We start from the raw sequence: 288,358 nt of genomic DNA on the forward strand, positions 1-288,358 counted from the left end.
ATTACATGCCATGGAACAAACATGCCACAGTCAGTCCAGTGAAAAATGTGTATCGTGGGGAGTTTATGTGTTCACTGAAGTATTCATTTGTATGTGGCCAGGGGCATTCATTAGATCAGGGGTCAGCAAACTTTTTCAGCAGAAGATGGTCCACTGTCCCTCAGATCTTGTGGGGGGCCGGACTATATTTTGGAGAGAAAAATTGAACGAATTCCTATACCCCACAAATAATCTAGAGATGCATTTTAAATAAAAGCACACATTCTAATCATAGAATCATAGAGTTGGAAGAGACCACAAGGGCCATCGAGTCCAACCCCCTGCCAAGCAGGAAACACCATCAGAGCACTCCTGACATATGGTTGTCAAGCCTCTGCTTAAAGACCTCCAAAGAAGGAGACTCGACCACACTCCTTGGCAGCAAATTCCACTGTCGAACAGCTCTTACTGTCAGGAAGTTCTTCCTAATGTTTAGGTGGAATCTTCTTTCTTGTAGTTAGGATCCATTCCTCCGTGTCCGTTTCTCTGGGACAGAAAACAACCTTTCTCCCTCCTCTATGTGACATCCTTTTATATATTTGAACATGGCTATCATATCACCCCTTAACCTCCTCTTCTCCAGGCTAAACATGCCCAGCTCCCTTAGCCGTTCCTCATAAGGCATCGTTTCCAGGCCTTTGATCATTTTGGTTGCCCTCCTCTGGACACGTTCCAGTTTGTCAGTTTTTACTCATGTAAAAATACACTGATTCCCAGACCGTCCATGGGCTGGAATTAGAAGACGAATGGGCCAGATCCGGCCCCTGGGCCTTAGTTTGCCTACCCATGCATTAGAAGCTTAGACACTGGTAAAGGATTTGAAAATGAAGAGGCAGTTAAATGTCAGTTTCATTGTATTGGGGCGGGGGGAGAAACAGTCCCTCTGCTGGAATGGTTCTTTTGAATCTGGGATACAGCAGTAACGTATAATTTAATGTACAGTGGTACCTCGGGTTACATACGCTTCAGGTTACATACACTTCACGTTACAGACTCCGCTAACCCAGAAATATTACCTCAGGTTAAGAACTTTGCTTCAGGATGAGAACAGAAATTGGGCTCCAGCAGTGCAGCGGCAGCAGGAGGCCCCACTAGCTAAAGTGGTGCTTCAGGTTAAGAACAGTTTCAGGTTAAGAACAGACCTCCAGAATAAATTAAGTTCTTAACCTGAGGTACCACTGTAATATGTCAGAGCAAGAGAAAATGTGATGCATGCGACTATATTCATGGTTTCCTTAGTCTGATGTATGAGATCAGATGCTTTCTTTAGTTCAGATATTTTCCTTTATGCATTAGACAATCTTAGCAGCCAAATTTCAGACCGCTCGCCATTTTTCAAAAGGTTCCCTTGATGCGCACCACGAAAGAGGGCACGGCTCAGTATTCTTGCGACAGGGAGCTGCTCACTGGTTTATGTGAAAGCAGTGGGTGATTTTCATTTCACAGCAGGCAGATGTTCGCATCATAAAACCACCGACTCAGCTGGCAGTGATTGATACCCATGTTGGCTGAGTCCCTGCAGAAATGCCGGAGAAAGAATGGATAAGTTTCCTGTACTCGTTCCTTGATAGGATTTCTTCTCTGGGTCACATCTGACATGTGTTAGCCTCTGTGCTTATGCTATACCTGTTGCAACGGTAAAAAGCCTAGAGCCCTTTGAAGTCAATGGTAGCCTTGACATCGATTTCAAAGGCCTTTGGACCTCCGGCTCTCAAGTACCCTTCAAAAGGAAGTACATTCATGAAAACGTTTTCTTGGGTGAAAATTGAGTTGCTATCATTTCAGACACACCAACGGTGCTGGCTGCCCTGTCCTTTTCCCCCATCTGGGTTTTATCTAGGCCAGGCTTCAAATGTAACAGTTTACGAAGCCCAAAAACAATGCTACACATTGAGCTTTTGTGTCTTTTCTGGCCGAAATCCAGTAATTTGTTATGGTAGTTGATTGAAAGGAAGAATAGGCAGCTCTTACAAACACCCTTCTCCCCCATTAAAGCCGTACAGCTGGATTCTTCCTGGTATCTCACAGCTGGAATCCTCTGTTCAAACTTTTCAAATCTAAAAACGCAAACATCGCTCCTCAGAAACTACCAAATATATTGCATACACGGCTGCCGTTGAGAGTTTACATGGATACTGTTTCACCAGTTTACCTAAATGTGATAAATGTCAGGATTAATTACAATCAAGACAGAAAAGAAAGCGCCAGGGAAATATTTCTGAAAAGCAGAATGGCTTTAATAAGGAAAAAAATGAACGCGGGTCTTTCTCGGAGGGAAAATAATATCGCTTTTAATTTAAACAAGCAGTAATTTTGAAAATAACAATGAAAGGTTATGATTTTCTCCTTTCAGGCAATAGACTCTGAAAGGAACTTTCAGGAGTATGTGAAATGCAGGAATTTTCACCTTTGGAGAATATTTCAGTTACTGGCATAAGTTTGAGGAGGGGCAAACTGAGTGCAAACGGAACATGGTGGTCGTATACTGATTTACCGAAGGAATTTTAGCTTTAAAAGAGCCAGAAGCTTTTAGCTGAAGACCTAAAATACATATTTTATTGATTACTATTTCTTGTTTCATTGTATGAAGTGCTCTACAAATTCTGCTCTTTCCTCTAAATAGCCAAGTAGGTCATTCTCTCACAGCCTAAGGCCATTAACTGAGCTTCATGACTGACTGGGGATTTTGTATCATAGTTTCTCAACATTAAAGCCCCACCTTATCCACTTGAGGAACTGGGAGCAGTCTCTGCCTCTAAAAAGATAATAAATCACTTTGTGTGGTTAAGCTGCTTGAGGAAGAAGAGAAGTCGTCACCACTTAAAACGTATTAAAGGCCTTCAGATGTAGATTTTTGTGTGTGAGTAATCTTTAGGTTTTTAAGCGATGTGCTCCTTGAATTGGCTTCTTCTTTTGCATCTCCTGTTCTCTGCTTGCTTTTGTGTTCCCTTCATTTGGACTAGGCTTCCATTTTCCAAACATTTTGGATCCTATTCAACTCAGTACATAACATCATTAATATAATATGCATATATCCAGTCTATGTAAAGATAACTGAAGTCACTTTGCTTCAGCACTTCCTCCTTTAGCTATCTCATTGATTTCATTCTCCATCTCAAAGTCACCCTAGCCTAGGTATTTTGGGCAAGGGCAGAACTGTACAGCCTCAGCACTCAATTACTCTTTGGACCTTGTATCACCACTCACAGAGGAGCACGCAATTGGTTTAAAAGCTGCTTTGTCACATTTTTATTTTTAAATGCCAACAGTCTTGTTCCATCCTGGTCCAAGGGGAATACTTCACATATGAACAGACTTGGCTTGTTCCTCAGTGCCTAACAAATCAAAATTCCTTCTCCTGACTCCAGTATCTCAACCATGCATTGAGACTACGCAGCTACACCTACAGGGAAAGTCAACTTAAACTACAGTGGTGCCTCGGAAGTCGAACGGAATCCGTTCCGAAAGTCCGTTCAACTTCCAAGACATTTGGAAACCAAAGCGCGGCTTCTGATTGGCTGCAGAAAGCTCCTGCAGCTAATTGGAAGTTGCAGAAGCCCTGTCGGACGTTCGGGTTCCAAAGCACGTTCGCAAACCAGAAGACTCACTTCCGGGTTTGAGGTGTTTGGGAGCCAAAATGTTTGACTCGCAAGGCGTTCAGGATCCAAGGTACGACTGTACTTTGAAGGTTCTAGCTTTTAATATGGCAACCTAAATTAGGTTTCCAGGACTGCACAGCTATATTTCCTCATGCTTGTATGCACCACGATCATGGACCCCTTCCCAAATACTATTTACCATGCTATCTAGATCCCCAATCTCTGTGCCAAACAGGCAAGGCACCATGCAGTGTGTATGCCCACCTGTGTCACTAATGATTGGATCACCCACTGCCAGGATTTTCCTGCCCCCTGGCAGCACAAGAGGATAATTGTGGTGTAGTGGTTAAGAGCGGTGGACTCGTAATCTGGTGAACCAGGTTCGATTCCCCGCTCCTCCACATGCAGCTGCTGGGTGACCTTGGGCTAGTCACACTTCTCTGAAGCCTCTTAGCCCCACTCACCTCACAGAGTGTTTGTTGTGGGGGAGGAAGGGAAAGGAGAATGTTAGCCGCTTTGAGACTCCTTCGGGTAGTGATAAAGCGGGATATCAAATCCTTTAAAAAAAATAAAAAATCCCCCAAGTAATGGGTCCCTTCTGAGGGAGCTCTTCCCTCCTCCTCAGACACCTTCCTCCTCTGCAGCCCCTTCGCCATGACAATGGGGGAGCAGGGCACAGCTGTGGCATCCTCAAATCCACCATCCTCTCTGCTTCTCCAGGTCAGCCACCTTGGCCTCAACGGAATGAACTCTTTTCCTGAAGGCTACAAGCTCCTTGCATCAAAGACTCCCTCTGCACACACAACTTTTTTTTCCAGTGGACAAAGAGTTACAGATGTGCAGGATAGCCTCCACACCCCTGCTGGCTTTCTATCTGCATACTTTTTATTATTATTTATTGGGTTAGTTTCCTTGGGAGCTTGAGATTTGTTAGGTCACAAAATCCTTTGCCTCTAGCTGTATGTTAGGGCTGTGCTGAATGTGCACATTTTTGGTTAGAGAACAGTGGGGTCAAAATGTCTCCCACTTGCTTTCCCTTGCTCTCAGCCTTTGTCAGCGTTCAATCCCTGTTTCACTACCTAACAATTCCTTTGGGCTTCTTAATTAATTAGCTAGTTACAGATTCTTCTCATTTCAGCGGGACCTGGGAACCCCATCTTCAGCCAAGATTTCTATCTTAATTTCCAACCAGTGATATATTTGCTTATTTGTTAATACAGTGGTACCTCGGGTTACATACGCTTGAGGTTACAGACTCTGCTAACCCAGAAATATTACCTCAGGATCAGGATGAGAACAGAAATTGTGCTCCAGCGGCGTGGCGGCAGCAGGAGGCCCCATTAGCTAAAGTGGTGCTTCAGGTTAAGAACAGTTTCAGGTTAAGAACGGACCTCCGGAACGAATTAAGCACTTAACCTGAGGTACCACTGTACTTCTTTTCATTTGAATGATGTTCTTTCAGTGACTGGAGTAAATACTTAATGTGTCATGCTTAATGACATCACCGGGGCCCAACCCCTTTGACATAATTGAAGCCCATACCCTATTACATCACTAGGGGCCACCTTAGTTCTCAGATTTGGGCGCCAAAGTTTCAGGATCTGGGTTGCTCCTCACCAGGCAAACCCTTGCTATTAACCATGCTCAGTTACACCGTTCTTCCTTGGTAATCCCCTCAAAATACTTCTAATTCTTTGTAATAATCATATTATGTTTACTTGGTCTTTTCTTCATCAGGACCATCCCATATTCCCAGACGTGCTTAAATTGCTATTGGTAACTCTGTTTTATAATCTGAAATTTATAATTTCTCTAAATACCATTTCACAAAATTTTTACCCTGGTTGGCACTCCCACTGAAGGTGGAAGTACATACCTTTATACTTTTTGCATCGCCGGAACTGGGATAAAACATTTTTCTTTATGTAGGGCAGTTTTATCGGGGTATAGTGCCAAGAGTCTTCATAGACAATAGAGGTGTTACCACCCTGGGTTTCCTTGGGTAAGAGCACGTCAGTTGTACTCTATACATGTAACCAAATCTCAGAGGGTTCCAGTGGAAAATCAGAATTGATTGGAAAACAGACAGTTAAGTCAGGAATTTGGGGATATTGAAAGACACTGAAATCAAATTGTTTTGATTTCAGCCTCAAACTGTGCAGGAATTAGGTCCATATTTAGCTATAAAAATACCATGCAATTCTAAAAGAAAACGGTTCCATCAATTTCTACAGTAGCAGAAAAGGTAACCTGATCTGAGTCAGAAACAAGAAACGGGGTGAGCTAGGTAGGCATTTAAGCTTATACAAATGTTTATGTCAGGTTTTTGGCATAGTTTGATTTTTCTTATAATCTAAAGTTGTATAGCTATTTATTTATTTATTATTTTAAAAGCCCTGTTGCAGACACTGAAGCAGTTCTTTAAGAAGGAATCGTTTAATATGAAACATCTGTTAAGATTATCAGATTGCAGGAAACTATTGCTTTGACTTGTAATTTGGGGTGCTATTTTACTTATATTTAAACTTATACACTACTTTACCACTCCCTTAAAATAGTTTACAATCAAGAATAAAAATACCTAAAAATCAGTCAAATACAATCCATGCCGTTCAAACAAATATAATTAAACTGATAACAGGGATTAAAACAAACAAATGGGGAATCCTCAAAGACTTGATGACAGCATAAAGTATTCACTTTTTATCATTTGTTTTTGTTAACAATTTATATCTTACTATATAATAAAAATGTTGCTATATAATAAAAATGTAAGTGTGTCATCATGCAGCTCCCATTGGGGGAGTTGGAATCACTCACCAGGAACTGGGATTTGTATGAAGTCAGAGTGGAGTAGGGGAGCATAAGAGAAAGAAGGCTGCACAATGACAATGGGATGGGAGCTGGAATGGAAGGACACCCAGATCAGAAAGTGGTAGGAGAGGCCTGAACAGATCGAGAAAGGAGGGTTGTTGTTCTTGTTTTTTAAAAACTCTAACAATGAGAAATAGCAGAGATGGGTACAGCACAGAAGCTAACACCAAAAAGATACCACGGCAGATCTGTTCCCAACTTTCTTCTTGCTGCACTGAAGCCTTGTTTTAAACCACCACTTTCCCCCTCAGTCTCCTCCTCCATTTGCTCTAGTCAAACCTCTATTATCCTGTTTGTGCCTCCATCCCTGCTTGCTCTACTTAAATGTCCGTTATTGTTTAACACCACCATGTTGCTGTCAGTGTTCCTCCACGCATACTTCCTCCAATCAAAATTGGAGGTTAGGTAACAGAGCAGAGGAACTCGCTCAGAAGTTAGTCTCATCAATGATAGCAGCATGTTATGTCTACAAAAGAAGTGGTGTGAGTTAAGACATACAATGGTACCTCGGGTTACATACGCTTCAGGTTACAGACTCCGCTAACCCAGAAATATTGCTTCAGGTTCAGAACTTTGCTTCAGGATGAGAACAGAAATCGTGCTCCGGGGGTGCGGCAGCAGCAGGAGGCCCCATTAGCTAAAGTGGTGCTTCAGGTTAAGAACAGTTTCAGGTTAAGTAAGGACCTCCGGAACGAATTAAGTACTTAACCCGAGGTACCACTGTACTCGCTAATATTCTGGAGAGCCTTAGGTCACTGCCCCACCCCATTCGAGAGAGGTGAAGATTTCACCTCAGTCTGAAGCCAATCATAGCATACCACCAGGAGGAAGCAAGACCCAACAAGAAAATACAAAACACAAGAAGACTTGGAAATAACTTTGTCTTCTCAGCTCCCCTAACTACCCGCTCTGCCTCAGGACTCCACAGTGTTTTGCATGGATTGGGCCTAAAACAGTCAATTTTAAAAATACGGTGGAAGCTGACTATCATTCTGATAGGGCAAAGTAGTTAGCCCACGATTGCCAACGGTCCCATACACAACATCCAAGGTCATTAGGTCCAGGAGTAGGTAGTGCAGTCCAAGCCAGGCAAGAGGTCAAGTTCTAAAAGCAGCAGCTGAAGTTCAGATGGGAGAGGACCACGGAGATGAATTCAGGGCAGGTGAGAAACAAAGTTCTAAAATTGTGGGAGTCAGTCAGGAATGGTCTTCTCCAGATTGAGGAGGAATCTGAATTTGGGACCTTACTCATAATGGATGAATAGGGATTGATCATTGAGAACAGCTGACTATTTGTTTTATTTCCACCCCACCTAAAAAGCACAATGCAGCTTGCATTTTTTTTTAAGCAAAGCAATTGAATAAAACATTAAGTACAGAATACGAGAACTGACTACTCATAGGGAGAGGGGCTAGGTGGTTTGAAGAACAGAATTGTGTGTGCGCAAGGCTTTGTGGTGGAAAGAAACATATCCACCACACTTCAGAATGTATGTTTTTCTTTACTCATAAAAACTTAATATAAGCCACCAGTGGAAAATATTTTTACTACTCTAGGTATTATTGGTCCAGGATATTGTGCATTTGTTAGACTGGTTATGGAACTCGTGCCTCACTTGCTTAGTTTTCACATTATATTTCAGGGTGTGGAAAAGAAAGGATAATGCATTCTTCCCCACATCCCAAAATGTGGACATTTTGAAGAAAATATGCAGAAATGATGGCTCTTTATAGGAGCAGTTCGAGAAAACCAGTGCATATTTTCCTTTAGGGGAATCATTCTGATTTGTGATTATACTACTTAGCATGCAACACTTTCCATCTTCAAGAGCCCTTTGCTAACATTAACTAATTAATCTAGAGCCCCAAATGCCTGTTAGCACCCTGTTAATTGACATTTCCTAGCTTTGGATCTACATAATTACAGTTTACTCTGTCAACCTGGTCCTTCCCAGCTGATACTCAATCTTCCATTTAATTGAAGTCTATCTTCTGGGCCTTCATTCTTACCTAGCTCCATGTAGCCAGAGGGCAGAGATTTTAAGGCAGAAACAGGAACTTCTTGATGTGGAGCCAACAAACCAAATTGTTTCCATTTTGCCCCAAGTTGAAAAATGCTACCAGAGACTTAGGCTGTACACACCCTCTTGATTACTCGGCAACCAGTGTGCTCTTGCTGCTGGTTTGAAAAGCAGCGTTCGGAGAATAGACAATGTATATCTATCCTGGTTTTTTCTTATGCATTTTGATGTGTTTTCCCCCAAACAAGCTTTGGTCCGAATTGGGGTGGGGTGGGGAGGAATGACCTAGCTGCATTTTAAGCCACTAAAGTCATGCCTAGGTTCTCGAACGCCTGGGTACTCATACATTTTGGCTCCTAAACGCCGCAAACCTGGAAGTATGTGTTCCGGTTTGTGAACATTTTTCGGAAGCCAAATGTCCAACTTGGCTTCCACTTGACTGCAGGAGGTTCCTGCAGCCAATCGGAAGCCGTGCCATGGTTTTCGAACAGTTTTGGGAGTCGAACGGACTCCCGGAACGGCTTAAGTTTGAGAACCAAGGTGCGACTGTAATGTACACAGCTTTAGAAAGAATTTATAGACATGCCCAGCTTAGTTAGTTAAAGCCTGGTGCTGATAATGCCAAGGTCAAAGGTTTGATCTCCGTACAGCAGCATATTCCTGCATTGCAGAGAACTGGACTAGATGATCCAAGGGGTCTCTTCCAACTTTATGATTCTATCATTCTATCATACCTTTTCCCCCTCTTTGCAGAGTGATGGCAAAATCCTATGGCATGCATTGTAACAGCAGTTTAAGTTGGCTTTCTGTATGACTCCATTTAATTAAAGATGCCCTTACTCCAGTCGCTAATTGTCCCCCCCCCCCAATTTTTAAAATTAATTTTCCAGAATTTTTTTAAGCAAGCAAACATAAATCTCAACCGTATTTAAACCAACTTCATAACATTGTTAAGTGACTTCCTCGTATCCCCTTGGTTGAATTTCAGTGTATCCCATTTTAACGGTTTTCCAAAACCTAAATTCTTAAAAAATTAACTAAATCACTTAACATCTTTCTTTCTTTCCAATTCAGCATTAAACATATTAATTCATCACATTACTTATTTAAATCCTAAGCCTATCTGGTATTTGCAAGCTTTTCCAGTTAAATTAACTTAACATATTTAACTAAATAGTCTTTGAATTTCATCAATTCCTCCTGGTAGTCCTCCTCCTTCTGGTCGTGGACTCTTCCAGTCAGGTCAGCCAGCTCCGAAAAATCAATCATCTTCATCTGCCATTCCTCCACTGTTGGGACTTCTTGTGTTTTCCAATTCTTAGCTAGTAAAATTCATGCAGCAGTTGTGGCATACAAATTATAATTTAACATCTTTCTTGGGCAATTCCATACTCCAGTCGCTAATTATGGGCTTCTCCTTATACTACTACTTAGTGAAGATACGCACATGGAAAAGACACACTAAGCATCATCTGAAGCATTTCCCTTCCAAATACAGAAGTGTTTGGGGGAGGAGGGCAGAATCGGCTCATTTGCAAGACTCCGCAAAGGAGAAGTGAGGCAAATACTTCACTTGTGTACCATTCATATTCAATGTGTTCTATGCCTGTTTTGAACTCAGGTGCACGTACGTGAGTACAGCAGTAATTTAATACAGAGTTTGGACAATTGGAAGGTGGTGCAATTGGTGCAACAAAGGAAGCTGCCTAAAAACAATGCAAGGCATTTTTAAAAATTTGATCAGACAGACATTTATCAACTGCGAGCAGGAATAATTTTATTTTAGTGACATGTTTGTATTTTTATAGAAAGTGTTTTAAGACCATTTATCAAACTTGTTTTGTCAGTGTTGGCAGAAAGACTAACCTCAGGCAGGTTTCTACAGCTTGAATGTTTTATTTCAACCTTCTCACCTGCCCTCCTCAGGGTAGTTCTTACTGGGAAAGTTAATTTCACTCTTGCAATTATACCATTTCCCATTAAATAGCTACACTGATTTTGCACTTGATAATTTATCCTTTTAAGCTGAAGAACAATAACCATCTTGGAAGCAAGAATCGAGCCTCTCAGACAGGATTTCATTTATTTATCGAGATTTATATAATGCTTTGCTTAAGAACAACAACAAAACCCAACCCTCTAAGAGGCTTGTGTAAAATGATATAAAATAGACATATGAAAATAGCGATAAAATCAAACAACAGTAACAAAAATAGAAAATACAGTGGTACCTCGGGTTACAGACACTTCAGGTTACAGACTCTGCTAACCCAGAAATAGTACCTCGGGTTAAGAACTTTGCTTCAGGATGAGGACAGAAATCACGCGGCGGCAGCGGGAGGCCCCATTAACTAAAGTGGTACCTCAGGTTAAGAACAGTTTCAGGTTAAGAACGGACCTCCAGAATGAATTAAGTTCTTAACCCGAGGTACCACTGTACAGCAGTATTAAAACAAACAAAGAGGGAACAGCATGTGTCAGAAGCTGAAGAGGCAACAGGGTATAGTGAGCAGGAAGAGGCTGTGGCAGAGAGCAGTCCAGACTCAGTCTCAGGAGAGGAGGGGGCCCAGGAGGCAGAGATGAGGCAGGCTGCTGAAGAATCTAGGGAGTCTCCCCCTCCTGCTACAACCGGCTCCCACCCCCCCTGGTCTCCCAGAACATACAGAGAAATAAACAGGGTGGAGCAATGTTAGACAAGACAATGGAGCCTTAGGCTGCTGTGGAAGGAACTGCAAGAAGAGCCTTAGAGAGCAGTGGGAAGGGGGAGACCTTCTATCTGCAATTGTCTCATTGGGGCAAGACCTAATGGGAAGGGTTGCTGTGACCACTATGACTCAGCTGTTTTGTTTCTTTGAATAAGGAGTTAACTTCACGGACACCAGTATTTTTTTTACTGCTGACGTACTCCTGGCTCCGGCTTCTGAGACAGAGCCTTTCCGATGCCAGCTACAGAATGACTTAACCGTGTGGTCAACTGGATGCAGTTCTTTGCCTCCTGTAAATATTAATTGCTAGTTTTCTACGCAAGAGCCACCTTTCAAAAACCAGATTCTGGGCCTTGTTAGGGGGATGAACTAACCGCTCTACTCAATTAATGAGTGAAAATAAGGAGAAGCAAGTTAATAGCTAGTAAGAGGGACAATCCAAGATTTCAGCTGAGACCTCTTGTGCAAAAACTTGTAACTTTTTAATGGGAATAACTTTTGGCTCACTGATGTGAATGGAGTCAAAGGTCCACCATTCACAGATATTTGACTATACAGTAGGAGGCTGGAGGTATCATAAAAGAAACAGTACTCCCAATTCAAGGGAACAAAAGTAGTGTGCTGTCAGTGTGTGTGCATGTCCTTTTTTTTCTCTTCCTCACATCTACCACCCACAAAGATCTAGATTAACTTCACAGTATGACTTTGGGAAATGGCTTATAGGTTATTTACAAAGAGAAAATCCCACTGTGTTATTTAAACTTCATTGCACAAGCCTCAGAGCCTTGTAATAGGGTCACACTACTGTGAGGTTTAACACTGCATATTTACAGTTGCAGGGCCATAAAACTGAAATGCCACTACTTTAGAAATGAAGAATTAAGCTCATGATAGTTTTGACAGCTACCTCCCCCCGCAGGTTTTTCGGAGCCTACTTCAGAATTTAGCTATAACTGTCTGATTCGCTCTAAAGCAAGTTTCACTAAAGAAAACTTCTTGAAGTGGTCTTGAATACATACACTTTGTATAAGCCTCTACTTTGAGCATGTTAGTAGCCGTATAGTATTACAGTCTAAACTGAGTTAGCTGGCAATGAGATTAACTGTTCAGATCTACGGAAAGAGAGCGCACATTTCTATAGAATGAAGAAACATTTCTACTTTCGAAAGGATAACAAATGCTTTCTATTTACATTTGCCCGAATTCTTAAAAAGCATGCAGTTCAGCTTGAATTTTGCATGGCTTATTTATTCCCAAGGTTTTCTAGGAACCAGAAGGCATGCACTTCTGTTTCTCATCTGAGCAGACATACGATATGTTGTCCTAAAGTAGCAGGAATAATTCAAAGAGGCAAAATTTCTTCTATTGATCTGGCATATTTTCACTATACTTTGACACTGTGAAACCAATATATCTTAATGCTAACTAACTCCCAAGGGGCTTACAGCATATGCTCAAGTAATTAACAACAAAAGTAGTCAGTGGGGATGGAAGAAATAATAATTTTAAAAACGGAATCTCATGTAAATAGATGATACTAGATCCAAATTGTGCTTATTCATATTGGCTGTGCCAACAATATATTGAGATGTATGAAGTTACTTTGGGCGCTATTACAGACTGTTGCTGTTTTTGGATGGAATTCAGTTGTATACTGGCAAATTCAGGTTGTGCAATAAAAGTTCATCTGGAGCTGTTGTGCAACAGTCTTGCTGGGCTTTTTCTGACAAGTAAAGTGACAGTAAACTGTGGGATAACATTTGCTCAGTGCAATGTTGTCTAACCTCTCAAGAAGAAGATTTGTGAGTTCACAAATGCCCGTCAATAATCTCTTTAGCATTTGGCCTGCTGTAGTTTACACAGCATTGAGTAACTTCCTGCAGGACATGAGTGAATATATCAAAAATCAGGGTGTAACGCAGGTACATTGCACTTGCAAAAGGCACCTTGAGATGTTGAAAGCAAAGGAGACCTTAATCAATCCTCTGTACAGGCAAAATGAATGGGGGTTGTTTTTTAGAGAGGGATTGAGTGAGAGCTGAAATGAAGTTTGTTGTTGTTTAGTTGTTTAGTCGTGTCCAACTCTTCGTGACCCCATGGACCAGAGCACGCCAGGCACTCCTGTCTTCCACTGCCTCCCGCAGTTTGGTCAAACTCATGCTGGTAGCTTCGAGAACACTGTCCAACCATCTGGTCCTCTGTCGTCCCCTTCTCCTTTGCCCTCCATCTTTCCCAACATCAGGGTCTTTTCTAGGGAGTCTTCTCTTCTCATGAGGTGGCCAAAGTATTGGAGCCTCAGCTTCACGATCTGTCCTTCCAGTGAGCACTCAGGGCTGATTTCCTTCAGAATGGATAGGTTTGATCTTCTTGCAGTCCATGGGACTCTCAAGAGTCTCCTCCAGCACCATAATTCAAAAACATCAATTCTTTGGCAATCAGCCTTCTTTATGGTCCAGCTCTCACTTCCATACATCACTACTGGGAAAACCATGGCTTTAGCTATACGGACCTTTGTTGGCAAGGTGATGTTTCTGGTTTTTAAGATGCTGTCTAGGTTTGCCATCACCTTTCTCCCAAGGAGCAGGCGTCTTTTAATTTCGTGACTGCTGTCACCATCTGCAGTGATCATGGAGCCCAAGAAAGTAAAATCTCTCACTGCCTCCATTTCTTCCCCTTCTATTTGCCAGGAGGTGATTGGGACCAGTGGCCATGATCTTCGTTTTTTTGATGTTGAGCTTCAGACCATATTTTGCGCTCTCCTCTTTCACCCTCAATAAAAGGTTCTAAATGAAGTTTAGTCCCCCTTCAAAGGGAAAAAGAAGCAATAGCAAGTGTCTTTGCTTTTGCTGTGTATATCGTGTTTGTGAATGTCACCAGAGTTTGCAGTGACTCGGTGCACCATTTTCCTCCTTCCCCCAGCTTTTACAAATACAAAGCTGTGCTATCTTGCTATTTCTTTTGAGACAAATACTCTACAACATTCCATAAAACCAGCAATGGTGTTGCACAGTTTTGATGGGCCTGTTCATTACCAATAAGCAAGACCCTTCCCATCCTATCACTGTTTTGATTTAAAATTACTAGACATTGTACATTAATAAAATGCACCCACAATCTAAATAATTTTTACAAATACAGTGGTACCTTGGGTTAAGAACTTAATTTGTTTTGGAGGTCCGTTCTTAACCTGAAACCATTCTTAACCTAAGGTACCACTTTAGGTAATGGGGCCTCCTGCTGCCGCCATGCCACCACTGCACGATTTCTGTTCTCATCCTGAAGCAAAGTTCTTAACCCGAGGTACTATTTCTGGGTTATCAGAGTCTGTAACCTGAAGCGTCTGTAACCTGAAGCGTCTGTAACCCGAGGTACCACTGTATGTATAGAATGTGGGGAATTCTCATTCCCCTTGTGCACTGATCAGAGCAAAAAACCCCATTGTGACTCACCTCCTCTCTGAATTTATTTTTTAATTATAGTGACAACTGTCAACATCCCTTTCGGCCAGTAGGATGCTACAGCCAGCCTCTTTGTTAAAAACTAATGAAGTCAGTGGGAGCCCTGTTTAATAACATCCATTCTTCAAAAGTAAACTTAGATTAATTCCTTTGTACTTTTATACCTGCTGTTAAAACAATAAAATAGGAAACATGAAATGAAATTTAATTCAGGAAAACGTTGCGGCGTTTCAGTTTAAAAACACACACATTGCTGTCTGGAACAACCTTCTCACATTCTGATCTGGAGGTTTACCTAATCTCAGTAGAAACCCTCTTAGCTCTAAAGTCACGAATAAGACAAACTTTGATGGATCAGCGAGCAACTTTGCACAGGCCTGCTCACCTTTGTGAAGATTTGCTTCAACATATAACTTGCTTGTGCAAAAACTAACAATTTAAATGGAAGGTGTTCTTCAGTTATGCCCGACCTCAACTTAGAAGGCTCTTCTGGGATATCTCTGTATGGTTTCTTTCTTGTATGCATTCCCATTACCAGCTCTTTTTTGGCCGGGCTGATTTTATGATTTTATAAAGCAGAGCCAAGCGTTCTTTTCGGAGAATACTTTTGTCTTGGAGCCAGGGGCTGGGGGAAAGAAAGGTTTCATGTAACCGTGCCCCTTTCACTGTTTTTGCAGGAACTGTTTTGAAGCACTGTTTTGCATGTTCCTGTGGGGCAGGATTAGCATTCATTGCAACTCACACTGCTCATGGCCATTAGGTTATTGTGAGGGCCTCCCTCTAAAGGCTTAGGGCTGGTTTTTTAAAGCAAACCCTATCAGGTTCAACAGGAGCCTACTGCTAGGTATATGGCTATAGGGTTGCAGCCTTAGGAAGAAAAGTGGAGGCGACAAAGTGTTACTTCCCAGTTGTATTTTCAGGGCTGTCTTAAGGATATGCGGTACCAGGGTGCAAAGATCCACCCGGCGCCCCCTCCAGGTTGCCCAGTCCCAGGCGCGCAGGAGGGCGGAGCCGGCTGGCGGCCTCAGTGTCTCGCTGGCTCGGTCGCCCCCGAACTCGTGGCACGGAAGAACCCGCCGCGGAGCTCCGACCAAAGGGTAGGCTCTTCCCCGGACTCAAATCTCGGGCCCCGGACTCTTGGCCTGGCGCACCCGGGTGCCCCGCACCCCTAGCGCCTATGGGTCAGACGGCCCTGCGTATTTTGTCTAAGTGAGGTGCTTTGGTATCAGGGATTGAACAACAGAGAAGGTAGCACTTAGTGGTGCCAGTTAACCTGGAGAAATTAAATGACACATGGGGGCAGGTGGGCTTGGAATTACAAGGGTTGGGTAGGTATGTATCGACTCTGTATCTTGGTCCCCCACCCCACCTCCCAGAAAAGTAAGCTCCTATGCGTGTTGGCTTCACACAGCACAAATGAAATGAGATTTTAAAGCATTTCTCCCCTCCACCCCCCCAAAACATTGCCGTACTTGCTCTGGATCTTTGTTTCAATGTATTTCGCAGTTAAATACCCCCCAGCCTCTAGTGAACAAAGCCAAGCCATCTGAATTTAGCTTAATTTGCCCCCAGTCTTTTACTCAGACTGCCATACAAATGATTAAAGGAAGCTCTCACACTGTCTCTCCCAATTCTTATTCCATATGCTTAACTGTTTCAAAGGCTGCTGGTGGTTTCTATATATATTTTCCTTTCACCCAGGACAGAAAATGATGTTATAACAACAATAGAACAATGCTGAACTTTTTTTTTTAAAAAAAACCCCTCATACATTGTCATTTCTTATATGTAAATCAATATTTTTTTAAAATAGCCCACCCCAGAGTTTAGTCTCAAACCTTTCTTCCTGTCAGCCACTTGAAAATTGCTGAGTCATAGCCGACCACCTTCCCATTGTAGTAAATGTGCTGTGCTCAACGCTGCAAGATGTTTAATTGTATTTTAATTGCTTATTTTATTTCTTATATATTGTATCATTTTGTACTGTATTCCAAAGAATTCAAGTGCTAATATAGTAAAATAGAATACAAGAAATAATAGACGCAATTACAGTGGAACCTCAGTTGTCAAATGCAATCTGTTCCAGAAGGCCGTTCAACTTCAGAAATGTTTGACAACCGAGGCGTAAAGGGCTGTTGGCAAATTCAATTGAGAAAATTGAATAATAATAATGATAATAATAATAATTTATTATTTATACCCTGCCCATCTGGCTGGGTTTCCCCAGCCACTCTGGGCGGCTTCCAACGGAACAGTAAAAGCAGAATAAAACTTCAAACATTAAAAATTTCCCTAAACACACAGCAGAAGCCATTTGACTTCCAAGGTGTGTTCAAAAACAGAACCATTTACTTCCGGGTTTTCACCATTTGGGTTCCGAAACGTTTGTCAACTGAGACATTCGAGAACCGAGGTTTCGCTGTATAAGACAATTAAGAATCAGTTTGAATATTTAATGCCAAGGATGTGCCATCTCCCATCTTCAAACTACAAATCCAGAGACAGACTGTAAGCCACCTGAATGGATGACAGTTTGGGAACCACTGGTTTGGTTAGCATTCATCAGTCTAGGGAGACAAATGGAGGAATACACCTTTGGGAGTGAAGTCAAACTGTTGGAAAGTTCTTCTTCTTTGGCGATTATTCGTAGCCAAGTAAGATTGTCTTCCATAAACACGGTTTTAATAATGAGTCCGTAAGTGACTGTGGAGGCCAATTCTGGATCCATGCGTCCTTCCACAGTGGGGACATTGGTTTCTGGGTGGGAGTTGATCACGGTGAGGGTTTGCCAAGCGTACCTTCCTCTTAGCACATTTCTCCCTTGCATCCTGAGTTTGAGTGTCTTCAAAGCCCATGACACCTTTGGTAAAGGCTGTTCTCTAGTTGGAGCGCTCGCAGGCCAGTGTTCCCCAGTTGACAGTGTTTATACTACATATTTTTAGATTTGCCTTGAGACAGTCTTTAAACCTCTTTTGTTGACCACGAGCATTACGCTTTCCATTTTTAAGTTTGGAATAGAGTAGTTGCTTTGGAAGACGATAATCAGGCATCCGCAGTTACAGTGTCTGCTGTCGCTGTAGAGACCAGTATGGGAGAGACTTGTTTTGTTGCGGCTGGGGCAGAGGAAGGCATCCAGTTGTGCTGCTGCAGATGCACCATGGGGTTTCTCCTCTGAGCTCCTCCCAGCTGTCATTCCTCCTCTGATGTTTGTCTGACTGTTTGTCTCCAGGCACTACGGTTAACCGCAAGGGATTCCCACACGGTGGGGTTGACGTTCCCAGCCTTCATGTTATGTTTGCAGACATCTTTGTAATGAAGAGTTGATCTGCCAATGGGTCTGGTGCCTGATGCTAGCTCCCCATAGAGCATGTCCTTGGGGATCCTGCCATCTTCCATTCTGTGGACATGACCAAGCCAACACAGATGTCACTGAGACAGGAGTACCAACATACTGGGAATGTGGGTTTGGGAGAGGACATCTTTGTTTGAGACTTTGCCCTGCCCTGTGATGTCCAAAATCTTCCTGTCACAGCGCATGTGGAAGGCATTGAGATGTCTCGCCTGGCAGTTGTAAGTTGCCCGTGACTCACTTCCATAAAGCAGTGTGCTCAACACGCAACCTTGGTAGACCTTCGTCTTGGTTGTAAGCATCACATTCTCCCATACCCTTCTGGAGAGGCGAGCCATTGCCGTAGCCGCCTTGCCAATACGCTTGTCCAGCTCAGTATCAATGGGGAGGTTGCTGGTTATGGTGGAAGCCAGATAGACAAAACTGTCTACTCTGCCTCAAGCATGTGCTTCACCAACGATGATGCATGGATGACATCCTGGGGGACATCTTCACCCAGGGTGCTGGTCTTCGTGAGGCTGATGGTAAGGCCAACTAACTTAGTACATAGCAATGTGTAAACCATGTTATATAGCAGGGGTTCCCAAACTTTTTTGAGCCACTGCCCCCCTGGTCCCATAAACTCGCCCCCAACGCCCCCTACCCTACTTTATAAAAAAATAACATTATTCAGAATAGCAATTTGCACAACTCACTACGGAAGATAATAGCATAGTTAAATTCAAAGCAGTAACAAATAATTGCATTTGTTCAAATCCAATTAAAACTACAGTCGTATCTCGGTAGTCATATGGAATCTGTTCCGGAAGTCCGTTTGACTTCCAAAACATTTGCAAACCAAAGCACGGCTTCTGATTGGCTGCAGGAAGCTCCTGCAGCCAATCGGAAGCCGCAGAAGCCCCATCGGACAGTCAGGTTCCAAAGAACGTTCACAAACCGGAACACTCACTTCTGGGTTTGTGGCATTTGGGAGCCAAAATGTTCGACTCAAAAGGCGTTCGAGATCCCAGGTATGACTGTACTTTGAAGGTTCTAGCTTTAATTGATTCAACAAAGCTAATTTGATTCATTGATACCAGCTTTTCAAGTCATTTGTACCACCAGTGCCCCATGCACCACCCTTGCCTTTTAGCTTCCCCCTAGGCAATACCACAGCTCTTCAGGGGATGGTACCACCCACTTTGGAAACATATAGACATTTATTAACATTCTCCACCTCCATGTACACCATTTTCTGTTTCACTACAGGCTGTAGAACAGGGTTGAGGAACGTGTGGTCCTCCAGACAGTGGTGGAGTCCAACTCCCATTGTTCTTGACCAGTGGCCCTGCTGGCAGGAGCTGATGGGAGCTCAACATGATCTGGAAGTGGGCGGGGCATAGGTTCTCATCCCTCCTATAGAGCTTCAAAGCTACGGCTTCACTGTTTCTATGACATAGAAGCTTAGGCCTTGCTTATTCACTACCTTGCCATTTAGGCTGCAGTTCTAATCTCATCTGTCTGGGAGGAAGCCACACTGAACTCAGGACACTTACTTCTCAACAAAGACTATGCATATTATCAAAGGGTTGCCATATTTCAAAAACTTTGCTTTTTGGGCCCAAAGTTGTTGAAGGAAATTCGCCAAAAACTAGACTTCCAACATGGGTTGCCATGAGTCCGGATTATCCTGGACATTTCAATGATTTCCGCCTGGACGCTGTATCCGACTGCTTTATTCCAGACATGTGGCAGCCCTATTATCATTATCTTTGTCTTAGTTGCAAGGACTTTCCTTGCAGTTGCCCTTAAAAAATATTATTATAAAGGTGGTGATATTAAATTATGCATTAAATGCATTAAGGTATTCCCTCCACTTAATGAATATTGTTTAGAGCTATTATGCTTGATATAACACATTCTTGCTGTGTATTTTAAGCGGTTCTTGAACATGGAGATCAGAGACCAAGCCTCAAGCAACATTTTACATCTTGGTGCCTAAACATGTTTTTTTTATATATATATTATTATTATTTTAATTAGGAGCAAGGTTGGGTATTTATTTGTCAACCCTTTTTCATACCTTTTAGGATATCTTTTTGTAATCATAAATTACTGTAGAAATGCCTTCTAAACTAGCCATCCATGTCTCCCTTTGAAAGTGTAATAACTGCCTTTAATATATAAATCAGTTAAACAGAACAAGGTTGTGTGTGCGCACGTTTTAAATCTGATCTAGGTGGGGGTGTTTGTATCTCTGATGTTATCAAGCTGAATGAATAGTCTCACCAACCACTTAATCATTTCTAGACTCAGGGAGGCCGAGTCATACATGGTTTCCACAAAGAGTCAAAATACACCCTGAACGGACTTCCGGTCAGCGCCAGCAGCAATGGCGGACCTCCTTTGATCTTCGGAGGGGGTAGCTCAGCGGGAGATCGGGTCCTGTGCGCTTCGGCGAAGCGGGGACCCTCAGAAATCGCAGGCGCGGACGCCTGCGAACGTGGAGGCTCGGCGGGCACCTTGGAGCGCCCCCCCCAACCCGAAAGGAAGCCTTTTTTGAGGCTTCGGAAGGGAGCGGGGGAGAAGCGCGGTGCTGCGAGCGGATCGCTGCTCTCACTGAGCAAAGCCGCGTTGCCGTTGCTGGAGAGCGCTGACTTATTCCTGGGACACTTGGACTTAAAAATTAACCGTGAGTAGAAGAATTGGATAAAAGAGCATTATTTGGACTAATTTGGATTATTTGTGAAAAAGCAGAAAAGTTTTAAGCCGCTTAAAAACGTCTGAATTGGCTACCGCGGTGGAAGCGTAAACAGGAAGTCCGCTTCACTGCACTGTATAAGGAATAAAGCAAAGAGATTTGGAGCTAAACGTGGGAAAACTGAACTGAAATAAGTGTTTCTTTCTGACCTGAGAACTTTGGAAGGATCTACCCTTTGGAGGGTTAAGGGAAAGACTCTTGATTTTACCGGACTGTTTAAATTGAAGGATTAAATGAGTGATCTGTCAGTGGGACGTCTCAGCTGTCAAAGCTGTTAAGGCTGTTTGCTGGCTGCAAAGGAGATACACTGTGGCCAACTTCATTGGGAAAAGATTGGAAAGGACTGGAAAGTTATATTGTGTCCTCTATTCTTGACTTTTTTACTTAGTATCTTTCCCCTGTTATTTTTTTAAAAAAGACAGTAACTTGCTAGGTGGTAACAGTGTCCATCTAGTGGGACTCTCTGCAATTGCAGGAAAGGAAAGGAATTTTCCACTTATAAACAGGAACATCAGACGTGGGAAAGGAATTTGACCTTCACTTTGTTATGGCTGATGGTCAAAAGGACCAGTCAACTTTGAGATCAGGGAAACCTTGGACACATAGAAGGCAATCATCTGCTGGCTTGCCCGCATCGGCAATACAATCTAAGTCTGGTGGGATGTCTGAGGAACTTTTAGCCAGTGCTCTGACTAAGATTAATGAATCAATACAGCAATTAAGTACAAAAGTGGGGGAGACGAATAACAAGGTGGAAGAGACGAACCAGAAAGTGGATATTGCAAACAGGAAAATTGATTTAAATACAGAAACATTAGGCAATTTGGAGAAAAAAGTAAATAGCAATACGGAATCTATCCAGAAACTATTGCAAGACTCAAAGTCTATACAGGAAAAAACTGCTGCTGTAGAATTTAAACTGGGGCAATTGGAAACTGAAAAAGTACCAGACTTGCAAAAAGAGATTGCAGAACATAAGTTAACGTTATCTATGATTGACCTGAAAGACAAACAAACAAATCTTAGAATTAGAGCTGTTCCTGAGTTGGAGAAAGGTACCTTGATAGACTTTTTGACACAAGAATTTTTGGACTTTTGGAAATCGGAATTGAAACAAGAGGATTTTAAGATTGTGAGGGCTTTTCGATTGGGGAAAGGAGGAAGAAAGATCAAAATAAGGGACTGTTTGATCACTCTCCGATCCAAAGAAGAAAGGGACAAAATTTTGGGCTTACATTACGAAAAACCTTTGACAATTATACAATCAAAAGTGGAAATTTTCAAAGATATTCCAAAACATCTTCTTGATTTAAGAAAGGACTTTGGAGATTTGGTGGACTTGTTGAGAAAAAATAAAATCTTTTTTAGGTGGGAATTTCCCCAAGGTCTATCCTTTAGCTTCAAAGGAAGAAAGACCAAGATTAGATCAGTGGAGGAAAAGAACAAGTTTCTGAGTGCATACGAAGAAGATCTACTGAAAGGATTGGGAAAAGACATTGCGATACCGGATAAGGGTCTGCAAAAAAAAGGGAAACCAACGCCACCGACGGAGATAGACAACCTTCTTGGGGCTGTTGGAGGAGAAGGAGAGTAACTACAAAATGACACTACAAATTTTAAGCTGGAATATTAATGGCCTAAATTCGTCGGCAAAAAGGGGGAGAGTATTTCATACATTGAAAAAAGAACATTTGGACTTGATTTGTTTACAAGAGACTCATATGACAAGGCTACATCGGAAAATTTTGATAAATAAAAGATTGGGAGAGGAATTTATCTCATTGGATAATGTAAAAAAAAAGAGGGGTAGTACTTTATGCGAAGGAAAGCCTGTCACCAAAATTTATATTTAAAGATGACCAAGGAAGATATATAGCAATTGAAATTCAATTCCAAGGTCAGAAATTCTTGATAATAGGCGTATACGCACCAAATGAGGGAAAATCAGAATTTTTCAAGAAACTGCATGAAACTCTCCTGGATTATTTGGATTACAACATTATTTTGATGGGAGATATGAATGGAGTAGTGTCTACAAATATGGATAAAGCCCAAAGACAAACAGTGACAAAAGATGGAAGACTGCCAAGGACATTTTTTGAAATGACTGACAATATGGATCTTGTGGATATTTGGCGAATAAAGAACCCCTTGGAAAGAGAAGGAACCTTCTTCTCTGAAGCAAATATGACATGGACAAGAATAGACCAAATCTGGACAACTAGAGGACTGGCTCCTAAAATCAAAAAAGCGGTGATTTGCCCGAAAATTTGCTCTGATTACAATCCAGTAAAGATTGAAATGATATCAACGCCAATTGGGGCCTTTAGATGGAGGATGAATGACTCCTTATTTAGGAATGAGGAAATTATTAAAAAGGCTCAGAAGAATTTGAGAGACTATTTTGAAACAAATTTGAATACTACGACAGAAAAAAGAGTGATTTGGGATGCCAGCAAAGCGGTGATGAGAGGATTTTTGATACAACAAAATGCAATTAGGAAAAGATATCAAAATGAGAAGAGAGAAAATTTTTTGGAGAAAATTAAGGATGGAGAAAAAAGACTGAGAGCGAAACCGAACTCACAGGAGATTTTAAAAGAGATAAAGCTATACCAAGTACAATATATGAAATTGATGAACCAGGAGATAGAATGGAAGATCAAACAGATGAAACAAAAGACTTTCGAATCGGCAAATAAATGTGGGAAATTATTGGCCTGGCAAATGAAAAAAAGACAAAAGCTGAATACGATTACGAACTTGGTTGTAGAAGGGAAGAATATACAGAATCCTGGAGAGATTCGGAAGTGCTTTCAAAATTATTTTAAACAGTTATATACGCAGGAGACCCAGAAAGAATTAGACATTGACCGATTTTTGGAAAATAATGGATTACAAAAAGTATCTCAAGATAGTAAATCAATATTAAACTCTACAATATCTGATCAAGAAGTGGAAGGAGCCATTCAGAATATGAAATTGGGCAAATCTCCAGGGCCGGATGGACTAACTGCAAAGTACTACAAAACTTTGAAAGAATGGTTACTGCAACCATTGAAAGAACTTTGCAATGAAATACTACGGGGAGGAAAAGCACCCGAGTCGTGGAAAGAAGCATACATCACACTTATACCAAAAACCGAAGTGGAGAAGACACAGTTGAAGAACTACCGTCCCATATCCCTATTAAATGTGGATTACAAAATTTTTGCCGAAATTATGGCTAAAAGATTAAAAAATGTATTGGTAAAAGAGATTCATAAAGACCAGGCGGGCTTTCTCCCTGGGAGACATTTGTCAGACAATACTAGGAACATTATTAATATTTTGGAAAAATTGCAAGTTAATATTAATACTAAAGCTGTATTAATATTTGTAGATGCGGAGAAAGCGTTTGATAACATTTCTTGGAGTTTTATGAAGAAAAATCTGCAGGGGATGGGGGTAGGCCAAAGTTTTGAAAATGGTATAAGTGCAATTTACTCGGAACAAAAAGCTAAGCTTATTGTGAATAATGTAGTTACAGAAGAATTTAAGATAGAGAAAGGAACAAGACAGGGTTGCCCAATCTCCCCATTGCTTTTTATATCGGTCCTGGAGGTCATACTCAATATGATTAGGAAAGACCAATTGGTTAAAGGTATACAACTCGGAGCTAAACAGTACAAACTGAAAGCTTTTGCCGATGACATAGTTTTGACATTACAGGAGCCAGAAGCTAGTACAAAAAGAGTGTTACAATTAATCCAAGAATTTGGCCAAGTAGCAGGTTTTAAATTAAACAAGATGAAAACTAAGGTATTAGAGAAAAATCTTACAGAGACAGAGAAGGAGAGGTTTCAGAAAGAGACAGGATTAACAATTGTTAATAAAGTGAAATATCTAGGGGTGAATATGACTGCCAAAAATGTGAATCTGTTTAAAGATAACTACGAAAAATGTTGGTCAGAGGTGAAGAAGGATTTAGAAATATGGTCAAAATTGAAGTTATCATTGTTGGGCCGAATTGCAGCGATAAAGATGAATGTATTGCCTAGAATGTTGTTTTTGTTCCAAACATTACAAATTGTGGATAAAATGGACTGTTTCAAGAGGTGGCAAAGAGACATTTCCAAATTTATCTGGCAGGGCAAAAAGCCTAGAATAAAATTTAAGATATTAACAGATGCGAAGGAAAGAGGGGGATTTGCCCTGCCAGATCTTAAACTATACTATGAATCAGCCGCTTTTTGTTGGCTGAAAGATTGGCTACTTCTTGAAAATGTGGACATTTTAGACCTAGAAGGTTTTGATAATGTGTTTGGGTGGCATGCATATTTATGGTATGACAAAGTCAAAGCGCATAAGGCCTTTAAGAATCATATTGTCAGGAAAGCATTATTCAATGTTTGGGTGAGATATAAGGATTTGTTGGAAAGTAAAACACCAAGGTGGCTATCACCAATGGAGGCTAAGGCTCTGAAAAAAACAAATATGGAGACAAACTGGCCAAAATATTGTGAAATTTTAGAACAAGTTGGAGATAAATTAAAATTGCAGAGCTTTGACAAATTAAAAACTAAAGTTCGAGATTGGCTGCACTATTATCAAATAAGGGAGGTTTTTAATTTAGATAAAAAGATTGGCTTCCAGGAGGAAAAATCTAAACTGGAAACGGAATTGCTAGAACCTAAAACTAAAAACCTGTCAAGAATGTATAACCTGCTGTTGAAATGGAATACACAGGATGAAATGGTTAAATCTGCTATGATTAAATGGGCGCAAGATGTTGGGCATAATATCATGTTTGCTGACTGGGAATGGTTATGGACCACAGGTATAAAATTTACGGCTTGTAACGCCTTAAGAGAAAATATAATGAAAATGATTTACAGGTGGTACTTAACCCCAGTCAAGCTAGCAAAAATTTATCATTCGCCTGATAATAAATGTTGGAAATGTAAAGAAAATGAAGGTACTTTTTTCCACCTTTGGTGGACGTGCCCAAAGATCAAGGCCTTCTGGGAAATGATATATAATGAACTAAAAAAGGTATTGAAATATACTTTCTTGAAGAAACCAGAGGCCTTCCTCTTGGGCATGGTCGGCCAATTGGTGCGAAGGGAAGACAGGAATTTCTTTATGTATGCGACAGCAGCGGCAAGAATACTTATTGGGAAATACTGGAAGACACAAGAATTGCCTACCCGAGAAGAATGGCAGAGAAAAGTGATAGACTATATGGAACTGGCTGAGATGACCGGCAGAATTCGAGATCAGGAAGAAGGGTCGATGGAAGAAGATTGGAAAAAATTTAAAATATATCTTCAGAAATACTGTAATATAAAAGAATGTTAGAAAAGGTTGGAGAAGAATATTAGACCGTATTGGCAGACAGAGTATAATGGAATAAGTAAATATGAAGTGTAAAATAAAGATAGAGGAGAATTAAATACTTTCGAATGTTAAAATAAGTAAATGAAAAGAAGGTTAGAAGGATTTGCTGGAGATACGATTCAAACTAGAATACAAAGCAGAGAGGTGAGAGGAAGTCACGGAAATAAGTAAATGGGAAAACGGTTTTAAAGGTTTAATTTGATTTTTTGTTATCTTTTTATGGTGATTTTTTGTCTTTTGTATTTTTCTTTTGTATTGTTTGTTTTTTGTATAAGATGTATGTGATTTGTTCTTCTTTTTCTACTTTTTTCTTTTTCTGTAATTTTTAAAATTGGAATAAATATTCATTAAAAAAAAAAACAAAATACACCCTGAACAAGACAAGTTTTTGTTTTTTTTAAAAAACAGTGCTTCCTATCGGTATGTATAGCCATAAAAATGTATTGTAGTACAGTGGACGCTCATGTTGTGAACATGATCCGTGTGGGAGGCACGTTCGCAACCCACGCGACCTGCGATTTGGTGCTTCTGTGCATGCGCAAAGCGTGATTTGGCACTTCTGCTCATGTGCAAGCGCTGAAACCCAGAAGTAACCCGTTCTGGTACTTCCAGGTTCAGCGCAGTGCGCAACCTGAAATCATGCAATCTGAAGCGTCTGTAACCCGAGGTATGACTGTAGAATGTAAAGGGATTCTGTTTTGGCACACAGTGCAGGTTTTCGGTTTTGTGGTTTCTCTGTGCGCCATTTCACACTGAAGTGCAGGTTGTAGAACAACTTGGGTCTTTCTGACCTTCTGCAGGATGCATCAAGGTGGTCAGCACAATTTTATGCATGCTTTATTTGGAAGCAGGCCTCACTTTGTTTAATGGGAAATACTCCCCATGTAAACATATATATGTACTTCATTAGCGTGGACCAAAGTTTATTCGTATACATTTGCATGCAGGTGTAGGCCCTATTCATGTGACCTATGTGTTCACTGCAAAGGAGAACAGATCGCTTGACCAGGTCGAGTCGTGCACAAATATATACGTATTGTTGTTGTTTAGTCGTTTAGTCATGTCCGACTCTTCATGACCCCATGGACCAGAGCACGCCAGGCACTCCTGTCTTCCACTGCCTCCCGCAGTTTGGTCAAACTCATGCTGGTAGCTTCGAGAACACTATCCAACCATCTGGTCCTCTGTCGTCCCCTTCTCCTTGTGCCCTCCATCTTTCCCAACATCAGGGTCTTTTCCAGGGAGTCTTCTCTTCTCATGAGGTGGCCAAAGTATTGGAGCCTCAGCTTCACGATCTGTCCTTCCAGTGAGCACTCAGGGCTGATTTCCTTAAGAATGGAGAGGTTTGATCTTCTTGCCGTCCATGGGACTCTCAAGAGTCTCCTCCAGCACCATAATTCAAAAGCATCAATTCTTTGGCGATCAGCCTTCTTTATGGTCCATCTCTCACTTCCATACATCACTACTGGGAAATCCATAGCTTTAACTATAGGACCTTTGTTGGCAAGGTGATGTTTCTGCTTTTTAAGATGCTGTGTAGGTTTGTCATTCCTTTCCTCCCAAGAAGCAGGCGTCTTTTAATATGTATAGGTTTTTGTTAAAAATGGACCTAGCGTAAAAAGGTAAAGGTAAAAAGGACCCCTGGACAGTTAAATCCAGTCAAAGGTGACTATGGGGTTGCGGCGCTCATCTCGCTTTCAGGCTGAGGGAGTCGGCGTTTGTCCACAGACAATTTTCGTGGTCATGTGGCCAGCAAGACTAAACTGCTTCCGGTGCAACAGAACACCATGACGGAAACCAGAGCACACGGAAATGGCATTTACCTTCTCACCGCAGTGGTACCTATGGTATTTATCAATGTTCGAAACTCCCATTGTTCTAGGCGCATTTTGTGACAGGGAATTTCATTAATGTGAGCAGTTTCTGAACTCTGGGCTCAGATTAAAACTGCCACTGCTGGAAGGAAAGGGGGACCTTTTTCTGCCTCCCCACTTGCAGCCACTCTCTGAAGACAGGAGAAGGAACCCACATAAGAATATTAGGGAGGCGGGCAAGGGAAGAATGGCTTTGATTTTTGCAGTCTTAAGATGAGGACTAGACCATGTGAAAAACGAACCTAAGCTGCAGTTCATTCATTTTCAGCTTTGTATTCTTGTTATAAAAAAAAGTGTGCCTAGACACTCCGTTGCGGAGCCCATAACCTTGGTTTCAAGTGCCACTGAGCTCCTAGCTTTCACTTCTCAGTTTCTAACACTGCTGTTTATCTACTTGCACTGGCGTGCTTTCAAACTGATAGGCGACGGGAGTTCACCCCTTCACGGGGATTCAAACTGCTGACCTTCCGATTGGCAAGCCCAAGAGACTCAGTGGTTTAGACCACAGTGCCACCCGCATCCCACACGCAAGTGCAAGTAGCTAAATAGGTACCGCTGCGGCGGGAAGGTAAATGGCATTTCCGTGCACTCTGGTTTCTGTCATGGTGTTCTGTCATGGTGTTCTGTGTTCTGTTTCTGCCAGAAGCGGTTTAGTCCTGCTGGCCACATGACCCGGAAAGCTGTCTGTGGACAAACGCTGGCTCCCTCGGAGCGCATGTGTGTATCAGCGCCGGGGTGCCAAGGTTATTGCTCTGCTTCTCTGGGTGGCGAAGCCTCCTGTGGCCAATCACCCCGTTATCTTGGTTCCTTCCAAGGGCAAAAGGGGAGAATCATGAGATGTCTTTGCCCCCGTGCTTTGACTTCTGCAGCAGTTACGATAAACACTTATATCCCTGTGGAGATGGAAGTACCGAATCGGTGGCGCATGCCCTTCTGGCTTGCACTCTGTTTTATAAAGACTTGTGGAATGAGATTATCACCCCTCTTTTATTGTCCATTCCGGGTCGCCCAACCACTGCCACCGTGTCCTTTCTCTTGGCACATCAAGACAAGCAGGTGACAGCAAAGGTTGCAAGGTTTTTAGCTGGGGCAATCAGAATAAGATCCACTATTTGATTGTTGATTCAAAACCCTAAAATGTGTTTGATATAATTGACTTTTTATTTCTATGTATATTGCATTGTTGTTTTATTGCGATGGCCGACGCAAATAAAGATCCACCCATTCATTCATTCATTCATTCTGCAGCAGTCCGGTGTGTCCACTAAAGCCGCTCCCCCTTTCTTTGGCCGGACCCACCGCAGACCTACCTGCCCCATGGGCCGCGAACGCACGTGCGCGAAAGGGGCGGGGCCGGCCAGAGCGGCATGCAAATCGGAGCACTGCCCGTAGCCAATCGGCTGCAGGCGAGCGCCCGGAGTTCGGGGGAGCCCGCGCGTCCGCTTTCAGTCCTCCGCCCCCTTGCCACCCAGGGAGAGCTCTCTCCGCGGCTCGCCGGCGGTGCGGATCGGGCCGGGGGTGGGCGGGCGCGCGCGGGACCGGGCGCGCGCGTGTGCATGTGCGGTGACACCACTTCTCCGCTGCTGCTGCTGCTGCTGCCGCTGCCGCTCGGGCGCCTTTTCTGCTTTACCGCCTTTCTGCAAAGCAGGTCACCCCCAGCGCCTCCTCCTGGGAACCGGAGCGCGCTGCTGCTGCTGCTGCTGATCCTCCGCTTTAGCCGCCGCGGAGCTGCTGCTGCTAAGCCCGCTCTCTCTCTCTCATTTCCCCTCCGGCAAACCGGAGGGAGAGGCGGCTTGGCAAGCTCCACGTCGGGGCGCGAAGAAGCCCTCGGAGGCGATCGGCGGCCAAGCGCTCTCCAAAAACGAAACACCAAACCAAAAAGAAAACACCCGCCACCGGGAGACGAGGGAGGTGATCCGGCCGCTTCTCCTCCGTGGATGGAGGAGAGACGAGGGATGCGACTGAGCCGTCTTTGTTGCCTCTTTTATCAGCTGTGCTTCCTGTCAAATGGGATCGCTGCAGGTAATTTCAGCCTTTTCTCTCTCTCTCTCTCTCTCTCTCTCTCTCTCCTAGGGTTGCCATATTTCAAAAAGTTTAAAAAAGAAAACAGTCGTGGAGCTTTTTTTTTTAAAGAAGACCCCAAAATATCGAGCCAAAAAATGTGACTTGCCTAAGATCCAGGACAAAGCCTCGCGTTTCGGAAATCGCCCCCCCCCCCCGTAATTTCTGCCTTTGCAATCCCGGTAGTGTCCGGGGAAATACGAATATATGCCAGACCTACTCTCTCCTCCCCCCACAGCCCGGCACGCCTTCTCAATTTTCTTCTTTTTGAATCTTGTCCGTTTAATAAACGGACAAACTTATTCTTCCCAGAGGTGTCCAGATGCTGGATGTTTTACCGGACTGGGCAGGGAAAGGGACAGGGAGCCGTGGGGCACGAAGTGGGTTTGTGGATAGATTTGTCAGCTCTGCTAGATGAAAGATCTGGATTTGAGGATCCTGGGCGAGCGCAAACTTTTGCACAGGAAGATTCTTGTGTTGCACCAATATCTCTGCGAGTTATCGGGCTTCAGGTTGGCTGGAATGCCTTGGCCCACCCCCTCACCAAATCCACAGCGCCAGGCGTGGATGCGAGGAATACAGCACTCTGCACATGTTCAGAGCCGGACAGCTCTCCAGTCAGCCGTGCAAACGCTTTATAATTGTTGGCAGTATAAGACTGAATGTTAAGCTGCCACTCAAATTAAGCGCTTCTTTTACTAGTCAGTATAAAACAGGAGGGAACTCATTCTCTGCCTTCCTTGCAGTGATGCACTCTCCCCTCAAAACACACCCTAAGACAATATCTTGGTTTGGCATAGTTTACGAGAATGTGTCCTCCTACAAACGTTTCTTCAAAATGTGTCTTATATAACATTCAGACTGTGAGCTTTCATTTCATAGGAGTGATCTCTTTGTTCTCATTACCTATCAGGAGATCTGTGAAGTTTAGGTCTCTAGACACTGTGCTGTAAAAGAACACATTAAAAAGTAGAAACGATATATATGTTCGTGGTTTATACCATATGCTGTATTTTCACACAGTGCATGCAACAAACTTTGCAAATGCAGCTGGCCAAGTTAATTCCTCTCTATTCCTCAGTCCCAATGCCTCCTTACCTACCTCTGGGTTCAAAAAGCAGAACACACATTCCCCTGAGACAAGAGCTCTCTTAATTTTCTTTCTCTCATATGGATCAAGTCCAAGCATTAAGGGTCAACATTTAATAAATTGAATTACTTCTGTAGCCTTGTTTCCTTTGATGAGCAAGACTAGGTAGTCAATTGCAAGGAAACTCTGTTTGTCTGTACAGTACATTGCCTGCTTCACCTAAGCTAACTACAGAGTGCTTCGCAGCTATTTCCTGTGCAGCGAGGTCTGTTGTTTTGTAAGGCTTTTGCACGAGTAGAAGAATATGCCAGATAGCACTTTCCTTATTGTGTGTAAAAAAAATCCATATTGCAGAGGAGCCAGGGGGACGTGGGATAGGATGGGACAGGACTGCTGAGCGTTGAATCTGGCTTGTTCCTGTATAGTAATTTTGCTGTACTCTGGACTTCTAGAATACGGCACATGCCATGTGAAACGTGAGAAGACTTGACGAATGGTGTTCTGCACCTCTTTGTACGGTGTCTTTGTAAGATGTGAATAATAACCATGTAATAACCAACACCTGAAATGCCATAGTGTCAAAGGTGATGAAGGGGGCCTGTGGAATACATGCGGAAGTTTCCCAGTTCAACCCCTGACATCTTCAGGTAGGGCTGAGAGAGGCTCCGCATATGAAACCCTGGAGAGCAACTTTGCTGAGCAAAATGGACCAATGGTCTAGAATCAGCATATGGCAGGTTTCTATGTTCATGCGGATTCCTAGTGTCATTCTTACGATGTAAAGGGTGGCACAGTGGGTTAAACCACGGAGCCTAGGGCTTGCCGATCAGAAGGTCAGCGGTTCGAATCCCCGTGACGGGGTGAACTCCCGTTGCTCGGTCCCTGCTCCTGCCCACCTAGCAGTTCAAAAACACGTCGAAGTGCAAGTAGATAAATAGGTACCACTCCGGTGGGAAGGTAAATGGTGTTTCTGTGCGCTGCTCCGGTTCGCCAGAAGTGGCTTAGTCATGCTGGCCACATGACCCGGAAGCTGTACGCCGGCTCCCTCAGTCAATAAAGCGAGATGAGCGCCGCAACCTCAGAGTCGGCCACGAATGGACCTAATGGTTAGGGGTCCTTTACCTTAATGGTTAGTATTATAAGTGGGGCCAGCGACAAAATGTCTCTTGAGACCGACGGATGCCAACAACAACAATACCCGCAACAAAATATTGTGATATACAGTGGTACCTCGGGCTAAGAACTTAATTCGTTCTGGAGGTCCGTTCTTAACCTGAAACTGTTCTTAACCTGAGGCACCACTTTAGCTAATGGGGCTTCCCACTGCCGCCGCACGATTTCTTTTCTTGTCCTGAAGCAAAGTTCTTAACCCAAGGTACTATTTCTGGGTTAGCGGAGTCTGTAACCTGAAGCATCTGTAGCCTGAAGTGTCTGTAACCCGAGGTACCACTGTACAGTCGTGTTGACTCCCAAACGACTGAAACCTGGTGTTCTGGTTTTCGAACGATTTTTGGAAGCAGAACATCTGATGGGGCTTCCGCAGCTTCCGATTGGCTGCAGGAGCTTCCTGCAGCCAATCAGAAGCTGTGCTTTGGTTTTTGAACATTTTGGGAGTCGAATGGACTTCCGGAATGGATTCCATTCAACCTCTAAGGTACAACTGTGTCTCCAACCCATCGGGATCAATCCCTGGGAAAGAAGTTTTTCCTCTCCCTTCAACAACAGTCTCTGTCCCACTTCCAGTTCCCATTTTTCCTCCAACAGTAGAAAAGCCCTGGAAGCTGCAGCTGCTTCTGAAGGTTTTTTTCTTTCCTTCCTTTTTTTTTTAGAAAGAACTTTTTTTTAATTGACATTTTCTTTTAAGCTACAAATGTATATACTTCTGCACATCCTCCAGCTATTAAATTACCACAACTTTATTTTCAGGTGGCCCGGTTCCAAACCATACTGATAGCACTTAACCACCCAGGTTCATAATTAGAGGAAATTATTATCATCGTGCTGCAGATGGGGTGATGTGACTGAAAGAAAGTGCCCTGCCTGAAGCCACCTAGTGGGAGAAGCAAAATCAGCCACTACTCCACACCCCCTTGAAATATTAAACAGAACTATTAAAATGGATAATATATCATCCCTATTTAATGTCTTATAGTTTAAAAAGAAGCTTTGGGTTATATTTAGTTTAAAAAAGGACGCAATTTATACTTTGAGAGGAAGTATATTCAACATTGGGCTGTTCTAATCATTCTGTCAGTGCAAGCATTTAACTTGTCTGATGGAACGATCTCCCCTCTCTTCCCCCCTGCTTGATCTGGGGGTTCTCAAGACCCCCCTAGATTGGGGGGCAGGAAAGGGGGAAAAGTCCAACTGTGCTAGCAGGACCTCTGCAGGCTTCTGCTAGTGCACCTACTTAGTTGGTCCTTTATTTTTTAAAACATGCAACAGTCTTCAACACTGGTATGAATTTAAGCATTTTCACCCTTCTTTAACATAGGTGATATATCATCTAGGATCTTGTATAGCCTAGCACAGGGAAAGAAAAAACACAGCATTCAAATCCAACTCTAGTTATGTCACTGTGTTGGCCAAGGATGGAGAACCTTTGGTCCTCCAGATGTTGTAAGACTCCAGCTTGTTGTATGAATTACCATGCATTTGTAAAAACTTGGTCATCTAGTGTGGCAGCACCTTCACTTTAAAACCCTTTGCCTGTTGCATTCTTTTTGGTGCTTGCTAAAAACATTATCGTTTAGACAAGCCTAAACAGATGCTTAGAAAGTTGTAAATGTTGACCGGTTGTAGTATTTAAACTTTTTGTATGTTGCTGTAATTTTCCCTCAGTTTTATTGTTTTGCTTTTTTGTAGACCACTTTGAGGTTTGTTTGTAAAAACACTAATAATAATAATAATAATAATAATAATAATAATAATAATTTATTTGTACCCCACCCATCTGACTGGGTTGCCCCAGCCACTCTGGGTGGCTTCCAGCATATCTAAACTCCCATCACCCTGGACCATTATGTCATTATGTTGACTGGGGTTGATGGGAAGTCCGCTTACCTTATTTGGTGGGCGGCATTACAGCCGGGCCCTGCGTCACCTGGCTGAGGGCTGGAGACTGGTGTGCTCCCTGCCGTTGCCTCCCTATGCCATTGGCGCTGGGCAGGGCGCCTCGCTAACCATTCAGCACCGATGAGGGGCGTGACCATGGGGAATTTAAACTCCAATGTGGCGGGGAGGCCGTCCTCTTGCATCCTTCGCATTGGGTAAGCCCTTGTTTAGAGATGGAGGGAAGGTTGTAGCCTCTGCTTGCCCCTCCTCATTAAGGGTATCCCGTTAAAGGGATCCGGGGGTGTGGATTCTGTCCGATGCCTGGACGTGGGCCAGGGCCATGCCACTACCCCAACGGGGACCCATTGGGGCGCTCCTTTTTAATGTACGTCTTAGGCCTCCCCCTATCGGTGGTTTACCCTTAGTTGGACTCCCAGCAGACGGACGGGAATCGAGATATACCATATTTTTCGCTCTATAAGACGCACCAGACCACAAGACGCACCTAGTTTTTGGAGGAGGAAAACAAGAAAAAAAATATTCTGAATCTCAGAAGCCAGAACAGCAAGAGGGATCGCTGCGCAGTGAAAGCAGCAATCCCTCTTGCTGTTCTGGCTTCTGGGTAGCTGCGCAGCCTGCATTCGCTCCATAAGACGCACACGCATTTCCCCTTACTTTTTAGGAGGGAAAAAGTGAGTCTTATAGAGCAAAAAAATATGGTAGTCTGGCTTCACCCAATGCCTAAGCCAAACTGCTCACATCTGTAACCACTAAAGTTGTGGCCTATTTGAACCCATAAACCAAAATCTGCTTGTTTGTGTGTTTTATTTATCCACCAGGGGACCGTGCGTCGCGGGGCCTTGGTATGCAATTGGAGACTAACAGAATACAGTGGTACCTTGGGCTAAGAACTTAATTTGTTCTGGAGGTCCATACTTAACCTGGAACAGTTCTTAACCTGAAGCACCACTTTAGCTAATGGGGCCTCCTGCTGCCGCTGCCCCGCCGCTGCACGATTTCTGTTCTCATCCTGAAGCAAAGTTCTTAACCTGAAGCACTATTTCTGGGTTAGTGGAGTCCGTAACCTGAAGCGTATGTAACCTGAGGTACCACTGTATGGATAGTTACCTCTTCCCCTCCCCAAGCATAGTTGAAGCATTGAAATGAAACTGACACATCTGAAGTCTGGCTCCAATATTGATCTGTCATTTGTGGCAACTGTTAAGGCCAGGGAGCGGTTCTGGCATTAAACTTCACCCTATCTTTCCCCCCCATGCAGGTCTGCAACCTTTGGGAGACTCTGAGGAGTGGGAGATTGTCTACCCGGCACTATGGAGCAGGGGCCAGCAGGAACCCAATGGAGGCAGCGGTGCAGGAGGCAGCTGCAGCACTGATGGAAACTGTGGGAACAGTAGCAGCAATCTTAGCGCTACCTCTGCATCCACTCAGGTGGTGGGCAGCTCTCGTGAGGTCCGCTCTGTTTCTTCCTCATCTGACAGGCAGCTTCAGCCGGTTGGGGAGACCTCTGAGGACGAGGTCTCCGAGGACGAATATGAGTCTCAGGAGTTCTATCACTGGTCTCCTCTTCCTCAGGGATCAAACGCTACTTCTCAGCTGCCCCCTCCCTCGCCTCTGTCGCCTTCTTCAGAGGACGGGGACGAGGTGCTGCTGAGAATACCAGCTTTTGCTCAGGAGCTTTACCTGCTGCTCAAGAGGGACAGCCGCTTCCTGGCTCCAGGCTTTGCAGTGGAAGAACGACTGATGAGCGAGAGGAGGAGTCTCCCGAACTCTGCCCAGACCCAGACAGAGAGATCGTGTTACTACAGCGGGTCTGTGCTCCATTACCCAGGCTCCTTTGCTTCCTTCAGCACTTGTGGTGGTTTGGTAAGGCTTGTAATCATAGCATTCTCCCAGTCTTGTATGTTTTTTGGGGTGCTTTCTTTCACCACCTCCTGTATTTTCTCCTTCTTTTGGGAAAAGGTTATTCTTTGTGCTGTCCTTTACACATTGTGGCGTTCGTATAGAGCCCCCGGTCGTTTCACGGACTATTGACCACTACTTTATCCATCCGCTGCCACCAATTTTGTGGGGGAAAACCCCAGGGTTCCCCAGTGAAGTACTGAGTCTCAGTCAGGTACAGTTAACAATGAAGATTAAAGTTTATTTCAAACACAAACAAGTTTTAAAATATATTCGAAACGCTGTCACTCTATTCCCTCTCAGTCTTGTCCCTGTCTCTAACTCACTCTGACTCCTCTATCTCCCCCCCAAAAAGTACCAACCAAACTTACTGTCAAAACCTCTGGGCTGAGCCTCAAAATCAGGTAGGCTCCACCTCCGGGATTTCTTATTGGTCAACCTATTAACCCTTTCTCTCCCCCAATACAAATGTATCCCTATAGAATGGGCAAACGCCACACATCCCCATGGCTTTACCTGGCTTGCCAGGTAAGGGTTACCCTGTAACCCATCTGTAGTCAGTGCTCCTCTGGGGGCGAAGTCAAACCACCGCATTAGCAGCACTGAAGCGGCATCCCCACGGCGCAAGCCTGGGCAGGGAGAATGGAGGCCCTGGGCTGCCCAGGTGACAAGACCAACCTCTCAGCCTCGTTGATGTGGTCCAAAGGAAAGCAGAGCCATAAGTTTGGCACCAGATTGGCTGCAGAAGTTGCCAGAAGGAGACATACAAGATGCCGTCCAATGGCCTTAGGGACTCCACTCCAGATTTGTGTAGAGTTTACTCCTTAGCCTTTTCTTCTTCCGAATATATCCCACAAGGCAGCAGCAGAGGTTTAGAATCAGAGTTTTCCTTCTCTTAGAAGGGTTACCCCCTCTGCCCCTCATTTCCCTCTACAGCAGTGGTTCTCAACCTGTGGGTCCCCAGATGTTGTTGGACTACAACTCCCATCATCCCTGAGTTCTGGCCTTGCTAGCTAGGGGTGATGGGAGTTGTAGTCCAACAACATCTGGGGACCCACAGGTTGAGAAAGGCTTCTCTACAGCCTTGTTGACTGTTGGACCCCTAAGATTTGTCTCCTCAATCTGCTGGAGCCTATCTTTGCATACAGGCAAAGTCTCTAACTGACTTAGAGTTTAAGACCTATCAGCTACCCTCACCTGATTTAGCTAGCCAGCCAGCCAAAGATCGTTTCCCAGAGTGTGGCTGTTGTCGCATCCTGATAGCAGGTGAGAGCTGAATGCAGGGTGGGGGACCATAGATAGCAAACTACCCCAGAAGGATCACAACATGTCCCCCACCAGAGGTACTACCCCTCCCCTAACACCCCATTGTTGGACTGCAACTCCTACATTGGCCATTAACCTAGAGGGCTAATCATCTCCTTGCAGCTGTTTTGGATAAGGTGAATGAAGGAGCACACAAGCCTAAGACTCATGCACATTACACTAAACCAGGCACAGGCAGACTCGGCCCTCCAGATGTTTTGGGACTACAACTCCCATCATCCCTGACCACTGGTCCTGTTAGCTAGGGATGATGGGAGTTGTAGTCCCACAACATCTGGAGGGCCGAGTTTGCCTATGCCTGCACTAAACTATGGTTGAGTGTTGTGTTTGAACCAGGGCAGTGAGATCTACAGTGGAGTGAATAGGGTGGCTTTTCTCTGATCACATTCATGCATAAATTGTTCATTTGTTTAAAATAATTTATAGACAACGGCTCATTGTAAAACTAACAAGGTGAGTTACAGAATAAAACATATACAATAAAATAACAATAACATATGCAAACGTATCTCCAAAGTCAAGGAGAGCTGGTGCTAAGGATCAGGGCCCAAGAATGTGCTAATATCATCCTGCAGACGATAACACTCATTGTGGATCACCTAATTTTTAATTTGCCTAGGGTAGCAAACAACCCCCACCCCAGTAACAGAGGCTGCTGTAGCAACATGTAGGAAGGATTTGGGCAGTGTTTACTTTCATTTTTTCTGAAGCTTTGCAGGAATCTTGCTTTATCGCAAACTCTTGTTAGTTAAACAAACCCATGGTTTGTTAAACGTAACCCATGTTGAAGTTGGCTTGTTTTGTTCGGAGTTTGTGATATGATCCCTGGTCCAAACAACCAGGCTGAGATTTAGGGAACGAGCGCAGGGAGAAGAAGAGGGGAAGGGAGAGCATGCAAGCTCAAGGCTTTGCTTCAGCTCATTCCAGCTCAAGCACAGAGTTGTAAACCATGGCTTGGCTTTATGTGCAGGCGAGGCCATTTATGTCTTTGCTTGGGCCCTGTTAGACTTGAAACAGCCTTTGAATCTTTGAATGTATCAACAGTTCCCTGGAGACTGCAGTTAACTACTGGTAGGAGTTCAGCAGATTTTATCCTGGATTGCACCAGCTAGAAATCGGAATTAGACCCAGCGACAACAGCAATGGTTTCTGCAATGAGCAGAAGTCCCAGGATATTTCAGGGTGGGTGGAGAGAATATGGGCAGCTGGGATGATGTAAAATCCTGGAATGATTTAAAGCAAAGCAATTATTCTTTTCCTTTAGCCTTTTATTAATCTGCATGCCTGCGGAACCATATAAAAGAAGGACAGGGGTGTTGTTGACAGTGGCTCTGAGGCTGAAGAGAGTCAATGGCATATCCTGGTTGGCTGGCTGTAATCTGTGGAACAGCGCTACAGCTATGAAGACATCGTTGGCTTCCATTCCAAAATCTGATTTCAACCAAAGAACATTGAAAATAGCTTGCCAGCATTTTTTTTTTTTTTTTTTTTGTGAGGACTAGAGTTAGTTTAGTTTACTGCATTTAAAACTTGCAGATTTGCCAGGTTTGATAGGATTCTAAAGTGAAATTGGGTGGAAAAGTTGAGGTTTAAGCTGCAGTTCAGCTTGCTTGTTTAGACTCAAAACTGTTGGGTTTGGGGGAAATGGCATTTAACTGATACTGAAAAGAAGTTGCTTAAACTAAAGTGTAACTGCCAGGTTTTAAACATTTGCATGTTGGGTGTCTCAATTTTTCCGGCGTATGGGTACAATGCGGACTATGGATGAATAGTCAAAACTGAATACTTTTTTACTTTTTTTGTAAAGTGTATTGTTACTTGTTATGATAGGTGTCAACATACTTACACGTGTTTATATAGTGGGGATCTAGGGAATTTTTGCTATTTATATTTTTCCTTTTCTCTCCCCAAGTCCACCAACAAGGTTTCTCTCTCTCTCTCTCCCTGTGTATATATATATATATATATATATATATATATATATATATATATTGGCCCAGCCAAAGGCAGATTGCTTACAATCCCCAAAGTCTATCTTCAACATGCATATTACACTGTGCATCCTATAGGTGCATCATCACATGTTAATAGTGCTTGATTCTTCTTTGCAAAACAGCACAAGCAGACTCTAATTGTCACTTGGAATATGTTAGGTAGCTTTTTCTACACAATTATATCTCTCTCTTTTTTTGCTGCTGATGGCATCGTAGGGGAGATTGTCCTGATCTACAGGATGAGTTGCTACAGTCGTAGCTTGCCTGCCATATGGTGATAGCTGCTGTTTGATCTGAAACCTTGATCTCGCTTTGCTCACTTCTACCCTTTGTCTTTCCCTCCTTTAAACTTCTAAACATTTCCCTGGTAAGCCAAGGGTAGGAATGGGGACATGCAGATCAAGCAAATGTAAGCTACATTTATTTATCTAAAATGTCAGAAAGTACCAGTTTGAGTATACATTTTCTCCAGATATTCTCTCCTGGTATGTCCCACAGAGGAACTTAGGGTCTTCAAACAAAAACATCTTGGAGGTCCCGGGCCACAGAGAGGTTAGGCTGGCCTCCACTAGAGCCAGGGCTTTTTCAGCTGTGGCTCCGATCTGGTGGAACGCTCTGTCACAAGAGACTAGGGCCCTGCAGGACTTGACATCTTTCCGCAGGGCCTGCAAGACAGATCTGTTCCACAAGGCCTTTGGCCAGGGCACAGCCTGACTCCCTCCTTTGGCAGTCTTCGCAGAACTCTAGCCCAATGGTTGCCATCAATTTGATTTGTATTTAATTTTATAATGAAATGATTTTAGAATGTTGTATTATTTTATTGTTGTTAGCCGCCCTGAGCCCAGCTTCAGCTGCGGAGGGCGGGATATACCGTATTTTTCGTTCTATAGGACGCACCGGCCCATAGGACGCACCTCGTTTTTTTGGGGGGGGAAATGAATAAAAAAAATTATTCCCCCCCCCTGCGGCTGCCGCCCCAAGCCTCGCGTGCTTCGGGCTGCAGGCTACCGCCCCAAGCCTCGCGCGCTCGGCGGGACCTCCTGCCGGGCGCACAAGGCTTGCAGACACTCGCCCGAAGCACGGGGAGCCCTCCGGAGGGCTCCCCGTGCTTCGGGCGACAAGCTACCGCCCCAAGCCTCGCGCGCTCGGCGGGACCTCCTGCCGGGCGCGCAAGGCTTGCAGACACTCGCCCGAAGCACGGGGAGCCCTCCGGAGGGCTCCCCGTGCTTCGGGCGACAGGCTGCCGCCCCAAGCCTCGCGCGCTCGGCGGGACCTCCTGCCGGGCGCGCAAGGCTTGCAGACACTCGCCCGAAGCACGGGGAGCCCTCCGGAGGGCTCCCCGTGCTTCGGGCGACAGGCTGCAGCCCCAAGCCTCGCGCGCTCGGCGGGACCTCCTGCCGGGCGCGCAAGGCTTGCAGACACTCGCCCGAAGCACGGGGAGCCCTCCGGAGGGCTCCCCGTGCTTCGGGCGACAGGCTGCAGCCCCAAGCCTTGCGCGCTCGGCGGGACCTCCTGCCGGGCGCGCAAGGCTTGCAGACACTCGCCCGAAGCACGGGGAGCCCTCCGGAGGGCTCCCCGTGCTTCGGGCGACAGGCTGCTGCCCCAAGCCTCGCGCGCTCGGCGGGACCTCCTGCCGGGCGCGCAAGGCTTGCGGACACTCGCCGGGGCTGCAGGCTGCTGCCTGCAAGCCTTGTGAGCCCGCGGGAACTCCCACCGGGCTTGCAAGGCTTGCGGATAGCTTCCTGAAGCCTGGAGAGCGAGAGGGGTCGGTGCGCACCGATGCCTTTCGCTCTCCAGGCTTCAGCGAAAGCCTGCATTCGCTCCATAGGACGCACACACATTTCCCCTTCATTTTTGGAGGGGAAAAAGTGCGTCCTATGGAGCGAAAAATACGGTAAATAAAAATTTATTATTATCATTATTTTATTATTATTATTATATTGAGCATAAAATAGTATGCAGAAACTGATGGGACTGAAAACTGGGTTTTTAAAAAGAGGTCCCTCTTTATCCTCTGAAATGATCAACATTGACCATGACCAATCTGAGTCAGTCATCTATCTAGAAGTTTATGCTCATTTTTATCTACACATTTTCTTTCTTATTCCCTCCCCCACATCAACGGAAATCCTTCCGAATCTAAGATTAGTTTTCTTTAAAAATTGCAGATTGCTTCATTTTAGAAGAATAAATTATGGCATGGCATTTCCACAAACTTTCGTGGTATTTTGAGTTTTTCTAACAAATTACAAGGAGAAAGTTTGTTCATAAGGGCATGAAGCTGATTGGGGATAATCTTTCTCACTGAAAGGCCACAGAGTTCAAAAGGCTTTTCTTTGTTTACCTTAATTTATCGCTTGTTTGAGTTGCGGAGAGATATGTTTAAACAGGCACTATCAGATTTACCATCAGAAGAAATGGTCTAGGTGGGAGGACATCAATGGAAATGTCAAATGGAAACGAAACAGATTTGTTTTATCACATAACTCAGGGGACAGCTCTGAAGGTATGATGTGATGGAGACCTGAACTTCAACTACTGGTTGATATGAATCTAAGAGCTGAATGGATTTAATGCAGGTACAGTGGTACCTTGGGTTACATACGCTTCAGGTTACATATGCTTCAGGTTACAGACTCTGCTAACCCAGAAATATTGCTTCAGGTTAAGAACTTCGCTTCAGGATGAGAACAGAAATCGTGCTCTGGCGGCGCAGCAGCAGCAGCAGGAGGCCCCATTAGCTAAAGTGGTGCTTCAGGTTAATAACAGTATCAGGTTAAGAATGGACCTCCGGAACGAATTAAGTACTTAACCCGAGGTACCACTGTACTGCCAGCACTACTGACAAATATGCAAATGCAATTGCACCAAGACAATTTCCCACCAACAGCACCAATGTTTATTTCTTTATTATGAGTATATAGTAACAGTATTTAATTGTGGTGGTACAAGAACTGGTCAGAATGTACAGATCATGTGCAAAGGTTTACAACAAAAAGACCAAAGGGAGAGGAGGGGTGGAAACACAAGACCGGAATAGAGAAAGGATGAAAAAGCCTGGATGAAAATATTGTTTTTTTCCAACTATTTTGCAAACCACATGGAGAGAATGATATATAGAAATGCTTGTTATAATAAAAATCCATTCAGTAGTTTCTAAGAAGAACCCAAAGCTCTATGGAAGAATAGTGGTAAGAGTTCTTGGTTCAATTATGTGTACCTTCAACTAAAAGAATCCGAAGTAACAGGGCTGATAAAGATGTCTGCTTGAGACTTTAGGGAATTCGTTCCGGGTAGATGGACTAGTGATCTTACTTGTTAGAAAACAGGTCCTTGTGTCTTCATGCGCTCATGGATACAGGAGCATGGAGGAGAAACCTACCAGTGAAACAAGAAAGATTGAGTAAGAGTTTGAAGAGAACGAAGAGAGAACTGTCCATGGAGTTTTCTTGGCAGGGATACTGGAGTGTCTTGCCGGTTCCTCCTCCAGGTGGATCACATTTGGTCAAAACTCTCCACTATGACCTGTCTATCTTGGGTGCCCTGCTCAGCATAGTTCATAGCTTCTCTGAGTTATTCAAGCCCCTTCGCCACATCAAGGTAGTGATCCATGAAGGGAATTGATGCTTTTGAATTATGGTGCTGGAGGAGACTCTTCAGAGTCCCATGGACTGCAAGAAGATCAAACCTATCCATTCTTAAGGAAATCAGCCCTGAGTGCTCACTGGAAGGACAGATCGTGAAGCTGAGGCTCCAATACTTTGGCCACCTCATGAGAAGAGAAGACTCCCTGGAAAAGACCCTGATGTCGGGAAAGATGGAGGGCACAAGGAGAAGGGGACGACAGAGGACAAGATGGTTGAATAGTGTTCTCGAAGCTACCAGCATGAGTTTGACCAAACTGTGGGAGGCAGTGGAAGACAGGAGTGGCTGGCGTGCTCTGGTCCATGGGGTCACGAAGAGTCGGACATAACTAAATGACTAAACAACAACAACAATAGAGAACTGAAGCTAGACCACTGACTTCTGGCCAGACTCATCTAGTACCTTTCTAGACCTATTAAGCCCACAGAATAAAGAGACAATGGAGTACCTTTGAGTTTCAAATAGGCAACAGTGTGATGGCCTGGGATTCTGAGTCTGAGAGTGAACCGGAGGAATCCCAGCCGGCACAGGAGTCCCCGCCTCCAGGGCCGGCTGAACTGGGGCAAGGCCTAGATGCTGAGGAGCCTGCACCTGTGCCAGATCCTCAGGGGCAGGCACCAGGTGAGACCATTCTGGCCCCAGAGGTGCTGGAGGACTCAGTGGCTACAGGTGAGCCTCCCCCGGGGCCCAGTAACCCTTCGGCCTCTCCTGAACTGCAGAGGCTTAGGGCAGAGAGGCGAAGGGAACTGGTCTCTCCCAGGAGGAGTGCTCGCCTTAAGGCCAAGAGAGGCGGGGCTCCTGGGGGCCGGGACCGCCCCCGGCCTTAGAAGAAGATAAAGGTCAGGCAGCCCGGTCCCAGGTTGCGGGAGCAACGTCGTTGTGGAGTACCTGCTTTACCCAGACCTAGATCTGCACTCCCAGTGTGCCTGTTCCACGCCCGGCTTCCTGCTCCTGACTCTCCGGTGTTCCTGTTCCTCGCCCAGCTGCCCGCTGCTGACCCACCAGTGTTCCTGTTCCCCGCCTGGCTCCCTGCTTCTGCTCTACCAGTGTTCCTGTTACCCGCCTGGCTTCCTGCTGCCGCCCTACCAGCGTTCCTGCTCCCCCGCCCGGCTCCCTGTTTCGGACCTCGCGTCTCATCTAGTGATTGTCTACCCTGCTAGTGACTCTGGACTGAACTTCGGCTACGGTATTAGTACCTTCCCCCCCCGGGACCAGCACAGTTTGCTCCCGCCACACCCGCACTCCCTCTTTGTTGGGGTGCGTTCGGGAAGAGTCAGAGGCCATGGCCGACCAAGCGGCTACACTGTTGGCAATAGCCCAGGAGAACCAGGCCTTGACGCACACCGTGCAGCAGCTCAGTAACGCGGTTACGGCACTTCAGCAGCGGTTGGACGCCCTGCCGGCTCCTGGGGCCGACACCCCGGCTCCTGGCAAGTACCCAGTGGCCTTGCCTGAGAAATTTGATGGGGCCCCGGCCAGCTTTCTCATGTTCCTTGCCCAGGCCAAGCTGTATATTCAGGGGCGCGCCCGGAACTTCCCTGATGACCGCACCAAGGTGCACTTTTTGATTAGTTTGTTAAAGGACCAGGCGGCCCAGTGGGCGTTGCCGCTGCTCAGGCAAGACTCCCCCTTGCTGGTGGACTATGTGGGGTTTTGCAATCTGTTGGAGGCCGCGTTCGGCAACCCCCAGAAGGGGAGTCAAGCCAACCGGGCGATTCGGCGGTTGAAACAGGGCAAGTCCACGGTGGCCGCATACACCACGGAATTCCGGCTGCTGGCACAGGACTTGACCTGGAATGACTCTGCTCTTCGGGACCAGTATCTCGAGGGGCTTTCAGACGAGATACTGGACCAGCTGGCCACAATGGAACGCCCCACCACGCTAGACACCCTCATTCAACGGAGTCTACAGATAGACGATCGGCTAGAGGACCGTCGTCAGGCTCGGGGCCGCCGGCACTTTCAGTTCTCGGCACCAGTTTCTACCAGCAGCCCCACAGGCACAGCTGAGTCATTGGAGGAACTTATGCAGCTTGGGGCAGTGCGGCCACGCCTCTCCCCCGCAGAGAAGTCGCGGCGTCGGGAGGGGAATTTATGTCTCTATTGTGGCGGAAGCGGACACTATGCCCGGTCCTGTCCTGAGAAACGCCAGCCACAGGGAAACCGCCAACCCCAGTAGCTGATGGCCCTGGCTACCTGAGGTCCCAAACAGCACAGAATGGGGCCGCACCAATTGAACTACAACACCTTATGGTTCCGGTACGTCTATACCCTCCAGGTGGACCCTGGATTCTTACCCATGCTCTAGTGGATTCGGGGGCAACCCGCTCCTATATGGACGCTGCTTTTGCTGCCCATCATCGGGTGCCACTTCAGAACAAGCCAGAACCGGTACAGGTGGAGGCAATCGACGGGCGGCTCCTGCGTTCGGGTGCCGTTACTCAGGAGACTCAGCCCCTGGTCCTGTGCCTCCAGCAGCACCGTGAGATGCGAACTTTGGAGATTGCCTCCATGCCCCGGTTCCCCCTGGTGCTTGGGATGGACTGGCTGGAGGCTCACAATGTGCAGATTGACTGGGTCAAACGGACTGTACACTTCCCAGACCCAAGTTCTCCTGCTGAGACTGAAATGCTAGCAGCTGCGCCCACTGAGGAGGCTGCTGCAACGCTCCCCGCTGAGTACCGGGACTATCACGACGTGTTCGAGGAACGGGGGGCTGACCAGCTGCCGCCGCATCGGTCCTTTGACTGCGGCATAGACCTCCAGCCCGGAGCGCCCCTACCGGTGAGTCGCTTATACTCTTTAACAGAGCCAGAGCGCGAGGCTTTGCAGGACTTCGTGTGCAAGAACCTGGAGCGTGGGTTCATTAGGCCTTCGACCTCGCCCACTGCTGCGCCAGTGCTCTTTGTTAAAAAGAAATGTGGGGAGCTCCGCCTTTGCCATGATTACCGGGCCCTGAACAAAATTACCATCCCAGACCGGTACCCCTTGCCCCTTATTTCGGAGTTGCTGGAGCGGGTGCAAGGGGCGCAGGTGTTCACCAAGCTAGACCTCCGGGGTGCCTACAATTTGATTCGGATCCGAGCCGGGGATGAGTGGAAGACAGCATTCGGGACCCGGTACGGGCAGTTCGAATACCTGGTTATGCCCTTCGGTTTGTGCAACGCGCCTGCTGTGTTTCAACGGTACATCAACCACGTGTTCCAGGACTTGCTAGACAAGTACGTGGTGGTGTACCTGGATGACATTCTGGTTTACTCCCGTGACCCGGCGCGCCACGAGGGTCATGTCCGGACCGTGCTGCAGCGCTTGCGCGAGCACCGTTTGTATGCAAAGCTCAGCAAGTGCGAGTTCCATCAGCGGTCAGTGGACTTCCTGGGTCACCGACTCTCACCAGGTGGGGTGCAGATGGATCCTGGGAAGGTGGCAGCGGTTCGAGAATGGGCGGCACCTCGGAACCGCAAGGACCTACAGCGTTTCCTGGGGTTCGCCAACTATTACCGGACCTTCATTGCGGATTATGCTCATCGCACCACCCCGTTGACCCGGCTACTGCGCCCCAAGACGCCGTTTTCCTGGGACAAGGAGGCAGAGGAGGCATTTCAAGGGTTGAAGGCCTGTTTCCAGAGAGCACCAATCTTGCAGCATCCGGATCCTTCTCGACCCTTTGTGGTAGAGACTGACGCCTCCAGTACGGCTCTCGGTGCCGTCTTGTCTCAGCAGTGCGGACCGGAAGCGCCACTCTTACCCTGCGCCTTTTATTCCCGCCAGCTCCTTCCAGCGGAGCGTAACTATACCGTGTGGGAGCGGGAACTACTGGCCATCAAGGTGGCCTTTGAGGTTTGGCGCCACCATCTTGAGGGGGCACGACACCCGGTGGAGGTGAGAACCGACCACCGGAATCTGGAGTACCTCCAGACCACCCGCAAGCTGAACCAAAGGCAGATCCGGTGGGCGTTGTTCTTTTCCCGGTTCCAGTTCCGGATCCGCTACATCCCTAGCTCCCAAAACCAGAAGGCGGATGCCCTGTCCCGGAAACCTGAAGACAACGCAGACACGGTACAGCAAGCAGTACCCACCACGATTCTACCACCAGCTGCATTCCTGGCCACCCAGGAGGTTGAGCCACTGCAGGCTCGGGTGCGGGAACAGCAGCGGGTCGACGCTTGGGCCCAGGAACGACTCCGGGAACTGGCCGAAGGGTCATGCCCTCAGTATCCAGGGCTGGTCTTGCATCAGGGTCTTCTGCTGCACCACGGGCGCCTGTACATCCCACCAGGGCCGCTGCGGGCTGAGGTTCTCCGGATGACCCATGATGCTCCAGCAGCGGGGCACTTTGGGCGGTATCGGACCACCCATCTGGTAAGCCGTGAGTTTTGGTGGCCCCGTCTGAAGGCTGACGTGGCTCGCTACGTCGCTGGTTGTGATGTCTGCAGGCGGGCCAAGGGGTCTACCGGGCGACCCCCCGGCCTTCTTCAGCCGTTGCCGGTTCCACCACGTCCTTGGCACACAGTTTCTCTGGACTTTGTAGTGGAGCTACCCCCGTCTCGGGGCTACACCTGCCTTCTAGTTTTCTCGGACCATTTCACGAAGATGGTGCACTGTGCCCCCTGCCCATCCGTACCCTCAGCTAAGGAAACCGCTCAGCTGTACCTTCAGCATGTCTTCCGCCTGCATGGTCTACCTGAGCGTGTGGTGTCCGACCGTGGCGTTCAGTTCACGTCCCGGTTTTGGCGTGCTTTGCACCAGGCCCTCGGAACAGAGGTCTGTCTCTCATCTGCTTACCACCCACAGACTGATGGCCAGACGGAACGGGCGAACGCGGTGCTGGAGCAGTACCTCCGGTGTTACTGCAGCTACCAGCAGGATGACTGGGTCGACCACCTAGCCTTGGCGGAGTTCGCTTATAACAACGCGGTGAATGCGTCCACCCAGCAGACCCCGTTCCAGACCAGCTACGGTTTTCATCCACGGTTGTTCCCGGATGTGCTGCCGGCATCTGCGGTCCCTGCGGTGACAGAGTGGCTTCAGGAGCTCCAGTCCCAGCAACAGCTGTTGATGGAGCAGCTGCGCCAGGCCAAGGAGGCGTACAAGGTCCAGGCCGACCGCCACCGCCAGGTGGGGCTGGAACTCCACGTCGGTGACCTGGTATGGCTCTCCACTCGCCACCTCCACCCTTCTCGACCTTCGCGGAAGCTGGACGCCCGTTTCACCGGCCCGTTTCCCATCGTGCACCAGGTCTCGCCGGTGGCATTCCGTCTCCGGTTGCCAGCAACCCTGAAGGTTCACCTGGTATTCCACAGGTCCCTTCTGAGTCCGGTGGCCCCACCCGACGAGTTCCACCCGAACCGTCCCCGACCGCAGCCAGTTTTGGTTCAGGGAGAGCCTGAGTACGAGGTGGAACGCATTCTGGACTCCCGATACCGCAGGGGAAAGCTGCAGTATCTCATAGACTGGAAGGGGTATGGGCCGGAGGACCGTTCCTGGGAACCAGCGACCAACGTCCACGCGCCTGCCTGCCTCCGAGAGTTTCATGCGGCGTACCCCAACAAGCCGGGTCCGGACCCTCAATTGAGGGGGGGGCCTGGGAGGGGGGATGGTGTGATGGCCTGGGATTCTGAGTCTGAGAGTGAACCGGAGGAATCCCAGCCGGCACAGGAGTCCCCGCCTCCAGGGCCGGCTGAACTGGGGCAAGGCCTAGATGCTGAGGAGCCTGCACCTGTGCCAGATCCTCAGGGGCAGGCACCAGGTGAGACCATTCTGGCCCCAGAGGTGCTGGAGGACTCAGTGGCTACAGGTGAGCCTCCCCCGGGGCCCAGTAACCCTTCGGCCTCTCCTGAACTGCAGAGGCTTAGGGCAGAGAGGCGAAGGGAACTGGTCTCTCCCAGGAGGAGTGCTCGCCTTAAGGCCAAGAGAGGCGGGGCTCCTGGGGGCCGGGACCGCCCCCGGCCTTAGAAGAAGATAAAGGTCAGGCAGCCCGGTCCCAGGTTGCGGGAGCAACGTCGTTGTGGAGTACCTGCTTTACCCAGACCTAGATCTGCACTCCCAGTGTGCCTGTTCCACGCCCGGCTTCCTGCTCCTGACTCTCCGGTGTTCCTGTTCCTCGCCCAGCTGCCCGCTGCTGACCCACCAGTGTTCCTGTTCCCCGCCTGGCTCCCTGCTTCTGCTCTACCAGTGTTCCTGTTACCCGCCTGGCTTCCTGCTGCCGCCCTACCAGCGTTCCTGCTCCCCCGCCCGGCTCCCTGTTTCGGACCTCGCGTCTCATCTAGTGATTGTCTACCCTGCTAGTGACTCTGGACTGAACTTCGGCTACGGTATTAGTACCTTCCCCCCCCGGGACCAGCACAAACAGTTTAATTGATCCTTTATGGGATCTTCAGTTGTCACACAGCTTACCATAATCAACTCCCTCCTCCTCCTATGCATTCCCTATCAGGTAAAAGAGCTTTCCTCCTTCAACTTCTTTTCTGGGTGAACCTCCAAGTTTGGGACCATTGGATGAACTTTCTCTCGCTCGTGGTCTTCACAAGTGCCAATATGAGTCTGTCTACATCACCACCCCACAAGGCCTCATAACAAGGTGAATTCCAGGTGGAAGACCTGCCCTTGTCTCCTCTATCCTCATGGCCTTGAAAGGGACAGGTCTGAGGAAGCTTCCCTTCATTTTAGCATGTGACTCAGGGAGCTCATTTTTCTCTCTCCAGAACCTTCACTGTACTTGCCAACCTATCCTACACTGACAGCCACCCAGAAGCTAAACTCACGATCAGGTCAGTGTGGTGCTGGTGAAAAACAAAAAAACACAAAACCTTTCTAGCCATTTAGCCAGTCGGGAAGGAGGTGCCTATGTTCCTTTGTGCCTGTCGACCAGCTAGATCCACAATATGTGCTGGGCGGACCGGGCAGTTGCTGTGGCCAAAGGAAGGAAAGTAGAGACTTTGAGAAAGGACTGAAGTCTTCAGTAGCATCACTTGCCCTTTCTGCTCCCAACTGCTATGCGGTTAGTCTGGTCCCAAGGACTGGGAGTGGCAGAAATCACCGGCAGTCTATTGCGACTGTTGTTCAACTTCTTTGAAGAGTTCCTTAAGAAAGGGGAAGCCCTCAAAGGACTCGTGGTCTGTTTGGTTCAAGACCACAGGGAGTGTAAGGATGTGTTTCCCATGCTGTATAGTTTATCCTATCACAAGGGCCACCTCACTGTAACAGCAAGGCTTTCTGGTTTCCTTTCGAATAATACAGTCCATAATTACTGGCTGCAACCAAACAGCCTTAATCTTCTTCCTGGTAAATCTAACATTGGAAGACTGTTTCACTCTAATTTTAGGATTAACTGGTGTTGTTTTGGACTGGACTCCTGTAAGCAAGAATAACTCTGTAGGTTTAATACTATGGGCCAATCCACACAAGCAGTTAATATGACATTCTCCAAATCACAGCCTTTCCCTCCCTCAATCTGGATTTTCTCATAGCAGGGCTCTGCAGAGTATCCCTGGTTGGAGAAAATCTGGATGTGGACAGCCAAGAAAATGGAAGCGCAGAAAGCTATAATGGATTAACCCCAAGTGTAACATGTCAGTGGCTGTTATGTTCTTGTAAGCTAGTTCAACAAATGCTGAGTTTTCCCCCACCCCCAAGAATGGCTGTATTCCAGGTTTATAACATAGCAAGCATATTCATCCCACATTGACTTATACCATTTTTATCTGGAAGCTGCACGTTAAGCTAGACTAAAATCCTTTGCCCAGTACAGTGCTACCTCTGCATTCGAACGGGATCCATTCCGGAGCCCCGTTCACATCCTGAAGCGAACGCAACCCGCGTCTGCGCATGCATGGGTCGTGATTTGCTGCTTCCGCGCATGCGCGTGACGTCATTTTGAGTGTCTGCGTATGTGTGAGCGGCAAAACCAGGAAGTAACGCATTCTGTTACTTCCGGGTCGCCGCAGAGTGCAGCCCGAAAACGCTCAACCCAAAGCTACTTCAACCTGAGGTATGACACTAAAGGCTATTAAATGGTCCCCATAGAGTTCTGATATAACTACCAGCATCTTCCCTGAAAAGTGGCCACTCTGCTGGTTATACAGTTATAAACTGTACCTGGGCAGGCAGTTTATATCAAGAAGTCCTTTTTTTGCAGCTTCTAGGAATAGATGAGATGTGTCTCCAGCACAGCAAAACGTGATAAGGGAGGAAAGAACTCTATATCCTGGTTTCTGCACAAACATTTTGTAGTTCATATCCATAATCTGAAGAAGTCTAGATGGTGAGTCTGGAAAAATTCCACTGACAAATTTGAGAAGATGTTTAGAATCATTAAAGAGGGCAGCCAATTCACTCTCTGAATCATTAAAGTGGGTAGCCAACTCACTAATCGTAACCAGATTATGCCTGAACTGAGGTGGAATAATTGCTTTGCTAAATCTCTGTGAAAATAGCAGTTTGCTTTTTTCTTTTTTCTTTTTGGCTAACTTGATCTCCAAGTAACCAAGATGTTCTACAAAGCATCATTCCTTAATGGATATGGAATGTGAACTATTACATGAAGAACCATTTAACATCTAAAATTAGTTTTTAAAAATTACGCCAGGCTACTTGGAACCCATTCTTTGCTTTGCTGTTTAATTAAATAACATTACAATTCTGCATACACTTACTTGGGAGTAAGCCCCAGTGCACTCAAAAAGACCTACTTCTGAGTATGATACATGGGATTGTACTTGTAAGTACTAAATTAATTCCTTTATTTGAATGCTTTACAGGCTATCCAAAACATTCCCATAAATTGTATTAAAGGTTAGAAATGCCATTTATACATGCACATCCAAGAAGTGACACATGCACTTGTCTGTTCTTCTGACTGTTTCTCTGTTTCGAGGCTCCTATGCATCAAACCATCTTTTAATTTTAGCACTTTAATGCCTACTAAAATACTGTTTAAAAGCAATTTGCACTGGTTTTGAATATTCAGCTGGAAGAAAACCTATTACAGAATAAAGAAGTGAAATATCTAATTATACATTCCATATATAACTTAGCTGTCTTGTGAAACAGATGGGGAAGCCTGCCTTTTCTTAAGTTTATAAAAATGCTGGTGGAGAGGAAAGAACTTGAATATTGTTTCCCAAAATAGTTGTGGAGTAATATATATATATATATATGAATGATACTGTTTCTCTTTCACAGCCTTGTAAGTTGCAGATGCCACATGCCTTTCATGCTAGTTGACTTAAAAAGTTATTTTTTTGTGGGTACATGCTGTGTATTATACGATGTTTTCCTCGGGTCCACCGGTACAAAAGTCAAAATTCATTTTCTGAATGAGTTTTATATCCAGAAATGTAGAAGTGCGCCCCGAGCCAAGGCTAAGTGACTTCATTTTTTGAATGTGACTATCTTCCAACAATTGCATGTGCTTATTTAATTACCTCAGTTGCGCTACCTTGGACTCCCACCAGATCTTCAAAGCAGAGCTGGGTCAACTCAGGCCAGCACTAGTTGGATGGGGCACCTCATAGGAGAAGCCAGGTATCGCAGCTGTAGTTACTCAGCAAATGACACTCTTTGAGAACCGTTGCACAGCTTCAGCGGCAGAAGGCAAAACTACACGTGCTGCCTGCATCTCATATTTAAAATGGCTATTCACCCTTCATTCCACAAGCTTGTCCTTAAGACTGAGAGCAGTTGGCTTCTGCTTACATTGCCATGATGTAACATGCACTGTTTATGAAAAATTGCCAGTCCAGCTGGCTTTCTGAAGGTGAACAGAACGCTGTGACAATCACTGTGAAACTGGAGGGGAAGAGACTTTTCTTTATTCAGGGCTGTTCATAAGCACCTTTGTTTGACAAGCCAATCTTAAGACCATCTATTGATCCGTTCCTATCAATCTGAAGTTGAGATGGCTAGATCTAAATTCCGAAAGGGTTGCAGTACAGTGGTTGGATAGACGATATATACGATATATACGATATATACGATATATACGATATATACGATATATACGATATCTTTATTGTCATTGTCCCATACAGAACAATGAAATTGAAAATCTACGTAAAACATTCAAAAACCCCTAAAAACTCTGAAACCCCGTTTTAAAATACAATATACTATAGAGACTCCTTATGCTGTGTTTAGAACCAGAATTGCATTTGCTTAGAAACTGTTTCTCAGGAGGCTAGTCCTGGCCTTTATAACCCTATACCTTCTTCCAGAAGGCAGAAGCTGAAAGAGATAATTTCCGGGGTGCATACTATCCTGCGCTATCTCTGCAGCTTTCTTATGGCACCTGACAGCATAGATTTGATCTAAGGTGGGAAGAGTGCACCCAATTATTCTCTCTGCAGTCTTTACAACCCTGGACAGCATTGGATGGATGTTGGAGGGTATCAGTTTCTTGCCTTTATAATAAGCATATACAGTGGTACCTCAGGTTACAGACGCTTTGGGTTACAGACGCTTCAGGTTACAGACTCCACTAACCCAGAAATAGTACCTCGGGTTAAGAACTTTGCTTCAGGATGAGAACAGAAATCGTGCGGTGGCGGTGTGGTGGCAGCGGGAGGCACCATTAGCTAAAGTGGTACCTCAGGTTAAGAACAGTTTCAGGTTAAGAACGGACCTCCAGAACGAATTAAGTTCTTAACCCGAGGTACCACTGAGGTACCTTACAAATAATGCTCCTTCGTGCTGCCAGTGAGGCTGAAAGCCCATTGTAGGGCAGTTAAATGGGTTTCAAATGAAATATTTTTCCTTTAGCCGGAACACATCCCATTCATGTGAATGGTGCTGCCTCCCTGGGAGCAACTCTCATGAATGGGCGTGTTTACTTCTGTTAATACATTTCACTGAGACCTTAGCAAAGATGTCGCAGGGTCAGGAACATCAGTGATGTGCTGTTTCTCTGTCAGCCCTGCTGGCAAGAGCAAATGGGCTGACTGCTGTAGCATCCTGTTAACATGGAAAGTTTGGCAATACAGTGGAACCTCGGTTGCCAAACGTCGTGCGTTCCAGAAGACCTTTCGACTTCCGAAACGTTCGACAACCGAGGCGCAATGTGCTGTTGGCAGTTTCAATGGCGGAAATGGAGAAATGCGCCTCAGAAGCCGTTCAAATTCCAAAGCACGTTAAAAAATGTAAGCATTCACTTCTGGGTTTTCGGTGTTTGGGTTCCGAATCATTCGGCTTCTGAGACGCTCGAAAACCAAGGTTCCACTGTATAACGTCTTTGATTTTTTAAAATCAGTTTAAGAGGGTGGTGTTCACCTAAAAAATCCCATCAGCAGAAGTCCTGTGCAAGAACTTCTATTTGCACAACGTGGCTTCCCCCCACGTTGAAATTGAGTGGGGGAGTTTGGAGGTAGTTGTTGCAATAACTCCCAGAACAACACTATTTGGGTGTTAGAACAATAAAAGTATTTCTGAAAAGATCCTTCATTGCCAAGGAGCATAACGTAATAGTTTTGTTCATGCAATATTGCAGAATTTATATCCGATTAAACACCAAGCAATTATGGAATGAAGGACTTCTGTTAGACTTTTTCTATGCACACGCAAGTGTGCTAGGCAGTATCACTTACGTGAAGATTAATAGCCCAGAACTTTCCAGAAACAAGAGCTGGCAGTTATTGGGCAGAACTGTGATTTTCTGTAAGATGGAAAATAAACGCCTGTGCTCACAGTTGGGTAAATATTCATAGTTCACATAATAATAAAATATACAAGACCCATTTTGTCATTTATAATGCTAGATAAAGTGAGGTATTTTTTTGCCTCCGATTTGTTATTTCATCCAATGCATTCAGGTTTAAGAGGTTTTGAGTGTATAGAATTGAGTGTGTAGAATTATCACAATCTAAATGATTCTGATAAATTACAATATAAATACAAAATCAGATGGCGTCTTCACGAGAAAAAATAATGCAAGACCCTTAAGTGCACACATCTAAGGGAGAAAATATTAAATGTCAATTTTGCAAAATAGACGTACAGTGTCGTTTAATACCAAGGCTCCATCTTGTTGGAATAAATGTTGTGTATTTTTGGTTTGAAGTAAGAGTTCATGGATTTCTGCATCATAAATCTAGGAGCAAGGGCACGATATATTTACTGTATCATGCTTTTGTGAATATATATTGGCTACAGCAGATTTTGGCTTTCAACTGTGAAAACAGAAGTTTAATAAATTACATCTTTAAAACTATTTTCCACGATCATAATATCATATACACCCTGATTTGAAACACGAAAAGAAATGCTATTCATAATAATTAATGTGGTGTGGTGCATAAAACAAACAGCTTGTTGCAACTGGCATAAAATTCAAAATCACTGTTGAGATATATAATCAGCTCTTTTATATGAGTGTTAAATTACAGTACTGTTCAAGAGGTGATGGGGGCTTGCTTCTAGGCAAAGGCACTTGAAATGTTTTGCATGTGTTTGTATGGATGCTAACTTACAGTTGGGGGTTACAGTTCCCTGCAGAAGTGACTTTCATGTAGGAATCTGGCAATACGCGACACTGGCGTTAGAGATGCTTTTGCAGGTCCAAGTGCCGTCTCCCCAGTCCCCAACCCAGGTAAATAAAAGACCCCTAAGATTTGGATCAAAACAGGCCACCACTTTATTGAATACAGATGGAAGAGGTTTGGCTTGGGCATGTTGTTGTTGTTGCTTAGTCGTGTCCGACTCTTCGTGACCCCATGGACCAGAGCATGCCACGCACTCCTGTCTTCCACTACCTCCCACAGTTTGGTCAAACTCATGCTGGTAGCTTCGAGAACACTGTCCAACCATCTCGTCCTCTGTTGTCCCCTTCTCCTTGTGCCATCTATCTTTCCCAACATCAGGGTCTTTTCCAGGGAGTCTTCTCTTCTCATGAGGTGGCCAAAGTATTGGAGCCTCAGCTTAACGATCTGTCCTTCCAGTGAGCACTCAGGGCTGATTTCCTTCAGAACGGATAGGTTTGATCTTCTTGCGGTCCATGGGACTCTCAAGAGTCTCCACCAGCACCATAATTCAAAAGCATCAATTCTTTGGCGATCAGCCTTCTTCATGGTCCAGCTCTCACTTCCATACATCACTACTGGGAAAACCATAGCTTTTACTATACGGACCTTTGTTGGCAAGGTAATGTCTCTGCTTTTTAAGATGCTGTCTAGGTTTGTCATTGCTTTTCTCCCAAGAAGCAGGCGGCTTTTAAATTCATGGCTGCTGTCACCATCTGCAGTGATCATGGAGCCCAAGAAAGTAAAATCTCTCACTGCCTCCATTTCTTCCCCTTCTATTTGCTTGGGCATGGGGCAAGTGAAAATACTTCTGGACCACCAACAGGAAATGATGCATAGGTCAATCCAGGTGGAGGTTCCTAAGACTTACATCAAACAGGGTGACCCCTGCAGGGACTGCTGTCTGGGGGTCCTGGCTCCGTGGACATGACCATTCCCCCCTGATTCCTTTAATGGGATACCCTAGTGTTTGGAGGGGCTGAGGCTAAATGCTGCTTCATCATTACATTGTCCCATGTGCATTCATGATTGGGGGGGTGGGGAACACATGGTACGCTGAGATTCATCTCTGTAATATTTGAATGGTCAGACATGAGCATGGTCTTATGAACTATTTGTATATGGAATGCAAGATGGGTGGTAGAGTAGTGAATTGAAGATTCCCAGGATGTACTTTTGTTTCCTCATTTTCCCTAGTCACTTCTGCACTTTTCTTTCTGAGATCTGGCCGCTGAATGTATGAAAAGAGCTCCAGTGAGAAGCATTGTGTGAAATTTGACATCTAGTGACGTGGAAGCTCTGTCGATGGTGTTATATGCGGTGCTCTTTTTCTAGAAAAAGAGGTGCTGGAACTCACCACGAACGCCTCCCTTGTTCTCATAGAACGGCGTCATCTTTCAAGCGTGGCGTCAGGAGTGGAACTTGGTGGGCAGAAGCTGGTTTGGGGTCAGCTTCCAGATGAATGTTTTTTGAATTGTCACCGAACTGAATAATAATAATAATAATAATAATAATAATAATAATAATTTATTTATACCCCACCCATCTGGCTGAGTTTCCCAAGCCACTCTGGGCAGCTCCCAATCGAGTGTTACAAACAACACAGCATTAAATATTAAAAACTTCCCTAAACAGGGCTGCCTTCAGATGTCTTTTAAAAATAGGATAGCTGCTTATTTCCTTGACATTTGATAGGAGGGTGTTCCACAGGGGCGGGTGCAACTAACCAAGAAGGCCCTCTGTCTGGTTCCCTGTAACCTCACTGCTGTAATTTTAAAATAAGGTGGTTTTTTGGCACCCTTTTATATAAAAAAAGTGAATTTGTGCAGTGGATACCTCTGCTTTAGTACTAAGATTTAAGAAGCCCCCTCCCCACAAAAAGCCTTGTGGGGTACACAACATTCCTTAAAAGGGAAGTGAGTGACTTGTCTGTTTTCATAATAGACAAAATACTGGGTTTTTGTTTTCTTCAGTCTCTGCTCACACAAAATGTTAAAAACAGGTTCTTGGCCGAGTATCTGTAGACATAACTAATAGGTTTAAACACTCTGACACATAGTACTTTACATGCATTGTTTGTTTGTTTGCTCCATCATTCCTAATGGGGTGGTATTGACCCCCAAGGCTGCTTGGGTAAAAATCTTTATCTTCACTAAATTAAGGTGGGAGGCCTCTGAAATAGCACATGGCAATTCAAACCTCATCAAACTTGAGGACTACCTGGAACATGGAATTGTAGAAGACAGACACAAACACGTTATACATTTTTTTTCCAGTCCTGTAGGAGCTTCAGTCCTGTAGGAGCTTCAGCCTTCAGTCATTGACAAAGGCTTGAGATATGCAGTAAATATAATTATTGTTATTTTAGTCTTTATTTAGAAGGAGCTACCAAATGAGAACAGTCTTTCACAAAACATGGCTCCAGAATTTTCAAAGGTTAGATTGTGATTAAGTTGTTTGAATACAAGTTGAAAATACCATATATACACTTGTAAGTTTGTTGGTAATGTTGCATGAGATCAGTTTATTACGAATGGCTTCTACCAATTGCCTTAAAAAGCCAATTACAGTGTTCCTCGTGTTACATACGCTTCAGGTTACATATGCTTCAGGTTGCAGACTCCGCTAACCCAGAAATAGTATGTCAGGTTAAGAACTTTGCTTCAGAATGAGAACAGAAATTGTGCGGCGGCAGCGGGAGGCCCCATTAGCTAAAGTGATGCTTCAGGTTAAGAACAGTTTCAGGTTAAGAACAGACCTCCGGAACGAATTAAGTACCATATTTTTTGCTTTATAAGACTCACTTTTTCCCTCCTAAAAAGTAAGGGGAAATGTGTGTGCGTCTTATGGAGCGAATGCAGGCTGCTCAGCTATCCCAGAAGCCAGAACAGCAAGAGGGATCACTGCTTTCGCTGCGCAGCGATCCCTCTTGCTGTTCTGGCTTCTGGGATTCAGAAATTTTTTTTCTTGTTTTCCTCCTCCAAAAACTAGGTGCATCTTGTGGTCTGGTGCATCTTATAGAGCGAAAAAATACGGTACTTAACCTGAGGTACCACTGTATAGTGAAAGACCTTTGTGATCTCAGATCTCTTGAGAACAGACCCCATAGGAAGAGGAAACTGATGTAGTTTTTCCACTGAAATAAATATAAGAGACTTCATTTCTTGCTTGTATGAAGTACCTTGATTTTTAAGAGATCTACATATAGGGAGAAAAAACAAATTTGTGAATATTTACAGAATATTTCAAGTTTGTTCTTTATATTCCGTTTAAGTTTATAATTTCATTTCATCCTTCATATTCCTTTTATGCCTATAAAATAATAATACACCCCTTGCTTGCCAAAATGACCTCAAAACGGTCTATGAGTACAAAAACTGACGATGAAGCATTCACTTATGAAGTTTTAGAAAGGTTTGAAAAACACTGAGTTGAACTGTCTAATCAATGTATGAACATTGTATTCCATGTAACTGCTATGCAGAATTTATTGCTTCAGCATATTGATATTGATCTGCACCCTGCGTGAAGAAATTAGATTGGCGCTGAGCAAGTTAAAAATAATTTATTTGGTGTGTCTTAATTATTCTTTCACAAGGATACAGTGCAGTGATTGTGGTGGAAAGGCTCGCAGTCACACCCTGTGCTTCAGTCTTCCCATCTGATCAACATCACCTTCAGTGTCCATAGCATAATTGCCTGTTTCATTCATAATTGCCTGTTTCATTCGCATATATTCAGCTATAGATATTTGATGATGCAGGAGGGTCACCCACCTGCAATTTCTCCAGTTCATCACAGGCTGACAGGTGATTCCAGAGGGTAGTCAGACTGGACTGTTGTAGACAAAAGCAACGGTGAGTCTTGTGGCAGTTTTAACAGATTTATTGTGGTATAAGCTTTCATTATCCAGAACCCAGTTTTGTGCATCTGGTTAAGTAGGATCTAGTTTTTCAACCCTTGTACTTGCTAATAAATCTCTTGGTTTTTAAAGATGCCACAAGGTTCTTTCAGGTTTTTAATTTTCCTACCGGGGGGGGGGGGGATCACATTCTCCTCTGCAATGCATGTATTTTTTTAAACATAGAAAATGCATGTCCAGATTAACAGTATTGCTTTCTGAAACTTCAAAAATGGCGCTCATGGTAACTGTATCTTGCAAATCCTCCCTAAGTGAATCCTGTGTTTTCATTACATTGAATTCTGTTACCTCAGACTGGAACACACCCAGATGCACATCTCAGGAGTAAAGAAGACGAAAAGCAGTATATAAATCTGTCATGCTTTCTGCAGGCTAGAATGCTATATATGGAATAATAATTGTTTCTGAATGTTATTTTGCAGGGCAAAGCCAAGTTCTTAACTATGAAGTTTAGCTTACATCATATTTAATTATTTCCGTGTAGCCTCCAGTACTTGGGAATGATACACAGGATGCGGTAGTAATTATTATCTCAATGTGATATATGGTTCAAATGTGCTACACTCTTTTTTTGGTATATAACTTATCAGGGGCTTGCATAGATTCGAGATGAGCTCTGGGATTCTGTATGCTGGGTTTCTTCCAGTCTCTCAACATGGTTTTGTTAACACAAATTTTCAATGGCACCCCTGAGTAATTGCTGGCAAGAAAGTATACAGCCGAGCCTACTTAAAAATAAACTGTTTAAGAAATAGTCCTGTGAAAAGAATAACATCTTCTGCAAATGAGCTTTAACTTACATTAAATTAAAGTTAAGCTTTATTGAAAAGAATGAATGATTTCAAAGGAGTTAGCTGTAAAAAGAAAGAATTGACACAGAATAAAAGCACAGTGTAGAAAAGTACTAAACCTTCTAGATCTAGAGTCCAAAGAAAAGTATAGCATGCATAGTTTAAATGGGGCATATTGTGAGCATCGAAAGCAGCTTTAGTCATATATCTCTAACTTGCTTCTCTTTTTCATAATTTTTTAAATTAATTTTTCATTAATAACAATCCAATATAGACCACATTAATACAATACCAAATCATAATTCAATTAAAAAAGCCATTCGTCAAATTCCAAATTAAACATTTTGGTTGACTTCCCATGTTCTGATTTTAGGAGATTTTTGGGAGATGTTGATTACTTTTTCCTGCTCCAATCCGCTTATTTAATCCAAATAATACAGTTCTGATGTCGATCCTTTATTTTAACTGCCACTGATGTGTTGACTTTTATTCGTATTTAACTGTTCCATATTCTTTAATTTGCACGAGGAGTTTATATCTGGTAACATTCTGTGTGGAATGCTTTTTTTTTTTTAAAAAAAAATCAACCTTCCTTTTTGTTGCAATCAATCATTTTCGGCATCCCCCCCCCTCCAAGGACTCAATTTTACTGGGTACCTTTCGACATTTTGCTTTTCTCAAAACTGAAAGTGCTCTATCGACGTGGTTCTCAATATGCAAGCTGTTTCAGTGGTTCGTCTGTGCTGAAGGTGTCAGTGAGATTCCTTGACTCCTGGGTTAAAAAATCCTAGTGTCCTTCCAGCTTCCCCAGCAAACCATTAATTTTAACATAGTCTTCATTGTATCATTGACTTCAATGCAAGAATGATAACAATATTTTGAACAAAGCAATTTCAAGTGGATCATATCTTCTTCAGAAGCCTTTTTCGACTGTTCCCTTTCTATCTCCCATTTTGCCTTCGCCTTTCCTGATTCTGACTTTGCTTCTTCTAAGGTTTGTTTCCAAGCCCTCATATTGAAACTGGTTTGTAAATGGATCCAATGTGTGTAGCATTGTTGTCACAAACGTCACGTGGTGGCTGTTTGAGGCAGGGGTTATAATGTGAAGAGTGGGTCTCCCGGTGGATTTCTCCCACTGCAGGGAGAATTTCTGTGCCCTCATCTGCTGTTGCAAAGACTGTTTTGTGGCATTGAGAATCTCCATGAGATGAATCAGTCCACGCACTCAGCTGGTTTACACAGTCAGCCATCAAACTGAGCAACTGTACGCGGAAGGCCTTTCAAGTAACAGCATGTGTTCTTTGTATCGCACAGTGAACTTGTTCAGCACGGACTTGGGATGGATCCGCTTCTCTGGAAACTTGTGTTGTGCAACTAGCTGAAAAATCCCACAGTACTTTTTAAGGAGGGAGTTAACATGGATGAGAGACAGGACATTTTCTTCATCCAACAAATTTAGATCAGCCATCAGCAGGTGGACAGAGAACTTTAAGAAAAATATGTTGTGCAGATCCAGCACAGCAAGTATGTCAGGAAGTACAGTTAATCAAAGACAGAGTTTACTGGCTACCATTTGGGTATCATTTCTCTATCTGTCCAAAAATGAAGATAGTTGATGACAGAGGGCTGTACTCAGAACAGAATGATTGACTCTTTTATTTATCTAATCGTAGCTGGCCGAGTCTTGACTATTTCATCGGTGTGTTTGGTTTTTCTGCATGCTATTTGTCTTGTGGGTGTTCTGTTTGATCATGGTCTCATGATACATAGACAGCTGTTTTGATAACCGCTACCAACTTTGTGGGCAGAGACAGAAAGGTAAAAGCAGGGACAAAAAATGGATTAGCAAATGTGTCACAAAACTTCATAGATCTTTTTAAAAGAGAGTACAGTCGTACCTTGGTTGTCGAACGGAATCCATTCTGGAAGTCCGTTCGACTTCTAAAAACATTCTACAAGCAAGGCACAGCTTCCGATTGGCTGCAGGAGCTTCCTGCACGCAATTGGAAGCTGTGTAAGCCGTGTTGGACGTTCTGCTTCCAAAGAACTTCCGCAAACTCACTTCCGGGTTTGCGGCGTTTGGGAGCCAAAACGTTCGACCCCCAAGGTGTTCGTCTTCCAAGGTACAACTGTATGTGTAGAGTCCACACAGGACTCTAAGATTGGGCTATGTTATCTCAGTTACAATTAACACGTCATATAGTTTCTAACACCCCAGAATTCACTAGTTGTGGTTGAATTGAAAAACTGTAATTTGAGATGTGCTCCCTTTTCTCTTATATATGTTAGAAAATCTGTATGCATATGCTTATATAATGGCAGCAAACTAGCTTACTTCTTTTTGAAAGATAGAGAGTAATGTAGCTGTCTCACACACATAGAGGGGGTTCAATGCCCACATGGAAGCCATTTAAAACACTTCCACTGCATAACTACCCCAACTAGCTGCTGTACACCTGGGCTAGGGTGGAAATGAAATTCAGGTCAGGATTTTGACTTTGATGCAAGATTGGACCCAGTACCTGTCATTCCAGAGTTTGGAAGTCTATACACATTTGGTGCAAGCTGCCATCTCAGCGCATGCTGTGATTTAAGGCCCATCAAGTGGTGGTCAACAAATGGCCTGTCCTATATAAACACACACAGTCTCTCTCTTATCTCCAATGACAACTCATTAGATGGTGTAACTCATGAGAAAATACTTCAAAGTATGATTCTGTAAACCTGTTTCTTATCTTCATTGATATATTGCCAGATGTTGTGTTTCACTAAAGCAATAAAAAGTTACTTTTCTTTGTCCGTTAATGAGATTCTTGTAAAAACACAGAGGCGTGCTCCTGATATAAAATGAGCAGTCTCCTTTTATGTTTGTTGCTGTTTATCTTTTTTTTAAAGTACTCAGTGCTTTACAATTACATCATTCTCCCTCTCAATGACTCCACGAGGTAGCTTAGGCCTAACATACAGTGATTTGTACAAGGCCACCCAGTAAGCTTAACGATTGAGCAGTGGCTTGGATGTGACAATCCCATCCCTTCCTTATCTATTCAGAAGTTCTTCTATTGAGTTCAGCGGAACTTACTCCCAGGCAAGTATCTATGGGATCACAGATACTGAATCTGTATGTGATCAGTATGCTGATGACATTCAACTCTACTTCTTGGTAATACCTGAATCAGGACAGGCAGTGTAAGTCTTGGACCACTGCCTGTGGTTGGTGATGGGCTGGAGGAGGGCCAATAAACTGAAGCTGAATCTTGGTGAGACAGAAGCCCTGTGGGTGAATAGTTCCCAGCTTCAGGAAACTGGAAGGTTAGATATGTAGCTTAGAAGTACTCTTAGATCTGATGCTGTCGCTGGAGACACAGGTATCCTAAGTCCTTTTTTCTAGCTTTGACTGCTATGTCAGCTACAGACATACCTGGACAAGGTTAGCTGAACCACAGTGGTGATCTCTAGCCTACTGCAGTGCACTCTATGTGGGGCTGCTCTTGAGATTGGTTTGGAGATTGCAACTAGCACAGGATGCTGTGGAATGATGTTTGCCTGGACAGGCATATCAGCATATTGTACTAGTGCTGAAAGCTCTGCCTGGCTGCCAGTACACTACCAAAAGAAGATTAAGGTATTACTTTTAGTGTACAAAGCCATAGACTGTCTAGGACAAAGTTACATTGCTGCTGCCATGAGTGCTGGAAGGAAGACTGCTCCCTGCTCTCATATCTCCTATCAGTCTCATCTTTTCCAAGCTAAACATACCCAGCTCCCTCAGCTGTTCCTCATAATGCTTGGTTTCCAGACCCTCGGTCATCTTGGTTACCCTCCTCTGCACAAGTTCCAGCTTGTCAATATCCTTAGTCAATTGTGCCCAGAACTGGACACAATATTCTAGGTGTGGTCTGACCAAGGCAGGTACTGTTACTTCTGCGTAACACTGTTGACTCATGTTACTTCTACTTTTACTGCTGCATCACAATGTTGACTCATGCTAAGCTTGTGGTCTACCAAGAACCATAGGTCCTTTTCAATTGTACTACTGGCAAGCAAGGTGTCCCCATCTCCAATCTGTTAATGTCATCTTGAATCCAGATTCTGTCTTCACTAGTATTGGCTAACCCTCCCAGTTTGGTGTCATCTGAAAATTTGATGAGCATCCCCTCAGTTTCTTCGTCCAAGTTGTTTATAAATACATCGGACAACAACAGGCCAAAGACAGAAGCTTGTGGCACTCCACTTGCCACTTTATTCCAGGATGACGAAGAACCATTAGTGAGCATTCTTTGGGTTCGGTCACTTCAGCCTTCTGGCCAAGCCCTCCTCATTGTCCCTGATTCATTGAGTTTCTATACAGACTAAAGCCGCTTAATGTCACCGGTACTTTGAAACACTGTTCCCTCCGAAATCAGGCAGGCACCCACAATTCTGATCTTTTGCTGCTTGCTGAAATCATTTCTGTTTCTCCACTTTTTGTTTTTACAGAAATTAATTCAATTGAATGTAGGTAATTCTGTATTTTATAATATTGCAATTTTATGATGTTTCAATTGTACATTGCCATATATCTATAAATAATATAAATAAACTCTGCCTGCTCCACACCCGTCAGCATCTGCTCCCTGAGGTGGTTGCCTCATCCTACCCAATGATAGGACTGGCCTAGATTTGGATTCCCAGCATGTGTACTTGCAGCAGAAAAAGATTGCACTGTTTCCCCAAGACAGAGATGATTTCCATGTAGAAGGAATAATGATACTTGAAGCAGCCTTAGGTGTGTTTTTTCTGACCAGAAGTATTTTATTAATAACTGTCCTTCATTTTAATAAACAAAGACATAAATGATAATGTGGAATGTTGTAAGACGAGTGTATAGATTGTGCTGAACATATTTAAACGACCTCTTGGGGCCTCCAAAGCAAGTTTTGAGAAATCTAAATATTTCACTGTGCATCTGCTACTGGCACATAGCCACCTACCCACATTAAGTCAAAGTAAATGACATTTATTTTAGCGTTTGGAAAGAAAGAGGCTAATGGAACAGGACCTGGCACCTACGTTGCCTATATCTGCGCTGCTGGACCTGCCTCCAAAATATCATGGTTTGGAATTATTGTACTGATGTAACTTACGTCTCATCATCACAAGCATTTTCTGGCTGCTTCAGGAAGTCTTAAAGCATTAAGGGTCTATTTGAAATTTATTCTGTATATGTGGCATGATGGAGCCTCGTTAAATAACACACCGTTTCTGTTGCTTTTGTTTCCCACTGCAGATGGGTTTTTTGCAGCTGAATGACGACTTCATATTTATTGAACCACTCAATCACACTTTGGCTGTGACAGGTCATGCACATCGCGTCTACAGGCGTAGAAGGTCCATACCTGAGAAAGCCACTGAAAAGCCTGCTTCTCATAGTCAGTACTGTGGTGTTATTACTGGTAATGTAATCCCTGTTAACCTATTTAATGCAGTAGGCACTTATTGTAAGAAACAAATATATTTTTCTTAATCTCTAGTCACTATTCTGGTTAAAGGTAAAGGACCCCTGACAGTTAAGTCCAGTCGTGAATGACTCTGGGATTACGGCGCTCATCTCACTTTGCTGGCCGAGGGAGCTGGCGTTTTTCCGCCTCCCCAGACAGTTTTTTCTGGGTCATGTGGCATGACTAAGCCGCTTCTGGCAAAACCAGAGCAGTGCACAGAAATGCCATTTACTTTCCCACCAGAGCGGTACCTATTTATCTACTTTCACTGGCGTGCTTTCAAACTGCTAGGTTGGCAGGAGTTGGGACAGAGCAATGGGAGCTCACCCCGTCGCAGGGATTCGAACCGCCGACCTTCTGATCGGCAAGCTCTAGGCTCTGGTTACCTGAGTACTATTACTTTAAATGACAATTAGCCCTATTCCATAGTTGTTGAGTTGTAGAAAGTGTCATTGATTTCAGTAGTCTATAATTTGGATTGTCCCATTAAACACAATATTACTTGGAGTTCCACTGAAATTAGTGAGACTTGCTTCCAAGTACATGGAGCCTCAGTCTCTGTTTAAAATCAGTGGACAGAAACTCCTTTACTTGGAAATAAATTTAACTGAAGACAGTTTCCAAGTAAATGTGTTTAGAATTGATGTGCCAGGATTCTAACAGGACAAGTCGCAAATCAACCTGCCAACTCACTTTTTGGATAGGATCACACTCTCTTCTGCAATGAAAGCTGATTCCCTTTTTGTCCTTGTTCTGATGTGTCTCTTCTTCATTGTGGTTCTCAAATGTTGTGCTTATGATAAACTGCTCAAGAGCCAAGCTCACTGTGTCAAAATACAGTTCTTGCAAAACCACTTCGGGGTTTTTAGTTTGTTTCCAGGTTAATTAAGCTTACTTTGTTAATTCGTTTAGGGCTTGCTCACATTTGAGCATTATCTAGCCGTTAATTCACTTCCCCACCCCCCCGTTTGAATTAGACTAGATTAAACATCTGCATATATTTGAATTTGCATATGAGGAGGAACTTCAGTATTTCCCAGTAGGCATTCCATTTTGTGTTGTCCCTTCCTTCAAATTTGTTGATTCTGTTACGCCACCTAAGTACTGGCGCAGGTGGAGCTGTGGTCTAAACCACTGAGCCTCTGGGGCTTCCCGATCGAAAGGTTGGCGGTTCAAATCCCTTCAATGGAGTGCGCTCCTGTTGCTCTGTCCCAGCTGCTGCCAACCTAGCAGTTCGAAAGCACACCAGTGCAAGTAGATAAATAGGTACCACTGCGGTGGGAAGGTAAACGGTGTTTCCGTGCGCTCTGGTTTCCATCACAGTGTCCTGTTGCACCAGAAGCAGTTTAGTCCTGCTGGCCACATTACCCAGAAAGCTGTCTGTGGACAAACACTGTCTCCCTCGGCCTGAAAGCGAGATGAGTGCCACAACCCCATGGTCGCCTTTGACTGGACTTAACCGTCCAGGGGTCCTTTACCTTTACCTTTTTACTGACAGGGCATGTGTGCAGATAGACGTGCATGCACACATTGTCTCTGCCTTTTTTTCTTTTTTAAAAAATCCCTGCCCAGGAAGTGTGCAAAAACACACAGTTAGGCAATTGTACGTTTGTGCAGTTTTTGCGTTTTGAGCAAATTTGAGGGATCAAAAGAATATGGCTGCACTTACTAACACGCTTGAAAAGAAACTGAAGCAATTGTAAATTGTCAGCACACAATTCATTCCCCCCCCCAAAAAATATCCTGCATAGATTTTTTTTTTAATGCTTCTGTGGTTTCCTAGTTTTGTGCAATAGTGCGAGATCACAAGGTAAAATATGTCTCAGAATAGGAGCATACCGGAAATAGTTATGAGATTAGCGGGAAAGAAATGAAAGCATTGAGAAATTTGTGGGCATAGAAAGGGAAGTAGTAGACAGTTAATCTACCCATCCAAAAACAGCCCCCCCAAAATCATCTGTGACCCTGAATGGAGCAGTTTGGATCCCAATCCCCCCCCCCCAATCTATTGGATTAACCCTGTATCGGGTAAACCTGAATTTACAGAGGAAAGCATCAAGATTGGTGTTGTTTAAGGGTAATAATGTAACCAGGGACCTCCAACTCCCAATAGACTGCGATCTACTCACAGTATAAAAAAAGACAGTGATCTACCCATTGTCGTTGGATGGACCAAAGTTGTTGAACTTTTCTTAGGAAGCCAAAGTTGTTTCCCCCCCTTTTTGGGGGGGAGGAGATTACTGAGGGGATCTAACAGGATCTACCAGGAACACCCCGCAATCTACCAGTAGATCTCGATCTACCTGTTGGACATGCCTGGACTAGACAAATTAAATGGGAATGCAAACACAGTAAACTGGTGTGGACGAACCCTTAGATTCATCACATGCACACTTTGTAAAATAAGCTAAATGAAAATTAGCATTTTAAACAGAATATTGTAACGGTTCAATCTTGTTCAGCCTCAGAGCGTCAAGATTTGAATCAATTTACGTGGGTTTTGCTCTTTCTTGCTTATGTTGGCAATATTATCTGAATGAATGATGATATCAAAATGTGTGCCATGTCATTTATTATTACTAATACTACCGTTATTATGAATGAAATCGTGGGGATAAGAGACTCTTTCTCCTCCTCCTGGATTTTCAAAAGTGTCAGGTATAGACACAACCCACTTACGTTTCCCTGTCTGTGGTACCTCACCTTGAGCAGTTTCAAAAACATTTATTTTACCCTTTCATTATTTTGCCCAAATCAAATGACAACAGTTTCCATCTTTCCGTGTGTTTAGCTCCTAATAACATCTTTAGGAGCTATCATTGTTTTTGGTTAATTTGTGTATGTGTTTTGAAAGACTCCCACACACAGACCCTTTTTTGTTTTCTTCCTCATCTGTGTGGTCTGTTTTCGCAGTTCCTCCGTAGGCATTGGTTGCATTTAAAGAGGCTCTTCAGTTTTCTAAGATTCCTACTGAGAGACCAAAGGGAAGCAGAGCAATTTTAAACAGAGAATGTTGCTGGAACCAGTCATCTCTTGAAATGGAAGAAGGCTATTAAATGTGACAGTTGTATACATAATGGCCTTTTTGTTGTAAATTAAAAAAATAAAATTAAAACCCAGTGCAAAGGACTCAGAAACACCAGCATTAATAGACTTGCAGAAGGGATGGAGTGAAAGTATTTTCACTAACATTTTATCACATAGGGATATTTTCTTTAGTTTTTAAGCATTTCCCCCCCTTAGCAAGCTTAACTAGTGAACTGTGATTCTTTTATATCTGCAAGTTGAAGGGGGGGGGGGGAGAGATGAAAGCACCATATTGTTTTATTAGCATTCTCCATCCTTCTTCTGAACACTTTTTAAGTTATTGTCCATAAATGTTTCTTGCCAGTTTCTAGGAAAGCAATTTTGATTATTTTATTGCATCCCATGACTAAGAAAAATAAAGATGAGATTGGAAATACTTATGATTTCTATTTTGGAATAGAAATAATAATTTAGTGTGTACTTGCAACATGAGAATCCACCTCCCGCATTTTTTATTTAACTTCACAGATGCTTATTTAACTTCACAGATTTTAGGGAGCTGTGATTGATTCACAGAGCTGAGGTTGAATTAATGATAAAAAATATACGTGTAGCTTCTGATTTTTGAGCTTGTGGAAGCATGTTGCTGCTAAATCTACAGTATGTTCCTGCTTCTACAGTAAAAAATATTAAGTGAGCTATGTGTAGCTCATTAGTCTTAGTTCAGGGGAATCTCCTATAGAGCAAAGTTGGCAGCATTAAAAACCAGGGAAATGTGAAGCCCCATAAACCCATCAAATGCGCTGGAACTTGTGTTAAGCAGTTAATTGATTATTGAGGCCAGTCGATTATCTGTTGGACATATGAGCATGACTAGAATGAGCAGACATGTCAATTACTCTAAAAGTTTAGAGCAGGAACAGTGCCGGATTTATGTATAAGCTAAACAACTATAGCTTAGGGCCCCACTTTCTTGGGCCTCCCAAAAAATTAAGGGGGGGAAGCCTGGATGTACATTTCCAAAATATGATAAAAAATAAAATAAACCTACACACAGCAACAGTGTTTTGTGTTGTGTATGGAGCTATTAAAGATAAAAGTAAAGGTACCCCTGACAGTTAAGTCCAGTCACAGACGACTCTGGGGTTGCGGCGCTCATCTCACTTTACTGGCCGATGGAGCCGGCATTTGTCCACAGACAGCTTCCGGGTCATGTGGCCAGCATGACTAAGACACTTCTGGCGAACCAGAGCAGCACACGGAAACGCCGTTTACCTTCCCGCCGGAGTGGTACCTATTTATCTCCTTGCACTTTGACGTGCTTTCAAACTGCTAGGTGGGCAGGAGCTGGGACCGAGCAATGGGAGCTCACCCCGTCGCAGGGATTCGAAACACCAAACTTCTAATCAGCAAGGCCTGGACTCTGTGATTTAGACCACAGCGCCACCCGCATCCCATTTATGGAGCTATTAGGTCCATAAATTACCATATAGCATATACTCAACACAAAAAACAGCGACAAGGACAGCTGGACATATAAAGGGTTCCATTACCTTCAATAGCTTAGGGCCTCATCAAACCCTAAATCCAGCCCTGAGCAGGAAGTGTAACGTTATATTCATTAGCATTGTATAATCCATGGTTGGTAAATATTTCATTTATAAGTTGATAATCACTAGAGGTTTGAACAAAAGCCATAAAACATGTATCCCAGTGAAACATTTTTTTGCTAAAAATGGCTAGGATGCCTTTCTGTCAATCACAGAGCATATATTTTGATACAGAAGAACCCTAGCATCTCCAGATAGAGATGGTCCAATAGCATAACTCAGTATAAAGCATCTTTATGCGATCATTTGTCTACTACTTGTTTCTGTTGCAGAGAAAAGACTACCCAAGAGCCAAAAAGGAACAGAAAGCGGACGAGGAAAAAGATATTCCTATAAATTACCTCAAGAATATAATGTGGAGACTGTAGTTGTTGCAGATCCGGCTATGATTTCCTATCATGGGGCTGATGCAGCTAGACGATTTATCCTAACGATTCTAAATATGGTAGGGAACGTTGAGACTTTCTGTAAAGATAATACGCTGGGTAATCGCCAGCTAAGTCATACCCTTTGCAAACTATGAATGTAAGTGAATGGCTGCCATTTATCCCAGTTGGTCTACACTACTGTCAATTTAAATTAGCTTGAAGGTTCAGTAAAGAACACAGCTTAATTGTATAAGTCATTAGGATTGGAAGGTGGGGTCCTAGTGTTGGTCAGAGTCCTGATTAGTACTCTTATGAAGGCGCAGGATCTGACCCAAGCTCCCATCTCCAGTTTAGACTCAACCTTTTTGGCCCTTCTCGTTAGGTTTCCATAGATGTCTTGTGAGATGTAACAGTGCTGCTTTCCCCCCAGCCTAGCCTACTTACATTAGTACACTATGATATTCCTTGAACATTCAGGAACAAAATATTAAGGAGTCAACAGTACGTTCCACTCTCACTTACATAAAGTGCTCTGTGTGCTTGGATGTGAACATGAGCTTCTAATTCCATCAAAGAAAGTTGATCTGTGTGTGCAAATGAAGATGAGCTCTCTGCCCCCCCCCCACAAAACAGATGATGAAGTTGTTCCAAACATGGAGACGGTGTTTGTGTATTGCCCAGACCCAATTGTTATATAAAATTGTTGTATAAAACACTCGGAACTCGTCAGACCGCCAAAGCAGATTTGTGATTTTCATTTTACAATTCTGAAATAGTGTTTTAATCCATTTGTTTTAGGTGTTCAATCTTTTCCAACACAAGAGCCTTGGAATTCGAGTGAACCTTCGAGTGACTAAGCTTGTTTTGCTTCATGAGACTCCAGTAAGAAAGTACTGCATTTACCTTTTCCATGTAATAATAATAATAATAATAATAATAATAATAATAATAATAATACTTTATTATTTATACCCCACCCATCTGGCTGAGTTTCCCCAGCCACTCTGGGCGGCTCCCAATAAAGTGTTAAAAACAAGACAGCATTAAATATTAAAAACTTCCCTAAATAGGGCTGCCTTCAGATGTCTTTTAAAGATAGGATAGCTGCTTATTTCCTTCACATCTGAAGGGAGGGTGTTCCACAGGGTGGGCGCCACTACTGAGAATGCCCTCTGCCTGGTTCCCTGTAACCTCACTTCTCGCAATGAGGGAACCGCCAGAAGGCCCTCGGTGCTGGATCTCAGTGTCCGGGCTGAATGATGGGGGTGGAGACACTCCTTCAGGTATACAGGACTGAGGCCATTTAGGGCTTTAAAGTTCAGCACCAACACTTTGAATTGTGCTCGGAAACGTACTGGGAGCCAATGCAGATCTCTCAGGACCAGTGTTATGTGGTCCCGGCGGCCACTCCCAGTCACCAGTCTAGCTGCCGCATTCTGGATTAATTGCAGTTTCAGAGTCACCTTCAAAGGTAGCCCCACGTAGAGCGCATTGCAGTAATCCAAGCGGGAGATAACCAGAGCATGCACTACTCTGGCGAGACAATCCGTGGGCAGGTAGGGTCTTAGCCTGTGTACTAGGTGGAGCTGGTAGACAGCTGCCCTGGACACAGAATTAACCTGCATTACATGTATTATTATCATTATTATTTAGAATAGACATCTGTACAGATAAAGGACATGCACTCTTAAATTATAAGGTTGGGTGGAAATGATAAGGGAGGACACATTTTGGTGAAGCTTTCTTAAGCAGTGAAAAACATCTCTCCGCTTTTAGCAGAAGTGCTCAAAAGGGAAGCAGGCAGGTTCTTGTAGCCGTTCTGTCTGGTGACACACTAAATTATCCCCCTGCTTAACAGCAGCGAGTTGTGCCTTGTGCCTAGTTATTGGTACTTACTACAAATTATGTGGGACGCGGGTGGCGCTGTGGGTTAAACCACAGAGCCTAGGACTTGCTGATTAGAAGGTCGGCGGTTCGAATCCCCGTGATGGGGTGAGCTCCCGTTGCTCAGTCCCTGCTTCTGCCATCCTAGCAGTTCGAAAGCACGTCAAAGTGCAAGTAGATAAATAGGTACCGCTCCGGTGGGAAGGTAAACAGCATTTCCGTCCGCTGCTCTGGTTCGCCAGAAGCGGCTTAGTCATGTTGGCCACATGACCCGGAAGCTGTACGCCGGCTCCCTCTGCCAATAAAGTGAGATGAGCGCCGCAACCCCAGAGTCGGTCATGACTGGACCTAATGGTCAGGGGTCCCTTTACCTTTACTTTACAAATTATGTTTGGAAACCTCCATTCATAGAATCACAGAACTGTGGTTGAAACCCTGTGCAATGCAGGAGTCTTTTGCCCAACATGAGGTTCAAACCCATGACTCTGAGATTATGAGTCTCGTGCTCTACCGACAGAGCTATGTGTGCCATCAATCACAAGCACAAAAGCTTTCACCTGAGTAGGTTTCCTCAGCTATTTCAATGTTATGAGCAGCTTCAAATACACAGTGGGGATTGGTAAAATAATGTGAGGAAGATAGTGAGGTCTTCCTTGGTTGCAACAAACACAATTACAGCATGGCTGTACGAAACAACATGAGGATATTATTTTTAGGTTAATGTTAAGGGAAGATGCACTTAAATCTCTGAAGCTGTTTGAAGGTGTATAGAACATTTTGTGTATGTGTCTTTTAAGTCACAAATATGTAATTTAGGTCAAACAGCTCTGTAAACAGTATGGTTCTATTTATCCAAATTCCCCGATGCAAACAAAAATATTTAGAGAATCTAAAGTTTAGATGAGTCAGACTTTTAATTACACATGTTTGTAGTCAGCTGGAAGGGGGAACATTATGTTTGTTGCAATGAAATAGATGTTTTAATATTGATTGTGGAATAGCAACCAATATTTGAATATTTATAGAACGACAAAATTCTCTATTATATGTTTTTAGAAGTCTTTAAAACACACACACTCTCTTTTGCTTTAAAAAGCCATGTAGATACATATGTTACAACAAGTGAAACATTACACCTTTTAGGCTGACATGTATATTGGACATCATGGTGAAAAAATGCTGGAGAGTTTCTGCAAATGGCAACATGAAGAATTTGGTAAGAAAAATGACATCCATTTAGAGATGTCAACAAGCTGGGGTGAAGATGTGTCACCAGTAGACGCAGCCATATTAATCACAAGGTAAGTTGCAAGTTTTTGTCCCTTTGGTTAATGGCCGTGAACCTCATGCAGCATTATGTAGGCACTCTGATGAATTGATCAGTGATGGAAATCCCCAAAATGAAGCAAACAGGCAAAAAATAAAATAAAAACAAAAATAAAGGTGTCAGATGCAGGAATGAAGGGGGTCGGGAAACACCTCAAAAGATGAACAGAAACCACTTAAGCCCACAGTGTTTAGTGTTCCCCTTCCTCAGGTGTGATGGAGAAACAAGATGTCTTCTACACTATCTCGTTTTTTGCTTTTTTGTTTTAAAAAAGAAAGAACTGACTTAGATATTTGGATGCCTGCTGTTAGGTGGTGGGTTGACATAGCAGCCGGCACAGCGATTTCTTCAAGTAGCTCTTTATTATGGTAAGCTGGAATAGAACTAACTGCGAACAGCTCAGCCGGCCTGTATTTATAGGCAGCCGGCTGTCAACATTGTAACCACAACAGCCCAGAGTTCCCGCCTAAAATAACTGCCGCGGACCTGAGTGAAAACTATCTACAGACCTGAGTGAAAACTATATACAGTATCCCCCTGTTGGCCCAGGGTGAAACTACACTACATAACACCTGCAGTATTTGTACATATATTATCTATGTCTGTTTATGTGAGGAGCATTAAAAGGGAAACAGGCTTGCAGAATCATGAAGGAACGTCTCAAAGGACAGAACAGAAGCATTCCAGTATTCTTAGCATACTGGCACCTGACTTCTTAATTCATTCACCATCGCCCTTTCCCTCGCTTGAGGGAAATCGCTTTTCCCCACTCATCTTTCTTCTCCACACAGCCAGTTAACTGGTTCCGAATGACAATTTGTTTTGGGGCCATTTGATTTACTTATATTATACGTCAGGGGTAGGGAAGCCAAGGGCATCCAGATGTTATTGGGTCCCACCTCCCACCAGCCAGTATGTTCAGTGGTCAAGGATAACATGAGTCAGCAACATCTGGTAGGTCTCAAGTTCCCCATCTCTATTCTACATAGATCTGAGGATGAACTATTTTGACTTCAGCCTCTTTGAACTTTCAATGCGGTGTGTCTCAAAGTTCATTTGAACTCTTCACTTTGACAGCAATTTCTGCCAGCCTCTCTCATTCCCATGGTAGTGAAAGAAGACTAGCATATGGCAATGAAAGTGTGATATCCACAGGTTCTTGATTCATGTTGCCTTGCTTTCTGTGGGCATGAAATATATAGACCTGTGGTAAATTAACAGAGAATCTCAGAATTCATATTTTAAAAAACCCTGTTTAAACAGGTGTTCTTACTAGGAGCTCCATAGTGTTCAAAATGGTATTGTAGTATGCTTATTCCCTCCTAGTTTTTATAGCATTCATTATTATTTGATATACAGATTGCTGTGTTTTTAAAGACTGCGTAATTATCATTATGGGCATGCTGCGATAATGCAATGTGTTCTTATGATCCTTACTACTAAGAAATGCTTTAAGATAAAGAATAGAGCATAGGCAAGCAATTCTCCCGCCACCCTAATCCAGCAGAGATACAAAATGTGAGATTTTGCTGACTAAGTGGAGAAATTAGGCATCAGGCGTACAAACTGCAGCAGAAGCTAATAAGGTCCATGCTGTTTGGAAAGCATGTTGCTTGGGAAGTTGACTCCCCAAAATCTGATCCCTGTAAGGACTTAATCTCCATGAATCCCTCACAGAGGGGAAGCGGTAGTGGCACTGGTTTTGTTGATGCAAGTATCACAGCTGGTATTTTTTTATTGCTGTGCAAATCTGTAAATTCTAGAGGTGATGATGATGTGACAAAGAAATAGACTGCTCTGCCTCCTTTCTTTTAGCAAATGTTTTGTGCCACTGGGGAAGTGATAATTCTGTATTGATTTGTTTTGGATGTTTGTATGTGATGCCAGTAAATGGTTTGATGATGATGACGACAAAGTAATGGGAAGCAATTCCAAAGAAGAGACGTCATTTGGGTGAAGTTAAACTCTTATAAAGCATCATTTATTTTGCAGGGAGATAAATGAGTGGTACTTTTAGATATTGTAGGCATGGATCTGATGCAATCCACAGACACAGTGCTCCTGTTGAGAGGGTTTCTCAGTATTCTTTGGCAATCACTCGTAGCAAAGTAAGGTTGTCTTTCATAAACACAGTTTTAACAATGAGTCCGTAAGTGACTGTGGAGGCCAATTCTGGATCCACACGTCCTTCCACAGTGGGGACATAGGTTTCCGGGTGGGAGTTGATCACGGTGTGGATTTGCCAAGCGTACCTTCCTCTTAGCATGTTTCTCCCTTGTGTCCTGAGTTTGAGTGTCCTCAAAGCCCATGACACCTTTGGTAAAAGCTGTTCTCCGGTTGGAGTGCTTACAGGCCAGTGTTTCCCAGTTGTCGGTGTTTATACTACAGTGGTACCTCAGGTTACATACGCTTCAGGTTACATACGCTTCAGGTTACACACTCCGCTAACCCAGAAATAGTGCTTCAGGTTAAGAACTTTGCTTCAGGATAAGAATAGAAATCGGGCTCTGGCGGTGCGGCAGCAGCAGGAGGCCCCATTAGCTAAAGTGGTGCTTCAGGTTAAGAACAGTTTCAGGTTAAGTACGGACCTCCGGAGCGAATTAAGTACTTAACCTGAGGTACCACTGTACTTTTTAAAGATTTGCCTTGAGAGAGTCTTTGAACCTCTTTTGTGGACCACCAGCATTATGCTTTCCATGTTTAAGTTCAGAATAGAGTAGTTGCTTTGGAAGATGATAATCAAGCATCCGCACAACATGACCAGTCCAACGAAGTTAATGTTGAAGAATCATAGCAGACCCCAGTCCCACCCCAGCATAGGACTCTCAGTATGCCAGGCAATTTGCTGGAATGAAAAATCTGTGTGCACTGACCCCATTCATCCTTCTCCCTCCACTTGGTCCAAGCACTCAGTGGGTACTCAGACTGAGTAGCATGAGCAAGGCAGATGGGGATATAAGAAATGCACACAGGCATCTTATTTCCAGTAAGCCTGCTCAGTTGAACGCATATATAAATGCCCATACATATACTCAGGAAGATGTGGGGAATGGCAGTCAGTTGTTCCCTATAGGAACCCTCAACCTGTTGTATGGCTCAAAAAGAAATATTGGTATCTCAGTCCCAAATATCTCAGCTGAACTCAGAAATGCATGCTTAGATTTTTAATTAGAGAGCTATTATTGGTTCCAAGACTTCTCCTTAAGTTCTTCATTTGAAGGTAGCTCAACTTAGCAGGTTACCCGAGACACCTATTTGGACTAGAACACTGGATTTTTCCGTAGGGGGAAATACATTGACAGGAACCCTTGAACATTGAAAATAATAAAGTCCAGAGATGGTTCTGGTAGAGCTACCCACGGTTGCAAACCTTTTGGTAGAAAGTAAGGGAAAAATATATATTTAAAGCCCTGGTTGTCGTGTCCTAAATACTCAAAAATAAATAAATAATACTAGTCACTTCCACATATGGCAATGGTATGCTCTCCAGATAAGCATACAGATAAGCTCTCATTCTATTTCATGGCAGGAAAGCAGAGCTCACAAGTAATGATGATGATAACAGTAAAGAAAGAATAAAGAAAGCCTAATAGTGAGCCAGTGTGGTGTAGTGGTTCAGAGCGGTGGACTCGTAAACTGGTGAACCAGGTTTGATTCCCCGCTCCTCACATGCAGCTGCTGGGTGACCTTGGGCTAGTCACACTTCTTTGAAGTCTCTCAGCCCCACTCACCTCACAGAGTGTTTGTTGTGGGGGAGGAAGGGAAAAGGAGATTGTTAGCTGCTTTGAGACCCCTTAGGGTAGTGATAAAGCGGGATATCAAATCCAAACTCTTCTAATACCATTGCAGCGTTGAGGTTGTAAACCTAACCCCCTAACTAGGAAGTAAGTCCAACGAAGAAACATGCATATGATGTGTTGTGAATCAATGGTTTTATGAAGCATGGAAGCTTCTCATCCTTCAGATGCCCTCACATAAACTCAAAGGAAAAATGGGCCATTTTAAACACGAATATCTCCTTCTTTGCCTAACTGACAAAGAAATGAAGTTGTTTAGTCGTGTCCGACTCTTCGTGACCCCATGGACCAGAGCACGCCAGGCACTCCTGTCCTCCACTGCCTCCCACAGTTTGGTCAGACTCATGTTTGTGGCTTCGCGAACACTGTCCAACTGTTGAACACTGTCCAACCATCTCGTCCTCTCCTTGTGCCTTCCATCTTTCCCAACATCAGGGTCTCTTCCAGGGAGTCTTCTCTTCTCATGAGGTGGCCAAAGTATTGGAGCCTCAGCTTCAGGATCTGTCCTTCCAGTGAGCACTCAGGGCTGATTTCCTTAAGAATGGATATGTTTGATCTTCTTGCAGTCCATGGGACTCTCAAGAGTCTCCTCCAGCACCATAATTCAAAAGCATCAATTCTTCAGCGATCAGCCTTCTGAAATGAAGTACTTGCTAGTAAAGTCCCCAAACTTTTCTTTTGTACTTATATATGGAACCTTCATTTTAAATCTATGATACAGAGTTATGATACATCGTATCTGGGCTGAGCAGAAAGACATAATTCTGGAAGATTTAATATTAAGTACACGTGAGATTTTTCTGTACCATCCTTCCCTGCCGTATTTCTTTGTCATTTGCTATGCATCTCACCCTTTCCATACCTGCCTGTTTTATATGTTTCTTTGAAGAGATTCCTGTATAATAGTAGGCTTTATATGGAGTAGCTGAATATTTAGGCTTTGCATTGCCTGAAGGACCTCTTCTACTGCTATATTTAATAGGTTTTAGTTTATGAGTATAGTGTAATTTATGGAAATGACAGACTAGCAGTTGCCCATTCTTGCCTCAGATTCTTTTTTGCCATTAGTCACTTCATTTAAGCTTCAGAAAACTGCCATAAATCTTTTAAAAGTTACATTTTGCTCCCACTTGAAGGACTATTATAACCTCTATAAGCTTGGTAAATCACTTGCAAATTATGATTGCTTGACCTGATAATAGAAGATACCAAAGTATCCCTTATTGTGACTTCCACATGGAATATGCAGTACAGTTCTAGACAAATCTTTCTTCTTTGGCAATCACTCGTAGCCGAGTAAGATTGTCTTCCATAAACACGGTTTTAACAGTGAGTCTGTAAGTGACTGTGGAGGCCAATTCTGGATCCACACGTCCTTCCACAGTGGGGACATAGATTTCCAAGCAGGAGTTGATCATGGTGAGGGTTTACCAAGCATGCCTTCCTTTTAGCACGTTTCTCCCTTTTGTCCTGAGTTCGAGTGTCTTCAAAGTCCATGACACCTTTGGTAAAGGCTGTTCTCCAATTTAGAGTGCTCGCAGGCCAGTGTTTCCCAGTTGTCGGTGTTTATACTACATTTTAAAGATTTGCCTTAAGACAGTCTTTAAACCTCTTTTGTTGACCACTGGCATTATGCTTTCCATTTTTAAGTTCGGAATAGAGTAGTTGCTTAGGAAGACAATAATCAGGCATCTGCACAACATGACCAGTCCAATGAAGTCGATGTTGAAGAATCATCGCTTCGACACTGGCGATCTTTGCTTCTTCCAGTACACTGGCATTAGTTCGCCTGTCTTCCCAGGTGAAGTGTAGAAATTTTTTGGAGACACCATTGATGGAATCTTTCAAGAGGTTGGAGATACCTAGTTGGTTACTCAATGAGATGGGAGTTAGAACAGAATAATGTGTTATTTCAGCTTACCTTTACAGACTTCCCCAACCTGGTGACCTTCAGGGGTTTTGGACTCCAATTTCCATCATCCCTGACTATTGACCATGCTTCCTGGGGTTGGTGGAAGTTGAGGAAGGCTCATTTATTATCACAGTGCTGAACTGCAAGCATATGTGTTGATTCTTGTGCTGAGTGATGGCAGTTGTTTCAGAGATTGATGCAGTCCTCAAGCCCTATAGGCTTGCAAAGAAAAAGAAGAAAAAGAAAGCATTTGGAGCATAAAGATCCACTCACAGGAAGACAATAAAATCTGAAAGCTCAGATGTTACTTCAATGCTGAGCTTGGCTTACTCCCATCTTTAATTTTAGGGACTGGGAACAACTGATAGAACCGATCTCTTTTGGAAAGAGAAGTGGGAAGGAGAGGGGAAATGATCCAGATTGTAGACTGGCTTCCTTCTTCACAGACACATTTACTGATAAGAAAATCACTCAGCCTACCATGAAGAGCCATTGTTTGTAAGCTTTCCACAAAAAGCGGGAGACCAGAAATTGAGGGGCTGGCATTGGGGGGAAGAAGGGAAGAAGATTTTGGATGAGAGGGGCTCTGTGAAACTGAGTGGGGAGACAGAGTGGGGAGGGGGAAGCTAGCGTTAATCAAGTTCGAGGGGAAACAGGACACAGAATATAAGGCAAATTTGGCCATATAAATCGTGTGCATGCCTTTATATACCTCTTGCAGGAAGATACTTACGAATGGTTTCATTTACATGTTTAAATTAAATGTGCATTTAAATGTGTTTCTAGCCTTTCCAGTGCATTTTGTACCATTGGCCCACTAAGATTTTAGTGGTGCTAATTAATAATAAAGTCACTTAAAGAATTTGAAAAAACAATTGCTAGAGCAACGCTGCAATCCATTCTGTAGATTCAGATGCTACATGATGACCCTCCTGCAACTTCCCTAAGTAGAAATGAGGACACAAATAAATAATGAATTGTTTATAGGTGTATCTGGAGTATCACAAACTTTTATTGGGCAGCCTAGTCTCCAAGGAATACAGTTCTTATTCTTGGAAATTAGGGAATGTTTTACATTTGTCTCATTGCACAGGATGCAATTGTACTTCACTGTTGCCAAGACTTAAGAGTTCTATTTCCCCAAACTCTCATAATTAAACTTTTGGAAGTTTACTTCAACCAGGATAGAAATCAGCTGAATGAAAGCATCTCAGCCCATCTCAATTTTATTTTTGACAAAGTACAACTTCCATTCTATTTGTGCCTTGTTATATTTTACATTTGTTCTCCTCTTTCTCATTCTTTAAACAGATATTAACCTTAAGAGCAGTTATGTAAGTGCATTCATAACACCCATAGGCTTTCCCCCCTCCAGATTCACAAACATTAAACCCTATGTCTAACTGCTAATATGTTTGCATCGGCCTTAACACATGATTCACCTCTTGTACTGCAAATACTGGCATATTGTAATCTAGTACAGCTAACCTGCAGCCTACGCGATTTAACTTGTGCACGTTCAGCTTTACATGTTTGGCAAATTAAAAAAAAAAAGAAACGAAGGGGGCAGGTGTTCATGGAAAAAGACTTTGTCAATCTTAATATTGAATCCAATGTTCTTTGACTATGGTGGAATCTACACACATATAAAAGAAGTTGTGAAAATGCATTTTTTAAAAAAATGTTTTGAAAAATATATCGAATTCGCCATAGCTCACCATCACCATCTAGTGTCACATTTGTATAATGCACTTTACAACACACTTAAAACGTTTTATGTGCAGCAGTATAGCGGAGTCCTATATACGATTTTGGCTGTAGACGCTATTCCTGGAATGTAACCCCAGCATAAACTGAGAGTCACCTGTATGTTGAGATTTAGCACAGTGGTTAGAAACAGGGAACACTTCCATATTTAATTGTCTACTTTCTTTTCATAACCTCTTTTTTATTGTTTTAGAGCTGTGTTTCCCCAGCTTGGGTCTTCAGCTGTTTTTGGACTGCAACTACCATCATCTCTAGCTAGCAAGACCTGTAGTCAGAGATGATGGGAATTGTAGTCCAAAAGCAGCTGGAGACCCAAGTTTGGGAAACACAGTTGTAGAGTCATGTTGTTTGGGGCTTCCATGTAAGACGATGACCCCATTAGGGAGAATACTCCAGTCTGGAATATTTCCGTGACTGTAATCTTTTAAAAATGAATGATAATCTAAGTGACCTGAAAACAGGAGATAGGGGCAACTTACATTCCCATGTGGTGTCTTCCCTAATTCCCCTGCTTGAGTATACCAGGGTTCTCAACACATCAAGGAAACCATGGAAAGTAGATCTCTTTCCCCTTCTGTCCCCAGAGATGGGGTAAAGAAATGCTGCTTATTTTATTGCACTTGTATCCAACTAGGGTAACAGCAATAATTGCATTGCTAGCGTCTTAAGATAATTCTCCCAGTACCATTTTGGACACTTAGAGCAGTGTTGGAGCTCATCTACATTTTCACTTGCAAAAATCCGATCTTCCCCAATGAATCGAAGCTTGGTTGAGCAACCGGGGATGGCTAATGTTACATTGCAGATCATTTAGATATTGCAAAACAGTTTATTTATTTATTTATTTATTTATTGGTGGAAAGGTTAAATCCATCTTAAATTGGACACCCTGGCTTGCACTTTAATGCCGAGAACAGTGTATGGACATATTGAGAAACACGCATGCATGAACAGCACTGATCTCAGGATAAGTACCCATGTGGAAGTCTCTTTAGTTTCAGTAGGGGATGAAAAATCTGACAAATCTGTGAATTTCAGATGATTAAGGAAGATAACTAATCAACCTGATGCCACATACACTTTAAATGGGAAATAAATTGCAGATTTAAGGTTGAAGTGTCATTTGATAATTTCAGGATTTCCTTCACGTGTTCTTTTTTGAAATAGAGGAGCCTTGTCATTTATTAAGCGGTTAAAATTTGCATAAATGAGCATCTGACAGCACAATTTTCTTAAGGCTTTGTCTTCTTTTCCCTCCCAATTTTAGGAAGGATTTCTGTGTACATAAAGATGAACCGTGTGATACTGTTGGTAAGTGAAACAAACAAACAAATAACAATAATGCCTTTAAAATACAGCACTATTGGGAGATGTGGATGCTTGATTATAATATGTGGGGAGGAATGCTTATAGGCAGTTAAAATGCAAAAGCCCATCATAATGATGACGTGTTTGGTACTCTAGCAAGTTGACCAAGGCTAAGCATTTTGACATTGATGCAACTTAATTATATACCGCTCCATTGCTTTCAGTGATTAGTTGGGACTAACCTAGGCATCGTAAGAGACAAATAGTTGTTGGTGCTCCATGTCTCATCACACTGTCTCCATTTCTTCTCTTTCCTATTGGTTAGCTCATCTCCTTGTCCTACCAATCAGTGATGTGAGCTACAGGAGAGGAAGCCCATGGAGCAATGAGGTCCTGTCACTCATTGCTTAGCTCACATGTTATGATGAATTGGGGTGGATTGATTTAAATCAAGAAAAGATGCACATTAAATAATTGATTTAAATAAAGTTCCACATTTTGAAATACATATTTTCATTGATATGCATATCCAGAACCATAGGTGAAACTGCATTAGATTAGACCTTTATCTTCATATTATTATTTTTTTCATTTCAATCAAAAAGGGTTCTCAATTCAATATCCAAAGAAAAACTACAGTTATTAAGCATTATTTGAAATGTATTTTTTTCCAGTCAAAGTGAATCTGTAGGATACATAATATTAAGTGATAAAAGATACGGTGCCTTTCAATGCACTTGATGTAAGTTATTACTCGTGTTCCATAAACTCAGAACAAGACCTTAATTTTAGCAAGCACTAGAGGTGACAAACAGAAAAATCATTAAGGGTACCAATTTGGGGTGAATTAAAACTGCATACTGGTCTTCATACAGAAACATATTCATGGAATCCTAGAACTGTAAATTTCGGGAGGTCTAAATGATGTTGCCTAGGTTTGAAACAAGAGTATAGTTGGCACTGTGCAGCCAAAGGAGTTTTGCCAATATTCATCATATGGCAGCTTCTTATGCCACATGGCAATTGCCCTGAAACTGAGGAGGGTTTCAAAAGCAGTTTGTTATATGGCTTGGGGGTCTACTTGTCAAAGTGGGGAAGGAAAGTGGGCATACCTAAATAGCCCTCTGGATCACAGCCATTTAGTCCAATCATGTACATTGAATCGAGATTTCTGCACGCTTTGGGAAGGGCAGTAATGAAAGTATTCAACAAGTCAAGTTAAAAGTTTGGTTGGAAGTTGGTTGCAGTTTCTTTGGACTTCTTGATCTTGCCCATAAGTAGGTAAACTAAGGCCCGGGGGCCAGATCCAGCCCAATCGCCTTCTAAATCTGGTCCATGGACGGTCCTGGAATCAGCGTGTTTTTACATGAGTAGAATGTGTGCTTTTATTTAAAAGGCATCTCTGGTTTATTTGTGGGGCATAGGAATTCGTCCCGTCCCCCCACAAAAAAATATAGCCTGGCCCCCTACAAGATCTGAGGGACAGTGGACCGGCCCCCTACTGAAAAAGTTTGCTGACCCCTGATCTTGTCTGTACTGTATTTTTTTTTAAAAGAATGAGCAATGCTCTCCATTGCATTGATATACCTTTAATAAACACACAATCAGATATTTTCTAAGTATAAATGATGACTATGTCAACAGTGATATGAATGTTATTATTTTGAAAGCAAGAACTGCAAGAAGAAAGATTACCAAATGCTAATGTAAATTGTTAACATAAAGTATATTGGGGCATAATCTGGTATCACAACAGCTGTAGCACCATTGGTTTAAGATTATGGTTACTTCAGATCAGTACCTGTGATTTTCCTTTTCTGAGAATGTGACAGATTAACAGTTAAAAGTGGAAGGTTGAATTTGGAATTTAAATAGATCACTTGTAAGGTTTAGACAGAAGGCAAACAAGTACGAAGTAACAAATCTTCTCCCAGTGTATTTATAGGGCAACTGAGATAGGACATTCCAGGAATTTTTAACATGTTGTAAATTGCGGTGCTAGCCAAAGAAAGTTAAAAGAAAAATGTTGAAGTAATGTCAAGAGAACAATTTACGGCTGTTAAAAGTTTACAAAAATTGAAGCATGGTATGCAATCTTATCCATACCACAGGAAGGAGTAAGCATTAATATTAACCTGAATGTACTCAAATGTTTCACTAAGAAGTTGTCTAAGTCTCTTTGATGTCATAAGTAGTTTGCACATCTAAATTTAAGTTAGGGAAGGCTTATACATATTTGTTTCCAAGAAAATCCCATTGAGAGCTAGGCAGTGATTAACTTCTCATTGGAACCAATAATCTTTAAAAGTGATTCAGTTTGCTTGGGTTGTGTCTATATTGTGCTAACCTCCTAGGCTGGTAGACCAATATATATCCATTTCACTTTCCCTCAGACAACCTATTATATAAGTTCCTAAACAGGCAATAGGTAAAGGTAAAGGTACCCCTGACCATTAGGTCCAGTCGTGGCTGACTCTGGGGTTGTGGCGCTCATCTCACTTTACTGGCCGAGAGAGCCGGCGTACAGCTTCCGGGTCATGTGGCCAGCATGACTAAGCCGCTTCTGGCGAACCAGAGCAGCACACGGAAATGCCGTTTACCTTCCCGCCGGAGCGGTACCTATTTATCTACTTGCACTTTGAGGTGCTTTCGAACTGCTAGGTTGGCAGGAAAACAGGCAATAGTTTTCTCCAATTTAGGTACAATTGGAATGTACCTAAAATCTGCCCACATTGGCACATCATGGTATGCCATAAACCATAGTTTATGTGCATGAGCATATTGCATCTGGTCTGATTCTTCCCATTTCTCCCTGCTTGTACTAGAAGGAAGCAAACCACGGGCTTTGCATTATGTCAGTACGATGTATTATTTGTTTTGCTTCCAAAAAACCATGATCTGTCGCCAAGACTTACTGATTATAGTTTGTTGGAGCAAAACAAACCACAGTTCCTGGTTTGGATGCAGCAGATTGGAACCGCACTATGAGGAAATAGCTCCCATGGCAATGTGTGAGTGTGCAAGGTAATGCTAATATCAGCTAATATTATACGAAAGTAGAAATGACATCATAGCAGAGCCTAGTCACAAAATAGAAGGATGAGATATTGTAAGAGAAAATACCGTATTTTTCTGTGTATAAGGCAATGTTTTTTCCCCTAAATTTTTTGAGTAAAAAATGGGTGGGGGGTTGTCTTATACACCATTTTTGGTGGGGCAATCAATAACTTTGAGGGTGATCAACAACTCTTGTTTGTTGTTTAGTCATTTAGTCGTGTCCGACTCTTCGGGACCCCATGGACCAGAGCACGCCAGGCACTCCTGACTTCCACTGCCTTCCGCCGTTTGGTCAAACTCATCTTAATAGCTTCGAGAACACTGTCCAACCATCTCGTCCTCTGTCATCCCCCTCTCCTAGTGCCCTTAATCTTTCCCAACACCAGGGTCTTTTCCAGAGAGTCTTCTCTTCTCATGAGGTGGCCAAAGTATTGGAGCCTCAGCTTCAGGATCTGTCCTTCCAGTGAGCACTCAGGACTGATCTCCTTAAGAATGGATAGGTTTGATCTTCTTGCAGTCCATGGGACTCTCAAGAACTCTGGCAACCCAAAAATATTGATTTCTTAATTTTGGGCTAAAAGAAGTAGGGGTCGTTTTATACACGGGGGCGTCATATACATGGAAAAATACGGTAGCTCCTTTTAATATATCATTGTTTATGGTAGCCAAAGGTGTTATGTAGGTGAATTAATATAAGCAGAAAAACTTGAAGAACTGGAGACAATCATTCATGCAAAATGGCCTGCCCACCCAAAAACATTGCTCTAAATTTATTCGCCAGTGAAACTATTTTGATGAATGAATGACAAACATTTGATGCTGCGTTCCTGCTCTATTTACTCAGTAAACAATGGGACTTACTGCGAAGCAGACAGGTTGCACTCTCAGTGAATTTATTAGACTTGCCACTCATATCCTACTGTGTAGGACAGTTTATTTACAAGTCTTGGCTCTGGGAATTATAAAATAGGATGTTTTGCGCTGAACAAATTAAACATACTGGACTGGTGGTTGGACACATTTTCCCAGTGTTTTTATAGACTGAGATACATTGTTCCAATATGTGTAGTGAGGTGGGTAAAATAATTTTTTGTGTCTCACTCCATCTTTGAGATTTAGCCTGGCTTCATATAAGATGAAAAAATGGAGGTACGCTCTTCAGACTCATGTATGAATTAAGAAGCAGCATGATATAAATTGTGAATTGCAGTATTTGTGACTGTCTCAGAGAGAAGACACACTCAGGACTTGATTCTGGAGTTTATGTCCTAGTAAATTCCTGTCCTTCCCTTTTGTTTATTTATTTCTAAGATCTGACACCTCACTAGCTGAGCACAGGTATTCACGGTGAATACTGATAAGCAGCGGCTGCATTCTTAGCATGTTTTAATTTCTCTTCATAGTGGCTACTCTAGATGCTGAACTAAACTCTCCCTTGATATGTGAGTGATGCTAAATACCATTATAAACCAGGGTGCAATGTCTGTAGCCATTCTATATTGCAAAACTCCCCTGTGCTGAGAAGAGTGCAAGCTTTTCAAAATCAGTTCCAATAAAACAAATACATCTATGTATTCAGAATAGTTTGTCCTTACTCAGTAAAGGAGTCTTTGGCTTTTGTTACAGCTGCATCAAAGTCCATGTCATCATGGATGACATTGATAATGTGCACGTGATAATGTGCTTGTGATGTGTTCTTTGACTCAGCCCATCCCCTGGAAAAACTGTAGTCAAAGGAATTATATTTTCGGTAGTGGGAAAGCTGCAAAGAACAAACTGAGAGAACACAGAGCAATACTGGCACGTAAGCCAGTTCTAAAGCACACTCTTAGAAGAGCAAATCAGTGTTCACAAAACAGTTGTGAGCTCTTTCCAGCTGGAGCCTTTAAGCAGCACAAATGACCGTCGTTTGTGCTCCTCTCCTTTTTAAGTGAAATGGCCAAATTCCCTTTACTATTGCTCCAAAAACCTAACCGAGCGTGTGAGAGAATATGAATACATATTCCTGGATCTTATTAGAAGGTTAGGCAATGGAAAAGGGCACAGACTGTCACTCTCAAAAACAAAACTGGCTATTATCTCTAGTTACCATGTGTCAGTGTAAGATAAATGTCAGGAGGTGTCTTCTGCTTCCGCTCTTCAAGTGAGAGACTGATCCACTTTCCATCCGCAGAAAAGCACTTAAGAGACAGTGTGTCTTCTTCAGTTTGGCAAATTGCATACAATTTGAAAAATATTGTGATGTCTTGAGTATGCCAGAAACGCACAAAGGGTGCTTCTTTTATGTGTGTGGCCAGAAAACTGTGGATGAATGAACACCTCTCCTTTTCATATGTTGTTTTAAAAAGCTGTTCAGGATTGTTCACTAACTGGGAAGGGCCATAGCTCATTGAAAGAACAGCTGCTTTGCATGCAGAAGGTCTCAAGTTCAATCCATGGCATTTCCAGGTAGGGCTGTGAGACACACCTTGTCTGAAACCCTGGAGAGCTTCTGCCAGTCAGTGTTGACAGTATTAACTTAGATGGAGTGTTTGTTGGTCTGACTCAGCATAAGGCAGGTTCCTGTGGAAGACTAGACAGGAAGGCGTGTTTAGGCCCAGGCTAATTCCTAAAGGTGCTCTTCAGGGCTGGTCCTCAAGTGACAGATGAATCCTGGGAATGCAGGTTACAAATGAAAGTGTTGCATGCCACCATATCCAAGCTTCCAATAAGCTGAAATTGCCTATTTTTGTGTGAAAACAAGCACACTTTAGATGAGGTCCAGCTCCGAGGACCTTCACTGCCAGAAGTAAAGCTATAGGGAACCAGGCAGAGGGCCTTCTCGACAGTGGTGCCCAGCCTGTGGAACACCCTCCCATCAGATATTGAGGAGATAAAGAACTACACAACTTTTAGAAGAAATCTGAAGGGAGCCCTGTATCAGGAAGTTTTGTATGTTTGGTGTTTCCATTATGCTTAGTGTTTTCATTATGCTTCCATTATTCCATTAAACGTATCCCAGTACGTTTCCGAGCACAATTGAAAGTGTTGGTGCTGACCTTTAACGCCCTAAACGGCCTTGGTCCAGTATATCTGAAGGAGCGTCTCCACCCCCCTTGTTCTACCCGGACACTGAGGTCCAGCACCGAGGGCCTTCTGGTGGTTCCCTCACAGTGAGAAGCCAAGTTACAGGGAACCAGGCAGAGGGCCTTCTCGGTAGTGGCGCCCTCCCTGTGGAATGCCCTCCCACCAGATGTCAAAGAGAACAACTACCAGACTTTTAGAAGGCATCTGAAGGCAGCCCTGTTTAGGGAAGCTTTTAATGTTTGATGTATTACAGTATTTTAATATTTTGTTGGAAGCTGCCCAGAGTGGCTGGGGAAGCCCAGCCAGATGGGCGGGGTATAAATAATAAATTATTATTATTATTATTATTATTATTATTATTATGCTTTCATATTTGTTGCAAGCCGCCTAGAGTGGCTGGGGTGGCCCAGTCAGATGGGTGGGGTATAAATAATAAAAAATTTATTATTATTATTAATTGTAGCCCATATGTTTTGGAGACACTAAATGAAGAATGTTCTCTGGCGTTTTCAATTCACATTGGTTTTATTCACATCATTAAAAAAAACATAAGAAGCTGCTGTAGATATTTAGACTGGGGCTGCCATCTAGAAGTTGCTAGAGTGAAAACCCAGCCAGCATAGCCAATCATCAGGGATTATGGGTGTTATAGTCCAGCAATATCTGGAAGGTATTTAGATACAAGTTTTTTTTACTAGCCACATATGTTATATTAGGATAGAATAGCATTTTCAGTGGTGACACTTTGTGCAATTCTCTGCCAAACATAGTTAGATTGGCCTCTTCTCTAATGTTTTTTAGATAGACAATTGAGAGATTTTTATTCTGCTAAATTTTTAAGTGTGTTTTTTATCTTGCTAGGGATTGTTCCTTCTCTGATTTTTGCCTTGAGGACTGTGTTTTAGGGGTAGAAGATTGTGTCTATACATACATATATAACTTTGCCAGTGTAGTTTAATTCTCCCTCCGATTCCAGTGCTTGGCTGTTCTTCCTTGAGATTATTCTACATTAAAGTGTTACGATTTTTATTTATAGGGATGTATATACTGCTTGATATTTCAAAGCTCTCTTATCTCTTCATTGCTGATTGTATGGTCACTGATACTTCTTTTAAGTGACAAATGAGTCGTCAGTGGTCCCAGGCAGCAGTCTTGTACAGAGCACTTTCAAAAGTCCCACATATTATTTACACTTTTTAAGCAACAACAGCGCAGAAAGCTTTTTATCTCTCCCTCCTTTCCTCTTTCACTAATGGGAAACACTTGATGTGCTGAAAGAAAATGAATATTAGTTTCTTAGAAATAGAGCTGCAAGTCAAAGTTAATTTCCCCCAAGTCGTGCTCCGAAGCATGCGTGTCTGAAAAACACTTGTATATAGTCAAAGAAAACAGAAACACATGAACATAATATAGATCATATTTGCTATTTCAGTGGCTTAACTTACTGCAAACAACTGAAGCCTTATGTTGTGCTCAACATAATAAAATTCACATTCAAAGACATTGTAAGAACGCAAAAGATTATTTTTCTTGCAAAATAAATGTGATAAATTCTAGTAACCTTTGTAAGTACCACTTTTCAGTATTGATGCATGTAATTTTAAGGAGTGTGAATTTTACTTTAAATGTATCATATAATAGCCTTATATAGCTCAGTGGGAGGACTATGTACAGCCCCTTGAGCTCCTTAGAGAAATAAATAAAATAAATCGAGTTTTTTTGGACGAATAAAAATGCTTTCAGACTTCGTGAAATCAACCCTTCTCTCAGTATGGATGCCATTAGCCACAATTTAATGCCATCTAAACATTTTGCCTATCAAATGACTGATTGGTTAGTCTTGAAGAACTTCCTGCAGTAGCAGAGCAGCATGGGTTTTGGCATAAAAGTCTCACCTCTGCACTGTTGTGGACCCTGGCTCAATGAGCCCAAGGCCACCAGGGCTGGGGCACGTGAAACAGTAAAAATGATACGACAACATATTGTGATCAAAATGGCCACAACTTTATTGATTACAGATGTAAGCAGGCTTTTTTGGCGTAGGTACTGGGCGGGTGGCGCTGTGGTCTAAACCACAGAGCCTAGGACTTGCCGAACAGAAGGTCGGCGGTTCGAATTCCCGCAACGGGGTGAGCTCCCATTGCTCGGTCCCTGCTCCTGCCAACCTAGCAGTTCGAAAGTACGTCAAAGTGCAAGTAGATAATTAGGTACCGCTCTGGCGGGAAGGTAAACAGCATTTCCGTGCGCTTCTCTGGTTCGCCAGAAGCGGCTTATTCGTGCTGGCAACATGACCTGGAAGCTGTCTGCAGACAAACGCCGGCTCCCTCAGCCTATAGAGCGAGATGAGCGCTGCAACCCCAGAGTCGTCCGCGACTGGACTTAACAGTCAGGGGTCCCTTTACCTTTTTAAAAAAAAAAAAAAAATATTTATTGCTTTTAAAAGTTACAAAAAAGTAGAAGAAAGAGAGAAAAGACTAGAAAGAAATAAGGAAAAAAAAGACAAGAACAAAAGAAAAACAAGAACAATACAATATATAAACAATACAAACCCACCCTAAACCCATTACTCTAAGCACATAAACAAAACAAGACAAAAACAATTTTAAAAACATCCCTCCTTTTCCATACTCTGTCCTTCATTCCCTTGTTTCCTCGACTTCCTCACACCTCCCTTCTTGTATCCCACTTCTAGTACAGTTTCAGCAAATCCTTTCCATCTTTCTCTATTTTCTGTCATATTATAACATATTCTTTAACCTTATTTCCCATTAAAGGTAAATTACTTATATACACCCAACTTCTTATAGCATTTCTGCTAAATCCATAAAATATCATTCCACCATTTTTCTAACAGTCATTACTTTAACAAAATTTCTAAATAAACACTTTAAATTTTCCAGTAATCTTCCACTATCTCCTCTCCCTGGCTTCGGATTCTGCCAGTCCTTTCCGTCAGTTCCATATAATCCATCAACCTGGTGTTCTTATATCCGAGGCTCTTAAATCTCTTCCAAGTCCCTTCTGCAGGTCGTCTCGAGAAAACTCCAGCCTAGCAATACTTTTGTTCCTTCTGGACAGTTCAGCCAAATTTCCAAAATTGAAAATAAAGTCCATAGAGTGTTTCAGAACGTATTTCAAGATTCCTCCAATTCTAGCGACCCCCAAAGCTTCAAGCTTCTCCAACCCAAGTCCATGTCCCAAAAGTCAGTCAATCCCTGGATAGAGGGTTCTTTCCAACTTTCCTTCTTCAATCCAAGCCGGGATCCTAGCCTCAAAATTTGGCTTTTGCTAGATTCAGTCATGAAAGACCTCAATTTATAATCCTCAATTTGCTTCTGAGAAATTAAGGATCCCGCTTGTACTACTTTTGATTTCACATCATCAGCTTTCTCCTTTTTCTCCATCATTTTCACATCATCCTGAATTGTTTCTGTATTAACACTCACTTTTTGACTCAAATTAATCACGTTCTGTTCCAAGTTGTCAATTTTAGAGATCGTATCATCTGTCTTTTTATGGAGCTTTTCCAGCGAGTAGTTTATCTTGTATAATACAGTCACAATAGCTTCTCCTATCAGCATTTTGAATGATCCAAGGTCAAACTCTAGTTTTCAGAATCTTATCTTGCAGCTGGTGATCTCCCTGTTGCACTCCTGTAACAGTTTCACATGCTCCCTCTAGAGGGAAACAGTCTCCGTTTGTATCAATTCTTTCAGGCACGACTCAAGCAAATAACAATAGTTTCAATTTTCGGTTACTTTTTCCTCCATTTTTAAACGCAGAAGAGGACAATGGAAACAGTACCTTTCTTATTTTAGCTAGCTGTCAAATCCGTTCTGTCAATAAACATTCCCCGAATGTCATCTGGCAGCCCTTTTCCAGGTTCAGAGCAGTGGCAATTTAATTTTGACTCTCTTCTGCAGGCACACTAAATCCAAAACTTCCCCTCTCTTCTCCTGCTTCCAAGAGGGGTTATATGTATTTGTCCAGTGGGAATTTAATCCTTTATCAAAAGCTTTCAAAGACTTTAGCTTGTAACGTCTTTGCTTCAATCTATTTACAAAACGGGAGGCGGACTTCCTGTTTAGAGCCTTCCCGCTTCGGCGCCAAATTAAAGTGTTTCAAGATCCAATTCTCCGTTCTACTCACGGGTAGTCGTTTAAAATCCAATTGTCCACAGGAAAAAGTCAGCGCTCTCCGGCAACAGCAATGCGGCTTCACTCCGTGAAAGAAGCAGTCGATTCAAAGCACCGTGCCGCTCACCCCATGTCGCTCCGGATCCCCAAAACAGGGTTTCCCCGCGAGTAGGGGAGGCGCAAAGGGTGCCAGCCGAATCCCAGGTTCACAGGCTTCTCCCGCCTGTGATTTCTATGGGTCTCTGCCTTCACCGTGGCGGTCAGACCCTGCTTTTCACGGAGCAAATTCCTCCCGATCGGAGGAATTCAGCCGTTGCCGGAGGCGCCTCCCCGGAAGTCAGGGGGGTCCCTTTACCTTTACCTTTACTGCGCGTTTGTATCCTGCATTGGCCAGGGTCAATCCTGGGTTAAGGATCTTCCCATGAAACGTATCAAAAAGAGGAATCCCTCCAGGATGCCATTTGGGGAGTTCTGTGGCCTGGTCGACCCCGTCTGGTGATTCAGACAGAAACCTTCCTCCTGGCTCCTCCTCACATTTGGTTTAGGCTGGGCATGGCCAAATTTGGCCCTCCAGCTGTTTTGGGACTATAGTTCCCATCACTCCTGACCACTGGTCCTGTTAGCTAGAGATGATGGGAGTTTGCGAACTTTTCTTGGAAGTCGAACGTGCTCCGTTTTGAGTGCCACACTTCTGTTCTGAGTGTTACACTGAGGTCTGTGTGTTTTTGCTATTTATTTTGTGTTTTTGTTTCTGCGACTGTGTGGAACCCAGTTCAGCTACTGATAGATAGATTGATTGATTGATTGATTGATTGATTGTGTGACTGCAGTACATATTTTATTTATTTTTTGCTTTCATTTTAAGGATCAATGGTCTCGTTAGATAGTAAAATTCATGTTAAATTGCTGTTTTATGGGTTGTTTTAAAAAGTCTGGAACAGATTAATCCATTTTGCATTACTTTCTATGGGAAAGTGTGCCTTGGTTTGGGAATGCTTGGGTTTTGGAACAGACTTCAGGAACGGATTAAGTTTGAGAACCAAGGTACCACTGTACTTCTGAGTAAACTTGAATAAGATCCAGTTCATATCTTTAGCCGGCGGCTTAACCATTACAGAAGATCAGTTGTTCAGTTCCGAACCCCCATCATGGATTTAACCTTGAAACCATTCCAGCTGTGCTAATAAGCCACAGGAAGAAGTAGAGGACACACACACACGAACATCTTTCTCTTACCTAATGTTGGAATAACTAAGCAGGAGCAGCTGCTCAGCTGAAGCCAGTTTCTCTTTCTTAACACATGAAATTAATAACAAAGGACAAGACTTGAAACTAGTTCACAGCTGGTAGTTGACTGATTTACATTCAGTAGCTACTGTTTGATGTGGCTTTCAAGCACAAGGTCAGCTATGTTTAATAAGAAATGAAATAATAAAGAACACTGGTTTTATATGTTTTGCTTGCAACATGCTTCCAGGTAAGTCATATCTTCCAAAACAGTGAGTCAGGAAATTTTAAATATGAGAAACATCCCACAGATTTTATCTTAACTTGAAATGTTTGGCATCCAAGAATAAGTAGTGATCTTATGCAGTGGCAGAATGAAGAGTTTCTGGTCTACAGAAATATAAAGGTGAGTTCACTTGGTCAAAAATGAAAAGAAAAAAACAGACACACAAAATTTCTAAACTAATGAAAAATATGGCTAAGATAGAAAATAAAATATGGGGATTTGCAGTCTCACTTTCCAAAGTAAATGCAACTTTATGTTATAGTGAAGGAACTGACTGCAAAAGTGCCCCTTGTCATTCTACGAGCTATCTTGCTGCTAAGAGATTATGGAAACCACAACAGATCCTCAAAATATTGTGTATTGGATGGCTGTGCTTTAAGTATAGATTTTTTGTGATGGTGTGTGTTTAGCTGATCATTTATATGTTTGTATATATCAATTTTTAGATTTTTAAAAAAGTGTTTTGTGCATTGTGAATTTCTAAAACATGTTCTGAGTGTCTTGTTAGCCACCTCTGGCATTTTATAAGAAAAGGTGGGGTGTAAAGTGGTTTGAATCAGCAGGTAATCTTCGGCCATCCAGATTTTGTTGAGTTGCAGTCCCAGGTCCCCTAACACTCTTTTGAACAAACAAACAGCCTTACATCTCGGACGGGAATAGTTTTGAGATATATATCTCATTAGTATAGCCTAAGCCCAAAGGGAAACTTTCCAAAGTAAAATTGATTTTTCCTCTGTATTGCTAGGAACTTTTTGAAAAAAATGTTTTCACTGAGAACACTGCTTAGTAAGTTTCCTATTGTATTGCCTCCAGTATGCCTCAACAGGGTGGTGCTGTGATCTAAACCACAGAGCCTAGGGCTTGCCGATCGGAAGGTCGGCAGTTTGAATCCCCACGACGGGGTGAGCTCCCGTTGTTCGGTTCCAGCTCCTGCCCACCTAGCAGTTCAAAAGCATGTCAAGTGCAAGTAGATAAATAGGTACAGCTCCGGCAGGAAGGTAAACAGCGTTTCCATGCACTGCTCTGGTTCACCAGAAGTAGCTTAGTCATGCTGGCCACATGACCCGGAAGCTGTCTGCGGACAAACGCCGGCCCCCTTGGCCTATAGAGTGAGATGAGTGCGCAACCCCAGAGTTGTCCACTACTGGACCTAATGGTCAGGGGTACCTTTATCTTTAGATAAATAGGTACCACTCCGGCGGAAAGGTAAACGGCGTTTCCATGCACTGCTCTGGTTCACCAGAAGCGGCTTAGTCATGCTGGCCACATGACCCGGAAAAACTGTCTGCGGACAAACGCCGGCTCCCTTGGCCTGTAAAGTGAGAAGAGCGCCGCAACCCCAGAGTCATCTGCAACTGGACCTAACAGTCAGGGGTACCTTTACCTTAAGCCTCTACAAGAAGACACGATCATTGTTAAATGCTCCGAAATAAAAATCACAAACGTAAATAAGTGTATATGTGGGGGGTTTTTTGGAGGGGGGGGGGTTGCTCAGTATATCATCTAACCATACTCCGGGCTACTGTGCTTGAGAGAAAACAATGGAGGCATTGTAGCAGAGGTTTGTCTGTGCGCTGACAGACATACTAAAACATTTGGACCATGTTAAGAATTGTTTTTCCTGCTCATTTTAAATGAGGTGCTAACTTGGGAGACCTTTGCCCCTCTTTCTCCAGCTTCCTACTCAGTGATGTTGTGATACACATGATGTAAAAAAACAAACAAAAAACTAAAAACGCTGAGCACAGCCAAGGAATCCTCCTTTCTCCCAAACTTTTAATACTGCTAATAATTTTGTTGCAACCAGAATGTGGCCGGCTTGTGTAGCAGATTGCTTTTTCAGAAGAAAAAAAAACCCCTTAAGCTCAGTCCAGCTGAAACACTTTAGAAACGGAGCAATTTGGTTCTTACCTTATGGAAGCATTAGAGATGTATGTGTGTGTCTTGCAGCCTCTGCTGTTTTGCATTCCTTCCCCCTACTTTTTGCCTAATTTAGCTTTGCAGTGGATGACAGAAAGTTATACTGAGGAGATATTGGTTCATTCAGCTATGAAGCTGAGTCATTTTTCACCTGTCACTAATCTCACTGTAATTTACCTATCAGGGTTGCTATAAAGCAGGCATGGCCAAACTCAGCCCTCCAGGTGTTTTGGGACTACAATTCCCATCATCTCTGACCACTGGTCCTGTTAGCTAGGGATGATGGGAGTTGTAGGCCAACAACATCTGGAGGGCCAAGTTTGGCCATGCCTGCTATAAAGGGTTGCTTCTTTGTGTGCTTCCTCAAGAGGTCCGGAGGGTGGCAACACGAGAACGGGGCCTTCTCTGCAGTGGCTCCCCATCTATGGAACACTCTCCCCAGGGAGGTTTGACTGGCACCTTCATTATACACCTTTAGGCACCAGGCAAAAATGTTCCTTTTTAACCAGGCCTTTGGTTGATTTGATTGACATCCTATGCCCTTTTAAAATGTTTTTTTTTTGGGGGGGGGGTTATTGGGTGGTTGTTATTTTGATTCTATAATTTGTGGCTTTATATTTTGATTTTGTTCTGTGCACCGCCCTGAGACCTCCGGGTATATAAATAAAATAATATAAAATATAACATAATAAAGATTGGGTGGTCATAGGCAAACCTATACAGTGGTACCTCAGGTTACATATGCTTCACGTTACATACGCTTCAGGTTACACACTCCGTTAACCCAGAAATAGTGCTTCAGGTTAAGAACTTTGCTTCAGGATGAGAACAGAAATCGGGCTCCGGCGGCGCGGCAGCAACAGGAGGCCCCATTAGCTAAAGTGGTGCTTCAGGTTAAGAACAGTTTCAGGTTAAGTACCGACCTCCGGAACGAATTAAGTACTTAACTTGAGGTACCACTGTACTGTACAGGCTTTTTTGAGCTCCTTAGGGGAAGACCTCTGCGGTGGCTTCTGGTTATGAAATGATATCCCCATAGAGGATAATAATAATAATAATAATAATAATAATAATAATAATAATAATAATTTCTACCCCTCCCATCTGGCTGGGTTTCTGCAGCCACTTTGGGTGGCTTTCAACAAAACATTAAAAACAGAATAAAACTCCAAACATTAAAAACTTCCCTACTTTATGTCATCTGGGTGCTTTTGAGTGGGAAAAATCAGATCCTTCTTCAATACATCAGGTCATTCATTACACACATTACAGCTGTCCTTTTGTAGCATGCTGCCTTTTGTAAAAGTCATGTTGACAGCAAGTTTGCAGGTTTGCAACATACCGGAAAACAATATTGTTCTTATATAGCACGTGTGCACCAAAACACTGTAAGTGAATAAAAATAAGAAGTGTAGTGATTACCTGTGATCCTTGTGTTTTCTAGGTATAGCGTATCTGAATGGCATGTGCAGCGAAAAGCGGAAATGCATTGTTGCAGAGGATAACGGCTTGAATCTCGCATTTACTATTGCCCATGAAATGGGTCACAAGTAAGTAGATAAAACAAGCATGATTCAACTTTATGTTGGCGTTCCAAGTTAAACACTGTTAGTAGTCTGAAAAGGGAGATTTGGTATTCATGTGTACATTTAAATAAATAAACCCTTCTTACCTATATTTGAAACCTCCGGGTATAGGGCAGTATATAAATTCAATTATTATTATTATTATTATTATTATTATTATTATTATTATTATTAATTATTAATTATTATTATTAATTATTATTATTAATAATAATAATAGATGACAGATGGCCACCCAACCTCTGCTTAATAACCCTGAAGGAAGGAGAATCCACTACATGTGAAAGTACTTGGCTGGTGTTGGATATATTCAATAAACAGTTTTGAGATGATTTGGGATGAACAACTAGAATTAAACTAGTAAATAAATGAAAGGCAAATGAAATTTCAGTTGACATCTGATTTGGGAATGTTTGAAGTATTTAGCTGCTGGTTAGGAGAGCAAAAAGAGCAATAAATCTTATTGTAAAACAAAGTATATTTTTGAATTTCTGGAACTGGAAGCTACACTTAATGTGTTTTCTAGGCATACATGAAATTTCCAAACCCACATGCACCAAATTTAGGGGAACAAAAGGGGATACTCACATTGGTTCATCTAGTGCAGGCATGGCCAAACTTGTGTTTTGGGACTACAGTTCCTATCATCCCTGATCATCATCCTGTTAGATAGGGATGATGGGAGTTGTAGTCCCAAAACAGCTGGAGGGCCAAGTTTGATCATGCCTGATCTAGTGGATCAGGAAAGGTGCTTAACCCCCTAGCCAAAGATTTTCATTTACAAATGCCTCCTCCACCCAACTCCTGTTCTTGTTGTCAAAGAATCTTTTAACGCATTGGTTTTAAATTACATTCTGTAGAACCTTGCGATACTACAACAGGCTTTTGAAGAAGATTGCTCTGGTGAAAACCACATTGGCTTCTCTTGGTTATAGACCAAAACACAGAGAAAAGTTGCCCTTCAGGAAGTTATCTTGGTCCTGTCCTGGCTGGAAGGGACAGAAAGTACAAGATGTCTCTGTGTATATGTGTGAGTGAATGTGGGGCCAATCAATGAAGGCTTCTCAAAGGGTTTGTCTGATCCTGACTGTTTCTTTTGTCTGAGGTTCTGCATGTGTGCATTCTGCAGCCAACATCCACCGTTTGCTCTGTGGATAGTTGCAGCTGATGACGCTTGTATAGTCAGCAAGCATGCAGTTGTGTGGTATTGGCTATGGCACCCCAACATCTTCATAGCCATTAATGGGGAGATTTCTCTGCTCCTACTAGACAGGGTGTCAAATATGGCTTGCGAAACCATTTGTTTTAGGAAAATGCCAACCGGCCGATGTCACTCTGACGATTCTACATTGTCTGCCCATTTCCCTGCTTGTGATCAGCATCCTGGAAACACAAAGCGTGCCAGTGGCATTCCTTTCAGTCGATCATTGTTGTGTGTCAAAGCCCCCAAGCCACCCCCAGGAGAATAAAGATACAAGGACACAGAATTTAGGTTAATGTTAATGGGCAAATTTAGGCCACAACTTTATTGCTTACAGAGTGTGAGCGGTATTGGCTTAGGCACTGGCACCAACAGACTATATCTGACTCCCTGCCCACCTTACAGAAACCACCAGTAGGGGGAGCCCTGCCAATGTGGATCGACTCAAGCATCCCCTGGGTTCCCGATGGGGTCGTGGCATTGCTCTAGTCCATGGGCAGGCAAACTAAGGCCCGGGGGCCTGATCCAGTCCAATCGCCTTCCAAATCCGGCCTGCGGATGGTCCGGGAGTCAGCGTGTTTTGACATGAGTAGAATGTGTCCTTTCATTTAAAATGCATCTCTGGGTTATTTGTGGGGCCTGCCTGGTGTTTTTACATGAGTAGAATGTGTGCTTTTATTTAAAATGCATCTCTGGATTGGACACGGGTGGCGCTGTGGGTTAAACCACAGAGCCTAGAACTTGCTGATCAGAAGGTCGGCGGTTCAAATCCCCGTGACGGGGTGAGCTCCCGTTGCTCAGTCCCTGCTCCTGCCAACCTAGCAGTTTGAAAGCATGTCAAAGTGCAAGTAGATAAATAGGTACTGCTCCGGCGGGAAGGTAAACGGCATTTCCGTGCGCTGCTCTGGTTCGCCAGAAGCGGCTTAGTCATGCTGGCCACATGACCCAGAAGCTGTACGCCGGCTCTCTCGGCCAATAAAGCGAGATGAGTGCCGCAACCCCAGAATCGGTCACGACTGGACCTAATGGTCAAGGGTCCCTTTACCTTTTTATCTTTGGATTATTTGTGGGGCATAGGAATTCGTTCATATATTTTTTTTTCAAAATATAGTCCGGCCCCCCACAAGGTCTGAGGGGCAGTGGACCGGCCCCCTGCTGAAAAAAATTGCTGACCCTCCGCAGGCTTCGGATGAGATCCACACCCCCAGATTCCTTTAATGGAATACCTTTGATCATGGAGGGGCAGCTGATGGCCGCCCCTCCTCTCCACCCTACAACGCTATTCCAATGCCTAACCGCCAAACCTTACAAAGTTGTGACAATTGCTACGAGGCAGGCGAAAACATCCCCAGCAAACACACAACACATTCTTTCTTTCAGATACTGCTGTGTGCTCTGCCTTTCCACTGTCCCCAGAAGTCTTGTTATTATACTAACTTTGGGGCAGGCAGGGGATCGCATTAGCTTTACAGCCGTTATTGCCCAAGCATTTTGAGAGCAGCGAGTGTTACAGAACCGAAAGCGGAGCACCAGCAAATAAAACAGAGCAATAAGGCGACAGGCCAGCCAAACCACAATTCACCCAACAACACTAAAAGTGTACATTGGATATGGATAAGCGGTAACGCTCCAGATTTATAGATTTATTTTTATTCACAGATATCCTGCACAAGTGAACACCAACTTTCCTCAAGCTTAGGAAAGATATTTGAGATGAAAATTTAGTATCCAAGAGAGAATTAGAAGAGAAGTAGGGCAAAGATGGAAAAGAGATTAATAAGAGGAATATTCTTGCTATTGCAATTCAGCTTTAAAACCTGATAAGAGATTTCCCCCTAATATGTTTGCTTATTCATACACTGTCCTTCATCTGAGAATCACAGGTCCCAAGGGCAGAGCTCCTCTCTGGTAGATAGCCTGCTTCTGCTGCCAACAGATTGCAGGATTGCACCCCAAAGCAATGAATTTTTTATCTAAAGTCCTGAATTGCTTCAATAGCCAAGAACAGAAAAGCATCCACAGTTGGATGTTCTTACAGATACCTTCTTTTTCGGCCATAACTCGTAGCTGAGTAAGATTGCCTTCCATGAATATTGTCTTAACGGTGTGTCCGTAAGTGACTGCAAAGGCCAATTCTGGATACTCATGCCATCAGAATAGAGCCTTACTGCGAAGATTGTGCATTGATCAGTGTACACTGATCTCCACACACAGAATAAATTCATGCACAAGAGTCTTCCAAAAACCCATCCAGAATTGACGGATACCTGGAGTGCAACTCTGTGCATGTCTACTCAGATAACAGTCCCACTGTGTTCATGTGAGATACAGATTGCTCCGTTGATTGTGGCATCCTCAATGACAACAACAGTTATGCGCGACATCCTGTTTGGCCAGGAATGGAACAATAAGAGCCCTTAGTTATACTGTTAGTTAGCTGTTTGGGATCAGATGAAAATTCCAAACTGGTTTTTAAAGTCATCCTTACAGAGAGTGCATTGCAATCGTCAATCCATGAGATTACTGAGGCATAAATATTGGCCCAGGTGTTAAAAAACCATAACACACAAGGTGTAAATGGGAGAAAAATGTACCCTTAGCTATTGCAGACGCAACCTAGCCAATTCAGGAACATTGCTAGATCCCAACAGCACACTCACCTGGTACACCCGATTCTACGAGGGATCGTAATCCCCATCTAGAATCAAGTGTTCTGAAATAAAAAAACCCAGAATGAAAGCACATTGTAAATACATATAACACAGACAATTAATAATAATAATAATAATAATAATAATATCTTTATTGTCAATTACCTCTTGGATTATGTAAATAGGGGCCGCAAACTCCTTACTTGTACAGTTTCTGCATAAACTTTTAGTGAGTCATATAGGCCTCTCCAGTCAGCCACAAATATTCACACATTAGATTCTGACAAATGACACAATGACATACAAGACGCCTGGGATTCACTAGTATTTTCCACTTTCATTGACCTTTTGAACAGATGTTTTTAACTTTGGGGTAGTTTAAGTCTTCTCTGTTAAACAACTAGGTTGCTGCTTATAATAAGATTCTGGCTCTTCAGCTTCTGCTTTCCTTTCTGTTCAATTTAATTGGTACTTTTTGCAAGCAGTATTATTTGGGAGTCTTCTATAGCTACACGACAAGGTTTCTGTGTTTTGGAATCTGTGTGAAAGTGCAGACCATTCTTATGCATGTCTGCCCAAAATAAACCCCCCATTGAGTTCGATGGACCTGATTCACAGGCCTGTATGTGTAAAATTTTGGTCTTAATTTTTGCTTTGGTGATGATCCACTTTAGTGAGGGCAAACCGTATCGGAAAGGCAAACAGCAATCCAACAGTTGTCATCAATATCATACCATAATTTATTCACACACAAATGTTCTACTATTACCCAAGTGGGAATCACTGTCTTGAGTTTGTCAGGAAGAACTCTTACGACAATTCGTAAAAACGCTTGCTTACAAATGTGGATTAAAGTTCCTTTTTTGGCACCACCATGCAATGGTTTTTGTTTCCACTATCACTCCCTAGGAAACCCTCAGAGCCCCAGAATGCTTCCTTACTCCATTTTGAATCCAAGAAGTATAGTTACTTTTTAAATGTACACAGTTATTATTATGGTTGATGTTGTCAAATCAAAACTTGCCCCTTGTCATCTGGCAGCGTGGCTTGATTGAAGTTACAGTGGTACCTCAGGTTACATACACTTCAGGTTACATACGCTTCAGGTTACAGACTCCGCTAACCCAGAAATAGTGCTTCAGGTTAAGAACTTTGCTTCAGGGTGAGAACAGAAATCGGGCTCCGGCGGCACAGCAGCAGCAGGACGCCCCATTATCTAAAGTGGTGCTTCAGGTTAAGAACAGTTTCAGGTTAAGTACGGACCTCCAGAATGAATTCAGTACAGTGGTACCTCTAGATATGAATGGGATCCGTTCCGGAACCCTGTTCGCATCTAGAGGTAAACGTAACTAGCGATGGCGCGTCTGCGCACACGCACGCCGGTTTTTGCCGCTTCTGCGCATGCGTGTGACGTCATTTTGAGCGTCTGCGTATGCACAAGCGCCAAAACCCAGAGGTAACGCGCTCCGTTACTTCGGGGTTGCCGAGGAGCGCAACTCGAACGCGCTCAACTCGAAGCATATTTAACTCAAGGCATGACTGTACTTAACCTGAGGTACCACTGCAGTAGGGATAGAGCATGGGTAGGCAACTAAGGCCCGGGAGCCAGATCCAGCCCGATCGCCTTCTAAATCCGGCCTGCAGATGGTCTGGGAATCAGTGTGTTTTTACATGAGTAGAATGTGTCCTTTTATTTAAAATGCATCTCTGGGTTATTTGTGGGACATAGGAATTCATTCATTTCCCTCCCCCCAAAATATAGTCCGGCCCCCCACAAGGTCTGAGGGACAGTGGACCGGCCCCCTGCTGAAAAAGTTTGCTGACCCCTGAGATAGAGAATACTGTAGTATCTGCTGGGAGTAATGAAACAGACTTTGAAAAACACACACACAACAAACAAACAAAACTTAGGCTACAGTCTCGATGCAACCAGTCATTAATATGCCTGTGTCATCACAGAAATACTGGATTTGTTGTGCAAGATTTCGTTCGGCTTTAGTTTTGGCTGGATTATTGGCTGACAGGAGTGTGTTAGTTGGGCTGTCAGTTCAGGATGTTTTAACGTAAGGATGCCTGGCAAGAAAAGCTCTTTGACAGATGGAAACTGGTTTGCTCTGCAGGAGGGAAAGTGCAGAATTCACAAACTTTGGATCTGGGCCAGACGGCTACAATTGTTGGTGTGAGGTGGAGGAGAGAGAGAGAGAGAGAGAGAGAGAGAGAGAGAGAGAGAGAGCGGGATTTGCATTACGTTGTAGTCTTAGTAGCTACGATGCTTCCCTAAAATTAGTTTATCTGATTTGTGCAACTTGAGAAACCCAGAACGTACAATCCTTATATGCAGCCTTAGCTGTGCTGTTAATCTAGTTGGTTTTTCAACCCCACATCTCTCCAGTCTTCCTTCTTTCCCTCCACCTTCTTTTTTCCCTCCACCAAAAAGTTATAAGGAGTCAGCCTTCAGAAGCGGTATTTCTGAATCTTTTCAAGCTTTGAAATGGTGAATATTGGGATGGGTAGACAGTCGTTTATTTAATAAGATGGGGTGGGGGTGGGGAGCAAATAACATATATTTTGTCCATGCTTCCCTGTGGAAAAGATGCTTGTTAGAGACATTGGGCATTAAATGCGTTTTGAGAGAGGGAATTATTGTTTTTTGTTGTTCTCATTTTTATTATGTATTTTGTGGTTTTTATATTGCCATTTTATGTTGTGATCTATGGATATATACAAATTTAATAAAATAAATAAATAAATAATTCATTTCACTTCTATATCGCTTTCATTTTTTAAAAAATATATATCAGAAAGTGGTTTACAACCTATGTTAAAATGTCAAACCCAGAATAAAACATTGCAAAAGAAAGTCAGATATAAATTATACATTCAAAACAACACAATTAACAAGAAACTAAATTGTTTCTTAAAGATTTCAAAATAAAACATTACAAATTAGGTCATTGCAGAGTGCAGATTTAACACAACCAAGTTAGAAATAAATACCTTATTTCAAAAGAAAACATTACTAGAGGAAATCAAATATAAAATGCATATTTAAAACAGCGTAACTGGCAAGCGAATCAAGTATTACAGTGGTACCTCAGGTTAAGTACTTAATTCGTTCCGGAGGTCTGTACTTAACCTGAAACTGTTCTTAACCTGAAGCACCACTTTAGCTAATGGGGCCTCCTGCTGATGCCGCGCTGCCGGAGCACGAATTCTGTTCTCATCCTGAAGCAAAGTGCTTAACCTGAAGCACTATTTCTGGGTTAACAGAGTCTGTAACCTGAAGCGTATGTAACCCGAGGTACCACTGTATTGTAAACATAGAACATATATCTGGTGCTGCTGCTGCCAATGCTGGTTCATGGAGGGCGGTGGTTGTGGAACCTCAGGCTTGATGACCTTGGTTTGCACTAAGACACAGCCAAGATGCTCTTGGCCCTCTTCAGCAGCCTCAGTTTTTGTAGCTGGAGTCAGTCAGGTGGGGAAAGGCTTGCAAGGCAGGGAGCAACATTAGCAGTTCTGAAATTTACTCAGTTCTCAGAATTTAAGCAGCCTAACTTCTGAGCAGACCTGCAACCAACAGTCTTGTTGAGCTTGCTTCATGAAGGCTGCAGTCCTAACCACATCTGAAGTCCTGTTCAATTTAGTGAGCTTCCTATGAGGATTTCAGTCTTTAGCAGCAAGTTTCATTAAACTTGGGACGCGGGTGGCGCTGTGGGTAAAACCTCAGCGCCTAGGACTTGCCGATCGCATGGTCGGCAGTTCGAATCCCCGCGGCGGGGTGCGCTCCTGTCGTTCGGTCCCAGCGCCTGCCAACCTAGCAGTTCGAAAGCACCTCCGGGTGCAAGTAGATAAATAGGGACCGCTTACCAGCGGGAAGGTAAACGGCGTTCCGTGTGCTGCGCTGGCTCGCCAGATACAGCTTGTCACGCTGGCCACGTGACCCGGAAGTGTCTGCGGACAGCGCTGGCTCCCGGCCTCTAGAGTGAGATGAGCGCACAACCTTAGAGTCTGGCAAGACTGGCCCGTACAGGCAGGGGTACCTTTACCTTTACCTTCATTAAACTTGGTGGGACAAACTTTTTAGTCAGATGTACTAATCTGCTGAATAACTGTGAACAACTACAACGTGTTGCCACCAGTGTGTGTGTGTGTGTGTGATTAAATATGGATTATAGGTAAATATATTGGGTCAAATCGTTTTTTAAAGAGAAATATTATGTACATATGAATATCGCTTACTGGGAAGTACCGTATTTTTTGCTCTATAAGACTCACTTTTTCCCTTCTAAAAGGTAAGGGGAAATGTGTGTGCGTCTTATGGAGCGAATGCAGGCTGCGCAGCTATCCCAGAAGCCAGAACAGCAAGAGGGATTTCTGCTTTCCCTGCGCAGCGATCCCCCTTGCTGTTCTGGCTTCTGAGATTCAGAATATATTTTTTCTTGTTTTCCTCCTCCAAAGACTAGGTGCGTCTTGTGGTCTGGTGCATCTTATAGAGTGAAAAACATGGTATGTCTATTTTGAAAGGGAGGAGGAAACTACTGCCTTTCTGTGAGCAGTTTAAAAACTATTTCTATATTTCCCTCTTAAAATAAGCTCTACTTTCAATGCTTTCACATTTTTAGCATGGGAATAAATCATGACAATGACCACCCATCTTGTGCAGATGGTCTCCATATCATGTCTGGAGAATGGATCAAAGGGCAGAATCTTGGAGATGTTTCCTGGTCCCGGTGCAGCAGGGAAGATCTGGAAAGATTTCTCAGGTAATTCATTCAAGAAGTGGAATTGCTTAATGTCAGCTTTTACATCTATTCATTTATTTTCTTTGATGGCTATAAATTTCAGACATGCCAAGTTTTCAGCACCCTGCAGCAGCTTCTGTATCAGGTTCAATAGGTACTGTTGAACAGTTTTGAAAGTGTGGTATCTCAGCTTTCAGTATTATTGGATTATCCAGCAAGAGAACATGAGAGCTAATTGAAGGAAGAGGATAGAAATATAAATAAATAAATAAATTTTATCTATATCCCGCCCTGCCTAGCTGAAGCCAGGCTCAGAGCGGCTAACAACAGTAAAATGATAACACATTCTAAAATCATTTCATTATAAAATTAATTCAAATCAGATTAATGGCAACCATTGGGCTAGAGTTCTGTGAGGATTACCAAAGGAGGGAATCAGGCTGTGCCCTGGCCAAAGGCCTGGTGGAACAGCTCTGTCTTGCAGGCCCTGCGGAAAGATATCAAGTCCTGCAGGGCCCTAGTCTCTTGTGACAGAGCGTTCCACCAGATCAATTTTTAAAGGTTTACTCAGCTATGTTCAAAGCGAGAGGAAGAACAAGCAAGTAGGAGGTCCCTTGTGTGGAGAAGATGGAGAAAGGCTGTTGGGTGACAGAGAGAAGGTGGAACTGCTCAACCACCTACTTTTCAGAGGTTGGACGGACACCTGTCATGTATGATGTGGTTGAGATTGCAGGGCGTTGGACTAAATGACCCTAGGAGTCCCTTCCAACTCTACAATTCTGTGATTCTTTGTATTTTACAATAAAGGTTCTTATATTCAAGATGGGACGCTGGTGTCGCTGTGGTCTAAACCACTGAGCCTCTTGGGCTTGTGAATCAGAAGGTTGGTGGTTCGAATCCCTGCGACAGGGTGAGCTCTCGTTGCTCAGTCCCAGCTCCTGCCAACCTAGCAGTTCGAAAGCATGCCAGTGCAAGTAGATAAATAGGTACCACTGTGGTGGGAAGGTAAATGGCATTTCCATGCGCTCTGGCTTCCGTCACAGTATCCCATTGCTCCACAAGCGGTTGAGTCTCCTGCTGGCCACATGACCCAGAAAGCTGTTTGTGGACAAATGGCGGCTCCCTTGGCCTGAAAGCAAGATGATCACCACAACCCCATAGTCGCCTTTGACTGGACTTAACCGTCCAGGGATCCTTTACCTTATGTTCAAAGACACGTCTGTTCAAAATGGGGCAGAGCAATTTCATTCAATGTTCATTTTTGGAATATTAGAGAGCAAGCTAATGGTCCAATCCAGCATAGAAGGCCCAGAAAATACTGTTCATGAATTCTCTGGCAGGAGTCTGGATCCAACAATGAGGCCTGCCCATGTGTTGGGTTGGATTAGGGACTGTGTGCAAAAAAATAGGAATTAAATGCAGATGTTCACCTGGCTTAATTGATGTATCTTTACAAGGGAAATCTCTTCCATTAGATTTTGTTTGTTTTATTTTTATTCCCCCCACCCAATTTATATTGAATAGCTGGTTAATTTGAAACAATATGTGAATTATGCAAGTTCATGGTCATAATTTGTTAGTTCAACCTTTACACTAATTTAAAACCTTAGCGTTTCACTAAATGAAACAGAATGGTTCTCTAAGCGTTCACTTTAAGATGTATAATTCCTTCTTTGTAGTGTGTGCATGTTTTATGTCAGTACAATAACCAGCCTCTATTACTATTCACCAACTTCTAAACCTCTTTATACTGCCAGGTCAAAGGCCAGTAACTGTTTGCTACAGACAAATCCCCAGAGCCTTAACTCTGTGATTATTCCTTCAAAACTGCCAGGGATGACATACACTGCAGATGAACAGTGTCAAATTCTCTTTGGACCAACGGCCTCTTTCTGCCAAGAAATGCAGGTAACAATGATGACACATTTTAATTTATCCACTAGCTATTACATCCATTCGTTGGCTTTTTGTGTTCCATAACAACGAGGGGTTGAAAAATAAGAAATATAGAGTGGTTCCAAAATGTTTACTCTTATTAGCTACCCACAGCTACCTTAAATTGTTCCCATCCTCCCTTGCATTTTTCAGTTTATAAAGGTCAGGTGTTTTGTGGCAAGAAGATTGCTGTGTATTCCTAAGGTGAAGCAGATTTGACCCTTTCCTTCGCCCCCTTCCCAGTTCTGCTGTTTTTAGAAAAACAAGGCTGCTGTAACTGAGCTAGAATTTCTGTCACTGAGGAGAAAAATTCCTGGTTTTTGAATAAGACCCAGAGTCAGATTGTAGAGGAAATATATTAAGAGTTTTATCTAATATCACAGCTGATTTTACAGGCAACGTCAGGCCAGAAGGATAAAGCTAGAAGGATCAAAATACACAGAAAGAGCAATTATCTCTAGCAGTTATCTCTGAATATAAACCTAGCTGCATATATTGCTTAAGATATACAGAAGCAGTGAGTATATTCCTGGCTGGCCGGCCCCAAAAACATCTGGGGGGGGGGGAACGGTAACCCACACAAAAGTTTGCCCTTCAGCCATTCTCCGGGCTGCAGCTACCTCAAAGTTTGAAATCAGTGAAGAAATAGATTTCAGTTGATTTTTGTCAGGGAGAGTGAATGAGGCCAGCCTAGTTCCTGATTTGGTCCATGGGGTCACGAAGAGTCGAACACGACTAAACAACAAGCTTGGCTCATGTTCAAGCCAATTAAGTGTGATCCATGAGGACCTCATCCATCTCTAGCTCTTAAGCCTAAACTTGTATTTCCAGGAGCCAGAATACTAGCTAATTACCATAACCATGCCTGAATCCTTGGCATGAGTGGGATTAGGATGGCAGAAGATGGAAAGAGAAACCAGTGCATTTTTAAAATTTACATGAGCTAGTTGGGAATTCCTTCCTCGTTTTGAATTGTGATCTACAGCATCCATGACTTGAGTGCACAGATTTTATTCTGTGACCAAAGCATAGTTTTTATTTATATCCAATCTTGGCAGAGTTCGATCACATTCTGTTTATTGCCTTTAAAAGCAGCCACTTTCTCGTGAAATAGACAAAGCACTTTTGCCCAGGCAGACTCATTATATTCATTATTCTGTGAACTGCCCTGGGACCCCTGGGTATAGGGCAGTATATAAATTCCAAGAAGAAGAAGAAGAAGAAGAAGAAGAAGAAGAAGAAGAAGAAGAAGAAGAAGAAGACGCGGGTGGCGCTGTGGGTTAAACCACAGAGCCTAGGGCTTGCCGTTCAGAAGGTTGGCGGTTTGGATCCCTGCGACAGGGTGAGCTCTCGTTGCTCAGTCCCTGCTCCTGCCAACCTAGCAGTTCGAAACCACATCAAAGTGCAAATAGATAAATAGGTACCGCTCCAGCGGGAAGGTAAACGGCGTTTCCATGCGCTGCTCTGGTTCACCAGAAGCAGCTTAGTCATGCTGGCCACATCACCCGGAAGCTGTACGCCGGCTCCCTCGGCCAATAAAGCAAGATGAGCACCACAACCCCAGAGTCAGTCACGACTGGACTTAACTGTCTGGGGTCCCTTTACCTTTACCCCTCTTCAGCAAGGGCTCACGGGACAGCTTTTCCCCATGAGCCCATCACACGGAGAGGATACTGGGCAAAACCTTGCTGTCAGGGAACTGCCATCAGTGCCAGAGGGAGAGAGCAAAATCCAGAGGGATTCCAGAGAGCGTCCCGGGATTGGGAGAGGCAGCCCATCTTCTGGGGAAGAGAATCAGCGTAGCACCAGTGGAGAAGGGGGGCAGATGGGGGAAGCGGCGAGGCGGTCCCATGACTCCTTGCCGGGGACCAGCGGGGAGAGTAGCGGTCCTCCGCTGCCTACGCCCTCCTTGCGCAGAAGGCTTTCGCGCAGAGAGAGTAGGAGGAGACTAGGCGTCAAAGAGCTTCTTTGCTGGAAGAAGTTTAAGAAACGCCCACTGACGGATTCTGCCAGCAATTGAGACAGCCACGGGTGAGTGGCTGTCCGGACAGAAAAGGTTCACTCAGGCAACCCAGCCAGGTGTTTGCACCGGCTTACACACGAGCAACCCCTAGAACCACTACACTTGCCTAGTATTTTGCTGCAATCTATGGGCCACAGCACCACCGGTCAATGGCATCCTGTGCTTATTGGGCACGGAACGGGACTTAAATACTAACTTTTACATTCTTACTGTCTGTTTTCCTCCCCAGCATGTTATTTGCACTGGATTATGGTGCAAGGTGGAAGGGGAGAAGGAATGCAAAACTAAGCTGGACCCACCAATGGATGGAACTGATTGTGACAGTGGAAAGGTACATTGCAACCTTACTCTAAGGAAGTCACATTTGTGTAGCGGCTTTTTGGTTGGTTGTTTCGCAGTTTTTTTCCTGACCTTAATTCTGGAGTGTAAAACCCGCCAATTGGATTGTGAAGCAAAAAAAAAAAAGCATGCTTTCTTTGCTTTTAAATGGCGTGTGCATATGGCAGAGTGGGCATCATCTTTGAAGAGAAATTCATTTCTGTATAGATAGTGACTGTTTAAATAGTACTTACCAACAGTGGCGTAGCGTGGGGGGTGCAGGGGGGGCCGGCCGCACCGGGCGCAACATCTGGGGGGGGCCGCGCGCTCGCACTCGCAGCTCTCTGCCCCTACCTGGCTCACTCACTCTCTCTCACTGCAGTGCTGGCTGTGCGAATCCGAGCCGAGCCGCTGGGTCGCCGCCCACTATGGAGGGGGTGGGTGCCAGGCATGCGGTGCAGAGAGAGAGCGAGGGACTATCTGGGGGAGGGACAGTGCAGCGACCGCCCAGCGCAGCGCTGAGCGCGGGAGAGAACCACACCAGACCAGCCCAGGCAGCAGCAAGAAGAAGCTGGCAGCGGCGGCAGGTTAGGGGTTAGGGGGCGCAAATTACTTGCCTTGCCCCGGGTGCTGACAACCCACGCTACGCCGCTGCTTACCAACGGCAGGTTTGAAAGGTTCTTGAATTAATCTGAAGCCCAGTTAATTGGGTCGACCTTTTGTTGATTAAAAAGTTTTTAAGTTTCATTTTCTCTAACAAATCGATTGATTTAACTATTGAAGCCATCACTGATATACAATGGGACTCTAGTATCTTTCCCAGTAATTCTTTGGCCCATGATGAAATGCGTAAGACGAGAACTTCAGGATAACACATTTATTAGGCTGTAAGAAATAGGTTGTCTTTTTTCCCCTGTGCATGCAATGTATTACTCTTTCTGTATTCCTGACCCAATTTCAAATGCTTCTGCGTGTGTATTATGCATGGCAATTTCATACAACTATATTTTATAATAGAATAAAAATACTTCTTTATGGTCATGCTGCAGGATAAAAACTGGCACCTCGTTTTCTCATTCCATTATGAAGCACATCCAGTACTTGAAACTGAGATCCCTTTTTCAGAAGGAAAATGCAAGTGAATGAAATAAATAGTATTGTGCGAAATCCAAAAGTATTAAAATCAATGGGAAAGTTGTTGGTCACATTTATCTGACAAACCGGCTCCCTTATTTCTGGATTACTGTAATCAGTCAAGTTGCTGCTACTCCCAAAGCCTCACCCCAGAATATTATAAATCCTCGTAACGTATCTGTCTGATGGATTTTGCACTTGTATGTCTTTTTAATACAAAGATGTTTAAAAACTTATGTTACCAAATGCATCTCAAGTGCCTATTAAGAATTCCCAAAGCACCGTATTATTCGTCCGGAATTATTGTCCTAGTTTATTATAACAGTAGCATAAAAATAACTCTTTAATGGGAAACATTCATGAGTCTTGCACAAGCTGTGCATGCTTTTGACTATGTGCAGTCATAAAGTGAAGAAAATCCATATATATTTTCAGTGGGAACGAAAGGTCAGGCAGGCACATAGATTTAAATTGAAGCAAGTGCAAGTAAGGTGTCTGCTTTGTCTCTGTGCTTGTCCAAACTGGAGTGACTGAGATTGCTAAATATACATACTTGGGTCAGTGTAACCCCCCACTCCAGGGCAATATGCCTGGTTTCTGCCCAAACTCAGTTTCTTCGCAGAGGCTTAAAATGGCTGCTATTAGGTAGCTAGGCAAGTTGACAGGGCCCAATGGCAGAGGAAGCCTTCCTGCCAGCGCCAGAGCAAACGGGAAGGTGTGTTCCTGTCATGCGATGGGTCCAAGTCACAGGTCAAGCTGTTTACATGCATTACGGCATTCCCATATATATATATACAGTGGTGCCCCGCAAGACGAATGCCTCGCAAGACGGAAAACTCGCTAGACGAAAGAGTTTTCCGTTTTGGAGGTGCCTCGCAAAACGAATCTGCTATGGGCTTGCTTCGCAAGACGAAAATGTCTTGCGAGTTCCTGGGTTTTTCCCCCCCTTTTCCCCCTCTTTTTCTAAGTCGCTAAGCCGCTTATCTGCTTATCCGATAAGCTGATAAGCAGCTAAAAGCCGCTAAAAGCCGCTAAAAGCCACTAATAGCGCTAATAGCGCTAATCCGCTAATCCGTCAATGGGCTTGCTTCGCAAGACGAAAAAACCGCTAGACGAAGAGACTCCCAGAACGGATTCTTTTCGTCTTGCGAGGCACCACTGTTATATATATATATATATATATATATATATATATATACACACACATACACACACACACACACACACATATATATGGGATATATATGGGATACACACACACACACACACACACACACACAGACATATATGGGATATATATATATATAATTTGCAGCCATGATGTCCCCACAATGGATTACATGGACCTCAAATTCTAAGATAACCAGGTCAAGTTAGGCTAAGCCTTAACTACGTAGTATGTACCATAACTCCTAAAATGCTTCATTTCTAAATACAGTATTTTAGATTGTGCTTCTGGAAAATATTTTTGTACATTACTTTCACAAATATACACATTTCTGTGTGCACTTTCCCACTACTATGAACCCTTTGTATGCATTTTTTTTTTTTTTTTTTTAGAACTTGAACATAAATTTTAACACAAATTCAGTGTGGATTTGAAAAACAGCTGTATTTTGGTTTGCATATTGGTTTGGGAAATGCAAACTCAGTTGGTTTGTAGTAAAATGTGAACTGTAGAAATTTCTACCCCAACTCCAATTGTCCTATTACTACTTGATTAACAGGAAGCACAGTCATTCTACACCAATGGGGGAAAACGAGACTTCCAAAAAGAAAATGTGAAAGTCCCTTTGAGTACCGAATGCCCAGACTTTAGGAATATGATAGCTTTGTCAATAGGCATGAAATGTTACAGGATTCATCCCAATAGTAGGTTTGAGGGAGAAGGGGAATGAGATGTGCATTATGTATTCCAATGTTAGCCTTGCACTCCCATCAAAATGGGCAGAGAAGCAGTTGTGGGACCTGACAATTTCCTTTTTGGTTCTGGTTTTCCTTCTAAGTAGTGAGCTGAGAATACAGAGAGCTGTTTGCATGTATACAGGTGCTGGATCAGAGCTAAAATGGTTACCCTTTCGATGTGGCATATGGTTTGAACAGAATTATTGCAATGAATTATTGCTCATGTGTCCCCTATACACACATACATACATACAGTACACACATTAATCTGAAAATTGACTTTTTAAATAGTGGTGCAAGGCTGGAGAATGTACCAGTAGGACATCATTCGCTGGACGCATGGAGGGTGAATGGAGCGCATGGACCACTTGCAGCAGAACCTGCAACACTGGAGTCAGCAGCCGACAGCGTAGATGCTCAGGGTAGATAACAACAGCTGCAGCTTTTTTTTTTGTCCTTGCAATATTATTTACTAATATAGCTGTACCAACCTGGTTGCGCCCAGATGCACTACATATTGGCAAGTCTTCTTTATTTGCCGAAACTCTTTCTAGCCTCTCCTTCGTCACAAGCCATCCCGGGTTAGGATATAATAAGCAATTGAAAACCATAACGCAGGGCTTGCAATTACAAGTCTTCTAAGTGTGTTTAGCAGAATGTTCTTAGAAGTCCTCTTTTTACATCCATGCTAAATGCGTGAACGTTGGAAGTCGAGGGGCTGCACCCAGGGGACATTGAGGTGGGGGACACCTTGTTCCCCCCCCCAGACCCCAACACAAATCAGGCTGAACTAATTAACGTGGTTAATGAATGAAACCAAATATTGTCTACTTAGCCCTATCCCCTCAATTCTCCAATTGTAATTCTGTTTCTTGTTCACAACAGAGTATAAATAAGAGGCCTGTAACCACGGAGCTTGGATACACATTAGCCATAAACCAGCTATGCACTGTGGAAACCGTGGCCCAGATTCAACCAACCCAAGAGGAAGCCAGGGTAGGGGATCCCGTTCATGCAACAGGGCTTCCCCCTCCAACCACTGCAGCTCCCCCAAATCTGCTCTGAAGGGTCAGAAGAACCCCCAGAACATTGCACAGAGGGAGGAGAGCCGGGGTTGTTCAATAATAATAATAATAATTTATACCCCGCCCATCTGGCTGGGTTTCCTCAGTCACTCTGGCTGGCTCCCAACAGAATAATAATAATAATAATAATAATAATAATAATAATGCCATCAAACATTAAAAACTTCCCTAAACAGGGCTGTCTTCAGATGTCTTCTAAAAGTCAGATAGTTGTTTATTTCCTTGACATCTGATGGGAGGGTGTTCCACAGGGTGGGCACCACTACCAAGAAGGCTCTCTGCCTTGTTCCATGTAGCTTCACAGTGAGGGAGCCGCCAGAAGACCCTCGGAGCTGGACCTCAGTGTCCGGGCTGAATGAAGGGGGTGGAGATGCTCCTTAAGGTATACTGGGCCAAGGCCGTTTAGGGCTTTAAAGGTCAGCACCAACACCTTGAATTGTGCTCGGAAACGTACTAGGAGCCATCTGGTAAGCAGAAAAGTTTGTGCAGACAGAATGATCAGAAGAATGTAATATTGAATTCTCCCCATGATCTATGAAAACTGTCATAGAATCATAGAATTGTGGTGTTGGAAGGGATCCCAAGAGTCATCTCATCCAAACCCCTGCAATGCAGGAATCTCAGCTAAAGCATTCATGAAAGATGGCCATCCAACCTCTGTTATTAAGCTCCAAGGAAGGAGAGTCCACAACCTCCCAAGGGAGACCGTTCCACTGCCGAACAGCTCTTGCAGTCTGAAAGTTCTTCCTGATGTTTAGTCGGAATCTCCTTTCTTGTAACTTGAAGCCACTGGTTTGAGTCCTACCATCCAGAGCAGGAGAAAACAAGCTTATTCGCTTGTGATATTTGAGATATTCATTGAGATATTTGAAGATGGCTATCATATCTCCTCTCAGTCTCCTTTTTTCCAAGTTAAACATACCCAGCTCCTTCAACCTTTCATCATAAGGCTTGGTTTCCAGACCTTTGATCATCTTGGTTACCCTTCTCTGCACACGAGTCCTTTCACTGCATGTGCAGGGACTCCAAATGCAACACTCTTCTCTCTCTTATAATCTGTGATGGAAGGAGGAAGGCTTGCCTATTCTGAATGGTTTCACTCACCTCTAGTTTGGGGCAATAATGTTCCTGCTGAAGATGACCTCAAGACAGTTGCCATTTGAGCCTGCCATTAGTTACCGTCTAGATCAGCGGTTCTCAACCTGTGGGTCCCCAGATGTTGTTGGACTACAACTCCCATCATCCCTGAGCTCTGGCCTTGCTAGCTAGGGGTGATGGGAGTTGTAGTTCCACAACATCTGGGGACCCACAGGTTGAGAAAGTCTGGTCTAGATCATGGGTAGGCAAACTAAGGCACGGGGGCCGGATCCAGCCCAATCACTTTCTAAATCTGGCCCACGGACGGTCTGGGAATCAGCATGTTTTTACATGAGTAGAATGTGCCCTTTTATTTAAAAGGCATATCTGGGTTACTTGTGGAGCCTGCCTGGTGTTTTTACATGAGTGGAATGTGTGCTTTTCTTTAAAATGCATCTCTGGATTATTTGTGGGACATAGGAATCCATTCATATTTTCCCCCAAAAAATATAGCTCGGCCCCCCACAAGGTCTTAGGGACAGTGGACCGGCCCCCTGCTGAAAAAGTTTGCTGACCCCTGGTCTAGATTTCCCTTTTTCCTTGAGTACCTTAAAGCAATCTGTTCCTGCTGTATAAGGTCCTCAAAATATCCCCTGCAAACAAGTTTACTATTTTGGTTTTGTCTTCCCTAGTCCAGCTCATGAAGCGGGGGAATGCCATGGTTCCAGAATACAGTACAAAATATGTGAGAATCCCTCTTGTCCCCCTGGAGTGCCTGCGTTCAGGGACTGGCAATGTCAGGTCTTCAGTGTAAGGGCATCATATCAGAAACATATCCACCAGTGGCAGGCTGCTATTGACGAAGGTAAGCCTATCTCACATTTCTGCTGCTAGCATTGTGCTGATATGTGTTATGCTACTGCAAGTGATTCACACATTAGCAAAAAAAGACAATCTTTTTAAAAATAAATAAATAAACATCTTTACTGAAAGTTCAAAAAGTACATAATTACATGTGCACTGAACGTGGGGAGACATAAATAAAAGAGAGAGAGAGAAAAAGAGAAGCAGATCCCATGTGGAAAGGAAAATAAGGGGGGAGGGGGGGAAACCCAAAACTGTATACTTTACAAGATTGCTATTAAAATAAAAATTAAAAAAATTGTCCCGTCGCACCTTATAGACAAATTAAGTTTGTTCTGGTATAAGCTTTCGTGTGCATGCACACTTCTTTGGATTTTTTTTTTAAAAATATTATTATTATTATTTACTGCGTCAGACCAGCAAGGCTACCTATCTGAAGACTGCTATTGTACTTTACCAGATCTTAATCTATTACAGTATTTGTAAGAATGGATTCCAAATATCATTGAATTTGCTCATGGCAAGTCTGCGTTTATATGCAAGATGTTCATACGTTGCGAGTTTGTATAAGTCTTCAATCCAATCGTAGACGGGAGCTGCATTTTTATTTTTCCAATTCATCAGTATCAGTCTTTTTGCTGTGGAAGGGGCACAGAGAGTCGATTCATATTGTTCTTTTGTAAGGTTCCATGTATATAATTCAAGAGGATATTTTGCTCTGTACATGTAAGCAAAAAAACAACCTGACGACTCAAGTCGTCTTCTTTTTTTTAATGTAATAATTTCAGTTTACATAATACTACAGTGAGCCTATCTCTGTGTAATCCAGTTTCATACTTGTCAGGCCGGGTACACAAAAGAAATAAGAAGAAAGACTGTGGACTTTTTCAAAGGAGAAGGAGGAAGCATGGCTTTTAGCATTCAAATGTTTTACATACCTTGCACTGTATTTTGGCAAGCAACCGCAACTAATGTATATCTTAGTTGGTCATGGAATACGTTCTTTAAAATCCAACATACGGATTGCCAAACCTAAATCCTTTGTATATTGTAGCATTCCCCAACTGTGTGCCTTATGTAAGTTTTGGACTACAAGTCCTATCAGCTGCAGCTGGCAGGAGGGCGGGCTATAGTCCAAATTGTCTTGAGAGCATCAGGTTGGGGAAGGCTTGAACTCAACACAGACTCCAAAGGAAAAAATGTTCGTTTGCATCTTCAAGCTGGGACACAAAAGAATAAAGGAAGAAATAGGAGCATCCTTAATGAGTTCATCCCATTCTTTCCTTTTGAGGTTCAGTTATCTGGCAGCATAGTGGAGTCTGGGGATTGACAGGCCCATCTATCACTGTGGCCTATGGGAGGTGAGGAAAATCAGGATCTGGCCCATCAGCCAGATTGTTACTGAGCCCTGTTGTAGACAATTCTGAGTTTGATGAACCAATGGTCCTAGTCTGATGGTCTAAAAAAATAGAAGTATTTTACATAATACCCTGTTTGGAATGTGAACATTATCAACTCTACAGATGCATTGGCTTCAAATTATCATATGCCTTTTCTACAAAGAAAATAGCTGTTTTTGTTCTGTTAATGTAAAGCCTGAAGATGAATAACACTCATGACATTAAGCTATGCTAGTATTTGAGGATATGTCACAATGCTATGAATTAACCAACCGTTTATTAAATGAAATGTAGATTTCACCTACAGATTTTATCTAACTTCTTTATATTTGATGAGGCTCAATTTCCCCCCCCCCCCCCCCGTGTTTAATGTTTAGGACAGTGTCCTATCATAACCTGAACCAAGTGATAAGAGGCTGATAAGATTTGAAACAGAAATTCACACAGTTCACGTGAATGTCAGTGGCGTATGACTCTGCAAACAAAAAAAATTGCTCCCGTAGAAAGTGCAGGATTTGAGCCCTAAATGCCTCAAATAGTTAGAAGGACAGCATTTATGCTTTGATATAGTCTTTTTTTTTTGTCAATGGATTATGCCATGCAAATTCCATTAATTATTAAGAGATTTAACAGAAAATAGTGTCCTATTGATACATCTCTGATTGTGAATAAATGGCATTCGCTTATACCTCCTGCATTTTCAAAAGATGGGTTAGGCTCTCATCACTTGGTTCTTTTGGGTGTGCCAATTCTACACAAATGCCCCAATAGAGTTCCCACACCTGGAGAAGAAAAGATCACTGGATTACAGTAACAACCACTTTTGTCCCATTAACGAAGGACCAAAGGGATGTGTGGATGAAACTGATTTCTTCTTTTTATTTGATGCGGATATTATTCAGACAGAGTATCAAGTGTGGTTGTTTAGGAAAGAGATTTTTAGTTACGAGGTCAAGAAAATAACTTTTAATCCTTTTGTATTTAAGGTGAATTGAATAAGCTTTAAACACATGCCAGGGACATGTCCCCACTGAGCAGGGCTTCCGGCAGCCCTCAAATCACTTCTGCAGAGCTGTCACTTGTTCTGCAGTTTGCAGAAGGTAAAAAAATTAATAAAAATGGTTTGATTCTCTATTGAGCAGCAAGGAGAGATGAGTGCTTCTTAATTTCAGCAAACTGCAGCACAAATTAAAGAGTTGACCTTTCCTCCCAAACTTCTGCTCATGAAAGAGCACTGAGGGACTGAGAGGGTCTTCTCTAATTTGTGTTGAGGTTTGGAGAGAAGAAGATACATCAGCTGCTCAAAATAAACTTTTATTACCTTCTGCAGGCTATTGGAGAGCATGCTTGCCTTCCCCCAAATTCCAGAGAACATTGTTGAGGTATCCTCAGCCACCATAAATAATATCTGGCTTGGAAGCCAAGCCAACATTTGTGCATCTCCGGCAAAGCGTACCCTTGATTTGTTTTCATTTGGGAAGAGTCCCTCACTGAAAATTACTCTCTTTTTATGTCTCAACCCATCCATTCTCTTTGCAGGAGACCAAGGAAGGTTTTAGTGTATGCCCTTCCTTAGTAAGTCTGCTTGGAAGGAGAGCTTTCCTCGTGCTTAACCTACTAAAATGAGAGGGAGTTTGCGATCTTGTGTAGCTCTCGCTCGTTTTAATACTGCATGTCTCGAACCCTCTTCGGGTGCTCTGCATCAGAGTTAAGTAAACACGCAATAGAGAACAGGATCTAGCTCTGCCCCTTCCATTGCTATTTCCCCATTCCCAGTGAAAGGTTGGTGGGCTGGGTTGATGGCTCCTCCCACTGGCAGAAGACAGGAAGCAATCTTTTGGGAAGTAGGCATGGCCAGAATTCAGTTCTGCTCCTGCCTCCGTTATAAGCAGCTAGCTTGCTTCCTTTTGCTCCTGCTGTTACTTCTCTTCAGGCCTATTTGAAAACGTTTTTCCCCTCTCTTCTTTCATACACTTCTTCTTTTACCTGTGCCTATCTTCTAGCCCAGTGTTTCCTGGGTCTCCAGCTGCTTTTGAACTACATTTTCCTGATCCCTGGTCCTGCTAGCTAGGGTTGATGGGAGTTGTAGTCCAAAAACAGCTGGAGACCTAAGTTTGGGGAACCCTGCTCTAGCTTCTAGGCACCTTCCCCGGATTCACTCTGATCCTTCACCTCCTCTGTTCTCTCTAACCCCTGGTCTCCCCTTTCTTCTCTGGATTGCTTTGATGAAGGGACATCTTTCAAAGAAATGCCAGTGCAGAACCTCCATTGGATGAGGAGGACAGTGAAAGCTCAGTCATACAGCACTAAGCCCACCCAGTTCTGCCTTGCCCAGGTTGCTGTCCACCTTCAGCCATTGGGGAAAGCCAATGGGGAAAGCCCTTTCAATGGAGAATTGAAAACTATCCTTCAGGTGGGATGCCAACTGTCCTTTTCCGTTGCTGCCCATGTCTTGGAGATCAAAGTACTGTTTTTCCAGAGTTCTAAAACACATAGAGAACATCCATAAGTACAGGAGACTCCAATATTTGCCTTCAAACTTGTGGAGGTGACCAGTATGGTGATCATGGTAGGGTTGGAGTTTGCATGCTTGCTCCCCACTGCTGCCTTCCTTGCATGTTGACCTAACTCTGATGTGAAACATCTGAAGAGGTGTCCATAATTCCCATCTGGAATATAGCAGAAATGTAGCTTGGTATTGCAACCAGTACAAGCAGAATTTTGTATCTACGAAATGAGGTTCATCATGCTTACCTGGTTTCCACTTACTTGAACAGAAAAACCTTGTGCATTGTTTTGCTCTCCAAATGGAAAAGACCAGCCTATACTAGTAACGGAGAAAGTGATGGATGGAACTCCATGTGGTCATCAGGAAATGGATATATGTGCGAATGGCAGATGTCAGGTAAATCAGCGTTCAGAAGCCAGGTTTTAATATCTATTTATTGTGCAGTATTTCTTGAATGTTTGGATCCCTGAATCCTGCTTTTAAACTTTAGTCTGCCTTTGTGGGATGGGGGTGGTGGGGGCAATTTAGTACTTGCCATATGCATTCTTTCTGGTCTCTATGGGTTCTGCATCTTCCTAAAACTAAAGCTAACATCAGTGTATATAGTCCCTCCTTGTGATGGGGGACTTGTTCCTCATCTGCATACTTTGAAGGGAAAAGCATCCTGTTCTGCCCACTTCTCTTTCAACCACATCAACAGCATGATGAAGGACTATCTCTGCTGAGCTTTTATTCTTCAGTAAAGTAAATGACCTTTAAAAGTCTAAGTAGGTACCGCTGCGGCAGCAAGGTAAATGGTGTTTCCGTGCGCTCTGGTTTCCTGTTGTGCCAGAAGCGGTTTAGTCATGCTGGCCACATGACCCAGAAAGCTGCCTGCGGACAAACTCTGGCTCCCTCAGCTTGAAGCAAGATGGGCACCGCAACCCCATAGTCACCTTTGACTGGACTTAACTGTCCAGGAGTCCTATCCCTTCTGTGCCCACTTAGCTGGGAGTAAGCTTCATTGAAAATGTAACTTACTTGTGAGCAAAATGTATAGGGTTTCAGTGTTAATCTCTTGCTGTTAAACAATCGGGGGTTTTCAGTTCCTTTAGTCGCTTCCTTTAGGATTAGTTTTTTATTTTACGTGAATCTCTCTTTCCTTTCCCCATTGACCTAAGAAGAGTTATGGATGCAACCAATGACTGATAGGCGTGACTGTTGCCTTTCCTTGCTTAGGAATCAAAGAATCATAGAATTGTAGAGCTGGAAGGGACCGTGAGAGCCATCTAGTCCAACCCCCTGCAATGCCAGAATCCTTTGCCCAGTGTGTGGCTCAAGCCCATGAGCCTGAGATTAAGAGTCTCGTGCTCTACCAACTGTGCTGTCCTGTAGAGCAGGGATAGCTAACTCCAGAGAGACTGCAATCAACTTTCAGAATTAAAATCTGGCAATGATCTACCCCTGTTTTTTTTTTTTGGGGGGGGGTTTCAGGTCAAAGTTCTTGAGCTTTTTTTAGGGAGGAAGAAAGCCCGGTTTTTATACAAATACTTTCTTAGGAGGGAAGTTCCATGGGGGTGGGGGTTCAAAGGCAAGGGTCTAAGGGGAAAAGTCACTCACAATAATATCGCTTTGAATGAAAACAGCCACAGAGAGATAGCTCCGCCTTCCTTTCCACTGATCAGAAAACAATGGAGGGTGGGACGAGGGGGCAGGGCAGGAGTCAGTTTCAACGATGCTGAGGAAAGGGAGCCAGAGATTGACCTGTGATCTACCAAAACCTTGTGGGGATCTACCAGTAGATTGCGATCGACCTGTTGGACACCCCTGCTGTAGAGGAATGCAAGTGGATTGGGGCACTTAGCAGCCACGGGGGGGGGGCAGTCCAGAAGAAGAAAGCTAAGAAGTCCCCCACCCCACCCCAGTCCTTCTCAACTGCTATTTAACAAAAAGTGGGGATGGGCAAGCATGTAAGACCAGATACACCATTAACTTCATGTCTATTTTGGCCGTCAGAGTCAATTCCTTATATTGTAATATTAATACTTGCAAGCTACATTGAGAGGCACAGTAAAGCCTTCCGTGAAAATGTCGTGATGCTTCCTTTTCGCCTCCAGAAGTTTGGGTGTGATGGCATCCTGGGATCTTTGGCGTGGGAAGACCACTGTGGCGTCTGCAATGGAGATGGGAAATCGTGCAGAGTTGTTAAAGGAGATTTTAATCACACTCGGGGAGCAGGTAAAAAAACCCCCCAACCTTTCAAATTTAATGGTTTTTTACAGAAATTTGTAAATGTAATGAGCATTCTGCGTTAGATAAATCGATTAGTACCTTTTCATATTTTGTGTTGATTAAGTGCTAGCATTCCATTCATGATAAGCAGATAAGGGCAAGAAAAGGCTTTCCTTATACCCAGTTTCAGACATATTACTGCTGAGATGGGGGTGATTAGGAACAGATGGGAACAAGTATTTAGTAAACCCCACTGCATACTTTTTGATACATGATACCTGGGTTTATTTACCATAGTTGAACATAAACCTTTATCTGGATTAGCAGTTCTCCAATGCTCAAACATTAAATGAAGGAAAGAAAAGGGAGCAAATATCCAAAGATTCAATATATATTGAATTCAATATTTATACTTAACATGATTCCCCCCCCCCTAAATGAAATAGCTGAGAAGCTAAACAGTTGTCCAGATTCTGATGTGTGTTACTTTGCAGAAGAGCAAACATTTTTAATTTGAATTTTTAAATTTTGCATTAGGGATGCAATCATTTGCTTAGTGTGAGGCCATCTGAGGGGGCCTCAGGATACAGCCCAAGTAATATTCTGCTGGCGTAGTTGGAGGTTTGCTGGCAGAATGACACTTGGACCCTTGGAAGTCACGCATAATGTCACCTAGAGCATGAGAAAATAGGGTGTATCAAATATCCTATCATAATTATTTACAAAATTAGTCCACTTCTTCCAGAAATCAAGAATTTTTCCTCTTTTCTGTTGCAAGACGCAAGTGATAAGTTTAATTATTTCACTATTTCCCATATCTAGCCCAAGCATCAGCTGTAAGCATATATTTTTGAAACAGGACCATTAGTGGGGCTTTAATTTAGGCGTCTTCAGAACTGTTAGGTTTCAATATTCAGAGTAATTCAGCAAGTATTTTAAAAAACTGAATTAGAAGCCAAGACGTTTCAAAAGCAGTAAACATCACAATCTATACCAAATCAAACAGGGGTTCAGAAAATAAAATTAAAGACATGCTTTGAGTCTTCAGGTGCGGTTGTGTCCTAGGATGGAGATAATCTAGGCAAAGGGAGGCAAAATTCACAAATTACCCTGAAGGTCTAAGTCAGAAGACAGAAAGTTGGAGAGATTGGATATTGAAATTATATTTATAGAGATTTTAAACTGACCAATAAAACACTGGCAAAAATAAATATCCATAAGGAAATCTGTTTAAATCTTTCCAGTTACATGGCTGAGTACTTGTTGAAAGAAAAATGTTTTCCTGTTTTAATAACTAACGTAAACCACAGAAATGCCTTCTAATGTAGACCCCAGATTTTAAGCATGTTTGCCATAATCTGACTTTACAAATGCAAAAGGGATTGTGTATGAACACTCGGGCTTTTTCTCTCCGTTTTAACACAGTAGCCAGTTTTTATGAAGCTCTCCCCTTTCCCTGAGTTTCAGAAATAGCTTGCCGGGTGCATATTTCTCAATGGAAACAACTTAAAAGGCTGTAAAAACACTGACTGCAATCCTATGCCTAGTTACACGGTTACAAATCCCATTCATTTCTTCAAGAATTATGCGTGCATAATGGACATTTGCAACCACAGTGCTTATCTGTGGTCTTAATGATAAAGCACTATTTGTTTTCATTGAATCAGTGTCATTGCTGTGGTTTCTGCCCAAAGAAATGTTTGAAGGAATGCCTTACCCTCTTGTGTTCATTCAACTGTAGATCACTGTATAGACATATAACACACATGCCTTATGTTTGTTTATTTTGGATAGGGTTATTCAGAATTTTATTCAGAATTTGCCAAGTCATTTCTGAAGAGTCTGGAAGGAAATCTGGGAGTCCAATTTCCTCCCCCCCCCCCCACAGTGGGGAAAAGTAAACACTGGAAGTTTATTTCTGAAACGTAACTGTTCATGTAGGAATGTTGGTTTGATCCAGCAGGGATCTTCTTATATTCTTATGTTCTTGATATTAAAGGCACATGGGTATTATGTAATCTCATTGACACATTAGATGTGTGTGGCCTGATCGTGAAGGGAATTAGAATCTATGAATGAGTCTCACTGCAGATTATGAAATTTGTGGATTAGATTGGTGAGAACATCATCTGTGAGTCTCTTGGATGCTACCCATTTATAGTTGCAGGAAACATGGTTTAATTGAAATAAAATATGATATCCGGCATAGGACATAACCCTCTTACTTGTTACTGAATCTTACATAAAGACACACGCATACTATATGCAGTTTAGGGTAAAAATATTTAGTAGAAATCGGAAATGTAAAAAAAAGTACACTATATTATCAGCAGACAGTAACAAATTTGGGTGAGAGAGATACAAGATACAGATGTCAAACAACGATGCTATGTTGTCGCTGTTTGTTTTACTTGTGGGTTGTGGTGGCTTCTGACTATACAGTGTATATGTACATTGCTGAAAGGGAATAATACGTTGAAAGAATATTATTTCACGAGCAGTGTGGAGAAAGCCATTAGGGAATTTTAATTATTGAGGTCTCTGGAAATACAAGCATTCTGGGAGCTTTGTGGAAACGCAGTGGGATTTAAACAAGCTATTAAAGTTTCACGCCGCCATAATCCAAGTCCGTATGACAGGCATGAGCTAAGAGGTAGGGTTTTGCCAGAGTGGGGCAGCGTCAGAGAAAGGACAAAAACACACACTGGGTTGAACCAGGCGACAGCCATTTTATTTATGGTATTCATGAACTTTGCATTGTGCGAGAAGGGATTGTCCAGCATTGCTTACAACCTGCCTGTTAACAATGGAACCGCCAAGATGGCCTTCTGGCTAGTCCAGAAGGCAGAAGTCAACAAACAGTATTAACTGCTCAGGCACTTCCACCTACTTGGAAGTACAGTGGTACCATGGTTCCCAAACACCTTGCCACTCAAACAACTTGGAACCCAAACAGTGCAAACCGGTAAGTGTTCCGGTTTGCAAACTTTTTTGGGAAGCCAAACGTGCTCCATTTTGAGTGCCACACTTCCGTTTTGAGTGTTACACTGAGGTCTGTCTGTTTTTGCTATTTATTTTGCGTTTTTGTATTTGCTGCTCTTTTGTTTTGTTTTTGTGACTGTGTGTAACCCAGTTCATCTACTGACTGATTGATTGAGTGACTGCAGTACATTGTTTATTGCTTTCATTTTATGGATCAATGGTCTCGTTAGAGAGTAAAAGTCATGTTAAGTTGCTGTTTTAGGGGTCTGGAAAAGTCTGGAATGGATCAATCCATTTTGCATTACTTCCTATGGCAGGCATAGGCAAACTCAGCCGTCCAGATGTTTTGGGACTACATCTGTCCCATCATCCCTAGCTACCAGGACCAGTGGTCAGGGATGATGGGAATTATCCCAAAACATCTGGAGGGCCAAGTTTGCCTATGTGCATTCTATGGGAAAGTGTGCCTTGGTTTTGGAACGCTTTGGTTTTGGAACGGACTTCCAGAATGGATTAAGTTTGAGAACCAAGGTACCACTGTATGGCTGGCCACCAGATTTTTGTCCTTGTGACTAATCTATGAGCTAAATGCCCTGCAAGTCCCTATGGTATCTATTCAGATCAGACTGTTATTGATGCTCCAGACACCGACCAGAAAGAAAAGCAGATTCATGAAAATATTTCATGAAGTGTGAAGGTTCCCCACTTACCCCCTGTCTTCACCCCCACCTATGTTTTCTGGCTCCATGGAGTCTGCACCGGTGACAACCCCTTCTGCTTCTCTGCTTGACCCGGGAACTATCCAACTCAAGGGAGAGTCAATAAATTAATATTGGCTGATTCAATAAGAAGACAGTGCCAAGCACACAGTAAATATATATATATATTTAGGTTCCAGAGGGTCAGTCCAGAGACACTGGCAGAATGAGAGGCAAATGTGATTCTAAAACTTCATAAACAAGAAGAGGAAATCAGACATGAACACTATTGCATTTCTTTAAAACGAATCTTTTCTGTTTGTTGATTACGAACATCACATGGAATATTTCATCTTGTAATTAGGTTATGTGGAAGCATTGGTGATACCTGCAGGGGCAAGAAGAATCAAGGTTGTGGAAGAAAAACCTGCTCACAGTTACTTAGGTGAGTTTTGTTTTGTCCGTGATTGTAAAATGTACTTGACAAAAAAGATAGAAAACTTTATTCCTTTTAAAAAAAATATTCTTCGTAGATTCAAAACAGAAACTGTGAGTGTGGAATACACCCCAGTTCAAATGTCACACTGGGGTCACTAAATAGCTTTAGGCAAGTAATTACTTTCCGGATGGAGAACCTGTGGCCTTTCAGATGATTTTGGACTCCTATTAGCCCCAGTCAGCCCCTGGCGAACTGTAGAACAATAACATATTGTGGTCCACAAGGAGGTAGACCTTCCCTCTCCCATGTCCATTTTCTTTATTGAAAACCCAAAATCAAAGAAATTAAATCCAAATGAACAAAGTGCAGGTTAAAGATTTTCAGAAGACAGAAATGTTTAAAAATTAAATCCAAGGTATGAAAGATAAAAACAGCATTTTTTTTCCCATTGCACATCCTAAACGGTGGTTCTCAAGCTTACTTAGTTGTTGTCGTTGTTTGCAAGCTGTTATCAGTTTGTTTGACAATTGTAATAATTGATTACAAAAACTATAATCTTAAAAAAATTAATTGATACAAGTATCAAAACATACAACTGTGTAAAATCAATAGGTCCCCCCCCCCATAAACAAAGGGTTCTGAATTGCTTTTGTAAAATGTGGAAACAATGAAGACTCCGTGGGGCCTGCTGTCTCTTACAATCTATCAAAGGATCAATTCTATTTTGGAAGAGAAAAAATTGCCAGTCAAGAGTCCAAGCTTCAGGTTTAGTTGTAAGTGCTAACGCGATAGGTACAACTGACAGCAACTGAAAGCACATTTTGGAAAATAGCCAGATTTAGGAGTATTAAGGGTTGTCATACTCAATTGATATTTGCTTATGCCTTGTGGAACTATTTAGAGGAATCTAAATTTGCCAAAGTGGTAGACTGAAAACTGAAAGGTGATACGAGGCAGTTACTCCTTTTTTAGTCACGAAAGCTACAAATCTGTGGATCATTACTTAGGCACAAGCCCCCTTGAAACCAGCAGAGCTTTCTTGCAAATAAGTATGCACGGAATCAATTTGCAAGTCTAATAAATGGGATTAAAATGATACTTTCTGTGGTAGTTAGAATTAATAAAAGCGGGCGCACATTATATTCTCTTTAACATAAAAAATTTGAATGAGTGTAGTCCTGTATTTAGCCCATTTTGCACGCTCTCTCTCTCTCTCTCTCTCTCTCTCTCACACACACACACACACACACAGGAACTGATGCTAATGAGAGGCTGGATTTCTAAGGATTTGGAAATCCAGTTTGGGTGTGACCCTGGACCTCTTTTCAAGCTTGAAAAGCCCAGGTAGGAATAGTGGCCAAGAGCATTTTCACATACCTGAGGTTGCTGCATTAACAACTTGTTGTTTTTAACTTGTACAAAACGCCTCAAAATCCTTGGTTATTTGGTGACCCAGAAATGCTGTAAATAAAATAAACTGCATCCATTCCTTGGAATGTCAGATCTGGTCATAATGACATACCTTAGTTACATCTTGAATGGATTACTCTTATGTGCTGTCTGTGGGACTGCCTTGAAAAGTGTTCCGAAACTTGAGCTGGTCCAGAACGCCGCAGCCAGACTGTTGACCTGCAGTAGTTATGAAGAATATGTGACTTCTCTGTTACAAGAGAAGTGCTGGCTGCCAACTGGGCTTAATTGAAAATGCTGGTTCATAAAGCCCCAAATTAGTGGAGATCAGATTGTGACATAAACCTGAGGTTTGAAGATTTTCAAGTGAGCTCCTCTACTAGCCAGCCAACAGAATTTTCTGGACTGGGTGTGCTTTATAGGGATGGAACCCCTCACTCCGTCCAGTTAAAACTATTGATAAGAACTTGTCCAGGAACCTGAGTACAAGGCAATATGATGTCCTTGAAAAATGCAGCGCCAATTCTTTCATACTTTTCCTGCTACAAGCCATTTCTGATCATCTGCTGCACAGAATACAGGCGAATTAATGTCTCCAAATTGCCTTTAAATTATTCCTCTAAAATGAATAGCAAGATTACCCCGATAAATGAGGGGCACTCGCTTTGGCTGCTGCTTTTCTGCTTCTCCCAGCTGTGGTTGCATCTGTAACTTCAGAGAATGGACTGTTGCGCAGCGAAGCAGCAGAAAGATATAGACAATGGCTTGTCCAGAGCAGAGAGCGCTGCAGCAGTGCTTGCCACAAGCAACTTTTCAGGACCTTTGGGAGCACGATGACATTTGGAACAGTTGCTCTGCAGTAATTTAACCAGGGACAGTGGTACAATGTGCAACAGAGCCATTTTATAAACATTAAAATTTTGCTGCTACTGCCAAAATATTTCTGTGGGGAGAAGCATTGAGGGCTGCAGAAAAAATCTCCAGGGCTCTTATATGGGCCATGTTTTAGCTCCACCCCTAAGTCAGTAAAATAACCACTTTGGCAAAACAGTTGGGTAACCCTGTTTATAGGAAAGGACCATAGCTCAGCAGTGAGACCTATCTGGCAGGGACACAAAATAGGGCCTTCTTGGTGACTGCTCCTAAGCTTTACAACTGCCTCCTCAGGCAGAGCAGATTTAGTCACCCCTCTGCTAGTCTAGCAGCACAGAAAACCCCTGTTTAGATGTATTTTTCACCTGTTTTCAGCATTTTAGTTAGCTGATGCTTTCATGCTGTAATTTTTATCTGGTCTTTATGTGTAGCTGTTTTTACTGATAGGTTTTATTTTGTAATTGTGTACTTTTGCTACTTACTAGTAGAGACTTACTAAACAAAAAGTTTTTTTGCAGTTGGCCCACATATGAGACATACACCAATGGCAAGTGGCTCTGACGCCACTGAGAGGCAGTTAGTCCACACAGCCAGTGACTCTAAACTCATAAGTCTCGATTTATTTTCACTCCACAAGGTAGTATCTTAGAAAAGGTTGGTAGGTTTTTAAACAAGTAAAGCATGACTTTCTCCAGCCTTCCTAAGCTTGAGGCCTTTGAGATATTTTGGACTGCAACTCCCAGCAACCATGGCCAGCAATCAGGAATGGTGGAAACTGAAGTCCAAAACATCTCAAGATCACCAGGTAGGGGGAGCTTGCCTTGATGCAGCTGAATTTCATGATGATGGCTTCCAGGATAAAATCAGCTAAGCAGGTACAAAGAGATGACACTAGACTTGGTTCTAGTTACAAGTAGGTAGCCGTGTTGGTCTGCCGTAGTCAAAACAAAATAAAAAAATTCCTTCCAGTAGCACCTTAGAGACCAACTAAGTTTGTTATTGGTATGAGCTTTCATGTGCATGCAGGTATCTGAAGAAGTGTGCATGCACACAAAAGCTCATACCAATAACAAACTTAGCTAGACTTGGTGACAGTGTCCCAGTACGGAATGCAAGACCAGCTAGAATTTTACCTTTCACATAACTGTGTGTAGATTGCTTTGGTTTGATCACATCCAAAAAAATATTCCCCCCTGGAGTTGAAAAGAATTTGCTTTGACCGTTTTAAAACTGAGGTGTCCCCTTTACAGCTTTTTGGATGTAATGCACATGCCCTTTTTCTCCTTCAAAACCAGAGCATGCTTTTAGCAGGCCTCGTTATGCAATTTACAAACTGAAGGGCACGGGAAGATTTTGAGTTGCATTGCCCATTTCCCTGAAATGAAGCTATTTGCATATATGCCCCACCTGTACAAATTGTGAAGGCTTTGAATGTGGACACTGTTTATGTCAAAATAGTATTGGCTTGTCTGCTGTGAAGGAATGAACTTGGCACTGTATACCGTATTTTTTGCTCTATAAGAATCACTTTTCCCCTCCTAAAATGTAAGGGGAAATGTGTGTGCGTCTTATGGAGCGAATGCAGGCTGCGCAGCTATCCCAGAAGCCAGAACATCAAGAGGGATTGCTGCTTTCACTGCGTAGCGATCCCTCTTGCTGTTCTGGCTTCTGAGATTCAGAATGTTTTTTTTCTTCAGAATATTTTCTTTCTGGTGCGTCTTATAGAGCAAAAAATATGGTAATTCAAGGGTTTGGGTCTATGTGATTTTTGTGTATATACGGAATCCTTGGAGCTAAATACCCACATAAGGTGCAACTGTCCTGTATCTGATAGGCTGGCTACACTTCCTAAAATATCAGCATTTTGTGCTATGGGGCTTCATTTGGTAATTGTTCAGAAACAAGATGGCCGTGAAACAACCATGCTGCTGTACTCCTGTACCAAAGATGTCTGTCCATTGGGTGGAGAAGAATCTACTTTTATTCAGTGGTTAGTTAGAAGACTTTAAAATGTCGAGATATTACATCAGAAAAAGAAACCTCTTAGAACTGTAACATTACTGGATGCTGCAAGGATGTTTTAGGAATTTTGTGCTATTTGGATTCATTGTACTGTGCCTTAGTGGCATGCGTGATTGTTGGATAATGTAGTTGTCTTGCCGCCAGTTGATGGTGCTATTGCCATTGTTTCCCATAGAAACATAACAAAACAGTACAAATATGGATAGGACGGCAGTTGATTGCCAGGAATGACTCACGTTAACATACAACTTTATGAAGAGATTTGGGCAAGGACTGAGCAGTTAAGGCACTTTCACATCACGAATGCCAAGCATGGAATTTCAGTGAGAAAGAATGTTTAGGGCAGTCTTGTCCAGAGGATGACATCAAGCCATCAAGTCAAACTTCACATATCTGATTAAGGGGCCTGAGGCATTCAAGATTCACATTACAGAGAGAGAGAGGGGAAAAAATGAAGAATTATATATCAGCAACGACAAAGTTGCGTATCCCTCAGTTCCTTGAAGTGTATCTAAGTTGACCTCATTAAATGCTTTTGGGGATTGATTGGGCCTGGGAGAGGAAAGAGTCGGCCAAAAAAAGTTATTCCTGGCAGGAAAGATCAAATTAATGTCTATTTGCAAAAGCCACAGTTAAAAATGTCTAGAAATGTAAGTGCTAACATTTAGCACATCGCAAGAATAGATTAGGTATTTGCACACGTACTAACCACACCAACTTAGAAACAAATGAGCACCATGATCAAAAAGGTTCTTAAGAGCTTTGTGAGCTTTCAAATCCTGCAGGTTTTTTATCAAGCTCATCATGTTGATGGCCGGAAGGCTGGATGTACTGCTTTGAGCACAAAGGTGATAGAAAACAGACCATGTTAATTGGGATAATTGCTATTTATCCAAGATATATGGGTTGAAATGGCTGTGGAACAAGCTTAATAGTTCTAGTTTTTCTTCAACATATCTAGTGGGACAGAACAACTTCCACCAAGTGTAGGATTTTGTTTCTGACAGCAGTTATCCGCCTGTCTCTGGGAGGCTGACATCAGAGCACAACTATCCCCAGTCTCATAATAATCATTTCCTGTTGCTTGTCCTTTGCTTCTGGGTACATTACTCTGATGCATACGTGACCTCTGTGGCACAGAGCACCCACCAGCTTTGTTCCTATGCTCCAATAATACTCAGGTTAGATTACTGCAGTTCATTGCCCATGGGGCTGCTCTTGAAGACTGTCCAGAAATTAAAGCTAGTGCAAAATTCATCAACCAGACTCATAACAAGGATCCGGTAATCCAAATATATAACACTTATTCTGGCCTGGGTGTGCTGCTTCTGATACATTTCCAGGTGCAATTCAAAGGGCTGGTTTTGCTCTGTAAATATTTACATAGCTTGGGACCCCTGGACTTTACATTTGAACCTGCCTGGCCTGTTAGGTCATCTCCTGTTACTACAAGAGAGAGGACCTTTACAGTAGTAACCCCCTTCTAAAGAATTTCTCTCCCAGGAGGTTTGCCTGGGGCCAACATTGTTATTCTTTCAGCGCTGGACCAAGAATTTCTTCCACTCCTAGGCATTTAATTGTTAACTTGATGGTTTTTGTTAGTTTGACATCCAAATGTTGATCATACTGATGAAGTTGGGGAAGGATATGGTGAATTGTTGAGAATTAGATGATAAGCTACCCGAACTCCAAATTCAATTTTTGTTCTTTATTAGCCCCTTTATACCACAAAGGTCTCAAGGGGACTTGCGACAAATACAAGGAGTAAAATATAGAAAAGTAATAAGAACTAACCATGTACTGCGAATTTATCTAATCAATATAATGTTGGATTTATGAAAGTGAACCTTCTAACACCACTTGACAGAGCTGCTATACGGTGTTCACAAACATTCCAACAGCTCAGGGAACCAAGTTTCCAGACAGTTTCCAGCTCAACGTCTGGGAAGGAAGAAAAAGTTGTCAGTTTGCCTGGGACTGATACCTCACACATGTCCTTGGGACAAGAGTAGCTTTGTGGGGCAGGCTGAAGTCCAAGGAGCTAGGGAAGCAAAGGGCCACCATGCTTGGCCAAAATGAGCGGAGCAGGCCATGGACTAAGAATCAGAAAACTGATGGATGAGTCAGTGGAATGGAAAGAGCTTGAGGGGGAAAGACAAAGAAGTCGGAGAGTTTACAAAAGGAAAATCTAAAGAGCAAGGAAGGAATTGGACAGCCAAGGGAGGGAGGCTTGGAACTCTAAGCCAGGGAATTTCATGTGGCTGTGATATCAAGACAGCTTGATAAAGTTATAACTTATGAGAGTAGCGTTGAAGGGAAATTATGTTACTCATGGACAGAAAACAACTGACTTGAGAGGAGAACAAGGACTACCACTGTTATGTCCACCTCACCTGTCATCCAGTGTGATCTGTTCAACCACTACCACCATTGACCCTTTCATGCTCCACCCTCTTTTCCCAGCCTGATGGCCCAGTTGACCACCACAGTTGTAGAGATAACCGTGAGCCCTTCTGTGGGGCATACTTTGGGGCATGCTATTGAAAGACGATCTGGGAGCTCTGGGTTTGCAAAGGCCTCACAGCACAGATTACAAGTTTGTGATTGGTTTAGCCTAAAAAGCTCTTTCCCTTGATGGAAAGATGTATTAATTGTAGCCTCTGTTGGAGTTCTGTGACCTGATCGTGGTAAGAAGATAATGAGGCGCAGGATGAGGTGAATGCAGGAAACTGAGGGTTGTAGCCAACTAACTACTACTCAAAGTAGACCCACTGAAATTAATGGGCATGACTAATTTGGGTCCATTAATGTTAATGGCTTTGCTCTTAGTAGAATACAACCCTGAGTTTTATCATAGATTGGAACAAATAAGCCAACCTTATTCTTCTTGAGGCTTTTCCCCCAAAGCCATCTAAGCTACTTGCTATCACCACATCTTTTTTAAATTAGTAATTTCAAAGCTCTAGTACTTTTATCAATAGCTTGTGTTCAAAGCACATTTTAAGATCCAGCTACGTTGGCACAGGAAGTTCACAGAGTGCAGTAATGAGATTCTATTGCATCTTCTTAGCTGCTGTTGTAATTAATTTTAAAATACCATGTTCTGGTGCATTCATGTAACACAAAGAATGAATCCATAATGTATAGTTTGTACTATCCATATTGCATGATTATGAACTAAATCCTGCAGCCCTTTATCTCAACCACTCACTATTTTATTGAACCCTGTCCTAAATATGGAAAAAATTTAGACAAATCTAAATATATGGCTTTTATCATTTATCCCAACTGGGAAACAGATAAAATGTTTTCTTGCTGAGAGTTCTTTATTATGCTTATTATTCAAAAATAGCTTTGTAACTGAACCAGCGTAGAAAAAAAATATTCTCATAGAACAACTGGAAAATGAACCATTTTCTTCTATACTGTTTCCCAATGTTATCTACAGCTCTCCGAGATGCCGGCAAACAGTCTATTAATAGTGACTGGAAGATAGAACATTCTGGAATATTCAACATTGCTGGTACCACTGTTCATTACGTTAGGAGAGGTCTGTGGGAAAAAATCTCGGCCAAAGGTCCAACCACATCACCTTTGCATTTATTGGTATGGATGACGATTTTAAAACTATTTTATGCTATAATAAATCCTAATGTACTAGGGATTGATGGATAAGTCTATTTCTGGTCCATATGGATTTTACTTGTATTCATTGATTAGTCTGTTCCATCCCGTTTCTGAGTTAATCTGCCATGGCGATGATCATTTTAAAATCTGTATGAAAATTTGTATTTGACAGTTGTATCCCAGTGTATGCATTTCTAAATGAATTTAATGCTAAAGTGTTCAGTTTTTACACATTTTAGTACATTTTTGAGCTGAGAACAGTACCACAAAATTCAGAGAAATGTTAAATTCAGGGAATCATTATGTAGATTAGGCTGGTTTACTTAAAAATGAAGACCAAACAAAATTCCCTTCCACCCCTGGCAGGCAAACACTCACCATTTTTTCACAGCGAAGTATGGCAATAATCTCTTGAAATGGAGAGATTTGTCAAAGACATACGTATCTATAGTCAGTGTGGGGATTTCTACATAACCTGGACCATTAACTGAAGAATAAACAAGCTGATATCAATTCAAAATTGCTAGCACAAAGGAGCTGGTTCGTTTAGGGACACATTATGGATTATAAAACGTTTCCTTCACAACTGCAGATATGCTCAAACCCTGGCTGTGGATAAAAGCTGTTTCTATCTAGTTGTGCTCAAAGAATTTGCGGAACACATTTGCAAAGAACTATTTCCTCTTGAATAATTCTTCCTTAAATTTTGCTGGAGGGAGCTGATCTTTGCAAGTAATTGTCCTCCCTTTCAGTGAAAGTGAGGTCCTCTCTCCCCCCCCCCCCCGAGATGTTTGTGCCTATAATCTTGGAATAGGGTGGCAACAAGGCAAAGGGGGTTGAGAAAATGAAAAGTGAAGTTTTTGTTATGGTGATAATCACTGGCTAAACTGGAAGTAGCTCTCCTTGTAACGACACAGTGTTGACCAGTATTTGGGTCTAGAAAGTGTGTGTAGTCATGAAGCGAAATTATTCTGTGATTCAAATTTATGATGAAAAATGTATTTCTAAAAATAGAAGCTTGCTTGGAGTTTTAAGTCCTTGGGGCAGAAGTTAGCACAATACACTTACGCTATATTGTTGCAGTATTAAAATGACTATTGCAGATAGAATCACTATGACTAAAGTTCTCCTGACATCTTAATGCTGGGCGATCTCCAGTGTTAGTCACACTCAGAGTAGACACATTGAAGTCAATGGACGTATGTCTCTTGATTTCAGTAAGTCTACACTTTAGCATGGCTTAGCTGGATATGGCTCACTTTTTGCAATGCATACTTTGCTAAAAAAGTCGTGTCAGCTTGCTTTTGAGTTGTTGGTTTTAACAGTGGATGGTGAGTATATGCAGATAAAGCTCTGTCTTCTCCCAGAAAATTCTGTTGATGATCTTGGAAATTATTAAAGGGAAATATCCCTTGATCTTAGTCACTGCCTCCGGTTACAGTGATGATGATGATGATAATGACGATTAATATCCCGCCCATCTGGCTGGGTTTCCCCAGCCACTCTGGGCGGCTTCCAACAAAATATAAAATACAATAATCTATGAAACATTAAAATCTTCCCTAAACAGGGCTGCCTTCAGATGTCTTCTAAAAGTCAGGTGTTTATTTCCTTGACATCTGATAGGAGGGTGTTCCACAGGGCGGGTGCCACTACCAAGAAGGCCCTCTGTCTGGTTCCCTGTAACCTCACTTCCCGCAGTGAGGGAACTGCCAGAAGGCCCTCGGAGCTGGACCTCAGTGTCTGGGCTGAACGTTGGGGGTGGAGAAGCTCCTTCAGGTATACCGGACCGAGGCCGTTTAGGGCTTTAAAGGTCAGCACCAACATTTTGAATCAGGCGGATAACTATTACTTACATGAAATGTTCTGTAAGAATAGACCTTTTCAGAGGTTGCCTGCATCCACAGGCAAAATTTAGCACTGCATGTATAAGCCCTCTGATTTTCCCTATGATATTTGCCTCAAATGACTTCTTTGAGAATGTCAGAATGTCTGTCAGATGCAAGCCAGTGCTGCATTTCTTCATATTAACAGATGACGCCACCTTGTACTGATTCAGACCATGGATCTGTCTATCCCAGTACTGTTGGTTGTCACTGCCAATTGATCTCAAGAGCATCAGGAGAAGGATCTCTTAAGCTGACCGTGATGGGGGATTGAACGTGGAAAAGATTCGTGCAAAGGATTTGCTCTGCCACAGAGCTTTACCTCTTTCCCCTCAAATGTAGAAATATCACCGTTCTCCAGTGTGATATCGAGACACCCCAATTTTTTATTCTGTATATTGCAGGTTCTGCTTTTTCAAGATCAGAATTATGGGCTACACTATGAATACACCATTCCTTTGGACCCTTTGCCTGAGAATCAGAGTGCCAAAGGGTCGGAGCCTCTTTTTATGTGGACACACTCAGGCTGGGAGGACTGCGATGCCATATGTGGAGGAGGTAATGATTCTCTAAAATCTGTGGTAGAAGCAAAACATTCACTAGGTTGTGTGAAGATATGATTTTGGTGCTGATGCGCTAGGGCTGCCATTATTGCCATTCAGACAATATCATGTCCTGGAAAGTTCAAAATATTTTGCTTATCTTATTCATTTCTCTCTCTCTCTCTCTCTCTCTCTCTCTCTCTTTTTTTTTTTAAACTGTTAGATGATACAGGCTGATTTGTTTACTTAGAAATATATTTTTGGAGGGTGTTTTTTAAACTTCACAAAACTGCCAGTTCTTGACCTAAAATTCTAGTTGAGATCCATCATCTCTAAAACATGCATGGAACTTCATGGATAAGCATTTGACACTCATTTCTAGGACACAGAATGCTTTTCGTGTGTACAGGTAAATGTACAGGTCGCCCCCCTTAATGGAACACTATGCCCAAACCATGGATTAACCCATGCTTTCTGAAGAGAGATTGCAGCTGTTTCGTTCTTCCCAAGGCATTTTAGGCATTTCAGCATGGGACAGCAGCTAAAGTCAAGGTTTGGCTTAGAGTGCCATCCATGTCATTCACTGTGATAACACACACCTCGTTCCCTGTGCCCAACAGGTCTTTTGGGTTGTGTTTCTCAGAAGACAGTGTCTCATGCTGCACGACAGGAACTGAAGGGGTGGCCAAAATCAATTTCTGATATGACAAGAGAACCTGCTGTTCAAAAGAAGAAGTGCAGGAAGTGGTTCTTTGGCCAGCATTTTTAATCAAAGCAGCTGCTTGAGAGACCATTTTTAAAAGAAAAGTGTCAGAGTTTGCCCTGCCCGAAGGTAACAAGAATCCTCAGAACTCCAAGTCGCCTCTTCTTCTTAGAGACTTACTAGAGGGACCCTTACTTGCAACATCTGAGTCAGTGCCAGATTACCAAATAGGCCCCACACCTTTTCGGGACCCCGCAACAACATCAAAATAATATTGATTTGATTTTGAAAGAAAATTGCAATCCTTTCCCTCACCACTTCCTTCTTCCAGCTGGCACCTGCTCCTAACTCAGCCACACACCAACCTGCTTCAAGGATTGGGCAGGCCAGGGGGCTGCACAGAGCCCACCCCCCTCTCCCCGCGCAAAGCTTTCCTTTAGTTCCAAAAACGTCCCTTTTGTGTCTTACCAGGAGAAAGAAAGACAACAGTATCCTGCACAAAGATCATGAATAAGAATATCAGTTTTGTGGACAGCAAGAAATGCAAATACTTAACGAAACCTGAGCCACAGCTCCGAAGGTGCAATGAGCAGCCATGCCAGACAAGGTGATAGTGAGTCATTATTGAATGAGTGTTTTAGTTGATGCTTATGCTCAGAAAGCCCCCGTTTCTCACCCGGTGGGTGTCCCAGCTGAAATGAAAGAATGCCCCAAGGCATCTGCAATAACTCAAAAGATATCTGAGCTATCCTCTCCTTGGGCTCTAATGCCTGGCATATCACCCGCACATCCAGCCTACTGAGCAATTTCGTGTGGGTCCTGAAGCCCTCCTCCCCGGGCAATGATTTCTGATTTCTTCTTCCCGTTTGCACTCCAAGACCTTCAACAATGGCCCCACACCAGAGGGTTCCTTTCGCAAAGGTAAAAAGAGCCTTTGTTTTGCTCCCCAGGGCAGTTCTGGGGTAAGTCCATCCTACACCAGTGCTGCCCAGCAGACAAAAATGCTGCTGACTGCATGTATGTGTTTGTGCAGGTTGCTGAGTTTGTACTTCCTCTCTGTGTGCTCCCAATGCCACCAACTGTTCTCTTCCAGAGAGTTCCCAGCCCTTTCAGAGCAGTTTTTCAAGGGATACAATGAGTTGCAGGGAAGAGGAAGAATCTGCAAAGATCACCTCCCACCCCCTGCATCCAGTCAGAGCCTCTGCTAGACCTGTGTCTTGCTCCAAAGGAGCCCTTTGTTTGCAGAAGAGTATTCTCGAATCAACCTTTTGGTTCTTAGCTGCTGTAAACAGCACTGGATAAAAGCATGCAATAGCAGAAAGAAGGCTGTAATTTGAAAGTTAAGACGCCGTTGCCTCAAAATTGAGGGCCGATGACCCTCAAAAAGCAATTGTGGTGCATTTATCACAGAGGTCAATTTAAAATGTGTCTTAAACCTCACTAGAAAATATTTCGAGGAGTAATCGTGCTTTGGCCTGCATTTACAGATGGATGATGACAGAATGGACTCCATGCTCAAGGACATGTGGGAAGGGGACGCAGAACAGACAAGTCGCCTGCACTCAGCAGCTTCGAAACGGGACTTTGATCAGAGCCCGTGAGAGAGACTGTCTTGGCCCCAAACCCCCTTCGGCGCAGCGCTGTGAAGGCCAGGACTGCATGACGGTGTGGGAGGCTGGCGTATGGTCCGAGGTGGAGTATATGCATTGTTTTTCTATGCATTTATTTTCTGTTCATTTATATTACCTACGTTCGGAGAGAACACAAAAGTTGAGTTTGTGATTTATCGGTGAATGCGGCAGAATTTTGCATAGGCAAGTCTGAGAACGAATTAGCTCCTTATGTCTAATTTGGGCCAGTTATGAATGTATATTTCACTCACATAGTACATGCTGTGCCCAGTGCTATTTTTGTACAAAAAGAGGTGCTGGAATGCCTCCCTTGTTCTCTTAAAATGGCAATGGCTCCCACCAGAAAGTTCCGGCTGAAAAAGTGTCCTGGCTGTGCCAGTTACAGCAAAGAACAGATATACCACATCAACAGTGTCCATTTTCAAGCAAACTCTTCCCCTAAATAGATGAGGCTAGCTAGCCCCATATTCCCCCTCCAAACCTTGGCACTATAAAGTTGGGCTCAGGGAGCAAATAGGAACATTTCATATTAACTGCATTTATTGTCTGAATCCTTCCACAATGTTTTCTTGTATCTGCACTTTGCCCATTCAATTTCATTTTAATGATTGCATTTATTAGGCAGAAGAAAGAGAGAGCTATAGATCTCTGTAGAGACGCAGATGGCGCTGTGGTGTAAACCACTGAGCCTTGGGCTTGCCGATCGGAAGGTCGGCGGTTTGAATCCCCACAGCGGGGTGAGCTCCCGTTGCTCTCTCGCAGCTCCTGCCAACCTAGCAGTTCAAAAGCACGTCAAAGTGCAAGTAGATAAATAGGTACCACTCAGGCGGGAAGATAAACTGTGTTTCCGTGCGCTGCTCTGGTTTTGCCAGAAGTGGCTTAGTCATGCTGGCCACATGACCCAGAAAAACTGTCTGCAGACAAACGCCGGCTCCCTCGGCCAGTAAAGCAAGATGAGCGCGGCAACCCCAGAGTTGTTCGCGACTGAACCTAACTGTCAGGGGTCCTTTACCTTTTTATAGATCTCTGTGCATAATGCCATGATGTGTATTTTGTGTGTGCATCATTTTAAACACCTTTCTACAGTGCTCTGTAAAATGTGGAAAGGGAGTACGCCATCGGACTGTAAGGTGCACCAACCCTCGAAAGAAGTGTGTTTTGTCTACAAGGCCTAGAGAAGCAGAAGACTGTGAAGACTATTCCAAATGCTACATCTGGAGAATGGGAGACTGGTCTAAGGTACAACATGCTTCGTACTAGCACTACGATGTTCTATTTACTAGCCATTGTCAAATATGCTAAAGTACTTCTCCAGTGAAGGACAAGACCAGTGCAGACTGAACAGAACAATGTGGTAAAGTTGTTACAATGCAGATAATAGATTGGGGGTGGCAAACCTGTGGCCTTTCAGATATGTCAAACTCCATTTCCCATCAGGCCCAGCCCCTCCCCTCTAAAAAAAAAAAAAATATCCCCTCTCCCTCTGGCAGTGCTTTAACTGTGACCTTATAGCCCACCAAAGTCCAGAGTCAGATCCTGAAATTCACTAAGTCTTCTTGACGGACTTTGAAGCTCATCTGCAGCACTGTAAGAAATAGAAACCTGTTGTTATTTAAAGAATGCCAGTTTGCATTGCATGTCGTTTTCTATATGCTCTTTTCTAGAATCTTTATTTGCTTCACTGGTCTTTTATATGTAAAGATTTGCCCTTTTGAAAGTGAGTGAAATTAGGAATTTCACAGACATAGCCGGAATACTTCAGTGTCTGGGTGGATACGGCTAAAATGTCTGGGGAAATCCAGATTTTCCCTTTTTGAAATATGGCAACCCTAGTGAAATTTCCTTGCAGATCACATAACAATTTAAACTGGGGGCGGCTGTGTGTGTCATTTGCAGGTTTTTAACCAGAAGCATTTTATAGTCACCTTTGGAGTTACACTGCTGTCATTTGTGAACTTGATTAAAGCAAGTATCTCGTGCGGCTGTAAGGGAAATGAGCAGACCTGTGTGGATATTCAGCTGAATTGTGTATTGTGCAGTTGAGATTTTCAAAGGTTTATATCAAAGCAGTATGCATTTTAAATTTCTCGGAAGAGGAATGAGTTCAGCTTTGACTACACTCATGTTTCCTGTCTTTTTGTCTCCGTGACTAAACTATCCCACCCTCAGACTAGTGCATAGCAACATGATGGGGCAGCTTACATGGTAATACAGCTTCAATTAGAAAAAGAAATTGAAGAGCCATATCATTGCTCACTGCTACAGAATAATTAGTGCAGCCTTCCATCACCATCGGGTTTGCTGTTTTTGCTCTTTGGGATTTTTTTGGCTGGACATTGATAGGAAGCTGTTCTTTTGAGAAATGCCAAGTTCTTGTCAAACGGGTGCCAAAATGCAGCTTGAGAAACGCAAATGTCACATGTTGCGACAGGAAGCTTAATCGGATACCATTTGGCTTTCTGTTTAGGGTTTAGCATCCCTTTAACTTTGAACTTAGAGGATTGGTAAAATAAAAGACAATGTGAAAAGTAGAGCATAAGACAGCTATTACCAAAGCAAAGACATAAAAAATGGATTTTAAAATGTTTCAGAAAAATAAAAGATTATAGGTTTCTATTGTTCAGCATTTCAGCGGAACAGAAGCCAGATAAAAGGGATGCTAAACTTGTTCCTCAAGCTCAATGTATCGTGTCAGGTTCTCTGAAACTTTAGCGCTATACACCCAGGTCTTTAATAGATGCTAGTAGCAAACAAAGTGGCTCTAAGTAGTAAAGTGCTGGCAACTAACGTCAATCTGTGTTGTGTGCCTGTCATGGTGATGGCAGTGTGGGATCCAGGGAAAAGCAACGCAAGCTTTCTTAATTGTCTTGGGGCAGCATTCATTGTAGCAAGTGGCCCTCCGTGGGGTACAATTTGCACACAATTCAATGTATAAACCGGGTTTTCTTAGGCAAAAGGAGCTTAGTGGTAGAAAGAACTGGAAGGAGCTCAGAGTTGGGATGCTTTTCATATTCATGAGGACAAGTATTGGAGGGCTTTTAAAAACAGAAATAAAAATGGGCATACCAGTGTGAGCTGCATCAACTGGCACCATCATGGAGTTCATCAGTATTCAGTTAAGAGGCTATGCAGAGAGAGTAGGAGGCTGGAGGCATTATGTGACCCTGCCATAATGTTGTATCTCCCCTTGTCCCTAGGGATAGAGGAAAACTGCAGTTTGGTTAGAATTTTAATGTGCAGCTGCCTAATTTTCATTTTCCGAAACCCAGCTTTCCTTTTAAATTTGCACTTTTCCGACTTTCGCGATCTAGTTGGGCAGCCAAATAGTGTGAAGGAAAATGCATCCAGTGGCAGAAAGTGTGCAGCAAAATGCATATATTAGGGAAAAGAACATAAACAATGCATTTTATCCGGTGAAAATCCTTGCAGAAATGTGTATATATGGGGGGGGGGGGGATGTGCACTAAAATTCTAATGGAGTTTTTGTCATGAAGGCTTTTTGTTTTGTTTTTTAAATGCAAACTGATGGAGAGGGGGAAAATGAGATACAGAGAGAACAGGAAATGGATAGGTTCATCCAGCCTGCCTACCTGTTGCAGCTGTATGTAACAGATCTCCATGTGCAACTAGCAAGGGTTGAAAATATGGTGGCAGTAGCAGTGAGGAGATCCAGTTACCAATCTTGATATGGGAATAGTTTTAGCGATTCATATCCAAGACTCAAGACTGTTGCTGTTTCATCCCCCTTTGTAGCATACAGGTAATGAGTAGCAGAAGGAATTGTTCTTAGAACCAAAAGCTGACACAGTAGATTGCACTTGAGGAGGAAATCAATCTTTTAGTCTGGTAGCACCCTTGCTCTGGGACTCTCTTCCTATTAAAATCAGGCAGGCATTTTCGTTCTACTGCTCTCAATGCCTTCCAAAATCTTACTTGTTTCAGCATGCCAACCCAGACGGTAATTTTGTTATACATGCTTGCTTTTATATCACGTTGATTCCCCCCACTATTTTTATTATGTCTACTTGTTTTTTTTTCCAAGTTTGTTGACGTCATCAGAATTTTTTGATAAGCAGTGATTGAAACTCCCATTGTTCTAGGCGGATTTTGCGACAGGGAATTTCATTAGCACAAGCCGTTTCTGAGCTCTGGGCGCAGAACTGTGCCTAAGATTTCAGATTAAAACTGCCAGTGCTGGAAGGAAAGGAGTGTCAGGAACTCGTCCTACTCTCAAGTAGACCCTGGCAGAGACACATGCCCGAGTGGCATGTTTCCTCTCATCTGGTCGATCATTTGGGAGCTTCAAAAGCTTTCTTCTGCCCGAACATCACAGCGACCAATGCCAACAGACATCAGCACACTTAGGGATCCGCAGAGTCTTCGCAGCTTGCGGAACAGACTTCAGCAACTCAGCATTTTGGCTAATCTACTTTATTTACATATAAACACACATGGAGCACTGCAACATGGCTCCCTCTCTCTCTAGCGTCAGACAGAAAAGAAGAAGAATAAAGGAGAATAGTCCCACTTCACGGAACACAGTAACACAAACATCCTGTCTCCGTCACTTCCCACTCTGTGGAGTCAAAACATATACCGTCATGTGATAGACAACAATCCCATGACTGCAATCACGGAGCAGGAATTCTAACAAGGAGGACCTTTTTCTGCCTCCCCACTTCCAGCTGCTCTCTGCAGACTGGAGAAGAGACCCTCTGAATAATATTAGGGGGATGGGCAGCGGAAGGACTAGACCACGTGGAAAATGAACATCTTTTAGCTGCAGTTCAGTCATTTTCAGCTTTGTATTCTTGTTATAAAAAAGTGAGCCTAGACATTCAGTTGTTGCGCCCGTAACCTGGGTTTAAGGTGCCAGTTAGCTCCCAGCTTTCATATCTCTGTTTCTAACACTGTTGATAAGTACTGTTTTAGTAAACTGCTAGGAGATTTGTTTATTTATTAAACAAATAATTAAAAGGTGACTTGATTTTATTTTTTTAAAATATGGCTAATAGCCTGCTATGCTATATACATTTTTCCCAACATAAATAGCTGCACCCTCCTCCTAACCAGGTTTACTCAGGCTGTCTATACATTCCTGTTAACTCTGCACCCAGTGTGCTGCCACCGTTGTTTTGGGGAGTACACACAATGTTAGCCACAACCAGGGTGGATTTTATTTAAATCACTAGTCAGCAAGACTTGATTTAAATCTTTTTTTTTTAAAAAAAAAGACTCATTCTTGCTGGTATAATCTTAATATTTATAACCAGATGAAGGTTTCATTTTTGGAATAATAAATTTTCAGAGTAGTTTTTACAGTTATATCAAAAATTACTGATTTGGTTATACTATTAGAAATAATTATGACATTATTGTGAGGTTTAATAAGTTAACTGTGTATATTTGGACAATTTTTCTGCTGTACTTTATTGGAAGGAGAAAAATAATCATTTCCTTAATAACAATTTATTTAACTAAAGCAATAACGTATGTATCCATGTTTGTTAACTGATGTGGTTAAACTGTGGGTTTTTTTTAAAACAAAACTTAGTCTGAGTTTTAGCACACATGAAAAACTTAAAACAAATCCTTATTTCCTGATGAATAGCCTTTGGACTATAATATAACTTAAATAGAAAACTTATCTTTAGAAAGATTTTTTTCTCCAAAAGCATTTTATTTTAAAATCCAATTTAAATTTTAAAAAATCAGATTTTTATCCATCCTGGCCACAACCCATCTCTGTCCTGTGCCTGTCCCATCATTTCTTATGAAAAATTGTGTTTTGACATGTTTTCCCCCCAACCAGCTTCAATCTGAATTGAGATCAAGAATAATCTGGCTGCGTTTTAAATCAGCAATGTGTACACAGGTTCTGAGTAAGTGAGAGTTCCTAGAAAGCATGTGTAGGTCTGCAGCCTTAGTGCTAAAAGCAGTCATTCCTGAGCAATGGTAACTTGCCTACTAGTTGGTGAAAAGGTGTGCATTTCCTTAAGCGGTTAGCTGCATTGCCTTGCTTTTGTGTGTTTTGTCAAGTTCCCCCTTTGCAACAGTCCTGTACTTTTAGTGTGTGTGCCGGATCCCTGAGGCTAGTGTCAAAGGAGAATGCTGAGCGTAAGAGACTAAATGCATCCTGACACTTTACAGTTGCCTAGGGAGTCGCATTGAACAAGCCGTGTGGTCTAGAGAGAGCCATTAGTGTAAGGCATTCTGAAAACAAAGCTGTCAGTAACAAGAGGATTGCTGAAGTTTAAATTGCTCCTTTGTTTCCCTACCTTAGTAAAGGAGGAAGGGGGTCACCAAGTGAAATTCCCTGCAAAAAATAAAATGAGAGAACAGATGCATTTTCCTATTCCCTAATCGAAGAATTCTTAGGTAATTACAGTACAGCGGCCTCTGTCTCACACAACTAAGAGCCACAAAGGCAAAAAATTAGGGAAAGAGGAAATATGGCTCGTTTATCATAATTATTACTTAGGTTCTTGAGGTTTTAGAAACACATGGTCTCACACACATATACGCTGCCACAGTTTCTAGGGGAGTGTAGTTCAACTTGGGTGAAATTTGTGATCGCCTGTCCCTCCTTGTTTCTTGTAGACTACAGTGGTGCCTTACAAGACGAAATTAATTCGTTCCGCGAGTTTTTTCGTCTAGCGAATTTTTCCTCCCTCGTTCTCTTAGAATGGCAATGGCGCCCACCGGAGAGATGCTGGAACTGAGTTCTGGCTGGGGGGAAAGCCCTGATGGGGGGGCAGACATGACAGTAGTGAGATGACATTTTTAAGTGCTTATAAACTGAATCTGTCTCTCCCACTACAGTGCTGCAAAAAGTAAGTGTCCAATTTTGACACCCCTGCCCCTAGTTTACAGTCCACAAATGGAGACTGAATATTCAGGGGCCGTTTTAGTATAGCTCTAGTATCAAGCAGGTTTTTTTCTTTTTAAAACCTTTTTAAAAATCGAGCTTAATCTTACTTAAGTTTCAAGTCTAGGCCTCTTCTTTCAGGGTGTCTAGAGGCTAGCCAATATAGTATACCTTTCATTTTCCCAACAAGCCTGTCATTCCTTAAAATTGACGCTGACACCAATGATTGAACTCTGGAGTCCTGATCTAACTGGGAATGATTGTATAATCAGTATAGACATGTTTCCAGTCAAGCAGAAAGTTCTTTTCTAAGTGAGTGCCGTTCATGTCAATTTGAAGACATGTCTGATGATACAGTTCAAACAAATTTATCCTAAATTGGATATTTTCCGTGGAAAAATCAGATGTTCTTCATTTTGTATTTTCCCATCCTTTGAGACATAATCGTCTACCTTTTCCCCCTTATAGATATTTATTGTTTGAACTCATCTGTCTTTTAAACAACTTAATTATTTTTTTAAAATCTAGAAGAAAATGTGATTTCTTCTACTAAAACCTGCCGATATAAACATTTTGGGTAGGCTGGCTAGCTATTTGCTATGTCATCTTATGAATAAATGAGCTATTATCAGTTTGGGGGCTGGTGGCAAGTTACAAGCTTAAAAGAAGGCAGCTGCTTATGCATTCAAAAGTGGTCCAGTCTTGCTTGGAATCTGGTTGGCCACTGTGAGAACAGGATGCTGGACTAGACTGGCAGGGCCGGATTAGGTTTGATGAGGCCCTAAGCTACTGAAGGTAATGGGGCCCTTTATACAGAGTGAGTACTTTAAAAGAGGCCCCGTGGATACAGAGTACACATGTCCCATGGGGCCTCTTTTAAAAGACTCACCCTGTCTATCCAGCTGTCCTTTGTCAACAACAAATTGTCACTATTTTTTGTGTTGAATATATGCTATATGGTAATTTATGGACCTAATAGGTATCTAAAGCCATTTGCGCATAACAAAATATGTATTTTATCAAAGTAATGAACTGAGATACAATTAAGAAGAAATATATTAATAGTGAAATAATTATGTCCCCACTGTGGAAGGACGTGTGGATCCAGAATTGGCCTCCATAGTCACTTACGGACTCACTGTTAAAACCTTGTTTATGGAAGACAATCTTACTCGGCTATGAGTGATTGCCGAAGAAGAAGAAGAATTCCAATGTCCTGACCACCTGTGATAATGTGCAGTCCGCACAATGCCATCTAAAGCAAATTACTTCGCTCCCAATGAATCCAGGGAACTCTACAGTGGATGCTCAGGTTGCGAACGTGATCCATGTGGGATGCACGTTCGCAACCCGCATCTGCGCATGTGCGGGTTGCGATTCGGTGCTCCTGCGCATGCACAAATCTTGATTTAGCGTTTCTGCACATGTGTGACCGCTGAAACCTGGAAGTAACCCGTTCCGGTACTTCCAGGTTTCGGCGGTCCGCAACCCGAAAAAACGCAACCTGAAGCGTCTGTAACCCGAGGTATGACTGTATTTTGTTATGAGTGCTAGGAATGGTAGATCTGCGAGGGGTGAACTTCAGTTCCCAGGCTTCTTTGGGGGGAGCCATTCGCTTTAAATGCCCTTTAAATGTATGGTAAGGATGCACTGACACAAAGTCATAACTCATAACTATTGCCTCATAACTATGACCTACCATCATACCCAGCAGTCTCAATGCTCTTCCTTGGGCTGGATCACGAGACAAGCTAATGGAAAGGGCTAGTATTAGCTGGAATTTCCCATTCCGTCCAGTGCCAGCCCCCTGACCCCCTGAAAAAATTCTCCCAGGCTTCAGTGACGCTTCTTACTGTGGGGGGCTGCTGTCTGGGGTAGGCTGAGGGGGGAATCTCCAAACACCAAGTGGAAGCTCTGATCATGAAGTACTGAAGTCTGTTGCGTGTGGAGGTCCCCAAGCCACCTCTCAAAATAATTCAGAAATCACACGTAATTTTAGTTTAAGGTTTTTGGTACTATTTTGGCCACAACTTTATTAAAATACAAAATCTGTGAGTGGTTGCTTAGACATTGGTTATGACCATCTCCCCCCCCCCCCCCCGGACAGAACTGACTTTCCGAACTCCATCGGAAGCCAGTGAAGGGAAAACAATGTTGGGGATCAGTTGAGCTGAGCGTCAGTCCCTCACCGCTCATCCAACCAGCTCCCCAAGGCTTGCCGGCCCTGGTCCCATTTCAGGGATCGGACGAAATCGTGGCAAGCCCCAGGATTCCTTTAACGGAATTCCCTTCCAGCACCATTGGAGGGGCAGGCACAGCCTATCCTGACCCCTCCACCACCAGTTTTTATAACCAATGCCTAACCGCAACCTTACAAGTTGTGACGACTTGCTAAGTAGTAGGCAAAAACCAAATGGCACCAGCCAATCAGCCAAATGGCAAAATTCCTACTAGGCCCCTGCCCCAAGGCAGACGACCCCATGACAGGCAAAGCAAGGTCAACCAGAACACAGGGCGGGCGGGTGATCCGATGCACTCTGCGAAAGAGAAACCAAAAGCAGTGTGCCCCAATATTTAAAGCCTATGGTCCCACCCACCCAATTTGCTACATGCAATTTGCTCCAGCAACCCGGTCAGCCAATCATTGCGCCAGGCAATAACTATTAACCTGCCTGGCAACAGAGAGCTGGCCTGGCGGCCCACACCGCGACACGTGCTCTCATTTTAGGGAGAACACGCTTTGTAACAAGGCTTTGCCACAAGTTGCCGCTGAGGATGTTTCTCAAGAGGCTGATCAGAACAAGATATAGTGTCCCATCTTGAAGCAATGAAACAGCTGGTAGAATGCGTTCAAAGAGGGATCTAGCTGCTATAATGGACCTATATTCAGAAACGAGCATGCTGTTGAAAGCTAATCTTAGTGGTGAAGTATTTGCAAGGAGGGCTTACTTCATTTGGAGTCCCTGTGACATCAGATTTCTGAGAAATTATATTTCTGAACGGAATTTGAGAGAATTAGAAACAGCTTGAAAAAGAAAATTCAGTTCCAAGTGTAAGCATAGTAAGTTGGAAGTTAAGTCGAGTGGAATCTAGTGGGATTTTTGCATTAAAAAAATATTTTCAGAGGCTATAGACAATCACAATGAGTACAAAGGTTGCTATAAGAGACCCTTAAAGCATGTAAATTCAAGGAGATATTATATAGGTGTGAAAAGTGGTTTCACGGAATGGTGTGAAGCAATATCAGTTCCTGGTTGGTTTATAATAAAACTAACATTGCAAGTCATGGTGCAACTTAAGGAGACTAGGAGGAAATTGGAATGCAATATAGGCAAGCATCTTAAAATAAAGTTAATATTCTACAGTTTTTTAAAAAATCAGTTTAAGAGAAAAGCAAAGGCTCCTATAAATTCATTCATGTTTGAGAAACATGGAACGTATTAGTCAAGATTGTGTGATATGTAAGCAATAATCGTGTTGAATCATTGTGCTTCTTTTATGCCCCCCCCCATCCAAGGAGCTCAGGGCAGCCCAGCTAGATTCCCCCCGACCCCCTGTTTATCCTTGCAGCAGCCCTATGAGATACAGTAGGTGTAATGAGTATGGGTTGCTCGTGCGTAAGTTGCCGCCTCTCCTGGCTTTGTTGCCTTGTTAAACCTTTCAGTCTGGACAGCCCTTCACTTCGTGGCTGCCTCTGTCGCTAGCAGAATCCATCAGTGGGCGTTTCTTAAACCTTTTCCAACATAAAAGTTGTTTGACACCCAGTCTCCTCCTACTCTCTCTGCGCGGAAGTCTTCTGCGCAGGGAGGGCGTGGGTAGCGGGGGACCCGTGCTCTCCCCGCTGGTGTCCGGTGAAGAGTCTGGGAGCCCTCTCTCCGATTCCCCCATCTGCCCCCCTTTATTCCTGGTGTTGCGCTGAATTGCTTCCCCCTCTGCTGAGCTGCCTCTCTCCCTGCTGGGCCCTTCTCCAGCATCATTTGAGAGCCTTCCCTCCGCCTCTAGCTCCGATGTCAGTTCCCTGACAGTAGGCAAAAAGAGACTGGTTCACAATTATCTGTAGTTATCTACAGATTACTTGAAACTATTGTCAACAAAAGCTGGTTGGATGTGTATGGAATCGGGGACAGAGAAGGGAAACACGGTTTTAACAATGAGTCTGTAAGTGATTGTGGAGGCCAATTCTGGACCCACACGTCCTTCCACAATGGGGACATTGCTTTCCGGAAGGAAGTTGATCACGGTGTGGATTTGCCAAGCATGCCTTCCTCTTGGCACGTTTCTCCCTTGCGTCCCGAGTTCGAGTGTCTTCAAAGCCCATGACACCTTTGGTAAAAGATGTTCTCCAATTGGAGCACTCGCAGGCCAGTGTTTCCCAGTTGTTGGTGTTTATACTACATTTTTAAAGATTTGCCTTGAGACAATCTTTAAACCTCTTTTGTTGACCACCAGCATTATGCTTTCCATTTTTAAGTTCGGAATAGAGTAGTTGCTTTGGAAGATGATAATCAGGCATCTGCACAACATGACCAGTCCAACGAAGTTGATGTTGAAGAATCATTGCCTCAACACTGGTGATCTTTGCTTCATCCAGTACACTGATATTAGTTCTCCTGTCTTCCCAAGTGACATATAAGATTTTTCGGAGACACCGCTGATGGAATCTTTACAGAAGTTGGAGATGGCGTTTGTAAGTGGTCCATGTTTCACAAGCATACAGTAAAGTTGGTAGTACAATAGCTTTGTAAACAAGCATTTTGGTTTCCCTGCGAATGTCCCAGTCCTCAAACACTCTGCACTTCAATCGGGAGAAAGCCGCACTCACAGAGCTCAAGTGATGCTGGATTTCGGCATCAATGTTGACCCTTGTGGAAAGATAACTGCCTAGGTAGAAGAAGTGATCAACATTTTCCATCGTTACACCGTTGAGTTGGATTTGTGGCGCTGCAGAGGGGTTATTTTGTACTTGTTGGTGCAGCACTTTGGTTTTTTGCATGTTGAGCGACAGGCCAAGCTTTCCGTAAGATTCTGTGAAGATATTTAGGATAGTTTGGAGGTCATCCTCTGAGCATGCACACACTACGTTGTCATCAGCATACTGAAGCTCTATGACGGAAGTTACGGTAACCTTACTCTTTGCTTTCAGCCTGCTCAGATTGAAGAGCTTTCCATCTGTTCGATATACGATTTCTACCCCAGTGGGGAGTTTCCCTTTGACAAAGTGTAGGATCATGGCAATGAAAATAATGAATAGAGCTGGGGCAATAACGCAACCCTGTTTAACACCTGATCCCACTGTGAATGGTTCACTTTGAGAGCCATTGTTATCTGCGATTGTTGCTGTCATATTATATGATATTTACAAATTTATCTGGGCAGCCAATTTTCAGAAGGACAGTCCACAGGGCATTATGATTTACAGTGTCAAAAGCCTTAGTCAGGTTGATAAACACCATATACAGGGGTTGGTATGAACTAGCTCAGCCTTCTCACTGAAATACTTGTTATCTACGTGAAGGGATGGGGTTCTTTTTAAAGGTGGGGCAACGTTTTGTGATCTGTACTTGAAGGGAACTCCAAAAGGGGAAGGAAGATTGATAGATAGATGGATGGATTTTGGCACAGTACACATTTTGGCACTGAGTTAAAAACTTAGAAAGAGATGATTTCGGCAATAACTCCAGGGAGTTGTTAGCAGTACAGTATGTGGGAGACACTCACTCTGCAGCACACAGAAATTCTTCCCTCCCCCCTTATCGTCACAATCTGCTCTGCAGTGGATTATAGTATTTTGGCAGGAAGGCTACATCCTGTCTGCTGTCCAGCCTTTGAACATATCAGAGTACAGAAGCCTGGACAAACTCAAAATATATATTTAAAATCCTGTTTTATAGGCGGGTTGGGGCCAGCAAGCATACCACCACGTCAGGCGTCGTCTTCTTTTTAAAGCCATCCTTTGTCAGGCCAGGCAGTAACCTCGTAGTTTTCATTTAAGATGCTGGTCTGGTTTGTGTTCAGGAGGTCTTTGGTCGGATCCAGCAACGCCATTCTTGTGTTCATTTGTCTTCTGTGTAATAACTCTAGAACAAGTGATTTCTGCATTGCAACCTGAGTAATCATTTGTTCTTGGAAGAAGTTGTCCAAGTCTATGTTGTTAACACTGTTACAGATTGGCACTTCCAATTGCAGATTTTTATCAAGCTCGGCAGTGATTGCCTATTATCTTGGCTGAGGTTCAGAGTTTAAATGCTGCTCTCTGCCAGTGACAATTTTTCCCTTAATTTACTTCGTACTGAGGCCAGCTGGAAGTGGCTTGTAGCATTACAGCACCTTCCTCAGCCGTTGGTCTAGGGATTCAGCTTCAAAATATATGTCTCTCGCAGGCAGAGGAAAGGGAGAATTTAGGGTGAGAGTTGCGGGTGCCAAGTTGAAAGATAATTTGATATAGTGTTTACAGTTCAGTTACTTAAATTATGTGGAAGAGAGACTCAAAATAGATCACCGCTGCTTTTGCAGAAAAAATACCACCCATCATTCTTTCCTTAATGGCTTTCAAGTACCTTCATCCAGAAATCATTTTTGTACAGTCTTTGACAAGAACGTTCTGCTTGAGTTGCTGCTTGAACAGTTTAACAGTACCTTTAGGGCCACATTCAAAGTGCAGAGATTAACAGCAAAGTATTGTTTCCACAAAGAAAATCTGGCTGCCTATTAGAACATTTTGTTTATGCTTAATAGTTTTTGTCCAGGAATTCCTGTTAATCAGCTACAGGCAGAAGCAACACATAGCATGTGTGCATACAATAATACCTTTTTGCCAGTGGTTAAACCTGAAAATGAATTGATTTACTAAGATCACTTCATGTTCTATCCACAAAGTCTGTGTTTGTCTAGCTTTCTAGCTGCTATGTGCATGGAAGAAAAGGCATTTCTGGTTCCCTTAGTTCAAGTACCAGTGGCCGCCACACACTAGAGCGTACAGAAATTCTGACCTTACAGAAACGCTATCAAAGCCACCCATTTGCAGCTATATTGTCTTGGTTGCAACCAGCAGACAATGAATGGAGGACAAGCAACAATATTATTTTCTGATATGAACCTCATGCATTCCTCATTACCTTCTCTTCCTCTGATGAGTTCATAGGGAAGAGATTGGAAGTGCCCACTTTCTGGTTTAAATTAACCAGCGTTCATCTGATTGATTTAAACTATGGTTTGTTGAAAGAAGCCAGGATCGTAAACCATGATCGGATCCTGTATTCATTCAATAAAAGTAATGATTTGATCAAAGTTTGGCCTTTTTAGAGCTAACAGACTGCAACTGGATAAAAACAGGAAGTCTCATGTCCTTGAGTATTTTACTCAAGCCACACAATACTGTATATAAGGACAATGCTTTTTTAGAGCTCTTTCCAGCTGTTCCTTCCAGGTGAGCTTCAGCTGCCTGGGAACTTTACACTCTCGGCTTTAACTGCTAGACAGGTCTTTATCAGAGATATAGAAGAAACTAAACCAGCCTCCTGCCAAAGAAAGAATATAGTATCTGGGGAGATGGATGGACAAATAAACCATATCCAATGCTATTTCATATATCAGAATAGATCCTTAAGGGTTCTGGGAATGCAATTTACATCCCTTGAAAACACCTGTTTGGGAGAAAAATATGCTCCATGTAAGACGGTGCAAAATGAAACTATACTTTCTCATTGTTTTAAATTCAGACACTGAGTCTATCATAACACCAGGCTTGGATAAGATTTTGTTCCATGGGCAACAGTGCTTACATGTTTCTCTTACCTTCATTGCAGTGCTCCATTACCTGTGGCAAAGGAATGCAGTCCCGAGTCATCCAGTGCATGCACAAGATCACGGGAAGACACGGCAACGAGTGTTTCTCCTCTGAAAAGCCCGCAGCGTATAGACCCTGCCACCTGCAGCCCTGCAATGAAAAAATTAATGTGAACACAATTACATCTCCTAGGTTAGGTAAGCGGTTGCAAGGTCATATGGGGTGTGTGTGTGACTCTTCTTTGTCTTGTCACATTCATATGCGTGTCATGCTTCCCCAACTCTCCCAATATCAAAATCATGGTGCCGCTGCTCATCCTGTGGGTGGGGAACATTAATAATAATAATAATAATAATAATAATAATAATAATAATAATAAATTTATTTATATCCCGCCCTCCCCAGCCGAAGCTGGGCTCATTGAAATACCTTCTAAAATCAATTCATTAGAGCTGTGTTCCAGATCCTCATGATCTGGACCCCAGAGGACCCCAGATGACCATCTATGTGAGTTGTTGGAGCCATTTGGGGGTTGCCCAGGACGCAGGCAGGGAGTCTGCACATCATGGGGCTTCAGTGGGAGATAGTTCTATATAAATAATGTGCTATCTTTTAATATGTAAGGGTCCCTTTGTGTTAGGATCTAGCTGGCATCTGGTTTTCCACTGTGAGAAGAGGATGTTGGACTAGACGGGTCTTTAGCAGGGCTGGGCAATATATCGCCCAACAAACACAGGTTTGAAGTCCATATCGTGATATGGGTTTCGTAATTTTTGGCCTGGCAATATATTGCGAATCAGTGTATGCGTGTGATGCAAAATTCACAATGTGGGAAAACCCATGAAGCCAGCCCATGTCTCTACATAGCTCCATCCTTATTTCAGACATGGTGATATATCAGTGCATCACAATGTTTAGCTCATGGGTAGGCAAACTAAGGCCCGGGGGCCGGATCCGGCCCAATCACCTTCTAAATCCGGCCCATGGACGGTCCAGGAATAGCATGTTTTTACATGAGTATACTGTATCCTTTTATTTAAAATGCATCTCTGGGTTATTTGTGGGGCATAGGAATTCGTTCTTTTTTCTTTTCTTTTTTCAAAATATAGTCCGGCCCCCCACAAGGTCTGAGGGACAGTGGAGCGGCCCCCTGCTGAAAAAGATTGCTGACCTCTGTAATTAGCTGGTGATAATATCACAATGTTGAAAAACCACATATCACCTAGTCTTTCGTCTGATTCAGCCCTGTTCTTATGCTCCTGTGTTAAATGGTGCTTAAAGGTAAAGGGACCCCTGACCATTAGGTCCGGTCACGGACGACTCTGGGGTTGCGGCACTCATCTTGCTTTACTGGCTGAGGGAGCCGGCGTACACCTTCCGGGTCATGTGACCAGCATGACTAAGCCGCTTCTGGTGAACCAGAGCAGTGCATGGAAACGCCGTTTACCTTCCCGCCGGAGCAGTACCTATTTATCTACTTGCACTTTGACGTGCTTTCGAACTTCTAGGTTGGCAGGAGCAGGGACTGAGCAACGGGAGCTCACCACGTCGCGGGGATTCAAACCGCCGACCTTCTGATCGGCAAGTCCTAGGCTCTGTGGTTTAACCCACGGCGCCACCCTTACCCCCTAGTAAATTGCATCCTTTATCTCTAAATTTCGAAGCGTTTTTCGCCCTTTTGCTTCTATAAGACCACCTTGTTAGGTGCATTTCATTCCTAAGTCGCTTTGTTGTTGTTGTTTTGCTGCCTGTACGTAAGAGGCTTCCTGCGCTATGCATCCACCATACGTTTCACACCTTAGAAATGCAGTTCATAGCCATTGACATATATACCTGTATTGATGCCCCTTTTGGTTTTGTGTCTTTTCACAGCTGCCTTAACGTTCAAGTGCCTTGGAGACCAGTGGCCTGTATACTGCAGAGTGATACGAGAGAAGAACCTCTGCCAAGACATGAGGTGGTACCAGCGTTGCTGTGAGACGTGCAGAGACTTTTATGCTCAGAAAATTCAGCAAAGGAGTTGACCTCTGGCAGGCAGACTGGCTGGGTAGCTCTCAGCTCTTCACAGCCACACTATTTATAAACACACACAAGAGCACGCTTTTTCAGACCAAATATTATCAGATTACATATAATTTAATCAAATTAATTTATTTTTGCCTGCCAATACATTTTTATTTTTTATTTTGGTTAAACAGCTTTTTTTTTGTTGTTTTTTTTTTGGTTTGGTTTTATGCTCAGAGTTTCCATAATTAATTTTATATGAATTATTTTGGATACATTTATCAGATTTTTTTAAAATTACTATTTTAAATGTTTATATTCAGTAGGCCAATATGTCTTTTTTTCCCCCACCCCCAACCTCCAAAAGACAAATAATGAGCACGATACTGTGCATTGTTTAGTGTGCTAGGCCTGCTCACTTGCAGTTAATGGGACTTAAACACACTTAACTGTCCACAAGATTGTGCAAAGTAATAAGTCATCATATTACCCTGATTTTTTTGGATTTTTTTTTTTTTAGGTTAATAGTTTTGCTGTGTATGGAAATGAGATCCCCTTTATTTTATTGTAATTTTTTATTTTTTTTGATGCTTTGTGTCAGATTGACTTCAGAAATTTTTGCAACAGGTTCTGGGGTGAGTTGATCTAACAGCATTGAACAGGTTATATTACAGAATGTATTGGAAAAATCAATTCTTGTTTTATTAAGGGCTGAATCAGACTTTCCGAACTGTCCCAATATTTATTTGCATGTGACATTGGACCCAGAACATCTATTGACACAGCTACAGCTTCCCAGTATTAATTTTCATAATCACAGCAGCCCATTTTCAACCAACTTAATTGTAAGAATCAATTCCACGAAGTTGTAGGCAGATTCCTTTAAGCGGGCATGGGAAATCTACGGTCCCCCAGATATAGCGGAACTATAGCTCCTATTATAACTGAATTTTTTGTGGTGCTAACCTGGGGCTGATGGAGTCTTATAACATCTGGAGGGTCGTGGATTCTTGATTCCTACCACAGATCACTAGCGGCCCAGCGTGACACATCATGTTTCTCCATGCCCTTAAAAACATACTGTAAGAAATGATCTACTGTAACTTAGAAACTTTTATAAACAAAAATAGACAAAATGACAAAGTAGGGATTTTAATCATGTGTATGAACATATACTTGAACACAAGTATTGAATCAATTAAACACTGTAAAGATTAACACTGAATCTCGGTTGCACTGTTTGATGTAGTGTAGAGAAACATCGTTCTAGAGTTTGTAACATCCTATGAAAGAAATCTGTACTGTTTTTAAACTTGTCATTTGATCTCAAGGGTTTTCAGCGAAAGATCCACGCCTAGCTCTTGGTGCTCATGTGGTTTGCGCATGGAGAGAAACCTAATGTTTAATTGGGCTAAATTTCAGGTTGTTTTTTTTAAAAAAGTTTTAGAAGATAATTTTGTGATAAGCTTCTTTGTGTTTTTTTAAAAAAGATTTTTTATAAAGATAGTTTTGCAATTTTGTGAAACGTGAACAAGGCAACTTACATTTTCCTTATGAGAAAATTTTGTATGTGGGTCACGTGATTTTTACATCTTCAATAAATATATATGTATATAAACTCCATTTATATATATCTTCCCTCCCCCCAAACCTTATAATGTTGGTTGATTTCTGTTGAAAATAAAAAAATTAAATGGAGAAAACCAAATATGTCAAGGTGGACCACGCTACCCATCTAGCGCAGGGGGATTAGCCAGCATGGTGCTCCCAACATGTCATTGGACTTCAACTTCCAACAGTCCTAGCCAACATGGCCAATGTAAGCCCAACAGTTTCTGGAGCACTGGTCTTCAAAGAAATGTTATGAGGCTAAATTCTAAATTGCCATTTATTAGTCAGTTCCTGTTCCCTGCAAAGGGGGAGGTTTTACGTCCTGTTTTATTTCTGTGGAATGTAACCACTTTCACTGCCAGACACTCGGTCAGGCTGCATTTTTAGCAAGTTGTCCACTACACAATTTCTTTTCTGATCCATCATCGTGCCAGCTCAGACCTCATAAATGTATGTGGGATATTAAGGTCTTTCTACCACAATGTGCAGGGACACGGGTGGCGATGTGGGTTAAACCACAGAGCCTAGGACTTGCCAATCAGAAGGTCGGCAGTTCGAATCCCTGCGACGGGGTGAGCTCCAGTTGCTCAGTCCCTGCTCCTGCCAACCTAGCAGTTCGAAAACACATCAAAGTGCAAGTAGATAAATAGGTACCACTCCAGCGGGAAGGTAAACGGCGTTTCCGTGCGCTGCTCTGGTTCACCAGAAGTGGCTTAGTCATGCTGGCCACATGACCCGGAAGCTGTACGCCAGCTCCCTTGGCCAATAAAGCAAGATGAGCGCCGCAACCCCAGAGTCGGTCACAACTGGACCTAATGGTCAGGGGTCCCTTTACCTTTACCACAGTGTGCAGTGCTGTATTTCATGCCAGTGATTATCTTGTAACAGTCAAGAGTGTTTTGAATGGACATCTGAAACGCTGCCGTAGCAATAAAGTTGGGATTGGGTTTTTTAAAGCTACATTTTACATTGTAAGCTCTGGTGTCATTTTTATGCATACTTGCTGCAGAAATCGCTACTTCTGCAACTTTTGCTGCCCTCACCTCGGGCATCCGGTAACTGATCATCACGTTTAGAGCTTTTCTTTCACTTAAGACCAGCTCTTGGAAACATCGGCTAATCCTTTAAAGCAGCAGTTCTCAACCTGTGGGTCCCAAATGTTGTTGGACTACAACTCCCATCCTCCCTGAGCTCTGGCCTTGCAAGGTAGGGGTGATGGGAGTTGTAGTTCAACAACATCTGGGGACCTACAAGTTGAGAAAGGCTGCTTTAAAGGGAGCAGCTGTGTTGCTCGTTTTCATGTGCAGACAATAGGAAATGTATCTGCCTGACATCAGTCAGCTACAGTTTCAGGTAGGAGAAAGGCAATATCCTTGTTCACTTAATTAATTATAGAAGAAGATGGGAGCTGCTCCGGAATAAAGCAACTGGCTTTCACCAATATGTAACAGAGAAACATGGATCTCTCTGCACTGCCAAACAACAACCACCCCGACAAATTCCTGCAGCTAGACGTGAAATCCTTAGCAAAAACCTCCGTCTTTTTACAAACCTGGCTAGCAAATTTTCCAGACACACATTTTCCTGGGCAACAGCAATGGCACAACAGAGTCTATTCGCAGGTAAGTTGCTAGAGCACCAGATTCATCCTCTACTAATTCAATAGTTTGTTGTACCTTTTACAGAGAACTTCACTGGACTGGGAAACCTTATATCCCATCTTGGCAACATCCCTGACTTAGCTTTGCTTCTGTGCTTTAGACTTAAGTGGTTTGATATTTTAAATTCTTTTTTGCTGGCATGATCATTACATGTTTTTGGTAGATATTGTCGTATGGCATTATAACTGGAGGGCTTCACAGTCAAACCAAATCTAAAGGAAGCAAATCTAAGGGGGGGGGGGGATTTAAAATGAAAGCTGGCCGCCATTGATCAGTTGGTACCACTTCAAAACAATCACCAGTCCTCTCTGGTTTCTTCCCTATATGCTCTTTATCAAGCATTCATCCTGAATTACTTGCACAAATTTGCGAGGAGGTTATATGATACCGGCAGATTATTGAGCATTCATCTTGTTGGTTTGCAGGGAGCTCATACAATGTCACGTCAAACAATTCTTACCCAAAGTTTCTCCAGTGCAGCTCCCCATCACTTTTCATGCAATTGAATCTCACCCACAAAAGAAGCATCTGGAAGGAACCTTTAATTATGAAGGTTGTAACAGAGATGCTGTGTGGGAAAGAACCAGGGCTGGATTTAGGTTTGATGAGGCCCCTAAGCTACTGAAGGTAATCGGGCCCTTTATATGTCCAGATGTCCTTTGTCAACAAATTGTTGCTGTTTTTGGGTTGAATATATGTTATATGGTAATTTATGGACTTAGTAGGTAGGCACCCTATATATAGAAATGAGCAAACCAGTGATATTTTAGGGAGCAGGCTAGCAGGCGGGGCCCATTACTTACATCTAAGGAGCCTACACAACACAAAACACTGTTGCTATAAGTAGGTTTTAGTTTATTTGTTTTTTATCTTATATTCTGGAAATGTACATCCAAGTTTTTTTTCCTTTAATTTTTTTTTTGAGGCCCCCAAGAGAGTGGGGCCCTAAGCTATACAGTGGTACCTCAGGTTACATACACTTCAGGTTACATATGCTTCAGGTTACAGACTCTGCTAACCCAGAAATAGTACCTCGGGTTAGGAACTTTGTTTCAGGATGAGAACAGAAATCGTGCTCTGGCAGCACGGTGGCAGCAGGAGGCCCCATTAGCTAAAGTGTTACCTCAGGTTAAGAACAGTTTCAGGTTAAGAACGGACCTCCAGAATGAATTAAGTACTTAACCCGAGGTACCACTGTAGCTTGTTTAGATTATACATAAATCCAGCACTGGATAGAACACATGTTCTTTAAACACTAGCTCAGCTTATCTCACTTGTGTCACAAGAACCCGCAGTTCTGAGCACAGGACTTGAGACTTATTGCCAGACAGCTCATGATGGCTGCTGAAAATGTTGGTATGTGTCCACAGTAAGCCAAGTGTGCACATTCACCAACATTCAGCATTCACTGTTTAGTGCTGTTTGTCAAGCACTTGCCAATGTGCCGAATCCTGCGCATGGCCATCTAGAAGAGACTTTAAATGCTTTCCCCACAGCAACCACACGCCCTTGGTTCGCACATGTAGACAACCCTTTAATAAAATTTGATTTTCAGCAACTGTTACACTAAAGTATTTGCATATGTTTCTCTCCCTTCCCCCCTTCCCAGTGTATGTGTTTGGTACCTCATAATGCAGATCAGTAAAAACTCTCAGGTTTGTCTGTCAGGGCTTAAAGGAGTTTCCTTTTTTAAAAGAAGAAGAAGAAAGTATGTTCCAACCTGGCAGAGAGAGAGAGAGAGAGAGAGAGATGCGGGGGCATTAAAAGAAACCCTATATTTTAAACCTTCAGAGAGCTTTCTGGGAGAATGTCTTATTGAAATGTAAAATTAAACAGAAACACATCCTTTGATAGGCCCAAACTTACAGCCCAATCTTATCCATGCTGATTTAGGAATGAGTCTGACCGATTTCAGCAAGTTTTACTTGGAAATAATTATGTTTGAGATTGCCGCCTTAATTGCCCCTTGTTTTAACGATCAAAAAATAAGGAGAAACTGCATATGTCTTACGTGTTCCAGATATCAAAATCAACATGATGTACGCACTGTGTAGAATGAATGCTTGATGAATAGCATGTTTTGTTTTAGGACGAAAGGCCTAATGAGGTTAAGGGTTAGTTAAGACCGGAATAGGAGAGGGGGTTTCGTGTTCCTTTTCAGAAGAGATGTGAGTGACCTCCGGGTTCCTGAAGTCATTAAACCCTGAAAGCCACCTAAATTCCCAGCCCTGGAATTCATTTTATTTTAACAAACACTTGCTTCTTAGGACTCGCTGCCTCCGTGCTGTGTTTGTGAGATTGTCACGACCTTTACCGAGAGATCATTCAGATTAATGTGCCCCCCTGTGCTTCTGAAAGTGCTTTCCTCTGCCTAGAAGTGTTTTCATTTATTTTCCACCAAATTCTGAGGCTGCCATGACAGGTAACTCGGGTTTCAGACCAATAGTCTATCTTTTGACTTTTAAAAAAATCTGCTTTGGGGGAGTCTATTTCCTCCCCTCTCATCTAATTTCAGATAATGGAAGGTAAAACCTGCCCAAGCCGTGTTGGCCTTTGCACTGAAAATGTTTGCTCCGCAAAAGAGAGAGCGGTCTTCCTTTTCTTTGCTAAACCACACACTTAGACTCCCTGGCCCCGATCCAACTACACACGTGCAGCAGCAGCTGGGCTTGTGCACAAGGATGCCTGTTAGAAATACAATATGCCTGACAATTAGCTGGTTGGTGAGGAGCCTGCTTCAGAACATACGGCCGCTAGCTGGAGTGACTACAATTAACCTTCTCTTTTCCCGAAACACATTATACACTCTTTGTTCATCCACATGAAGCCCATAGGAAGCAAACCTGTCTCATCATCATGCTGCAGGTGGCAAACTGAACCCGAAAGCTAGTCATTTTACCTATGGCCACCCAACAAATTCCAAGCTCAAACTGAACTTGTGCCCAGCTCTCTCAGGTCCACACCACAATAGCATTGCAATTGGAGGGTGTGAGACTCTTACTAATAAGACCATGGCTGCAGATTAATCTTAAGAGATGTGATGTTCAGGCTCTTTTCTGGCAAGCAGCCACAAAAAAATCCTAGAATCTGACCTTTGTGCTTCTAGTCTAGGCTATTCAAACCCTCCAAGTGTCCCCATTTTCCACGGACATTCCTGAATTTACAGAAGCCGTCCCAGTTCCTTATTTGATCCCAGAATGTCCTATTTTTCCTTACGACATCCCTATTTTCATTGGAGAAATGGAGGAAGGGATGGAGTTATGCGACTCCTCCAAACCAAGGAGATAAGTAACTATACAACCCTTAGAAGACATCTGAAGGCAGCCCTGTATAAGGAAGGTTTTTTTAATGCCTAATATTTTGTTGTATTTTTATGTATGTTGGAAGAGTGGCTAGGGCAGAAGGATGGGGTATAAATAAAATGATGATTGAATAGGATATCCCTACCTTCATAGGAGAAATATTGGAGGGTATTCTATGTCTGGACGCAGGTGGCACTGTGGGTTAAACCATAGAGCCTAGGGCTTGCCGATCAGAAGGTTGGTGGTTCGAATCCCAGCGACGGGGTGAGCTCCCGTTGTTCGGTCCCTTCCCCTGCCAACCTAGCAGTTCGAAAGCACGCAGTGCAAGCAGATAAATAGGTACTGCTCTGTCGGGAAGGTAAACGGCGTTTTTGTGCGCTGCTCTGGTTCACCAGAAGCGGCTTAGTCATGCTGGCCACATGACCCGGAAGCTGTATGCCGGCTCCCTCGGCCAGTAAAGCGAGATGAGCGCTGCAACCCCAGAGTCATCCATGGCTGGACCTAATGGTCAGGAGTCCCTTTACCTTTACCTATTCTATGTCCAGGGATGGACTAGCATGTGATTAACCCGAGGCATTTGGAAATACTAGTTTGGAACAAGGAATGGATCTGTTACAATACCAAGCAAGTCCTTTGCCACAAGAAGAGGACAAGACTTAAGTAAAGCACTAAATTTATGGTACAGCACTACCTAGCAGTTGGGTATGTTGCTTATATACTCATTACAGTAGATTTTCCTGCAGGTTATCCCTACAGTAAAAGAGCACATTGAGCCATACCATGCAGACTGGCACTAACCGACTAGGGCAACTGAATTACCAAGCACATATAGACTTTAGAAAGCCAAACTAAAGCAGCAGTGAAGATTGCCCAAACAAGGCAGCTCTCTCTAGACAATAAGTCCCATTAAACACACAAACTTCCAGGAAAATTTGTAGCATCAGGATGTAAGAGGGTTGTGTGTGAACTGCAAAAAGCAGACATGTGTTGGCTAGAGGTCATCTGATCCTCAGGTTCCAAAAAACAATTTCCTGCAGGCTTTCCCTTTAATGGTAAGCAATCAGAATTCCATGTGGAGGCTTTTATGATGCAAATAAACTCGTAAGCTTCCTCCCTCCCTACATTTAACCTCTATAGTAGTCGCAGCGAGGACTGACTGCAATGCCGATCTTCTTGCAATGCTTCCACTTACGCTTGAACACACCAGCCAGTTTTACAGCCTGTGGACCAAGTCACGTGGCCTGCCCCCCCCCCAATTATACTACTTTCTGATCTGTCTGGAGAGCCAGTGTGGTGTAGTGGTTAAGAGCAATGGACTCATAATCTGGTGAACTGGGTTTGATTCCCTGCTTCTCCACATGCAGCTGCTGGGTGACCTTGGGCTAGTCACAATTATCTGAAGTCTCTCAGCTCCACTCAGCTCACAGAGTGTTTGTTGTGGGGGAGGAAGGGAAAGGAGATTGTTAGCCGCTTTGAGACTCCTTAGGGTAGTGATGGGACGCGGGTCGCGCTGTGGGTTAAACCACAGAGCCTAGGACTTGCCAATCAGAAGGTCGGTGGTTCGAATCCCTACGCCGGGATGAGCTCCCGTTGCTCGGTCCCTGCTCCTGCCAATCTAGCAGTTCGAAAGCACGTCAAAGCGCAAGTAGATAAATAGGTACCGCTCTGGCGGGAAGGTAAACAGCGTTTCCGTGCACTGCTCTGGTTCACCAGAAGCGGCTTAGTCATGCTGGCCACATGACCCGGAAGCTGTACGCCGACTCCCTCGGCCAATAAAGCGAGATGAGCACCACAACCCCAGAGTCGGTCACAACTGGACCTAATGGTCAGGGGTCCCTTTACCTTTACCTAGGGTAGTGATAAAGCGGGATATCAAATCCAATCCGAACTCTGTCTTTGCTTTCGGTTCACATGTGCTCAGAGGTGCAGTTGCCTAAGCGACTCTACAAAGCCAAGTGCGTATACTTGAACAATGTTGTTCATGGTGATGATAAAAAATGAGATCTGGATGTAGATCAAAGTTCTCAGGCACCACCATGCAGCTGATCAGTAAGGACCAATGGGGGAGAAAACCCATTACTGAATGTGACCTACTCACCCCCCAAAAGTGGCTGAACTAAAACTAATCTACATCTTTTAAGACAAGACCTGCCCTGCTGAATCATCTCCACGCAAGCCAGTGTTCTGCTTCTAACTGCAGCCAACCAGATGCTTTTGGAAGGTCACAGAAGGCCAGACATTCCTGCAACGCCAGATGCTGTCCATGGCCCCTATGAAAAAGTTTCATTCTTCTAACAATTGCTCTCACAATTCCACAAGAAATTTCAAACTCCGGCATTAATTCATCGTGTTAGGGGGCAGTCAATGTAATGCTCTCCAGATGTGATTGGACTCCAACTTCCATCAGCTCTGGAGAGAATGGTCTGTAGTCCAGGATAATGGGAATTGTAGTCCAAGGGACGTGGGTGGTGCTGTGGGTTAAACCACAGAGCCTAGGACTTGCCAATCAGAAGGTCGGTGGTTCGAATCCCTACTACGGGGTGAGCTCCCGTTGCTCGCATAGCTGTCAACAGTCCCTTTTTTGCGGGAAAGTCCCTTCTCCCAGCGCCATGTCCCGCTGCTGTCCCTTATTGATGATGTCCCTTAAATTTCCCTGGTTTCAAAGGAAGCAGCTCCTCTCCCTCCCTCCCTGCCAGCCAGGGTGGAGGGAGGCTCCAACTGTGTTGCTTGGCTGCGTTGCTCACCCAATAAGGAGTCTAAGAACGACTGAGGGGTGGAGCTTGCATGTCTTGTGCTGATCAAATTGACCGCGTTGCCTGGGGACTCGCCTTTGCTCAGCGCTTCCCAGCGGAGAGGTGACGGTAGTTTTCCTTGCTGCGTCCCCTTTGCCGGGTTGCTGCGCTGTGGGAACTACTGCTTGAGGCTTCGTTTGGCTGCTGGTTGACTAAAATCCCTTATTTTGGCTGCTGATCCCTTATTTTCGAGGCTGCTGGTCCCTTATTTTCAAATCTGTAAGTTGACAGCTATGTGCTTGGTCCCTGCTCCTGCCAACCTAGCAGTTCGAAAGCACACCTGTGCAAGTAGATAAATAGGTACCGCTGCGGCGGGAAGGTAAACGGCGTTTCCGTGCGCTGCTCTGGTTCTCCAGAAGCGGCTTAGTCATGCTGGCCACATGACCCGGAAGCTGTACGCCAGCTCCCTCGGCCAATAAAGCGAGATGAGCGCCGCAACCCCAGAGTCGGTCACGACTGGACCTAGTGGTCAGGGGTCCCTTGACCTTTACCTTTATCATCTGCCAGGCACCACTGTGGCTATTCCTCTTTAACGGGGCGATGCCTTATACAGATCAGGCCAATCACATCTCTCTAACTCAGCACTGTCTATTTGGGCTGGGCGACACCTGGTTTTCAACATAGTGATATATCACCAGCTCAACATTGCAATATATATATCACAATGTCTGAAATTAGGATGGATCTACGTAGAGGCATTGGCTGGGTTCACGGTTTTTCCTGCATTCTGATTTTTGCCGGTGCCTGCTCATGATTCACTGCCCCCTGCAGAAGGCAGGGGAGATTTGAGCTGGAGGAGTTAACGGGTTGCAGGAATGGAGAGAAGCGCAGGCTGGCTTCCAGGTTTATCCCCCATTGTGATTTTTGCATAGCACACGCATCATTTGCGATATATTGCCAGGTCAATACATATGAAACCCATATCACGATATGGTCTTCACAGTGGTTTTCGACGATATATCAATATATAGCCCAGCCTTACTGTCTATTCTAACTGCTACTAGTATTCAAGGCTCTCAGGACCCAGGGGTCTTCCTATTACCTGCTACCTGAGATGACAAGGATTGAACCAGGGCCCTTTTGTGTACAGAGCATGAGATCTGTCACTGAATAAATGATCCCTCTAATGGCCATCCCCATGTGGGAGCACATCTGTGACCTAAGAATGTACTAACACCATGGCACATTGTCTCTTAAGAGTACAGTGGTACCTCTGGTTACGTTCTTAACCTGAAACTGTTCTTAACCTGAAGCACCACTTTAGCTAATGGGGCCTCCTACTGCTGCCACGCCGCCAAAGCACAATTTCTGTTCTCATCCTGAAGCAAAGTTCTTAACCTGAGGCATTATTTCTGGGTTAGTGGAGTCTGTAACCTGAAGCATCTGTAACCTGAAGCGTCTGTAACCTGAAGCGTATGTAACCCGAAGTACCACTGTACATTCTGATATCTGATTTTCTTCTTTTCCCCCAACACTTTTTAAAATAACCATCACACTCAGATCACATTATTTTTATGCCTTTTTCCACATCCATCTTCCCACCCCACCCTAATAGTACCAGCAGTAAAATAGCCCTTCTTTTCCACATCCAGTTCGCAAGCCTGAGACATCATTAGCATCTCTGAGGAACTTTAAATACATAATAGGATGATGAAATGAAGGCACACACACACAAAAGATAAGCTATTGCGGTGGTGCCATTTCAATTAGGCTCATGAAAGCTCGAGGGGGCAAACTACGATTCACAAAAGACATGCAAGATAATCTGATCTGAGGAGATGTCAGGGCTCAGAAATGGCATATGGAAACCGACAGGAGCTAAAACTGCAGCTGGCGGGCACTGCAGATCGATTCACTCTCTAGCAGTAGCTGAGGATAATTTTAGAGCTCTAAAACAGACTTGGCAACTTAGGCATGCGAAAGGGGTGTGAATGCCAGAATCCTCCTGCACAGGGTTTCTTCTAACGATTTCCTTGCAATCTCTCTGGCTGCAATCCGAAAACAGACAGCAATTATTTCGTGTTTGATTACATCTTTTTCTCTGCTTTGCAAGCATGGTGTGTGTACCTGCAACCTTTCCCTTTAATGGTGAACAATCAGAATTCCATCTGGTACGCAAGTATCTTCCCAGATAGTCTAGTTTATTCTTCCCATGATTGGCTCCCTCGCTTCTTCATCTGATTGGCTCTGAGAGACGCTGCTCGTTGGAAGATGCATCCTTTTCCTGCACATCTTGCTTTTCAAACCATGACTTGCGCCTGGGAAAATCTTGTGGAGCGTATTCCACAACTGATTTTGTTTTCTGCTTTTGAAGCAAGAGGAAAGGGAATGAGGGGTTTGCCTGATGCATGGTGGTGCAGGATCGCAGTTCATGGTTGTGGCTTCTGCTTGGAAACCATGAACCTTGTCAGGAAGTCAACATTTTGTTAGTTTACACGTAGGAAAGAGGAAAAGGTGCTTTCTACTCTAGGTGCTTCGACCAGAGATCTATCAGAATCCAGATCCGTCAGTTTCCCAAGATGCACCTGTGCCAGTATCACCAACAGCAACAATTGTTTGATGCAAACTCTCAGCTGGGAATCTGTACGTGGTCCAATTTTTGTTTGTTCCTTATGAAAATATTGACCCTCACAGGAGCAGGAGAGAGAGAGAGAGAGAGAGAGAAGAGAGAAGAGAGAAGAGAGAAGAGAGAAGAGAGAAGAGAAAAGAGAAAAGAGAAAAGAAAAAAGAGAAAAGAGAAAAGAGAAAAGAGAAAAGAGAAAAGAGAAAAGAGAAAAGAGAAAAGAGAAAAGAGAGAAATGGCTTCCAAATATAAAAATATATATTTACTTTGGACTGAGGATGGCATACACAGGAAGAGGACAGTTGGAGGAGCAGGGTCCTTGTATGAAAGACAGGGTAGAAAAAGGTTTCCCAGACTGAGAGACTGGGAGAAGAAAAAGGCTTAGGTGGGAGATGGGAAGGTCTACTCTGTGTGTAAATAAATGATTGGATATGTACATATGATATGAATATAATAAAGGGCCCTACAGTTATTTCATCTCTCTTTCTCTCCCTATTTTTTGTTTTTTTAATTTATTATGTTTTATAAATTAGGTTGATTTTTGTATTTTATGTTGAATTTTTTAAGCAAAAATATTATAAAAAGTAAAGAAATTAGACTCATGGCATCTATTAATTAAGTACTGCATAATTGGCACCGAGGTGTAGTACTTACTATGAACAAATAATGAGAGAAATTTGCATCCTTCATCAAGTACGAAAAGTAGGTAGTAATAAAGTATTTGGACATTATTAACGGAAGCCCCATTCAGGCATTATTTACACAGGCAATATACCACATGAAGGAAAAAGAAGAGACAGAGCAAATATTCCCCATACACAAGAATGGATGGCAAGAGGGACTGCTTTTTTCAGAAGAAATGAAAGGTTGGGGAAGGACTGGAAACAAAGACATCCTTTTAAGCGCCACCCAACTGGAATAGCTTACATATACATTATATAATTGATTCACATAGCTTTTATTTGCAATGCATCTCCTGTGCCCTCTAAGAAAGGCTAAAGTCCCAGATTTGTTCAGAACAACAGTGGTGTACCTTCGTACCATAGTGAAATCAAATGTTGGTGGGGAGTAGTGCAGTGCGCCATTTACCCAACAGTAAACGGATTTGAGGTCTGTCTGGACTACTGCAATGCGCTCTACATGGGGCTACCTGTGGGAGTCATAAAGCCACGGTAAAGGCTTGTAATATTGCAGGGTGCCCCCTGACCTTGGCTGACCAGCACTCTGAGCTTTACAGTGTATTGGAATGTATTGACTTAAATGCAGTTGTGTTTCCTCTGGGCAGTGATGACCCTATATGGTGAAGGGGGCAATAAAAGCCTTGACCGGATGAGGTAATGTGAGACATTGGCAAACGGCCATGCGGCTGGTGAGAGACAAAGGATAAAAAAGAAGCTGCAGGAGGAGGAGAGGGAAGTTCGAAAGGAGCTGCTCCTACCATCATGAAAATATTGCTGGCTCTCTGTGTTTTTATTTTATGCTAAACTTCGCCATTTGTAACGGCTGGCTTCGACAGCTACCTTTGAAGGTGACTCGGAAACTGCAATTAATCCAGAATGCGGCAGCTAGACTGGTGACTGGGAGCGGCCGCCAAGACCATATAACACCAGTTCTGAAAGATCTTCATTGGCTCCCAGTACGTTTCCGAGCACAATTCAAAGTGTTGGTGCTGACCTTTAAAGCCCTAAACGGCCTTGGTCCTGTATACCTGAAGGAGCGTCTCCACCCCCATTGTTCCACCCAGACACTGAGGTCCAGCTCCGAGGGCCTTCTGGCAGTTCCCTCACTGTGAGAAGTGAGGTTACAGGGAACCAGGCAGAGGGCCTTCTCGGTAGTGGCACCTGCCCTGTGGAACACTCTCCCCGCAGATGTCAAGGAAATCAACAACTATTTTACTTTTAAAAGACAACCGAAGGCGGCCCTGTTTAGGGAAGTTTTTAACGTCTGATGCTGTATTGTTTTTAATATTCGGTGGAAGTCACCCAGGGTGGCTGGAGAAACCCAGCCAGATGGGCGGGGTATAAATAATAAAACTATTATTATTATTACAATCGGATGGTGTATAAATTTTATGAAATGCACAGATAATAAATAAGAGCAAGTTCAGCTGCTGGGTCAGGCAGGCTACTACACAAGGCAATCTCTTGCCTTCAGACCAGAAAAACATGCCAGCTGAAACAGTATGCCACCCTGTCGTAGCAAAGGATAGGCAAAAGCAGCAAGTGGTCCTGACAGAGACGTTTCCACCTCTCTTGAAGATGGGGGCATCAGACAGCAGATTCACCTCCCTGATTTCTTTGCCCTCTTATGCCACAACTGAGAGGACAAGGGAGACAGAGCAATTGAGGCAGTCAGCTCATCACTTGGCCGGCTGAATCACCCATTGTCCCCCACCCTGCTCCCTTTGGGCTCGTACTGTGGGTTGCTTGCCTCTTTCACTTTGGCAAAAAATAAATAAATCCAAAAGTATCTTCTCAATCTACAGGCTACTTCAGGTGACCTGATAATTAAGCATTCATCCTGATCGGCTTTGCACAAAGTTTCTTTTTTTGTGTGAACATGTTTAGTGTTTATGGAGCATTTGTTCTTATTTTTACGCAGGGAGGTTGCACAACAATGAACATGCAGCCGTATTTCTGAGTTGCTTGTGGGGTATTTATATATGTTCATGTCCATCGTTTGTTCAGTCCACACTTTTCAGCACATTTCCTCATCACTTTCCTAACCACAAAAACAATGAAGTTTGTCTATTTGTTTAAGCAGATTCAGTGTTCTAGGACAATAATATGCTTTAATATACTTTAACCGTGCAAAGCTAAATTCCCTGCATGAGCTTGAATCTCTGCTGCAAAATGCTGATAGTCTGGAGGAAGCCTGTAATTCAACTTATTAATGTGTAATAATCATGATCTTTTGTGAAATTAATGATACCTGGCTAAAGTTTTGGGTTTGGAACTGGGAACTTTGAATTAGCATTCCACTTCCAGGGTGAAATGTAATAGGAACTCTCTCGCTTTGGTGATGATGAATAAGGAAATATTCCTGCCTGCTGTCAGCTTTGGCTGCATATGTAGGTAAATTGCTGCTTTAAAATAATGTGTTTTGGCATCAAGTTGCTTTGTATTCATCTATATCTGAATTCCATGAATAATCGTTGAATCTTAGTCAAGCCTTTCTTGTGACCAGGTTGTTAAAGAACTTTTCAGATTCTTATAGTAATTTGACCATATTACAAGAACAAAGATGACTGTTCCTCTCAATAGAAGATTTTCAAAGCTAGGAGGATTAGCTGATGATTACTGTAAAGGGCTTTGTTAAGCTCCAGAGGAAGTCTGTGAAATAATATGCTCTTAGGTAAATGTTGATGACAGCCTTCATCCTTTTTGTATGTGTCTCTTCCAGAGAGAAAAGAAAAATTTACGTGAGCATCCTATCGTGGAAGTCAGTGAGCCCCATCCTGCAGCGATAGACAAAGCCCTTGGAAAACACATTACACCAATCACCTTGAAATCAACCATCAAAAGAAATCCTCTTTACAGTGATGTCTTCCCTGATGACAGCTGGAAGGAAGGGAAAAAATACCCATCCTGGACTGTCCAAGACTATGACAGACATTCCTTAAACTCTAGCCTGGCTCACTATCTAAAGGTACAGTTCCGCAAAATCGCATCTGCCCTCACAAAAAAATTATACCGGGGTCGGTAATGTGATGCCCATAGACACCCACGCACCCATAGAGACCTTCCCTGATTCGCACATGTCCTCTCCCCCGGCTGAAATTAGACATGAAAGAAGCATTCTGTTTCAGCCAAGTCAATAGGTTGGGGTAATGCCAGCAACACTTTTGCTGGTTTGCAAATATAAGCATGGGCCCCAAGAGGTTGGCAACCCCAGAACTACCGTATTTTTTGCACCATAACACTCACTTTTTTCCTCCTAGAAAGTAAGGGGAAACATCTGTGCGTGTTATGGAGGGAATGCCTACGGGTGGCATGACTACGGATTTTCCTCCTCTAAAAACTACGTGCGTGTTATGGTCGGGTGCGTGTTATAGAGCGAAAAATTCGGTGCACTGTTTTATTTGTGCCTGAGATACAGGACATTTAAGTACCTGGGGAAATTGGGTACCGCACAGAGCAAAGGGAGCACTAAGCTTTGGGACTGCTTGCAGAAGCCCAGATCCTAACTTTTGGCTCTGTGAATGAAAAACACTTCCATTCATGGGAGGAAAGTTGCACTTATGGGAGGGGTCGTTCTGTGAATGGAATAAGTTCCTATCGACAGTAAGAAAAGCCAGGATGCAAGTCAGTGTGCTTTCATTCTTTCTAAATTGTTTATTGTTGCTCTATTAAGCTTCCATGCCAAAGACAGGATTCTAAAGTTTCACAAGTATGTAAACTGGTCAATCACACTGAGTCGGCTGTGTACCTTTTTAGGTATGAAGGTGCCCCCCCCCCATCCAGCCATCATGCTACTAAGTGGAAGCCTCTGAGCCATGGGTAAGCAAACTAAGGCCTGGGGGCCAGATCCAGCCCAATCGCCTTCTAAATCTGGCCTGCGCACGGTCTGGGAATCAGTGTGTTTTTACATGAGTAGAATGTGTCCTTTTATTTAAAATGCATCTCTGGGTTATTTGTGGGGCATAGGAATTCGTTCATCCCCCCCCCAAAAAAAAATATAGTCCGGCCCCCCACAAGGTCTGAGAGACAGTGGACCGGCCCCCTGCTGAAAAAGTTTGCTGACCCCTGGGTCTGAACTGTTGCAGGTTGGACCCTTGGACATGTCTGGGGTGGCCATAGTTCATTTTTTGGTGGCAGCCAAAATATATTCAACTGCATGATGTTGTTGTTGTTTATTGTCTACGCACAAGAAAGAACCCAGTCAATTTTCTTGCAGGAAAACCCAAACGACCTGCAGTACTGGTTGGAAGATATTTACACACCAGGATATGACACGCTGCTGAAAAAGAAAGAGAGGGAAAGGAAACACTCGCGATGGTGCCTCATTGCGCTGCTCCTGACATTGCTGGTTTGCGTCATCATAACAACGGTGACAGTTTGTGTTCTGTTTACCTGATACAGCCAAATTCAGCCAATAAAAGTTTCTGGACAATGCTTTCCTTTAAAAAATTTTTTTACTGGAAACTGCAATCTGTAGTTCTGTTTTCATCACACAGCATAGTTGGTTGTCTTTCAAAAGCCACAGTGATTCCAGCATTGCAATCCATTTTTGAAATCAACAGCAAGGTACCTCTTAAATGTGATGACTTTTAGATTACATCCTGAGGGAAAACCTTCTGTACTGAATCTGTCAAAGGCAAGCGGGCCATCGATTGATTCAGTCTCCTCAGCGGTAACTCTGAACAGAGCCAGCAGAATCCAATCTATCTTGTGCCTCTAAGGCCCTTGCCAACATGGTACCCTCCATATTTCCAAAATAAAAGATAAAAAACAAAAAATAAAATAAAACCTACATACCTATTAGGTCCATAAGTTACCATATAGCATATATTAAACACAAAAAACCAGCGACAATTTGTTGTTGACAAAGGACAGCTGGACATATAAAGGGCCCCATTACTTTCAGTAGCTTAGGGCTTCATCAAACCTAAATCCGGCCCTGCCAATAACCTGTCAGGCATCAGCTCAGAGCCACTTCTACTCCAGTTTTCCACAGTGCCCAACTCCACCAGCATAACAGCCCACCTATATTTTTGCTCCTCAACAAATAGAGTTCAGGGCCTTGTTTCCTCTGAATATGGAGACTCCATCTTTAGCTAACATGGGAAATGGCCAGCCCTAGGGTAAATAGTACCGTAAGTGCGGAACCATAGAATTGTAAAGTTGGAAGGGACCCCAACCCCTTGAAATGCAGGAATCTCTGTGACAGATGGCCATCCAACCTCTGCTTAAAAACCCAGAGATGTGGGGAGGGGGACGTGGCCCCGGATGCAATTTGGCGAGGGGGTGCAAACAGGCACCCTCACAGCAGGCTCCTTCATCGGAGGCCTGGCTCCGCACAAGGAGTTGTGCCCAAGCTTCTGTGCTTGTGCCCGACCGCACAAGCCCCAGGGCCAGGCCCGCCCCAGGGAAGGAGACCAGGAGGAGAGTGGGCGATCACACTGGTACCCACCCTCCTCAGCAGCAGCTCCCCCGCCTGGTCAGGGGCGAATGAAGACTCCATCTTTAGCTAACATGGGAAATGGTGCCTTGACACCCGGGGTGGGGCGTTGCTACGTAGGGCGCATGTGCGCCGTACGTAGCAATGCCGCACATGCGCTGTGCATAGCGGTTTGCTGGCGCCAGCGCTCCAGCGCTGTACGGATCCCTATGTTCGCAGCTGTAGCGGTGACTGAGGGATCCCTGCACCATCTGTACGGCGCTGGAGCTGCGCCGGTGGCTAACTGATATGTACAGATCACGTGTGGCATTGCTCCGTACAGCGCATGCATGCGGCGCCGCACATGCGCTGTGCATAGTGGTTTGCCGCCAGCGCTGGGATCTTCTGCCGCAAACGGAGGATCCTGCACATGGAGTTGCGGCAGCGCGATGGCGGCTCGCGGCCCTGCGGGGTGCCTTCTTGTCACCCCCGCAGACATGGCACCTGGGGCGTACCGCCCCCCACCCCCATTGTGACGCCAGTGCGCCTGGTCACATCTGACCCAGTGGCAGAGAACAGCCCTTCTCAGTCGTGGTGATATGCGCCCGGCCACAGCAGCTCTGCTACTGGGTCAGGGAGAAAGAGCAGGATGAAAGTCAGTGGCAGCTTCCCTCCCTCTCCAGCCCTGGACTCTGGCATGTGGGGTGCACCCCATTCTGGGCAGTGCGGGCATGCGCTCCACCATTGTAAAAAAAACCCAAGGAAGGAGAGTCCTTTTGGTGCCGCCCCCCCAACCTGCTGTGATCAGCTTTGCAGGGCTACTCAGAAGTTTTAACACGAGGCCTGGTGCACGTGTGATGTGGGCAGCCACATGCAAGAGTTATTGCACACACAACTCAAATTTCTTTCCTGCAGCTCCTTCTAGCCCTGGGTTCAAGCGGAATGAAGACATGCTTTGTTTTTGTTTTTCTTACATGAGGATAAGAGAAAAAGAATTGGGCTGTACTTCGGAGAATCTCTCCCTCCCAATTTGAACCCTCTTTTTTCTGCTCCCTGGGGCTCAGTCTCCTAGGTCACTTTAGTCTCCTCCATTACTCTCTCAGAAAGGATTCCTCCCTTAAAGCCGTGCCTGACACCGCTCCCATGTTTTTTTCTATGGCAACTGCCACAGAAAAGTGCCAAATTTTTCGCTCTATAAGACGCACCAGACCACAAGACGCACCTAGTTTTTGGAGGAGGAAAACAAGAAAAAAAATATTCTGAATCTCAGAAGCCAGAACAGCAAGAGGGATCGCTGCGCAGTGAAAGCAGCAATCCCTCTTGCTGTTCTGGCTTCTGGGATAGCTGCGCAGCCTGCATTCGCTCCATAAGACGCACACATTTCCCCTTACTTTTTAGGAGGGAAAAAGTGAGTCTTATAGAGCAAAAAATACGGTACTCCCTGGGAGCACCTTGCCTGCAAACCTTAGGTGGGCATTCACTCACTGTCATGGTCAATGGCACACACAGCAACTGAGGTACAGGGCCCCCTGCTTTCTGTGGGATAGGTCAGCCCTGCAGCTTTCATAGCTGTCAACTTTCCCCCCCTTTTAAGGGAAATTCCCTTATTCCAAATAGGATTCCTCACAAGAAAAGGGAAAAGTTGACAGCTATGAGCTTTGCAGTGTTACCAAGGACTTAGCTAGACTGGTAAAGAAAAAGTGTTTCGTATGCAATATAACACTGCAACACCAGATGGCGCTGTGGAGTTCCGTTTTTGCCAACATGCTTTCTCATTATAAAGGTTACAACGCATTTTTCTGAAGCGCTTCTTTGATGTGTCTGGATCCAGCCCACGTTGTTTGCAGGACTTTTCAGCAGAATGAGCAAGAGCCCCCCCCCCAATAATGAGAAACCACATTTTTGAAGTAATTCACATGATCATCTAAAAGACCTCCCCTCCACACACAAACAAGACTACTGTATTTTCCTGTGTATAACATGCCCCCGTGTATTTGGGGGACTCCAAATTGAGAAAATGGGGGGAGATTGCCCAGACTTGTTGAGCTTTCGGGGGGGCGGGGTTTGCCAGAAATCACACACCTGCAGGACCGCCACAGCCAATCGCACACCAAAATAAAGCGCCAATCACCCACCCTATTGATACAGCAGCCAATAGCCAGCGGACATTGCTGCAGCCAACAATCGTCCGTCCCACCTCTCCACTATCCGTGTATAAGACAACCCACAGCTTTTAGCATAATTTTCTAATAAAATAAAAAGGTAAAGGTACCCCTGCCCGTACGGGCCAGTCTTGACAGACCCTAGGGTTGTGCGCCCATCTCACTCAAGAGGCCGGGGGCCAGCACTGTCCGGAGACACTTCCGGGTCACGTGGCCAGCGTGACAAGCTGCATCTGGCGAGCCAGCGCAGCACACGGAAACGCCGTTTACCTTCCCGCCAGTAAGCGGTCCCTATTTATCTACTTGCACCCGGGGGTGCTTTCGAACTGCTAGGTTGGCAGGCGCTGGGACCGAGCAACGGGAGCGCACCCCACCACGGGGATTCAAACCGCCAACCTTTTGATCGGCAAGCCCTAGGCGCTGAGGCTTTTACCCACAGCGCCACCTGCGTCCCTGTTTCTAATAAAATAACCTCCTCTAATACACATAAAAATACGGTATTTTGTCTACAATCTGAAATTCTCCAACTGCACCACAGTCCATCTGTTTTCTGAATACACACAGAACCACTCAGCCTATTTTCCCTCTGTGGGACTGACCCCTGACATATTTGTGTGTTGTGTGAAAACAACAACGGTCAGGGTAATTGACTTTGTTTGCACAAGGGGACCATTCTTCAAGGGGAGCCCATCACACTCCACATCCATTATCTCTGGGTATATCATCAGGGCCTCTTGGGGCGCCTCCCAAGGAGGTGTTGCATTTGGTTTTGTCACTTTGCTCTGACATATCAAAGCGAGCGGAGCAAAAAATGTGGAACCGAAATGGGAATTCCATAGCAGACCCTGGAGCAGACCCACACACTGAAGGAGTTCGAGAATAATATACGGTTCAATAACACACTTAGCGTGCTAAGCAAATAATGGCGCTGCTATCTCAGACGGCAGGGTAGAAATTAGGTCTCAATCCATGCTAGATTTTAAAAAAATAAAATACTGCAAAATGTGCCATGGAATTTACAAGACCAATGGAGCATCTCTCTCTCTCTCTCTCTCTCTCTCTCTCTCTCTCACACACACACACACACACAATAACTGCTTAACAGGCTCCCTACTTCCATCCCACTTGTTTTAAAGTAGACTGCAAGCAACGTTTGAAAAAGGAAATGTATTTGTATACATTAGTGAGGTTGGTGGGTGGAGACCAAAAAGCAAAAGTTCTGTAGTTTCCAGGAAAGCAGCCAATAGAGAGCATTTCTTAACAGGGCTTCTTTCTGTGCGTTTGACAGTAAGGATGAAAATCAGGGCTCCCTCCTCCCCTCCAGGGCCGCCGCCTTTAAGGTCATTATTGGCACATTTTAGTTCTGCTGCTGCCATCTAGTGGAAGGTGGTGAAATAGGAAAAGAAGCCACTCGACAGCTTTTTTCCTAAACTTAATCTGCGTTACGATCCTGCCACCTAGCGACACAACAGGATCAAAGGTGTTTTCTTTAATAAGGGGTTCGTCCAAGAAATGGGTAATTGCTTGCTCTTGTCGCTGTTCGCAGGCTTCCCTTTTTAAAACATACAGACGAAAGCTCTTCAGCTCCCTGCCCTGTCCCAGGAGACCTCAATAACCTTTGGGGTGTCCTGGTTTTTACTTTTTGAAATACGTCAATGCTAAGAGTGGGCACCTCATCTGTCTCCTGAGAAATCTCTATGTGGGTCAAGAAGCTACAGTTAGAATTGGATATGGAAAAACTGATTGGTTCAAAATTGGGAAAGGAATACGGCAAGGCTGTATATTGTCTCCCTGCTTATTTAACTTATATGCAGAATTCATCATGCGAAAGGCTGGGCTGGATGAATCCCTAGCCGGAATTAAGATTGCCGGAAGAAATATCAACAACCTCAGATATGCAGATGACACAACTTTGATGGCAGAAAGTGAGGAGGAATTAAAGAACCTTTTAATGAGGGTGAAAGAGGAGAGCACAAAATATGGTCTGAAGCTCAACATCAAAAAAACGAAGATCATGGCCACTGGTCCCATCAACTCCTGGCAAACAGAAGGGGAAGAAATGGAGGCAGTGAGAGATTTTACTTTCTTGGGCTCCATGATCACTGCAGATGGTGACAGCAGCCATGAAATTAAAAGATGCCTGCTTCTTGGGAGAAAAGCAGTGACAAACCTAGACAGCATCTTAAAAAGCAGAGACATCACCTTGCCAATGAAGGTCCGTATAGTTAAAGCTATGGTTTTCCCAGTAGTGATGTATGGAAGTGAGAGCTGGACCATAAAGAAGGCTGATCGCCAAAGAATTGATGCTTTTGAATTATGGTGCTGGAGGAGACTCTTGAGAGTCCCATGGACTGCAAGAAGATCAAACCTATCCATTCTGAAGGAAATCAGCCCTGAGTTCTCACTGGAAGGACAGATCCTGAAGCTGAGGCTCCAATACTTTGGCCACCTCATGAGAAGAGAAGACTCCCTGGAAAAGACCCTGATGTTGGGAAAGATGGAGGGCACAAGGAGAAGGGGACGAGAGAGGACAAGATGGTTGGACAGTGTTCTCGAAGCTACCAGCATGAGTTTGACCAAACTGCGAGAGGCAGTGGAAGACAGGAGTGCCTGGCGTGCTCTGGTCCATGGGGTCACGAAGAGTCAGACACAACTAAACGACTAAATAACAACAACAACAACAACAACAACAACAAGAGGCTAAGGAATAAACAGAACAGTGAGGAACGAGAGGAAACATTTGTCTCTAAACAGGTCGCCCTGTGGCTCTGCCTTCTGTTTTTAAAATGAGAGGAGCCTGTAAGTCAACCCCTCTGTTTTAGAGTCCTTTCCTCCAGTCCTGGGAATTATCTTTATTACATCGCATGTTCCAGAGCTGAGCTCTGGTATTAAAACAGGTTTCATAGCCAGTGGCGTAGCGTGGGTTGTCAGCACCCGGGGCAAGGCAAGTAATTTGCACCCCCTAACCCGTGGATTTGCGCCCCCTAACCCCCAGATGTTGTGCCCGGTGCGGCCGGGCCCCCCCTGCACCCCCCACGCTATGCCACTGTTCATAGCTCACCCCTTGGCTGAAAATCAGCCCTGGCTCAGTCACAGATCCAGAACTGGACAGAAGTGAGAACAAACATCTGCCGACATTCAGTGCTTAGGCAAAGGAGTTGGTAAGACTGGAGGAATGAATGGGCAGTGAAAGAGAGAGAAACCTCCTGCCAGTAACATTGATTATATGTGCCTGTTTTACAATGAAATTTGGGATCAACAGTTCTAAAATCAGGTTTGCTTATGACAGTGTAACCGCCTCACAAGAAACCCCAGTCAATCTTAGGGCAAGAATCCAACCCCAGGGGTGTGTTGAAATAACACTCGGTGCACAACAATAAATGCATTCATTTATGAAAGTTTTACAAAAGATCTATGTCCTTTTTGTTTCTCCCCAGAGATGTTCCCATGTGTTTATTTCAGCATTTAAAAATATTATTGGCCTAGAGCCCCCAAAGTAAGGGCTTTTTTATTTTGCCAAAGAGAGAAGACTCTTGCTGGAAGAAATCCCTGCTCCTAAGAGCTTTTTAATGTCCTTGCTCAATTTGTGCTGGCTAAATTACGCAAGAAGGCAGCGAACACAAGTTAATGCTTTCAAGTACTCTAATGGAATGTCCAGTAACTAACCTCATGAAATATAGCAATACAGCGGCTTGTGATGTCTTCCTATTAAAATTATTCCCTACCTTTATAAATAAGAATGCCTGTGCTGAGAAAGACGACGAGCCTAGACGCATCCAGAAAGGCTGCTGCAACCACAATATTGCTTCACAAGGTGGTGCAGTTACGCTTTAGGCTGCGTCTATTGCAGTGGAGGACAGAAGTGCCTGGCGTGCTCTGGTCCATGGGGTCACGAAGAGTCGGACACGACTAAACGACTAAACAACAACAACATTGCTCTTTTACTCAATCTGCATTTTAAAGCAAACTGGCTTAATTTGCAGTTCCTGATCTTGTATGCAAATTTGATTGAACTTTTCAATGCAGTTTTTTTTAGTGTACAAAATTTGTATTTTATAGGAAAATGCATAATTTAGGGGGGAGGAATAGGAAAATGTTTATTTTAGAGGGGGAATACATACAAATGTGCTTTTTAGGAGAAAACACATACAATTTGATGTACATTTTTTAAAAGCTGCAGAAAATGGGATGGAAGAGGCTTATTCAATGTATGTAAAACACCTAATTTGGCTAATTAAAGAGTCTATGGCCTTTTAAACTGTGTGTGTGGGTTGTGTGTTTTTGTTTGATACTATGTTATGTATTTTGTGTTTTTATATTACAAACAGCCCTGTGATCCTTGAAGGGCAGTACAGAATAAATAATAATACTAATACTAATATACAAAGCAGGATGTGTCCATCCTTATCTTCTCCAAACCCATAAAACATGGGTAGGCAAACTAAAGCCCAGGGGCCGGATCCAGTCCAATCGCCTTTTAAATCTGGCCCGTGCACAGTCCAGGAATCAGCATGTTTTTACATGAGTAGAATGTGTCCTTTTATTTAAAATGCATCTGTGGGGTATTTGTGGGGCATAGGAATTCGTTCATTCCCCCCTCCCAAAAATATAGCCTGCCCCCCCCCCAAGTCAGAGGGACAGTGGACTGGCCCCCTGCTGAAAAAGTTTGCTGACCCCTGCCACAAAACATGCAGGAAAACCTGGCCTTACAAGTTTACCCTCTCCAGATATCACAGGCTGTTGTGTTATTAATGTTTGCAACCTATTCTGTGGGCCGGAAATGCAATCAGAACAACTGATTTCTTTAGCTGTACTTAATCAAAGTGGATGGTACTTTAGAAAATGAAACATTCATTGAAGGGTGCAACCCTGAAACCATCTACTCAAGAGTTGCCAATGAGTTACTTTCCCATAGGCATTTCTTAGATTATGAATATTTACTAGGGCTGCAATCCAAACTCTAATACCAGTGACTTAGGACATGCATTTCAGGCTTGTTGTAAAAGAAACAAGCAGCTATTCACAGTTATTGTTCCCCACCTTTTTTTCTTAAGAATAGAAAGTCTGTTCCATGTGATTTATTGTGCCTGCTCTGGATAGGGTAGCATTCCCCTTAAATATCAGGTGTGGTATCAGAATTACTGCTTACCTAAAGTACAGTTTATGCGGGTGGCGATGTGGTCTAAACCACTGAGCCTCTTGGGCTTTCCTTATCAGAAGGTTGGTGGTTCAAATCCCTGTGACGGGGTGAGCTCCCATTGCTCGGTCCCAGCTCCTGCCAACCTAGCAGTTCGGAAGCACGTCAAAGTGCAAGTAGATAAATAGGTACCACTCCGACGGGAAGGTAAACGTGTTTCAGTGCGCTGCTCTGGTTCACCAAAAGCGGTGTAGTCTTGCTGGCCACATGACCCGGAAGCTGTACGCCAGCTCCCTTGGCCAATAAAGCGAGATGAGTGCCCCAACCCCAGAGTCGTCTGCGATTGGACCTAACGGCCAGGGGTCCCTTTGCCTATACCTAAAGTACTGTTGGTGATAGATTCATAGGTAGTATCAATCACAGTATCATTCTTCACCTGATTGCTCCAAGTCATGTTCTACCCTCCACCCTCTCCGCACGGCATTAATAATATGAAAGAGGAATTGGGCATGCACACTCACCCACTTCCATCCCCTTCCCAGTTATCCTCAGTGAGCTAGAGGGCAACTGTCTGCAGTGGGGAGCTTGCATGAAAGTCAGGGTTCGAAAATGAGCAAGCAGCCTACCTGTATAGAAGAAGGCTACCTGCTATTGAGAGTCGCCTCCCTACTTCTGGATGACAATGACTGGGAATGCGATAGAGGAGTAGAGAGAGCAGGCTTGCTGTTTTTAACACCACAGGGAGGAATGAACCTCAGAATGGGGCTTGTAATTGGTCCCCTCAGGTCCTGAACCCCTGGCTTACCTGGCAGCAAGTCAGTACATCAAGTCTCCAGTCCAGGCTCAATCCAAAGTCCAAACTGAAGCACAGTCCCACAGAGATCTTGGAGCAGGCAAGCTGAAGTCCATCAACTTGGGTAATTAAGCAGACATAGCAGCTCAGCTCTTACCCTGCATGCTGATTGCAGCATCTGGGCTTGATGAGGTATATGACCCTCACCTGCTCCCAGCTTACTCCAGCTGAGGAATCACATATGTCCTTCCAGAGCTAGCAAGCCCCACCTGACCAGCTAGTGGGCCCTTACCTGCATCTGCCTCTTAAAGGTAAAGGGACCCCTGACCATTAGGTACAGTCGTGGCCGACTCTGGGGTTGCGGCGCTCATCTCGCTTTATTGGCCGAGGGAGCCGGCATACAGCTTCCGGGTCATGTGGCCAGCATGACTAAGCCGCTTCTGGCGAACCAGAGCAGCACACGGAAACGCCGTTTACCTTCCCGCTGGAGTGGCACCTATTTATTTACTTGCACTTTGACGTGCTTTCGAACTTCTAGGTTGGCAGGAGCAGGGACCAAGCAAAGGGAGCTCACCCTGTCGCGGGGATTCGAACTGCCAACCTTTTGATCTGCAAGGCCTAGGCTCTGTGGTTTAACCCACAGCGCCACCCGCGTCCCTTCCTCTGCCTCTTAGGACTCAGCTATTCAGCTGCAAAGAAAATGTTTCAAGTGTGTTGTAAAGTGCAATATACAAACGTGACGCTAGCTATGGCAATTTCAATGTATTTTTCAAAACTTTTTTTTAAAAAGCATTTCCACAGCGTTTTTTAATATCTGTGTAGATTCTACCCTGGAGTGCCTTGCCCACTCCTCCCCATGACCCGGTGTCTGCTGTTTTCACAGAAACAGGGGCCCCTCAGGCTCTGCTGGTGGATCCTGCTGCCCTGGTTCCTGTGCACTGATCTCCATCCCCTCCTCATCTTCTGTCACCCTATGAGTATTGTCAACAACAACCTCTCCTTCCCCAAACCCAGCTTGCTCTGTGTAACACACTTCCAGCTGCACCCATTGCTTGGATCCTCTTCCTACTCTCTGAAATCCTGCCAGTTCATGACCGCGGGTTAGGGTGCCAAAGGCTCATTTTGTGGAATGCACTGAAACACAGGGTTTTCACTGCCAAACGTTGCAGGGGGCCTTTTGTCCCACGGAGGACCTTACGGTCTTCAAACAAAAACATCTTGGAGGTCCCGGGCCACAGAGAGGTTAGGCTGGCCTCAACCAGAGCTAGGGCTTTTTTGGCTGTGGCCCCGATCTGGTGGAACGCTCTGTCACAAGACACTAGGGCCCTGCGGGATTTGACATCTTTCTGCAGGGCCTGTAAGACAGAGCTGTTCCACCAGGCCCTTGGCCAAGGCACAGTCTGACCCCCCTCCTTTGGGAATCCTCACAGAACTCTAGCCCAATGGTTGCCATTAATTTGATTTTGAATTGATTTTAAAATGAATTGATTTTAGAATGCTGTGTTACTTTTATTGTTGTTAGCCGCTCTGAGCCCGGCTTTGGCCGGGGAGGGCGGGATATAAATAAATTATTATTATTATTATTATTATTATTATTATTATTATTATTGCTGGGGCTAGTCCACAGGAAGCTGAGTAGCGGGACCCCTGGCCAGAGCCAGGGAGGCCCCCGCCCCTACGAACATGGTGGGTCCTAAGACATAGGGAACAGCAGGTGGGGCATTCCGGGAAACGGGCTGGCCAGGGTCTGCAGCCTAGTTCACTAGCTCGCTAGGTTGGGAAGGAGGCATGTGATTCATCAGCTAGGGACCTCGCCTGTGTTCTCCTTAGACTTTCACAGGTTTCTACTTTGAGATTGACTGCTGAACTCCTACCTTGGCTTACTTGGACTGACCCCGGACTTTTCCTGATCTTTGGACTTGGTTTGCAAGGATGGACTTCTGCACTTGGAACTTTGTCATACAGATTGGCTTTTGGGACTTGGAACTTTGTTGTGTGGATTGGATTCTGCACTTGGGACTTCACCTTGGCACACTGTCTGCCAGGTAGGCCAGGGGGTCAGGACACATTGGCAGTGCTGGAAAACACCTGTTGTTTTCTGCTGCCACTGAATCTGCAAAGTGTCATATGAAGCAGTTGCCCTAGCTAGTGAACAGCCTGTTGCATTCGGGTTGTCTCTGCCTGGAGAGTGAGTCATCCTCAGAATTTGCCACCTCTTTGACAAATAAAAAAACGTCTGTTTTCTGCATGATGAATTGGGGAGGTACTGATTGTATATGAGATCTGAGATATTGTCACTGATATGTTACTTGTTGTCACACCATCATGGCAGGACTTTGAGGCAGATGTCCAGGCGTCCCTAACTCAGCATGGTCCCAAATGCAGCAGGCCTGGCTTATTAAATTTTGAAGTAAGTGAAGTAATTTCACATTACCATCTAAAGGGGAGAGCATGAGACTATTAATTCCAGATTCCAAAATTACCTAACTGTGCCACTGTTAATTGTATTTGGAAATCAGTTGGGGGTTCGACTCATGTCTACTTTGTCTGCTGGCAAGTAGTCAAAAGCTAGGCTATGCCACCAAAACTCAGAAATGGCATAAGGTATTGGAGCAAACCAAATTCTTCCTTTCCTCCTTCCAGTTCCTGGGTATTTTTGAAGTGCTGGAACCTGGCTTTCGAGTCATGTTTCACACTTAGACTGCATATGTCACAGAGAAATAGATAAAGTACATTGGATCTTTTTTCAGACTTGGATACTATTGATCTACTACTTAAGAAATCCCAGAGGCTAGAGATAGCTGATAGCACATTTCTTGTATACTCCTGCAATGTTAGAACCTCTTCCTCCTTTTGCTAACCTGTTGTGAGTTTGGGGTGGGTGGGAATTAGTTTGTCTGATCCCTGAGCCCTTTAAAATTTCTGGGGTCCTGAATCCAGCAAGGTTTTAAAATCTAATGGAGGTTTCCATTGTTGAACTAGCCAAGCAAGTTTCTTATTGGGATAATGGACGTAGGTGCCATCTAAGTACCATCATTAGATTAACAAAAGAAGTTGCTCTGTGCCAGAGGAAAAATAGGTGGCCCTTCTCCCCATCACCTGGCTGGTAGGTAGAATGACAATAGCCAGGAGTTGTGTGTAAGCTGAGCTGGAAGCAAGCTGCAGGCAGAAGCTGAGAGATTTTATTTTATTTCTATGCCTTTTTTAATTGGAAGGAACCCCCAACTGGCTTACGAACTGTTATGTACTAAGCTTGGATCCTAGAACAACAGGATCTTTTCCTGCAAGCCAATCAGTTGTTGCATTCTAGGATCCTTCCTAGAATGCAACAACTGATTGGCTTGCAGGAGACGACCAATCAGGCTCCAGGAGGAAGTTAATCAGCCTATTAGGCTGGTAGGATCGTAGAATGCAACAACTGATTTGCCTGCAGGAAAAGACCAATCAGGATCCAGGAGGGAAGCAGAATCAGCCAATCAGACGGGACTCATTGTGTAAATAATGTATATAAAAGCCTGAGGTTTGGGGGGCAATTCAATCACTGTTTTACAAGCTGCAATAAAGAGCATGAAATCACTACAGGACTCTGAGTATATTTCACAAACAATAAATAACAATAGCATAATCGGAGAGGGAGAGAGATGTTTTATTCCAAGGCTATGACTATGGGAGAAGACCTTTTGGAGTGTCAGTGCTGTGAGCCCCTCCATCTTAGGCATAGGTTGTATATATGTGTAAATATATATATATATCATAAAGACACCACAGTCTCTCCTGTCCCTCATTCCAAGGAAACCAAACCCTGATAAGTGTCTGGAACCCCTGGAAACTTGCACTGCTTGGATATTGGGATGTAACAATATGTATGAAACCACAGGCTAAGAAATTACTCTCAATTACTAACCAAGACATATGTGGAAAGGTTGAAAGAGCTGGGTAAGTTTGGCCTGGAGAAAGGGAGATTGAGAGGAGATCTTCAAATATCTCAAGGGCTGCCTCATGGAAGATGGAGCAAGCTTGTTTTCTCCTGCTCTGGATGGTCGGACTCAAACCAATGGCTTCAAGTTACAAGAAAGGAGATTCTGACTAAACGTCAGGAAGAACTTTCTGGCAGTAAGAGCTGTTCAGCAGTGGAACGGTCTCCCTCAGGAGGTTGTGGACTCTCCTTCCTTGGAGGTTTTTAAGCAGAGGTTGGATGGCCATCTGTCATGGATGCTTTAGCTGAGATTCCTGCATTGCAGGGAGTTGGACGAGATGATGCTTGGGGTCCCTTCTAACTCTACAATTCTAAGTAGGTGTGTCAGTGTCTTAAGCAGGGGTCATGCTTTTCGTGTGTACAGGTAAATGTACAGGTTGCCCCCCTTAATGGAACACTAAGCCCAAACCATGGATTAACCCAGGGGTCAGCATACTTTTTCAGCAGGGGGCCAGTCCACTGTCCCTCAGACCTTGTGGGGGGGCCGGACTATATTTTGAGAAGAAGAAGAAGAAGAAGAAGAAGAAGAAGAAGAAGAAGAAGAAGAAATATTACCACAAGTCCTGGTGGCTGCTTACCTGTGTCTTGCGAGCAGCAGGGGCTGGTGGCAGTGGCAGTGGAGGGACGATGAGCAGCGAGTGAAAGGGCTCCAGAGAGGGCCTGCTTAAAATGGTGTCCGCTTGTGCACTGCTGCTGGCACCAACAAAGCCCAGCCCCCTTCCTCCTCTAGGCAGGGCAGGGAGAAGCCAGGAGGAGGGAGGGAGGGAGGGAGGGAGGGAGGGAGGAGTCGCCGCTGGGTGAGGGAGAGGGAAAGAACGCACGTGCTGGTGATCCACACAGCGATACCCGGACCGTCTACGGGCTGGATCCAGAAGGCAATTGGGCCTGATTCAGCCCGAGGACCTTAGTTTGCCTACCCATGGTCTTAAGCTTCCACTTCTTTCATCCCTAAAACAATGCCAGAAGGAGAATGAATGTAGCAATGGCATGTAACATTCAGACTCATGTGCATCTTATGCATCTTTTTTTTTAGTACAAGGTTCTCTTATAGGCTTTACTGCACACTGTTTGTACAGTTTCTGCTCAGTAATTTTAGTGCCTGTTGAGATGAAATTAGTACAGTTCTCTGCCCCCTACACATCCTGCTGTTGCCCTCCAGCCCTTTCCACAGTTTCATTTGACAGTTTCATTTTATAGGAAGCATAAAACAACCTAATAAATCCAATTGCCCAAATGCTGTCTCTTTCTCCTTGCTGCCCTGAAGTCTGTAGCACTGTTAGCATTATCTGTTTGCTGCTTTGGAGACAGTCGTACTGGTCCAATACTTCTTTCTTCCTCTGCTCCCAATCCCCAGAGGTAGTATTGTTTCCCCACTCTCCCCTATGAAAGTATATCATCATCATCAAACCTTTATTGCCATCACATACAAACATTCAGAATAAATAGGCCAGTGCGATTTTGTCGCCATTTCAACAGTACAGTCATTTGCCAAAGGAAGAAGAGGCGAGCAATCTATTTCATCTCTGTGGGTCTACAGCAAGGGCAGGATCCTGTAGCATACTTCGGCTGCAAAAAAATCAAATAGAGGAACTTAGCTACTCTCTTGGTGAGCTCTTGGTCTCTTCCCTGTAATAAGAAGCGTATAACCTCTGTCTCTGGTTTCCATATTGGGATACATAGTTGGTCTAAAAATTGTTGGCGGAGATCATCATACCTTTTACATTTAAGGGCCATGTGAGCTAGAGTTTCCACCAGGTGGGCATCACATGGGCAGATCCTATCTCCCTCTGCCATACCCGCAAACCTACCCTAAAGGAGGTTAGAAGGATTAGAATTGAACCTAACCAGCGAAAAAGCCCTTCTTTCTTGTGGGTTAAACAAAAATTGTAAATAATTAAGGTTAAATTCCTGCTCCCAAGAGAGTGGAAAATAAAGAGGGGAACATGTTTTTTCCGCAGCTGAGATGAGTATATGCAAACATTATTTATCTCCTGTCCCACCACAAAGGTGCCAGTGCAAGAGTAGCATTTACACACACACACACACACACACACACACACACACACCCCAACCATTGTCACTGTAACATTGCACATGCCTGCAGTGTCTCTAAATGCCATACTATGCTTTTTATTTTTGGTTGGCCAACATGCTACAGGGCTGCAAGTACTTATGCTCTCTCCTTCTTTGCTCTGTGAAACCACACAGTGGTTGGGTTTCAAAATGGTGAGCGGCGAAGCCTCAAGCTGTTGGGAAGCCACAACTTCTCCCCTAGAAGCTCTTTCCTTCAATTCCCTGGCATGCGTGGACTGGCTGATGTGTCTTCCTGACCCTTTCCCCGATGCCTGTGGTTACTCCATGGCTATACAGTGGTACCTTGGGTTAAGAACTTAATTCCTTCTGGAGGTCCGTTCTTAACCTGAAGCTGTTCTTAACCTGAGGTACCACTTTAGCTATTGGGGCCTCCTGCTGCTGCTGCGCGATTTCTGTTCTCATCCTGAAGCAAAGTTCTTAACCCTAGGTACTATTTCTGGGTAAGCAGAGTCTGTAACCTGAAGGGTCTGTAACCTGGAGCATCTGTCACCCGAGGTACCACTGTATTCAGAAGCCCCCTGTTACTATGTTGCATGTCCCAGGACTGATCCTTGCTTTGAAAACAGGATCTGGTGCTGTCCCTTGGCCCAAATTAAAACTAAAGTAAATGCTAGCCATTTATTCATAAGGCATATAATCACCACTGCAGTCACAATCTGTTTCCTAGTCAATCGCCCCTTCTTCCCAGAGAAACATGAGATTACCCTTCCATAAGCAGAAACAAGGGATCTCTTTTCTCTTCTAGCTTCAATCCCAGGTAGAGCTGGGAAGGACTCAGAGAAATGTTGGAGGGTATGGGGTACATTTCTCATGTAGGTCTGCGCAGAAGACAGCAGTGCGCACCATCTGTGCTCCCAAATACAGAGTTGCCATATATCAAGTGGTAAAAATCCAGCAATCACCCATAAAGTAGTTGAGCTTATTTTGGGCACCCACTCATCCCCTGGCCAGCCGCCAAGCCCAAGCTGCCCGCACCCTTGTCACAACCTGAACCCGAACCCCCAAAATCCCAAACATTTGCTATAAAAGGTAAAAATACCACCAGGTGGGCAGGTAGGCCCCAATTGGAGGACATGTCTGGGATTTCCTGAATGTATGGCAACCCTAAATAACTCCCACAGCGCTGTCTTGTGCCTACTCAGGAGCAAGTGACACTAAGTTCAGTGGAAGTCATTCCCAAGTGCCATCAGAGGCCTCAATACCCAGATTTTTCCCCCCTTTGCCATCAGGGAATGCAACAGCCTTCCCTCCTCCTTCTTTCAAATTGGTTTTAAAAGGTGATAAAGTTGCCATCTTTCAAAAAGTGAAAATCTGGACAGAAAAGTTGGGGGGTTTTGGGGGGTGGGAGAGTTGTTGAGGTTTTTTGTTTGTCTGTTTTGATTAGCCAAAACAGTTCAGCTTTTTAAGTTTTGTCCAAAGTTGTTGAACTTTTTTGGGGGGGGGGGATAAAGTTGTTGGGTTTCGTTTGTTGTTTTGTTGAGCACAACATAGAAATGAGGCAAGGGAAAGACTGTGGATGTATGGGTATAAAATTTACAGCATGCATATAAAAATGTTATACAGATGGTATCTAAGACCAAGAAGATTGGCAAAAATGTGTAGGTCAAAGTTGCATATGTGTTGGAAGTGAGAAGGGATATGCAGGGGTCAGCAAACTTTTTCAGCAGGGGGCCGGTCGACTGTCCCTCAGACCGTGTGAGGGGCTGGACTATATTTTGGGAAGGAAAAAAAATGAATGAACTATGCATTTTAAATAAAAGGACACATTCTACTCATGTAAAAACATTCCCGGACCACCATGGGCTGGATTTAGAAGGCAGTTGGGCTGGATCTGGCCCCTGGGTCTTAGTTTGCGTACCCATGGGATAGAAGGTACCTTTTTTCATATGTGGTAGTATTGTAATAAGGTTACAGCTTACTGGGCATTGATATATAATGAATTGAAAAATATGTTTAAGATAACATTTATAAAAAAACACACTAGAAGCTTTTCTTTTGGGAATTATGGGATCAGAGTTACCTAAATGATACAGAAATTTATTTATGTATGCAACCACTGCTGCAAGAATGACATTTGCCCCCAAATGGAAAGAAGTAGTCCTGATGGAAGAAGAATAGCTACAGAAATTAAACAAATATGCAGAAATGGTGAAATTTACCTGAAGAATAAGAAATCAAGACAACCAACTTTTTATTAAGGGATGGAAATCATTTATTGAATATTTACAAACAAATCGTAAAACTCTTGTAAAAACTTGCAGTTTCTTAAACACATGAAATGGATGAGGAAAAGATTAAATAGAGTTAATTGGGATATACAGAAGAAGAAGAGGGCAAATTCATGGAACTACTGAAAGGGGGAGGGAAGTCGAGGTCTGATAGGTGAGAACTGTTTCAATGGTTTTGTTGAAAAGTTTATTTGTTAAAAATAAAAATTATAAACTTACCAAAAAAAAGTGGCAACTTCTCGTAAATAAATTGGGCATTTATAAGTTATTTTTAACCTGCCTTTGAGAGAAATCGCCAAAAATGGCACTGCCGACGTCGGATGCTGTATGTTCAGATTTTACTGGACACTTAATGCCAATTCCGGCCGGGACACTGCTTTCGGGTGCGGCATTTTGTATTTGTCCAGGAATTTCCAGACACATGACTACCCTACCTCTCAGCTCTTTCTCTTTTCTACTTGGTTTGAGGAGATGGAGACCATTCCCTCTTTCCCCTCTCAGCTTCTCTCCATTCTCTCCTCTCCCTGTTTGAAAGCAACACATTTTGTAAGAAAGGAAGGTGCAGATGAAGGCGGCGGTGGGTGGCGAGAAGGGATTTGTGAGACCATTTGTGAAGATGAGCCGCCGACGTACAAGAGGAATCCTGGACTCTGGGCACAAAGAGTTACTGGAAGAAAAGCATTGCGGGGAGACTAATTCTGGGGTTGCTATATTTCAAAAAGTAAAAAGTAATTTTTTTTAAAGGAACACTCGGAAGTTGTTGAGCTTTTCTTAGGAAGACCCAAAATTGTTGAGCTATTTTTTTTTTATTTAAAAAAGGAAAACCCAACAATTGTTGAGCTTTGTGGTGTTCAAACTTTTTGCAAAGAGGGCCAGATTTGATAAAGTGAAGGACCATGAGGGCCAACCAAAGGACTGACCAAAGTTGTTGACCAAAGTTGTTTACTTTTTTTTAGGATTGAAGTTGAGTTTTTGTAATGATTTTACCCCCAAAGTTTTTGAGCTTTTTTTTAGGTTTGAAGTTGTGGAGGTTTTTTGAGAATTTTACCTCAGAAAATAAACTGCCACAGGGGCCGGATTAAACCTACCGGCAGGCTGGACTGGGCCCCGACTGGGCTGGACATGTCTAACATTTCAAACATCTGAAAAATAATCCAGGCCCGCCTATTTCTGGTTTATTTCTGGAATTAGCAGGTTTAACATACGGAATGAGAGAGCAAGAAGAACTGTCGGGGACAGAGGGTGGCGCTTGGGGGGGAATTGTCATCGCGCCACTCCTTGGTGTGTGGAGTGCCTCAGGGTGCGATTCTCTCCCCGATGCTTTTTAACATCTTTATGCGCCCCCTCGCCCAGCTTGTCCAGAGTTTTGGGCTGGGTTGCCATCAGTATGCCGATGACACCCAACTCTGTCTGTTGATGGATGGCCATCCTGACTCGGCCCCAGACACACTGACCAGATGTCTGGAAGCTGTGGCTGGATGGTTGCGTGGAAGCCGGTTGAAGTTAAATCCTTCGAAGACAGAGGTCCTCTGGCTGGGACGGGACGATATGGGATTGGGGGGGGGCAACTCCCATCTCTTGCGGGGGTGCAATTAGTGCCAGCACCGTCTGTTAAGAGTTTGGGTGTTATCTTCGATACCTCCCTCTCTATGGAGGCGCAGATTACAGCTATAACAAAGGCGGCATTTTTTCATCTCCGCCAAGCTAAGCAGTTGGCTCCTTATCTCTCTCACCCTGACCTAGCCACTGTGATCCATGCGACGGTCACCTCCAGACTGGATTATTGTAACTCGCTCTACGTGGGGTTGCCCTTGAGACTGACCCAGAAACTCCAGCAGGTGCAGAATGCCGCGGCGAGACTCCTTACGGGGTCTTCGCTGCGAGATCACATTCATCCGGTACTATACCAGCTGCACTGGCTCCCGGTGGAGTACAGGATCAGGTTTAAGGTGCTGGTTTTAACCTTTAAAGCCCTATACGGCCTAGGACCCTCGTACCTACGGGACCGCCTCTCCTGGTATGCCCCACAGAGGAACCTACGGTCTGCAAATAAAAACATCCTGAAGGTCCCAGGCCTCAGAGAGGTTAGGCTGGCCTCAACTAGAGCCAGGGCTTTCTCGGCCGTGGCCCCTGCCTGGTGGAACGCTCTGTCACAAGAGACTAGGGCCCTGCGGGACCTGACATCTTTCCGCAAGGCCTGCAAGACAGAGTTGTTCCACCAGGCCTTTGGTCAGGGTGCAGCCTGACCCCCTCCTCTGGCAATCGGCACAGAATTTTGCTTAATGGTTGCCATCAATTTGATTTTAATTAATTTTATAATGAATGTTTTTAGAATGTTGGATTATTTTGATTGTTGTTAGCCGCCCTGAGCCCAGCTTCGGCTGGGGAGGGCAGGATATAAATAAAAATTATTATTATTATTATTATTATTATTAAAAGATGAGTGGGGAAATGATACAGTGGTACCTCTGATTACTAAATTAATTCGTTCTGGAGGTGTGTTCTTAAGCTGAAACCATTCTTATCCTGAGGCATGCTTTCGCTAATGGGGCCTCTGGCGCACGATTTCAGTTCGCATCCTGGGGCAAAGTATGCAACCAGGAGCACCTACTTCTGGGTTAGTGGAGTTCGTAACCAGAGGTACCACTGTATATGGAAAACCATAGCACACAGGTGAAAATGTGGGCAGAATGAGACAAAATTGACAGTGCAAGTGACATTTGTGGGTGTTGCAAGAGTGGAGAAGTAATAAAGAGTGGCTATAGTTAAAATATGCAGGAATGAGTGTTAACTATAATAATAATAATACATTTTTTTATTTATATCCTGCCCTCCCCGGTCAGGACCGGGCTCAGAGGAAGCTAACATCAAAGTATGATACATTAAAAACATAAATCAATCAATTGATTGAAATACAGCTTAAAATCATATTTGGAGCAGAATAAAATCAGATGGCAACCCACAGATTATAACTATAACTATAGGGACGCGGGTGGCGCTAAAGGGATGTTGGTGGTGCTGAGCCTAGGACTTGCCGATGAGAACGTCGGCGGTTCGAATCCCTGCGATGGGGTGAGCTCCCGTTGCTCGGTCCCTGCTCCTCCCAACCTAGCAGTTCGAAAGCACGTCAAAGTGCAAGTAGATAAATAGGTACCACTCTGGCGGGAAGCTAAACGGCGTTTTCGTGCGCTGCTCTGGTTCGCCAGAAGCGGCTTAGTCATGCTGGCCACATGACCCGGAAGTCGTCTGCGGACAAACGCTGGCTCCCTCGGCCAGTAAAGCAAGATGAGCGCCGCAACTCCAGAGTTGGTCACGACTGGACCTAATGGTCAGGGGTCCCTTTACCTTTATAGGGGATGAAATGAACCTTGGAAGGAGGAGGAGGGAAGAAACTGAATATAGAGAATATGATGGGAAATGTTTGTGGTGAGATGTAAAAATGGAAAACTCAATAGAAACTCTCCCGATATATAAAATAATAAAATGAAATATAATAATAATTCCACTTTCAGAGGCGAATTCCAGGACGTGTCCTGGAAAACACGGACGTATGGCAGGCCTTGGAATTCTGAGGGAAAGAAGCGATTCCCTTGCGGAGGAGTCTCGTGTTGCAGCAAACCCCCCGCCCCCCCACCGTGGGAGTGGCGCCGGCTGTAGCCGCTCCTTCCTGAGGGAGGCGCTCGGAATCCACGGCCGGCGGCGCAGAGCTAGGCGGCGCGAGCGGCGGTGGCGGCGCCGGCCTCCCTGCCCGGCTCCAGCAGCAGCAGCAGCAGCAGCAGCAACAGCAGCGGTCGCTCGCTCGCTGGCTGGCTGCTGCTGCTGCTTCTTCTTCTGCCGCCCTTGCGCGGAGGAGGCCGGGCCGTGGGAGGGGCCGCCGCCGCCCAGGTGCCGCCGCCGCCGCCAGCGAAGCCCGACGTGTGCCTCCGCGGCGCCGGCGGCGGGAGAGAAGTTTTCGCTCGGAGCCGCCGCCGCCTGCTCTGCCTCAGCTGCGCGCCGAGAAGCGGACTCTGTGGTGACGGCGGAGAGGCGGCGGCAGCAGCGGGACCCTCAGCTCGGGACGCCGCCACCCGCCTCCCCAGCGCCATGGCCGCGCGCTCCCGGCGCCCGTGGCTCAGCGTGGCGCTGGGGCTGGTGCTGGGCTTCACCGTCGCCTCGTGGCTCGTCGCGCCCAAAGTGGCCGAGCTGAGCGAGAGGAAAAGGCGAGGCGGCGGCGGAGGAGGCGGCGGCGGCGGCGTGAGTTCCGCCGGGGCGGGCGTCGTCGGCGGCCGCCTCTGCGCTTTCTACGGCCGCGCGGCTGCGCTGCCCGCGGATAAGAGGCAGCTGCCCCCTGAGGCGGCTGAAGGCGAGAAGCAGAGGCGGGAACCGGAGGGCCAGCCCGCGCCCGCTTTCGCCGCGGCAGCCGCCGGAGAAGGAGACCCGTCGCCCCCGCCGCCGCCGCCGCTGGAGGCGGAGGAGGAGGAGGAGGAAGAAGAGGAAGAAGGCGCCGGGCGCCACGGCAGCAGCAGCCACAACGGCAGCGGGGACTACGCGGGCGCGCCGGGCTGCGCGCCCCGCGGCCGCTTCCTCTACGTCGGGGTGATGACCGCGCAGAAGTACCTGGGCAGCCGCGCGCTGGCGGCGCAGCGGACGTGGGCCGCCTCCATCCCCGGCCGGGTGGAGTTCTTCTCCAGCCAAGGCTCGGTGCCTCCGGCCGCCTCGAGGGGGGAGCGGCCGCTGCCCGTGGTCGCCTTGCCCGGCGTGGACGACTCGTACCCGCCGCAGAAGAAGTCCTTCATGATGCTCAAGTACATGCACGACCACTACCTGGACGCCTACGAGTGGTTCATGCGCGCCGACGACGACGTCTACATCAAAGGTGAAAAGGGGAGGGATGGAGAGGGGCGCCCTATTTCACAAAGTAAAAGCCAGGACACCCCAAAAGTTGTTGAGTTTTTTGTTTTTTTTTTAAGAAGACCCGAAATTGATGAGTTTCTTTTTAAAGGAAATCCCCAAAAGTTGTAGAAATTTTTTAAAGACGAAACCCAAAAGTTGCTGAGCTTCCACCCAAAAATGATTTTTTGATTGACTTCGGAAATCGCCCCCCCCCCCAAGTCAATTCTGCCTTTGAAATCTCGGTCATGTCTTTGAAAATCTAGACGTTATGGCTGCCCCATATTTTTATAAACATGAAATTTATAATGCAAGTTGCATGTTCTTTGGAGCAAGTGTGAAGTAGATTTGTCATATGGCCTGCTAAATGATGCTCAAGCTGTTTTCTGGGTGCAGTGTTAAAACATCTGAACGTATGGCAGCTCTGTGGATAGATGGCGGGGCTGAAGGGCTGAGCCCCGGGACTTGCTACTGACGTTTCCCGGGTTTTTAAGCTCTGAACAACCATGTGAAGTATGGTGAAACAAAGCGGACCTGAGCATGGGCAGAGTGCATGGGCGCACCACTGAGAAAGTCTCGGTAGATGCCTGCACGTGTGAAACTGTAGACCACCAGGCCTTCTGGGCATGCAAGAGTGGAGACTCGATGCCACTCATTTTAGGAGTTGTTCTGGAGCGGCGTCTTACACGTGTCCTGCAATCCTGAGCGTTAGGGCAGTGATGTGCCCCACTGACCTCAGTGCAAACTGAGGATTGTGCTGCAGCCCATAGGTGCTGGTGCCCTGGGTGCCCGAGCACCCACCAAATTCCCCATGAAGGGGTTGGGCAAATTTCAGTGCCAGGGCCATTCACACTGCATGGCAACCTACAAGTGATTAAGAGTAGCACCTATCCTATTCAGGCCCTTTCTCCGGTTGGCTTACCTTCCAGAGTTGTCAGAAAGGTACACACTGAGATGTATTTCTTTTTTTGCAAAGCTGAGTTTGTTGCATCAGGTTTCAACAAGTTGGTTAGAATCTCGGGTGCTTTGGGTAGCTTTCTGCTGCATCCTACCTGCAATAAATAACTTGGAAAGTTATGCCATTTAATGACCCCTTTTTAAAACAGAAGTGAGTGTGGCAGCATGGCTGGCTTCCTAGATCTCTAGTGGTTTTGTTGAGCACACGCCTGCCTATGCAGGTCCCTGCCCCACCTTCCAAACTCCAGGACTTTGCTTAGACCTGTCAGTGTTTGTCAGAGTTTTAGGCTCTGTTTTTCCTCTGGCCGAGAGCCCATCTTGTGGAAGAATCTTAAGTCACCTGCAGTGTGGGATGAAAACAAACAAACCCAGTCTTCCCTCTGGCCTTAATTGATAGAAATACAGACATTCACTTATTATTTCTACAAATTTGGAGTTTTACCTGCATTAACATATTATCAAGAGCAGTGATGTTCACAGTAAATGTTCTGAAGTACTGTAGACACAGAAACTGTGACTTGCTTTAAAGTGTGATGGGAGACCTGTGGCAACAACCAGGAAGTTTTAAGACTATTTTGTTGTATATTATTATTAGACTATTATAAAAGTTATACTGGTAGAAGGTGGGTGAGTTGGATTTCTTCCTAGCAGTATACACAGTCTGATGTGGTATTTAATTGCATGAAAACTTTTATGGTTTGCAGCTTGTTAAGGATTTGCAGGTTTGTGATGAGTTCCAGCAGAACAGCTGGAATCCAGTGCTTAAGGATAAAGACAAACCAGTTTATTGTCTCAGAAAGTTTTGCAAGGTGAAGCTGGAAGTGGATGGAGAAAGTTGTAGGATGCATATACATTGCTGTGACAGGCTGAAGGGATGAGAAGTTAACAAGGCAAGAGGTTGAAAGTGCAAGGAATAATTCATGCCAATAACTGGGTGTAAAACAAGATTATGATGTCTCATCCATACATAATCTATTCTCTTTTTTAGATTTAGAAAGCATAGCCAATATTTTTGTACTCAGCCACATGTAAACATTTCTTTAATGTCATTAACAACAAATACTGGAATTATCCTTTAATTCTTTGCTTATTTTCAAGATCACTTGGCATGTTGTGCGAGTGACATGTTGAGATCCTGGTGCCCATAGCTCTGTGGGCAATGCAGAAAGGAGCATGTGTTTCAGAAGTAATGTGCTTGTCAGCATAATAATCAGTTTCCTCCATCCATAAATAGTAAGGAATGTTGAAAACATTTCCTCTTAGAAATAAGATTGAAGTGTTCACTTCAGTCCCTGATGTGGTTTAAAAGTTCTTAGTTTCACTTAACTAACTGTTTATGTGTTACAGAGGCAGCAAATGGTCAAAGTGTGATCATCCAGATGTTATCGGTTTCATATTTCTGTATTGCACTGGTTACCAGTGTTGTTCTTTAGTTGGAACTTTCTTTAAGTTACAAGGCAAAAGGAACTGACTGGTCTCAAGACTTTTCAAGGAATATCAATATCAATTATGGAACCAAGACATATTTTTGCTCAACTATGCCCCTTTGTGATCTCTATGACCAACTGGGAATATAGCCTTCCAGGAACACAATCACAGTTCAATATGTCTTGGGCTGCAACACTAGACTCATTTACTGGTGGTAAAGCACATAGAACCTAGTGGAACTTACATTTGAGTTAATCATGAGTTAACAAAAAGGTGCTGAAACCAGTCAAATGTTGTCCAAACATAATTGTTCTTTGGCCTCTCCAGTAAAAATAAATAATCCTGCCTGAGCCCCCATCAGGGAAAAAGGGCGGGAGATAAACAAACAATCTAGTTTACATGGTGTGAAATAAAATGCTAGGAAGATGTTAATTTAGGGTTGATAGGAATTCAACGTCGTTGTTTTTTAGTATGCTACAGTTGAATTTCTTGCATCACTCAGCTTTGCAACCTAAGGGTGGCAGTCCATCCTCATCTTACCCTTTGTAAGTATACAGGTAGCATTACATGTTGGTTATCCACCGCTGTCCTTTTTAACTTAGGAACTGGAATGCAAACGCTTTGTTTCTTTAATGACTTTAAATATTTTTTTCCCCGTTTTAAAATGTAAGGAAGATAAAAGTAAAAAATTGTAAAGTATATGTTATGTTATTGCTTAATTCAGTGCATTTTTGTTGTTGTTCACAATCTTTCCCCCTCTTCAGCTCTTAATAGAGATAGGCAACTTGTCACATTCCTGGTCTGGGTTTGCAACAGGGCATTGTGGAAAACCTCTATACGGCTTCATCAGGACAGAATCTGCATGCATAAGTACCCTCCCTTTGTGCACATTGCTGATGTACTTCCAGGTGCACATCTCTATGTGCATTAGGATGCTTACCTGAGCCCCACTGAAGTGGATGGATGTGTCGCTTGTTGCAAATGGGAATGCACATCCTTTGAGTGCATTTGGGCTACTGACAGTATATATGTTTTATTATTGTAAATCCAGAGAGTATGTTGCTTGAGTGGAGAAATTTTAAAGCAGTGCCCAAGGTTTTGCAGTACTTCCGTAAGAAACTCAAGTCCATTGATTTCATTGGGTATGTTCTGAGTATGACTAAGGTTGGATGTCACACACTGTTATTATGTAGCAAATAATGGTCAATATTACCAGTGATGTTAAGAGACTGTGAAAATTGGTAATGAAGTAGATCAATCTGAGTTACACTGCAAAAAGAATAAAAATCATTTAATGTGTGCATTGTGATAATCTCTCTCTTTATATAAACAAACTGTGTGTCCTCATATGAAGTGGTCTTCCTTACAAGTGTCAGTTTTCAAGTTAACATATTCAGCCATGGAAGTGCAGGGGAACATGTACTTATTGATGGTTCAAATTGCTTTCTACACCAACGCTAAACTTTTTAAAAATGTTAATAATAATACTTTGATAAACAACATTGGACTCTGCAGCTGCTTTTGAAATTTGCCAGCTGCTAGGCACATATTGCACCTGGCTATCAGTCAGTTGTGACCAAGTGAAGATGTCCGGGCGCCAGAATGATGCCTGACGTCTCCACCATCTGGAGATACATGCCTGGAGATCCTTGGATCTTGACTGTTTTCACACACTTAGCAAGACATCCTGTAGAATTCTGCCCATGATATTTGATCTGCACAATCAGGAACCAATTTCAGGGACCAAAAGGTTGTATTGAAAAATAGACTTTTGAGGCATCTCGCCCAAAAATGGCAACCAGGCATTCCGTTTTGGCAACTGTAACCCTGGCTTAAGGAGCCACTTGGCGCCTAGAGTATAGACAGTATCTGAGTTTATAACACTGCTCTGCAACAGTGACGTTGCGGTAGCCTGCAACAGAATCAAATGAGGAATGGAGGAAGCTGCCTAATACTGAGTCAAAATCAGTATGCACGGACTTGCATTGGCTCTTCAAGATTTCAGGCAGAAGGTCATACCCAGTCCTATCTGGAGATGCCAGGCATTGAACCGGGGACATTCTCTACATAAAGCAAATACACTGCTACATTTCATGGCCCTTCCCCTTTAAAAGGTTTTTATAAAGTTCATTTATCCATATAACTATTGCCCTCTATTTTAAATTTAATTTGCACTTCAGTATATTCGATTAGAATTAAATTCCATTGATTTTAGTGGGATTTACTTTAAGGAAAGTATATAGTTATGGTCCCTTATTTTAACTTGCAGTATTTTTCACTGTTATAAACAGTGATCAGCCTTGCAAATACACGTCTATGTCGGTAATTTCATTTTAATATTTTTAAAAAGTTGCATGCTCCAACTTTGCTTGCTTGAGCTCTTCCTCTACTTTTTCCATATTCTTCTTGTTCCACTGTTGTAGTTACTTACCTCCCTTTATTGATTTTGGATCTAGTTGGACGAATGGATCACCGAACTATTTTAAGTTTAGGTATGCTTTTCTTCCACCCAGGTGCTTGAATGTCCCTTGAATGCCCAGAAACTCAACAGTGTGTATATGGTGGTAACAGTCACAGAGAAAGGGAAAATGGGTACAGTTGCATCAGTAACCAAGTGGGGAGAAAGTGGATGGCGGAGATTGGTGTATTTTAAGCTTGCCACTTAACTCTTGAACCTGGGAATTAGTTTATATCCACAGAACTCAGAGTAGAGTTCTGCTTACATAATGGGGCTTTCCATTCCCTTTATCCCACTGCGGATCCTGAAAAGCTTGCTCATGAAGTTTGAAATCCAGTGTAGGAGGATGCATCTGGGGGTGATGGAGGTAGGAAATGGTAGGAATCTGATTTCCCCTTGTGTAAGCAGCAGTGTCTTTTACTGGTTCTAGGGACTAAGCCACTGTCCTAAATAAACATTGGCTTAATATGACAGGCAGTCATGGCCCCAGTAGCATGTAGAAAGTTTTTCAAAGTCCTACTATCCTTCTCTTCCTCTTGCCTTGGTATGCTTTCATTTCGTTGAAGCGGAAGAGAGGTAATTGCTGTGTTAGAGCAAGTGATTATAGTTGTAATGTTGAAAGACAGAACCTCTTGATTGTGTGGCATAAACAATATTTCCTCTCCTTTTTCTTACAGGGGAAAAATTGGAAGAGTTCCTTCGGTCACTGAACAGCAGTAAACCTCTCTATTTGGGCCAGACAGGACTGGGGAATATTGAAGAACTTGGAAAACTGGGCCTTGAGCCAGGAGAGAATTTCTGCATGGGAGGACCTGGGATGATCTTCAGCCGCGAAGTTCTTAGGAGGATGGTGCCACATATAGGTGAATGCCTTCGAGAAATGTACACTACTCATGAGGATGTGGAAGTGGGCCGATGTGTTCGCCGGTTTGGTGGAACTCAGTGTGTCTGGTCGTATGAGGTAAGGAAGAGTGGATTAGTAATGGTGGTTTTTGAAGTTAAACGTCTTCCAATATACATAGAAGTGTAAAGCTGTCATCACACAGTCCTGATTGGAGGATATGTCCGCACACTGGAGGATTTGTAGTGCCCCATCACAATCCTGGATTTGCATGAAGTCAGGTTGGGGGGTGGGGGAGCAAAAGAGAAGGCAGGTTTTAAAATGGCGGTTGAATAAAGGAAACAGAGGGGGGGGAGTGGTTTTTTAAAACAATGGCAGAGGTGAGAGCTGAGTGAGCAGGATGGGTTGGGAGAAGTGGCCCTTTAAAGCATATCTGCTTTGCCTCAAGCTCATTTCCTGCCCCTCCCCCCCTGCTATATAGGTCCAATCTCTGATGACACCGATCAACCCACTAGGATGAGGGGAGCCAATTTAGGGGTGTGACGAAACTACTATATGTCTGCTTAATATACACGGAACAGAAAAACTCTGTTTTCTACATCCATAGCCCACCCTAAAAAAACAGCTGTGAAAATCTGTACCAAGCTTGAAGCCCTGTGCACATTTGATATATGTTTTGTCAAAATTAATTGAAAACATCTGAGTGAGTGTGGTCAGGATCAAGTTATTAATCCCCATAACTTTTCAGCAAGGCGACATGCCTAGATTTTGCGTAACATCAATGGATGACATAAACAGTCATAACTTTTATTATGCATATGATCCATGTTTTTGTGCTGGTGATTTAGTATTATAATATGCTTGCCCCAGTGTCACTATCTCATTAAGTAGTGAAAAAAATCAATTTAAATAGGCCAATGAAAGAGGTTATGTGCCATGAAAAACAAAACGCAGAAGAGCAATTGGATTTGTGCATTATACAGCAAATTTCAGCTAAGGGTACCCTGTTCTTTTGATTGAATGTATTTTTTAAGTAAAGCCTATGACTTCTAAACATTTATGTTCTATAAATATATTAAAACCAGTATGATATATTAAAATGTAATATGTAAAATATCAGCTTTGTAATTATTTCAATGAAACTCCTTAATTGAGTTGTGACCTTTGGGAGGAAAATACTAATTTCAGGAGTTTTTCAGGGCATTATTCAAGGTTCTGTTTTGAGCTTTGGAAAGTAAGATGATGTGCTCTTTCTTTATCCAAAACATGTACTTGTGAGTTCATTTTCATTATTTCAGGCTGCACTCCTAAGCACAACCACCTTGGAGTAAATCTCACTGAATATAGTGGGGTTAACCTGAGTAAATACGTATTTGTTGTTTAGTCGTTTAGTCATGTCCGACTCATCATGACCCCATGGACCAGAGCACGCCAGGCACTCCTGTCTTCTGCCTTCCGCAGTTTGTTCAAACTCATGTTAGTAGCTAACATGTTAGTTAGCTACTAATTCATGTTAGTAGCTAAACCTAAATATGTATCGGTTTGCATAATGTGTTGGTTTTTAAAGTGAGAATGTGACCGTTTTTATTTGGTTGGCTGTACATTTACATTTTCAGTGTGCAAATGCTGAAGTACTTACATTGTCTTTAGTGGGCCTTTGCTGAAAGTAATTTAAAGTGAGTGCAGATTATTTGCCGACCTTAAAAATAAATCCTTTGAGAAGAATCTCTACTGGCATTTTAGATATATTCTTTTTCATTTCATGTTGACTATCAGCACACGGTTTCTCTAGATCCCCTGGGATTAATGGTGTAATGCTAAATTAAGTACAGGATTTCAGTGAATTTGCGGGTGCATACGTATTAATGGTACATAGTTCAGGGGAAGACCCGAAAAGGCTTAAAACATTGGGACTATTGGGATGGCCATTTAACCTTGGGTCGTATATGGAAATTTCTGAACACACTGCAACTCTGTGATGGAGGATCTTTGAATCAAGTACCTGGAACATGCCACAAACAAGACTGATACTCACTGTCAAACATTTCTAGCTTGAAAATGTGACTGTCAGGCAGAGTGGGAATATTCCTTGTAAATTCCTTGCTCTTTTGTGTTGGTACGTAATTTCTTCACAGCCACTGCTTCAGTTACATTTTTCTTTGCAATCAGAACCTTGTTTTCTTAGGTGATGCATGTCAGATTTTGCCTGGTAATGATGTCAGCGAGAACAAACCAAGCTAGTTCAGCGTGACGACAACTTTGTTATCATCTCTTGTCTCGTACTTAGTTTGCGGCCTTAGGAAAATAGTTCGTCTATCTAATCCAGCATTCTGGTTGCAGCTGCTTTCAGTGTGGCAGAGAATATGGGCAACCGTGGCCCCATGTTTGTCTTAATGTTGTTCAAGGTAGAAAGATGAGGAATGTGTCATTTGTGACTTGGCTCACTTTTGGAGATATATGCTTGAACAGCAAATTCCAACAAAAGAAACTGCACTGGGATGTCTGTTTAAGAGTGGAGAAGCAGTGTGTTTGTTTTTTTGGGGGAAGATAGGGTTTCAAAATCAGTTTGGTTTGGTTTGGTATTTAACAAACCATAGTTACAGCATAGATCTCCCTCCAGAAACTGCTGCTTTGGCATATAGAGTAGAGTGAATTCATGAACCTGATTTGTTTTGATTTTTCTCTGCAAAGGTAATTAAAAATCCTGTTTAGGGAAAGGTTATCTCAGTAAATACCAGGTTAATGAAATCGGTTCATTTTGACTTTCCATTGACAAGTTGCTGTTACTTATTTCCTGCATCCGTTCTCAAATATGCAGCATGACCACAAATATGCTATACTGTACTAGTACCATCAGATTTCGAGTCCTTATAGTAAAATACATAATTATGGGATGGTTTGAACATCTTGCTAAACTGTAGTTTTATAAACATGCTGCAACAAGGCTTACAAATTCCCTTATGCATGGTTGCAAGGAGTTATGAAACTTTTGCTTCCCTTTTAGATTAACTGTAGCTGGATGTGACATTTGAACCTGCACAAACTGTGGTTAGTCGTAACTGTGGCTTACTGAAATTAACTAACTTCAAACTGTTTTTTTATTAAGCTACTTTGTTTCAACATGCCATAGTTTAGACTCTCCAGTTCAGGATTTGATGACATCTGATCCAAAGTTGGTCCAATTTAAGATCCTTGTGCTGGTCTTTTAAAGCCTTAAATGATTTAGGACCAAGATACTCTAGGAGAGCCTTTCCCCATCTTTTAGAATCCTGCTTTAGCCAAGGGTATGTTGTGGTTTAACATAAAGGTAAAGGAGCCCTGGTCAGTTAACGTGCGGTTGCTCTGTCCAGCTTCTGCCAGCCTAGCAGTTTGAAAGCATACTAGTGCAAGTAGTAAACAGGTGCTGCTGCAGCGGGAATGTAAACAATGTTTATTCATCGCGATGTCCTGTTGCTCCAGAAGTGGTTTAGTCATGCTGGCCAAATGACCCAGAAAGCTGTCTGCGGACAAACATCGGCTCCCTCAGCCTGAAGTGAGAGGAACTCAACACCCCATAGTCACCTTTCACTGGACTTAATGGTCCAGGGGTCCTTTACCTTTTTCCTTTTCCTATGTTGTGGCTTCACTAAGGCAAGGTTTTTTGGTTTGGTTTGTTTTTTAAATTGAATGCTTTTCCTAAGAAGACATGTGTGGCATCATCATTTGTAGGCAAATAAACATTTAAGAATTATTTAAATACAACAACATTTAGCATAATTTGGACTGGGGATGTGGAACATCAGTTCTACTGCTTTCAAAACATTTCACATTTCAGGCCAAATCTTGATTTTGTTATTAAGTGTGTCCCTTTACAATATCACAATTTGAAACCACACTGAGGTGAGTGTTTTCACTATGGTTTGAATACAAACATTAACCATAGTTTGCCTGCTCATACCATCATAAAAGGAGGAGGGAACTTGCATGAGGAAAGAGCAAAGACTCAGCCTTCAGGTTACAGCAGTGAAAAATGTGATCCTTCTTTTAATTACTCATTTGTTTTTAGGAATAAAACATTTGTCAGAAATATTGAATGATTAATTACACTGTCAATAGCATTTTAATTTTATGTGCCAAGGAGATTTAAACTCACTTCTGTTGGACAAAATGGCAATGGCAGCTGCCAGTGCTTATAGCTTAAAACTGGTAACCTGAGCAAATGTTTCAGATATGCTTCCCCATCAAGAGGTGTGCAAATCATAAGGTGATTTGCAGAATCCAGCTACAGTGGTGCCTCGCAAGACAAAATTAATTCGTTCCGCGAGTTTTTTCGTCTTGCGGTTTTTTCGTCTTGCGGAGCACGGTGTCGGAAAAGTTTTGGAAAAGCTTCAAAAATACCAAAGTCTTCAAAAACCTCAAAAAAGGCTACCACACCGCGTGCTATGAGTTGCTCTTCGAAGTCAAGTCGCAACTGTATTAATGGTTTTAAGAAAAAGGAAACAAACTTGCAAGACGTTTCCGTCTTGCGAAGCAAGCCCATAGGGAAAATTGTCTTGTGAAGCAACTCAAAAAACCAAAAACCCTTTCGTTTTGCGAGTTTTCCATTTTGCGAGGCATTTGTCTTGCGAGGTACCACTGTATTTTCCGAAAAGAACCTAGCAGTTTTTCATTATAATGCAGAGGGCCTCTTTGCTTTGAGAAACTTCTGGCTTAGATAACTATTGGAGCGTCTCCCTATTTTATAAAATGTGACATCTTTTAAGAGTTGTCATAATTCAATAAGGTGTTTAATTTAAAAGGTTGAAGAAGGACAACATAGGAGCAATACTGCAAAAATAATTGTATAAGAATAGATCTGTGTTCTTTCATTTCAAGCCTGAGGTGCAGTGCTAGCAGTCTAAAATAATTTTGACCTGTTGGTAGCTTCAGATTAGTCCTGGAGCATAGATAGGATTTTAGAAACTCTTCAGTATAATCTTTTTTTCCCCCATTAGAGGTAAAGAAGACTGTGATTGTATATGTTGGCTTTTCCATTTGTAAGAGTGTTTTCTTCCTGGATTTAGGAACTTACTCATTCTCCCCCCCCCCTTTTATATAGAAAGATACATTCTGATTCCTGCTTTCTAAAATAAAAACAGGTAGGATTTATCTAATTGCAGGAGGTTGGAACTGTGGAATGAATGGAAAGATTTTCTTTGTGATCAGATGGAGTGACTAGCACAGTAAACGTGACACAAAGTACTTTATTAGTAATTCTTGTATGTATGCAATCTTGGTTTATTATCCTGGTTTCTTAAGTTCTTTAAGGAAGAGTTCCCCTGTTCAGATGTATTTATTTTTATTTTATTTGCAACTGTTTTATACCATCAGTTAACCAAGTTCTCTGGGTGGAGGACAGAAAATATTCAAAAAAACAAACTGTTATATGCCTCAGGAACATAAAATCAGAAAGAATTTTTTTAAATCATCAGAAAACACCAAAGTAACACCAGCAACAGAGAAGACTAGTGATAAAGATCTCTAAAGCACTAAACCAAATTATTAAAAGTTGGAAAGGTTGGGAAAATGGAAATTTTTTCACCTGGCACCGAAAAGACCACAAACTAGGCACCAAATGAGTCTCTCTGTTGAAGGCATTCTAGAACCAGTGTGTTACCACTGAAAAAGCCCTTTTCTTTAAAGCCATTCAATTTGCTTCATTTTGTGGGTGCACCCAGAGGAGAGCATCTGATCATTATCTTGGGGTCTGGGCACATATCTATGGGAGGATGCAAAAAGTACCGTATGGTGATACCAAATGAGGGCTTTTTTTGGTCTTTTCTCCAAGGCCATCCAAATGTGGCCATATTTGCTAAAGATACTAAATTGTTCTGGATCATTAAAACAAGAAGAGATGGACTTCTTCAAACTGAAAATGGCAAATTCACTTCAGTGTAAACAAGTGTAAAGTCTTAATCTCACATACACGTTCTTAGGATCTGAACTGGCCACAACTGACAAGGACCTTGGGGTTGTAGTACAAAGCTTGATGAAGACATTGTCTCATTGTGTGTCAGCTGTGGAAAAGCCAAAATCCATGCTAGGGATCATTAGGAAAGGAAGTGAGAACTATTGATACCATAATGCTGTTACACAGATCTATAGTGTGACTGCACTTGGAGTGCTTTGTACAGTACTGGAAGCATAGTTATACAGGTGAAACTAAAAAAATTAGAATATTGTGGAAAAGTTCATTTATTTCAGTAATTCAACTTAAAAGGTGAAACTAATATATGAGATAGACTCATGACATGCAAAGCGAGATATGTCAAACCTTTATTTGTTATAATTGTTATTATTATGGTGTACATAATCATCTGTACAGTGTCTCCATTCCTTCCTCGAGGAATGAACACAGAGTATGGTGTTGGGGGACTCCTGTTCAGTGCCTTGGCTTGCAGGGTCCCTCCCTCAGGGTTCTGTTCTGTCTCTACATGCTGTTTGACATTTACAGGAAATCCCTGGAAGATGTTGTCCAGACTTTTGGGTTTCAGTGTCACCAGTATGCTGTTGACTCCCAACTCTATTTTCTCATTTTCTCCTAAAACAAAGGAAGGTGTGTCAGTTCTGAACCAGTGTCTGTCATCAGTAATGGACTGGATGAGGGTAAATAAATTGAAACTTATTCCAGGCAAGCAGAGGTGATATCTGTCTTTCTTGGGAGACAGTGGCGGTGTGTGCCTTTGAGGGTGAAGTCAAACTGTTGGAAGGTTACAACGCTTGCTGTGGTTGTAGAGACTGATATAGGAGAGACATAGTTTGTTGTAGCTGGGGCAGATGAAGGCGTCTGATTGTGCTGCTGCGGATGCACTGTGGTAGTTTTTCTCTCTGCGCTCCTCCCAGCAGTTATTCCATCTCTGGTCACTGCTATGGATTCATGACCTGACTGTCTCCAGACACTGTGGTCATCTGCAAGGGATTTCCGCATGGTGGGGTTGATGTTAACAGCCTTCATGTCGCATTTGCAGACATCTTTACAACACAGAGTTGGTCTGCCAATGGGCCTGGTGCCTGAAGCCAGCTCCCCGAGGACAAGACAGGTTGTGGTGACAATGATGGCCGGCGAATGAGTACTGATTTTAATCTCCAGAATACAGATTTTAGCTGAAGGCCTCCTGCCGCCGGTGCCCTTCCACAGTTCGGCTTCCGTTTGTAGACCAAGGCAGAGTTCGCTAACTGGAACACCTACTTCCGGTTTTGCGGAGCTTGTTCACCGAATAGTTCGTTAACAGTGCTGTTCGTAGTCTGAGGTACCACTGTATAGGGAATTTTTAATTACATCAACTTCTTCATGCGGATTTGGCATATGTTGCTGTTGTTAACTTTGCTGTCTGGTCTTTGACCGCAGTAATGATTGATTGCCAGCTCCCTGTAGAGGACATCCTTGGGGATCCTGCCATCTTCCATTTTGTGGACATTTGGGATTTTTTCGTTTAGAGAAAAGGCGAGTAAGATGCGACATGATATAAATTTATAAAATTATGTATGGCATGGAGAAAGTAGTTAGAGAAAGGTTTTTCTCCCTTAACAACAAAAGAACTTGTAGACATTCAATGAAGCTGAACGTCAGAAGATTCAGGACAGATAAAAGAGGGTACTTTCCCCCCGCAAAGCACATAGTTAAATTATGGAACTCACTCTCAGAGGAGAAGGTGATGGCCATCAGTTTAGATGGCTGTAGAAGGTGATTAGAGAAGGAGGAGAGGGCTTCCAAAGGCTGCAAGCCATGATGGTTATGCTCTGCCTCTACAGTCATGCTTCCATATACCAGTGGCTGGAGAACACAGGAGGAGAAAATCTTCTTGTGCTAAGATCTAACCCCTAAGTGTTCTTGAGGGTTCCCCACAGGCATTTGGTTGGCGACTGTGAGAACTTGATGTGTACTGTTTATTAATACGCTGACCTGCGCAAAGGTGCTAAAATGTTCACATTTGCCAGTTATAATTTGGGAGGTGTCAGAATTAAGAAATATTTTGACAATGTGCACTTTATAAACGCAATGTCCCTGTTTTAAAGCAGCACATAATATCAGTTTTGTCTCTTTATCTTTATTTATTTCTAGGTTCCAGCAAATGCTGGTCTCTTGATTTGTTTACTTTTGCCAAAACACACACATATAGTATAGGCCTATGGGGCATGGGGAAAATAAGATTTTTTAAAATAAAAAAACCCCCAAGTATCTGTAGTTATAAATAGAACTATTGACGGTAGTACATGGTGTTTTCTTGCATGAATATTAAATGAAACCCTGGCAGAAATAAATGTTAAGTGTGGCAGAAAAATATGGATGAAAAAAGTGTTATATCTTACTGCAACATTGTGCAAAGCTATTTTAATTTGATTCTAAGAGGAACATTGCTTAGTTTATTGCTTCTGTAAATTAGTCAAGATTACCACTGGTAACTGAAAATAGTGTTATATTCCTAGATCTTGCCAGTGCAGATAAATATATATCTCTCACAATTGCAAAATGTGTACTAATTAGAAACATACAAATAAGCATATCAAATGTCCAAATTAAATTCTTATACAAATTAAAGTTCAGAGCAACCCTTATTTTAACAACAGTCTTTACTGTCACTAGCTTACCTTGGTCTCTGCAGGGAGAACATTCACCTAATCAGCTGAATGCCCTAGTTGGGATAATCGTGAAAAGGTGGCACTCTATCAAAATTTCTGTAAAAAACAGCACAATAGCAATATATAATTGAATGTTTCATTATTGCCATCTCTTCATACAATTTTGGAATAACATGCTCTTAAAACAATCCTCAAGTACTGCTGAAGACAGCACATTAAATTGTTCTCTCAAGAAAGCACTTCTGTATTTTCCCTTGCTCAGGAAAGCTCTTTCATATTTTAGAATAGATACATCTTTTAGGTAAGACATCATTGTATTATGAATGTTATGCTAGAAGCACATTTTGTTGGACCACGGTTGGCATTGCACATCCTGGTCATTTTCATGGTCTTATATTATATAAAAAAGAGGCCCAATTTGATTTTTTGGGGGGAGGGGATCTGTAAAATTCATTTATTTTGACAATTTATATACCACTTAATTACAGTATAGTGTACAAGAAGCTCAATACAAAACCAATAAAAATCACTTAAAATTATAAAACTAGAATTCAGTTAAATTGGCTGCTGGGTTTTTTTTTTTTTTTTAAAGTATTTAGTAGGTGCCAGAATTTCAACAGGGAGTGGACCTCAGCTGAAGTGGAGTTCCATAAAAGTGAGCCCATGATACTGAATGCAAAGCTCCTGGTGGATACAGGCTCTGAGCCATGGGGGTGGGCCACCACCACTGACTCCCCTGAAGACCTCAGTGATCAGGCAGGGATATAAGGGTACAGGTGGTCCTTGAGGTCTCCTGGACCCAAATTATTAATGGCCTTGTGAATTATTACAAGACTTGGATAGCTCAGTTGGTTAAAGCATGGCGCAGATAATGCCAAGGTTGCAGGTTCTGTTACTGCATGGGACAACTGCATATTCCTGCAATTCCAACTGTGATTCTATGAAGAACCTCAAACCTGGTTGCAAAATGTATGGCCAGACAGTGCAAGATGATCCCCCCTGGAGTTATGTGCTGGAAACAGTCTGTCCGCATCAACAGGGTAGCTGCTAGCTGCAGATTTTTTCACCAGTTGGAGCTTCTGTATCAGGCAGAAGGGTAGCCTTAGACCTAGTAACCAAATATATTTGGGTCAGTTTTACTTAAGAATAAGCAAGGGTGGGAAGCCTGGTGCTATTTATCTCATATAGTTTGATGCAGTTTGCAACAGACTGCTAGAATAGGACTGAAAATTACTAAATAGCTCTCGTGAGGTTTCCAGGGGAACCGTGGATTGTGAGTCCTAAAACGATGGCTGCAATCCAACGCGTAGTTTTGTGAACATATAAAACCCATTAAAATCATACTACCTGTGTACGGGATTGCAGCCCTTTTCTGTCTTTCAACTTGCAGTGTTTGTCATTGTGAAAAAGATTGCGTGGTTAGAAAGCCCAGTAGATTACTTTGCAAGCAATCATTTTCACACTTGCAACAATACCATTATTTCAGCTTCAGAAAGCAATGTTTCCTGTTTCTGTAATGTTATTATAGCAATGTTTTTCTTAGTTTTAATATGCACTCTACATAACTAATATATGCACCAAGATGCATTGATGTGCATAAAGAAAAGAAGCAGGATTAGTAAAGCACATTTCCAAAAAGTGATTATGGGATTACAAATCTAAGCATGGTTTTAATCCCATAATGGTCTCATCACCCTTTTGAACATTTTTGGAAATCTATATAGGTTTAGGAGTTGGGACTTTTTTAAAAAACAACAACAATGTGCTTCTGTTCTTGTCAATTTGTCATCTATTTTCCAAGATGTATATTAATGCCATAATTGTTTTGCAACTGTTTCCTTTTTTAATTAGCCAAGTTTATAAAAGTGATCTGCCACATTGGAGAGGAGTACAGAGGAGGAATGCTTCTAGCTTTGGAAAGCATTGGAAAGAGAATTTCTTGGAAGTATGGAAGGAGAAAGTAAGATTTTCTCTGGAAAGTCTTAGCTCCCTCCCCTCCCATTATTATTTTTTTATTTTTGCAGTAGTGATTCTAAACTATGGAGTGAAGGGTTAGATCTCTCTCTCTCTCTCTCTCTCTCTCTCGGTCCACAGTTATGAGTACTTATTTAAATTCTACCCTTTCTCCAATAAACTCAGAGCAGTTTACATGGTCCCTCCCCCCTTTATCTTCATAACAATACTGGGAGGAAGATTAGAGATTGTAATCAGCCCATAGACACCCAGTGAGCTTCATGGTTGTGAGGATTTGCACCTGAGATTCCTGGTCCTAAACGAACACTCTGAGCACTGTACCACACTTGCTATGATTCTGTGTCAGACAGCTTAAATAACTTTTTGCCTGGATCCAGCAAGTGCGATTTTTAAAATGGTCGAATCATGCTTTATCCAATAGAGAGTGAACTGTTTTCTCTCCTCTTGTCTGTAATACAACTCTTGTCCGGAAACCTATGTCCCCTCTGTGGAAGGTTGTGCGGATCCAGAAGTGGCCTCGACAGTCACTTATGGACTCACGGTTAAGACCGTGTTCATGGAAGACAATCTTACTCAGCTATGAGTGATCGCTACAGGCAAAAAAAAGGGATATACAAGATAATTTAAATGGCAAAATTTCCACTCCAGACCATCACTGTAGGATCACCTTATTGGTTTAGTGACACCCACTGTTTTTAGAAGCTGATCAGCTCTCCAAGGCATTCATAGGAGAAATAAAGGGGACTGGCAACATCACTGGGGAGCTACAAAATATTGGTAGATGAATGTGAAGTTGGCTGGATCATGGTACCTTTGTATGTACATTTGCAGCATATCTTCAGATTGCCTTTTTGGTATGTGTTATGGATGAAAGTGATTAATTTTAATAACTGAATTACTATAAATGATAAAAATATGTAACATATAATGAGATATTCCATGTTTTAAAATCTCCATGAACTTGCTCAAAAGGCTTAAAACGTGGGTAAAAAATAATAATTCAATCACATTCCTTTTGTCTGCAGGTGGTTTTGTATTTTAAATAACTTGCAGCTGTAGATTTTCCAAGTGTGATTGGTTTTAAAAATACCAAAAATCACGTGTGACCAACAAGAACCCCTAATTTGAATAGTATCTGAACTTATTTATATATAATCTGGTGCACAGATTTGCCTAATCATTGGTGCATTTGCTTTCATAATACAACCAAGGAACATCATGCTGAAATATATTTACTCTGTGTAAATATAGAAGTGATTTTGCTGAAACCGCAGAAGAGGAAATTGGGAGTGCATAATTCAGAATATACTAATGAGAATTCATTGAATTGATTTCCTTTTAGCATGTGAATTATAAACTGCATAAAATGGAAGGCGCCATCTATGTAGCTAATAAGCCATGTGCTCATGTTCAAATCTGATGTGTGTGGTAATGGTGGTGGAAGACAAATGTTTTCGCCTGATGTCTTAAGATATGTAAATTAGAAGATGGTACTACTTGTTTCAAGATATTATATCTGGATCCAGGTTGGCCATGGAATTTTGTTGTTGGATAAAAATTGAATGGTTTTTGTAACAGTTACTATCCTCAATCACATTTTTGAAATATATCCATATTTCACTTATTCATTCTTTATGGGGGTATGGAAGGTGAAGGAATAAGGATATTGGGATGATAAAGGTAAAGGGACCCCTGACAATCAAGTCCAGTCGTGAACAACTCTGGGGTTGCGGCACTCACCTCGCTTTAAAGGCCGATTTTGTCTGCTTCCGCAGACAGTTTTTCTGGGTCATGTGGCCAGCATGACTAAGCTGCTTCTGGCAAAACCAGAGCAGCGCACGGAAACGCCGTTTACCTTCCCGCCAGAACGGTACCTATTTATCTACTTGCACTGTGTGCTTTCGAACTGCTAGGTTGGCAGGAGCAGGGACCGAGCAACGGGAGCTCACCCCGTCATGGGGATTTGAACCGCCGACCTTTTGATCGGTAAGCCCAAGCGGCACAGTGGTTTAACCCACAGTGCCACTTCTTTTGACTAGAAGTGAACCAGACCAGGATCCTGCCAGCAAGGTGTCTTTAAGGGGGCCTCTTTCGGTGGCATGTGTGGGGAACTGACTCTCCATGCCCCATGATTGTGGTTACTGTTGGGCAACCAAGTGCCCAACCAGTTATGACAATTCAAAGTGATTGAAGATAGTCATGATGATAGTTACTATAACCACAGCCTACTGGAAAGGGACTGGATGAAAGATCCTCATATCACTGTTTCCTATGAAAAAGGCAAAAACCTTTTCCTAACCGCCCAAATAGAACGCAGGTAATTATTATTATTATTGGCCTTGTCCGCTGGTAGCTGACAGAAATCCATAGCAATATGAGAAGTGGATAGATAGAACTTACTTTACCTCTTTCCCAACACTCAGCAATGTGGAATAGTGGAAGATTCTCGATGGATAAAAGGAAATATTTCTGTACGCATGTGTACAGCTAAACTATGGAGGCTCAGTGAGGGAAAGGCGGGCCAGCCCTGAACTCAACTTCACTTTGGACCTATTTTTGTAGCTTTAGGAATAGATAAGAGGGAAGGAGTCTTTCTCATCTGCATCAACACCTGAAGCTTGTCATCTGAAGAGAGGGGTCTAAAAGATGTGGCAAGGGACATAGGATTTAGAAATTGGGGTGGGGTGCTGAAGCCACATCTTTATGTGCTTCACTCTTTCAGGCACTGTAAGCTTAGCTTATGGTCAGTGTATTCAGTCAAAGAAGTGGGCTTAAAGTTGAATATTCCATGATAGAAAATGGGGAAACAAAGGTGCTGGTTTTTGTAGTGAAAGTGTATATATAGTCATACGTTGGGTTACAGACGCTTCAGGTTGTGTGTTTTTGGGTTCCGCACTGCGTCGAACCCAGAAGTACTGGAACGGGTTACTTCCGGGTTTCGCACCCGCACATGTGCAGAAGCATGCTTTGCTCACGTGCAGAAGCACTGAATTGCAACCTGCAAGTGCACAGACGTGGCGCTGCGGGTTGCGAACGCTGCAGGTTGCGAACGTGCCTCCCACATGGATCACGTTCGCAACCCGAGCATCCACTGTATATTATTTTGTAGCCAAAAAGACATTATATTGCTCATGCAATCAATTAGATGAAAATAGCAATGTATCACATCGCTGGATTCTGTCTCTTTCTGGCTCTGATTATATTATGGCTAGAAAACTACTTCTAAAAACTAGTAAACATTTCCATAGACATGGATTTTTGTAGTGAATAAATTCCTTTATGTGGCAATAAGTATGTTTCTCAGAAGTTGTGAGCTTTCTGGTGGATATTAAAGCCTTATTCATGAGCACTGGCAGACTTCTCCCTCTCTCTTGGCAAGGCAGACACTTTTGACATAAACGATGTGGTTGCCACAGTCAGGTTTTTTTTATAGAAAAAACTGAAACACTCTAAAACAGTTTTAGGCACTGGGCATGACTTTGTGCCATGATGCCATAATTTACTCCTCTGACCTTAATATGTATTTAATAATCTTAAATATCCCACCAAACCAAATATCCATCAAAAACAAGAAAGCTGAATCATAGTTGTGAGTGCTTTTTAGCATGATTTTTTAAAAGCTTAGCTGTTTGAGCAATCAGTTCAAAGTAGGTGAAATATTTTCTACCCTTTAATGAGAACATAAATACACCATTGTTGCATGCTTTAAATGCAGCATACAGAACAGAAAATACTTTGTTACTATACAAATTAAAATAATGCATGTTGCTCACCGATCTAAGAGGACAGATGAGATTTAAACTAAGTGGAACTCCAGGTTAAGAACCTTCATTTGTAAGAACCAACCTGTTTTCTTCCCAATAGCATTGATATTCTGTTGTCATGATTCCCAAGAAGCAAAACACACTACTCAAAACATCAGTTCATGCTATAGTACTTTTTCCATTTGTTTCCTGAATTTTACTTCCTTTGTATGGATGAAGTTATTGTTCAAGGCCTTAAAAAATTCCCACACTCTTGTGGTTCTAAACACACCCTATGCATCCTATAGATACAGCTATATCACCCATGAATATATCAACAAATTGACCTTCCTAGCCCTAGACATCATCTTAAAAAGCAGAGACATCACCTTGCCGACAAAGGTCTGTATAGTTAAAGCTATGGTTTTCTCAGTACTGATGTATGGAAGTGAGAGCTGGACCATAAAGAAGGCTGATTGCCAAAGAATTGATGCTTTTGAATTCTGGTGCTGGAGGAGACTCTTGAGAGTCCCATGGACTGCAAGAAGATCAAACCTATCCATTCTTAAGGAAATCGGCCCTGAGTGCTCACTGGAAGGACAGATCCTGAAGTTGAGGCTCCAATACTTTGGCCACCTCATGAGAAGAGAAGACTCCCTGGAAAAGACCCTGATGTTGGGAAAGATTGAGGGCACAAGGAGAAGGGGATGACAGAGGGCGAGATGGTTGGACAGTGTTCTTGAAGCCACCAACATGAGTTTGACCAAACTGCGGGAGGCAGTGGAAGACAGGGGTGCCTGGCGTGCTCTGGTCCATGGGGTCACGAAGAGTCGGACACGACTAAACGACTAAACAACAACAAGCCCTTGTGCAAAGAAAGAAGGAGTGATAGGGGTCCAGACTCCTTGGTTGATGAAGACTATTAAAAGGGACCTCCACTTTGACCTTGGCTAAAGTTATAGCAGAAGGATAGTCTTGAGTCATTGGTTACCTTACCTCACCTCTCATAATCTCAAGTTGCTGTGGGATCCAAGCATCATCAAGAAATTGTGCAGTGTGCATGTTTACTGCTAAGGTGTGTTTCAGTATGTCATAGTCCAGGATGTATGTTGCTTACCCTGCTTCAATGTATGCAGGAGGAAAGACAGGCTATAAGTTAAACACATAGATAGGATGCAGACTGCTCCTCTTAGTGCTCTGGCTTTATACTCTGCAGATGACCCAGTTCCATGGAAAACCAATCCCGCATTGAAAAATTTGGACAGTATATGGATGGTTGCAAGGGAGCCAGTAAATTTATTCTGCCTCTCATTTTCAGCAGAGGTGAGAGTGCCTGCCAATTGAACAGACAAGCTGATGAACAATTAGGGCACAGTGTCTGAATCAGCAGTGGTTGTTGGCGCTGTAAAAGGCAGACTGGCTGCCTAATATTTATAATTAAAGTATGACGAAGGGACAGTCTTGACCTTAATGGGACTCTTGAGAAAGTAAACCAGGGGTGTCATCCATGCCAACCATTTTCATGGTGGTTTATTGAATCTTTACATAAACACACACAGTTTTTGAAGATGTTTCCTTGATCTAAACATTGTATGCGGAGGTAAGGGAGTCCCATCTCTCTTTAGGGTTGTTGACTTCTTCCTGCAGATAGACATTTCTGAACTAGGAGAACAGTAGTCATGTATCTCCCCCACCTCAGAGTTTCTTTACTGGCATAAAAACCACAAGGCATGAAAGATTCTTTCTGTTGCTTCATGAATATGCAGTATCTAACTTGGATGCTAAATCAGGTAGACTGCTTTATGACAAGGTAGCATTATAGGTTTATTCAAGCCATTGACATGTACATTTCCACTGATTAATATTTCATATTGACTGGGCAATATTTATTGCAGTTACTTTAGTAGTCGTCACATTTGCCTGTGCAGTGCTTCTCCCCCCCCCCCTTAAAAAATGTTTAGGGGTACTCTCCTTTTCCTACTAATATTGAAATACTGCCCCTCAATGAAGCCAAAGTTTAATTCACAAAATGTTTAGGGGTATGCGTCCCCTAACGTCCTTCCAGAAAAAAAGCACTGAGCGTGTATATAAGTTCTGCAGCATTGGATGGGGCAGAATTATAAAAATCCTGCCAATTGTTGGCTTCCTTATAGGCTTGCCTTGGGGGAAGCGAACAGCTGTCCCTATGACAGTGGTACATAAAATATGGAAGACAAGAAATGCGTATTTTAAGGCAGATTCATATGAGTGGCATATGTAGTACTTTTATGTTCCAAGTTATGGAGAAAATGTCAACCAATCATCAGATATGAAAGAAATCTGAATCCATGTGAAGAAATGTTCAAAGTATGTGACTTGTCTGCTGTAGAATGGGGATTAGACTTTGGCTTAAGATTTTCTTCAAGAACATGTTGTCTCCTACAGAGTGCCTAGGACTGTGATGAATTAATAAACTGGGAGATATTTCACTGAGCATTTGCCAGTACTAAACTGAAAAGACCATCTGACTATGAGGCACTAACTTGTAACAGTTCTTTGCATTTCACATTGATACCTGGTTAGTTATAGTAGCGGTCTGGGGTAGAAATAGAAGGAAACGGAGGTTTTCTTACAAAGTCTCTTCATTTGTAGGTTATGCATTTGTATGTGCCCTACAGTCAGCCAAATAAGGATACAATTACCACATTTTTCTATGTATAAGACTAGGTTGTTGTTGTTTTTTAACCAAAAAATTAGATTTAAAATTGGGGCTCGTCTTATACTCGGGTAGTGCTGAGGGGTGTTTTCTTAATTTGGAGTCCCCCAAAATAGGGGGCATCTTATACATGAAAAAACCTCTCACAGAAGGCAAAGCTACCTACCTAAAGTCGCTTCTGTGACTCAGTTTGTGTATGACTGCTGCTGAAGCATCATCTGAGCATTGTTCTTATTTTAGATTCCCTGTATGGATCTGATGAAGTCTTGCCTCTCCTTTGTACTGCTGAGGCCAGAACAGAAAAGTGTGTGTTTACCAGTTATTGGATCACAGAGCAAGAACAGAGATCTTATTGGTGTACTGCCCATCCTATTTCCCAACATTCTGCATGCCAGAGCTGGTTGAAATATTATTGGAATACCCCCAAACAGTAGTGTGGGATGTGTGTGCTTCAGTTTCCATACTAAGGTTGCAGTGCTAGGCCCAGCTTGGGATTTCAGGATGATAACTGGGGGACTATTCCAGCACATTATTGGTCCAACACACTTCACAGGTCACTTTCTTAGGTTAGGGTTTTTTGGGGGGGGGGGGGCTGGTCTTGGCTCCATATTAGGGTGTTATGTTGTGAACTGACCATTTCCTGGTGAGGTTTGATCTGACAGTGACAGCCGTCCCCTGCACAGAGGTAGGGAAACAATTAGAATGGTTCATCTCCAGAGACTTATGGACTCTCAAAGACCCTCCTGAACGTTTCGAGGAATTTCCTGGTTGGCATGTCAGAGGATCCCGTCTTTAGTTTCATTACTGAATGGCATACTGGAAAGGGCCTTCAACTGGATTGCTCCTAAGAGACCTCTCTGATACCCCTGGTTTGCCAGTGAACTTCAGACGGGGAACACACTTGAGAGGGTTGTGAGTGTTCAACTTCAAGTGTTCTTGGGTGAAGCTATTTAAGTCTGGCTTCAGACCTGGTTTTGGCACTGACACTATTCTGGTGTCACCCTTTTGGTTCTCCGCTTTTTCTTCTATTTGTTTTTAAACACTGCATTATTTTGACGGAATGAATTTTATGGTGCATTGTTCCTTGAAGAGAATTGTAGGCAATGTTTGCCAACACAGGTGAAAGCGTTTAATTAGCTGAGGGTATGCCTCATAGTCCTGCTTTAGGATTATGAACAGGACTACCAGGCATGAATGTTTAAAATGAATTCTGTGTCTGGATTCATAATAATAAATGTTAATATAGTAGACTTGAATGACTTGAGGTCTGTCTAATGGCATTCTTTTTTATTTTTAAGTTTTCCAGTTTTACATTTGCACCTTTCCCCCATTCTTATACAGTAGTTCTGTTTGACTTCCCACCCAACATTCCATGACAGTTCTTTTTACATCTTACTTAGCTGCATATACCGTATTTTTCGTTCTATAGGACGCACCGGCCCATAGGACGCACCTCTTTTTTTGGGGGGGGGAATGAATAAAAAAAATTATCCCCCCCCCCGCGGCTGCCGCCCCAAGCCTCGCGTGCTTCGGGCTGCAGGCTACCGCCCCAAGCCTCGCACGCTCGGCGGGACCTCCCACCGGGCGCGCGCGGCTTGCAGACACTCGCCCGAAGCACGGGGAGCCCTCCGGAGGGCTCCCCGTGCTTCGGGCGACAAGCTGCCGCCCGAAGCCTCGCGCGCTCGGCGGGACCTCCTGCCGGGCGCGCAAGGCTTGCAGACACTCGCCCGAAGCACGGGGAGCCCTCCGAAGGGCTCCCCGTGCTTCGGGCGACAAGCTGCAGCCCCAAGCCTTGCGCGCTCGGCGGGACCTCCTGCCGGGCGCGCAAGGCTTGCAGACACTCGCCCGAAGCACGGGGAGCCCTCCGGAGGGCTCCCCGTGCTTCGGGCGACAAGCTGCAGCCCCAAGCCTTGCGTGCTCGGCGGGACCTCCTGCCGGGCGCGCAAGGCTTGCAGACACTCGCCCGAAGCACGGGGAGCCCTCCGGAGGGCTCCCCGTGCTTCGGGCGACAAGCTGCAGCCCCAAGCCTTGCGCGCTCGGCGGGACCTCCTGCCGGGCGCGCAAGGCTTGCAGACACTCGCCCGAAGCACGGGGAGCCCTCCGGAGGGCTCCCCGTGCTTCGGGCGACAAGCTGCAGCCCCAAGCCTTGCGCGCTCGGCGGGACCTCCTGCCGGGCGCGCAAGGCTTGCAGACACTCGCCCGAAGCACGGGGAGCCCTCCGGAGGGCTCCCCGTGCTTCGGGCGACAAGCTGCAGCCCCAAGCCTCGCGCGCTCGGCGGGACCTCCTGCCGGGCGCGCAAGGCTTGCGGACACTCGCCGGGGCTGCAGGCTGGTGCCTGCAAGCCTTGTGAGCCCGCGGGAACTCCCACCGGGCTTGCAAGGCTTGCGGATAGCTTCCTGAAGCCTGGAGAGCGAGAGGGGTCGGTGCGCACCGATGCCTCTCGCTCTCCAGGCTTCAGCGAAAGCCTGCATTCGCTCCATAGGACGCACACACATTTCCCCTTCATTTTTGGAGGGGAAAAAGTGCGTCCTATGGAGCGAAAAATACGGTACATTAATTCCTTCACCTTGTTTTCCACACTCTCGTATCTTTAAAATTGTCAACTGTTGGTCACAAAGTACCGCCTACCTGGAATTTGTATTTGAGGTCATTTTTTTTGGTAAATATTGCCCTAAGTACTCCCATTCACTCCTCGTCTGTTTATCATATTGATTTCTTATTTTAGATGGCATGCTGGCAAGCTCTGCATATTCAATTAGTTTATACAGCCATTGTTCTTTCCCTGGGGTATCTTTTTATTTCCAGTATCTTGCATATACTATTCATGCTGCTGCTGTTGCATGTAAGAATAGGTTGTAGGCTTTCTTTGGTAACTTTCTTTGGTTTCTTGGGGAAAGTAAATTTAAAGATTTTCTTTAACTCGTTGCACACCATCTCCCAGAATTCCTTTGCCCGTTGGCCGTTTCCATTTCCACCATAAATGTCTAATGGCATTCTGTGCAGCAGGCATGTTGACATATGTATGTTGAAAATTGCTCCATAAATATACTAAATAATTAAATAACATAGGCAATATATAGAATAGTTTGGCATAATGTCAGAATATAGCCACTGTGTATGCTTTTTAGTTCCCCAAGTTCTTATAGTGAAAAGAGTGGATTTTAAGAGGGCAACTGAGAAACAACAAAAATCTTACTTACACATATAAACAGGATATTAAAGAGACTTGGGAAAACTGCATATAAACCACTCAACTGATCTTGATAGTAGCCAACCTTTAAGGATTTAAAGGAATTATTATGTGTGCTTACGAAAGTCGTGGAACAGCAGATGGCATTTGAAGATTGGGAAGAAAAGCCCCAAATGTACTGCTGTTCAAAAAAAAAAAAAAGAAAAAGAGAGAGAGAGAGAGAGAGAGAGAGAAGAAGAAGAAGAAGAAGAAGAAGAAGAAGAAGAAGAAGAAGAAGAAGGATGATCCAGATAATGTTTGATTATTAAGTCCCTATCCTTTATTCTTTAGTAAGCAACTAGCAAATGCATCAGAGGCACATAATGTGTAGTTGTGATGCTTTTGTGTGCTGAACTAAAAGAGTTGTTTGTTAAATATGGAATAGACGTAAGCAAGCAATTCCAGCCTAAAGTCACCTACTATTTATACTACTACTGCAACTACACATCTGTTAGTGCAACAGTTATGGTACCCACTGTAGCCACGGCACAAAACAAAATGTCAATCCGGAGGGAAGGGACAAACAACACTGATGGAGAGGTTAGTACCCTGGTTGCCAACTAATTTTTAACAAGGGCAGTTGACTAAGGGCTGAAGGGACAACAACACTTTTTCTTGTTCCCATTTGAGACAAACATAGGAAATGGATTCCTGAATCTCCCAGTGCGCACAGGAACAGGGCCTTTTCCAGATTGTCTTTTTGCTTCTGGGCTGCTTGCACTCATTTGTCTTGGGGATGCTTGGGTGCATAATGGGATAGTATTGGGATCAGAGCCATACTGGGGGGCAGAGTTTTGTGGGGCTGGACTAAGCCTCATTGATAAGGGACCAACACTGCCCCTCTGTAAAAGTTTTCCTTCATATACTGAGCTTTGCATAGAGGAGAGAGCAATACTGTGGTTGCTAGCAGTGCTCTGACATTGTGCGCCCTGCCTCTGCCATAGACTTGCCTTTTGCAAATATCATGCTTCGTGCAAGCATATGTTGGGCTGTGTGACTTGCAAGAGTGGCCCTGCTCTTTTCTCCACATGTAGTGTCAACACATAAATGAAAACATCTGTATAGAACTATTGAGAAATAGGGATACAGTAAATCAAGGGTGGTCTTACCATTTGGCCTGTGAGCCCATTTACCCCAAACCACACCCAGCTTCCCCATATTGGCAGGTGTGGAGCAGGTGGAGGTGTGGCTGGATTGGCTACATATGCACCCAGCCTTGCAAAACGCAGCACTAAAATGTGTGGGGAGTTCAATTCTGCTTCATTCAGTTGCACCAGTGAGTCGAGGATGGAGCAACATAATCAAGAAGATGGGAGATTTTCATTTATGTTAATGACTAGAACCTTGAACTTGACACAGAACGGAATAGGAAACCAGTGCAACCAGCCAGATAGAGAAGAGACATCTTCACATCAGTAGACAGTGTGGTGCCCTCCAGGTGTTGCTCAGCTACAAGTCCTCATCAGCATGGCTCATGGTTAGGGTTTGTGAGAGTAGTAGTTCAGCAATGTATGCACACCATATTGACTATGCTGTGCTATCATAATGGCAGAAACGACAGTTACGTTTGGAGAGGCATTCTGAACTGCTTAGAGAGGGAAGATGTAATAATAATAATAATAATAATAATAATAATAATAATATTTATACCCTGCCCATCTGGCTGGGTTTCCCCAGCCACTCTGGGCGGCTCCCAATCACATATTAAAAACTTCCCTAAACAGGGCTGCCTTCAGATGTCTTTTAAAAGTAGAGTAGTTGTTTATCTCCTTAACATCTGATGGGAGGGCGTTCCACAGGGCAGGCGCCACTACTGAGAAGGCCCTCTGCCTGGTTCCCTGTAATCTCATTTCTGGGAACCGCCAGAAGGCCCTCGGCGCTGGACCTCAATGTCCATGTAGGATGGAAGGCCATCAAGATGGGAATTGCATTCGGTGCTTTAACAGTCACATATGGAGGGATGGTATAGTGGATATTGTGAGAAGGAAAGACTACACAGGGTTGGGGAGTTCCTTGGATTTGTGAGGGGTGAATAACTTGCGTGAATTCAGGGATGGGGTGATGCTGTAACTCAAGAGAATAGAATAAGTGTGGGAAGGAGAGTATGATGCTGTACCAACATCTTTAAGATGTTGGCAATACACGTAGTAGCCAATATTGTATCACCTTAACATAATAAAAAAATATTTATAAACAGTTTACGTAGAAGCTATACAATGTAGAAAGTGAGCTTGGGATACAATATTTCATGTTAAGTTGCAGAATGAGAGAAGTCAGGCGTAGAGATTCTCTCTAAAAGAAAGAGAACGAATGAGGTCACCCAGTGCAGGGTGATTATAGAGAAGAAGAGATGTTTTGAATCCAAAGGCTAAGCCCTGAAGGGCCAAAGCAGGCAGATAAAACATTAAATGGAAACATGCCCCAAAGAGACGGAATGTGTACTGTGTTTAGGAAGACAGAGAGAAGGGGACCCAGGAGATGGTAGTCATAAATATTTTTTTGGAAGACAAAATTAAAAATAAGCATCAATTGATTGGAGCAAGAGTTAAACTCCATGGAAATGGATGTTTTTACTTATTTATTTGTACAAATTTGTACACTCCTTATTCATAAAGACAATATCAAAGCAGTGACGAACAGTAAAACTGAACACCAAATATTGGGATAAAATTCCACAGAGCAATAAAAAAAACAGTAATTGTTTATAGAATGGAAACATGCTTATTCATGCTACTGGATAATTTCACAGACTTCCCCTGTTTTACTGGGCATGTGTGGGCAAAGAAAGGACTCGGCAACTTGTAGAAATACATTTTTTTTTAAAAACAACAACCCAAAAACCCCCAACAGATGCTTAGTAGCACCTAGAGGGTTATATTGTGAATCCAATATTTTGTTATAGGAATCTTCACACTTCAGTTTATAAATCAATCACTGATTGCCTGAAGCTAGAAATAAACTTACCTGGGCTCCTTTTGCTCTTCTGAAACATGAAATAAAAGCTGTTTTATGAGACAGAGTGCTAGATACATTGTACTACTAGGTAAATCTTTTATGGCATCTTCTCTCAGCTGGATCTATCAACCAAAGCAAACATGACACAATGCAGTAGAGAATAATTTATAAATCCAAATGATCTTTTTTTTTTAAGTTTACTTCTGGGAACTCATAAAATAAGGATTATACAGTTTTTTTTTTCTTTTGAAGAGGACAACATATCACCCCCCCATTTTAAACTCTGCATTCACAGTCACCTAACATTTGAACAAGTACTTTGAAAATCTGCCTCTTTTCCCAAAGCTCATGCAGATAGAACATCCTTTTTTAAAAAAAAAAAAAAAAGAAGAAGAAAAATAAGCTTCTGAGGGCATTTGAAGAAAGTTGACTGATTTTTGATGCAGCTGGAAACTAAGAAGAAAAGATTGCAGTGCCTATGAAAAGCATAACTTCCAAATCTAAAAGTTCTGAAATAATACTTCGTTAGGTTCCACATTTACCCCAGATCACACATTTTTCATTTCTGGAACTGCACTAAAAATGCAATGTTCAAATTGCTGACGGTTTTTATGGTGTCATCAGTTCTGGAAGCTGCAGGGCTCATATTTAGAACCTGGACCTTACCACAGCTGAGATTTATGTGTCAGTGAAGATTACATCTGTAGTGCGGCTACAGATATTTATCTGGTTCCTCTGTCAGAAGTACCTGATAAAATTTGATATCTGAATTGCCTAGATTGAGTAAGGAGTTTAAAGGCACTCAGTTTATCTGTTACTTTTCTTTTGCATGTGGATACAAGATAGATAGAATATCTAGTGTTGAGATAAACAACAGAGATGCAGTTGAAATCTGGTAAAAACTGCCAAATAGAAGGAAACAAATTTTCTTATGTTTCTTGTGCTAATTTTCATATGTTATAACATCATAGCATTAGCTATTCATACACATTCATATGAAATTTGCATAGTTGTGAAAACATAAACAAGAGTGATTGCAAATAAATTTCTTTTAAACTTTATATTTCTTCTCAATTTAGAAACTGGGATTTGGGGAAATCCTCTTAAACATAGCCTTTGAAGCAAAAGTAAGCAGTCATTTATATCCTATTTCTAAGGGTGAAACATTTGCTCTTCTAGTAAATGAGTCTAGAGGTCTACAGATTTATCCTCTGGTGTTTCAGTTGGGACTAAGAGTGACCTAGTTGATAATATCTGACAGGGTTATTGTAAGATGAAAAACTGCAGAAGTTGTTCTATCTTTAGAACGTTTGCTAATGTCATTTTTTGCCTTTTCTGTCAAATGTGCTACATTTCTTAAGAAGAGGCAACTTAATCAGTGTCATGCTTTACTCATCATATAGCAGATGCAGTCATGAAATTTTCTAAACTGTTCTAAGCAAACAACAGTTGGGTCATCTTCAGTGAAAGAAATAGCATGCAGCGTTTATCCATTCACATAACAACTTATGCAATATGCGTTTGCCAGTGAAAATGTGCTGCTTTATGCTGTTAATGGCAAGGAAACTGAAGAAGTATGTGATTCTTACTGCATAATTATATGACCATATTAAATGATAATATTTAATATAATATATTTAAATATTTGTAATTAAATATGAATTAAAGTCTTCATATAAATTACTATTAAACATATAATTCTTTAAAAAAAATTTTTTTTATGCAGAGATCAAATTTCTCTGCCCTATGGAAATGAATTTAGCTAAGATTGCAATCCTATATATATGCACTCAGAAGTAAGACCCCCTGCATTCAATGAGGCTTATGTCCAGGGAGGTGGAAATAGGATTACAGCCTCAATTGTACAGTGATGAGCTTACAATCTTGTTATTTTTACTCTGTTAATATTTAATAGACATATAAAACAATTATTAACTATTAATGAAATGTAGATATTTTTAATGTCCCCAGACAAAATCAGTTCAAGAGTACATAAGTGGGTTCAAATAGAGGTACAGTTTTAGAGGGAGGTTTAGAGAACCACCTAAAATTATAGGAATAGGATCATCTTCTAGAATATTCACCCTCCCTGCTGGGAAGGCGCTCTGGCAATCCTCAAAGGAATGCCTGCGAGTCCCAGCAGGAGTGGCTGTCATGCACGTGGAACTCTTTCTCCTATGTTGGGTCCAACTCAATGTGCCTGGTGATGTTATATGCATATATTGAATATTAAAACTTGGTTTCATTTGCGTGGTGGATCTTGGTAGTTAGAGAAGTTGATTGCTGCTGCAGCAGATACTTTATTTTTTATAGTTATTTATAAAATAAAATGGTGTGTAGCCTACCTTGCACAGTGCTAAGAAACTGGTGTTGAACTTTTATATTTCCCCTTGCTGTTCAACACTTCGGAAATGAAATAAAGCATTTGTCATTGTGGAGGCATTTGTCATTTGCTGCATTCACGCTATACCTTTAAAGCACATTTGAATAAGAATTTCCCTCAGAGAATTCTGGGCACGGTAGTTTTGTTAAGAGTTGCTGGGAATTGTAACTCTGTGGGGGTTAAACTACATTGCCCAGAATTCTTTGAGAGAAATAAGGTGATTTGAAGGTATAGCGTATACACAGCCAGGATTTGTTTTGTTTCCTTTAACAAGGGTGGGGGCACTGGTTTTAATAAAAACAAGAAACTGTAAAATGTCTGGATGAGTTTTCAATTATTTCCTAGTCAGCATGATTACTGATTTATTAGTGCCAGCATCAACAGCCTGGCAATCTTGTGTAATAAGCAGTTGTCCTTTAGAGCCAATGTGATGCATAAGCTTGTTAATTTAATATACAAGCTGCTAAGGTAAGCAGAATTTGCTATGATATACTGCACTTCTGAATTAATAAGTGCATCCTATAAATATATTAGGCCTACTTCCTACTGAAATACTAAACCTGTGTCTGGGCCTGTACTACAGACTGCAAATGGGAGCTCTAGTTGATATATTTCTTCTTGCAAACAACAACAACCCGCTGCAGATAAAATTACATGTCAGTGGGAAGGATGGCCTAGAAGCTTTCTCCTTTTACATCTATTTTTTTATAGATTTTTTTTGTTCAGAGTATTTGGTCATTTCAGCCTGAAGTTGTACAGGCCAGGCACATGTTTAACAACACCTCATTGAAAACTAGGCCTTGGACTCAGCTACATTAGTAAAGAATAGGCATTTTAAAATATGTTATGACACTGTGATGGCGCTGTGGCACCTGTCTTTTGGCAACATGGTTTTCCATTATGAGGTCTACAACACGTTTTCCTGAAATGCTTTGTTTGATGTGTCTAGATCCTGCCCTTGATAGGAAAATTACACAAACTGCAGGTATTTGAGACTTCACATAGAATCATTGGATGCCCAGTGTCATCTAGTCCAATCCCGTGCAATGCAGTGCAAAACACACAGTCCCCATCCAGTTTGAAACCATACTGGACCCTGCTTAGCTTTGCAAACGTGCTAGCAGTGACATCTGGCTTGTATGCACATTACACTGAGCCACAAACCATAGCTTAATATGCAGAATCCAATTGCACTTCTCTCTCTTAGTACTGGGGAGAAACAAACAATGAAACAAAGCATGATTCCTGCTGTAGTGTTAGTTTAAACTTAAGGTTGTTTTACGGAAACAAACAACAATCCTTGTTTAGGATATAGGGACAAACCAGAGATTGTGGTATGTTTCTTCCATGCACTAGTGGGGAGGAACAAAACAGCTCAGATAGGCATGTTCATGGGTTTACTGTGACATGTGAACTGAACCAGTATGAAAATTCTTGTAAGTGTTGAGACCAGATAGTTGTTTCCAGATAGCCTCAATATCTCTGAGTAGCATGTTACTAGCTTCGGGAAAAGGGCAGGGTTTCTCTGATTCAGCGACAGCTTGCATGGAGTCTATAATATCTGGAGGTCACCAAGCTGGTAACCCCAACCATAATTTGTGCCGGAGAAGCTAAAATAAGAAAGAAAAAGAGCCTTCTCTTCTCCTTGTTTACCTTTCTCAAATAGCTGCACAAGCAGAGGAGGAATCAGAGTCTGGTCTGAGTTGCACGGTATTGCTTTGACAGCCTGAATGGTGGAGAGATCACAGGGGAAAGGAAAACCCATCACAGATTTCTCAAACAAAGTGTGGCCAAAATAGAAATCAAGGTTTCTATACTCAGCAGCTTGCTGCAGCTTCAGTTTAGGATTCAAACACAGTTATATTAGGATTATGATATTTCTTTTGTTGTACAAAATTTCTTTACCATTTTTACTTTTCCAGTTTTTAATTTGGAAAAGTATTTTTTGTTTTCCATTCAGTAAACTATTATTAGGGGGTATTTTAATATTAAAGTCATGCAGCTTTTTATTTTGCGAATTGTGTAGCCAAACCCTTCAGGACAATTTTCATATATGATACTGTGTGCACTGCTTTAATATTCTAATCTAGAACTCTTAGCTGGTTGGTTTATATGTATATGATTCATATTCAGCAAATTAAAAGGTCTTTCAATTGTCTTTAAAGAGATATGGTGTAGCAACAATGACTTTAGTATGGTTGTTGCTGTAAATGAAAAGTGAATAAAGTATTTGTATGGCTAATTCTTGTTGTAGTTTGGGGGGGGGGAGCAAGAACTCACACTCTCCCTTAAATTCTTTTCTTTTTTGCTTCTTCATGACTTTTTATCAGGTTTTTTTAAGGTATGCCTTATACTAAAAAGTAAGATACACTGATAAACAATGCAATGTTACAAGGATTGTGACCATTTGGTGGGCAGAAAAGCTGAGATTTTGGCAGCTTATTTTTTCCTTTGCTGCTGTAGTGTGTGTTTATGTGTTGGTTTCTACATAATCTCCTGGGTTTTTCTCTCTCCCCAAATACTAGAAGTAATAATGACTTGCACAGCAGCTGTTTTTCTGTTTTTTTAGATAAAAGTACCACTATATACTTTTAAACCTGTTTCATTGTGACTGTCTTTCTTTCTGCTTATACATGTTTGTGTGGAACTGCTTCCCCTTAACTAAGGCAACTGCCCAAATTTAATTTAATTTAATTTAATTTAATTTAAGTTTAAGTTCGCTAATTAAACTATCAATGGCCTTTTAAACTGGGGGGGGGGATTGCTTTTGTTTGTTATTATGGAATGTATTTTTGTGTTTTTATATTGTAAACTGCCCTGTGATCTTTGAACGAAGGGTGGTATATAAGTTTAATTGATGATGGTGCCTTAAGGTGCTTGCAAAAAAAATATATATTTTTTCTTGGGGCTTCACTGCAGGGTGGCCAGGTCAGGAGCATCCCAGACCCTGATATTTGATGTGATTGCAGATGTAGAGAGTGGGACAAAGCAGACTGACTTTCCCAGCTTCAGCTTTAAACAGAAACTTACCCACTCCACCCCATGTATTCCCCATGCTCTTTGTTTAAGGCCCAAGGGGCAAGGAGCCAAAAGTACCATAGGGGTAGCAGAAGGCCCCTTTGTGATAAACAGACTACAGTATCTAGGAGTTGCTGTGGGTGGTAGAGACTCCTGCTTTTCATATGTTCTCCTTCCTTCTGCAGCCCTACACCTCACACCAGGCAAACATGGGCACTCATAACTCTCCTCTTCTTGAGCTTAGCCCAGTTATTCTTTTTCCTCTCTGTTCCCACTGACTACTAAGTCCAGGAGATGGAGGTTAATTGGGAGAAGGGATGAATGAATGAAGGAGGGCAGGACCCCCCTCCCACCCTAAGTCTACACAATACTTTGGAGCTGGCTTCTGCCGAACTGAAGCTTGTAAGCTGCATGCACGTTATTCTTAATTGAAAAAAAGTATTTTAAAAGGATCTCTTATCTACCTGGGGATTCAAGCACCACCACCCCCAACACCTGGAGGTGTGGCAACACTAACTTCATTGGTATCAGTTGGTTATATTTATTAACAGCCAACTAATACCAGTGGAGGCTTGACCTGCTGCTTTATTTTTTACTGTAATTTTAATGTACTTTTTGCTACATACCAGTACTGTTGACTGCTCTCCCTTTTCCCCATTGCAGACAGCATTTTCAGTACGGATTTCTCAGAAACATGGAGACGGAAATAATGAGTATGTTTAGAAGGAAGCTAGGCATTCCACTAAAGAGTAATGACTGCATATTTTATGTAACTTGGGATATAAAGGCCAGGATCTAAAGGAACTGTTTGGTGTTTCGGATTAGTGTTTCTTAGACAGTAGCTCCCTGTGCTCTGCAGCAAACCACATTTGAAATTGTGGAGCTCATAACACAGCATGGAACTTGTGGCACAACACTCAAGAAATGAATAAAATAATTAAATTAAAAGCAAATTTAAAATTTCCGTAAGCATGTGAGCCTCTGGGTTTGCCAGAAGTAGTAGTACTTTTGATCCTCCCCCAAAACAGTAGAGCCCTTTTCCTAATGGGTAGCAATTTATTATTTCTAATACTGATATGTCCCGTAATATCTACAGAATGGATTGAATGTTCATTCAGGCTCCTGGAAAAAGCTAAGGATGTATTAGAGTAGCTGTCTCTTGGGAGGTGTGGTAGAGAAGAAGAAGAAAAAGTAAGAGTGCCAGATTTGTTGCTGCACAGCTGTTCACTCTCCCAGATTCGACTTTCTCATCTGTTTTCTTGCCATGTCGACCTACCATTACATTCTGCATGCACTGAACTTCAATCATAAAGCTAACAGACAAGAATATGCTGACTGCAAACAACTTGCAAACTGGATTTTATTTTACAATGGAAGGTCCAGCAAATCTGTTCACCAAGAAAATTCATTTACACATATTATTCATTGCACAAAACACAGATTGGATTAGGCACTCAACTAGAGAGTAGTACTGTTCTCTTCTGTTTCTTTTTTAAATAAAGAAATGAGAGTGTTTATAGAATCATAGAGTTGAAAAGGGACCCCAAGGGTCATCTAGTCCAACCCCCTGCAATGCTGGAATCTCAGCTAAAGCATGCATGACAGATGGACATCCATGATGTAACCTTGCTCCGTAACAGGCATTCTTATAAACTTCACGTTCTTTGTTGAGTGCAGGAAACTGCAACATCTACAGAGAGTTTGTGGTTAATGTATTCATTTCTCAGAGTTGAAGGGTGTTTTGATGTGTGGTGCTCTGATCATTTGTGTGTGTGTGTCAAAATAAGAGTGGAGTGTTCATTCCACTCTGAAAAAATATTCTATATGACAAATATATATTGTGGACCAGGCACCTGTCTTTTGTATTGCAATAGACCTCCTGAAAATTCATTTGCGTATTGACAAGCACAGTGCAAGTATTTCAAGACTACCCATTTTCGAGATATGCTTGCTTGATTTTGTGGGATAGCTATACATGTTAAGAAGTGCACATTTTGGGCCCCACGTTCAGCGTCTTGTGAGTGGACTGCCCTTTCTTCTCATCTCCCAGGCAGCCTCTCTGTGTTTCACCCAAATCTGCTAAAGAGGGTCCCTACCAATCTTCTTGAGTAGATAGGGTGCGCACAACAGCAGTTGTGCATTCTATTGGTGGGAGAGCTCCATGGATATGTTCTACTTGCTTTTGCAGCCCTTTCTGGTTAGAATATTCATTTGTGTGACTATGGTTTGTTCTCAGCTACAGCTCATGGTTAACAAGGACAGAATTTATCCATAAGTCCTGGTTTGGACAGCACACTAAGTCAAACCTTAGATTAGATTAGTGTGCAGATTTCTATCTGAAAGCCCACTTGATTGCATGGTTTCATTAAGCCAAGGTTTGCCTTAGCATGGCATGCAAATCATGTTTAAAAGATTAGAATATTAACAGTATTTGATCCTTCTTATAGCCTGCTTTTCTGAGGGCCAAAGTAGACATATGGAAACTATTAGAACTGTTCAGTGGAATGTGATCTTCACTTGTAGTATGTGCTGCACACCTACGCATTACAAATGTGTGTGCGTGCATGCACTTTGTCACATTTTATGATACTTGGAAGCATGCACCCAGTGGAAGAAAATCCATAAAACTGGGAACTTTAGAGCAGTAGCACAGAAGCAACAGAAATAGCTGAAGGATGGGGGAGAGCTTTTTATTTGCTACTCATCTAACTTGTCTCTTCCTGTTTCTGTTAGTGGGTAGTGCGAGTTAGCATGCACACACCAAAAGTATTTCTTGCTACTCCATAGGTTCCCTAAGCTCTTTGTTACATTATGTTAAGGTTTTGTGTAGCATAGATTAAATTGTAAACTTCTATAGGCGTCCTAAAAAATTAAACTCTGCCCTTCTGAAGGCAAGGCCAGCAGAAACTCTAAGCCCAAGTGGAAAGCTAGGACATCTTGAGGATTATAGCAGTGGAAAAAATAATGTGCGTTGCCACATTTTTGTCAAATACAGAAAGTTTCTTTTTTCATTAGACTATTGAATCAGAACAGCCCAAATCCCCATTAGATCTGGTCTATAGCAGTGCATTTTGTGTTGAAGTGCACATTAGTAAAAGTCCTGACTAGACATGAGACCCATCTACACTAATTGCTTTATAACATTAAGGGATCATTATGGAAGGGTTATAACATGAATAAAGGCAGACTACGTCCTTCTATAATGCTATTAATGTGTTATTACCGTGTATGTTATATCACTTCTCTTTTAATCGTTTTGTAGCATTTTACTTTATTTTCTGCATTCAAACGCTGACCACCATCCAATGGTATTTGAGGGCCAATGTTAAGTAAAATCGTTTTATTCCACAAGCCTGTCCTGTGATGTTTTAAAACGATCTATTTCAGATCATTTTGAAATCATTCTAGATGTCTATGTAGATCCAGCCATGGACTGTGTTAATGTGCACATTTTGGACATATTACAAAAGCTTGGCTAGCTCACAGATCCTTCAGGTGGAAAGAGACGGTGCAACTCCCCCCACAACAATGGTGAAGATGACCTGTCCTGAAGCTGCTATCTGCATCTTGTTGAGATTTTTCCTCTCTACTCTCGTGGTCCTGGGGTGTGTTGGGCTTCTCCACAGCAGCTACTTACATAAAAAACAAAAGTGCAAATTAATTGCATCCATAAAATTAATGCATTTGATTTCACTTTGAGTTTAATGATTTCGCTGGTGTCAATTCATAGTCTCTATAAGCTTCTGTTGATTGTGCATAATATATATTTCCTTCTAAAAATGTTGAATTAAAACGTACGAAACTGATATACCCTCAAGATACTGAATTATTTTTGAAGAATATTACAAATGAGTTCTCGCAAAGATGCAATTTAATTTCAAGGCTGTAGGGCCTGGGGTTAACCCAAGTTTTCAAATTGCTTTGAATAGTTTAAACCTAAAGGGTAACATCTTGGATTTATGTCAAAGTGGAAGGAGGCTGACTTTTGGCAAGTATTGGTTCTATTTAGTCAAAATCTGCTCTCTGCCAAGACAGCCGTGCTTAAATTCCTGTTTTCTTTCTTGGGTTAAAAAATACACAAATGTTGCTACAGAAATGTGCACTTGTGCATATGAGTGCACGTCTTGTCACTTGTCAGCTTTTGTTTTCACTCAACAGAGCATTTTAACTAAAATATGCAATGTGGAGAGTGCTGGGCTCGCCTCAGTTTATGCCCCAGGGGGCAGACCCAAGCAAGGCCCATTGGCTGGTTGGCCCCACCCACTGGGGAATCCCCAGACCCAGGCCTGCCTACAGTCCTCCCCAGCTGGCTGCTGGATTGCTGACCAGGTTTGTGGCCAGGCTGCACCGCCGCCTGACCATTTAAGGTAAACGGGCCTGTGGCATAAGTTTAAGCACACCTTGTTTATTCAGTTTATTTCTTGAATGGCATTGTAAGAGTTGTCCTCTTACTTACTACATGTGCCATTAAATGACTTTTCTTATCATATTTTGCTATACTTGTGTGTGCATAATGTAATTTCAGTAAATACAACAATTAGAAAATACATTGGTACCTTGGGTTACATATGCTTCAGGTTACAGACGCTTCAGGTTACAGACTCTGCTAACCCAGGAACACTACCTTGGGTTAAGAACTTTGCTTCAGGATGAGAACAGAAATCGTGCAGCGGCGGCGCAGTGGCAGCAGGAGGCCCCATTAGCTAAAGTGGTGCTTCAGGTTAAGAACAGTTTCAGATTAAGAACAGACCTCCAGAACGAATTAAGTTCTTAACCTGAGGTACCACTGTATAAAGCAACGTCACAGAAGATGCTGCATATTATTTTTTTTTAAAAAAGATTGGCTGTATATATGTCTGTTTAAAATATTAGACAGTAAGACAACACTTGTAGTTTGAATCTTCCAATATCCTGATCAAGCCCTGAATGATTATTTTGTAAACTCATCTAATTAATATTTTGATATTTAATATTAATATTTTAAAACTTAAAATTATGTGGTACTTCCCTTTTTTCATTTTGGGGACTGGTTCATGCTCTGTGAGGAGCAAGCTTTCACCCTAATATTTGAATTACATAAAATGTTCTTATAGAACATGGATGGGGGAAGACTCTGAAATATTGAATAGGTGAATAGGAAGATGAATGGAGTAGTCTTACAACTCATACCCCCCCACCCCCCGCACACATACATCACATCAGTTGTTTTTCTGCCAGCTGAACTATGAGGATGCATGTAGACTATACATTTATTATTATTGTTAGTATCTATTAAATTTACATATGGCCCTTCATCTGAAGAGCATAGGGTGGGTTACACTATCAAAACACAAAAATACATACCATAATAACAAACAAAAACAATAGCCCCTCCCCCCAAGTTTAAAGCCATAGATTAAATAATTAATTAAATAAAGGGTTGGGAGTAGAGGAGTGTTTCTGCATGGTGCCTAAAGATACGCATTGAAGGTTCCAGGCGAGTCTCCCTGGGGAGAGTGTTCCACAAGCGAGGAACCAGCTCAGACAAGGCCAGTTCCTCTGTTGCTGCCCAGCATCTGTGAATAGTATCCCTTGGGTGAACGTGCACAACTTTCCTCAGTGTCGTATTCTGAACTAGATGAAGTTTCTTCAAAGGTAGCCATATACAAAGGGACGTGGGTGGCGCTGTGGGTTAGACCACAGAGCCTAGGACTTGCCGATCAGAAGGTTGGCAGTTCGAATCCCCGCGACAGGGTGAGCTCCCGTTGCACGGTCCCTGCTCCTGCCAACCTAGCAGTTTGAAAGCACGTCCAAGTGCAAGTAGATAAATAGGTACCACTCCGACGGGAAGGTAAACGGCGTTTCTGTGCGCTGCTCTGGTTTGCCAGAAGCGGCTTAGTCATGCTGGCCACATGACCCGGTAGCTGTACGCTGGCTCCCTCGGCCAATAAAGCGAGATGAGTGCCGCAACCCCAGAGTTGGTCACGACTGGACCTAATGGTCAGGGGTCCCTTTACCTTTACCTAGCCATATACAAAGTGTATTGCAGTGAGCCAGTTTTGGTGCAACTAAGGAATGTCTCACGGTAGCCAGGTCTAGACAGGAAAGGACTCATTTGCCACACTAGCCTAAGCTGGACAAAGATGATTCTGGCTATAGCTATCACCATAGCATCCAGCTGCAAAGCACAACCAAGCTTCAAACCTAATTCTGCAAAGGGAGTACTGTCCAGTAGAGGCTGCCCTCCTGAGGCTACTGTGGCACAGCCCTCCCAAGGAGAACGTCAAGCAATTGAAAACAAAACATAACACCTGAAATGGCCAGTTCTGACATACGGTACGTCTTTGCAACTGAATCCCCAACACAATTGCATTATTGCTTTGCATGTACTATCTACATTATTTATAAGATGGCACTGCTAAATGATACTTTCTGAAACATTTATATATAGCCCAGGTTATAAAACACAGCAAAACCATGTGTTTCTGGGACTAAATAAACCTGCATTTTCTAGCAAGTTGCACAAAATCCAAGGAGTCGAAATGAGGGATGATTAGTGTGATTTAAACTGAAAAAGTAATACACTTAGGTAGCTTGTAATTATCTGAATTGCAAGTTGGCCAAGACCATGAGGGTTAGCTCCTCACCCTGGAGAATAAAGAATGTTTTATTATAGCTAGCTACATTGCAAGATTTAGCTAGCTGAATATATATATATATATCATACACACACACATATATACACACAAGATTAACTGTTCATAATCCTAAATGATACTTACTGACAGTGCAATTTGGCAGGCTTTATTACTATGCAGTGTTTTCTACTTCTTGAATGCATTAGCACTTTAATAGCATGTATATAATTTCTGCAGCTCATCTGTTGTTACCAGTCTGTGTTACACAAGAGAATTAGCTTGAGCAAGACAAATAATTCACATTATTGCTAGACATACATCGTTACCCTTTTACTGTCATTATTAACGCAATGCTAATTTTCATTTTCCATAGGTGAAATACTCCCACTGGTCAGCAACATGAAAGTCCTACTCTCTTTTAGAATTATATAAAACTCCTATATAGTACATAAGTTGCTAAAAAAAGCAGTAGTGGATGGTTCTTAGATCAGTGTGAAGCCACAGTGTTCAGCTGGCTTGTAGCTAACATTTGGCCCTCAGTATTTTTTGGACTCAAACTATCATTTCTGACCATTGGGTGTTGTGGCTGATAGGAGCTGGATGACAACATCTGGAAAGCAATAAGATAGCCTTTAGTGCCCTAAACTATAGTTAATAGTAAAGTGGGATGCGGGTGGCGCTGTGTTCTAAACCACCGAGCCTCCTGGGCTTGCCGATTGGAAGGTTGGTGGTTCAAATCCACATGACTAGGTGAGCTCCCGGTGCTCTGTCTCAGCTTCTGCCAACCTAGCAGTTCGAAAGCACACCAGGGCAAGTAGATAAATAGGTACCACTGCGGTAGGAAGGTAAACGGCGTTTCTGTGTGCTCTGGTTTCCATCACAGTGTCCGGTTGTGCCAGAAGCAGTTTAGTCATGCTGGCCACATGACCCAGAAAGCTGTCTGAGGACAAACGCCGGCTCCCTCCGCCTGAAACAAGATAAGCACCACACCCCATAGTCACCTTTGACTGGACTTAAGCATCCAGGGGTCATTTACCTTTTACCTACCTAGTTAATACTAACCAGGTTCAGACATGGGAAGTAACTGTAGCTAGCTGAAAATGGAAAACAAAGCTTCCCATCTCATGTCTGTGCTGGAGGAAGAAAAGAGATGGGTGAACTCAAGTCTGACCCATATAACACTAGAGAGCAGTGTTTCCCAAATTTGGGTCTCCATCTGTTTTTGGACTACAGTTCCCATCGTCCCTGAACACTGGTCCTGCTAGCTAGGGATGGTGGGAGTTGTAGTCCAAAAACAGATGGAAACCCCAGCATAGAGTTATGTCCCATCACAACCATGTTGGCTGACTGCTTTATAACTCTTTCCCAGCTAGCTAACAAGCTAAACATAAAAAACAAAAAGCTCTCACTGTCACATGACGCAAATAATCTGTCCTAGTGGTTAAAACTACCAGTGACCGCTCAGTTCTAAACTGTAATTTCATTGTGTTTACACATGTTTCTGTAAGTCTGTAGCCCTTTTTGAGGTGGAGGTTTCTTACTCATTAATTGGATACAAGAAAAACATTTTAAATGTATATGACAAAGATTATTGCTTGAATAACTTTACTGGCAGCAAATATTTCAGAAATGAAGTGTTTTCGTGATTTGAAGAAAAGAGGCTAATAAAGCAGTGTTGGCATTTCATTACAAATAGCAATCGAACGTCGGGGTTTAGGTAATTGTACAGTTTATCTTTTTTTCAGGGTTAATGGAATAGAACCAAATTCTGATTAATTCACCTTATGTGTCAGACTTATGTAAGGGAAGAGCAACATTGTTTAATCATTTATAATTGTAAAAGTACAAGTGATTTTGCTTTTCTACTTGCAGGCATTAATAATAAAGAGATGTGAGCAAGTTTATATCCTTCATACTTCTGGTATAGCTTAGTGGAAAAACTATAAAGTACAGTGGTGCCTTGCAAGACAAAATTAATCCGTTCCACGAGTATCTTCATCTAGCGGTTTTTTCGTCTTGCGAAGCAACCCTATTAGCGGATTAGCGCTATTAGCGGTTTAGCGGCTATTAAAGGCTTAGCGGCTTAGCTGCTAAAAGGCTATTAAAGGCTTAGCAGCTTAGAAAAAGGGGGGGGCGGAAAAAAAATCTCAAGACTCGCAAGACATTTTCGTCTTGCGAAGCAAGCCCATAGGGAAATTCGTCCTGCGAAGTGCATTGAAAAACGGAAAACCCTTTCGTCTAGCGGGTTTTCCGTCTTGCGAGGAATTCGTCTTGGGGGGCACCACTGTAGTACTAGTAACAAATTTTATTTCTGTCTGTTAACTGTATTATGTTGAGTTATAAATGGTTAAAACAAGAGGCACTTTGTTAGAATCATAGAATTGTAGAGTTGGAAGGGACCCTAAGGGTCATCTAGTCCAACCCCCTGCAATTCAGGATTTAAACAGAAATGGCGGCTGCTTTCACAAGTGACAATAAGCCTGAACCATGGCTCAGTGCAAATGTACTGCATTACAAAAAGATCACTGCTGCTTTACTGTTCTCTGGGCTTTTCAGATATCCGAGCCCTGGATTATGGTTAAGGTCTCTATTCCTTAACGATGATCTGTAGGCAAGGCTTTCCCAATGGTTATAGATTGTGGTTAAGCTGCTTTTGAAGTCATTTGTTTCAGCTAGCCATAGTCAAGATGAATCCTAGTTTTTCCAGGGTCGGGCAGCATGCCAAGAAAAGAATCTAAAACAGAAGCAAAAGCTTCCAAGCTCTCCTGCTGATTGAAGCATATTAGCCAGAGGTTCACTGCAACTCATTCCTGTATTGTTAAACTATAGCTTTTAGAATGCTGGAATATTCCCCTACCCGTGCAGTTCATAGAATAGAATCATAGAATCATAGAATCATAGAGTTGGAAGAGACCACAAGGGCCATCGAGTCCAACCCCCTGCCAAGCAGGAAACACCATCAGAGCACTCCTGACATATGGTTGTCAAGCCTCTGCTTAAAAACCTCCAAAGAAGGAGACTCCACCACACTCCTTGGCAGCAAATTCCACTGTTGAACAGCTCTTACTGTCAGGAAGTTCTTCCTAATGTTTAGGTGGAATCTTCTTTCTTGTAGTTTGGATCCATTGCTCCGTGTCCGCTTCTCTGGAGCAGCAGAAAACAACCTTTCTCCCTCCTCTATGTGACATCCTTTTATATATTTGAACATGGCTATCATATCACCCCTTAACCTCCTCTTCTCCAGGCTAAACATGCCCAGCTCCCTTAGCCGTTCCTCATAAGGCATCGTTTCCAGGCCTTTGACCATTTTGGTTGCCCTCCTCTGGACACGTTCCAGTTTGTCAGTGTCCTTCTTGAACTGTGGTGCCCAGAACTGGACACAGTACTCCAGGTGAGGTCTGACCAGAGCAGAATACAGTGGCACTATTACTTCCCTTGATCTAGATGCTATACTCCTATTGATGAGGCCCAGAATTGCATTGGCTTTTTTAGCTGCCGCGTCACACTGTTGGCTCATGTCAAGTTTGTGGTCAACCAAGACTCCTAGATCCTTTTCACATGTACTGCTCTCAAGCCAGGTGTCACCCATCTTGTATTTGTGCCTCTCATTTTTTTTGCCCAAGTGCAATACTTTACATTTCTCCCTGTTAAAATGCATCTTGTTTGTTTTGGCCCAGTTCTCTAATCTGTCAAGGTCGTTTTGAAGTGTGATCCTGTCCTCTGGGGTGTTAGCCACCCCTCCCAGTTTGGTGTCATCTGCAAATTTGATCAGGATGCCCTTGAGTCCATCATCCAAGTCGTTGATAAAGATGTTGAATAAGACCGGGCCCAAGACAGAACCCTGTGGCACCCCACTAGTCACTCTTCTCCAGGATGAAGAGGAACCATTGATGAGCACCCTTTGGGTTCGGTCAGTCAGCTAGTTACAAATCCACTGAGTGGTAGCATAGTCAAGACCGCATTTTACCAGCTTCTTTACAAGAATATCATGGGGCACCTTGTCAAATGCCTTGCTGAAATCAAGGTAGGCTACATCCACTGCGTTCCCTTCATCTACCAGGCTTGTAATTCTGTCAAAAAACGAGATCAGGTTAGTCTGACATGACTTATTTTTCAGAAATCCATGCTGACTATTGGTGATCACAGCATTCCTTTCTAGGTGCTCACAGACTGTTTGCTTAATGATCTGCTCCAGAATCTTCCCTGGTATTGATGTCAGACTGACTGGGCGGTAATTATTTGGGTCCTCTCTTTTCCCCTTTTTGAAAATAGGGACAACATTTGCCCTCCTCCAGTCTGCCGGGACTTCGCCTGTTCTCCAGGAATTCTCAAAGATGACTGCCAGTGGTTCTGAGATCACATCTGCCAGTTCTTTTAATACTCTTGGATGCAGTTCATCTGGCCCTGGAGACTTGAATACATCTAAACTAGCCAAGTATTCTTGTACTATCTCCTTAGTTATTCTGGGCTGTGTTTCCTCTGCTGAATCATTTGCTCCAAATTCTTCAGGTAGGGCATTGTTTTCTTTATCGGAGAAGACTGAGGCAAAGAAGGCATTGAGGAGTTCAGCCCTTTCTGTGTCCCCTGTTTGCATTTCACCATCTTCTCCTCTGAGTGACCCCACTGTTTCTTTGTTCTTCCTTTTGCTACGAACATACCCATAAAAGCCTTTTTTGTTGCTTTTAACCTCTCTAGCAAGCCTGAGTTCATTCTGTGCTTTAGCTTTTCTGACTTTGTGTCTACACGTGATGGCTATTTGTTTGAATTCCTCTTTGGTGGTTTCCCCCCTTTTCCATTTTTTGTACACATCCTTTTTTAATCTTAACTCAGTTAAAAGTTCTTTAGATAGCCACCCTGGCTGCTTTAGGCACCTTCCATGTTTCCGTCTCATTGGTATTGCCTGAAGTTGTGCTTTTACTATCTCCCTCTTAACAAACTCCCAGCCATCATGAACTCCCTTTCCTTTTAGTATTACTGTCCATGGGATCTCACCCAGCACTTTCCTAAGTTTTATGAAGTCGGCTTTCTTAAAGTCAAGAAATTGAGTCCTAGTATGCTTGGCTGCTCCTTTCCGCTGTATAGTAAACTTCAGAAGAGCATGATCACTCGCACCTAATGATCCTTCCACTTCTACCCCACTAACCAGGTCATCAACATTGGTTAGGACCAGATCTAAAATGGCTGTTCCTCTTGTTGCTTCTCCCACTTTCTGGACAATGAAGTTGTCTGCAAGGCCAGTGAGGAATCTGTTTGACCTTATGCTCTTGGCTGAGTTTGACATCCAACAAATATCCGGGTAATTGAAGTCCCCCATTACTATTATCTCCCTTCCTTTTACATGCTTGGCCATCTGTTCCAGGAAGGCATCATCTATGTCCTCCGTTTGGCTTGGGGATCTATAGTAAACTCCCACAATGAGGTCACTGTTATTCTTCTCTCCCTTGATTTTGACCCAAATGCTCTCACTTTGGCTTTGAGGTTCTAAATCTTGGATCTCTTCACAGGTATACACATCCCTGACATATAACGCCACTCCTCCTCCTTTCTTGTCTGGTCTGTTTCTCTGAAATAGATTGTATCCCTCCATTATTACATTCCAATTGTGGGACTTATCCCACCAGGTTTCAGTGATGCCTATTATGTCATATTTAGTTTGCTGTACCAAGAGCTCAAGCTCATCTTGTTTATTTCCCATGCATTGTGCATTAGTGTACAGACATTGAGGTCCATTAATCATTCCCCCGTGACTCTTATTTAAGGATTTTTTCCTCCCACCACTAGGTCTGCGTGCTGTTTGCTCCATTTGGTCTATGACATTTGGATGATCATCTTCATCAATTGATAGACTCCTACCTTCAGGAGCACTGTCTCCCTCCCCCACATTAGTCAGTTTAAAGCCCTCCTGATGAGGTTTCTGAGATTTTTGGCAAAAACATTCCTCCCAACCGTTGTGAGGTGCAGCCCATCGCTTGTCAGAAGTCCATCTTCAAGAAACTGCAGTCCGTGATCTAAGAATCCAAACCGTTCCTGTTTACACCATTTGCGAAGCCAGCTGTTCACTTCCACTATTTTCCCCTCTCTCCCTGGGCCACGTCATTCAACTGGGAGGACAGATGAGATGACAATTTGTGCATTTAATTGCTTCAATTTCCTGCCCAGAGCCTCGTAGTCTTTTTTGATCTTCTGGAGGCTATTGCTTGCAGTGTCATTGGTTCCCACATGAACCAAGAGGAGGGGGTATTTGTCAGTGGGTTTTATGATTCCTTGCAGTCGTTCAGTTACATCTTGGATCTTAGCCCCGGGGAGACAGCACACTTCCCGAGACATCTTGTCAGGCCCACAGATCACTGCTTCTGTTCCCCTCAGTAGGGAATCCCCTATCACCACTACACGCCTCCTCTTAGGTTTGGTCGGGGTTCTTCTGTGAGCTGTCCGTTCCAAGGTCGCCTGCACATTCCCTGAGGACTGACTTTGCTGCTCATCTTCATATACCTGATCGACTGTAATGAGGGAGAGATCCTCAAATGGAGTCCGCTCTTCGTTTTCCATGCTAGGGGAGAGGACCTCAAAGTGATTGTGTATTTCTAAACAATCAGAGCGAACCCTGGGCCTCCTACTTCTTTGAGTCACGTTTCTCCATATATCTGGCTCATGTGTTGGTGAACTAGCCTCCTTCTCAGGGGAGTCCCCTGTCTCCTTCTTGGTGGAGACGGTGTGCTCTGTTGCTTCCAAGAAGAGCTCCAGCTCTCTAATTCTTTGGAGCGTAGCTACACGTTCCTCCAGTTGCTGGACTTTGTCTTCTAAGAGGGCAATCAACATGCAATTGCTGCAGGTAAAGCTGCCTGCAACCTTTGGCAAGATGGCAAACATTGCGCAGGAACCGCAGGCGACTGCAGCTGTTCCCTCCCCCTCCATCTTGAGAACGTGTTGTTGGGGGTGGCTACAGCGGTCCTCCATCATAAAAAGCGTGAAGACAGGACAAATAACTCCCCCCCAAAAAACCTAGGTCTCCCCCAACAAACGTTTGAGACTAGCTCCCCTAAATCTAAAAGATGGATCAAACTGTGCGCGCCGCTAATCAGTCACAAAGAAACACACACACACAAGAAAACCCTTTTTGCACCTTCTTCAGCTGCTGCCCTGCAAGCTCAGTTAATTGTGTTAAAACTATCTTGTTTAATAAGATTGCATTTCAACAGTAATGATTGTCCGGTAGTGCATTGTTTATCCTTAATTTAATAATTGAAAGATTAAATGAAATCTTAAATGGGTGGTTTGGTGTTATGTAATGGTTCACTTGCTTTGGTAGCTGTTAGAAATTCAATTAACCTTAGACTCTTTTTCTAGCTCCTTGCCAGAAGAGACTTTAAGTATTATGAGATGCTGTATTTGGCATCTGAGAAAATGGAACTTAAATGTACTAGATTATATATAAAAAAGGTAAAGGACCCCTGGATGGTTAAGTCCAGTCAAAGGCGACTATGGGGTTGTGGCTCTAATTTGGATTATTATATATGTAATCCTGTTGTGGGTAATGCCTCTCATGGTAGCTGGTCTCCAAGAAAGAAAGAGTGTATAAAAAAGGTAGAAAGAATACTGATGGGAGGGACTGATTTATTTATTATTTAACATAATTGCATACCAAGAAAAATGTAAGAGACTATTACAGTAATAGAAAACAAAACACTAATATTATTGATAAAAACAGGCATTTAAAAGACAAATAAAATCAACACTGGCTAAAAGAAGATAAAACACATAACTTCTATATGCCTGGATAGGTTTTCCTGAACAAAAACGAGTCTACTGCTCTCAACCACTACACCACACTGGCACTGGCGGGAAGTTCCAAAGTACACTGGAAGACTGATTTCTTACAGGTTCAGAGCAAGTATTATATGGCACTTTCAACAGTGCCAGCTGCGCAGATTGAAGCAGTTGAGTGGGCACATATATTTTAGCACGTGGTTGGGTGGGCGGCTGCCACCACACTGGCATAAGCTGAAACAGATCCCACAACACATCAATCATGGCACTGGACCTGTAGTAACTGCAGTGTCAAAGTCAGCAGTAGTGTAGCTGGGGGTGGGGGTGGGGAGAGCGGTCCGCACTGGGCAGCAGCCTTCTAGAAGGCAGCCCAAAGCTCACTGAGGGACACTGGTTGTGTGTGGCTTGCAGGGTACCCCAGCCGTGCCCACGTGCAAGATGTGCACGCCTGCCCCGGGCACCTGGGCAGCTTGCTATGCCACTGAAGGTCACTGTAAGCAAACGTGTCCTCAAAATGTGTAATCAGATGGGCACAGCGGGACATCAAATGCTCTAGAATTCCTTCCGCGCAGAGGGGGTCGGTAGCCTTTGGACCATCTGAAATAACTCTGTAGGCAGGCTACTAGAAGGTCCAGTGCAAGCTGCCAAATAAGCCACCTTCACAACCTGCATTGCCGCATGATTATGTGTACTACCCAGCAATTGGTTGGCTTCAGAACAAGACTTGCACCATTCATGCTCTAGTTTTCATCACTATGCCAGCATGGTGATGAAAATTAAGATGAATCATTTATCCATAGTGGGGGGAAACTGATAGATTTATGTAGGAGATTAATTGGTAAATATAATGATGTTTGCACAACTGTATAAGTATATTATATTTATTTTATTTGTCTTGAACTCTTACTACATTGCTACTTACATGTTGAGAAAATGTTATGCTCCCAAGCTTTAAAACTTCATATTGCAATTTCTTTTCTGTGCATATCAGTCTCTTGGCCTCAGAAAATACATGATGGCATCCCCTGGTTATTTAAAGGAAAGTGTTTTGCTCCATGGGTTATCAAGAATGTGCCTTATCAAGAATGGTGTCCTTTCAACTCACTCATCTTTTAGGAAGTGTGAGAGCATTTTTTTCTAGCTTCTGTTGGTCTTTCTCCCCCTCCCCCCTTGTCTTCTGAAAATCTGAAAGGGTGATGCTTTATAATTCTTTATGCTGAGCAGATATTATTCACAAACATTCAAATCATCTTGCTCTGCCTAAACTCAGAGAGCATAGGACCCCTGACTTCCTTGAATTTTTGCAACCTGTCTTAAGCTTTCACAATAATGTAGCATTATTTTACTTATAGCTCACAGTAACCTCTTTTTAAATTATGAATCTCCTCCATGTATAATGCTTAAACCAGAACAAGGAACCCAGTGATCATGGAATATTGGCACATTCATTTAAAGAAATCTCAGAGTAACTTTATGATGCAAATACAGTAATGGCCTTTAATTCTAGTCTAAACTGGTTTATCCTTTAATGCCTGGATGATCTTTTATTTAACTTTGCCATATTTAATACTCTTGAGTGGGAAGTAAGGAAGATGCACACTTAAAGATTTTCCAGAATCATTTCTTGTAGCAGTCTCTCACTTGAAATATTACAGGGACTTGAATTCATAAGAGTCATTGCATGAGCGGAGTCATTGCTGGAGAACTGGGAACCCCCAGAGCAGATTTGTATAGGTTTGCAGAGGGAGGAGGCATGAGAAGGAGGGGAAACTTCATTTCATGAGTGGAAGTTGTGAAACACTAAATCATTTTATGATGATTCATACATCTTTTGGGGGGGGGATTTTTTATTATAATGAGTGAATGAATGAATAAAAACAGAACTGCACTTTTAAAAAATGCATTTTGACTGCCAATAATATTGATGCACAAAATGGAAAAAGAAGCTTAATAAAACACAACATTGTTACCTGTATTGACTCCGTTGTTTAATGAACACATTCAATACTTTACCATAATCTCCCTTCTGGTTGAAGCGACAATCATAGACTCCCAAAACAGAAGCAATACTAAACAATTGTTTAGCCTTATGAGAAATGAGCTTGCTGAAGCCTTTGGGTTTAGCTCTCCCCTTTCCTCTTTGTGTCTCCAGTGTGTCTCAGACCAGGAGACTGGAAGCATATGCATCCTGCTTTAAGCTAACTATTGTGTGTGTATATTGATGGGTTATTTCAGGGATGGGGAACTGCCATCCTTTTGCTTGGCTTCAGCCTGCAGAGCCTTTCTGTTTGGACCACAGCATCTCCTCTTTCATCAGATTTTGCCACCAGATTATAATTGCCCTTATGAAAACTATTCAGTTACTCAGGGCCGTCATAAGCATATCTGGCGCTGTGGTGTAAAGATCCCTCCGGCGCCCCCCCTTTCCCAGAGTTGTTGACCAAAGGGCTGGAGGAGGCAGGCAGCAGCTGGAGGGCGGCTCCTCCAGAGGGGAAGAGGCAGAGGCTGGATGCAGCGCCTCTTAGCAGCGCCTTGGCCATGGCAGGCAGGACACTGAGCGAGCGGGCCTGCACTGAGCGAGCGAGGGTGCGTGCGCCACTCCCGACGAACGTTGGCTCGGTTTTGTCCCTTTTAGCCTTCTGCCGCCCTGCAGAATTTGAGGCCTGCAGGCTAAAAGGGAAAAAACTGAGTCAACGCTCGGCGGGACCAGCGTACGCACCCTCACTCACTCACTCAGCGTGCTCGTTCTGTGTTCCCTGGACTCTCGCCTGGCGCCCTCCAGAACCTGGCGCCACTAGCCTCTATGGATAAGACAGACTCTTCCATTGTCTCTTGAGACCGATGGATGCCAACAATTACCCTTACAAATACTATTCAGTTTGTGGCATTAACAACATTCTATATTTTAAGTAGTAGGTAAAGGTAAAGGGACCCCTGATCATTAGGTCCAGTCGTGATGGACTCTGGGGTTGTGGCGCTCATCTCGCTTTATTGGCTGAGGGAGCCGGCGTACAGCTTCCGGGTCATGTGGCCAGCATGACTAAGCCGCTTCTGGTGAACCAGAGCAGCACACGGAAACACCGTTTACCTTCCTGCCGGAGTGGTACCTATTTATCTACTTGCACTTTGACGTGCTTTCGAACTGCTAGGTTGGCAAGAGCAGGGACCCAGCAACGGGAGCTCACCCCGTTGCGGGGATTCGAACCACCGACCTTCTGATCGGCAAGTCCTAAGCTCTGTGGTTTAACCCACAGCGCCACCCGCATCCCTTTAAGTAGTAGATTCTCCCTCTATTCTCTAGAGATGTTTACTCTTGAGATTACTGTTCTGAAAATACATTTGTTAATATTTCAAACTTTTCTTCATTCACTTTATGTCCAGATTATTTAATATAAATTCATATTATGCTTTCTGAATTAACAGGGTCAGTAATTGAAACAACACTGTCATTCACATATAACATAATTAAAGTCATTGTTGTGAATTGTATTAATTCCTCATTGTTTCCCTCTGTCCTTGAATAATGATAGTCAAGGGCTTCATCAAGAATATGAATATTATAGGAGGGAATGGACTCCTAACATATGCTGCTCTGAAGATAAAAAGGTTCTTTGTAATTCACTTTTCCTGCAACTTTCATGTGAATACTTCCTTTAATAGAGAAAGTAGGCTATCATTCACAGGATTACCTGATTTATGAGGTGTGACACAGTATGGGAATTGACTCAATTTTGGCTTAAAGTAACAAACCCAAACTTCCCATTGCTATATTCTTCAGCCATCTGAACAAAATCTTTATAATTTTTTAGTTTCATTTATACAGTAAATTGCTTGATACCTCATAGAATCTATGTGAAACACAAACCATAGCAACAGTAAAAGCAAAAATAGGAATAGCAGCAGTTAAATTTTTTTTTAAAAAAGGATCAGTCAAAAGTCAGCACCATCTGTTTCACAAAAGCCAGAGTAGATGGGAAACTTTTATTTTGCTTGTAGAGAAAGACAGTTGCTGTTTCACCACATCATGCTAAGCCAAACCATGGCTTAGTGTGAATGTACAAGGACGTGAAAAGACGATCAGCCACTTTGCCCCTCTCCAATCATTTTATCATTTTGCTGCTGTACTGTGCTTTGGGTTGCCATATTTCAAAAAGTAAAAACCAGGACACCCCGAAGGTTTTTGAGCTTTTTTAAGACAAATCCCAAAGTTGTTGAGCTCTCCCTAGACTTACCAGAACAGTAACCCAGGTTTGTCCTGTGGTTTACACCTCTTTCAGTGGATCTGGGAAGGCTCCCTCGCAGAGGGAAGCATTCACCACCCCGCAGAGCCCAGCCCTTCCCAGCTCTCTTTTATTAGCCAGGATGGGCAAGGATCAAGGAGACACCTCGTCGGTTTCACTTGTCCGAACAGCCTGTCCACATCCTCGGAGGTAACAGCTTGGAATTGATCCCATGTAACATGACTAGACAGGACTCTAGCACTGTTCCCTGCTTCCACGGTGGAGTCTACCTCCTTCCGAATCTGAGCGACTTTATCTGCAAAAAACTTTGCAAAAGCAAAATAACTCTCTTAAAAACAGCACTGGGGGGTTAGCACTAAAACATTTCAGAACCTTTAAAAGCACACACAAAAGCACAACACCCACCCTCAGAAGACTGTGATAACAGCCCGTTAGTGGCCCAAGGTCTTTTGGAACAAAGAAGTATTTGCCTCCCAGCAAAAGGAAATCGGAGAGAGAACAAGTCTAGCCTCCTGTGGAAGGGGGTTTCACAATCTTGGAGTAACCACCGAGAAGGCCCTCTCGCCTGTATTCAACAAACGTGTCTGCGAAGCTAGTGGGACCAAGAGAAAAAGGCCTTTCCAGAAAATCTCACAGTGCAGGCAGGCTCATATAGGGAGATATGGTCCTTCAGATGTAAGAAGATGTGATCTTTGGTTTTAAACTTAAACATGAAGGTATGAGAAGTGGCCAAGGAGGTTAATCAGCCGTCAGAATAATATAAGATTCACCTGATCTGTTATGTGGTGGTTTAAGCAGTGTTAACTCGACCATCATACAAGCAACAACTACCCTGTCAGGGAAAGAATATGCTGTTGCCATAAATTAAAATTACTTTTAAATTTTGTTCTTTTGTTGATTTTTGCAGAAGGTTCAGGATCCAAATTTTCATCAGTAGGGAAATATTGCTTGCTTAATGTAGTTTCACATAGGGCAGTACTACAGTTGTGGGCATACTTAACTTTGCTGCCCTATCCTGTTTCTGCTCTGCCTCCTGCCACTTAAAAAACTGTCCCATGGAGTTCAGTAAGGCTTTCTTCCAAGCATATGTATATAGTCGTCCCCCCCCCCCAGCATTTCATTTTCTAGAATATGAATTGTTTTTCTATATGCTTATATGCATAATTTGAAAATTTGTTTGCTCCTTATACTTAGCATTGCTCCTGAAGATTAGAGGGTTCATGCTAGGGAGCAGAACGATAAATGTATAAAGCATGAAGAAAAGACACCTGAGGCACAAAATTATTGCGGAATCAGTTAAATGTTTTCATGTGTTGTTTTTAAATTTTTTATCATTTGGATTTCCTCAAATCAAGTTCCCTCCCCATCTCACAATTTACTTTCCTGGTGGGGAAGGGGCACAATTGGTTGTTCTGCTTCAGGCAGCAAAATGTCTTGGACCTTATTTAGGTGGGAAATTTTATGAGTGACTGCTGTTACGGATAACCATGGGTGTTTTTTCCTTTTCACACAACAACAACAAAAATTGCTGGTTCGCTAGTCTCCCCCCCCCCCCCAGCTTCTTTTGATTTCTTATTTGCTGCAGATGGTGGGAACAGATCATTTGTTCTGTAACTCGTTAGTTTGGCAAAGGCCCATTTTTCCGCTACTGTTGAAGCAACAGATGTAAGTAGCTGAGAACAAATGTTTGGCATAATCTTTTTTTTTTTTTTATGCGTGCCTTTATTCTAAGAACAATCCACTTTATTGTTAAACTTAGTAGCAAATTAGGCTGTAGGTACTAAGGAAAGTCAAGGAGAAAGTGCACCCGTGTTCCACTTTTAAAATGGCAATATCTGTAAACTTTTAAAAAGACAACAACGTGAACATTCAGTGTGTAAGCTTAGGTGTAAAGTCAGTGGAGAGAACAAACACCATTAGATGTAGTGTTGGATAGGTGTCTAATTGTTCTTGGTTTTGTATTTGTTTAAAAACCAGTAATTATTATTATTTTTTAAAGGGGTTGGTGTGACAGCACTAGAACAGTTTCACAAGCGCAGCATTTAACATATTTATGGGAAATCCATCACTACAAGTTTAACACATACTCCAAAGATCTTTCGAGTCAATTTCTTTAGGGGTTGCTCTGTTCTGGGCCTAGGAATGGTGAACTTCACAGCAAAATTTTCAGCAAGGCTCAGTAAAGGCTTTAGGTATCGTATGCAAAAGTGCAGCATTAACAAATGTGTGTGTTTACTTAGTATATAAAATTGAAAAGGTTGCAGCATTAAAGGATGGAATCTACCATGTTTACTCAAGTCTAATGTGCCATCGAATCAAATGCGCACCTCAATTTTCAGAACCTTGAAACAAAAAAAAAGTATTTGCTGGCTAATGTAAATGTGCTATTGAATCAAATGCGCACCTTAGTTTTCACAACATAATTTGGCCAGAAATGGTGAGCATTAGATTCAAGCAAATATTTGAAAGTAAGTCCCATTAAACTTGGAGGAACTTCCTTTTTAAAGTAGACATGTATAAGTTCATGCTTCATCTTATCACCAATGCATGGAATACTCCTAAGCGATGGAGAATGCAGAGATCTTGCCATGGGGATATTGATAGTACTGTCATGTGGCAAATGTAGCAGACACCTTCCCTCTTAAAGTGTGCTGTTGACCACATATTTCATGACCACCAGCCTTACAGTTTACATATCCACAGTTTGTGCATGTGTGGTAGTTTGCAGCACAGTGATGCCCAAGCAAGGTCAGCTACACATTGACAAGGTCACTAAGGCAGGTCTTGGGGTCATATCTTTCTGCCACCACATTTAGGAAGGAGCATGTGACTAGATATACGTACATAGTAAAATGTAGCATAACAAATGTGCCCAGTAGTTCTGTTTCCATAACTTTTGGGAAGTGAAGATTTCATCTAATGCATTTCTCTATGCTGATATTGGAGAAAAGGAATGCATGGAGCCCAGAAAAAATACATTGTTCGAAAACCATGCTATAAATAGTAGTGGGCATGTATATGAAATGCTGCCCTCTCATGGGTGGAATATTTGAGAAGCTTTCGTGTTTCACCACCCCACTTCAGTGGTTGCAAAAGAGGCTGCATTTAATCATCCTAAAAAACTGTAGAATCTGATACATAAACATTTTAATAAAATAATAAAGGTAGTTTTTCTAAATGCTGAATGTTTTCTAGAAAAGATGCAAAATATTATTTCTTCAGATATTGTCATCAGTGTTGTCACAATAGCTACAAATCTCGTTAGCAATGCCCTCTTTACTACAAAGCCTTATTTCTTTCTCCACCCATCAGGGCTGGTAGCCAGATCTCATTTTCAGAGCAGGGAGCAGATTATATTCTGTCTTCATACGCAAAGAACAGGCATTAGACAGCAGAACAAGTGAACCCAATTATTTCACTGTTCATCTGAATAAAATGAATACAGATTCTGGAGATACTTGCAATTTTTGAAGCTGTTCGCTTGTCAAAGATTCCTGCCTTCCTAATGGTAACCATTGGAAGGTCATTTCATGAGACTTGAAAAGGTATTCTTAATTGATGTGGAAAAGAGCTGGGAAGTTTTAAGCAGTTCCTATTGCTGCAGACCCATATAATAGTTTAGAAAGCTCCAGTAAATGAAGGGGAAACTTGTTGGAATGAAAGCAGTCTGAGGCGGGAGGAGGAGAGAGAGGAAGGGGTAGCTAGCAATAACTTAAAATGTGCTAAGAAAATAGGTCAGGCCTAATCGTGCTATGCTTCCTTACAGAAGCATATCTGTTTACATGTGCTCATGTAGACTTTTCTTTAAAGAACTATGCGTGCAAGTGTGTTCAAGTAGGAACTGAAGTAAGAGACATTATTTTTTTTTTTTTGTCAACTCCCCTCTGCCTCTCCCCACATCATCATCTGGAAGAGCCAGCTGTCTGGAAATAGATTGCAAATGGAGAAAGCGCTTTTGTGGGCAGAAAGGTTTGTTTTAAGTAGGGTTGCCATGTGGCCACAATTTCCCGGACACATCTGGAATACTGCAGTCAGCAGTAATGTCTGGGTAAAAATCGGGCAAGTGTCAGGGAAAATCCAGACGTATGGCAGTCGATTTCCCATAAAAATAGCTCAGTTTTTTAGGTGTGTGTGTGTGTGTTCTCATAAACCAAGAATTTTAGTGGGATATGCAATTAGGTGCTGGTGTGCCAACAGCAATTGGGGGAGATTTCCCTGCCCCCCCCCAACTGCGTTATGACACTGGACCCTTACTGTAGGATAGAAATACAGAACAAAATCAGTTAACTTAATAGCATAGCTTTGAACAATAGATACGATAAATATCTGTCAGGCAGGGTTACCAAACCACCCGCCTGTGGGGCTTATAGACTTTCCAGTTCCTTGAAATTGCAACAGTTCTAACCATTCAGTCTATTAAACACTCTTTGCATCTAGAACAAACATACGTTGTGCCTCTTTAAGTTCTATATGCTACAAAAAGGAGTCATCAGAATGCAAGAGTGGCTTGCTGGGTCAGGCCAATGGCCCATCTATTCACTGTGGAAAAAGCAGTAATGTATCAAAACAAACTTTATCTTCTTGCTTTGCCATTTCGAATAAATATTTTTCAATGCAGGGTATTTCAAACGGGGTGCTTTTAGGAAGTGACCTTCATGTAGACGAAGCTTTGACTTAATAGTTTGGGGATAAATTTATATAAATTCAAATTGAAATAATTTTTTTATTAGAAAATGTTTGTTTACAAGTCAATTAATAGGCAGTGATGTGCATATATAGATATATTAATAATAATAATTCCTGTGGAAATAGGGTGCATGCAGAAGCAGCTTTAGCAAGTTGCTGCATTACATAGGCTTGTTTATAACTCTGCAGTCAATAGATTAGGCTTGTATATCTTCTGTTATGCAAAATATTATAAACTATAGCTCCTAGGTTTATTTTTACACTGCCTGAAGGCCTCCTCCTCCTCCTTTTCAATAACTGGAACTGGAATATTTTAACTATGCAGGTTATTGCTGATACAGTATTGTAAGGGTCTCAGCCCTTCGTTCCACTTCTCACTTGTTATTACCATATGAAATGAATGGATAGTTATAAGATGTTAAGATGCTTATAGTGCATTCAAGTATCTTGAGTATTTCTAACCATTCAGTCTATTAAGCACTCTCTGCACATAGAATAAAGAATAATTGTGTCTTTTGTTGTCCTATATACTACAAAAGCAGACTGTATTCATTCTGCATTTTCAAATAGCAAAGTATTACAGTGTAAGTGTTTTCCTACTTTATTAGGTGTTATATGGCTACTTCTGTTCCATTATGGCTGGTATCCAATAAATATTTTGACAATCAGTTGTATGAACATGGCAGCCTTAAGAACAGGGGTCAGCAAACTTTTTCAGCAGGGGGCCGGTCCACTGTCCCTCAGACCTTGTGGACTATATTTTTTTTTTTTGGGGGGGGGACAACAACAAATTCCTATGCCCCACAAATAACCCAGAGATGCATTTTAAATAAAAGCACACATTCCACTCATGTAAAAGCACGCTGATTCCATCTGCGGGCCGGATTTAGAAGGCAATAGGTCCATATCCGGCCCCCAGGCCTTAGTTTGCCTACCCATGCTTAAGCACAATGATTTTCTTTAAAAATGATAGTCTTATCTAAGAAATGGTGGAGATATCTTAAAAACAACAACAACGCAGCAAGGAATGTTTGCAGCAGATTAAGTAGTAAAGCGATTAGTTACTCACCAGAGAAGTAAGTGCTGGTGCCTATATTTATGTTTTAGACAACTGTTAAAAAAGGAAAACACCTATTGGTATTTTTTAAAGAGATCTTTGAGAATTTGTGAATTGCGTTATGGCAAGATAGAGAGAGAGGGTTCTCTAGTCACTTACTGACAGAAGTTTCAGGTTTCGTCACCATTTGGGTTCAAACTTGAGATTTAACTGCCATTTCAAAAATGTTTGGAATGCATGAATGAAAGATGGGAAGTTATGTACTAAAGTGCAATCACAGGTCACTTATAGGCTGATATCATCCACTTAAACTGTATTCCAGAGTCGTCTAGGATGCTTACCTAAAATATTGATGGAGGCAACTTTAAACATGCCTTGGTAGTTACTTGTCAGGCACTCTCTAGCTTTCTATTTTATGAACTCTTGGGTATGAAATTTTAAATGCAAGTTGTATGTTCTTTGGAGCAAGTGTAAAGCAGATTTGTCATTTGGGCTGCTGAAGCTGTTTTCTGTGTGCAGTGGTAAAATATCTGAAATCATGTGAAGCGTTCTTTGCACATGACTGTCAGGAACAGTGGAAAATACAATTGGAAGAGATGGGCTTGTGAAATATTTATAATGACTACTTTAGCAGCGGATAAATGCTAACGAAGTTGGAAGCACTGCCAAGACTGCTCAGATTTGTTTCCTTTAAAAACCTTTTTAGTTTTTGTTTAACTGAAAACCTCTTGGTTTAATTCCTGCTTGCATAAAGGAGAGCTGATGTTACATACAAGGCCAACAAAAGGTGGTTTCATATCTTGCCTTATTGATTCAGTCACATAGTGTGGTGCAAACGCAAGAGTTGTAACATCAGATCATTTTGCTGAGGGTTAAGTTCAGTCATCTGATACTAAGAATTGAAAGGGCTGATATGCTTCTGTAATTTTAGTGATGGATCTTGCTTTTCATTTATATCAAGAATTGGGGGGGGGATTAGTTTAGAAGAAATATGTTCTTAACCTTTTATTAGTTCCTTTAAAGTAGCATAGATTGATGATACTGTTCTACCTACTAAAGTCGTCTTCTTCTTTGGCGATCACTCGTAGCTGAGTAAGATTGTCTTCCATGAACACTGTCTCAACAGTGAGTCCGTAAGTGCCTGTGGAGGCCAATTCTGGATCCACATGTCCTTCCACAGTGGGGACCTAGGTTTCTAGGTGAGGGAGTTGTATCACAGACAAGAGGCAAGCAAACCCCTAGAAGGTTGAAATCATTTTGGGATTCAGGAAGGATATCCTTGGATATAGTTAGACGGCTTGCAAGAATTTTGCTGGCTGCAGATAATAAAGAGATGCGTCGATAATTTCTGCAGTGTGTTCTATCCATTCTATAACCCACTAAAGGAGGAGGAGGAGGAGTGGAAAACACTGATCTGCAAAATTCTTCCATCCTCATGGCTAGATGTTGCTGAATAACTTCAAATTCCTGGAATGGATCTATAGGAACAACAATCTGGGGCTGTTGTCAGCCTTGTAGGGTCTGGTTCAAGTGCAGCCAGTCGATTACTAGTGGGGGTATTACCCTTAATAGGAAATGCTGGAGAAACCAAAAGGAAACTCTTTTATTTTGTTTTGGCTTGAGCACATAAGAAATAAAGCTGGGTCTACCTGAGCATTTGGCACCTGATAAATTGAGAAAAAAGATGATTAAAACACAACTTATTAAAACATCCCAAATTAACTGAAATAAACAGTATGACTAAAATAAAGATGAAATTTTAAATCTTGGTATGTCATATATATTTCAGAACTCTGACATAAAAATAACTTATATAAAGGCAATTGATGATTGAGATACATTCGTGTGTGTTTTCTAGTTCTCTAGAGTGAAGTTAGTGTGTAACACACTGCCAAACATTCTTAAAACAATGAACAGGTGATTAGGCAGCTATATTTTTTCATTTGAGCTTTCTAAATCTGTATTGCAATGAAGACAACTCCTACAATTATATTTTCATGATACAGCTCCACACATCTAAAGGACAAGTTCTTATTTTCAAAATAGCAATTAATTAGAAATGGTGTGATACAGTTTCCATAGCAGCTTTACAGAAATGATGTACTTTTCACTGGTTTCTGGCAAGAATGTTATCTCTTTGAAACTTCAGAGGGCTTTGTTTGATTTATTGCTTACACAAAATTACATTTTCCCTCTAATCTCACACATATGCTAATTTCTCTCTCTCTCTTTCAATGCAGATAGTTTCATAGAAACTAGTGGAGCTGTTGATCATTTTAAGGTGCTCAGTTTATTTTAGGATGTAACATTGTGAGGTCAGAGGAGCTGGGTTTATTCTTAAGTACCACAGAGCTGCATGCTGTACTAACAGTGTAATAGCTAGTACAAGTCTTCCATTTCTATGCAAATGTCTCAAAGAATTAATTAGATTAGATTACTATTGTGTACCTATTTTTCCCAAAGGCACCAAAAGAGATGTAGGAAATACTGTTCTCTCTGAGTGCCCTGGGGACACATGTTTGATGTCTTGTTTAAACTGGATTCCTCAGTTGCAATTCCTACACTATGGTAGCAATTTCCACTATTTTAGGTCAACTTCTTTTACCCCCTTGCAATCACTGGAATCACCCAAGAATAATCATTTTCTGTGTGAATGCATCCCTGAGACCTTTGATGAGAATCACACGGAGACAGTGTTGATAATAGTGCCAGGCTGTTGTCTAAGAAACGCTGAATTATAAGTAATAATTTATCTACACTGAGACCGTGACTGCATTAATAAGGCAACAGATGAAACCACCTTTTGTCTGCCTTGTATGTAACATCATCTCTCCTCCTTTATGCAAGCAGGAATTAAATCAAGAGGTTTTCAGTTAAACATAGCTTAGCTCTCTGTTTGCATCTAAACCAGGAAACTATTTGAAGGAAACCAGGGCTGGATCTGCACAGATATAAAAAATGCTATGAAAAAAATGCTATTAAAAAATACAGCTCCCAATGGAAATTTTCATTGAATTCAGATCTCTGCTCTACAGTGCCATCTGGTGTCACCTTTTTATAACGCATATATAGAGCTATAAATTTACCTGTGTAGCTGAGTCCCAGATTATTAAATCACAGTTTATGCTGCCTTGTTCTGAAGCTGGTACATAATCAATTTCCTGGTTTGGCAAAATGGAAAACGATGGTTAATTGCAGGATTCCTGGTTTGTTTAATCATTCCACAAAGGGAGATATGGTCAGTGACTCATTCATATCTCTGCTTGTTCAGTTGATATATGGTCACCCAGCAGGGCTTGTCTCTTTATTCAACATGTATTAGTTGTCACTGTTACAATTCATTGCAGTGTTTTTTTTGCATTAATTTAAAACTGAATGAATGCAAATTAGACTAGCAGAATTTGCTGTTCTATATTCAGAACTCAAAGATGACCTGAAACTCAGTGCAAATTTACACTTGGTTTCTCAATACTCATTCTTTGTATCATCACAGAGAATTAAAATGTGTTTCTAAGGACTTGGGTGGTTAATTCAATAATACCGTATTGGCCTGAATATAAGCCTCACCCCCCCCCCCAATTCTGACCGTGAAAAGTTAAAGTGCAGGTTAAATCCGCGACCTTACAAAAATTGGCTTTTACGATATCGCTGCTGAAACAGACATACGGTAAAATGGAATGGGTGAGTGCCTGTGGAATTTTAAGGGAGTGGCTTCTATTTGGCTATTGACTTTCTCTCCCTCCCCCCTGCCCCAAATTTTAAAGGTGTGGCTTATATTCAGGTGTTGCTTATATTCAGTCCAATACGATACTAGTGTGACTAAAAATATTTTAGCAATGCTCTAAGGCTGATTGATGGAGCATAATATTATATGATGTACAACTGAATCAGGTTGTCGTTGATATTGCTTGCTGCTCCAATGTTGCTTGCTTAAGGACACTAAAATCAGTAGTAATTAGTGAAGATTTTGGAAGTGGCAGATTCTTGCCTTTCACATTTTCATTCAGCCCTAGTTAACTCACAGCCTGATATTTGAAACTTCCTAGAACCCTTGAAGTAACTTTCTGCTTTTGGTAACCTATTTGCACACCTTGTTTGATTTTTATATACTGGTCATCTCAGTGACTGTTGCACATAAAGGAAGTCAATTTAGTGGAGTTGATGTTTAACAAATATCTCACTTCCTTAAAAAAAATTATACTTTAGGTCAGGGGTCTGCAACCCGCGGCTCCGGAGCCGCATGTGGCTCTTTTACACCTTTGCCGCGGCTCCAGGGCGGATACTAGCGAGGGGAGGAGGCGCATTGTGCACCCCGACACTCCCCACTCTGGCAGGCGCTGTACTGGCTGTGACGTCGCATGGGGGCAGTGCGTGCGTTAGTCACGCACCGTCCCGACGTCACCTTCCCGCCCGCCCGCTACATTGTAAGGGGCATGTATGCTGGTCACTGCATTGAAAGGGGGCATGTACGCTGGTCACTGTTTTGAAGGGGAGTGAAGAACACACACACACAAAAAGGTAACTTGTTAATTTAATGTTTTATTTCTATGAGGAGGAGTAATTCTGAGGGGTCAAACAAAGAAATAATAAAAAAGTGACCAAAAAGTTATTTTTATAATAACGAGTTTTGTGACTCCCAGTTTTTTTCCCTTCGGAAACGGGTCCAAGTGGCTCTTTTTGTCTTAAAGGTTGCAGACCCCTGCTTTAGGTAGACCAAATGCACTGCAAATTGGAGCAGTGTGGATTTCTTATATTGTAGCATTTGCAATATGTTATCAAAACCATAATATTTTCTTTTAGCCTTTCTAAGGTTCTACAGATGCAGTACAGTCAGTGAAAGTTACTCTTATAAGTGAAGTTTATTTTACTCCTGTATAGTAGATCTGGTAATTCTTTTTCAATGTTTCCCTTTACAGCATTGGTAGTAGCACTACAGGCATTTTTCATGGAACAAAGATCCATAAAACTGAAAACACAATGAGTGATTTAGTACAATGCATTAGAGTATACCAAAGTACATAGGGGGGTAATTTTGTATTAATTCTAACATGAAAATGGTTGTGTTGTCTTTTGTTCCATTGTTTCTGCAAAGGGAACAGTTGTCACATATGTCAATAGGAATCTGAAATTGAGTTTCACTAGCCCTTCCACGAGTCTTGCCATATTTTTTTCACTGGACTCTAAGGAGAAAACATGACTGAGAAAAATACTTTGGCTTCCATTTAGAGTCACTGATTGGTAGTCAAAATGCATTTGCTTTCTCTGGTGATACATTCACTTAAAAATGAAGACATCAATTATGTTCCTATGCATTCTTAAGTACCACTGGTGTTAACTGAATTTATGAGTCGGTAAATAATTTTATGACGCTAGACTCTTTCCACTTTTATTTCCTAATTGATAAAGAGGTTTGGTTTTTGATACGAAACACATACATACATGGGTTACAGAATGTAAATGTCGACTGCTATGAGCCACAGTATGCAAAGAAATCAACTTCCAATATTTGAGTGATACAAAAGCCAGGACCAAAGATAGATTAAAATGTTTAGCGAATGAAAATATGAAGCTGGTACTTTAGGTCTGTTATGTCGGGTTTAATAAAAATGAAATAAATAGCTGTTCTCAGAGAAACATGCTAAGAATTGAAATAGATTTCATCTAAGGATGCAGTCTGCCAATCACTTTTCTTATTGAAACGAAAGGGGGGGGGTCACAGCTTTTGCACTACTTAAATTCTTTTACTGGGGGTGTCTCTCTGCTTGCCAACTTCCTCTCCATGCCTCAGTTTTCCTTCTCTAGGATCATATCTCTTTCTTGCCTGCCTCATTTCTCCCTCACAACCATCTTGCACCCTCCTCATGCCTCAGTTTCCCTAACACCTTTCTTCTGAACCCACAAAATGTTCACAATATCTGCCCCACCTTAGACCATGCTCTCTCCTAACTACAGCTTCCCACCAAAGAATAGTGATATCTCCCTTTCTCCCTCTCCCTCCTGCTAAGGAGAAGAGAGAGAAGAGAGCCCCACAACAGGTCTTGGCAGTGCCTCAATCTCTATCCTTCCCCCTGCCAAAGTGACCCATTTGGGCTATGAAGTGGATTGCTGCAGGATACATCTTTCAAGTCTCAGCTCAGTCTTGTGCCCTCTAGTGACTCAGACTGACATCATAGTATGATGGCAAGCCAGATATTTCTTGGACTTGTTCTAAGATGAAAGTCCCCCCCCCCCCCAGCAATGAGCGCTGCAGCTACTAGGCTGCCTTTCAAGGTTTGCAGCTCTTTACCATATTGCTGTAGTGACATTATTTACTCTGTTGTGTCTGTGCAGCGTGTGTGTGTGTGTGTGTGTGTGTGTGAGAGAGAGAGAGAGAGAGAGAGAGAGAGAGATAGCCTGATGGTAAAATAATGGGAGCAGTAGATCTATTACCTTCTTTTTTTAAAAAAAAAAATACTAGACAAATAAAAACCACCAACCATAAAATTGGTTCATTTTGTCTTTGGTGGCAGATACCAAATGTTTTATTTCTTTCCACAAGCTGCAAATCCATCTCTCTGGCAGTTGAGTTAATGAAACAGGTCTTGGGGCTTGAGAATGGTTGGGCTTTTGTCTTCTCACAGCAACCTGTTTTTGAAACAGGATGCTTGGCCATTGTTCCACAGCAGACAACTTGCACAAGAATATATAGTGTTCAGTATTTCAGCTTGAAAGATATGTATACAGACAAATTCCTACATGATAGTACACACTGCGTTAGATTAGATTTTATTTAGAACACTTTGCCAAAACAATAACAACTGTCAAACATAAAAAACCCCCAAACTTCTAAACCCGAGGATCAAATTCAAAGTTACACATGGATATGTGTGATGTTTTCTCATTAATTTTTCTTAAACTGAAAAGCAGCTTTGGAGCAGTGTTAGAAATTGAGATACGACTGTTAGGAGATAAATGGCACCTTAAACCTATGCTATGGGTTCAACAACGGAACATCTAGGCACACTTTTTATAACAAGAATACAAAGCTGAAAATTAATGAACTGCAGCTGAAATATTATGTTCATTTTTCATATGGTCTAGTCCTTCCCTTCCCAACCCCTAATATTTTTAAGAGGGTCATTCTCCAGCCTTCAGGGAGTAGCTGGAAGTGGGGAGGCAGAAAAAGGTCCTACTTTCTTTTCACTTTGCATTTTTAATCTGAAATCTTAGGCGCTGTACTGCACCCAGAGCTCAGAAACTGCTCGCGCTAATGAAATTCCCTGTCACAAAATGTGCCTGGAACAATGAAAGTTTCAAACACTGCTTTGGAGGTGACTAGTTTAATATATCATGGGGCAAGGGATGGTGGTATATTCCACTGAACATGGTTTGTTTTCGCAGCTACTTGCCCCATAAAATCATGCAAGTTAACCATACTGATCTTGATTTAACCAGCTAACTGCATGGAGAGGTACATGAAGGCAGATGTGATGCTATAGTAGTATCTGGTGGGCTTTAAAAGAACTATTGGAGCATGTCTGCTTCACCTTTCAGTCCTATTATGTTTTTGGTTAACACGTGTGGGTGCCCATATCTTTGTCCCCACAGGCATGAAAATTATCTGGGGGCTTGGACTTTTGAGTAGAAATGCAGTTGGTGAAAATGAGTTAAGCATTCCTTTCCTTCACCATAGTCCTCCTATTAGACAAACAGCCATCCTAGGTTGCTTTTCTTGTGCATTGAACGTAGTACAGTTTTGATAACCAATTAGGTAACTAAGATTTGATTAGCAACCAAGAGCTTATTACCTTTATTTGAGGTAAACCTGAGATGTTAATCTTTGCACAAAGAAACCTTGATATATTTTGATATAAAATGGCGTTTTTGGATCCATTAACTACTGTAGGGGCTTATTTGTATTTGAATAAAGATAGGCAATGAATACAAATGAATGACTGATTGCATTTTTGCTCTTTCACCCCTATGTGTGCAAATTGGGCACATACCTGCTGTCCTTAGACAGTGTCAAGGCAAGGTTATGCCTGTTTCTCATAGTGACAGGAAGGTTGGATACGTGGAATCTAGTATTTTACTTCTTCAAGAGTTCATTTAGAGTTTGCTTCTCTAAAAGCAAATGATGGCAGAGTGATTTGAAAACAGCAGTAGATTACCAGTGTTAACTTTTAAATCGCCCCAGGTAATCACTCCATTTTGAGCTTGCTCTGTGTGTGGCTTGAATTCTAAGAGTCTCATTGCTGTTAACGTAGATTTATAAATAGCACTTTAAAAGTGCTTATAAAAAGCTTTGCAAAGTATGTTCAAGAATAGTCGACGAGAAGACTTCAAAATGGCATTACTTTTTAATAATCCCTAAAATAAAGATTCATTATTTATTAAAGTATATTAGGAGATCGTTGGCATAACATTATTCTTAAAAATTGTATTGACCCATAGAAGCAGAGTAACAACCTGGACATAAAGAAAGCCATACCCTCAGGGATGATAATCAAGAACCAGGATCCAATAATGATAGGTTATTCCTTCCCAAGGGAAAAGTTATCTTGAAGGGCTAGGCTGCTTTCCGTTTCAGAGGAGACTGCAGAATCTTGACCCAGCTCAGAAGGAAGCATCCTGACAGTTCACCGTTGCTTATGCTGTTCCTCTGTGTCCATTTTCCCTACTGTCCTGATGAGTGCAGAGTGACTACAGACTCAGCTACACTAGTCAAGAAACAGTGTTTTGAATGTGTTATAAACATGCAACACCAAATGGTGCCAGAGAGAGAGGGGGAAAAAATTCTGAGCAATTTTTCATAGCATTTTTGTTTTGTTTTGTTTTGTTTTAACGATTTAATTTCTGACTTATTTATAGTGGTTTCCCCCCCTGTGTGTAGCTCTCATCAGAGATCTGCTGCTATTGCAGACACCACTCCCCATGTCCTCTATTTCTGCTTCCAGGAGCAGCTATCTACCACCATGAGGAGGCCGCATGCTGAGGGCCTTCTCAAACTTAAGCTCCTACATAAAGAGGAACAAGAGGAGACACAACAGACCTCAAAAGTCTGAAATGCTCTTGTGCAGATGGTTACTTTTTACCTGTTGCAACAGAGGACAGGACTAGAATCGATGGTTGGAAATACTTGCAAGGGAAGCAGTTTTTGGCTGAAAATTAGGAGAAAGAGCTATTTGATAATGAAACAGACTTCTGCTCTTTCAGTGGAGTTGTTTAAGTGGAGGCTGGCTAGTCACCTGTCAGAGCTGCCATAGTTTCATACTGCACTGTAGATCCTGCACTGAGCAGGGAGTTGGGGTTGGGCTAGATGCTCTTCCATGTTTCTTCTAATGTTATAATTGCATACTTCCAAAGAACAGAGTTATGTGCTAGTGTCCGGTCAGTTCTTGTTCAGTTGCATTTTATGTGCATTGTTTCCCCCCCTCCCTTAAACCCCTTAAATGCAAATCATATTAGCTGGAAGGGGCCCTGACCTGACAATTAACTGGATCATATCAGGTGTGGAGGTGAAATTATAACCCCTTTCTCCCAGAGTTTTGGAGCATAGTTGAATATGCCTGTATGTGAAATTAGCAAGTGGTTACAACGTTTTGGAATCAGCCCTGTCCAAATATCACTGCCATCCGTCTTGTAAGCTGAGCCATAGGGCATGAGAAGATGGTAAGGAAGACAGCTGATATAGTGCTGCAGTGCCCTGTAGCTAGGTCTCTGCTATCCCTCTCTGATAATGAACTCATGCTGCAATACAATTCCCGTACCATCACATTATTTCTGAATTTTTCACTACAACATAGTTATTAGCCTTTCTTGGAATCACTTTCTGTGACTACTGTTTGTGTGGACACACCTTGGCACCTTTGGATATTTACAGTGGGAAAAGAAATGGGTGAATGCAGAAGCACCAGATATTCTGGAGTTACCATTGTAGGACAGTTTGCTGGGGCTTGCATAAATGTTGGTAAACTTCAGACCATTTCTTCTCATTTTTCATTTAAAAAAATCAAGTCTAATTTTCTAAGTCCCACTGAAGTCTAGGTCTCAAAAGGCAGGTTCCCATCTTGTCATTGCTTAGATTTCTCTTTGCATTGTAGTATAAGACTAATAACCTGAAAACTTAAAATGTATGTAAATTCCACATTGAAGGCAAGATTGCATTCTAAAGTAGTACCGTTGTGCTCTGTGAATGCTTAAGTGTCTTCTATATAGATGGGGGTAACTAAGCTTTTATGACAAGTTCGCAGTCTCTGAAATCAATGTAATTAAATTTGGACTTTGGTTAGGGCATATGTACTCTGGTTTTAACTCATTCAGCTTTTAAGCTGTTTATAGACTGGTGTTTAGACGTATGAATAAACATATCCCAAAATACCACTGAGCTGTCAAGTTCGCCAAATGTTTCAGAAATAGGAATTTGGCTGAACTGACAAAACTCATTCATACAGCTGCATGAGGCTCTCATTGGCCCAGAAAGACAGGCAAAAAAATATTTAAGAAAGTCTAGCTGCCATTAGAATGACCTAATTATCTCTAGTTTGCCAGCTGCTGAACTGAATAGGGCTTGTTTTAGCACAGCAATTGGTTGACTGAGGTTCCGGTTATCTATGTAGTGCAGCTTAATGTGTACTGCCTACTCTCAAGATGATGCTCTAAGGATTCAGACAAAATGCTCTGAGACACAGGGATGGCTCAGAGTTATTCCAGTACTGCAACAATTTATTACACAGCTACAGCAGACTCTGCTGGTTACTGCTTCTTCTCTTTGAGGCCTTCATCACATACTCTGGGTCCTGATAGAAATGGTACAGATTCATACAGTCAGCAGCACCCAGCCATGTTGTTGTGATATTGTCACCCCTCCCCCAGAAGCATGGGAGCACCACACAGCAAACATGTCCTCATGTAACTGTGTGTGTGTGAAGGGGCCCCTTCTATTAATGAACAAAAAGGCAAGTGACTGAAAGAATGGATATAGCCTACAAAGGTAGCAGTCACATCAATTTGCAAACCCTCCAATTGTCCCTATTTTCAAAGGGGCAATCCTGGATTTACAGACGTCCCCACTCACCCACATTTTCTGATTTGATCCTGAAATGTTCCACTTTCCCTATTTTCATCAGAGAAATGTTGGAGGGTATGGAATCGGCTGTCCCTATTTTCATTGGAGAAATGTGGAAAGGTATGCAATTACGCTACCCACTTTTGTCTCTGCTCCCCCCTCCCCATTGGCACGTACCCTCCCAAAGTGCAGTGTTTGGGCTGAAAAAGATCTCCCACTTCTGTTTTAGGGGGATGGACTAGGAGTAATTTTGAACCATTTCCTTCTGTAATTCATTCATCTTTTTTCTTTTTAACATTGAGCTTTATGATCATAAATAATAGTTCCTGCTTTTCTTTTTCTTTTCTTCTCTCTCTCTTTTTAAAAAAACACATTTGCTGGATAGTGTGCTTTGCTAGGAATAGCTATTGATAATTATGCTCACACTTTATGGCTTTGTAACATGAAAAAAAATGAAGTGTATAAAAGTATGCTTATTAAAACTGATGTGCACCGCAGTCTGTCTATAAAAGCTTTCAACTGTAAAAGCCTTTGATTGGTGTTTCGAGTCACAAAATGAAGTGAAGAGCACTGATTGTTCCAGATCTTGTTTGCCTCTACTCCTGCAATTAGAGCTTTTACAACAGTTTTGATGTTTTCCTTCATTTTCAAAAGGAAGGGTATACACTTCCAGCTTTATTTCAGCAGTTCTTCCTCCTCCCACCATTATTTATGACTTCAAGGCAATTGTGTAAGACGCCTGTTTAGAGGATAGCTTTTCAGTCATACATAATTATCAGTCAGTGTGTGGTGTGATATTTTATGATGGCCTCAATTCAACCATGTGCACTTGCAGCAGCTGAGGCTGTGCACATAGAGACCTGTCAGAATAACAGTAATCACACCAAACAGAGGGGAAAGTCAAGGAGACTGAATATTGACTTGGTTTTCTTTACTGAACAACTGTGTGGCACAATTATTGCTGTCTTAGCATAGTCCCATGGATGCTAGGATTGCAATTGGACTGGTGGATAGAGGATATGATGGAATATCATTTGTGCTGAGTTTTCCTCCCAGGTAGGTAAACAGCTGTCCCCATCATGGTTTCTTCAATATGTTGTTTGAATATAAGCCCCATGAGCCCTGAGCATTGGCCATGCTGGCTGGAGCTGATGCGATGAGTTCTAGTTCTAGTTTGGGAAGGCTGAGCAAGAGATCTGGCACACAGATGTTTATGGTCAATGATGGCCATCTGTGGGTCTCACCCAGTGATGGTGCCATAAGAATAGTGCATTCAAAACAATAACTTTCTTAGGATTAGCCAGTGGACTTCACAACTGAGCAGGAATGTAAACTTGCATTTCTCAAATCCACACACAAGTAGGCTCTCAAGCCACATGGTGGTGACCAACTATTCAATAAAAATGTTCCTGTTGCTACTTGCCAACGAAATGTCATGTCTCCCTTTCATAAACCTGAAAAAATATAACAAATGACACTATAATTACAATGCAACCTCAGGAGCAGAGAAAATGTAATCTTGCTCTATGATGAGTAAATAGCACCAGTATATGAATGCTTAATTGAAATTACCTCCTCATTATATGTAGAAACCTGGCAGCAAAAGCTTGCAAAAGGGTTGACGGTATTGTTATATGGCTTCATACTTTCTGATATTTCAGTATTTAGCAATAATCACAATTAAATATATTTCAACTATCAGTTTGTGGGTTCTTGAAGTCCTAAATGTTAAGTCATGACTTAATCATAATTTAGGGCTGCCATATGTCCAGGTTCTCCTGGAAACGTTTGGGAATTGGGCAGGAAATCGGTGTCCAGGCAGATTTTCAGCAAATCAGTGAAGTTTCCAGGTGTATGGCAAGGGTGTGTGTGTGTGTGTGTGTGTGTATAATCTAAAATTCAAAACAACTTTGTCCAGAGTTTCACTTTTGGGAATATAGCAACCCTATCATAATTTGAATTAAGGAAATTACCTGATGTGGAAGATACCGTATTTACTCGAGTCTAATGTGCCATCAAATCTAATGCACACCTCAATTTTCAGAACCTTGAAACCAAAAAAAGCATTTGCTGGTGAATGTAAATGTGCCATCGAATGTAATGTGCACCTTAATTTCTGCAATGTAATTTGGCCAAAAAAGGTGAGCATTAGATTCAAGTAAATACGGTAGTAATGGGGTTCAAATGTAGGCTTCCCTTGGGCTTAACATGGAAGCTGTAACTGGGACAGAATGCAGTATAATATCCAGGTTGTTGACTGGGTCATCCTGACCCCTCTAACAGGGTACCCTGTTATCACCGCCACAGACAACAAGGGGTGGGTGAGTCACCACTTTACTGCACCCCAATTGGATCCCAGCTGACCAGATGCAGCGCTAAGTGGTTGGCTGGGCTAACTAGATGGTGAGCGGACCCAAGGGAAGCCTCCCTCCCTCAGGTCCACTCACCATGCCCCACCCCCCTGGGCTGCCATGAATTGGCCCATTTGAATGGATGGGTTTGGCGGGAACTTGTGAGCCTCTGCGGTGGTTGAGGGTGATGGGAAAAACAGCAAAATGGCATGGTGTGTGCAGGTGAGAGTGGAGGTGCCACGATTTGCCTCAACCGCCACTCAACAGGAGGATGGTAAGCGGCCATTAGTAGGCAAAATTATAGGTGCTCTGAATAATGACGGCTAGGCCCCAGCTAAAGACATTTCTGTTTTAGAAGGCTTTACCTGAGGTGTGACCCACCGTACATCTGTAGAACTGGCTTTTTGCTTATAATTATCCTCATCAATATTAAATTTATATACTGCCCTCTGTCTGAGGAGCACAGGGTGGTTTACAGTAGAAAAACACAAAATACATGACATTATAACAAACAAAATGAAACAATCACAGCAATCTTACAGGGTTTTTGCAGTCCACACTGGACAATACATGATGGACAGATGCTTTTTTCTTTGTCTTCATCTTTTTATTCTTCTATGATTATGTTTGTTGTTATTATTACTATTTATTTCATTTGTACCCTGCACCTCCTTCCAAGGGGAAATGCCTCTTTAATGAATTGTTTCTCACAGAGAAAGAGACCATGGGCTTCATCATGCCATGTTCTATAAGACATGAACAAACCCTCACACCAGTGTATAAAACCCCAAAAAGTTGTAAAACGTTGTTGCCTGTAAGTTTAATATCTGCTTCTGTTTTTCTATCAAATAGACCAGCTTTTCAATTTAATTTTAAATACACTTCATTTACCTTGTGGCTTCCACCTTCAATAGCAGCATAGAGCAAACGTTTTTATTACCACACCAGCTAGATATTAAGTTAGCATCCCAATCCTTTTAAACCTTTCTGTTGTGCTTGCCTAATGTGTTTTGGGAAAATGAATCTTTCATACTGCTATTTGTACATTAAATTATGAACTGCGACATTCAACCAGGTAAAGACTTATTGATACCATCACAGGCTAGGATTTGTAAGCACCTATTCAGCACTATGGTGTAATATATTCAGATGAATATGTAACTGTGAAATTATGTAATTTACTGTAAAAGCAGAGTATAATGTTTGCTCTTTTGGCTGCTTGCCCCACTGGGTTTCATTCAGATATAAGGATCTTTGTTCGGTGTGAAGACTTTAGAGCTTTCTTCTGAGACTGCTCCAGTTTATAGCCAAGTCTCTCTTTCACTCTGTCATAATTAACTTTACAGCAAAAAGGAAAGTGTGTGTCATATCCAGAAATTAACCAGTGTAAAGTACAATTTTGATACATCTTCTGAGGTGACTTGTGATACAGGGAATATAATTCCAGGAATCACTGGGAAATGTGTTTATTTAATTTGTTCTAATAATTTTTTTAAAGTTGCACACATTTTTCCATTGTGGAAGAAAGGTTTACTTGTTTTTTATTTTATTTTAAGTTTAATGGACGAATCCTGAGTTGACCAAAGCTTGAAGCAAATACAAGAGAAAATGACTGCTTTCACTGCACTGCCTGAGCAAGGGCCCCTGAACCTTTGAAAACGTCAGCATAGCCCTGGGTTCTTCACCACATTTTAGATCCCTCCCCCCCAGCACACCAGTGATTGTGTGATGCTGACCCAGCAAGGCAACTAATTTTCTTATTCTAGCACCAAAGCTAAGGGACTGTGTTTTCCTCCAGCTGAATGTATGTGTGTGTATGTCATTGGAATGGATAATGTATTTTGTTGCCGCTTAGCTTCAGAGTTATAGGTGTAGGTTCTTAAGAATGCAGTTCTTGAATTAGACTTGCAATTATATGAATTACAAACAGCTCCCCATTTACGCGTGCTCTATTTGTGCACAACCACACACACACACACACACACACGGTGCCAGGAAGTGGATCCCAGAAATGGGGAGCACCCTGGAGAGTCCTTCTGGCTTGCAAGGAGACCCTTCCCAGAGCCCAAAGCGGGTCTCCTCCTCTTCAAGCACCTAACTAGCTGGTGTGTGGGATAGCACAGTAGCGGAAATTGCTTCTCCGCATGTCAGCTGATATGCATGGAAGAACTTTCTCTAACTGTCAGCTGTGTAAGAGCCGCACTGTAGGGTGTGTGTGTGTGTGTGTGTGTGTGTGCGTCTTTTCTCAGAGCAATACATTCTGGACTGGTGTCCGGAAAAGTGCCTTCATAGGTGCCATTTTCTGCAGCAAATAAATGCTTACGAAGAAATGCAAAGCTATTTACACAGTGGCATAGTTCACCTCTTGAATTGACAAATTTTTCAGCAAATTTTGAAGCAGTTGTTCTGTGACTACAGTACTATGTGACCTAACCGCCCGGGTCCAGCATACCTTAGAAAAAGCCTCTCTATGTATAGATCAACCTATTACATGATATCTCAAGGAGCACCTGGTAATGTAGGAGTCCATGTGAATGGAGGGTCCATCTGAATAACCACCTTTAGTGTGTATGAGACATGAATGGAAGCCTGTTCACATACCAAGATTGTACTTAATTGAGTTGATAACAAAATTTCCTTGATCATATCCTGCTTTCTTTTACCTAGGAGATTGTGTCTGCTTTACTAGGAATAGTGAAAGCTATTTCATTTTGATTTTCTCTGTCTCATTATGCTATATTTATGGGCAGTCAGTTCTTCATGCATAGACCTTCCAAGACACAGCATCACTTTCAGGGTGTCACTTCCAGAGAAAATGAAGTTATTGGAATTCCAAGCCATGAGTAATAATAAAATGTGTGTGGTTTTGTTTCTTAATTTTAAATAGGGGCCAGGTGGGTAATTCAGGGTTTAAGATAGACTACGGGTGATGAATATAGACTACATAAATTATGGAGAAAATCTAGAGACCAATATTTTAAAAGCAGTTTTTGAACATCCTACTGTGCCTTTTTATTTGTTTATTTATTATAGATATTTAGATTGCTGTTGCAAGTGTATCTGTATATGTTGAACAAAACACTTTCCCAGCAGCAAAAGCTTCCTTACATAACATTTCCATTATTAATCCAGGAGCTCCTTTTCACTCAGTTAAATGATATTTCTGTACTTGGTCTATAATCCCAATTAGCATGCTAACTGCTGTAACCAGTGTACATCAGAATATTTGTACATAAACACTTAACCACAATCATCTTCCATGGGGAAATGACCGTTAAAACATAGTTGTTTTTTCTATCTATGTCGCTGTTGAGCACGACTGAAATAGAGAACGGCCTGGAGGCAATTTTGCAGTGAAAAGCAATTATAAAAAAATATACTAAATTATAGGAGCTGCATATAATCCCCAATTAGTCTGCGTTATAATGCCCCAACCTGTCTCCAGTGTTTTACCCCAATGGAACAGATTTCTTGACAAGTCATACAAATTTAGTTCTGCATTTTCTTTTCAAGTCACAGGTTTTCACTATTATATTAATAACAAAGCAATTTCTGCTTGTGATAAAACCATGCTGTTATATAATTTGTCAAATCAAACTCTATCCTGAGGGTCCTAAATGAAGGATTTCCCATGCCAGATTTCTGGTTTCATCTTGAAGTCTGATTAAGAAGAAACATTGAAGTAGATTTTAGCCTATAAAAATGTATCCCACAAAAAGGTTGTTACTTTTTAAGGTGTCACAAGACTCATTGAAAAGTTTCAAACAACTTATATCAAATAAAGCAGTATTCAATAATCCATTAGTATCTGAAGAAGTGTGCATGCACACGAACGCTCATACCAATAACAAACTTAGTTGGTCTCTAAGGTGCTACTGGAAGGAATTTTTTTAAAAAAAAAATAAATTTTTTTTAGACTACGGCAGACCAACACGGCTACCTACCTGCCATTAGAATCTAATAGTAATCAGTAAAATTAAACATCAGCAAATAATAATTAAGCAGTTTACACTTATCAGTTACAATAATTACTAATCTATAATCTAAAAATAACAACAAATCACAATGCATAAAATACCACAAAATGTACAAAACCATGTAAAATGATCAAATTGAGAAACAAGGACACACAACTTATAAAATTATTTTTTTAAAAAAATATCCCTTAACACTTCTCTTCCCAGATGATTCTACTGTCTTCAAATTCATGCTCTGGGAAAGGCTTCCAGGGCTGGAATTGGGGCAAGGCGAGTGGAAAAGCCATTGCCTGATGACCATCAGAAAGTCTCTCTCCTCTCATAAATGTCTGCCGTACTGGCCAAAATGCACAATTCCTCCACATTTTTGTCCTGACCCAATAAACCCCAACAACAATGTAGCTACCACTACACTATTGTACTTTTATGGAAATACATATATTGGTGTGGCAAAAGCTGTCTTAAAACTTTGGCAACGAAAGAACCTGTCCCAAACCACAGAATGAATCACAGGTAGATTAGAAAGAAAAGACAGAAAGACAATTCCATCTGTTTGTTAACCTAGATAAAGCCTGATCTTACATAAGTCAGTTTTATTGGATCAAAAAATATTTATTTTGAAAAAAAGATAATATTGGTGCAGTATCATAGTAAGCTTGGACCATAACTGGTTAGATTAAAGTAATGGTTTGCTGCCAGGGCCAGGCACAATTTATGCAGTTGGCACTGGTCCTACTCCTCCACTTCTCTTCTATAAGCAGTTTCGTGACAATCTTTCAATTTTATGCTTGTGTAGCTTATATTAAAGAAAGGGGTTGCAATTAATTATTTACCTTGGAGTGGCAATGTTATATTGTGTTCAGCCTATTTTGTAGATTATTCAGCACCCTTCCTTCTGCTTTGAAGAAACTGCTTTATTTTGAAGAGAATTCTGCACTCAAGCAGCAGTCCTACAAACACTGAAGATCCACTGAACAAAGTGAAACTTATTTATGAGTAAACTTCAAAGGGTTCATACTGTTGGCATCAAACTATCCAGAATATTGTGCCTTTTATTTCTAGAGAAAATTATTTTCTACAAGTAGCTCTTGCAGCAAAAGGAGTATATCCTTCCTCCTAAAAAGAACTGCTCCTGTTCAGGGTTCCAGTTTGCCATTCCTTCCTTGCAGGACATTCAAAGACCCCCCCCCCCATGAGTCTTCCCATTGCACCCGTCTTTTCCAGTCCCAGGGCTTAAGCCCTTGTTGGACTGGTTTTTGTTTTGCATTGCTCCACTGTTTTTTAAATATTCTTTGTACTTCTGTAAACCTCAGAGTTTTCTCTAGCTTGCTGATACTTTCCTCTTGTTTCTCATGACCCCGTTCTGGCTTCAGTCCTGGTGGCACAAGTATTGAGTTTGCTATAAAAGATGGGAATAATAATAATACAGAGGATTTCGGTGTGTTTCTTAACTCATCCCAGAGTTCATAGACTGATAGATAGAACAGAAATACTATATATATATATATATATATATATATATATATATATATGACCCAGAACGGGGTCATATATATATATAATTACTTATTTGGAATCAGAAAATATTTATCCCATAATCTCCCAGCAGTTTTTCTGGAAATTACAATTTTCAGTTTCTAATGTTCTAATGTTCAGTTTCTAATGTTACTGAGTCCTGGTAGAAAAGTCAACCTTCTAAGGAATGAATTTTCAAAGAATACTAATGGTGCAAACTTTTGAAAGAAGTTTGTTTATTTATTTAATAAAATTTATACACCACTTGACATGGCTGGGGAAACCCAGCCAAATGGGCAGGATATTATTATTATTATTATTATTATTGAATAAAAGAATCTAGGAAATAAATGATAGGATTGGAAATAATGTTTTCCAACTGATTTCATTATTATGCACACTATGGATTTTTAGAAGGTCACAGTTGGGGTGGTTTTAATTAACCATATGGTTTGAAATTGACAGATGTGGGTTGTGGATTTGTCGGAGGAAATAAAACTTGATTCCCAGAATTAACCAGATGTTCTATGCAGTAATACAGTGACCTTGTTGATTAAGCAACATCTATGTAATGCATACAAAGAAGAAACTGGAAAATTTGTTTGATATATCATATCTGCTTCCCACAACAAATTTACAAGTATCATTCACTGAAATATGAGGTAGAAGATGACAGATGTGGAACTGTGACTAATAAACAACTTGTATTCCTCTAATAAGATTTCGGTGATAGCGCTGACTTAATATCACTGGGATTCTGTTGAGCATCTCTAGTGCAGCTAAATGTAGTTAGATATTTGTACCATACAGTAGAGCTATAGTTCTTTATAACTGGAAATGTCTCAAGCACAAGATTGCTGGTTTTATGACATATCAAGGAGTTGTGATCACATTTGTTACTGTATTAGACCATCAGCCTAGGGATTACATTGCTTCTAATATCATCTCATGAGTCACAAAATGTATTAAGACTATTCCATTCAAACTGGAATGACATGGACATAAATGAAAATGTAACCCCAAGAGGAAAAACAAAAGATCAGTTTGTTAGAACATTTACACCCCATCTTTCAGTTCTACAATAGAACCTCCCACAAACATCTTATGATCTAAGCAAAAAACCAAAACCAAAATACATACCATAGTTATAAACAGAAACAGTAACACACACAGAGATTAAAAGGCTATAGATTGGTTGGTAGTTGTTCTAATCCTAATTAAACAATCACAGATGTTTCTTGTGCAAGGTGTTGAATTGTGTGGTTGCTGACTAACTCCAGATGAAACTAATACCTATATTTGTTGCAGTTTGAAATCTCACTCACATTGGGAACTGAATCTACCTTGGTTGCTGTAATCGATGACCTCTACCCAGAGAAGCTGGGTGAATGCAGCTGAATTGATTCTGTTGGATTTTTTTGGTGGTATACCATCGGCCATGGTACCCTTCTGGATAGGCTCTCTGGGATGGAGATTGGAATCACCATTTTTCATTAGTTCCATTCCTACCAGGAAAGCCAATTCTACAAAGTAGTATTAATGGGCTTTACTTTTCTCCCATGGAATTTATAGTAGGGGATGCCCTCAGGGATCCATTCTACCCCACTAAGTTTTCAGCATATTTATTTGAAGCCAGTGAATGAGGTCATCAGAAGATTTGGAATTGGTTGTCACTCATATGCTGATGATAGTTGACGTTGGAGAGATCACTTTCAGGATAGTAGCATCCATAGTAGGATCAGCCTTGCATTAAGATCAGCTTTGTGTCAAGGGTAGGTTATAGCAACACTCCTATAATTTTGGCATACGCTGAGCTGTAAAACAGAAGAGGTGTAGGGTGCTTATGAGCTGTTCTTAATATATCATGTAGTATTGTCTGTGGGTTTTCTTTTGTTCATTAGCAGTAGCAACTAATTCATAACCCTTACAGTGCGACAATCCATAACATCCTGTTAATTCTCTATTAAGATGGAAGAGGAATTGTAAATGTGGTATTTTCAGACTCTGTGAAGCGTGTAATTCCAGCTTGGATTTTACTTTTTTTTTTGTTAAGACTGATTCTCTATAAGGTTTTAAGAATACATTTATGCTAATTAATGCTGTATTTTCATCTCATCCCCTAACAAAACATAACTATGGCACTGGAAAAGTATAATGGCAATATAATTAAAATTTCTTCTAAGAAAAACATTGTAATAGACATCCTGCCATGCTTATGCTATTTTAATTGGATGTTTAGCTCTAGGGATGTTCATAATTTATCATAAAACTTTAATGCTAATAAAATCAGCTGGGAGGAAGCTGTACTTAATCTCCTTGATTACACCATAAGGGCTAAAATCTTAATTTGATTTTTTTATGTGCTAACAATGGAAGAAAGAGAAGGCAGGATGTTCGGTTCCTCATTTGTGAACTGGCTGCTCCTCTGTGTGTGAACATGTGTCTGTATGCAAGAAAATTAATTCTGAGCTAAGATAAATCTTGTTATAGAAGCCATGCTATATGTTAAACAGTTTTGGTTTGTAGTCCTGGTTGAGCTTCCCAAAGAAAGTTTGATATCGTTGACAGTGTTCTAACAACTTTTAGCATGGTTCTAGTTTCCCTTTTAGTCCCCTGCTGTTATTACAGTGGTACCTTGGGTTACATACCCTTCAGGTTACATACGCTTCAGGTTACAGACTCCGCTAACCCAGAAATAGTGCTTCAGGTTAAGAACTTTGCTTCAGGATAAAAACAGAAATTGTGCTCTGGCAGCACAGCGGCAGCAGGAGGCCCCATTAGCTAAAGTGGTGCTTCAGGTTAAGAACGGACCTCCAGAACGAATTAAGTACTTAACCCGAGGTACCACTGTATTGAAGTCACTCCAGTCCCCTCTCCCCATGGTTTTTTTAATCTAGTCCACTTAATCAGTTTTGAAGAAGTATTGCACATGTTTCATCTGTTGTGTAATGACACCTACTGTTGTAACATAGAGTTAAAGTCTTAGTGGTAATTTAAAGAAGGTAAATTTCCAGGGGGGCGCTGGGTAATATATATTTTTTCTGAAAAGGGGGCGGTAGTGTAGGCCAAATATGTTGGGAACCTCTGATCTAGTTCAACTCTCTGCAATGCATGAATTCTGCCCACAGCTGTCCCTGGGTGGGCGTGCTTGAACCACCAACCTTCTGGTTAACAGCCTGATGCACTGACGTGTGTGTGTGTGTGTGTGTGTGTGTGCAAGTGCGCACACACAGCCCTTCAACAGGCAAGTGCTGCCCAAATTAGTCAACAATGGATGTCTCTGTGTAAACTGAGACCCTTTGGCCTTTTGTGGCTGAGATGGAGCCACCAGAATGGAGTCTATATATTGCCATTCAGTTAACATTATTTAGAGAAGTTTACAATATAAAAGCAAAAACAACACTAAAATAATATTCAAAATATTATTTGTCTTAAAACTCAGTAGATGTATAAAAAGCCTGGGAAAGCAAGAAGGTCTGCCTGGAATTGAAAAGCTAGCAAAATGGGTTGCCAGGCAAGCCTTCGGGGGGGGGGGTCATTGGTGAATGTCATCTGTTCAGCTGCCTCCCATCCTCCTCAGATTGAGGGGGTCATCTAAAGATACTGTCAGTCATAGACACAGAAAATCCTTCAAGCACCCAGATCCTACATAAACTATGTAGGGCCTTAAAGCTAAGCCTCAAACCCTTGCATTTATCCATTAAGCATACAGCTGGGTAATTGGTAGCCAATACAGTTCTTTCAGCAGTGGTGTAACATGGTGGCGATCAGCTGCTCCGGTGAGCAAGTTGAAAATTTTGCACTTGTTTCAGCTTCCTGAACATCCCCACAATAGAGCTCATTGAATTTTGCTTAGAAATGGATCAGGAGCTATTGGAACTGTTAAGCACTGACAAGAGGTATTCACAACAACCAATTTGAATTAGTGTCTGTGTTGTATCAGATGCAGTTTTTGAACAGTCTTGAAAGGCAGTCCAGTGTACAACACTTTGCAGTAGTCCACCTTAGAAGTTACCAGAATCTGGGTAACAGGAGTGCTGAGTCGAATAAGATATTGTGGGTGCCCAGGTAAGCCCCATACCACATAATTGATCACATGATGCAGTGCACACACACCATTTGAATGGCAATGCCCATCAACTTTGTGGGGGCCTGGCCCCCTCACGTATTTTATTGTGGGGGCTGAAGCCTCCACGGCCCCTAGGAGTTGACACCTTTGCTGGGTAACTGTGGCCAGGCTATCTCTGTCTGCAAATAAGAGCTCCTTCTTTTATTTAGTCCAGAGAATCAACCTACACCTTCTTGGTCTCAGTGATGCCCTTGTAGAACTCAACAGGGAGGAGGATGGGGACAATGACTAGAATGAGTCATTGGGTCTGGTGCAATCTAGTGTTGGCCTTTCGGTCTTCTGCCCGACCAGACCCAATGGGTGCCAGCCTCCATTGAAAAATGCATAAATCAAGACAGATTATAAAGCCTTGATGCAGGACTTCAGAGCAGTTGCTGCTCATAGAAAGTTCCAAAGTATTTGGAGTATTTGGAGAAGGTCCAAATACCAAACTGAAGTGGAGCTTCACTTTAGTATTCAGACTTTGTCTGAAGCAGATGCATATTGCTAATACGTAATTGTACAAGTTAGCAATATGCATTCAGGAATATTATATAGCTATAAACCGTAAACCACAGCAGCCTACAAAGAGTGTGTGTCTTCTGAGTTGTCTGTGCAGTTTCTGCCATTGCTGTTCCCACTGCAAACCACAAACTGCTTTTTAAATCTAATACTTAAACAGTGGTTTGGATTTGCTAAACTTCAGCATCAAACACTGAGGGGAAACTAGGTTATTTGACTTAATGATTAACATATTTTATACAAGGGAACTGGCTTTTAGTTTGATTCTCAGTTTTTATTTTGTTTTTATATACTGGTAATGAATTCTGCAGAAAATGTTTATTAGATTATGGACTACACCATCTCTGACCTGTTGTAGATAATTAGACTTCTATGGGGGACAAAGAATGGATTGTGCATTGTGACCTTAAAATTGAAATATCCTGCTCCATTTACAATGGAATCCTCTACTGGACTCAGAAGTCATGTACTTTCAGGATAAATACTATGAATCATTGCTAATTACAGATAATCACATAAATTGTTATGTATTACTAGAATGAAATATGTGACTTAAACTGAAGTAAAAGGGTCACTACAAGTCAAAAGCAGAAAATCTTGCACTCTGTAGGAGCCTTCTACGTTGCCTTTGATTGTATTCCATTTTTCGACTTGAATCAATAGGCCAGAATTGGATTTGTAGTGGTGCAGTATTGCCTAGGGGCCCAGCCTAATTGTGTATTCTGTACTTCAACAAAGTTTCTAATGGTTTAAAAGGAGGACAAAGACTTATAAAATCTATTGTACCAGGCCTCTGCATGTTTGCATAAATGTTTTTGAAATGTCCTCTTTTTAATAATGCTTTCAAAACGTTGTGTTTTTTTTTCTTACGAGGCCCTGTTTTGTAATAATGTTTTCTCCCAGAGCTAAAAGGATTTCCCATTTGAGAAGATGGGAATGTAATCCATAGAAATACTGAGTTGCTTTAACTGTAGTCTGAGAAGGAGAGAGAAAACACCGAGGAGGTGATACTTTGAATATGTGGATCTCTGCTTTCAAGGCCTCTCTGGTATCCCTCCACTAGCAAATAAATTTCCTAGAACTGTACATTGAAGATGCTATAGAATCATAGTTGGAAGAGACCATGAAGATCATCTAAGATAAATTTATTGTCATTGTCCGTATATACACAGTATACACAACAACGAAAATCAAACACCCACCCAAAGACCGGGTTCACATACACATTTGCACGTATCTCCAACACTCTCATCCTATTCAGACATAATCTATAAAAACATATCATACTCCAGAATGTAACATAACCTATTAAAGGCATAACATAACCTAAAAACCTGTCTCATTCCTTCCTACTCCCTGCTTGCTATTTCTTGCAACTGGCCCTGAGATCATTATTTAGTGCAATCAGAGCTCTTGGATAGAAACTATTCAGAAGGCGTGTGGTTCGTGTTTTCATTGTCCTATATCTTCTGCCCGAAGGCAACAGTTCAAAGAAGTTGTGAGCAGGATGGGTGGGATCTCTCAGGATATTGTGTGACTTCTTCAAAGTGCGAGACGTGAAGATCTCATCCAGGGTTGGTAGTTGGAGCCCAATAACATTCTGGGCAATTTTAATTATTCTCTGTAAAGCTTTTTTATCCGTTTCAGAGCTGCTCCCATACCACGATAATATACTATAGGTTAAGACACTCTCGATGGTACTGTGATAATAGGACAGAAGTAGGTGCTGAGATAGATTCAGTCCCCTGAGCATTCTCAGGAAATACAACCTCCCCTGCACCTTCCTCACAACCATATTAATATTTGCAGTCCATGAGAGGTCCTCAGAGATGTAAATGCCCAGGTATTTAAAACTACTAACCCTCTCCACCTCCTCGCCATTTATGTGCAATGGTAAAAATACACTTTTCTTTCTCCTAAAGTCAATTATGAGTTCTTTGGTTTTTTTGGTGTTAAGCATAAGATTGTTTTCTTTACACCATTGAATTAACCCCTGTACTTCTTTCCTATAAGCAGTCTCATCGTTCTCACTAATGAGCCCCACCACTGCTGTATCATCCGCAAATTTGATGATTGTGTTGGACTTATACAGTGGGGTGCAATCAAATGTGTACAGGGAATAGAGAAAGGGACTTAGCACACATCCCTGAGGGGCTCCTGTGCTTAATACTAGAGTAGAAGAATAGTAAGGGCCCATTCTCACTGTCTGCGGCCTATCAGTCAGGAAATTCCTTACCCACAGACAGATCTTCTGATGTATACCCAAATTGGTCATTTTAAGAAATAACCTGTCTGGCAGAATTGTATTGAAGGCAGAACTGTAGTCCACAAACAACAGCCTTGCGTAGGTTCCCTGTCGTTCTAGATGACTCAGTACAGTATGGACAGCGATGGAAATAGCATCATCAGTAGATCTATTTCTTCTGTATGCAAACTGGAACGGGTCTAGAGTGGATGGAAGACCATCTAGTCCAACTCGCAGCAATGCAGGTATATTTTGCCCAACGTAGAACTCGAACCCACCACTCTGAGATGAAGAGTCTCATGCTCTATCGACTGAGCCACTCTCATTCCTGATATGCACACACAACTTTGCATATACATGCTCAACATTTTTTGGTGGGGTTCAACTTATTCATATTAATTCATCAAGAACTGCACAATTATATAATTAGTAGGAATGATCCAAAAGCGAGTATTGATGATGATGATGATGATGATGATGAATGCCCATGCTTTTTGTAGTGTATGTAGCAGAGCTGGAAAAGCCTGAGCAGTCTTGGGACAGGGTGGGTCTTAAGAGATGCAGTTTAACTCTGCCTCTCACTGCAATGGATTTAACATTAATCACCTCAGGAAAGCTATTGTTTGCACTAGAAGAGAAACCTCCTTTGGCACCAATGGGAGCTTCCTTTGAAATGCAAACAATAGCTTCAGAGAGGTGATTTTTTTTCAGGACCATGGAAGGGAGAGAGCCAGCAGGCTAACTCAAACCTTCTACAGTGCCAAGGGTCCACAGAGCTGCTATTTACATAACAAAAAGCATGCACATGAATTTCATTAACACAATTAATACCATGTTTAGGTTCGCCTTCCTTAACTTCCTTCTGGATTGCATATCTTGTTAGCTTCTCCCTGCAAGGCTGCTATACTATGAGTCTTTTTACTCACTAAAACCAGAAAGTACAACAGTGTGAATTGCCATACAGTGGTACCTTGGGTTACAGACGCTTCAGGTTACAGACTCCGCTAACCCAGAAATAGTTCCTCGGGTTAAGAACTTTTTTCAGGATGAGAACAGAAATTGTGCGGCGGCAGCGGGAGGCCCCATTAGCTAAAGTGGTACCTCAGGTTAAGAACAGTTTCAGGTTAAGAACAGACTTCAGGAACGAATTAAGTTCTTAACCAGAGGTACCACTGTACTTGAAAAAGTATTGTGAACTTTTTCCAGAAAGTGACAACATCATTTTAGCAGTTGAATAGATAACGCTAGATGGTATGGTCCTACTGAATCAGCAGCTAATAAATATTTATTGTTGTAATAAACAAGCAGCCACAACCTCTTGATGACTGCTTACTGGATTTGCAGACTACTGTAGGAAAGAATGTCTAACTATTAAGTATAAGGAAACAAAGGTTATGGTGTTTTCTGAAATGGGGGCCAAATATTCTTAGGCCACGACTGGCCATAATTCAGAACAAGTTGATTCTTCCAAGTACCTTGGGATCTGATTTCATGACTCTACCAAATGCATTGTTCCAGGCAAGCTAGGAAAAGCTATAGTGGTGCACTAGAGCATTGCTTAAATTTTTTTCTGCGCAAAAGGAGGTGCAATTGCTCTAGCAGCCCTAGGGTATGCACGGCAAAAGTTGTGAACCAGGTTTTATATGGAGCCTCCGTCTGGTTCATTGGACTTCAATTTTCTTTTGCTCTTCTTTGAGCTATAATAGTTATACCTACATTTGTTGCTAGCGCTGCTCTTAATTTCAAAGTGGACTGAATGCATTCAGTAGCTTAGCATAAATATCCTCCATTCATTATGGTCTCTGAATCTGCTCCTCTGCCTCTGGCATTGTTGCTTGAGTCTTTTGTATCCACATGGAGAAGAGAGTTGTGGGGAAAGATTTCAGCAGCATGAGTTGCCAGTTCCCCCCCAAGTCCAATTCGATGTGTTCACATTAATCTTTAAAGCCCTAAATGACTCAGGCTCCAAGTATCTGAAAGACTGCCTTCTTTGCTACACACACTTGGGTGCTAAGAAGGCAGGGGGGGCCTTCATGATAGTTCCTCCATCCTCAGAGGCTTGGCGGGGATGGCCTGGGAGAAGGGCATTCTATGTGGTGCCCCCTAAGCTGTGGGACTCTCTATAGAGGTGTGTCTGGCGCCTTCATTTTACAGCTTCTGGTGAATGTTGAAGATGCACCTCTTAACACTTGATTGAAAGCCTCCCAGAGTGGCTGGGGAAACTCAGCCAGATGGGCGGGGTATAAATAATAAATTATTATTATATTATTATTAACTTTGGCTTTTGACACTTGAGGTGCACCTTTTTAGGACCCGCCTTGCTTTTCTGATTTTAACTTGTTTTAAACTGTTTTTAATATTGTGCTTTAATGTTGTAACCCACCCTGGGACCTTAGGGTGAAGGGCGGAAAACAAACAAACAAATGTTAATAAATGTTGGTTTTCGGTTGTCCTTGGACCTAGTGCAAACCAAATCTATTGTTACGCAGAATAAAAGATAACAAATGTGCAAAGGTTGATGCATCAGCTTAAGGGGCCACAATCATGGGTAGGCAAACTAAGGCCCGGGGGCCGGATCCGGCCCAATCACCTTCTAAATCCGATCTGCGGATGGTCCGGGAATCAGCATGTTTTTACATGAGTAGAATGTGCCCTTTTATTTAAAATGCATCTCTGGGTTATTTGTGGGGCATAGGAATTTGTTCATTCCCGCCCCCCCCCCAAAAAAATATATAGTCTGGCCCTCCACAAGATCTGAGGGACAGTGGACCGGCCCCCTGCTGAAAAAGTTTGCTGACCCCTGGGCCACGTACACCACCCTCACTGTGCCATACTTAATCTACTTCAAACAAATGTACACCATATCTATATTTTTTAACAATAGCCAAGTGCAGAAGAGTAGTTTGGTTGGCACATTTTAACATTTTATCCTCCAAGATCGTGGACGACAGATTTGCAAAAGTTCCTTCCAAGGACAGATGGTGTTCTTTCATTCATTCAGAGCTTGAAACAGTCTCTCATGTGTTTTTCTGTTGTAGATTCTATAGAGGGGTCAGAGGACACAATTTATCCCCTTAAGAGGCAGTTTCTTGCTTGATCCTTGGAGATGAGACCCTGTTGAGTAGAAGGGTTCTAATAAATTCATTACTAAACAAGTGGCAATATGTCTGAATGTAATACGTCTTAGACCCACTCTGATTGTTGGCTCCTAACTTGACACATTTGTTCTTCTGAGGCTTTGATTTTATATTTTTTTTATACTTTGAACTTCCTTTAAAACTTTGATTAATTGATAACAAGTAGGAGCAGAAATGTACACACGATCACCCAACTGTAGTAGCAATAATAGGTCACTAAAAATATGAGACTTGGACGCTTACAAAAATGTACTTGAAATAGTGTTTTCACATTTTAAGATTAGAAGAACTGATTAGCTGGTCCTCCCGTTCCCTCTTCTTTCCTTACCCTTCTCCCCAATATACACATTTGTACTCTAAAATAGAGTAATTTTCCTGTAAAATAGATAGAATTTATTTTCCTTACATGAGTGAGTGAAGAGAAATACTATAGTTGGAAAAACCTTTTTTTTAAAAAAATAATAATTCAGTGGTGAAAAGCAAGCTTGCAGTATAGCGTATTATTTAGGAAAAAATAAGTTAATATAAGTGAGTCATTGTTTTTCCTGATATATCATAGCTGGAAGAAACACACCTAATAATAGTTATTATTTTTGTTTTCTAGATGCAGCAGTTGTTCCATGAAAACTATGAACACAACCGGAAGGGTTATATACAAGATCTTCACAACAGCAAAATTCACACAGCCATTACACTTCATCCAAATAAAAGGCCAGCCTATCAGTATAGGCTTCACAATTACATATTGGCCCGTAAAATTTCTGAATTGCGTTATCGTACCATCCAGCTTCACCGGGAAAGTGCCCTCATGAGCAAGCTCAGTAACGATGAAATCAGCAAAGATGATCAGCTTCTTGGAATGATGCCATCTTTCAACCGCTTTCAACCACGTGACAGGAATGAAGTCATTGAATGGGAATTTTTGACTGGAAAGCTGCTGTACTCAATGGCTGAGAATCAGCCACCTAGACAGAGTATTAATAGCATCCTGCGGGCAGCATTAGATGATACTGTAATGCAGGTAATGGAAATGATCAATGAGAACTCTAAATCTAGAGGAAGGCTGATTGACTTCAATGAAATACAGTATGGATACCGTAGGGTTGACCCTTTGCATGGTGTGGAATACATTCTGGATTTGCTTCTTTTGTATAAGAGGCACAAAGGAAGAAAAGTCACTGTTCCAGTTCGGCGCCATGCCTACCTTCAACAATTATTTAGTAAACCATTTTTCAAAGAGGAAGAAGAGCTGGATGTAAGAAGCCTGGTAGAAAACGTGAACAGCGACATGCAGTCTTTCTCCTTCCTTTCTAATTCTCTGAAAATTTTTTCATCATTCCAAGGCACCAAAGAAATAGGGGGAATCAGTGACAAGAAGATTCACATTCTTGTCCCTCTCACAGGGAGATACGATATATTCCTAAGATTTATGGAGAATTTTGAAAAGACCTGCCTTATTTCCAAGCAGAACGTAAAGCTGGCAGTCATTCTCTTTAACTCTGATTCTGGTCAGGATTCCAGCAAACACACAGAGCTGATCAATGAATATCAAAAGAAGTATCCTATGGCAGACATGACCGTCATTCCAATGTCGGGAGTTTTCTCTAGAGGTTTGGGTCTTGAAATGGCCTCCTCTAAGTTTGACAATGACACTTTGCTGCTATTTTGCGATGTTGACCTGATATTTACCCCCGATTTTCTCCAGCGGTGCAGAGCTAACACCATTCAAGGACAACAGGTTTATTACCCTATTATTTTCAGTCAGTATGACCCCAAAGTAACACATGGGGGCAACCCTCCAGCGGACAGCAACTTTGTTTTCACAAAGAAAACTGGGTTTTGGAGGGACTATGGGTTTGGGATTACGTGCATTTACAAAAGTGACCTTGTGAATGCTGGTGGATTTGATACCTCTATTCAAGGCTGGGGACTTGAGGATGTAGACCTCTTTACTAAAGTAATAAATTCTGGACTTAAGGCATTTAGGAGCCAAGAAGTGGGAGTTGTACATGTATTTCATCCAGTTCATTGTGATCCCAACCTAGATCCTAAACAATACAAGATGTGTTTAGGGTCCAAAGCAAGTACATTTGCCTCTGCCATGCAACTAGCTGAAATATGGCTAGAAAAACATTTAGGTGTCAGGTATAACCGAACACTCTCCTGACATTCTAACTTGCTCTGCCATCCTAGGGGATTTTACCTCATTCCTTCTTTCTTTTTGTTTGTTGCATTCTTACAACTCCATTTTTGTCTTCCAAAGGATATGTTTTTGACCTCAAACGAACAGAGTCTGCTGTCGGGAACATTACAGATTCCTACTGAACTGATTCAGTGTGGTGTCTTTCTACTCCCTTTGATCAATAAACTCAGTGAAATCATGGCAATCAAATAATCCCACGGAGCACATCCGTCACGTGGAGCTGCAACAGAAGAATGTTCTCTTTGGGCTGTAGGATTCCATATCAATCTTCATCATGTCTGTCAAACTTAATGTGATACAAATATTTTCTGGTGAAGATACCACAAAAGTGCTTTATGCTTCCTCTGGGAAAGAGACTCTGCCAAACTTGAGTTTTATAATTTATATGAGAACTAAAATAAACAGTATTATTCTTCATCTTTATAATTTTTAAAGTAAACAAATAACTGACTGTATCTCTATTTTTTTAAAAAAGAGGAAAAACCACATACAAACTGAGGGTTTTCTTTCCTAGTGCAACTGGTACTGGCTACCAATAACCTTAAATGTCGTACGCGAATGATCTCCTTATTACCGTCTACTCTGAATGCAATTGGACTGTGTTTTCTCAAGGAAGCATGACTTAGTCAAATATTTACATATGCTGAGAAGGTTTCTGAACCAATGTCCTTCATTTGCTGGCAAGAAGAAATCATGACACAATGTGGTTATTTATAATAAAAGTACAGACACACCATATTTTTTTGTCAAAGACAAGAATATGTTGCTTTGTCTCTGTTTAGAATGAGCCTCTAATATATAAATAATTTTATATTTTGTTCCTTTCATAAGACTGCACTTGATACAAAGGGAAATAAAAGGGTACTTAATATTGTCTTTTTATAATTGTGCATTAATATTGATATTCTGAACCAATCCTTGTTAAACTTAAAAGGAAATGTAATTATTTAAGTATGAAATTACTATTGCTGGTCAAAGTTCTTGCCAATATATTTATATTAGTGAAGATTTATAGGAAATGGAATGTGTTAAGACCTCTCTCTGAAGAATGCAGAAATGTCAAGGTATATTGGTGGAATACTGAATGGAAAATCAATTAGTTACCAAAATGTTAGGTCTGTTTTTTGTATTAGTTTTATTATTATTATCATTTTGTAAAAGCAAAGGAATAGCCATTTCAAACCATTTCTTGCCCAAATTCTTTTAAACTGCATTTATGACAGAGAGGTAGAATATTTTGTAACAAAACTGTTCTAAGAATCCAGAGGACATATCCAAGAAATGTAAAAAAAAAGAAAAATCAAGATGCATATGTAATATAATACAAACAACAGGGAATCTGAGCATATAATAATTATGGATGTTTTAAGGAAGCAACCCCCCTTACAATATGTGTTCAAATGCATCATATGTATCTCTTTTGGTTATAATAACCTTTGATCCTATTTCCATAAGTTTCCAATGAATCACAAATCAGCAAATGCCACAGTTGAATGGGCTCATAAGGCTTGTAAGGAAATGAAAGGAGATGGGCATTAAAACGTGTATCCTCAAAACTCCTTTTAAAAATGACAAAGTCCTACCTAGCAATCATGTATCTAGATGAGGCATAGGCAAACTTGGCCCTCCAGATGTTTTGAGACTACAATTCCCATCATCCCTGACCACTGGTCCTGTCATCCCAAAACATCTGGAAGGCTGAGTTTGCCTATGCCTGATCTTGATACCCTTAAACCAGCATGAATTGTAACTGGAGAGACATCACATAGATGTAAGAACTAGAAAAATATTGTGAATTGATTAGAATATTTAAGTCAGAGCAACATTGTCCCCTGAATATTATCACCAGGTTCCCAAAGCCTTTTTCTGCCATATTTTAATCTTCCATTCTTCTTGGTGTTGGGGACCTATGGTGCTGTTCTTAAATTATGATTTACTGTTCCTGCCCTTCATCTCTCAGAATCTCCCTGCAGATCTGAACAATCACATTTCACAGTCATTTGCGCATTTCATGGCTAGCAATCCATACTAGTTCAAAAACAAGCGAGGCACACCCTTCCACCAAGCACTAGCAGTTTCTCTCCTCTTGTGGTTGAGCGTTGCTACATGTTGCGCCCTGCATTGCTTGCGCACTTCATCGAAACCAGGTTAGTGCTGTCATGAAATAACTAGCATCTAGGGGTTTGTCCCTGACATATATTTAGCCTAAGGTGTAAAACCTTCTGGCAGATGACACTCTCATAAATTCTTGCATGCATAATAAAAGTTTAGGTTTATCAAAAACTTCACTAATGCAAAAGCTAGATCTGGGTAAGCCAACACATTAGATTGATGTGTCCATCATAGTACTCCCATCGCCTTATATGAAGCCAGATTAGGCATCACTCATTTTTCTGGCATTTAGACAAGATGTTGAAAGGCAGAAGAACTCACAGTCTCAGTCCTTTGTCTCTGAAATATGTTGTTCCCCAGTTACTGATCCAAATTCTTCAAATTGAAATACGTAACCATATGTCAAAGCCAAAACCTTTACTTTCCAGGATCTGCGCATTCTTATGTTGTTCTGTTTTAATTTATCCAGCCAAGCCAAGCTTTGTTTGAAACTCCAGATAATTTACAATTTGACTATATATGTGTCTCATTTGACTGTGCACAGTATTTGAAAAACTAAGCTCATCTCTG

The 288,358-nt window shown here is 42.6% G+C and overlaps 3 protein-coding genes across 4 annotated transcripts in view; all 3 read left to right on the plus strand.

Annotated features, from left to right (window-relative positions):
* The first annotated feature begins 29,608 nt into the window (after positions 1 to 29,608).
* On the plus strand, positions 29,609 to 158,254 carry ADAMTS19 (ADAM metallopeptidase with thrombospondin type 1 motif 19). Of its 2 annotated transcripts, none has more exons than XM_080972349.1 (23): positions 29,609 to 30,059; positions 35,522 to 36,126; positions 65,619 to 65,760; positions 70,739 to 70,911; positions 71,633 to 71,716; positions 73,862 to 74,019; positions 82,789 to 82,832; positions 97,966 to 98,071; positions 106,585 to 106,725; positions 108,462 to 108,612; positions 110,892 to 110,993; positions 114,311 to 114,441; positions 116,874 to 117,046; positions 121,223 to 121,350; positions 123,051 to 123,171; positions 127,210 to 127,290; positions 135,038 to 135,195; positions 137,507 to 137,660; positions 138,819 to 138,954; positions 139,835 to 140,039; positions 141,065 to 141,217; positions 154,652 to 154,829; positions 156,505 to 158,254. In XM_080972349.1, the coding sequence occupies exons 1-23, from the start codon at positions 29,975 to 29,977 to the stop codon at positions 156,654 to 156,656; spliced, it is 3,561 nt and encodes a 1,186-aa protein (XP_080828475.1). In that variant the 5' UTR covers positions 29,609 to 29,974; the 3' UTR covers positions 156,657 to 158,254. The 2 variants fall into 2 exon arrangements, with proteins under 2 accessions (XP_080828475.1, XP_080828474.1); XM_080972348.1 differs by having other exon boundaries at positions 29,619 to 30,059; positions 65,619 to 65,784.
* A 1,325-nt stretch (positions 158,255 to 159,579) lies between these two features.
* MINAR2 (membrane integral NOTCH2 associated receptor 2) lies at positions 159,580 to 173,642 on the plus strand. The gene is made up of 3 exons (XM_080973242.1): positions 159,580 to 159,869; positions 171,968 to 172,213; positions 173,462 to 173,642. Exons 1-3 carry the CDS (start codon positions 159,705 to 159,707, stop codon positions 173,639 to 173,641), a joined length of 591 nt encoding a protein of 196 aa, XP_080829368.1. The 5' UTR covers positions 159,580 to 159,704; the 3' UTR covers position 173,642.
* A 21,300-nt stretch (positions 173,643 to 194,942) lies between these two features.
* Positions 194,943 to 288,358, plus strand: part of CHSY3 (chondroitin sulfate synthase 3) — a 93,731-nt gene continuing 315 nt past the window's right edge. The window contains exons 1-3 of the mRNA XM_080972476.1: positions 194,943 to 195,909; positions 201,444 to 201,727; positions 284,078 to 288,358. The exon at positions 284,078 to 288,358 is cut by the window's right edge and continues 315 nt beyond it. Coding sequence (XP_080828602.1) covers positions 195,138 to 195,909; positions 201,444 to 201,727; positions 284,078 to 285,640 — 2,619 coding nt within the window. The 5' untranslated portion in view covers positions 194,943 to 195,137 and the 3' untranslated portion in view covers positions 285,641 to 288,358. The remainder of the gene's footprint in view (positions 195,910 to 201,443; positions 201,728 to 284,077) is intronic.

The sequence above is a fragment of the Podarcis pityusensis genome, assembly GCF_964106645.2.
Source record: "Podarcis pityusensis genome assembly, chromosome: 11".
NCBI classification, from domain to species: Eukaryota; Metazoa; Chordata; class Lepidosauria; order Squamata; family Lacertidae; genus Podarcis; species Podarcis pityusensis.

Excerpts from the sequence above, each read along its gene's own strand:
- MINAR2 (XM_080973242.1), top strand. The coding sequence starts at position 159,705 with ATGGATCTCTCTGCACTGCCAAACAACAACCACCCCGACAAATTCCTG. Across the intron at positions 159,870-171,967 it reads ACAACAGAGTCTATTCGCAG|AGAGAAAAGAAAAATTTACG; the intron begins GTAAGTTGCTAG and ends TGTCTCTTCCAG. Across the intron at positions 172,214-173,461 it reads GCCTGGCTCACTATCTAAAG|GAAAACCCAAACGACCTGCA; the intron begins GTACAGTTCCGC and ends ATTTTCTTGCAG.
- ADAMTS19 (XM_080972348.1), top strand. The coding sequence starts at position 29,975 with ATGGAGGAGAGACGAGGGATGCGACTGAGCCGTCTTTGTTGCCTCTTT. Across the intron at positions 98,072-106,584 it reads GCCCATGAAATGGGTCACAA|CATGGGAATAAATCATGACA; the intron begins GTAAGTAGATAA and ends TCACATTTTTAG. Across the intron at positions 114,442-116,873 it reads CGACAGCGTAGATGCTCAGG|TCCAGCTCATGAAGCGGGGG; the intron begins GTAGATAACAAC and ends TGTCTTCCCTAG.